General features: G+C 48.9%; 12 protein-coding genes across 20 annotated transcripts; 9 read left to right on the plus strand and 3 right to left on the minus strand.

Moving 5' to 3' along the window:
• Positions 1-4,382: 4,382 nt before the first annotated feature.
• STAT3 (signal transducer and activator of transcription 3) lies at positions 4,383-58,990 on the plus strand. Of its 4 annotated transcripts, none has more exons than XM_016202191.2 (24): positions 4,383-4,580; positions 33,199-33,349; positions 34,206-34,350; positions 35,179-35,277; positions 38,404-38,499; positions 38,670-38,751; positions 38,948-39,042; positions 39,204-39,355; positions 41,362-41,520; positions 41,665-41,757; positions 42,602-42,661; positions 46,347-46,376; positions 46,477-46,570; positions 46,676-46,723; positions 48,764-48,847; positions 49,546-49,644; positions 49,781-49,916; positions 50,795-50,847; positions 51,083-51,177; positions 51,295-51,434; positions 51,932-52,144; positions 55,639-55,681; positions 56,022-56,084; positions 56,941-58,990. In XM_016202191.2, the coding sequence occupies exons 2-23, from the start codon at positions 33,222-33,224 to the stop codon at positions 56,044-56,046; spliced, it is 2,169 nt and encodes a 722-aa protein (XP_016057677.1). In that variant the 5' UTR covers positions 4,383-4,580; positions 33,199-33,221; the 3' UTR covers positions 56,047-56,084; positions 56,941-58,990. The 4 variants fall into 4 exon arrangements, with proteins under 4 accessions (XP_016057677.1, XP_016057678.1, XP_016057675.1 ...); XM_016202192.2 differs by having other exon boundaries at positions 51,932-52,141; XM_016202189.2 differs by having other exon boundaries at positions 4,384-4,580; positions 55,972-56,084.
• A 1,273-nt stretch (positions 58,991-60,263) lies between these two features.
• On the minus strand, positions 60,264-78,850 carry LOC107528939 (signal transducer and activator of transcription 5A). Of its 2 annotated transcripts, none has more exons than XM_016202194.2 (18): positions 78,723-78,850; positions 78,254-78,410; positions 77,038-77,127; positions 74,503-74,677; positions 69,710-69,840; positions 69,330-69,481; positions 68,691-68,846; positions 68,147-68,326; positions 66,704-66,791; positions 66,482-66,604; positions 65,997-66,089; positions 65,317-65,523; positions 64,677-64,771; positions 64,453-64,583; positions 63,850-64,005; positions 63,110-63,161; positions 62,693-62,797; positions 60,264-61,678 (listed from the first exon to the last, which is right to left on the minus strand). In XM_016202194.2, the coding sequence occupies exons 1-18, from the start codon at positions 78,848-78,850 to the stop codon at positions 61,516-61,518; spliced, it is 2,382 nt and encodes a 793-aa protein (XP_016057680.2). In that variant the 3' UTR covers positions 60,264-61,515. The 2 variants fall into 2 exon arrangements, with proteins under 2 accessions (XP_016057680.2, XP_016057679.2); XM_016202193.2 differs by having other exon boundaries at positions 63,110-63,176.
• A 10,592-nt stretch (positions 78,851-89,442) lies between these two features.
• On the plus strand, positions 89,443-144,642 carry LOC107528845 (signal transducer and activator of transcription 5B). 2 transcript variants are annotated; one of them, XM_087826101.1, is made up of 19 exons: positions 89,443-89,493; positions 122,303-122,439; positions 125,018-125,174; positions 126,373-126,462; positions 127,408-127,582; positions 130,494-130,624; positions 130,853-131,004; positions 131,488-131,643; positions 132,008-132,187; positions 132,565-132,652; positions 132,731-132,853; positions 133,444-133,536; positions 135,687-135,893; positions 137,040-137,134; positions 137,241-137,371; positions 138,675-138,845; positions 141,942-141,993; positions 142,306-142,410; positions 143,041-144,642. In XM_087826101.1, the coding sequence occupies exons 2-19, from the start codon at positions 122,312-122,314 to the stop codon at positions 143,165-143,167; spliced, it is 2,361 nt and encodes a 786-aa protein (XP_087682227.1). In that variant the 5' UTR covers positions 89,443-89,493; positions 122,303-122,311; the 3' UTR covers positions 143,168-144,642. The 2 variants fall into 2 exon arrangements, with proteins under 2 accessions (XP_087682227.1, XP_087682228.1); XM_087826102.1 differs by lacking the exon at positions 89,443-89,493 and having other exon boundaries at positions 122,377-122,439; positions 125,046-125,174.
• A 5,350-nt stretch (positions 144,643-149,992) lies between these two features.
• On the plus strand, positions 149,993-154,036 carry GHDC (GH3 domain containing). The gene is made up of 9 exons (XM_016202046.2): positions 149,993-150,148; positions 150,317-150,591; positions 150,890-151,011; positions 151,159-151,660; positions 152,065-152,257; positions 152,354-152,425; positions 152,502-152,635; positions 152,996-153,081; positions 153,344-154,036. The coding sequence occupies exons 2-9, from the start codon at positions 150,330-150,332 to the stop codon at positions 153,560-153,562; spliced, it is 1,590 nt and encodes a 529-aa protein (XP_016057532.2). The 5' UTR covers positions 149,993-150,148; positions 150,317-150,329; the 3' UTR covers positions 153,563-154,036.
• Positions 154,037-155,888: 1,852 nt separating this feature from the next.
• On the plus strand, positions 155,889-157,142 carry HCRT (hypocretin neuropeptide precursor). The gene is made up of 2 exons (XM_016202016.2): positions 155,889-155,909; positions 156,771-157,142. Exons 1-2 carry the CDS (start codon positions 155,889-155,891, stop codon positions 157,140-157,142), a joined length of 393 nt encoding a protein of 130 aa, XP_016057502.2.
• A 2,378-nt stretch (positions 157,143-159,520) lies between these two features.
• On the plus strand, positions 159,521-175,579 carry KCNH4 (potassium voltage-gated channel subfamily H member 4). Its single transcript, XM_016222002.2, has 16 exons — positions 159,521-159,596; positions 161,466-161,699; positions 162,011-162,157; positions 162,283-162,410; positions 163,232-163,475; positions 163,816-163,973; positions 166,734-166,941; positions 168,011-168,205; positions 168,580-168,779; positions 170,589-170,838; positions 171,448-171,692; positions 172,271-172,309; positions 172,504-172,862; positions 173,097-173,203; positions 173,875-173,948; positions 175,184-175,579. The coding sequence occupies exons 1-16, from the start codon at positions 159,521-159,523 to the stop codon at positions 175,577-175,579; spliced, it is 3,060 nt and encodes a 1,019-aa protein (XP_016077488.2).
• A 2,951-nt stretch (positions 175,580-178,530) lies between these two features.
• Positions 178,531-200,489, plus strand: RAB5C (RAB5C, member RAS oncogene family). 2 transcript variants are annotated; one of them, XM_016222012.2, is made up of 6 exons: positions 178,531-178,584; positions 195,869-196,123; positions 197,633-197,784; positions 197,986-198,108; positions 198,986-199,079; positions 199,567-200,489. In XM_016222012.2, exons 2-6 carry the CDS (start codon positions 195,958-195,960, stop codon positions 199,680-199,682), a joined length of 651 nt encoding a protein of 216 aa, XP_016077498.1. In that variant the 5' UTR covers positions 178,531-178,584; positions 195,869-195,957; the 3' UTR covers positions 199,683-200,489. The 2 variants fall into 2 exon arrangements, with proteins under 2 accessions (XP_016077498.1, XP_016077499.1); XM_016222013.2 differs by lacking the exon at positions 178,531-178,584 and adding an exon at positions 185,005-187,942.
• An 858-nt stretch (positions 200,490-201,347) lies between these two features.
• On the minus strand, positions 201,348-201,849 carry HSPB9 (heat shock protein family B (small) member 9). Its single transcript, XM_016222001.2, has one exon. It carries the CDS (start codon positions 201,828-201,830, stop codon positions 201,348-201,350), a length of 483 nt encoding a protein of 160 aa, XP_016077487.2. The 5' UTR covers positions 201,831-201,849.
• A 1,168-nt stretch (positions 201,850-203,017) lies between these two features.
• Positions 203,018-210,895, plus strand: KAT2A (lysine acetyltransferase 2A). Of its 2 annotated transcripts, none has more exons than XM_087826104.1 (18): positions 203,018-203,517; positions 203,660-203,783; positions 204,119-204,264; positions 204,371-204,460; positions 204,757-204,938; positions 205,020-205,211; positions 206,068-206,174; positions 206,397-206,507; positions 206,590-206,729; positions 206,816-207,024; positions 207,235-207,361; positions 208,483-208,593; positions 209,028-209,171; positions 209,421-209,535; positions 209,626-209,662; positions 209,742-209,805; positions 209,942-210,026; positions 210,169-210,895. In XM_087826104.1, the coding sequence occupies exons 1-18, from the start codon at positions 203,179-203,181 to the stop codon at positions 210,360-210,362; spliced, it is 2,517 nt and encodes an 838-aa protein (XP_087682230.1). In that variant the 5' UTR covers positions 203,018-203,178; the 3' UTR covers positions 210,363-210,895. The 2 variants fall into 2 exon arrangements, with proteins under 2 accessions (XP_087682230.1, XP_087682229.1); XM_087826103.1 differs by having other exon boundaries at positions 203,156-203,517; positions 206,593-206,729.
• Positions 210,896-211,657: 762 nt separating this feature from the next.
• Positions 211,658-218,877, plus strand: DHX58 (DExH-box helicase 58). Its single transcript, XM_016222000.2, has 12 exons — positions 211,658-211,825; positions 212,010-212,211; positions 212,552-212,742; positions 213,458-213,574; positions 214,047-214,173; positions 214,306-214,497; positions 215,172-215,425; positions 215,952-216,101; positions 216,191-216,352; positions 217,003-217,193; positions 218,198-218,294; positions 218,594-218,877. The coding sequence occupies exons 1-12, from the start codon at positions 211,658-211,660 to the stop codon at positions 218,777-218,779; spliced, it is 2,037 nt and encodes a 678-aa protein (XP_016077486.2). The 3' UTR covers positions 218,780-218,877.
• A 36,491-nt stretch (positions 218,878-255,368) lies between these two features.
• On the plus strand, positions 255,369-273,745 carry LOC107544206 (zinc finger protein 385C). Its single transcript, XM_087826105.1, has 10 exons — positions 255,369-255,471; positions 260,170-260,904; positions 262,192-262,579; positions 265,108-265,256; positions 267,101-267,211; positions 269,071-269,236; positions 270,524-270,814; positions 271,231-271,427; positions 271,733-271,843; positions 272,335-273,745. The coding sequence occupies exons 2-10, from the start codon at positions 260,362-260,364 to the stop codon at positions 272,569-272,571; spliced, it is 2,193 nt and encodes a 730-aa protein (XP_087682231.1). The 5' UTR covers positions 255,369-255,471; positions 260,170-260,361; the 3' UTR covers positions 272,572-273,745.
• On the minus strand, positions 273,456-277,972 carry NKIRAS2 (NFKB inhibitor interacting Ras like 2). Of its 2 annotated transcripts, none has more exons than XM_016222009.2 (4): positions 277,887-277,972; positions 276,574-276,681; positions 275,924-276,165; positions 273,456-275,310 (listed from the first exon to the last, which is right to left on the minus strand). In XM_016222009.2, exons 2-4 carry the CDS (start codon positions 276,665-276,667, stop codon positions 275,071-275,073), a joined length of 576 nt encoding a protein of 191 aa, XP_016077495.1. In that variant the 5' UTR covers positions 276,668-276,681; positions 277,887-277,972; the 3' UTR covers positions 273,456-275,070. The 2 variants fall into 2 exon arrangements, with proteins under 2 accessions (XP_016077495.1, XP_016077497.1); XM_016222011.2 differs by lacking the exon at positions 277,887-277,972 and adding an exon at positions 276,979-277,063.
• Between the last annotated feature and the right edge of the window lie 2,012 nt (positions 277,973-279,984).

The following is a 279,984-nucleotide window of genomic DNA, read 5'->3' on the forward strand; positions in this document are numbered from 1 at the left end:
TCAGACAGGAAGAAAGGGAGATGTTTATGTGATAATGCCTGAGAAGCGTTCCTAATTTTTCTTTTTTAATCCTCACTGGAGGATATTTTTTCCATTGCTTTTCAGAGAGAGTGATAGGGAGGGAGAGAGGGAGAGAGAAACATCGACGTGAAAGAGACACATCAATTGGTTGCCTTCCTGGACGAAGCCTGCCACCCAGATGTGTGCCCGTGGCCAGAATCAAAGCTAGGACCCTTCCGTCTGCAGACTGGTGCTCTAACCACTGAGCAGACTGGCCAGGGCTGAGAAGTGTTTTTGCACAAGGAAAGTAGAGGTCCAAGGAGTTTGTGTTGCACAAACCTGCTCTTCTCTGTGACTTTAGTGAGAGGGGAGTTGGGCAGCCCTGGGTGAAGGAACCTTCCTGTTGTTGAGCCCCATGGAGGGTCCCATCATCCATACGAGTTGCCCCTCACCCTTTTGGTCATTGCAGTGACTTGCTACCCATTTACCACCTCCAATGTTGTTCTCAAATTTTCTCTTCCTTGCAATTCCTTCTCCTTGATTTAGAGTTTACTACTAATTCCTCCAGAGAAGAGGAAGTAAATAAAACATTTCTAGAACTTCACAAGGTCTGATAAGTCTCAGTTCCTCATCTACCCTACCGTTCCTCTGAGTCTTTCTGAGGTGATAAATGGAAACCTAATCTGGTGACCTATTGCTGCGTAACAAACCACCCTAAATATTAGTGGCTTAAAGCAATGGTAACATTTATTTCGTTCATGAACTTGTAATCTGGGTAAGTCTCAGCAAAATGGCTCTTCTCTGCTCCATTTGGCCTCTCTTGGTGTGGCTTGAAGGCTGGCGGCTGGAAACATCTGGAGGGTGGCTCGCTCATAGCTGATGTTTCCTGTTAGCTGGGCTTTAGCTAGACTATTGCCAGAACATCTTGATGTGGCCTCTACATATAGCTTGGGCTTTCTCACAACATGGTGGCTGAGTTCCAAGGGTGAATGTCCCAGGAGAGAGTCAGGTGGAAGCTGTATTGCCTTTTAAGACCTAACCTCAGAAATCATGTAGCATCATTTCCAATATATTCTATGTATGAGAAGCAAGTCATTGAGGATTGGAATTAGACTTTACCTTTGGATGGGAGAAGTGTCAAAGAATTTGTGGACATGTTTATAAATCACCGCAAACTCACTGGGCTTCTGCACGCTGCCTTTATTCACTTGATGGGTGGAGAGAGGGAGCCTCACTTTCCCCCCTGCTTTAGACTCTTCTTTGGAGATCCAAGAGGAGAGTTAGGCTTGGAGATATAGTCAAGGAAGAGCAGACTCTTGAAGTAGACATACTTGAATTTGAATCTTGGGTCTGCCATTTACCAGCTCTGTTTTATTGGGGAAGTCAATTAACTTTGGGTTTTCTCTATCTGTATCCTCATGGGCTATTGTAAAGATTAAATGAGTTAATATAGGGTTATATGCTGCATACTTAGAGCACTAGCTAGTACACAGTAAACATTCCATAAGTGTTAGCTATTGCTGATATGATTATTCAACACATGTTTATTAATATTTAATTAAATCAGGCTTAGGTGAGTTCTGACCTAGATGCTAGGTGATTTCAACCATGTGGGCCGAGAGTCCAAGCTTTGCAGTCAGCCAGACCCGATTCTCATTCTGAGTTAACCTGTAGTTTCTAGCTGTGGGACCTTAGACCAGTCTTTCACTTTCTCAGCCAGGTCCTCAGTTGAAACTGAGAATTATAATAGTACCCTACCTCACTAGGTTCTGGTGAGGATCCAATGAGATAACCTATGTAAAAATCTTAGCTCAGTTCCTGGAACAATTACTTAATAGATGTTAATCATTAATTTTATTTAACAAGAAGTAGGCTAATAAATGGATACATTACAGTCTGAGGTAGATAATGCTGTACTAGGTGGGGAAACAACCTGCTAAGGGAGTCCAGCAGAAGAGATTAACTTTGCTAGGAAGAATCTCAGAAAGGCCGGAGGAAGTGACACGGGAACTAGGCTTTGATGGATGAGTAATGCTTTTCTGGTAGGAAAGGAGGAAAGAGAAGGGATTCCAGGTGGAGGGAAGATCTGCAATGGCACAAAGTTACAGAGATGTTGACATGTTTGGAGGAAGGTGATAAATTCAGTGTGGGAACTTAAGGTGTGTGAGACAGAGGGGATGAGGCTGGAAGGGGGTGTTCAGGGCAAAGCATCGGTTCAAGTAGGAGAAATTGCCATCTTTAAGTCAAGGGGGACAGGCAGAATGTGGAGAATGGCCAGTGGCTGGGCTGGAGAGGTTTTGCAGGTGGAACAGATAAACTGAAGGGTAGAATTTCTGTGTGAATGCAGGCGAGGACAGTGAGGGAATCAAAAGCCAGCTGCTAAGGAGTCAGGGGAGGAAGGCAGGGTTTGAGTGGATGGAACAAAATTTTGGGATGTGGAGTTCCAAAAGCTTGCCCTGAACTTACCTGGTATACTTCTGAGTAGCTCCATGATCTGAGATTGCCATACTATTTTTGGCCTTAGTTTCCTATCAATAAATAATATGATCTTTCTTGTCTCCTATATATAATTGTTGTGAGAAAGAAAAAAGGTAATGAGTGTGTAAGTGCTTTGTAAGCAGTAAAAAACTAAACAAGTATTAGAGCCCATGTTATAGGAGGGCATGGGATAGCACAGCTAAAGCAGATTTTTGGTGAGGTGGAAGTTGGGGGATATCTGTCGTGGGTGAAGATAAAGATAGACACAGCAATCAACACACACACACACACACACACACACACACACACACACACCCCAGATAGATTTGGCAATTTTCACACTGGACTGGGTCTATAGGAGGGCAATGGGAAACCCTCAATTCCATCACCAGTGAGCCTACCAGTTGTCCTATCCTGTCTCATCTCTCACTTGGATATAGGTAAGGCAGTCCAAAGGTCCAAATCTGTAGTCTTGAGCTGGGCTTCAGGCATCTGGGGAACCATGAGAATTTGTGAGTAAAAGCTCATGCTGAATGTTTCTAGGGCTAGAATCCATAGTCTCCAGCAAAGTCCAGCAGGATCTGTGACACCCCCCCCAAAAGTTAAGAATCACTGATTTTCTCACCAGAATTTAATAATAATAATAGCTATCCTTGGGGAGAAGAACTGGTGCGGGAAGGGGGGAGATTTTCATATTTAATTTTCAACTTCTCTGAACTGTTTGAATTTTCTAACCACAACGTATATTAGTTTCATTAAGAAAAAAGTCATCGGGAGTTATCTGGGTGGTGACATAACGGGCCCTTTTAAGATTTCATCTTTATACCCCTTTTACTAAACGAACACAACAAATACCACCACTAATAGCTGTTATTAAAACACACACACACACACACACGCCCTGATAATATCAGCGCGCGCACGCGCACGCACACGCACACACATCATTCCATTATGCCAAGCACACCCTCTATTATGTAAGGTAAAATATCTACATTTCCTATAAACGACTGGCTTCATTCAATGCAGTAAAACTTGCGATTTAAGTTGTCCAGGAAAAAAAAAAAAAATGACAGGTGATTTCAAGTATTTAAACTCAGAAGCATAAAAATAACGTGTGTACGCGTCGGTCTTTATATACACTGGCTTCTGCATTCTCGTGAACCGGCCAGTGTTCGAGCGGTTGACGTGTGATGCTTCAAGCGACGCAGCGGAGGACGGGGTTAAATCCACTACCCTCTCCCCACGCACTCTAGTAATTACTCTATTTCCACGTCATATTTCCGGGTGTGTGTGTCCCATCTCACGCAGAAACTCAAGTTCAAAGCAGGCGGGAGTCACTCATGTTCTTTTTGCTGTCCCCAGAAACCCAACTGAGAGGTCTTGGGCCCCCTGAGGATCTGGCAATACTTGGGGACAGTCTAACTGGCTGATTCCCACGTGGTAAGTGGCTCCCACCCTAGTCGCCACGTGGTCTCAAGAACCGGAAAAAGGGAGAGCTGGCGAAAGAGAGCCGCATCAGGGGCATTTAAAGTGTCTTGACGTCACGCACTGCCAGGAACTCAGCTGAGTTTTTAGCAGGACATTCCAGTCATGTTCTCTCCCTCCCCCGGGCTTCTGGGCCCGAGACCTCGGCAATTCCCCTGCTGTTGCGGAGGGAGGAGCACTAAGTGTCCGGAACAGCCAGCAAGGGGCGTTCCCGGCCTTGTGTTGGCTCCGCCCTTTCTCCCACGGGCTCTTCTCATTGGTCAGTTGGTGTACAGTACACTCTCCAGGGCCTCTGGGTGGAGGAGAAAACTGGCCGTCTCATGAATTATGCAGGCCGGCGTGTCTTGGCCAGGCCGGGGCTGGGCGGGGATTGGCTGCAGGGGCTGTAATTCAGAGGTTTCCGGAGCTGCTGCGGCGGCGTAGACTGGGAGGGAGAGCCTGGGGTTCCGTCGTCGCCGCGGAGGGAGTGAACCCGAACAGGATCCTTGACGAGTAACCCCGCTCGGCTCTCCTTCTCCGCGTCAGCGAGGAGAGACCCTGCGGCCTGAGGGAGCCCGAGGCCGCACCCCGGCGCAAGCGCACCCCGGCCTGTCGGGCCTCAGCCGGAGAAACAGGTGAAGGGGGTGAAGGGTGGGGCCGCGCCCCCCCTCCTTCCCGACGGTTCCCAGGCCTGGGGACGCCGGTGGGCGCCGGAGGGGCCGGGAGCTTCTGGGTTGTTTGGGGAAGTTGTGGAAGGAAACTTGAGTGGGGCAGGAGGACACGAGGAGACACGGAGGGTCGTTCTGAAGGGACACTTCCCGGGGATGACAGGAGCGGGCCTCTGAAGGGACAGAGGGCGCTGGAAGGAAGTTTCGTTCTTCGGAGACGCGGGAGGCGGCGAGGAAGGGAGAACAGGCTCGGAGGGGAGCAGCTTGGGGCGAGAGCACTCTGTGGTGGGGGTGTCAGGAGTGAGGGACAGCCCCTCCCCCGACTTCCTGCTCCCTGGGGCTCCCGGGACGTTCTGGCCACTGGAGCGACTGTCAAGCCCACGGAGATCACGGGGAGGCGGGGGTGTTGTTGGAAAGAGCCTCCCTCCTCCCTCCCGCCCCCCGGCCCACCTTCCTCGGCCTTGCCCCGTTTTCGACCCTTTAGGAGCCAGCTGTGCCCATCTTGGGGTAGGAATAGGTGTCTGCCCCCTACAGTCTCTCGGGCCGGTTGGCTGTGGGCAGGATAATTGCATAAGAATCAAGTTTCCTGTAGTGAAATTGACAGTCTTACGTACGCTCTCTAAATTCCCTCGCGTCTTTTTCTCGGTTAAGTCGTGCTTCTCTCCAACCCCTGTCTAACCTCCCCCTTTCCCCCCCCAAATCAGGCCCGCTCTGGAGAGAAATAAACCCCTTTTCTCCTTGACATTGTTCTTTTATAAACACCTGGTAAGCTCGGCCAGAAGATAAATAATTGAGCCCTGGCGTTTACTGGATTGTGGTGTTGCTTAATTGCATAGGACAGAATGAACCAATCGAGAGTGGGAGTTTTTTGTCTCAGAGCCAAGATCTTGGGTAAATGCAAAGGAGAGGGAAACAAAGACAGGCTGGCCTTGGCGAAGCTTGTGTGCAGACTTCACCTGTGTTTGGGTGGTGTGGTTGGGCTTAAGTTAGCAAAATTCAAACTGTCACCTAAGTTGCTTTTTCCATGTTTAGTACACATCCCTCGGTGTTATATCAAGTGGGTGTATGGTATTGACACACTTTTTCTTACAAAAAATGGGTATAATGTGCATCTGCTGGTTTTATTAAAGGGTATATTTATTCTGTGTATGGGCTGTAACTTTGGTCAGCTGTGCCCATAAAACACTGGCTTGAATCAATCAGAATAGTAAACCATCTCAATCTATTCTATGAGGCTTTAGACAGTTATAACTGGATTCAGCCAATTCTCTGTTTTTATTATAGGTTAAGTATGTCTGGGTTCCTCGAGTCAGCACATCTGTTTCCTTGTTGCATGTGTCAGACTGGAGTACTAGCAGAATTTACACTCAAATGTTTGCATAGTGGCATGGGGGAAGGAAGTCTGCAATACTAAAGGGGAAAAAAAAATTGTAGATGTTGGAGAGTTGATCTTAGTTTCTATATTTGTTAGCACATCCATCACAAAAAACCCACTAGCAAATTTACGAACCTTATATTTTTATATGTAGCTCTGTTGGGAAGAATAACCATCTAGAAATATCCACGGTTATGACTTGACCCACAAGGGGTATAGATAGTTCATATAACTGAATCCTATTTTGTAGATAAGGAAATTGAGGCCAAAGGAACAAGACACTTGCTCAAGGCAGTGGAGTGCCATAGTGGTGCAACTCATACCTTCTGTATATTTTGTGTTCTTTTGACCATCTGTACTTAAGTATTTGGTCCTGATTTAGAGTTGAGTGTAGACCCTGTTGGGAAAACTGTCGGTGAAATTTTAACATATACCTGGACAGTGAAATACCCCCAATAGGCTGTAAGACTCCTGGGAGATGTGTACTAAACAGGAGAAAAAAGTACAAATGGGGTTTGCTTAGGTTATTTTTCTAACTGCTCTAACTTGGGAAGTAACTAACTTTTTCCTCGGTGTAATTTATCATCAGGATTTAGCTATATTTGCTAATAGAAAGAGTTATTTATTTAGGTAAGCTTGTAGATGAAGGGCAGTTGTGACCTAAATGTCATTTCAACCAAAGTGCCTTGTGGCTGGATTAGTGGTCATTTGTGTTTCCAGAAAGTAGCTTTCTCCTCCTTGACTCTGCATGTTTTGACATTCAGATGGGAGATGGGGCAGAGATAGTGACCCTCATTTCAGACACTGAGTTCAGCACCTTTTTACCTTATAGGTTCTCAGAGGTGGTGTACAAATGAACAAACATTTACTTTTTGCAACTTAGTGAAAGTTGCTGTGAGTCGTAATATGAATTGTTTATAGAACTTGCAGTTGACTGAGGCAACTTGATTAATGCTTTACCCATACAGTGCAACATGTCTTCAAAGATGATGGTGGGACATTGTCTGATATTCAATAAATTAGCTATTTTATATAAAAAAATATAGTACAGGTAAAGAACATTTCCATTGTCATGGAAAGTTCTATTGGACAGTGCTGTACTAAGTGCTAGAGGTCTTTAGAGGAAGGAGAGGTTACGAGGCATGGAGTTGTGTAGGAAGTGTTCTTGCCAAAGGAGAGATTTCATCTGGGTCCCAAATAATGATTGGGCTTTGATAGGTTAAAGAATTTGGGGTGAGGAGGTATGGTGACATAGCACAAAATCCTGGTAGATTAGGAAGGGGAGAAGTACCTACTTAAAAGATGTCTTGAATATAGACCAAGGAATTTCAGTCCTTTTGTAATGGAAGCTTTTAAAAATGTTTGAGGCTAAGTACTGATGTTTAATTATGGAGTGTCTACTATGTGGCAGGCATGTGTCTGGCGTTGGTTAATTTGTACAAAGTATATCAGTGCATGTGGCCTCTGCCCTAGTAGAGTTGTCGTTGAGACTGACCTTATAAACTGGGCCAGCACCCAAAGAAAGGTGTCCTGATTTATCAGGTTTGTGTGGTTTAAGTGCAGAGATGTTTTTAAAGGATTTTTAATTGACTACAAATTGACCACTCACATTTTATGTCTTCCATATTTTAAAAATTTTACTATAATTTTTGGGTCATTCATAAAAACCAGCCAAAGAGCTCTTGAAGGACATCCCCAAATCCTGAAAAACCTCTGGTGTCCTGGAGCAGCCTTGGTGGGGTCCAGCAGGATGGCATTGCTGGGTTGTTTCAGTCTTTGTTGGTTATGGTGAAAAAAATTAATGTTGGGGTTATTAATTTGTTGCTAGGAACCTTGGCTTACTATGGTGCACTTTGGCCAGTATGGCCAGATGGTACTTTGGTGGTAAATTGTTTGGAATGTCTCCAGTTTTTAAAGGGAATAGCATATGGAAGAATGAATTTCTTTTTTTTTTTCTTTATTGATTTCAGAAAGAAGAAAGGAGAGGGAGGGAGAGAGAGAGATAGAAACATCAATGATGAGTCATTGATCAGCTGTAGCCCGCCACCCGGGCATGTGCCATGACCAGGAATCGAACCCTGATTGCCTGGATCCTAGGTCGATGCTCAACCGCTGAGCCACGCCTGGTCGGGCAAGAATGAATTTCTATTATGGTCAGTTCTCATGTATCATGTTAGGATTATCACAACTCTTAGTTCAGATAGGCAAACATATTATATATTGAGAGCCAGTTATTGTGCTAGGCTGGATCCAGGGATAATGAAACATGGTCCCTGTTTTCACGGAACTGGGGGCATCATTGCGGGGACAGGTGTGTGTGTGCTGTGTCAGTATTGACTTCAGGTAGAGTAAATGACAGACTAGTGGTTTAAACTTCAAACTCTGGAGCCATACAGATCTGGGGTTGGATCCTGGGTCTGCCACTTCCTAGTCAGAATCTAAGCCTCAGTTTTCTTATCTGTAAAAGGAGAGGATAATAGTACCTGTCTCCCAGGGCTGTTGAAGATTCAGTGAAATAATGCAGGTAAAATGCTTAGCATAATGCCTGGTGCACAGTAAGAACTCCATAAGTCTAAGTTCTTATATTCTCTTCAGGGGTGAGAAAAGTCTTTGTCATACAGGGTCTTTATCAGGTGGGAACCCCTGAGTAGGGTTTTGTAGGATGAATAGATGAGTGGTAAATAGTTGCATTCAGGCTGAAGGAACAGGAGTGTTAAGAGGCTTAAAACAGCATAGTGCATTCAAGGAACTCTAAGTAGAAGTTTTAATTTAGAACTAAACTGAGGGGAAAGGAAGCTGAGGAGCTACAGCTCTTATCCCTTCTCTTCTGTTAATAATTGAGTTCCAATGTCATTAAAATAAGTTGTTTTGTCTTGTTTACAGAAATAATACATGCTTGGTAATTACCGGAGGGAAAGGGGTGTCGGGGCAGGTAGAAGAGGGGAAAGGGGGGATAAATGGTAACTGAAGGAGACTTGACTTTGGGTGGTGAACACAATACAACATACAGCTGATGTGTTATAGAATTATACACTTGAAATCTATATAATTTTATTAACCAATGTCACCCCAATAAATTCAGTAAAAATAAAAATATAGTAAAAAAAGTAATACATTCTATTGTAAAAAATTGAGTTCATAGAAATATAAACTATGTACATTTTATATATATACTGTTAAGAGTTTGTTGTATGTTTCTCCAGATTTTTTGCAGTTTTTTCTACTTACTAGTTTAGCTTGGACATATTTATTGCAAATTCCTTTTTCACAGTCTAATAAAAGAATAATAAGGAAGATGAATCTGTGTTGTTGTGCCCGCCCCCCCCCCCCCCCCATAAAATAAGGTTTGGATTATCTGGTTTTTCTTCCTGCTACCTCCATCCACAAGAATAAAGGACATTTCTAATCAGTGAACTTTTACCTGACCTTTGACTTTTTAACTGCATTGGATGAGGAACTTATATTTTGAGCTTTCCTAACGTAACTATTGTAGTGTCGAAACACTTGGGTGGTGTGTTTGATGGTTTCATGGTCCACAGTTGCTATAGAAGGTAAAAGAATGGGCTAGGAGGTCAGATTCCTTGGGCTTTAATCCTGATCCACCACCTCTTAGACCTTGGGGTCAGTTACTTTAACTTCTCTGGGTTTCAGTTGATCCAAAAAATGTGGGTACCAGGTCAAATTGGAGGGGAGTTCTGAAGATCAAGCAAGATAATGTATTCAAAGTACTTTGCACAGTGCCTGGCAAATAGCTAACATTTGAGTGCTAATAATTCATATTATTAAAAACTGCATTATCTATCTAACTACAAAGTCAGGGAAGGTAGGATTCATGGTAGCCATTAGTGACCCAAAATAAAGGAAAGGGGGAGTAATTGAGAGATTCTAACCTAATAGGAAACAACTAAATGAAGAGGGACCAGGGGGATTTACATTGTGGTGGAGGAGACAGAGGCCACCACGTAAAAAATAGGCAAAACAAACCGAAAATTCCTGTTTACACTGATATCCCCATGAGAAGTCTCTCTGCCTCTTCCAAAACCTATGATTGAAGCTAATTTGTTTTAAGCAATATTCAACACATTAAAAATATATTAACACTTAGAAATTTGAGCAGTCCCTTGGAGTTCTTTATGACACGAAAAGTGCAGATGATATTGAAAGTTTGAGGAGTAGAGGAGTCAGGCAAGGAGGGTGGGACAGCGTACAGTTTGGGGGTGAGGCGGAGTGAATGTGAGGCTGGGATGTGATTTGTTCTTTCTCATCTGTGTGTGTGTACATGTGTGTATTTGTACGAGTGTGTGTTTTCATTGGAGGAGTAGAGCTATTTTCCTGTCCTGTAACTTTTGTTTGCAAATGAATCTGTATTCAAAATAGCCTTTTGGTAAAGAAGCAGCACTCAGCTTCTTTACAAAATAGGTTCTGCGCACCAGCTCTCCAGCTCTGGATCAGAGAAGGCAGGAAGGAAAGGCCTTCCAGTTGTTTCTTAGCCTTACGTGCCGCAGGAGGAAGCCAGCAATGCTTGAAAGAGAAAGTAAACCTTCTGGTAAATAAATGGCTTCCCCATTGTGGAGGAGTGCAAATTATTAGGGGGATGTTTGGGTAGTTTTTGTAGGAGCCATTTCTGAAAACTGATTTAGATTATCGAAGGTAAACCCAATTTAGGAAAACCCTGCCTTGTCTGGTGTTAACCACCTGTTTTCCCGCTCTGTTGATTGATTTTATTAGTTTGCGGTGTGCTGACCTCTCATTCTTGTTACAAGAATTAGAGGATTTGAGTCTGAATTTGAGTATCTGCTTAGGTGAAAGCTTCCTAAGGTGCATGTTTTTCGAATCTTTTCTAATGTTTATTTTGTTTGGCTGTTTAGCAAGCACCTTTTCTGATAGAATCTAAAAACATTAAACTTTTACTTTGTTTTTCCCTACTCTCCCCCCTCGATCCACGCAAATGTAATCCTCAAAACCTCAAAACCCAGTTGTTAGCTGTGTAATTACCTCTCCTAGAAACCCAAGTGCAATATTGCATCAAGTTAGCATTAAAATAGTCGGTCTTTGAATTCTTTTCTACTTGTGGTTTATACACAATAAATATTTAATCTCAGACTGACTGCCTGACAAATTCGTTTTGTATCTGGGCCTTTTTAAAAAAATCAATATGTTTAGGAAAAGCAAATTTATTGAAACATTAACCAAACTAAAACATAATTAGTATGGTAACTGTCTAATTCATAGGGGCATGTAGAATAATTGAAGCATTCTGAAGCTAAATGTCAATATTTATTCTCAATTCCATGTGTTATTGTTTCTTTGCATTAGAGTGCATCAGTAAGAGTGGGTGTAAGCATGTGGGACAGTTTAGGGTCCTAATTACTATGTTGAAGACTCATGGAGCCATCTAAGATTCCTGTTTCTCCAATGTACCACTGTAGTTCCACATGTCCGTTGTGGGGGAGGTTGTGCCTGTTAAGGAACAGGGTTTATGGGAACTCTGTACTTTCCTCTTAATTTTGCTTTGAACCTAAAACTGCTTTAAAAAGTAAAGTTTATTAATTAAAAAAGAAAAAGTTTTGTTTCTGCAGAAATATCCCAGGTGTCCAGGGCCAGAAGTGCCTATATGCAGCTATGTGATTCCATAGACTTCTACCTCAGTTTACCCTAAGTTTTACAATGAGAGTGCCATTCTTTTATACCCACTGAGAATATTTTCCACATAATGAAGAATCAGACTGGAGGTGGGGGACAGAGAAGACGCCTACTGTCTCTGGATTAAACTGCTTCCCCTTTCGCTAGGAAAGATGAATGTGAGTCTTAACCATAGACTTGTAGCAAGAATATATTAGTTTTGTTTTTCAGCTTCAGACTCTAGTTTTCTTTATTGTAAAAGTGGTATTTTAGAAAAAAGGTTTAAATTAATCAGTACAAAACCGTATGTAGCAAGTGGAAAGGCTTCTCCTCACCTTGTCCTCTGAGCTCTCTTCCTCAGGGACAGCTGGCTACCTATTTCTCACTTACCTTTTCAGAGTGATTTATGTGTATGCATGCAAACATATTCTCTCTTTTATTCCTTCCACAGGTAGGAGCAAATTATACACAATAGCTCTGTATCTTGCTTTTCTCACTCCATGTGAATATGTTTATACCTGCCTCATGTTTTTAAGGTGCGTATAGTAGTATTCTAGGCTATGGATGTTATTTATTTAATTAATCTCCTAATGATAGGCATAGATTGTTTGCAGAATCTAAAGATAGAAAACAATGTTGTAAATATCCTCATATTTGTGTCCAGGCACATACAAATAAAGTTGCATATATGCTTTTAATATTTTAATCATAATATGCATACTGTTTAGAAATGTAGCTTTTCAGTTAACAGGATTTACGTTTTCCCACTTAAACTTTCATTCTGGGGAGAAGTCTAGCTACCTCATTAAATGAAACCTCAATGTGTGCCTGTCACTTGGACAGGTAGGAATTATTGCAACTCCCCCCCAACCCATTTTTTTTTAAGCTTGCTGTTTATATACCTATGATGCCAGGGCCCATCTTGCATTGATGTCAACTACTCCATTCCTAAAACACAGCAAACAGTTTCATTTAAGCCCCATTGCTCCTTTGGCAAGTGGGGCAGGGGTTGTTTTTGGTGTTTTGTATTGTTCCCATGGATGGGTTGCTCACTGGTACTTCTGTTTGAGTTGTGGTTAGCAATTCTTAGAGTATTGTCCAGCAGACCCCTGGGGTTTCCTGAGATCCTTTAAGGGTTTTTTTTTTTGTTTTTTTTTTTGAGATCAAAACTACTTTCATAATATTATTTGTGTGTGGTTGGTTTTTTTTTATTTAGTGGCTTTTGCACGTACACTAGTAGTCATTGTATTCAGTGCACTCACAGGAAAGAAAACCTGATTTCACTTAATGTCCATGATGAAACAGCAAACAATATTGAAGATGTGTTCTTTTTTTTTTTTTTAATCCTCACTTGAGGATATGTTTATTGATTTTAGAGAGAGAGAGGGAAAGGGAGAGAGAGAAAAAGAAACCTCGATGTGAGAGAGAAACATCGATCTGTTGCTACCCATACGTGCCCTGATCTAATCGAACCTGCAACCTTTCCGTGTAAGGGACAATACTCCAACCAACAGAGCTACCTGGCCAAGGTAATGTTGCCGGTTTTTGGGTTTTTTTTGATAGAATATCAATGAACTTGTTAAGACAGACAGTTTCTGACTGCTTGGATTACTTTCTAGAGACAATTTAAGAATTGTCTTTAAATTCTATAAGAAGTGTTGCTCTTTTTAGACATGTCTTATCATAGTGTTAACTTTCATTATTTATATGTGTAATAAGTAAAGCTCTCATTCTCCTTTCTTATAATTATTTGTATAACAAATTCAAAGAGAATTTTACTTGTCAGAGATAACGCTTAAAAACAGATTATTTGACCCACTAGCCTGGGAGTTTGAAGACTCCAAGTTTGTGTTCTGGCTGTACCATTATCTGCATGATCACTTAACACTTGTGTCCTTATCTGTAAAGTGGGAATAACTACCTATTTGATAGGATTGTTACATTATCTTGGCCAATTCAGGGTTCTCTTTGGTGGAGTAGTTGACCGGAAAATCCAATGTCAATTCATGCTTCAGGCTAGGTTCTGCTTGGGTGTGATATTTAGAATTTAGAGCATAAGCTACCCCAATGCAGACCGAAATAGTGTTTCTTCATTACTAAGTATTCATTCTTTTTCTTTCTAATTGAGCCTTTTCTTGCGTGGGTGCTAATGGATAAGATCAGCTGTTCTCTGAAGAGTGTTTACATCATTTAGGACTATAATGTACACCAAGGTTACATTTTTTTCAAGTATATTCATTTTGGTAAGACTTTCGTAGAAAGGCTTGTCTAACTGAGGAGATAGCTCATCTTCCATTTTGAATATAATTTAAACTTTATGGGTCAGATTTAGCTTTTAAAATATTTTTCATAAAGTTCTATTAACACTTTAAAAAATTAATAAACTATGTATTTTTAGAGCAGTTTTAGGTTTACAGAAAACTTGAGCAGAAAGTAGAGTTCCCTTACACCAGGGGTGGGGAAACTTTTCTGCCAAGGGCCATTTGGATATTTATAACATCATTCACGGGCCATAAAAAATTATCAACTTAAAAATTAGCTATGGCCCGGCCGGGTGTGGCTCAGCGGTTGAGCATCAACCTAGGATCCAGGAGATCGGAGTTCGATTCCCGGTTGCGGGCTAGGCAGCCGATCAATGACTCTCTCATCATTGATGTTTCTATCTCTCTCTCTCCCCCTTCCTTTCCTCTCTCTGAAATCAATAAAGATATGTTTTTTAAAAAAATAAAAAAAGAAAATAAAAATTAGCTATGAAAAAAGCTCCTAGATTTATTGAATTTCGAGCCCCGCCTGCGATTGCCTTGGCAGGCCAGACCAAATGATTTATGGCCCAAGGGCTGGAAGTTCCCCACCGCACATCTTCTCCAATTATTAACATGTTGCATTAATATATATGTTATGATTGATGAGCCAATATTGATACATTATTATTAACTAAATTGTATAGTTTACATTAGAGTTCATTGTATTGTACATTCTGTGGATTTTGACAAATGTTTAATGACATGTCCGCCATTGCAGTGTCATATGGAATAGTTTTACTACCCTAAAGGTCCCCTGTGCTCTACTTATTCATCCTTCTCCTAATCCCTGGCAACCACTGATCTTTTTTACTGTCTCCATAGTTTTATCTTTTCTAGAATATCACATAGTTGGAATTATATCGTATGTGGCCATTTCAGATTGCCTCCTTTCACTTAGCAACATTCATTCAGATTCCTCTGTGTCTTTTTGTGGCTTGATAGCTCATTTCTTCTTATTGTTGAATAATGTGGCTGTTACCATCTTGCATTCTTACCAGAAATGAATGAGAGTTTCTATTGCATACCAAATCCTCATCAGCATTTGGTATTGTTAGTATTTTGGATTTTGGACCTTTTAATTAATAGGTGTTTAGTGATATCTCATTGTTGTTTTAATTTGCAATTTCTTGATGGCATATGATCTCAAGCATCTTTTCATATGTTTGTTTTTGTTTTGTTTTTTCCATCTGTATATCTTCTTTGGTGAAGTGCTTGTTTAGATTATTTTTAAAATTAGGTTGTTTGTTTTCCTATTTTTGAGAGAGCTTTAAGGGTTTTTTGTAGATTTTGGATAAATTTAAATTTCCCTCCTTAAAAAATTTTAAAACTGTCATAAAGTTCTGTTCTAGAATTCACGCTCATGCAGAAACAAACTTTGGGATACTTATGGTTAGTATCAGGTACCAGGGACAAGGAAATGAAATACTTACCTTTTCTCCCCTTAAATTTAATCTTCAAACTCCTGGGTCTAGATAAGGCTGGCCAGAGGGCCATAAATCTGGACTACAGGCTTAGATACTGGTCTTTATGTTTAATCTCTCTGCCTTTACATATAACTTGCTGGATGGTATATTGATTCCTCAAGACCTGAACATTGCTGAGCCTAGGTAGATTGGAATAGTGGAGCAATATTGAAGATTTACAAATCTTTTGAGGGAGGAAAAATCACTATTTCTAGAGGCCATTCTTCTTAGGCCCTTTTAAATCACTTTTTTGGGGTCAGATTAAGTGAGAAGTGAGAAGAAAAGTAAGAAGACAGTCTTCCAGGGGGCCCTGAGAGCCTCTAAGGAAATGAATCCTAGGAAGAAAGGTAACAAGAGTGGCTTGAGTGCCTTTGTGAGCTTCTTGGTGGCTTTACTTAGGGTTCAGGAACATTAACCCAGCTGAAGGAAGGAGTGTCACTAGTGACCCCTGCATTAGCAAACTGAGTAGATGCTACTACTCTGTCACCATTTTATTGACCCTTTTAGTGGTGTTGGACTAGTTGAACACCTCCTAAGACACTCTCTTCTATTGACTTCTGTGACTCCTGGTTTTTCTTCAGTCTTATTGTTCTTTCTATTGGACCTTTCCTGGTTCATCTTCTGCCTAAAAACTAATGTTGAAGGGCCTTGAGCCTCTCTCTGGGGCTCTCTTTTCTTCTCTTTTTCTATTTTTCTTCCTATATTATCTTATATGTTACTTCCTTTTTTGTTGTTGTTTTTTTTTTAATGTTTTTTATTGATTTCAGAGAGAGGAAGGGAGAAGGAGAGAGAGAAATATCAGTGATGAGAGAGAGTCATTGATCTGCCTCCTGCACGTCCCCTGCTGGGAATCGAGCCCACAGCCCCGGCATGTGCCCTGATGGGGAATCGAACCACAATCTCCTGGATCATACATAGGTCGGTGCTCAACCACTGAGCCATGCCGGCCGGGCTGTTACTTTGGTTTTAACCATCATCTGAATCTTGATGACTGTCAGAGGTGCACCATCAACCCAGATGTCTCTAGGCTCCCAAACCCTATGTGCTGCTGCTTACTTGACATTTCCCCTTTGACAGCCAGCCTGTAGTTGTCTCCTATGTATCTTGTCCAAAACATAACTCTTAAACTCTCTCATCACAAGCTTGTGCCATTCTCCCCAACTTTTCTCATCTGAGTAAATGGCCTCACCCAATTGTGCAAGTAAAAAATCCAGGAATATCCTTAATTCCCTTGTTCTCTCATACCTCTGCTTCTCTTCAATTTATTGGCAAGTCCTGTTGGTTCTGCCTCTAAAGTTTTCTTAAATTCCTTCGTCACATTCCAGTTTCTGTTCCCACTCAGTGGTAGACTAGATACCCTAAAAACCCTCCTGTACAAAACACCAGGAAATGTTGGATAAATTGAACTCTTAGGAAAGTTAGGAAAATCTTCAGAGACAAAAATCAAATGGAATCTCACGAAAAACGGGGAGAGTAAGCCAGTCTGTCATGGGGGTAGAGGTGGAGGGTTGGGGAGGGTTGGATTTACCCAGCTCTATTACTAAGGATTTTTAGTTAACAGCCACTTGAGGGAAGGGACATGGTCTTGGTCTTAGTAAGGAGTTGGAACTGCTAAGTTAGATTTTAGCATAAAACTGAGATTTTAACATTAAAAGATCTGTTTTCCAGAACAGATAGTTACTTCCTCCTGGATGTCTTACCTGGTTGTCTAAAGTATGCCAGCCTGACCTCAGTCACTCACTATCCTGCCGTCCTCACAGCTCTTATCTCCAGTGTTAAGTATCTTGTTAATTTACTCATCTGTATTCCTCCATCACAAGGAGGGCCGGGGCCTCTCTGTCCTACTCACTACTCTATATTCCCTGCCCTGGGTTCCAAATTGGGTTTTTGTGGTGTGTGTGTGTGTGTGTGTGTGTGTGGAATGAAAAAATGGGCAAATGAGTCGAGTGAGCTAATATAACATGATATTACCAATTTTATTTTTATTTTGGTACTCAGCACTTCACTTTAAAGCATAATTTAAATTTTTATCCAAGGATTGCATACAAATAACTTAGAAACTGAAGAATACTGAAAGACATAGTGATAGGTCTTTTGTCCCATCTTTCTTACTTCCACATACCACTTCCCAGAGAGAGACTTTCAAAGCATTTTGCTTTTTCCTCCTGCATTTATGTCCATGCTCCTAAGTAATTAGCTTATTCTACTATTCTTGATGTATCAAATTTTAGATACCTTATAACTTCCTATCATCATTGGAGATTTATTTATTTTTTAACTACCACTATTCCTTCCCATATACCTCACAATATAATCATCATACTTTTTAAGCCACTTTTGTTAAACCACTAATCATACGTATTATTTTGACTAAATACTGTTCACTGATAAGCCATGTAGTGTACTCTGATTATATTTCAAGTACTTTTATTTAAAAAAATTTTCCCTTATACCTATTGTCAACTTCCCCAAATGTTCCAGCAGGTCTCTGAAATGCCTGGCAGTTTACTTCAAATACTTAAACACATTGACAATCTGTTCATTTTTTTCTTGACAACCCTCCCCCCCCAAGTCCTGCTGCATTCTGAAACTCCTTTCACCACTCTCCCATGTTGGATTTCCCTTTTTGTGGATCCCATGTTTTTCTCTTCCTGGCTTTACCGCTTCATTTGCTGAAGCACATATTCTAGTAACACACTATCAAGAAAAGGTGCACGGGAAGGACATTTTTGAGTTGTCATGTATCTGAAATCTCTTTATTCTCTTTTCATGCTTGAACGATCATTTGGGTGGACATTGAATCATTTGCTCATCATTTAAAAGCATTTTTGGCTCACTTGGCTTAGAATCCATCAGGGTTTGTGTTCAAAGTCTGGTGCTGTTCTGATTTCCGATCCCCTCCAAGAGACCTGGTTCTTTTCTCCGGTAGCTGGTATAACGTCTTTATTCCCACTGTTCTGAAGTTCACAGGATGTGCCTTAGAGTGGGTCTATCTTCACTCATTGGATTGGGTACTAGATGGGTCCCTTTCAAGCTGGAAAGGGAAATTATTATTCCTTGGCTAATTCCCATCTTACCATTTTCCCCTTCTCTATTTCTGTGAATTCTCTTGGTCAGATATTGGCTCCTCTGCACAGGTCATCTGAGTTTTATTTTGTTTTGCTTTTGCTTCCCCTCTGCTTCTATTTTGCATCTTGCTGTCATTGTCTAAAATGTTTCCTTGACTCTGTCTTTCAACCCTTCTATTTAATTTTTAATTCTGCTGTCATTTTCAATTTCAGGAGCTCTTTTTTTCAGTTGCCATCTTCATCTTCATTTTTATCCTATTCCTGTTTAATGGGTATAATTTGTCTCTCTGAGGGTATTATTTATAGTTTTGTGAAATTGTTTCTGCTCTGAATACTCTGAGTCCTGGGTTCGTTCCTTTTTTCTTATGTTCATCTCTATCTCATGTTAGAGGTTTTCTTCAAAAGCATAGTAGTTCTTAGTTCTTAAAGTTGAGTGATCTTATGTGTTTGTTGGGTTTGTTGTATATTGGGCTTCTCTGTGGGGTTGGGAGAGGCCTGGAGCCTGGGGTTCTGGGAGCTGATGCATGTAGCTTCCTGCCTAATCTCCACTGTTTCAATTCAGTGACTCTTGCCCTCGGCTGTGTCTGGTGTCCCCAAGTCCAGACTGTCACTTTCTCCAGACAGTAAGTATTTTGTCTCCTGCTGCGTTTGGAGAGAGGTAGTATCTGGGGAATCTAAGTGCTCTTTATACAGATTTTTCAACCAATTCTTCTGTGTTCTACTAAACCTTTCGTTCCTGCCTCCAACTTTGAGCTTTTAGGAGGCTATACAGATACTTCTGGTTGAAAATCCCTTCTTCAGGCACTTACTGTTTAGTTTTATCAGCTGTGCTAGGTCAGTTACCATCTCTCCACTGTCTGGATTCCAGAATTTTATTCACATCTTTTGTCCACTGTCATCTAGTTTCCCATTCTTTGTCCTTGTGAGTTTGTACCCTTTGCCCATGCTTTATTGTCACTTTAATAGGCTTTGGGTCACATTTAACCAGCGGATCTGTCATGTTCTCCTGAGCACTCTGCTTTTGCACGTGCAGTTCCCTCTACTTGCAACGGTTACCCCTTCTTCTCAGCATTACCGTATCTCCTATAGATCCAGATGTATGACATTATTAAGGACTCTTATATAACAACAAGTGCTTTTGTAATTGAGTTGGAGCCCAAGTGTCTTGAGGGTAAAATATTGAAAACCAGACAATAAATTTATTTATTATTATTTAATATATATACACATACATATATGTATATATATGTATATATATATATGTATGTGTGTGTGTAAATATATATATCAGAGAGAGGAAGGGAGAGGGAGAGAGAGAGAAACATCAATGATGAGAGAGTCATTGATTGGCTGCTTCCTGCACGTTCCCCTTGCTGGGGATCTAGCCTGCAGCCCTGGCATGTGCCCTGACCGGGAACTGAACCGGGATCCTCTGGATCATAGGCCAGTGCTCAATCACTGAGTCACTCCAGCTGGGCAATAGATTTATTGTGTAAAGTGATTTGCTGATGACTTTAAGTTGGGTCTTAGACCTTTCAGTTTGGGAATATCTCAGAATAAACTTACTCATTCAAGTGGTGTTATGTTTTACAAGAGGACTCATTTCAATGTTTACATGTCAATATTTAGTTATGGTATATTTCTTAATTCTCAAATTGGCACATGTCATGAAATGTCCTCTTTAGATGACAACAGGGTGCTAAAGTCTCGTTGCAATTTAAGGAGAAACTGTACTATATAATAGTCTAGCTTTATGGGCAAAATCTTATATTTTAAAAATTCTTTTGAGGCTTACATTTTAATATAAATTCTCCTATTGGGAAACTGTATATTTGCTTTGTCACTAACAGTAAATTTGCATAAATTATTGCTCATGCTTAAGGAAGATCAGCTTATTGTCATGAAGTTAATTAGCTTCTTAAAGTATTTCAGTCTTCTCTATGCTAAAAGTATGTTACAGGTCCAACCAGAGTGGCTCAGTTGGTTGAGCGTCATCCTGTGCTGGTTTGATTCCCAGTCAGGGCACATACCTGGATTGTGGGTTCAATCCCCGGGGCATGTACGGAGGGCAGCTGATCGATGTTTCTCTCTTTCTCCCTTCCTCTTTCTAAGCATGTCCTCTGGTGAGGATTAAAAAAATAAAAGTATGTTACAGATATTTTTAAAAACATTTAATTTTTATTAATTTATTAAACAAATATTTGAACATCCTCTAGGTCAGGGGTGGGGAACCTTTTTTCTGCCAAGGGCCATTTGGATATTTATAACATCATTTATGGGCCATAGAAAATTATCTTAACTTAAAAATTAGCTATGAAAAAAGCTCCTAGATTTATTGAATTTCAAGTCCTGCCTGCTGTTGCCTTGACAGGGTAGACTGAATGATTTTGCAGGCCGGACGTTCCCCACCCCTGCTCTAAGTGCTGGGGAAGTAGCAGGGAACAGAAGAAAGTCTTTGTTCTTTTTTTTTTTTTAAATATATCTTTATTGATTTCAGAGAGAGGAAAGGAGAGGGAGAGAGAGACAGAAACATCAATGATGAGAGAGTCATTGGGGATCCAGCCCGCAGCCCAGGCATGTGCCCTGACTGGGAATGGAACCTCGATCTCCTGGATCCTAGTCAATGCTCAACTGCTGAGCCACGCCCGGCCGGGTGAAAGTCTTTGTTCTTATGGAACTTACATCCCTTGCATGTGGTGGTGGAAGGATAAACAAAAAAGAACTCTATAGTATATTGGAAGGTGATGAACACTGTGAAGAAAAATTCAGCGGAGGTAGATGTACTGTTTTAGATAGATTGGTGTCGAGGGACATTTGTGCAGAGACCTGAGTGAAGTGAGGGAGGGAGCCATGTAGCTATCCAGGGGAAGAGCTTTCCAGGCGAGGGAAGAAAGTACAAAAGGCCTGGGCAGAAATGTCCATAGTGTGTTTCAGAAGCAGAAAGGAGACAGGTGTAAGCAAAGGGGACAGCAGTGGGAGAGGAGGTAAGAGAGGCTTCCAGGGGCAAAGTGGATTATCTGGTGGGCCATGGTTAGAATTTGGATTTTTTTCTGAGTGAGTTTTAAGCAGAGGAATAAAATGTTCTGACTTATATTTTGAAAGGATTTGTCATGTGGAGAATAGACTGTAGAGGGACTAGGGTGAGAGCATCAAGACCAGTGAGTGTAAGGCAGTAATCTAGGTAAGAGATGATGGCAGCTTGGATTAAGGGTAGCCGATCACATAGGGTAGAGCTTGGATGATGGAGCAGTGGGGGTGGTGAGAAGGGCTCACATTCTAGATATATTTTGAAGACAGAGCTAACAGATTTGTTACTGGATTGGATGGGGGGGGTGGGGAGAGGGAGGGAGGAGGAAGGGGAGGAGAAAGATTGGAGTCAAGATTTATTTTCAAGGTTTTTAGTTTGAGAACATGCAAGAATGGAGTTGTCATTTGCTAAAATGGGGAAGATTGGAGGGGAAGTTGGTTGGTTGAGGTTTTTCATGAAGGGGTTAGTTTGGGGTACATTAAATATGAGATGATTGTTAGACATCCAATGGAGTCCATGAGAAAGGATAGGGCTGGAGATGTAAATATGGGGATTGTCAGTGTATAGTTATTTGGAAGGAGTAGGACTGGATGAATCATTTAGAAAGTGAGAGCATAGAGGAAAGCAGAGGTTTACTATTAAAATACTTTTAACAGCAAAATCTTTTCCCTTGAAACTGCAAATTTTTTTCTCATGGAGTTGGACTCTATAAAAGTGGCATTCTGTCACTATGTTAGTAAAAATGTTGCCTGAGTCACCAAATGCAATAAACCACCTCAAATTTAGGGCATAAAGCAGCAACCATTTTATGATGCTCATGGGTTCTGGGGCTGGGATTTAGATAGGCACAGCAGGGATGTCTTGTCTTTGCTCCACAATGTCTGGGGCCTCAGCTGGGAAGACTCAAACATCTGGGGGCAGTCATCGCTGCTTCCCTCACATATGGTGCCTGGGCTGGGCTGAGTCAAAGGCTTATCTCAGCTGGGACTGTAGACCAAGTGCCTTCACGAGGCCTCTCCTTTTACCCTGGGCTTCTCACAGGATGTTGGCTGTGTTCTGGAGAATGAGCCTTTTGAGAGAATCAGGTGGAAGCAGCATAGCCTTGGAAGTTGCATATGAATAGTTCTGTCATACCCTCTTGGTTGGAGCAGTCATGGGCTTAGCCAGGTTCAAGAGGAGGGGACCAAGATCCCTTCTTTCAATGGGACAAGTATCAAAGAATTTGGGGCCATGTTTTCCAACCACCACAAATGCTCTTTGAATTTGAGGTTCTGCCCCCAATCTATAGTTACTTTGAAGGAAGGTGTTCTAAGATAGGATTCATGGATATGGACTCTTAGCCCCAGCTATAAATTGCTTCATGTTAAGTGATCAGCATAGGGAAAGTGACTAGAATAAATCTGAGAAAAGGTTCTTCCTTCTCTTCAACAAGTCTTGATATATATTGTGGGTGGGTCCGTGATGTTGAGATTCAGAATTTAAATTTCCTTTCTCTTTTTTATTTCAGTTGCCTGTCTTAAAAGAATATTAATAACTTGTATGGCATTCTAGATCAGTGGATGCTTTTATGACTCTTATTTGGGCTTTGGCCAAAGAGAACAGAACCCACAGGCTTTTTCCAGCAATTTGCTCTTCTCCCTTCATTTGCCTTCAAGCCTGGAAATTATGATATGACGATTTGCTTGCCCAACCTACAGTTGCTTCTCAAAGGCTGTTCTCCTTCTGTTTTCAAAAGTTGGCAGCCTGCCTCTGATTACTGTGAGTGTGAGTCCGTCAGCATTCACAGCTCATTGGAAGGATGCTTTGCTTCTCTCCTGGAAAACTTCTAAATTCTAGGTAGCCAATATAGGGTTGAGCTCATCTTGTTTTCCCAGGTGCAGAAGCCGTATGGGTGCCATGCTTTTCAGTGTTGCGGCCACCAGTGACTGTTAGAAACTTTTGCAGTGGAGTTGGTATTTATGTGTGTGTGCAAATGTGAGTAAAGGAAACTATAAAGGAAATGTTCATTTGGTGTCTTCAATCTAATATCCAGTTGGAAGCTCCAAGTGGGAATGATACTGAAGGTTGCCAGCAGAGAGCTTCTCAAATGGAGGAGATGGAATTAAAATAAGAAGGAGCCTCAGCTGCATACGTAAGTGCTGTGGGGGCATTCAGAGTTCAAGCAAGGATTGGACCAGAGGTGGCTAGGGAAAGCCTCTCTAACACTGGCTGCAAAGGGACATACAATGCCACCAAGGGGAAAAACAGTTTAGGTAAGAATATCTGTGAGAAAGGAACAAAGTCTGTGGGGGTGAGGGTGAGGGTGAGATAAGTTGACTTGATGGAAGACGGGACATTTTTGAAAGTCATCTTGAGACTGGAGAGAGGAGCTGGAGTTTTGGCCTAAGTTGGCTGAGGAGTTGGAGAGCCTTAGGCAGGGATAAAGATTTTGCAATGGACAATGAGAAGTAAGTTATATTTTTGAGTTGGGGGTGGTGCTGTGATTTTACTCTTATTGAAAGGGCACTGAAGGATCATCTTTGAATTTTTCAAAAAGTGAAACGGAAAGAGTTGGTCTGCTTCTCAGAATACTTTTGACCGAACACAATGTTCTCGCCTGGGAGAATCTGGTTTATCAATGTCGTTGTGATTCATACCAGCAGTTTATTTATTCAAGACATTTTTTTTTTTTTGAGCACTGTATGAGCCAGGCACTCTGCGGGATGCTGGGGGTGAGGGAAGGACACACTAGTGAGCAAAAGCCAAGTTTCTACTTGCCCTCGTGGAGCTGGCAGTCCAGCATAGTGGTTACAAGTGCAAGTTACGGAGTCATGGAGCTTGGGTCCAAGCAGTGGTGATGGTGATAGATGGAAGGCATGTGGAGGTCCTATGGAGGGAGGCCTAGGCATTTCTGAGCAGCTGAAAGAAGAGCAGAGTGAGTGCCAGGAGCTCAGCCAGCTGATACAAGAAAGGCAGGGCTAGCCAGGCTGGCCATCACATTAATAACACAAACGTATACAGTGTGCCAGCTGTGTTCCAAGTGCTTTGTGTACATGAATTTTTTAGTTCTAACGATGACCCTGTGAGGTAAGGCCTGGTTTCTCCCCCTCTTTACAGGTGAGGAAACTGAGGCATAAGGAGGTAAAATAACAGGCACTCGTTCACTTACGTCTAAGTGGTGGAGCCAGGATTCAAGTCTGGGCATTGTGGCTCCAGGATCCATCTTCTAAGCACGACACTCTTCTGACTTAATATTACATATTTTGTTTCTCAGCCTAAGAGCAAGATCAAGTCTTTGCTTGAAAAGGTCTCTCTATAGTGTAGAAAGTGGACTGGAAGGAGGCAGCATATGTGAGGAGACAGTTCAGAGCTCTTGCTGTGGCCCAGCTGCATGCAGCTCCAAGATTTCTGGCTGATTTTCTTTGACTTCTTTTTTTGGGGGAAGGGTGGAGCTTGTCAGCTAGCTGGAGTACAAACCCTGGACCTTTTTTGATTAAATATCAATTTACTACTTATACTGCAGCATTTATTCTTGGATTGCAGTAACCTTATGTCTTGAGGGAATGGAACCTGATCATAATTTATAGACTGAATAGTCTTTAGAGGCCATCCAGCCCAGTTGCTCTCCCAGTATCAGAATTACTGCTGTGACATTTCTCAGAGCGAGCGTTTAATCTCCATTTGAACACTAAACTCAACAGGAACCTGGGAGGTTGTCCCTTACTCCTCACTTTCTCTGAGTTGCCTTTGCCCTTCAACCGGCCACCAAGCCCCATGCCTTCTTCCTCATTAATGTCTCTGGAAGACGTCTCCTTGAAAACATTTCTGAAGCTGCTACCCAAGTTTGGGCCACTAATATCTCTCACCTTGATTATTTCATCCAGAGGGATCTTTCTGAAATTTAAATCAAATTATTATTTGTGTGCTTAAAACTTTGCAGACCTCACCATTGCCCTGTTTCTTCATGTGGCTTATACAAAAACCGCCTCCAATCTCACTTCATGCCATAGGCTCCTTATGCACTGTCTGCAGTGTTCTGCTTCATGACAACTGCCTGGACCCCACCCTGGAGATTACTGAGTCCATCTGAAGTAAGGACCAGCGGCTGGCTTCTCAGAGCTCCTTAGGTGATTCCATTGGGCAGCCAGAGTAGAACTCTGACCTCTGCTTCTATTCCCAGGTTCTCAATCTGGCCACACATTAACATCATCTGAGGAGCTTTTAAATATTGAAACGTGGTTGCTACCCTCAGCAATTCTGATTTGGCATTTGGTTTAGTTCCCATGCATCTCTGTATTTATTTATTTTAAAAAGTGTCTGCCCTTATAATTCTAATCTGCAGCCAGGGTTTGGAACCTCTGCATACAGAGGAAATCACTCTGAGGGCAGAATTTGGAGATGTTACAGGGAAACAGATTCCAGTTCTGGAGTGATTTACCCTTCTATGTACAGATCTCCAAGTATTTGAAGAGCCACTCTTCTGTAATTTAGTTTTTTCTTTGCTAACCCCACTTCCTGTTCCCCAAGCCTTCTTACTGGGCAAAACATTCAAGCTTTTGGACTCCTTACACCCTGACTGTCCCTCCCTGAATGTGTTTGTTTTTTAGTGTGCCATTTAAAATGTGATAATAGCCCTGGTCAATGTGGTTCAGTGGTTAGAGTGTTGGACCGTGCCCTGAAGGGTTGTGGGTTCGATTCCCCGTCAAGGGCACGTACCTAGGTTGCGGGTTTGCACCCCACCCCCGTTCATGGTGCTTGTGGGAGACAACCAGTAGGCAGGCAACCAGTTGACGTGTCTCTCTTACATCGATGTTTCTCTCTTTCTCTCTCCCCCTTCCTCCCTCCCTTCCACTCTCTCTGAAAAGCAATGGAAAAAATGTCCTCAGCTGAGGATTAACAAAAAATAAATTTAAAAAATGTGATACAATTAGAATATCATTCTAGATGTGGGCCAGTTTCAGCGGGACTCATAGATCCTTTAGTTGTAACACTATATGTCTGTCAAAATGTCATAAGGTCACATTGGCTTTGTATCCTGGTTGACAAATGGGTCACTTAAAGGTCAGTGAACACATCCACTTTAGCATAAAGGCTAAGAGCAGGAACTCTGAAAACAGACTGTATTTGGGTTAAGATTTCAGCTCCATGCCTTTACTACATGTATGACCTTAGGTGACTCACTTAAAATTCTGTGCCTCAGTTTCCTCCTCTGTAAAATGGGGATAAAAATAGCATTTGCCTTATAGGATTGTGATGGGGATGAAATAAGTAAATAAATATATGTCAAGTGTTTAACACAGTGTCTGGCACATAGTAAGTAGTATATAAGTATTAGCCATAATCGTTAGTTATTTGGATTGCTTTTAAACCAAGTTGATTTTTGTATCTTTTTCTTTCATTTGGATATCACTTAGTGTTTGATTGTTTTTTAATTCTCACCTGAAGATATGTTTTATTGATTTTAGAGAGAGAGAGAGGAAGGGGGGGAGAGAGAGAGAGAGAAAGAAAGGAAGGGAGGGAGGGAGGAAGGGAGGAAGGAAGGAAGGAAGGAAGGAAGGAAGGAAGGAAGGAAGGAAGGAAGGAAGGAAGGAAGGAAGGAAGGAAGGAGAAAGAAAAGGAAGAAGGAAAGAAAGAAAGAAAGAAAGAAAGAAAGAAAGAAAGAAAGAAAGAAAGAAAGAAAGAGAGAGAGAGAGAAAGGAAAGAAAGAAAGAAAGAAAGAAAGAAAGAAAGAAAGAAAGAAAGAAAGAAAGAAAGAAAGAAAGAAAGAAAGAAAGAAAGAAAGAAAGAGAAAGAAAAGAAAAGAAACATACATTGATGTGAGACAGGGGAACATCGGTTGGTTGCCTCCTGTGTGTGCCCCGACTGGGGATCACGCCCACAACCCGGGCATGTGCCCTGATGGGGAATCAAACCACAATCTTCTGGATCCTGGGTTGATGCTCAACCACTGAGCCACACCAGTCAGGCAGCCCACCACCTTCTCCATGTACCTGATGATGCTCCAACAAACTGAGCCACCCTGCGTGTATTTTTACCTTAGTCTTTTTAGGACCTGGAACTATCCTCAGGTGATGGAGATATTGGATTAGGGCACCACCTAACCCTCCTGTCCTCCCTTTGTCCCCTTTCAGACATACACCAAATCACAGCATTACAAACTTCTTCCCTTAGGATATGATACAAAGATTCATTAAAATGCATGTGTTTTACATAGCAGGGACAGCTGACTTTATCATTTAAATTGGTAATCTGAGGAATTAATCTTTGTGTCCCAGGGCATTGAGGAAGTTCATTTAGCATAAGAAATGATGAACGAGATGCCTTGGGGTAAGGATAATACAGCAATAAGGTACACCCAGCACCTTACTATATAGGAGGGATGCTGTACATCCATTTTTTTTTTTTTTTACTTTTACAACAATCCTTAAAAGAGGGGTACTTCCCCATTTTACTGAAGAAGAAGCCTGTTCAGTAGCCAAGTAATGTTTCCCAAACAGATAGCTGATGAACAGCAGTCAGTGTTTGCACCCCTGTCCAGCCAGCGTGGTCTCGTTTCCTTGGCCTCATACCCCACTGCTGTGGAGCAGTGTGTCTGGTTGGGGGAGTGGAAGTGTCACAAAGTGGGGAGACCATGTGACGCACAAATGTGATCTGTTTCGTGGTTTTTATGTAGAGTCACACCAGTTCTCAGGCAGCTTTAACCATAAACTGCGCACTTACTAATTGGTGAAGCATGTCTAGCTGTTACTTTCAGTTTAGAGGGAATTATGTTTGTTAGGCTCTGGCTCCTTTAGTCTGAAGTATTTGTGATTAAATATAATGCCTATTCCAAATGAAGTATGGAGAATACATCTGTTTTTTAAAATTTCTTAACATTATTAGATTCGAGGTATTGGTAATTCATAGTTCTCAGAATCTTTTTCCCAAAGGCCCTAGATTTGGGGTATTCTTTTGGTTTTGTTTTTAAAACCCTGGCTGCCCTTCAAGGATCAGAGCACTAGGTTTTTTTCCTTTTGCTGTTCACATTCCTGGTAGTCTCTGCCTCTTAAAGTTAACTGTAAACCTGATACATTTTATTCTCTCTGTTTCTGGATCTACATTAGATAACTATGCAAAGGTAGTTCTAGTGATCAGATCTGGAATGGGAAAAATAATGTGCTTGGCACAAGATGCTTTAACTCTTCCTAGAAGAATTAAAGTGCGATAAGAGGAATGAGGGAAATAGAATTTTATGGGGTTAGAGTGCTCCAGAGTGTCATGAAAAACTGTCCTTTTCCTTATTTTTCTGAGTTCTCCCCAGGAATTTAGTACTTCTTTCATATATTCAATTTTGCCATATTATTGGGGAACTCTAATTAAAGTTCTCTTGTGTCTCAATGTCCATTTTTGCAAGGAAGAGTTGGTTTCTGACTTTAAATGAAATCCTATTATTTGTAATTGACTATACTTCAGTGCTACAATAAGTATAGTTCAGATTGGGCACTCAAGTGCTAACATTTTGTCTTTCTGGAAATCAAAATTAGATTTACATATAGAATTCTTATTGTAAAGGTGAACATCTAGTCTTTAAACCTTATAAGGTGCTCATTGTAAGTAATGAAATTATATGTTTATTACACAAGGGTACCTATTTTGAATTATCTTTTTTTAACTTGAAATTTCAAAGTCTTACTGTCTAGTATAATTATGAATGGTTAACAATGGCTAAATAGTTAAAGCTTTAATATTTAAATGTGGGCTCCTGTCATTCAGTAGACCTTTAATCCTTCAGTGAAAGTTTCACAGGGGTTGAGTGTCTGTCTAGCATTAATTGCCTTTTACTTTCCCTTCTCTCTAGTTTAAGGGATTTGCAGCTACCTCATATTATTTTTGGAATGTGATGTGAGAATAAATAAATTAGAGCTTCCAAATATAAGTAAATTCAGTGCTCCTCAACAGGGTTAGCAGGATTATATTGAAAACACTAATAGAAACCAATAGTTATTTTATGGGCTTTAAACAAAAATTTCTTTGTATAGAAAATTGTTTACTATATAATAAGCTTTAAAAGAGAATGCAAAGCTGTCAAAGTACTATGACCCCAACTTTTAAAAGAAATAGAATATATATACACACTCTTCAGATAGATTAAAAGGAATTAGACCAATGCATCAATTGTAGTTCTAGATTGTGGGATGGTAGGGTATGGGTGACTTTATCTTTTGTTTTCCCCCCAAAAAAATTTCCACAGTGAACATTATTACTTTTATAATCTTTAAAAAATATTTTCTTTTAAAAAATTATTTATTGATTTGAGAGGGAAGGGGAGAGAGAGAGAGAGAAACATTGGTTTGTTGTTTACTTATTTATGCATTCATTGACTCTTTTATGTGCCCTGACCGGGGATCAAACCTGAAAACTTGGCATATTGGAGTGATGCTCTAACCACCTGTGCTACCCAGACAGGGCTAAAAATATATCTTCTTAAAATTACTGGTGGGCTAGTTTCTGTAGTAATTAGTGCAAGCATATTTCTATGTTAGTTTATACTTTGATTGTCTTAGCTACTGAGCCTTTCCTGAAGCAAAGAGGAGCTTAGTGTAGGCAACAGGTAAAATACAAGTATGCTGTATTTAAGATACAGGTATTTCTAATATAGAGCATGGCCACCACCCAAAGAAAAATCGCGTTACACATTTCTAGGTGAAACAGAAATTATCTTTAGATCGCTTTCTGTTCTGGATGTGCCTGGTTTTCCTCTCTTCACTTTCTCCCCTCCGGCTCTGGCCCCTATCGTAAACCCATTGGTGCGTGGATGTGAAGTACAAGTCTTAGTTTAAAAGAAGTTTTATGAAATGATGTGATGAAACCTTTAGTAAGGTTTGTGCTACTCAACTTGACCTTGGTTACTTTAGATTGAAGTATGTAAATGAGAACTGTGATTTTGGACAAACTTTTTTAGTGATCTTTACCGTAATAAGTTCCCCATTAGACAATAGTTGTTTGCCTTATGACTTGTTAGTAAAATTATCCCCAAGGGGTTTAGAAATTCCTGTTTTGAAAAGTCCAGAAAGTCTTTGTAATTTGCTGTTTCATTTTACTTGTTCTTTTCTCTTCAGTTGTAGAAAACAGTATCATGCTTTTGTTTATATGCTAACATTTACTGTCTCCTAACCTAAATTTAGTAAACAACTTGAGAGAATTAAGCCCTATGTCATGCCCTAAGCCAGCCACAGCATGACAGGAATTGACTTCTCTCCTGTGCACCCAGAATGGTACTTGGCATTTAAATTGTTGTGCAAATCACTTTCTGTGTTCTGGGGTTCAGTGAAAGTGGTTATTGAATTACAGCCTTAGAATTATTCCATAGATAAGAAATACTTTAGTTAGAATTTAGTGGGGGGCCCTGGCCTGGTAGCTTACTTGGTTAGAGCACTGTCCTGATACATCAAGTTTGCGGGTTTGATCCCAGATCAGGGCACATATAAGAATCAACCAATGAATGCACAAATAAATGGAATGAGAAATCAATGTGGTTTTTTTTCTCTCTCTCTCCCTCCCCCTCCCTCCTTCCCTCCTCTCTCTCTCTAAAAAATCAACAAAAATTTAAAGAAAAATAATTTAGTGGGGTTCTTTGGATTAATTGTAATTTGAAAAACCAGAATTGAGATTGTGTAATAAAGTGGACTCTTTATAAATTTTTTTCCAGTAAACAATTACCACAATGCTAGTTGGCAATGGTTTTCCTAGACAATTTGGCTAGTGATTTCTTAAGGAAATGCTCTTGTTATGACGAGCATTTGGTCTGATTGCCCTGTGGCCCTGTTAGTTAAATATGGTTTGTAGCTAAGCAGCCAATAAGGAGACACTATCTGACTTTTTGCCCATGTCCTCCTTGAAAATGCTACCTGATCTTTGGCTTTAATTTACAACAACTGATATTAATTTGTTGTAGTAGAATGTAACAAGTCATTTTTGGTGCTTTAACTTTGTGGAAAAACTATTAGCTGGTTTCTGGTGTAAGAAATAGCACAATTACTGTACTATTTGCAAAAACCCCAATTAAAATCAAAACAACAACAAAACCCCTCTGAATTATGGACTAGAAATGAATTGGACAATTTTCGACAACTTGTAATTTGTTAATGGTATATTAGTTTGAAAATGCAAATATTCATGTATGACCCCAATGTTAGTCTGTTACTGATCAAGTATAATGGGATGCTGCTTTATGGTTTTACCTTAGAACTTCAGGGAGCAGACCATGATGGCTCTACATTTGTATTCAAGATAAGCAATTTATCACTGGAATATATTTTGAAAAGTGGACGTCTCTCTCTCTTTCTTTCTTTCTTTCTTTCTTTCTTTCTTTCTTTCTTTCTTTCTTTCTTTCTTTCTTTCTTTCTTTCTTTCTTTCTTTTATTATTATTTTTTTTTAACAATTTTTTTTTTTTAAACGTATCTTTATTGATTTCAGAGAGAGGAAAGGAGGGGAAGAGAGAGAGAGAAACATCAATGATGAGAGTCATTGATCGGCTGCCTAGCCTGCAACTCGGGCATGTGCCCTGACTGGGAATCTAACCCCGATCTCCTGGATCCTAGGTCGATGCTCAACTGCTGAGCCACGCCCGGCTGGGCGGATGTCTATTTCTTTAAACGCTTTGTTAGAAGAACCACAGCTTTTTGGTTACATAAGAGCAGTAGTATCCAATAAAAGTAGAATGCAAGTCACATATGTAATGTTAAAGTTGCTAGTAGCTATATTGAAAGAAATTAAAAGAAATGGGTGAAATTCATTTTAGTAATATATTTTAGTTTACCCAATATATCCAAAATAGTATAATTTCAATATTAATGAGATATTTTACTTTTTTTTTATATTAAGTCTTCAAAATCCAGTGTGTATTTTATACTTAAAGCATATCTCAGTTGGAACCAGCCACATTTCAAGTGTCTAATAGCCACATGTGGGCAGTGGCTACCATATTTCAATATGGTAGGTCTAGAGTTTCAGTACATTCACATTGCAGTAGAATCTACGTAAATTGGCATATTATACAGATTTCTATGCAAATCAGGTCCTGAGAAACATAAGGCAGATCCTGATGCTTTTAGCCTATGAGGTAGATTTTAACTTGGCTCTAATATATACATTTTAAGAGCATTCTAGTGATCTCTGATTTCTTGTTGAGGGTAATACACACCATGTAGCCTGCTGTGAGAAAGAAATCAATCAAGAAGTCCAGTTAAGTGTATGTGTTTGTATGTATTCAGTCTTTCATTAAATATTCTCACTATCCCAGAGAACTATCTCAGTATACTTTGATCTGTACATTCCTTAGTCTTTGGCTATTTTTACAACTCCTTAAGACTACTTGGTCGGTGTCGCTATTTAGAAAGGGGACTGAAGGTTAGCCCGGTTGGTTTGCCATACCTGAACGTTTCCGTGGGGTATTCATTAACCCGAGGACAACATTGTATGCCTGATATTTAGCTTCCCTTCTCTCTCATCCCAGACTGAGAAATTTATAAGACAAAATTACTTTTCGTTGAGTGGGAGAATCCCAGGCAGGTCCTTGTTTATACAACTAAGCCAGTAGTCTTGGAATTATGTGTTGTTCTAAACTGGGAGAGACATGCAGGATCCTTTCCAAAGCATCTTTTATCCCTAATCACAGACCTGACACCTGTGTTGAATACATAGGGTATTTCTAGATTGTTTACCCTACTGGGGCTTGTAGTGACCATATGAACACTTTGGTTTACAGTTGGGACCCCTGATTCCAGCAGGATGGCCCAATGGAATCAGCTACAGCAGCTTGACACACGGTACCTGGAGCAGCTTCATCAGCTGTACAGTGACAGCTTTCCGATGGAGCTGCGGCAGTTCCTGGCCCCTTGGATTGAGAGTCAAGATTGGTAAGTCCTTGAGAAACTCCCCAAATTGTTAGGTTTTGGTTTGCATCAAGAAGCATGATCTGCGCTAGCTTAACTCTGTGCCATTTCATTGAAAACATGTGGGCACAGGTGGTGGGGTAAAAGAGACCAGGAGATAAAGAGGTGCTCTTAGTTGGTATAAACCTTTTCTATATTAGAAGCACACACCGGCAACTGACTTTTGGCATATCAGTCAGCCTGCTTGCTGGTAGATGTTTTCAGGACTGATTTGGATCTTACTGACTTGGAGAGATTCTCTGTGTGCTCTGCCGCTTCAGAGATGTGCTACAGATATTTTTTTGTCTGAATGAGAATTCTGTCATAGGTGTAAGTTTGGGTCCTGCTTCTCATTCCCCTTTAATTAAAGGAGAGAGACACAGAGTAAGAGAAATAGACTTGTTCATAGAGGAGATAATGGCACAGAATTCTAACAACTACTTCTTTCATTCTAAGGTATTCAGATTCACCTATTAATTTTGGTTTAATTCAGGCCTATAACCTAGCTTTTCCCGAATTTGGCGAAGTGCCGGGGAAGTGATTCAGAGCTGTTGGAGATAGGCCATCCTACCCTGGGGTTGCTTATTTGCCACTAATAATCTGACCATAGAGTTGACTGAGAATTTAAAGCAAAACAGCATATCAGCCCACTCAAATATTTTATATCTAGAATAATTGTTTGTAATTATTAAATTGCTGATGTTTATCGTTACTGAGCAAGATAAATCTAAAATGATGAGTGGGCTAAAGTATTGGGTTTGCCATGTTTTTTTCCTCCCTGATGGGGACTTGTGTATGTGTAGATTTCAGAATCATTCTTTATTATTCTTCCTTTTCCTAGGGCTTACGCAGCCAGCAAAGAATCACATGCCACTTTGGTGTTTCATAATCTCCTGGGTGAGATTGACCAGCAGTACAGCCGCTTCCTACAAGAATCAAATGTCCTCTACCAGCACAACCTGCGAAGGATCAAGCAGTTCCTTCAGGTGTGAGGAGTAACCGAGCCAGAGGGGTTTTAGATTTCTTTCCTGGACGGAGTCTCTTCTCAGTTGGCTAAATAATGAGAACCTATCTTGTACTTTAAATAAAAGGAGAAGTAATTAGCCCTTTCTCAAATCTCCATACTTACCCATGAGCATCATTACCTGAAATTTACTTCTTTAGTCCGTTGAAGCAATAGCGTGATTGTTATGTTAATATTACATTAACATGTTAATAATGTGATGCAACCAGGTCTCCTCATAGAAGATGACTTTTATTTACTTATTTATGTATTAATCCTTACCCAAGGATATGCTTAGAGAGAGGAAGGGGGGGGAGAGAGAGAGAGAGAGATAGGGAGAGACAGGGAGAGAGACTGGTTGCATTCCCTACATGCCCTGACTGGGGATTGAACCTGAAACCTAGGTATGTTCCCTGACTGAGAATAGAACCAACAACCCTCTGGTGCACAGGACAACCCTCAACTAACTGAGCTACTCTGGCCAGGCAACTCTTACTTTTAAATGTTAAAGGTTTGTCCATAATTGGGTGCTCCTGGACAAAGTGTGTCACCTCCCTACGAGACCAGGTTAAGACTGTCCAAACAGTCAGATGTGCCTTCTCTCTCAGCAGTGCAGCTCATCATGACTGCCTTTCTTCTCTTCTCCCCTTCAGCTCCCTCGGATTGTAGCCGGGCATTGAGGCCTTTGTTCTATTGTTTCATGCAGTACCTGTAACGCTCAGTTTATGAGGAATTTAGCTTTAAGTCAGCAAAGTTGAGGCCACCCCTGCTTAGCCTATTGCCACTTTTCATTCTCCTTTCCTACTTACAGAGCAGGTATCTTGAGAAGCCCATGGAGATTGCCCGAATTGTGGCCCGGTGCCTTTGGGAAGAGTCGCGCCTCCTCCAGACTGCAGCCACCGCAGCCCAGGTGAGCCTGGGAATAAACATAGTGCTGTTGAAGATGCGCTTCCCTTCCTGTGAATCATAATGCGCTTGCGTATTGGGCCGGTAGGGTGTACCCTGCCCTCCAGGGTAGAAGTGGGTGTTAACTGGGTGTTTGGGGTTTTTTAATTTTATCAACGAAAATAACTTTATTTTTCCCCCTGAGTATATAATGCATTCTTCCCCGTTTTTTGTTGTTGTTGTTATGTTTTTAATTAAAACTTTACAGAAAAGTACAAGGAAGAAAGTTTTTTAAAAAAACATCTGAATTATCACTCCCTCCCTCTATTGTTTCTTCCCAGGAAACCAACATTAACAGTCTGGTATATATCCCTTCACACCTTTCTCCAAACAGTCTGGTATATATCCCTTCACACCTTTTCCAGGCTCATATAAACTATATAAAGCATGCACACACGTTATATTTAAAGAGGTTTACTTCCCTTCATCTTGCTTTCTTCATTTAATATTCTATCATGTAAAGCTTTCTAAGGCAAGTAATATAAAGCTAACTCATTTTTTCATTCGCTGCGTTATATATAGTCTGTGATGTAGCATTGCTGTAATTTATTCAGTTATTCCCCCTTCAGTAGACATCCACTTCATTGTTTTTTCCCCATTATAAATACTACTGTGGTGTCTCTCTCTATATCTTTATATATTTATGCTTTGGTTTCTCTATGATAGATTTCTAGGCTGTTTTTATAAGTAAAGTTGTTTTAGAACACAGCCACACACATTACTGTGCGCATCATCTGTGGCTGCTTTTGTATTGCAAGGGCAGGACTGAGTACTTGTGGCGGGGACTATCTTACCCACAAAGCCAACAATATTTACCACTTTGCCCTTAGAAAGTCTGTAGCCCCTGACATAGAGCTACCAGTTGGATATCTGAGGCCTCAACCCAGGCCTCACCGTTATTTTCTCTGTTTACATCGTCTGGCATATTCTTAAGTGTCTTAAGGGTGTAGCACAGGGAGACAGGAGGACGTGTAGACATGATCTCTGCTACCAGGGCTTTTGGTCTAGTTGGGATTATAGGTGCACAGACACTCAATGTGAGAAAAACGTACAGGAGGATGTGAGTCATTTCGCCTAGGGAAGTTGAATAATGTTACCCGGGAGAGCAAAACTTTGCAGAGTTCGAAGGTGAATGGGTGCAGGTGTGCTTGGGCAGAAACTTCGCAGAGTTTGAAGGTGAATGGGTGCAGGTGTGCCTGGCTGAGTGGACAGTGTGTGGGGAAGCAGAGTGTGAAAACATGCTGTATCGGGGGAAGAGTGGGTGGTTTGGGGTGATTGAAGCACAGGAAAGGAAGGTTTAAGTTGTTATGAGATAGTGTGAAACATCTGTGCTGGGCTGAGATGTTTATACTTGGAAGCAGTGGGAGACCATAATTTACAAAGGTATTAGAGACAGGTTTCTGGAGATGATAGTTAATCACATCTATTTTCCCCCTGTAAGCACAGTACCAATTGAGAAGTAGACATGGGAGTTGAATATTGATTAAAATATCGGCTGTATTGTTGGTAAAACAAGACTGGAAAGCATGGCCTAGGTGGGTAACCATATGATGCCTGCCCCCTGAGTTAGATCTTGGGGTGGAGAGATTGGGTTTATAGAGCAGCACTTCCTCCACCATCCATATGGAGCTTCAGAGACCATAGACTCACACCCACTGAACCCCGAGATGGGCCTCTAGAACTGCTTCTAGAGACCAGGCCCTCACTCCTGCCCCAGTGTGCCCCAGGAAGACAAGAGTGGGAGGAGGCACCAGCTTGAGTGCCAGGTTCCTTGAAGACCTCTGTGTGTAGTCTTTCTCTCAATGTCACCAATCAGATGAGTCTCCCCCTATGAAGAGAATAAGTAGGGGTGGAGGTAGCCTTCTCAAAACTTCTTTTTTTTTAAAAAAAATATATCTTTATTGATTTCAGAGAGAAGAAAGGTGACGGAGAGAGAGAGAAACATCAATGATGAGAGAGTCATTGATCGGCTGCCTCCCGCACGCCCCCAACTGGGGATTGAGCCCACAACCTGGGCATGTGCCCTGACCGGGAATCGATCCCCAATCACCTGGATCCTAGGTCAACGCTCAACCGCTGAGCCACGCCTGGCTGGGCCTTCTCAAAACTTCTGAGGGAAGTTTGAATTCTGTGGGCTTGGGTAGGGACCATAGGACAGGGAGAGAATGGTTCCCTCTAAAACTGGCATGTTTAGATCTATTTGGGAGACTTCTGATAGCAGTGTACAGATCAGATTAGAAGTGAGAGATTAGAGGCAAAAAGATCAATAGTTGGGGTTGAAATTGAGCCGGTGGCAAATAGAGATCGATTTGAGATTATAGAATACAGAGCCAGGAGGATTTGGTGACTCTGAAATCAAAGACAGTTGGGAATTTCTAACTTGGAGCACTGGGTATATAATATCTTTCCTGGACTCTCAATTCTGTTCCATTGATTGGTATCTCTGCCCTACACCAGTACCACAGCTTTTACATGGTCTTTTAAAATTTATTTTATCACAAGCTATATCCTATTACTTTGACAAAACTTATCATTTCTAAGTTTCATGTGCTATTTGACCGTTTGAAGGTACCAGCCTCCTCTACTACCCTAAGATACTATCTCTTGATACAGCATTTCACCCCAAGACAAAATGGTTATTTACTATACCACAGAAATGTATTGGACACGACATACATTTAAAGAGGCATCTAAAATCTGCTGTCATAAGTTGTTCTGAAGTTTTTTACATACTTACCTAGAATAAGTTTTTAGAAGATAGGGACCATGTTTTAGCTCAGCATGTGGTCTCCTAGTGCAATACACAGAGTAGGTTTATAGTGTGACCTAGAGGTAAAAGGCCAAGGACACAGGTAAAACTATGCGAGAGCTTCCTAGACACCATACCGACAGCGCCTGGAGAGTGCCGGCCCCTGCTGAGCTGCTCCTTACAATGCCTGGCACGCTGCCTCTGTCACCCTTCCCCTCACAGTGGCAGCAGCGTCTCAGGCCAAACTGGAAGGGTAGTGGAGTGGGATGAAGATTGGACAGAGGTATTTTTCTCCCCGTATTTCCTACATTCACTTGTGTGTCAACTGCCCTTTTTTGGCAGCAAGGGGGCCAGGCCAACCACCCCACAGCTGCTGTGGTAACAGAGAAGCAGCAGATGCTGGAGCAGCACCTGCAGGATGTTCGCAAGCGAGTACAGGTAAAGCAGGTCTGGGGACAATAACCCTTTCCTTGGGGATATTGCCTGTGGGTTCTGCCTGTATCTTTTGAGGTTTTTGGCCTTGTTTTCATTCTTCTCGGAGACTTTCTTTTCTCTCTCCCCAAGGAAATATTTTCTACTTCTGTTTATTTGTTTGCTTGTTTTAACAGGATCTAGAACAGAAAATGAAAGTGGTGGAGAACCTCCAGGATGACTTTGATTTCAACTATAAAACCCTCAAGAGTCAAGGAGGCAAGTGAATATTAGAGACGTTAAAAATCTCCTGTAGAAAGTGAGTTTGTGTTACTTGAGTTTCAGGACTTACTTGTCTTGACTGTGTTCAGACTTTGGGGGTGGGCGTCCTTAAGGACTGTTGTTGCTTGAGGGAACCTAGTTACTAAGCATAGGAGTGTTCCCTCAGGTCAAAGAGTTTTTCCTTCCTCCATAGACATGCAAGATCTGAATGGAAACAACCAGTCAGTGACCAGGCAGAAGATGCAGCAGCTAGAACAGATGCTAACTGCGCTGGACCAGATGCGGCGAGTAAGAGTGTGGGACAACTCCCCCTGCATGTCTTACTCGCTAAGGGATCTCGGCATCTCGTGGCAGAACCTGTCTGGTTTCCAAGTTCCTTCTCTGGACTTGACCACAGCGTGTGGTTAGAGATGGAAATGTTTTCTGACTTTGTTTTGGTTTCCAACCAGAGCATCGTGAGTGAGCTGGCAGGGCTTTTGTCAGCTATGGAGTATGTGCAGAAAACTCTCACGGACGAGGAGCTGGCTGACTGGAAGAGGCGACAACAGATTGCTTGCATTGGAGGCCCTCCCAACATCTGCTTAGATCGTCTAGAAAACTGGTAAAAGATGAAAGAGAAGTTTTTCCTTTCCTTCTAGAAAGCTGTGCTAAATTATGGTCATAACTGCAGGCCCAAAGAGTTGGTACTGTAATTCAAAGGTGGGGACTTTTTGTCTAGAAAACTGGTAAAAGATGAAAGAGAAGTTTTTCCTTTCCTTCTAGAAAGCTGTGCTAAATTATGGTCATAACTGCAGGCCCAAAGTGTTGGTATTATATCTCAAAGGTGGGGACTTTTACATAGTCAAATTTAGCTCTAAGAGTTAAAGCTTTCACTTTATTTGGACAGTTTTTAAAATAAAAATATTTATATTACTGTATTTTAAACCTGTTTTATAATTTAAATAAAGCTTTTGGTTTAACTATTTAATGCACTAAATTTTAAACAAGTTTTTTTTGTTTTTGTTTTTTAATTGATTTTAGAGAGGAAGGGATGGGGGGAGAGAGAGAGAAACACTGATCTATTGCCCCCTGCACACACCCTGACTGGGGATCGAACCTGCAACCTGGGTATGTGCCCTGACTGGGAATTGAACCCGCCACCTTTTGGTATATGGGACAATACTCCAACCAGCTTAGCCATACTGGTCAGGGCCAGACTAAATGTTAAGCTTTAGTTACTTTAATAATCTAAAATGACACAAACTCTTTATAAGGGAATAAAGTTCAAATCCAGAAAATTAATAAAGAGAAGAAAAGTATTTTAACATTGAATTATTCAGTTACCTACAGTTAAGATGCTGGTGACCATCACTCTAGACAGCGATTATTAAATACACATAAAGGTAGAAATCTGAACGTTTTCACATGAGTAGAATTGTTCTTTATATGCTCTTCTATAGTCTGCTCTCTTACACATTCATCTAGCACATCTTTATGAGCACCCCTGATATGCATGGCCCAATAATGAATGGGTTGCACTAGCTAAATAAACCAGGAGAAACTTATATGGGGAACCCAGATACACAGGTCATGAGATTGGAAATTTAGGGTAACTCTAGAGTGAGAATGCCTGTTTGTTCATATCCTCACTAACCCTGAGTTTCATTAATTTACTGAAAGCAGTTTAAATGCTTTCTGATGAGGGAACCAAAAAACTGAAGTTCTGAGAATAGGAGAATGTAAGTGCCAGAAGGGAGTCAGGAACTCAGAAGTCCCATCAGCTGTCCTGTCCCATCCCTGCCCCCTCTCCCAGTGTCTTTCACTTTCTCTCTTTGAGGTCTTTTAGTCTTTACTAAACTAGTGGTAGGAGAGACACTAATATTTTCTATCCTTGGGGACAGACTTAATCAGTCTTTGTCTCCCCTGTCCACTTTTTCTTTGTGCATGTTACAATATTTTGAAACATAATGTCATGTCCTATCCTGTGATCCACTGAAAGCTGATGTTGAAAGAGCTCATGGGGATCATGCAGTTCAACACCTTCTCTCACGCAAGGAGTCATTAAACCCCACAATGGCGAAGGGATTTGGCCAAGCTTGCAGATAGTGAATGGCAGAGCTAACTCAACCCATCTTCTCAGGGTGTTTTTACCTCCTATGTTTCCCTAGTCCTCGCATTTTGGTACAAGGATAAGTTAGGATAAAAAAGTGTGTGCGAAATTCCATATTTCATGTTCTCCATGTGTGGGTTCGATTACTTGTCACTTTCCCATGGTAACTGCTAAATATCTCCTCCTAGAATAAGTAGTGACACTTCTTCCTCTGTGCCTGGCTCCCTGTTTGAAATGTAAAATTTTAGGAAGGGACTATTTTAAAAAGGCAAAATGAATTCCCCTTTTCTTTATTTAATGAATAATAAAACCCCCCTTTTCTTATTTAATGCCGCTGAATTGTACACGCACAAATGGTAAAGTTCATGTTACATATATTTTACCACGATAAAAAAGCCCCCCTTTCTTATTTTAGGGGGCTGCGTAGTAGTGCTTATCTCTGTGGTATTCCCTTGCCCCTCTCATTTTCCCATGTACCCTCCCTTAGGTAACTGGTAGCTTTCTTATTTTATTGACAGGATAACCTCATTAGCAGAGTCTCAACTTCAGACCCGCCAACAAATTAAGAAACTGGAGGAGTTGCAGCAAAAAGTTTCCTACAAAGGGGACCCAATTGTACAGCATCGGCCAATGCTGGAGGAGAGAATTGTGGAGCTCTTTAGAAACTTAATGAAAAGGTAACTTAGAATCCTTGTCCCTTCCCCTCATCGCCCCCCACCCCCCAAATTGCCTCCTTAAACGGGAGATTGGCTCACTTCAGAGGCACGGGGTGCGGACTGGCCCAGGGCCCAGCGTGGGAACTGCCGCCCTTTCTGTTTCAGTGCCTTCGTGGTCGAGCGGCAGCCCTGCATGCCCATGCATCCCGACCGGCCGTTAGTCATCAAGACCGGCGTCCAGTTTACTACGAAAGTCAGGTGGGCCACCGCACGTCCACTTTGGGTAGCTATTTTGTTGAGAGACGTTCTTAGGACGAGAGCAGAGTTGGTGGCCAGGGTTGTTCCTCACAGGGCTCACAGGCGGTACTGTGGCGGGTATGGAATTTATTGGTGTTATAGCGCCTTGCTCTTTGTTTCGGCTGTCAAAAGCTAAGGAACGGTCATCTTTTTGAGGTTACCGGGGCATGTTCCTATGATTCCAGTCCTATAGTCTGAGACCACGGTGTCTCCTTCTGCCCTGCAAAAGGGCAAAGTAATACCCATCGTTTTCTGTTATTTGAGCCTACTTTTCCCTGAGGATTTTAAAGGAAAAAGTAATGCTTAGTGATATAGAAGCTAAGGGTGACCACAGGGCAGGTGGGTGGCGGGCCCGCAGGGTGGAGTGTTACTTTCACACTCAAGTCAGACAGGTATGCTGGGGTTTGCCCTTCTGCAGTGAAATTTCCCCCCTTAGAAATTTGGACTGGTGTTGGGTTTCAGGTTTAATAGAAAGAAAACCAGCTGTAGAGCATGTATTCCTGTAATATTTTTTATGAAATGGCTTTTATTGTCCTTTGAATCTCATAACTTTGTCCAAGTTCTTAGTCCTTAGGCTTTTTTTCAGTACCTTTTGACTAAAGGGGTAATGCTTAACTTAAGATCAAAGATGGTACTGGCAGGAAGAGGAATTGCAGATTGTCATTTACATATTCACCTCCTAGAACTGGAGAGTTATGAATTTTATATTTCTTTAGCTAGAAGTTGCTAGGGGACCCTACTGACTTTGTGTGTGTGTGTGTGTGTGTGTGTTTTGCTCAGGAACTTTTCTTTTCTTTTTAAATAGATTGCTGGTCAAATTCCCCGAGTTAAATTATCAGCTTAAAATTAAAGTGTGCATTGACAAGTAAGTACTCCTTATCTTAGCTCTTTTTTCTCTTTTTCAAACGACAGAGAAATGAGAACTTTGACAGATATCATGTGAACTTAAGAGACTTATCTCCATTCAGAGATCTTTGCTTTTTTGAACAAAAGTTTTCATAGGACTTGTAGTGCACTGTCATTTACGTGCCTGAACAAAACCACAGAGCTAGCGGTACAGATTTGAGTTGTGATTGCTAATGTGACTTGGAGTCCCTCTTTTTCTTTAATTTTTTACTTGTAAATGTAATTTATTTATATTATATAAAACTGAGACTATATGGGGAAAATGGAGTTTTTAAGTTGTTCTACACTTTACCATGATGGAATAATTTTCAAAATTTGACAATACCTTTCAAAAATTAAAATGCAGCCCTGGCCGGTGGCTCAGTGATTAGAGCGTCAGCCTGCATGCCGAACGGTCGAGGGTTCGATTTGCAGCCAAAGGCATGTGCCTGAGTTGCAGGTTCGCTTCCCGCCCGTGCAGGAGGCAGCTGGTCGATGTGTCTCTCCCACATGGATGTTCCTCCCTCCCTCCCTCCCTCCCTCCCTCCCTCCCTCCCTCCCTCCCTTTTACTCTCTTTAAAAAACAATGGAAAAAATATCCTCAGATAAGGATTAACAAATGAAAAACTTTAAATTAACTTACCCTTTGAGAGATTAGAAAAGAGAAAATGTTTTCTCGTTTTTAGGTAATATAATTATTTATCTGGACATTTCATCAGAATGAACTGGAAAATAATTACTAATGAAATAAGGGACTTGAGGAAGGCAGTAGGTTTAAAAAATTAGTAAACAAAAATTAATAACTTTATATATTAGCATTAACCAGTTAGAAATTATAATTGAAAAATGATCTCGCAATAAGCAAAAAAAATAAAACTACATTTGATAAGCTTAAACGAAATCTTTAAGATCTATTTGAAGAAAACATGACATTTTAGTGAGGAAGGGATATTGTAAAAAGTGATGAGACAAATCATATTCCTGAATTATAGACTTCTAATTTTATTATAAAGATGTTGATTCTTTTCAGTTAATACAACACCAACCAAAATGCAAATAGGATTTTTCCTATGAGATTTTTAAAAACTCTTGACTTGCTTTTCAGGTTGCATTTTAGATGGAAAAAAATAAGCACAGATAGTTTTTTTAAAAGAATTTATTTTATTTTTAATTATGGTAAAAAAATTAACTTTAAAAAAAAAAGTCTTTATTGATTTCAGAGAGAGAAAGAGAGAGAAACATCAACGATGATTGGCTGCCTCCTGCACACCCCCAACTGGGGATCGAGCCCGCAACCCGGGCATGTGCCCTGACTGGGAATTGAACCCTGATCTCCTGGATCCTAGGTCGATGCTCAACCGCTCAGCCACGCCTAGCCAGGCAAAATTAACTATTTTTAAGTGTATATAGTTCAGTATTGTTGAGTGTTTTCACATTGTTGTAAACAGATCCTTTTCATCTTGCAAAATCAAAACTATATTCATTGCACAACAAATCCCCATTTTCCTCTTATCCTAGCTCCTGGCAACCACCATTCTACTTTCAAAAACATCTTTTAAAAATAATGGGGCCTGGCCAGGGGTGGCTCAGCGATTGAGCATTGACCTAGGATCCAGGAGATTGGGATTCAATTCCCAGTCAGGGCACATGGCTGGGTTGTGGGCTCGATCCCCAGTTGGGGGCATGCAGGAGGCAGCTGATCAATGAGGACTCTCATCATTGATGTTTCTGTCTCTCTGTCTCCCTCTCCCTTTCTCTCTCTGAAATCAATAAAGATATATTTAAAATAATAATAATAATGGGGGGTAGTATGAGAAGCTGCCCTACTAGATATTAAAGTGTATTATAAAGTTTCAGTTATTAAATGAGTATGTTACTAGTATAGGAATAAACTGATCATTGAAACAAAATTCTAAGCCCAGAAATAGACTTCAGATTTATATATAAGGAATTAATGTATGTTTTAAATGGTATCTCAAATCAGTGAGGAAAGGATGCATTAATCAGTAAGTGGTTTTGACACAACTTGGTATTGGGGGATTCAAGTGAGGAGTTAGTTTTATTTTTTACTGTTCATGAGAGTAAATTCCAGATATATTTACATGTTTAAAACAAAAGTATCTTAAAAGCATAGAAGAATGTATAATGTGATTGTAGTAAAATGGTAGAACCACTTTGGAAAATAGTCAGTCTCCTAAAAATTTAAATATCCACCTACCCTATGACCCAACCTTTCCACGACTTGGTATTAAACAAAGAGAAATAAAAACATATGTCCACAAAAAGAGTTGTACACAAGAGTCCATGAGTGAAATAAATGAAATAATCCAGGCCAAGAAAAAAGAATACATACTGTGTGTTTCCATTTATGTGAAATTCTAGAAATACAAATGAATCACAGTAGTGACTAAAAGCGAATCACTGGTTGCCTGGGGACAGGGGTGGGGTGGAGTGTGGGATTAGGGAATGGATTGCAAATGGTATGAGGAAACTTTGGTAATGATAGATATATTCATTATCTTGATTGGGCTGATGTTTTCACACGTGTATATAGTATATATACATATATCAAACCGTATCAAATTGTACACTTTAAGTAATACAGTTTCTTGTTCGTCAATTATACATCAAAGTTGTAATACAAAAAACAACGTTTTTTTTTTAAAAAAAGAAACATAGGTTAGACAGGGAGACTTTCCTGATAATGAGGACTCTTAAGTTCTAAAATGCAATATATGGAAATATATCTTCTGAATGGTTTAGAAATTGATCAATTTTCTTCTGTAAGCCCACTTGGAATGCACTATTTAGTAAATAGTGGCTATTATTCTAAGAATGTAAGTGAATATGTAGCAATGGAGAAGGACTTTTAAACAGTATAAAATAATAAAAAAGGAAAAGACCAAGAAATGTGACTATATAAAAATACTATATATTAAAAAACATAGAATTAAAGGACAGTGAACACACTGGGAATAGCATATTAAGTGTGATGCTCTGAATTGCAGGTAACAGTAAACCTTTACAGGAAATCCAGTGTGACTTAAATAATAAGAAAGCCTGCTACCCAGTATAACTGGAAATGCAGAGTTAGGGCAAGTTCCTGATGGTGAAATCAGTGACTCACTGATGGCATCAGGGACCCAGAGTCTTTTGTCCCTTCTCTGTCATCATAGGCATCACCTGCATTGCAAGGTTCCCTTCTGGATTGCAACATAGTTGCTTGTATTAAAGCCGCATGCTTCCTTTCTCATGTTCTGCTGAAGCTATGGAATATAAATCCTACCTGAGATGAATTCCTTCCCAGCCTGATTATGACCATGTAGGTCGTGTCCCCATCCCTCTGGACCACTGCACTGTGGGCGTGCTGCACTCTGATGGTCCTCATGGTCAGGATGCCCTGGAGGTGCGGATAGAAAGGGTACATGAGCAGAATCAAAGTTCTGTTAGGAAGGGGCAGCTGATATTGGGAAGGCAACTGTCTGTCTACTACTTAAGCATGTACAGGGTTGTTATATTTCACATATAAAATGCAATTGAATAGTTTATAGAAATTCCCAGCAGCAAAGCAGTGTTTCTATCAGAGGAAATTACAGGTGTTTAAAGTAGATTTTTTGAAGAAACAGGGGGCCTGTTTTATTAACACTGCTTTGTGTTTTTAACAGAGACTCTGGGGATGTAGCAGCTCTCAGAGGGTGAGTTCAGCCGACAGGCTTACTTTTGTTCTGTTTTATTCTAACTTTGTCCTCTGGTCACTCAGTCACTTATGTGCTTGTTTTTTCTCCTGTGATTCAGATCCAGGAAATTTAACATTCTGGGCACAAACACAAAAGTCATGAACATGGAAGAATCCAACAATGGCAGCCTCTCTGCAGAATTCAAACACTTGGTACGCAGGAGAAACCTGGTCCCCCCTCCTCCAAGGGCCTCTGGCGGAGGGAGAGGGTAGGGGACAGCCTCACCTGACAGAGGTGCTCTTTGCTTTTTTTTATAGACCCTGAGAGAGCAAAGATGTGGTAATGGGGGCCGAGCCAATTGTGACGTAAGTTTTTTTGGGTTGAAAGCCAGCTGGGAGGTTTTCTTTGAGGGGGAGAGAAAAAGGGCCCAGAATTAGAGATACATCAGAAGTCTCATCTGCCTGAGTCCTCTGGCTTGGAGCATTTCCTTGATTGTCCCAGGAGTTAGCACTCCATTAAGTAGGAGTGGAAAGTCCCTTGCTGGGTTACCCACACCCATTTAGTAGGAAAGAAGCCTGCCACCTGGCCTGGGGCTTTCCAAAGTTCTCTTCCAGCTTCTGCCAGCTGACAGTGCCTGGCTCCATTTTTTTCTTTCTTTTTTTTCTTTTTTAAGTATATCTTTATTGATTTCAGAGAGAGAAAGGGAGAGGGAGAGAGAGATAGAAACATCAATGATGAGAGAGTCATTGATTGGCTGCTTCCTGCGCACCCCCCACTGGGGATCGAGCCCGCAACCCAGGCACGTGCCCCGACTAGAATCAAACCTCAGTCTCCTGGATCCTAGGTTGACGCTCAACCGCTGAGCCATGCCAGCCGGGCTTGGCTCCATTTTTGATGACTTGCTTTTCTCACTGAGGTGGGATAAAAGGTTGTAACAAATCTGAGTTAAACAGGTTTAAAAAGGAAAAGAGAAAAACCTATCTGTTCTTTATCCCCCTTATTTCCTCTCTGCCTCCCATTGATTCAGATGATTGGATTCTTAGTGTCAAGAATAAACTTTAAAGAAAAAATAGGTAAATGTAACCAAAATTAGTTTTTAATCTTTTAAAGAAATTATGACACCCTGTTCTTTTTCTGATATTTGTCCCCAAGCCATTTTTCTTTCTCTAAAACTTAGCAGGCCTTAAAAAAAAAACAAAAATGAATTGAATTTATAATGCTTGACAGTAAAGAGTGAAGTAGTTTATGTGAAATGTTATGGAAAAATGTATGTGGCATGTTTGTTTAGAAAAAATCATGATGCGAAATATTCCAAGTAGTATATTAGTATATTCATTTAAAAAATAGATGACACTTTATTGCATGTTCATGTATGCATTAAAAAATTCTAAAGGAGTATACACTGAGCAGTGCTTATCTATTTGTGCTGCGATTAGTATCTGATGCTACTCTATACTATCTCTGTAATATTTGCATTTTAAACTGAGCACATATTACTTTTTTAATCAGAAAAGGAATATTTTAAAAATGAATTGGAATTCAAGTTCTTAGAATTTATTGGTAACTCTTGTTCAAAATAAGGTTGCTGTACTGCTAGTGGGAGTATAAATTGTTAGAGTGCCTTTGGAAAACAATTTGGCATTATAAAATGAACATACCTTATAAACCAGCAGTGCCACTCCTGGGATTTAACAATAGAGGAACCTTTGCACATGTGTACCAGGAGGCATGTACAAATGTCACAGCTGACTGATGATAAACCCTGAATACAACTCATAAATACCTGTCACACTTGGATGGGTAAATGATTTGTGGTGTGGTCATATCACGGAATACTACACAACAGTGAAAATGAACAAATTACTGATGCACACAACCACAAGGGTGCGATAAATGAGTCACCAAAGAATACATAGGGTATGATTCCATATGTATAAGGTTCACAAACATCTAAAACTAAACAACATGTACACTTTTTAGAGATATAACTATGGCCAAACCATAAAGAAAAGCTAGGAAATTATAAACCTAAAAGACAAAAGAGCAGTTATAGCGGAGTGTAGGGAGGGACAGGGATAGGATTGGGGAAGGACACCTGGAAAATCTCAGTGGTAATGGCCTTTTCCTTAAACTGGGTGACGGGTACACAGGCATTCATTGTTTTGATATTCTTTGTGCCTTACCCATTTTATAAATGACCTATTGGATCTCTTTAATATTATAAAACTCAGTAAAAGATCAGGTTGAGGATCGAAGCATTGGAGAGTCTTAGTGTTAAAGAGAGCATATGCATAGAGTTGTGGCCCTGGCAGTTTGTTCGTGGCCACCTTCGTGCAGCATGGTTGTGGCATGTTACTCCCCTGAACCGTGGCTGTTAGTACCGAGTGTCCTTCTTGATATTGTAGGCCTCCCTGATTGTGACCGAGGAGCTGCACCTGATCACCTTTGAGACTGAGGTGTATCACCAAGGCCTCAAGATTGACCTAGAGGTGAGTTCCACCACAGAATGGGGACAGCACAGCACACAGGGGTGATTCCGGAAGAGAACTCCTAGTTGGGATTTTTGCTATAGAAGGTGGAGTGATGACTGTAAGGCACTGTGTTCATTTTTGCTTATTTTTCTCAAAAAAAAAAAAAAATCTTTAATATCCCGTCTGAGAGTATAGTCTTGCTTGAGTGCTTAGAAGATATCTATATATTCAGCTTTAAGAAAACTTGATAGGAAAACCTGTGTTTAGAAATTGATGGTAGCTAATTTCTCAAGTTTGGGCGAAACAGTCTTTAAACAGCCAATGTTTTTAGTATACAGAAAATCATGGCCTCTGCATTCTCTTTTCCTAACTTTCTTGATCTTTAAATGAAAGATACCCCTGAAAAAGCAGGAATCCTAGTCTTTGGTTTCTGGGACCTCTCTGTTTAATGGCAGATACAGCTTCTATTCTTAAAAATCTGTGGACTGTGAGTCCAGCTTTGAGCAAGTCAGGTTTTACAGGTTCCTGGTTATGGTCAGACAACAACCTGAGTCCTGTGGCCTGTGGCCAGCATTCTTCCTACTCCCGTGGCAGTGGGCATGGTTTACTGCATGGCCTTTTATTCCGAACCCCAGGAGATATTGGTGAAGAGATTTTTGAAGCCATGAGGCCTTCTACCCCCACCCCACCTAATTCATCTCCCACTTACTCCACAGACCCACTCCTTGCCAGTGGTGGTGATTTCCAACATCTGTCAGATGCCAAATGCCTGGGCATCCATCCTGTGGTATAACATGCTGACCAACAACCCCAAGGTTAGTGCCTTGTCCTCTGGAAGGAAACCTGCCTTCTCTTCTGACTCCTCACTGCCCAGAGGTGGTTGTGGTACCTTGTGCAGGTCCTCGAGCACCGCCCTGTCATCTAAATGAACAAATGTGTTATTTTCAATAGAACGTGAACTTTTTCACGAAGCCCCCAATTGGAACCTGGGATCAGGTGGCCGAGGTGCTGAGCTGGCAGTTCTCTTCCACCACGAAGCGAGGGTTGAGCATCGAGCAGTTGACTACACTGGCAGAGAAACTCCTAGGTCAGCATTTTGCCTCTAATCCCTCCTGCTCTCCTCAGAAAAGGATCCTGGCCTTCATTTAGGAAAGTTTACTGAGCAAGGCTCTGTGCCAGGGCCAGGAAATATGTGCTCCTGCAGGTGGGGAAGTTAGGTGCGGAGGAAGTTTGCCTCCTGGTGATCATTCTTACAAGGTGGAAGGCAGATTTCTTTTCTTTCGGTGGCATCTCCCTTACCCTCCCAGTGCATGTTAGAAAATGTAGCTATAGGCTTGACATTCCTGTCCATTTTTTCAATAAACTGTAGGTTTGTTTTTAAAAATCTTAGTAGAATATTTTATGTGCTACCCAGGCTATAAATAGCTTTGTCCTGTGTTGCCACTAAATGTGGCCCTGTGACCCCAGGTGTCAGCTTATTAGTATGCTGCTGGTCCCCAGGCCACCACACAAGGCTAGAGGAAAGCAGGGGGGATTTGGTACATCACCTACCACCTCTGCTGGGCTAAACAACAACTCAGGGAGGAGGGGGTCCAATGATGAGGTTGTGTGTGTGTGTGTGTGTGTGTGTGCACGCACATGCCAGCAACCTTCAAATACATGAAAACCAATGGTTTCATGGCTCATTGTAGATGTATATGAGTTGTGTTCTGTTTTAAGAAGTAAGATCTTGCCCTGGTGGCTCAGTTGTTTGGGGAGCGTTGTCCCAATACACTTGGGTTATGGGTTCAACCCCTGGTCAGGGTGAGTATAGGAGTCAACTAATGAATGCATGAATGGGTGGGACAACAGATTGATGTTTCTCTCTCTCTCTTCCTCTCTCTCTAAAATCAATAGATTAAAAAAAAGAAATAACATCTTCATTTAAAGCTGGAAATTATACTATTTATTCTTTTTCCCTTTTAGGACCTGGTGTGAACTATTCAGGGTGTCAGATCACATGGGCTAAATTTTGCAAAGTAAGCAATTTTGATAACTCCTTGCCATCACCTCTTGGGAATAGGTGTGGGAGGTGATGCTCACCTGCACTGTTGTCTTGGAGGGCGCTGGGCCTGAGGCCCTAGAATCAGTCCAGAGGCCAGTAGAACCTGCTGGAGGGGCGATGGGCCTGAGGATGTTGGTGGCACTGAGCCCCTAGGGAGGAAAAAGCTGGGATGGTAGTAGACTTAGCTTTTCCATAATTCTTTTCTCCAGGAAAACATGGCTGGCAAGGGCTTCTCCTTCTGGGTCTGGCTGGACAATATCATTGACCTTGTGAAAAAGTACATTCTGGCCCTTTGGAATGAAGGGTAGGTTAACACTCTTGTGTCTGGCAGTTACACTGGTGTAACAAGTCACCTGCTGTCTCAGCAGGCCAATGGCGGGGCCCCTTCAGCCCAAACCTTGTTGTTCCTCTTTGGCTTCAGGTACATAATGGGCTTTATCAGCAAGGAAAGAGAGAGGGCCATCTTGAGCACCAAGCCCCCAGGCACCTTCCTGCTTAGATTCAGTGAAAGCAGCAAAGAAGGAGGCGTCACCTTCACTTGGGTGGAGAAGGACATCAGCGGTAAGCTTGGCTGCTCCCTGGGCTTCCATAGCCGCTGCGGCCTTGGCTGCTGCCAGCTTCAAGCACCTACTGCCCCCTAGTGGGCAGAGGTGACCTTGCACCCCCTGCTTGCGCCTTGTAAAACACACTTGGGTGACTTCTTTTCTCTAAATTCTTCCAGCTGAAGGATTAGTTTGCCAATTTCGTTTTGATTGCTCCAGGGGCTAATATTTGCCTAGAAAATTTGTAATTTAAGTTTTATTCTTTATCTCCTTTTTTACCTACCTTGCTAATATATCTTATGCAAGTAGTTATTCAAGTGTGTTATATGTGACCCAGCTGGATAGCTTCTCCTGAAGCGTGTTGAATGTATCCACAGTGCCAGGGGCAGGATTCAGGGTCTCAAGTGCTAGGTTGGCCTAAGTCTTTTCTTCTCAAGGAAAAATAAATCAGGTAGTTTTCTCTGAGATTACCTAGCCATAGGCTCCATTATCTTCCCTTCCTGTATCCCATGACAGGTAAGACCCAGATCCAGTCAGTGGAACCATATACCAAGCAGCAGCTGAACAACATGTCGTTCGCGGAAATCATCATGGGCTATAAGATCATGGATGCTACCAATATCCTGGTGTCTCCACTGGTCTATCTCTACCCCGACATTCCTAAAGAGGAGGCGTTCGGAAAGTATTGTCGGCCAGAGAGCCAGGAGCATCCTGAGGCTGACCCAGGTAGTTGTTGATTTTCCACGTCAGGCATTTAATTCTGGGGAAAAGTGGGAACTTACAGGATCCTTGGAGAACAGACAGGTGAATGCCCGAGGAACCAGTGATCTTTATTCCTCTTTAAGGGAAAGAACTTTGTAGTGAGTGCTTTTGGGGTGGCTAGTGTGTTAGAGAGAGGAGAGGACTCAGAGTCACTAGTCTCTGCCCCCAGAGAGCACCCCCACTCCCCATACACTCCCAAAACAGTGCAAAGAGAAAGCAAGGACAGAATGCTTTAGTCACAGGATGCCCAGCCAGCAGAGCACTTCTCACGTAGTAGAGGCTGGAAGGTCTGTGACCCAGACTTCAGTCTAGTGTGTTTCCTTTCCCCACCACTGAACAACGTAAGCAGTGTCGAGTGGGATGAAGAAAGGCTTTCTGGAGGAAATGAGTGTTAGCAGCATCGGAACATGGTTTGAAAGCAGAGTCGGGGAGAGCGGTGATTGAAAGGCAAGATGGTAACTGGTGGGAGGGGTGTGGAATTGGTGTTTAGAGTGTGTAGCTATTGAAAATAAGGTGTTTTTTTTAATGTGCAGGGGCAGAGCCCTTCTGGTCTGTTCCCATCAGTGTTTGCTGCTTTCGGTTCTCTGAGTTCTCTGTCTAGATCCTGATGAAGAATCTATGACTTGCCAGTTTTGTTTTTATTTCTTCTTTCTTTCTTTCTTTCTTTCTTTCTTTCTTTCTTTCTTTCTTTCTTTCTTTCTTTCTTTCTTTCTTTCTTTCTTTCTTTCTTTCCTTTCTTTCTTTCTTTCTTTCTTTCTTTCTTTCTTTCTTTCTTTCTTTCTTTCTTTCTTTCTTTCTTTCTTTCTTTCTTTCTTCCTTTCTTCCTTTCTTCCTTTCTTCCTTTCTTCCTTTCTTCCTTTCTTCCTTTCTTCCTTTCTTCCTTTCTTTCTTTCTTTCATAGGTCTTTATTGATTTCAGAGAGAAGAAAGGAGAAGGAGAGAGATAGAAACATCAATGATGAGAGAGTCATTGATCAGCTGCCTCCTGCACGCCCCCTATTGGGGGATCGAGCCCACAACCCAGGCACGTGCCCTGACCAGGAATTGAACTGCAATCTCCTGGATCCTAGGTCGATGCTCAACCGCTGAGCCACTCTGGCTGGGCTGTTTCACTTTTCTTTTCTTTCTTTTTTTTTTTTAAACATATCTTTATTGATTTCAGAGAGAGGAAGGGAGAGGGAGAGAGAGAGAGATAGAAACATCAATGATGAGAGTCATTGATCGGCTGCAGCCCACAACCCGGGCATGTGCCCTGACTGGGAATCGAACCCTGATCGCCTGGATCCTAGGTTGATGCTCAACTGCTGAGCCATGCCCGGCTGGGCTGTTTCACTTTTCTTAATCATGGAGCCAACAGTGGCTTAAAGTGATCCTTTGAGGTTAGCTGCCCTGCCCCAGGTGATTTTGAAAATATAGTTTTTGTACAAATAGCTCACACAGATTCCCTCCAGCTTTTTCATAGGAATTCCCTCTGAAGAATTTCTTGGAGCTGAAATTTTAGCTGCTTGACAGTTGACTTTCCTTACCCCCTTGTTCTGGTTTGGGTTTTGTTCATATTCTAGAAGAGTATAACTCTCACTTCCTGTCTGCTACTTATCTCTCTTTCCACATTGTGCTTCAGTTGGGAGATCTGTTTATCAAGCCCTGCCACACTGCTCTTTGTTCCTTCTGCAGAGGACAATTGGGTCCATGTGCTGGTCCTTCAACTAATTATGCTTTCAAGATCCAAGTTCCCAGTTTGAGGCTGTGCCCTCCATTACCACCCACCCTTCCTGTGTGCCAGGGAGGCAAGGTCCTTTCCCGCTTGGAGACATCAGTGTTTCCTCAGGGGCAAGATGCCAATCGCAAAAAAGGAAATAATTACTTGAGTGCTTTGCCTGCCTCCTGGGAGGCGAGTGTAAGCAGTGTGCAGGGAGGGGCTCCATGTGCTGTGAGCCTGGAGATGGGATCAAGGGGACATATAAGGGTGGGCAGGATGTGTATGGAGCCCCTGTGTTAAAATGGGTGTCCTCAGGGAGATGGGTCTGTGGCCATTTCCTTTCTACTCCAGTCACAAAGGTGTTACTATCTCCCCAGAGATAGATGGTCTTCCTAGGACTCTCCCCTTCTCCTTACTTCTCCATAAGCCCCCATATTTCCTTGTGGCTTTGAGGGAAGGTCCCTCTTAGAAAGGATAAATCCCTTACCTTGTAAATTGGATAAAATACGTTTACAACCTTGTATTGAGCCATAAATCAGATTTTGGTCTTAGCTCTCCTGTGCTTCTATGGTTCCATCTCAGGCTGAAGCTATTTTTCTCAGCTACCTTGACTACTAGGGAATGAAATCCTTTTCTATCTGGGGTGTCAGCTCCCCTCAGATCTGGGCCAATGAATTTCTAAGGCACCAGAACCCTGCCTCAGTAGCTTCTTTGGATTCTGCACTGAATGAATCTATTTCTTGGCCAAAAACAAATGCACAGCAGGGATCTAAGGAGCCCTTGGGAATGCCCTTTTGCAGATTATCATTATACTTTCCGACTCCTCAGTTTCTATATAAGCCCCTCCTAGCTTTATAAATGTGCTTCTCAACCCACCCCACCCTACCCCGTGCCTCCTACATGATCTGTTCACCTGAATCCCCCCAATTTCATGCCAGTGTCTCCAAGGTTCCTTGACCTCTTGGTGTAAGCATTACACCTAAAATGCACTTATTCCAATTCTCTCATGTCTAACTATAGAAAAGAATTAGAAATGACAGAGATGGGCACCCCTTCTTCCCCTTCCCATTTATTTTACACATGAGAAATTAAGTGCCTTGCCCCAAGTTCTTCGCTAGTGAAGATACTCAGGCCTCCTGTTTTCTAGTCCAGAGTCCATTGTACTGCACCACAAACATCTTCCTTTTCTAGAGAGGCTGCTTTTGTGGGATGTAGTTATCCAACTGGAAGGTTACTGATATCCTCATCTAAAAATGTCAGAGAGGCAGATCAGTGCCAATAGGAGTAGGAGGTATAACCCTCACCTTGGAGCCGCAGCACTAGAGGCTTCGCATTCTCTTAAAGACTCAGGGGCGTTGGTATCTGAACAGGGTGTCCAGACTGTGTAAGCTCTGCTCCTGCATGTAGAGAAGTCATCCGAGCAATACGACCGGCCAGCACACTCGCCTTAGACCACATCCGGGCAGTTAAGCGTGTCCACAGTCCAGGGAGAGAATGGATACGAGGCTGGCATTTATCTGGGCTCAGGTGGGACAAGGGTGTGCTGAAAAGTCTGTAGTTAAGGAAAACTTCATGGATATTCCTTTCAAGCTGCAAGCGCCTAGAACATCAGATAGTGTACAGTGAGGGAGACAGAGGTTCAAAGCCATGTCTGCTCAAGGGTAGAGGGAGTTTCAGGTCATCCCCGGCAAGGCAGCTGGCTTCCTCTTGCCCTGAACCAAGAGTGGGGTCACAATCAATAAGCCCCCCTTTCCTCTTCCCAGGTGCTGCCCCCTACCTGAAGACCAAGTTTATCTGTGTGACACCGTAAGTGGCTTCCTTTCCTGAGTTTGCCTTCATTTCTAATGTCCTCAGTTACTCCCCGGGAATGGGACACTGGGTGAGAGTTACCCTGCAAAGGGTTGGAAGGCCCTGGGCTGTGTTTAGTACTCAAAGTGACCCTGTGTGTTTAAAAAGCTTGAGCTTTTATTTTTCTGTTGGAGACCAGAGTTTGATGGCTTGTGTGTGTGTGTTTTGTTCTTTTTTTTTTTTTTTTTTATCCATTGTGTCTTGTCAACCCGGCCCTCTCCCCTCCCGCTGCTCCCCATTTCCTACAGAACGACCTGCAGCAATACCATTGACCTGCCGATGTCCCCCCGCACTTTAGATTCATTGATGCAGTTTGGAAATAATGGTGAAGGTGCTGAACCCTCAGCAGGAGGGCAGTTTGGTGAGTATTTGGAGGGGAGTCGGTCCCCCTTGTGTGATGTCCCGTGTGCGGAGCCAGGAGCTGGTCACATGGACTGTAGAAGGGGCTCTAGAGCGGCGTTCTCCAGCAGAAATGGGCCACACCACATGTGTAAGTGTAAATTTCCCAGTAGCCACATTAGAAACAGGGAAAAGAAACAGGTGAGGTTAATTTTAATATTTTCTATTTAGCCCAATAAGTCCAAAATACTATTATTTCAACATGTAAGAGAAAATGAGTGAGGTATGTTTTGTTTGTTTTTTCAAATATGTTTTTATTGATTTCAGAGAGAGGAAGGGAGAGGGAGAAAGAGAGAGAAACATCAATGATGAGAGAGAATCATCAATGGGCTGCCTCCTGCACACTCCCTACTGGGGATCGAGCCCAAAACCTGGGAATGTGCCCTGACCTCACCGGGAATCGAACCGTGACCTCCAGGTTCATGGGTCGACGCTCAACCACTGAACCACACCAGCCAGGCATGAGTGAGATTTTTTGCACTGAGTCTTTGAAATCTGCTGGGTGTTTTGCAGCTACAGCTCCTCTCACTTTAGACTAACCACCTGTGGCTCCAGGCTGCCACAGGGCAGCCCTAGATCTTTAAACATATAGAGTTGGGAATGAGTTAAGGTAGGAAGGGGACTGTACCCTTCCAGAGGGCAAGACCCTGTAGGGAGGAGAGTGAATCTGGGTTATCCAACCCTGTCTTGGCCATAAGGGGCAGGAGACTGGGTGGCAGAGGTGGCCTGAGCCTCTGTCCCCTGAAGGGTTAGGGGTGTGAGCCCTGCCAGCTGAAGGGCTCAGGTGACTGACCAACTCTCCCTGTCTGTCCCTCCAGAGTCCCTCACATTCGACATGGAGCTGACCTCAGAGTGCGCTACCTCCCCAATGTGAGGCGCCAAGGACCGAAGCTGCGGAGAGAGATGATGGAGGCACCTATTTGTGTTCCACCACCCCCTAAACAGCCAAACCCCAGAGCATCTGAACTCCTAACTCTGTGGTTCCAGATTTGTTTTTATCTCCTACTTCTGCTATCTTTGAGCAATCTGGGCACTTTTTTCAAATAGAGAAATGAATGAATGTGGGCGACATGCTTTTATCTAAATGCAAATAAGAAAGCGTTCTCTGAGACTATGATCAGGGGATGTGGAAGGGGTGGCAAGAGGGAGAAAAAGGAAATGTGTGTTTTTGCTCCCCTGCCCTCCTGTCTCAGCAGCTTGTTGTTAGACAAGTGCCTCCTGGTGCCAGCAGCATCCCTCTGCCTATTTCTGTAAGCTAATGCCACAGGCTGCCTCTAGCTGCATACCCCTGGCATTGCACTTTTAACCTTGCTAACATCCAAATAAAAGATAGGACTTTCAGAGCCCCTAGATTTCTTTTTAAATTAAAAAAAATAATAATAATTAAAGGGCAAAAACACTGTATCAGCATAGCCTTCTTCTGTATTTAAGAAAACTCAGTTCATAGCCTCCTTGGTGCTTTAGGCGTTCAGCTTTCTTCAGGCTGATACTTTATATAAACCCTGAAACGGGCTTCAGATCCAGCCCTTAAAAGACATCTGGAGCTGTGGCTTGGTTTTGAAATAGGAAAGTTGAAGGAGAATCTAAACATTCTAGACTTCTTTTTATAAGCAGAGTTTTTATTTTCCCTTCTATGTATTGGCCGTTAGTAGGTGAGGCTGGCAGAGGGGTGCTTATAACCTGTCCTCCCTTTCCTCTTGGACTTGCGCTCCTGTTTCAGAGCCTGGGTGGTTCTGTGGGTGCCTTAAAAGAAATGGGATGATTCTCTCTCCTCCCCCCAGTCCACCTGACCCCTCTTGTGGCCTGGCTCCTTGCAGCGTCCAAAGTTCCCTTGTCCTGTTTACTTTAGGACTCCTGGCCTCAGGACCTCCTGGAGTAAGGAGGAGAGAGTCACAAGTTGAACATTACTCAGAGTGTGGGGCCCCAACCAAGGGTCTGGTTGAGCTCAGGGAAGGTGGTTCTTATCCAGTTTCTTGGTGATTGCCCACTGCACCTGTAATGACTTGGCTAACCCAGGGACAAAGGCTTACTGATAAACTGTCCCTGTACGAGGGAGTTTGCACCCAGCCTCCCCCTAACACTGGTGACTCTCTCCTTCCCATTGAGGCCCCACAGATGAGGCAGGACAGGGCGAATCTAATGTGTACTTTGGAACCTTAGGAGCATGAGAGGTGGTCTTTGGTATTGGGGCCTCCTCTGGCCCAGAGGCATGGCTCCAGCGGGTGGTCCAAAACCACCTAGTCGGGCTGACCAGAGTTTCTATGGAATGCTGTTTGTTATACCCCAATTAGCCAGCTTCTGAATTAAGGGGATGAGGACCTTCTCCCCAAGACGAACGGGTGCCCTTGGCCACCCCTGTCCTTCTGCCTAGAAATGGTTGACAGGTTGTACAGAGCTCTCCCTTCTCAGCAACACTCTTGTTCATATAATAAGCTTGACTCATAAAATGAGAGAAGATTTAGATCAGAGGACCTGGGGCGAGGATCCGGACTCCTCTGGAGCAGACACTGTAAAGTTCAGGGCTTTGAGGCAGCATTTGTATCTGGGCTTAACCATGATTGTAGCAAAGTTCTGAGAGGAGCCCAGACTTGGTCTGGCCACTCCCTTAAAGAACCGAGTCCTCCAGGACCTGCCCGCTTTCTCTCCACTGTCTGCCCCCGCCCGACCCCAGCCCGGCCGAGGGGTTCCCATCCATCGCTTAACCTACTTCTACAGTGGTTTTAAGCTGCTGTCCTGGCCACTGCATCAAATTCCAATGTATACTTCATAGTGTAAAAATTTATATTATTGTGGGGTTTTGTTTTGTTTTTTGTATATTGCTGTACCTACTTTAACTTCCAAAAATAAAAATATATAGGATCTGTCTGATAGTGTGGCAGCTCTGTCTCTAGCTGGTGGGGGTTCCCCTTTCCCTGCTTCAGTTCTGAGGGGGCCTTATACACAGGTTGAGCCTGAGTCTGGAGAGGGGGTGGTGGCCCCTGCTCTTGGCCTGGATACCTTGGCTTCTTATTCCTGAGTTGACCCAGGCCCACTTCTGGGGCACCGAGCAACCCTCCCCAACTTGTGTTAATAAGGGGTCACACGAGGAGCCAGGGGTGATACTCCTTCACACAAAGGTGTCAGAGTGGAGGCCTCCCCTCTCTCTTCCTTCCTCTCTCCCTCCAGGGGCCTTTGCAACCTTGGGCCTCCTGTCTGGGGTCTGATAAGCTACCTAGGGGGGTTGGGACAGAGATACTCCCACCCCACCCCCAAGGCCTCCCCTTACACAGTTGTTCCATTATCACTTTCTCTTCATTCACTCAGTGGGGTCGAACTAAACACCTAACTGGCTGCTTCTCTGCTCAGCAGTCAGTGGTGATAATTCACAGACATGGGCGCCCACTCGGCACTCCCACCCCCTCCCCTTGTGTCGAGTCCCACGGAGCCTATCTGAGCAGGAGTATGAGATATGAGCCTCCTTCCCCTGCAGAGATGGAAACGAGATTACTTTGCTCAGGCGGGGCTGGCGGCTGCTTCCCTCACCACCCACCCCCAGCACCCTGCTCTGGGCCCCTGCACCTCCTGGGGCTGGCTGCCAGCCCCTCTTCCCTTGCTTTGAGCTCTGAAGAAATCTCGTCAGCAGAGCCTTGCTCCCTCCTTCCCCTGAGGGCCCCAGTGACAGTCCTTGGACCTTGGGGAGACCATCCTCCCCTGCTCTCTGACCAGCCTCCCTCCTGATCTCACGCCAGCCATTTGAGAGAACATAGTGGCAGTGGGATGGTGCCACCTGCTGGTCTCTGGGCAGAGGGACTGTTGTGAGTCTCCCCAGTGACCCTGGCCCCAGAAGGTTTTGAGAGTGATCTTGGCCCTGGCCCTCAGCTGCCAGCTGCAGGATTGCTCATAGCGGCAGCCACAGTTCTTCCCACTCCTCGTGCTCCCTTCCCCCCATAATTCCTGCCCATCTTTTCCCAAGACCTTGAGTCTAGCTCTTTAGTCTTCTGAGAAGCACTGACAGTGTTCCAGTGTGGTCAGCACCCTTAAAACACAGGAAAGGAGCATAGTCGTAGCTTCAGGCTACACATTACAGTGCCAGCCACATTGGACGGAAGGAATGAAACGCCACCAGCTCCCAGGGCTCCCCAACCAGGAGCCACACCAGCAGTTTTATGAAAAAAATATTTTATTCAAAAACACTTTTCCAAACGTGTGGCCTATGTACAAAGTACAAAAGACTCCATCTCATTCCCATCTGCCTTCAGAGAGTTTTAAACCTGGGGCTCCTGATATCCCACGGTCAGCTTCTCTTGGCCGCAGGCCAGATAGCCGCAGAGGGCGGAGCAAGTGAGGTTGGGAGCCAGGCCTTCTCAGACCACAGCCAGTTATGCAACTGTGATGAGGCCTCTTCCAGGTCCCACCTCCCAGCAGAGTGGAAGCAGAGATCAGCTTTCACCCCTCACTCCAGATCCCACAGGCATGCAGCAAGAGGCTAATTTGCTCCTATTTCTTGATTCAGGTTTTTTTCCAGGATTGGAGGGGGTCCCCTGTTTATCCCTGCAAATCCTGGGTCCACCATGTCCTAGACCCATCTTTCCCTCTCCTACCTCTCCTGTAAGCAACAGAGGCAAGGAAAGAAAGCTGGGGCCTAATGGAGGGGAAGGGAGGGGATATTGGGTAGGAAGTAGCTGGAACTTGGGCAATGGCGTCACGCTCCAGACGGGAGGCCCAAAGGCCAAGAAATGACACACTCAGAGCAGCTTTGACAGGCCTGACTTAAATGACCCCCATTTCTGCTGTGTTAGGGACATGGCCAAGACCTAGATAAGCTCTCAGTTCACAAATAGTCTGGAGTCTATATTCATTAGATAAAGTATAAAATATTGCTCAAAATTGAACCCCAACCTCCCTCCTGAGGGAAGAAGTAATAGACCAACACATGTGCATGAGAAAAGATGCACATATATGCACATGTGCACACACAAACACACATACACTTGGGAGGCGAAGCTTCTAAGTCAGGAGTAAAGCTTAGAGACGCTGCCTGTCTCTAGATCCTTCCTGAAGAGTTTCACCCAGATGGTTCTGAGCAGATGAAGGCCCTGACAGCTATAGGTTTGCCTGCACTGAGTGAGTACCTGACACAACAGAAGCAGCGCAGTCTCTTCCACAACAGAGACAGGCCCAGGGGGCTCTTGGGATACCCTGATCTAAAGAAAAAGGCAGCTGCCACTGTTGCAGCCACACGCCCAGGACTGCGAAGGCAAGGCGGGCACACCTCGCACACAAATACACACACGTATGCACGCGTACATGTGCTGCCTGCAAACACACCAATATGCGCAGCAACACTAAAACCACAATTAACATGAACCCTTCACATGAGTATGTTTCCAAAAAGAAGCCTGGGATTCAAACATTCAGGAGAGCGAGCCTCTGGCAGAGGTGAAGAGCCCCGTAGGCGGGGACAGGCGGGGGTCCAGACTGTCAATCGGGCGGCGCAGGAGTTCCTCCACGTGCCTGGCTACGTCCATGGACTCATCCAGGTCAAAGTCTCCATCCTGGTCAAGGGCGGGGTCAGGACTGGTAGAGAGACGGGGATGTCAGAGGGAGCTGGCCTGCCTCACTGCCCCAAGCTCCAGGGGGCAGCCCCTGGCCTGCTGCTCACTCAGACCAGGGTATCAAGGAACAAGACCAGCTCTGGCCAGGCCCCTGCTCCCCAGACTGAATTAGTCACTGGCTCTTTGGGAGGCACCCCAGTCTCATCTCTCACGGCCTCACTGAGTGATAGCAGGGAATTCATTGTCCTCTCCTTGTCCTTGTCTGTAAAAGGAGGTGGTTGGGCCAATGAGCTCTGCCCAGCTGTGGCACCATTCACTGAGCACCTACGATGACCTGGGCCTTGTGACCACGCCACTCCAATCCTTCCAGCCGCCTGCAAGGTAGGCGTTCACTCTACTTCACAGGGGAGGAAATGAGGCTCGACCATGTTCGGACTCTTGCTCAGGGCCACCTGGCTGGCAACCCCCAGGCCTGTGGTAGTCTCACGACAGCTTGAGCCTCCCAGGCAACCAGACATCCAGCCCAGGCCACCCTCAGCTCAGAAGAGAATTAATTCTCTACCCTGGTAACTCCAGAGAGGAACCATGATACCCTGTTCCCACCCAGCTCTTAAGGACAAGCACCCCATTCATAGCTGTCCTGTGTGAAACCTAAAACAGCCTCCCTGTGCTGAGTGCTTGACCCACACTCTCATTTAGTCCTGACCCCAACCCCATGAGGCAGGTATTCTCGCTTCCATTTTACAGATGAGAAAACTGAGCATCAGAGAGGCTCAATAATTTTCCCAAGGTCACACAGCTAGTTAGCACCAGAGCAAGGACCGTGCTATGTGTAGTTTCAAAATGCTCTGTGCTTTTTACCGGTTGATCTCACCCTCCCTGCATGTGGGCACATGCCAGAGCCCAGCCTCAGCTGGGTGGTCTCAGACCTGGAGGAGCTCGGGATTCCTTGACCCACCAGCCCTCCAGGGGTCCCGCCCAAGGCCAAGTGCCCAGCCCCCCCCCCCCAATGAAGCCCCATAAGAACACAACCTACTTCTGTGGGTACATGTTGTAATGAGTCGGGGGGCACACAACAGGGGAGGGGGCCTGGTCCATGTAGGTGGCACTGCCCCCAGCAGAATCTGCAGATGTCACAAACCTGGAGGAAGAAGCAGAGCAGAGCCTCAGCAGCCTCAGGGCAGCAGCTGACTTGGGGAGGGGCTCAGGGGGCATCTTTATGCCTTTTTTAAGTAGAAGGACAAAGTGCCCACTGGGCGTGGGGCTCCGGCTGCAGGAGTGGGGCCCTGGGTACTGGCCCCATGGTGACCACACCCAGTTCCCTCCCCAGGGCTGAGCTAGGTTTTAGGGGGAAGGGAGCGCTGGGCATGTTAATGGAAGAGGGGGTGACCGTGAGGACAGCCAGGGGAGAAGAGGGGCAGCAGGAGACCAGAGCTGGACCCTGGACACTTACTCAGGGACCACTTGCTTGATCTGCGGCTTCACGTATCCGTCCCCTGCTTTAGCTGCCGAGGGGGGAACTGTGATAAGAACCAAAGTTTCTGGGAGCTCGCCAGGGGGTGGAAACCCACCCTGTGGAGTCTGCCTCTCATCCTAGCCCCGGGGGCCTCAGCAAGGATGAGATTTCCCACAGACCCTGACTGAACACCTGCTGATGGACCAGCCTGAGGGCCACGCAGACTCTCGCTTCAATCTCATCCCTTCTCCGGCTTCCTTTCCTGGCCCTTTGCTTTCTCTCTCCCCGCCCCCACCCCTGCCAAGGAAACAGAATCAACACGGAGGCGCAAACGCAACCAGTGGGTTGGGGACAGGTTGAGGAGGAAAAACCTGTCCTCCGTGCTTCCTACACTCCACCTGGAGGCGGGATTGGGGCGGGGAAGCCTCTGCGGGGGTGAAGAAGTGGTTATCTGTGGGTTTGAGCTCCCCGGCTCCTCCCCAGCGCTGCAGCCTCTTCCAAGGGTGCAGAAGTGAGAGTCTACTCAGCTTTTCTCTTTGCAGAGAAGACTCAGGGGTTTCGCTTCCCCTCTCCTTACTTGTGAGCCCTGAAATCCTCTCCACATGGCTTTGCACCATCCCATGACCAGAGCCCACGAGGGGAATAGTCCCTGGGCTCTTCCTGGGGAGTCCCCGCTGCCTAGCCCGCGTGTGCGCCCCTGGGCTGAGGAGGGCTGGGGAGGCCAGGGCGGGACACACCGAGCACAGGAGTGTAGTACTTGGAGAAGACCTCATCCTTGGGCCGGTCGGGAAACACGTAGATGAGATAGCTCAGGTCGCCCAGGCGGTCGGCCAGGGACCGGATGGAGAAATCCCGCGTGGTAAAAGGCTTCAGGTTCCACAGGTTGCGGTCAGCTGTGAAATGGACAAGCTCGTTCCCACAGCCCACCGCCATCAGGGGGACTGGGGGTGTGGGGATTCAGGGCAGGCTTGGGGAGACATCTGGGCCTTTAGTAGCTTGTATTGCACCCCTGTCCCTGTGTTCCCCGGCTCAGGGCAGGGAAACGTCCGTGGGGACATTCTACCCAGCAAACCAGGAGAGTAGATGCCAACAAGGCTGGGTCAGGGCAGAGAAGGGACAGCGTGGCACTGCTGAAGGACTCACCCAGCGATCCCGGAGCCTAGGGGGCTATGACTTTAGGCTCTCCAAAATGGAAAGTGATAGAAAGGGAAGGTGCTTCCTCCCAGACTCTGAGTTCGGTTCCTATCTTTCCCACCAGGTACCATCTAAGGGTGCAGGCCTGGCGGAGAATGGGGAGCTGGAAAATTGAGGCTGGAGGGTGGACAAAATAGGGCACTCACGAGAGTCAAATTTCCAGGCGATGGTGATGCCCCCGATTTCTGAGTCACTAAAGCGCAATAAGAAGGTCCCATCGGGCTTGTTGATGAGCAGGTCATGGGCCTGTTGCTTATTCACAAAACCTAGGATGGCCCTGGGGTGCGTGGAGCATAGCGTCACTGCTGGGCCGGCAGCCACGGTCCCCTGAGCCCAGGCCCTCCCAGCCCCCATGCCCGCCATTCCTTACCCGTCATTCCAGTGGGGCTTGTGATGCTTCTTCAGCACCTCCATGACCCCGTCAAACCACTGCCAGAAGGTATAGTTCCAGCCTGGCAAGTTCTCCTGAGAACCCCCAGAAACCCCAAGTCAGGGCTTGTGCCCCTGTCATCACAGGTGGTCCAGGGCACAGTCAGCGCCCTCTTGTCCTCACCCAGACCCTCTCCCAATTCTTCACTCTACTTGTCCCACACTCTGGCATCCATAAACTGACACAGTCCCCAACCCCTATGCCAGGGAACTGGAGAGTCAACTCGCCTCTGGTCTTTGAGACACAGAGGTCCAAGACAATCCCACGGGGAGGAGGGGGGCTGTACAACAGTCATTCCTGCCCAACCCCTTCATCTCACAGATGGGGAAACTGAGGCACAGAGAAGGGAAGGGGCCTGGCAAATTAGTTAACAGAGTTAGGACCAGAACCCAAGGATCCTGACTCAGGTCCAGGTTCCTTCTGTGGTCCTGCTTCGGCTGTCACTGCTGACTGCATTCCCTAGGGTACCAGCGCCCCCACCTCTCCTGCTTGACCTCAGGCAGCACCCTCTCTGTGAGGTGGGGGAGGGGTGGCAGGGCCCAGGTGGTCCCAGGCAGGCAGCCGGCGGCCGGTCCCTCACCCTGTTGAACTGGGACCAGGACACGGACATGCTGTTGTAGTCCTCGAGGTGGCTGCTGCTGCTGTTGAACAGTTTCTGTGCCAGGAACAGGAGGTTCTCCTTGGTCAGGCCCCGGTTGCTCTGCACTTCGGCCTTGAATTTCATGTTGAGCGCTTCACACAGCTGCGGCCACAGCACTTTGTCAGGCACGGCAAACGGCACCCTGCCCTGGGAGGGAGAGAAGAAAGCGGGGGACAGGCAGATTGAGGGAGTAGGAAATACTGACACGCTAACAGACACACAGATACCTAGGGACAGGCGGGACTGAGAAAGATCCAGAAAAGGAGACAAACACAAAGGAAAGAAAGGCGGGGTGGCAGGGGCAGAGGGGTGGCTGTGCAGGATAGAGTCCAGACCAGGGGACTAAGGACAGAGATCAAACTACAAGCCTAAGGAAGACCAGGGACCAGATCCCAAAGACCAAGCTCACAGACCGGGAGACCCTGGTCCTCAGACAGGAGCCTGGACAGAGCCCGAGGATATGCCAAGGGCAGGGCACTCACACCAGCTGCCCGTCTCGCCTCACCTCACTCTGGTCTGGTCCTGGGTTGGGGGAGGACCACTCAGCAAGGGCCCTGAGGGGTTGAGAATGACCCTGGGAGATCTGAGGACCTGGAGGTGAGGAGCCCAGGGGGACTCACCGGCTCAGCAAAGGCATTGTCCCACAGCACAGTGGCGGTAGCATTGTGGTCCTGGCTGCCGTGAACGATGACAACCACAGGAAGGGACAGGGTCTAGGGGAGTCAAAAGGATGAGAGCTGAGGGCATACGACCACCATCCTGCCCTCGGCCTGGGCAAGACTCCCAGCCCTCATTACTTACCCGCAGTCCCAGCCACAAGCCCCTCCCAACAAAACCAAAGCAACAACAAACAAAAAACACAACATCTTTCTTCTTGGCCCATTGCCTAAGTTCTGTGGGCTGGTGCCAGATTATAATAGAACCTCGAAAACAGGCACCAGCAGAGTGAAAGTAGGTTTGCTGATAGCATCACAGGGCAACTTGTCCGAGGCCATGTGAGAAAGGGTGCAGAGCTCGCTGGCTTTCCCAAACCAGCCCGGTGGCCTCGGGCATATCCCTTCGCTTTTCTGGGTAACCTTCGGGGGATGGGAATACGTGGCCTCACCTTCACCTGAAACACAAGTTCATTGCTGCCTACGCTGAACTGCGACTCAAACAGGACCGTGAACTTCTCCTCTGTTACGGACTCCGCGCCTCGCCGGTCGGCACGCTTGATTCTCTTTAGCGACTGTAGGGTAGGGTCAGAGGGGGACAGGGAGGCAGGAGCCGGTTACAAGGACTGAGCTCTGGGCAGGCCTTCCCTCCCAGAGCCAGGCCCTGTCCTCACCATGTTTCTGAAGTGGGCGCTGAGGGTGCCAGTGGCTTGGTGATACTCCATGACGCAGCAGTTGTTCAAGATCTCTCCACTGCACTCGCTGTGGAAGAGAGGGGAGCCCCATCTCCACACAGGCCCAGGCCAGGAGCACCGTCCTGTCTGCTGACCAGGGCCGGCAGCCTCTGCCCCATCCCCTAAGAACATTCCTCGGTGTGTCTCCGGCCTTACTTTCTCATCAACTTGAGAGTACCCAAGCCAAGTCTTCAAGGGTGGGGTTTGGGTCTCTATTAGGTTCAAAATACCTTGGGCATCAAGATTGATGGGAGGGCCTTTAGGGCCCTCCAGCAGCTTCTAGTGAACTTGAAATGAAAATCATGGCCACAGCCTACAAGGATCCCCAGGATCCCCCCTGCCCACCTCCCTGGCCTCACTAGGTTCCTCTTCCCTCACTCAGGACAAGCCAGCCAGGCTGCCTTGTCTGTTTGCTGAACGAGCAAGCGTGGTGCCAACCTCAGGACTTTTTGCACTCGCTCTTCCTGTTGCCTCAAACATTCTTGACCTTCTCCTTCAGGTCTCAAGTCAAATATCTTTCCAGAAAGGCCTTCCTCAACCACCCATGTGGTGTTGAAACGTCTATCCAGATGCTGTGATAATCGCTCTGTTTTAATTTTCTTTCTACGGCTTATCACTTTTGGACACTGCCTTATTTTCAAAAGTTTATATGACTGTCTCCCTCCCCAGCCAAAACTGAGATCTAAGAAGGTGAGGATCTCTCCTCATCATCCTATCCCCAAATCACATGGTGGACACGACCAAGTCTCCCACTTCACACATTCACTCATTCATTCATTCATTCATTCATTCATTCATTCATTCATTCATTCATTCACTGCACTTTATTGGTGGCCTGCCCTGACCCTGGGACCCCAGCCCTGGGTTCTCCTTCCACACATGCACCTTCAGGACAAGGGCCATGGTCTCTCTGCCTGGAAGTCTTCCCTCTTCATGCTTTCACTAGCTCCTTCCCATTCATCCTGCAGCCTGAGACTAAGTGTCATTCTGCTCCACCCACATCCTGACCCACTTCCATATGTCTCCCTTGTCACACACCAGTAATCTTTACTCATGTCTGCTGCCTGTTCTGCTAGTCAAGCACAGCCTAGTTCTGTCTGGATTACACTGTGTCCCTGTACTTAGCACAGATCCTAGAACACCCCAGCAGTGCAATCCTTGTTGACCTACTACTTCCTGGGCACAGCAGGGACTGGAAAAGTGAAGTGTACACCAGGACAGAGAGAATGACCTGGAGAGGCACTGGATCGCATCTGCAATACCAGGACAAAATACTACAGAGAGGGAGGCTGAGCTGTCCCATCACTAGGACTCCAAGTGTAGGACAGAGAAGGTCCCAGGCTGAGCTTGGAGAGAGGCACATGAGAGGAAGGACACACGTACTTGCGGGTGTTCTCATTCTTGAGCAGTGACTTGGCCTGCTGCTCACTGATGATGGTGGCCTTCACCTGGGGGGGGTTCATGTGCACGTTCAGCTTCCCACCCACCAGCAGGCGCACGGTGGCTGCAAACTTGGTCTGGGTCTTTAGGACCTGAGGGGGCTGCTTCTCAATGATGAACGTGCTGCAGGGACACAAGTGACGAGATGCTGCCTCAGGGGACAGGGGACAGGGCATCCTCCATGTGGGGAGGATGCCTCGCACAGGGCTCAGCAGGCAGAGGGAGAGCACATGGTGGAGACCTGTTCCCAGGGAGGCCACTGAGAGTTGAGGGGACGGTGGGAGGGTGGCAGTGAAATGAACTTGGCAGCTGGCACAGGTGGCCCATGGAGCGTTCACAAGAGAAACTGGGAAAGGTCAACACCAAGCAGCCACAGCAACTGGGGACAGAGGGGATGGGCGGTGGGGGAGAGAGAGGATTCAAGCACCCCCTGCCTCTCCCATGCCAACTACAGGGGGGCTGGGTGTGGCCAAGAGGCTGCAATCACCTGGTCACCAGGGCTGAGATGATGTCAGTGATGGTGGCATTGACCTCAGCCAGCATCTCCTCCACTGGGCCGGGGATGGGCAGCTGCTGGCAGAGGTGCTCAGCTCTGCGGATCTGCTGCCGGTTCTGCCAGATGATCTCGGCCAGCTTCTCACACCTGCGCATGAGCCCCGAGGCCAAAGGGAAGGACACCAGCTTCACCCCATCCCCCAGGCCAGAGGTGAAAAGGCTCCCAGCCTGGGGAGAGCCCCCCAAGACCCAGCTCCACCCTCACTCAGGAAGGCTTTTCACTTTAGCCACCACTCCTGTCCACGGAGCAGAGCAGAGCTGCCCTGCCTTCCAGAAACACAGGCACACGAAGGAGGCGGGACCCCGATTTGGACCCCACCAGCCGGAGCTCCACTCTGCACATGCCTTGCCCCACCCCCAACACAGAGGCTTCCTTCTCAGGGAAGGGGCAGGACTGGGGCACAAAGTCTGTGTCAGGAACCAGAACCACTGGGGAAATAAGACCTGTCACAGGACAGAGCAAGTGGCTGCATATGGAAACACAGGAGCAGAATAAGCAGCTGGTAGCACCGCCCTGAGCCCCTGCCCACCCGCCCTGCCTGCCCCCGCCTGTCTCCCCCACACCCATTACCAGGACTGCAGCACGTCCAGGTTGCCCTCAGGGGGCCCTCCATTGCCGGCCAGCTGCTGCCTGCGCTTCCACTGGATCAGCTCATCGTCCAGAATGATGGTCTGTTGCTTCCGCAGCAGCTGCAGGGTCTTCTGGTGCTTCTCGGCCAGCTCCTGAGGGGGCGGAGCAGCCTTGCTGGGCTCTCAGACAAGGACCCTGCAGGCCTCCCTCCCTCAGGAGGCAGGGCCTCCCCTCCCTGACCTGCTGTGTCCCACAGGCCCCCACAGGCCTCCTGCTCCCTGGGTCCTGCTCTCGTCCTGGCTCTATCCCTCTCTCGGGTCCCCCGACAGCTCAGAATGTGGACCCCAGGCGTGGAGGAGACGGACGCAGACCCCACTCACCACACGGTATTGCTGCAGAGTCTGGGCCTCTCGCTGCAGCCAGGCCTCCAGGGACACCTGCTTCTGCTGGAGGGCTGTCTCCCGGCTCAGGCGCTCCTGGGGGTTCAGCTGGGCCAGCTGGGCAAACTGAGCTAGAGGAGGAGACAGGACACCCATGGCCATGATCTCCCAGCTTCTAGCAGGAAACCCAGAGAAACCACACGCACCTGTCCTACAGACAAGACCCTCAAGGTGACATGTCTGACCGATGGAAAGTCAGGGGGCTCTGGTAGCCAAGGGCACCAGAGAGGAGCCAGCTTCAGTCCCTGGCCCTCCAACTCCGAGCTCCCCCCTAGAGACTGGGGACACAGAAGCTGTGGGCACAGCTGCGGAGGATCCTACCACCCTAGCCCACACAGCTGGGTGCCCAGCCTTCCTCACGCCACACTGGGGTCCAGCTTGGAGCCACACTGCCTAGTTTGCAGCTGGCCTGGCTGTTCACCAGCTGGTTGGACTCGGGCAAATCACTTCACTCTCCTGTGCCTCAGTCTGCCCCTGTGCAAAATGGGAGAATCCTGTTCCCTGCTCAGCAGGCTGCTGTGGGGATTAAAAAGGGTTGCTATGGAAACTGCTCAAGAGGCTGCCTGGCCCCTGGAAGGTCCTTGTTGCTTAATGGGTTACAGGACAGGACTGAAGGGTGACAGAGACAAGCCGCTCTGAGCCCCGACCTCCCAGGACAGCCTCGTCAGGGAAGCCCCGCTCCAGGGCCCTGGGCCGCCTCTGGAGCACAGCAGCCTCCTCAGGGAAGGAGTTTCTCTATGTGCTGGAAGGTGCCCAACAAGTTTGTCCAGGTTGGGTCACTGTGAGCTCAGCTGACCAACCGGAAGAGAAAAGAGAGAAGCTAAGAGTGGCCTGGGGGAGAGCCAAGGGCCCTCACAAAAGCCGTGGCACTCTCTCAGGAACAGGAGGCAGCCAGCCCTCTTCACATTTGCTTTAGGAAGCTCATCAATGGCCAGGACAGGAAGCCAGGGAGCCTCATTACCCTTTTTGGAAAAAAATAAATAAAATGTTTTTATTGATTTTTGAGAGAGAGAAAGGGAGAGGGTGAGAGAGAGAGAGAAACTCCAATGAGAGAGAGAAACTGATCTGCTGCCTCCTGCACGTCCCCTACCCGCAACCCGGCACATGCCCTGACCAGGAACCAAACAGGTGACCCCTCGGTGCATAGGACAACACTCGACCAGCTGAGCTGCACTGGCCAGGGTGTCATTACCCTTTTAAAAAAATCAGTTATGAAATACTTAAGACACAGGGAAGGTAGAAAGAATGATACAAAAAACACTGTGAATTCATAACCCAGCTTAAGAAATCAAACATTTCCACAGTTAAAGCCACCTGTCCACTCTCCCCAGCTTGCAAAACTGACCCCCCCCCACCCCGCAAAGAGAACCACTATCCTAAATATTGGGATAATTATGCACTGCCAATGGCCTTTTTGAACATACCAGTGTCCTTACTTGGGAAAGTGAAGAAGATGTGAGCATCAGCATGTCTTGGTCAAGTTCCTGGCAGACCTCTGAGGGCCATGTCACACTGACCTAGGCCCTGCCCCATGGTCACACAAGCAGGGACAGACCAAAGCAACTCTGGACAGTCAGGAAGAGCCCAGAACAAGAAGAGAATTCAGAAATATGGCTCCAATCTCACTGCAGGGGCCTGAGCAGGAAGAGCGTTGTCCAGCAGGGACCACAGCACAGTAGTCTGGATGGCCGCCTTAGGAATCCTGCCACCCACAGGAAGGTGGTGGTGCCCCCAACATCTGGGTCCAGCCTCTCTATGCGAGTGACCCAGTTAGATTTTCCTGGCAATCTGCAGAAGTTTCTGGGAAGGATGCCAGGAGATGTGGGGCAGTTGTCTGCTCCACTGGAGGGAGCTGAGCCTTCCCTTGCACAAACAGATCAATAGTCTGTGTTTCTGATGGGAGAACTTGATAAATGAGGCTGATCTGACATTGCATGATGGGTACAAACCCAAACCAGAATCCTAACCCAAACCCATAAATAGGAAACAGAAAACCCAAGATCAATAGCATAAGTACTGTCAACCAGTCCAAGGCCTGGGGTAGAACTAATAGCTTGGATATCCTGTTCCCTCCTCTGGGAAGTGGGCTGTCTTTCTCTGGGGTCAGTCTGGTATAAAATCAGATGGGAGGAAGACATGCTAGAATCATCCCACCAACATTTACTCAATACCTACTGTGACTCAGGCAATGTGCAGGCCTCAGGGTACAGAAAACACTGACAGGGCAGGGTTAGGAGGAAAGCTTAAACAGGTAATTTAAAAGGGAATCCTAAAAAAAAGTAAATAATAAGAGGAGAAATCGAGAAACAAAAACTGATATGCGACAAAACTGAAAATAAATACTAAAGTATAGACCTCAATACCACTGTACTAAATGTTACATTAAATATTAATGGACTAAACACCTTGATTAAAAGGAAAGATTGTCAGAATAAATACAAAAGCAAGACAAGTCTATGCTGTCCACATTTTAAATTTAAAAAAGCATGGATAAAGATATGTTGTGCCAATACAGAACAAGAAGGCTTGAGAAGTTACATTAATATCTGACAAAGTAGACTTCAAGACAATGAGCATTACCAGAGCTCGAGAAAGATATTTCATAATTATTAAAGTATCAATCAATCAGAAAGACAATGATCATAATTGTATATGAATCTACTAACAAAGCTTCAGAATACATAAAGGAAGTATTTACAGAAGTAATTGGAGAAGTACACAATTCTACAGTGTAATAGGAGATTTTGATACCTCTCAGCATCTGATAGAACAGGAAGGCAAAAAAATAAATAAAGACACAGATCAGTGGTTCTCTAAGTGTGGACCGGGGATGCCTGGAGGGTTCCCAAGACTCTTATAGGAGACCCACAAAGCCAAAACTGTTTTCAAAAGTCCTAAGGCTTTGCCTTTTTCTCTTTTAATCTCTTATAATTATACAGTGGAATTTTCTAGAGGCTGCAAGATATGTGATATTACAATAGATTGAAAACAAGATCCAGCTCTCTCTTATTCACCCTAAATTAAAGAGATTCATAGAAATGTAAAGCAATGCCACTCTAGTCACTAAGTTTTGTTTTGGGAAATATAGATTTTTTTTTGTTTTTTGTTTTTACTTTTTTTGGTAAAATTTTATTATGTTAACATCATAAATATGTATTTAGTTAACATATATTTAAGTATTTATAGTATGTTTATGTAATATATAAATATATGATGTATAAATATAGTTATATACAACATGCATAATATATATACTATTATATAAATATTTATAACATACATTTAAATATATTAGTCATATATTTAAATATTTTTTCAGAAATAAGTATTATATTTGTTAACATTATTTAATTTATTATTGATGCTTTTTCATGAAACACTGTAGAAAATACATTCTTTTCAAGTCTCCCAGATACACTTACCAAGACTGAGCATATGCTGAGCTATAAGTCTCAATACATTTAAAAGAATATGTTCTCTGACAACAATGGAATTCAATAATGAAATCAATAACGATATGACATCTAGAAAAAACCCAAATACTTGGAACTTAAACAATCCACTCCTAAATGCAGGGGTAAAAGAATCAGAAGAGAAATTAGAAAATACTTCAGAATGAATGGTAATGAAGATACAGCATATCCAAAATCATGAGATGCAGCTAAAACACTGCTTAGCAGGAAGTTTATGGCTCTGAGTATGTACGTTAGGAAAGAAGAAAGGTCTAAAGTCAGTGACCGAAGGTTCTACCTGAAGAAGCCAGAAAAAGGAGAGCAAAGGAAAAGGCAGTGGGACACTTCCAGTTGTCACTAGGATGGGCTGGTACAGCGCCGCGGGCCGTCTGGCGCGGGAGAAGGCGGGCCATGTTCAGTGCTCCTCACACTGTAGCTGGTGTTAACTCCCTTGAGTTTATTTTCCTTTCCCCACACTCTTATCATGGCAGTCATTGGCAAACTACAGACCTAAGGGACAGGAGAATTGTCCACTGTCGCCTCCTCCTTCCAGCTCCAGCTTCTATAACGGACGCTAAAGAAGGGGCACTCCTGAAGTTCCACCCCTCCCCAGGCTGGTTCACTCCAGGAACTCCCTCTCCTTGGGGACCACTTTGCCTACATTGGTTCATTAAGATAGTCACTCAAGCCTGGCCGGGTGTGGCTCAGTGGTTGAGTGTCGGGTCGACCTAGGATCCAGGCGATCGGGGTTCGATTCCCGGTCAGGGCACATGCCCGGGTTGCGGGCTGCAGCTGATCAGTGACTCTCTCATCATTGATGTTTCTATCTCCCTCTCTCCCTCTCCTTTCCTCTCTCTGAAATCAATAAAGATATATTTAAAAAAAAAAAAAAAAGATAGTCACTCAATGTCCACAATTAAGGAGACAATATTGGTTAATAAAGCACAGGGATTTTTATGACACGCCTCTGTAACTTACAAGCAACCTGGGCCAAGTTACTTGTTCTCTTTGAACCTCAGTTTTACCATCTGCAAAATAGGGATAGTACAACTACCTACATCCTGGAACTGTTGTAAAGGTTGAATTGATTCATGCATGCAAATGTCTTAGCCCAGAGCCTGGCCCACAGCAGGGGCTCCACCACCCAGAGCCACTGCGCCCACCCGGAGGGAAGGTTCCCTGGAAATAGACACCGACTAAGCCCCAGCCCTGCAGGAGCTCACAAAGTGGGCCTCACTCCCGTCCTCACCGCACACGCCGCCCACCCTGCAGCAGCCTCACCCTGGATCCTCAGGCTCTCTTGATACTGGATGATGAAATACTCTTGAGTCTGCTGCAGCTTCTTTAGTTCATTCTCAGTGTCCTGCGTGACCAGTCGCAGCTCCTCAAATGTCTGGTTGATCTGAAGATGTTTCTGGGACATGGCGTCAACCAGGATCCCAGCAGGAGAGGTGCCCTGGGACATATAAGTGCAAGCAGCAGTGAGCTGGGCAGTGAGGATGGGAGGAAACCTCAGGCCTTGGGGAATGTCAATGCCACAGACCTCAAACTCTGAATCTAGAGTAAGAAGGAAGGGCAATTTGAGTCAGAAGGGTAGCCATTTGTCAGAATTGGGGTGGAGGGGACAAAGGAGGAGGAGAAGCTTGTGAGCCTGCAGACTATGGCATCTTCAGAAAACATAGTAGGAACTTCTACTGCAGTTCTCGCCCCCTCCAGAGTATCCCAAACACGGTCCATCTAAATTCTCTTTGAAGAGACCAGAACTCAGCACATCCCAGGAGTTACCTGTGTTTTCCTAGTGATGATGATGACCCCTCATTCCACATTCTTTCACTGACCCAATGCCATGGGCTGTGCTGGGTATTGGGGACAGAGTGGGGAACAGGCTAGGCGAATACACATTGTCTTTGTTCTATTCAAGGCCTTCTTGTGATAAGGGAAGAGGGAATAAGGAGAACCCCTTGCAGGCGGCATCCTGGAGACCCCAAAGTGAGGTTCCAGCGGAGGCACCAACAAGGGCTTTGCGGATCCGGACATGTGAGCAACCTGGTCTGATCTTTTTCTCAACCAAGTCTCCAGGGCCTTTCCAGTGAACTGTTCTCAGAATAAATTCCAAACTCCTTCCCACAGCCTCCACTGTTTTAGCTGATAGCTTCTGCCTTCCCCTCCTCCCCCAGCTCCCCTGCTACCCAAGCACAACAGCTACTTTCTGTTCCTTGAACACACAGCACATTCCTGCCTCAGGGCCTTTGCACTTTTTGTTCCATCACTCTGGAACATTCTGGCCCCAAATCTTCCTGAGGCTGGCACTTCAATTGGCACCTTTTCAGAGTGCCCTTCTCTGAAGGGCCCATTTAAAACAGCACAGCCCTTATCTGAGAGTGCCTAGTTCTTGGGTTTACTTCTTTCTTGTCTGTCTCCCTGCACTAGGATGTGAGCCTTCTAAGTGCTAGGACCTCGTCTGTCTTGTGCACCACAAAATCCCCAAGGCCTAGAACATCAGAGGTGTCCAAGAACAGCTTGATGGCTGGGAGAAGGAATGATTCCCACCTTCCCCCCCAACCATGACAACACCTGCATCATAGACATGTATTTCTTAGTTGGAGCCAAATTCACTTGTACATTTACAGATAGCTCTGTGACTGCAACAAGTCAAGGGACACAAGGGTTGTACTGGAAGACCCTCTGTGACTTGACCCCTGCTTCTTCTCTGGCTTTACCTATCGCGACTCCCCACTTGGCTCCCTTCTCCCCAGTTGCACTGACTACTTGCAAGTCTTCCAATGTGATGGGATGGCTCCTGCCTTCCTGCCTTCACAAGTACTGCTGCTACTTTTGACTAAAAACTCCTCCCTCCTGCTTTCTCCACTGTAGTTCAGACCTCTCCTGCCAGCCCGCCCCAATTTGAGCTGGGTACTTTTCCCACATATGCCCCCCTTAACACTCAGTTCACTGCTAGAGAATCTATCATCACCTGAATTCCTTTCAGGTGGGGACCAGGTCAGACACACCACAGGACCTCAATAAATGCTTACTGAGTGAACTGCCAAATTCCTGAAATCAGTGTTCACAATAACAAATAAATAATAAATATGACCTGCGCTCCAGGCACTATTCTGTGGTCTTTACCTGTGTGATATCATTTTAGGAAACTCATTTTGCTTTATTGCAGGTAGAATAACATTTGTACCACTGTCCAAGCCTTGGTTCAACGCTTTTACGATTCCAGAACTTGGGGGATGAGCCCCTGTTCCATCTCTTTGTGCCTCGCTTCTCTAAGCTTGCTTGTATTTGTTTTTCTGACACAGACCTTGGTTCCATTTCTCCTCACAAACCACACCAGAGAATATTTCTTATTTGGCCCCAGCCCCATTTATTGAATGACAAATCTTTTCCCTGGTGATATGTAATGCCATTTCTGACATAGATTGAGTTCCCAGGTGTGTGTGTAGGTGTGTGTTTAGGGCTTCCTCTTCTGTTTCATTGGTCTGTTTGTCTATCCCTGGCTGACACAGTATCTCATTTAATGCTGACAATAATCCTGCAAGGTAGGTACTCTTACTATCCCTACTTATAATTGAAGAAGCATAGGCTCAGAGAAGTTAAGCAGCTTGCTCAAACTGCACAGCTAGTAAGTGGTAGAGCCAGGGACTGAAGCCAGGGGGTCACTCTATATCTGCAAATAATATTGCCCCTCCCTCTTGCTCATGTCTCTTATTTCACTGGTGCCCTCTCCTGCCAGTATTTATAAATCACAGTTGTGTCTGGAGAGAAAGGACTTCCCAACTCCTCTCCCCATACCCACGGGACACTCACATTGTTAGCTTCTCGGACCAGCCTCTGTTCATTGTACAGAATGTGCCGGATGCAGCGGACCAGCTCCATGGGGCAGCGGTCATACGTGTTCTGAAAGAATCCAAAAGCAGCCACCATTGGCCATCCCCCACATCTACCATGCCTGCTGCAGTGCCATGCCCGCCACCTTCCTCTCCTCCAGGCCTTGTCTCAGCTTTCCCCAGGAAGACTCAGGAACTGTCACCAGACACCTCTGTCTCCTTCATCTGATTTCCCCTCCCAGATCTTCACTTGGTTTGCAGTGCATTAGAAACCCACAGTTTACGAAGCACTTCCAATCAACCATCTCCTATGACTTTCACATCATAGAAACCCTATGATATAGCAAAAATGATTATCCCTAATTCAAAGATGAGAAACCTGATGCTTAAAGAGGTTAAGGACTTATCCAGAGAGAAACAAGTGAGCAGATGACTCAAGGCTCAGAGCACCTAATGCCAAGGTCACGGCACTTTCCACCATCCTGCAGCTCTGGGTTCCTATGCTTCCCTCTCTACCCCAGAGGCTTCTCCTGCTTCCTCCCTCTTCTGGACTTTTTATTTCCCTGGCACCTGCTGCTTATATTTAAGAGCAGTTCTCTAAGAAATACTAGTGAGTTCCAATAAATGCTTGACTATGATTACCAGCCACACTCCTTTCCTGCTTCCACAAAAAACTTCCTCTCTCCCCTGTACTCCCTCCCCTCCTCCCTCAAATGAAGGAGAAGCTACATCTTACATCTAAACCCTAATTCAAGGCTCTTTTATCCAGAGTTTTAACTCTGCTCTTCTCCTGCCCCACTTCAAGAGCTCTCCCACCTTTAAACGAGCCCCAAGAGGGATGTCTGGTTGCCTCACTCCCTCATTTCTAGAACCCGTCAGTCTTCCTTTCTCCAATAAAGGAATCTTGACTCAATTTATCGCCATCCCTACTGCCTGATCCGTCCAGAATGTCGTTTCACATCTTCTTTCTCTTGGGGACAAGCACACCCCACCCCTTGCTTTGTAATATGCCAAAGGAATCCAACAGGTCTGATTTAGAAAGAGGGGGTGGGGGAAATTGAAGCACAGAAAAGTTGCCGATAAGGTCAGGGTCACAGAGTGAGTCAGTGTCCAGGCCAGGAAAAACCCAGGGGTTCTGATGCTGGAAAGAGAAGGTGACACTGCTTCCTTGCAGATGACCCGGAGCCCACACCCACCTGGAGCTGCGTGGCATAGTGCCCCAGCTTGATCTTCAGTAAGAACCCATCTTCCCCCACTTGGTGCTCCGCCTTCTTCTGCAGCTCCTGCACCAGGCCCTCCAGGAGCTGGGTGGCCTGGGCTTGGTCCTGGGGATTTTCTGGATCAATGGCATCCCTGGGGGCAGGGCAGGAGAAAGAAGCCTACTGTGGTGCCCCCTTGGCAAGGAAGTGAGGCACCAAGAGGGATGCGCAAATCCCAGGCTCCTAAGAGTGCTCCGGAGCCCACAAGACTTGTTCCTGGCAGGACGAGTCTAGAAACATCCCCTCTCCCTTCCCAGGCTCCTGGTCCCCCCCTGTTCCCCTTTCCCAGGAACACGGCCCCTTCCTCACAGAACGGAACCGACGGGACCATAACCAGACCAGGCCACGAGGGAGAGACCCCCGGCCGAGGGGCCTGGCGGGGCCGCGGGGGCGCGGGGGCGCCTACCAGGGCTGGCTCTCGATCCACTGCGCGAGGTAGTGCCGGACCTCGATGGGGAAGTGCTGCCCGTACAGCACCTGCATCTGGCGCAGCGCATCCCCCTGCAGCTGCTGGGCCTGGATCCAGCCTGCCATGTCTGGTCACCTAGGGCGGGCGGGCGGCTCAGGGGGCGCCTCCTCGGCGCGGGCGCGGGCGGGGCCTGCCCCCGGCCCTGCCATGCCCACCCCTGCCTGGACCGCGGTCGGTCAGGCCAGGCCCCTCCCTCCCACAGACACGCTTTCCTGTGCGGGAAGAGAGATGGTGAGGCGGGGAAGGCCGCCCTGCCCTCCAACAAGGAACCCGCAGAGGCTTGGGGAGGGGCTCTTGAAAGTCAGGTGCCCTCCCCCTCTTCCTCTCCCCTCGCCCCACCGGGGCTTCCCCAGAGGGAGGGAGGGGGGACAGCTAAAAACTGAAAGAGAAACTTGACCGCGGAGGCCCACGGACCTCTGGGGAGGGCTGCAAGAATCCCCCTACCCTGCCTCGAACCCTGAGGACTAATTTCTGGGAAGGGGGGGATGTTCCAGCCCAAAGTTAACGCGCCACCGACGGCGTCCACTGGACGGCTGGGTCCCTGCGGGCACGTGGCTAGGGCTGTTAAAAGAGGGTCGGGGAGACAGACGACCCCTCTCCTCCGCGGCGCCCGAGCAGCTGTGCGCCACCGTCTCCCACTGTCCAGCCCGACAGCGCCCCCTGCCCACTGCGCGCGACGACGGCGCCCACCCGCGGCGTCTTCCCTCTCTCCCAGTCCCTCGTCCGCGCTGTGCCTAAACTCCCTCTCGGTCGCGGGGACCATTCCCTGCACCCCGCCCGGCCGTCGAGCTCCGGGTCCCTGGGAGCGGGGCCAGGACGGGAGTCAAGCGTCCCCCGTCCGCGCGCGCCGCCCGGGACGCGCTGCCGGGCCACCCACCTGGTGGCACCGAGCCGTCCGGCGGCGGGGCCGGCTCTGCGCCCGCGGCTCTCGCTCCGGGCCGGGGCTCCTGGTGGCTGCGGCGGCGGCTGTTACTACAGGAAGGAGCAGAGAGCAGCGATTTCCTCCTCAAAGGTCAGCTGCCTCCGATAGACCATACACAGCGCGCGAGCTCTCGCCAACACCCCTCCCAGCCGCTGTCGCTCCCTCCCAGCCTCCGCCCTCGGTCGCTGGCTCCCCCGCGTGTGCGCAGCGGCGGCCGAGGCCCGGTCCCCCGCGCGGTGAGGCTGGGCGGCGCCGCTCGTGGGGGCTGCCCCGACGGCGGGGTCCCCCGGGAGTCCCAGCCGGCCCTGGTCTGCGGCTCCGGACCGTGGCGAGCTGGAGGCGCTGGAGTGACCGGGCGGGGCGGGGGGGCGGGAGGGGGGAATGGGGGCGGGAGGACTGGGAAACCCCGGGCTCTGGAAATCCCAAACCCGGGCCTCAGTTTTCTCATCCGTAAAAAGGGAGGAAGGAAGGGTTAGACTCACTGGAGATACCTTCCAGCCCTGGCGTTTGTAACCTTTCAAGTCTCTCGATTAAAAATGTAAATGTGTGTGCGTGTGTTTATGTGGGTTGGGGACACAGCTTTTGTGACTTCAGGGGCAGGGCCCTGGGGAGGGGAAAGACTGGGGATTCCAGAGAAGCCAGCTCACGCCAGGGCCCCACCTCCTCTCCTTCCATTACTCCCACCACCGCGCACTCACCCTCTGCAGCTGAAACAGGAAAGAACCCTGGCAGTCATATGTTTGGACCCCCCCTCCCCGCAGGAGATCTTGCAGATAAGAAATGGAAGTCCAGAGAGGGGAAGGGGCTCGCCCAGTGTGACACAGTGGGCACATGGCCTAGTTGGCAAACTATGGTCCATAAATGGTTGTGCCCCTCCCCTCACCCGAGCCCAGTCAAATCTGAGGCCAGTCCTACCTTCAGAAAGATCCAGAGAGGGCTGTCTTGAATCCTCACAAGCTCACGACTGCCTACAGGCCTAGCCGGAGCCGGGAACACCCTCCCTGAGCCTTGCCTGGGTCACAGCCCCTCCCTGAGAGCCCCCTGCCGGGCCTGAAGAGTTGGGCAAGGCTGGACTGGAAGCCTTCCATCCCCTTTGCCCAGTTTCCCTCTCCTCTGGGCCTCCTTCTGCCTGGCAGCTGGTGTTGGCAGCACCAAGGTAGGGGCCAGGCTGGCTGCCCTCTCAGGGCCCAGCTGGGCCAAGACTTCTTTCCTGGGGGAATCATTCTCTCCCACCACCAGTCCCTGATGCCTTCATAGACCTGCCCTTTTCTCTCCATTTGCCCACCCCCACCCCGCCACCTCCCCACCTTCTTGCCCCTCACTACTTCCCCTCTCTCATGCTTTTTACTGCAGAGAAAACCCGAAGTTTAAAGCTGCAGAGGCTGGAACGTCTGGGTCCCACACACACACTCCCATGTGTGGTCGCAGTCTAGTTGGCAAGATCATGGGGAAAGGGTTTGAAAACTGTAAGGGGGTTCACGAAGGACTGAGGAAACCTTGCTCTTTAGATGTTCCACAGGGGAGCCCGGGGGAGGGGGAAGCACAAGGCTCCTCCCTCCCTTCTTCCCCCCCTCTGTGCAATGGGTTTGGCAGGGGAGGCTCAGAGGCACAGAGCTAGGGGGGCACCTGCAACAAGAGTCAAGTGTCAGAGCTGGAAACAACCGTGAAGATGATTTTACAAATGGGGAAACAGAGGCTGGAGAGGGGAAGTGACTTGGCCAGTGTCACACAGCCTGCCAGTGGCAGATCCAAATCCATTGCTACAGGGAGGGTGGGCCTAACTTGGCACCTGTGCCCTCCAGCCTCTCACTTTGAGTAGGTGGGTAAGTCAGTCAATGGGAGCAGATTCCTTAGATTTCCAAGTTCTCTGAGTCCTATCTAGAGGGCAGAGGACCACCCTTGCCATGTACCCACATCTGGGCACCTGGAGAGGATGATATGGGGGTGCCAGCTCCAGAGTGGGAGCCCTGCCTGCCTCCTTCCAGGCCGCTGCCTCTCCAGCCTCCTCCCCGGGGCCTTCAGGGGCCTGCTGCTCTAGCTGGCAGCCCCACCCACAGAACATCTGGCTGGGTTGGGCTGGGCTTTGTTAGGGGTTGGGTAGTCCTGGGTCCTAAAAAGCTAGCATTGAGGTGCCAGTGAACAGAACTGGAGGGGTTGGCCTAAAAGGATGTGTCCCAGTGCCTTCAGGGCCCTCCTGTGCCCCTCCCCGATTGGTGTGCAGTGGTGGCAGCTGTCCCCCTGGCTGAGTTCTTCCTCTCCCTGTTTGGCCTCTCAGGCTGCGAGGCTCTGAATCACACAGTGTCCTTCATCGAGTGTCCCTCTTGCTTTTTTATTTCTTTTCTTTTGGTTGTTTCTCTCTAGGTCTCTGTCTCCTCCGTTTGATTCTGTCTGGGTTTCTCCCCCGTCCTTGGTGCCTCCGTTCCCCCTTAGAGATGCAGTGGGAAGGGGAGGAGCTTTGGAGCTTTCCCAGGATGGGCAGAGGCCACCCAGGGGAGTGGAAGAGGGAAGGGTGTCAGAGTTGGGTTGGGGGCAGAGGTGACTGTGGTCATAACTCCTGATAACACAACTACCCAGAAATGTCAAATTTGGGGGTTCTTTTTGCTTTCAGTCCCCTGGTTTGGTCCCTGCTATTTCTCACCACAAAGCACCCTGGTGGTTTTAGGGGCTCAGACTATAGAGGAGAAAAACTGAGGCCTAGGGGATGGAGTTCAGGAAGATCAGAAACTTCCTGGGGTCTGGGCTGAGTGGGGGTCCCAGGATGGTCTCCCTTAACTTCCCCTTATCCCCAATTCCAAGTCGCAGCATTACATGGGGAGTGAGGAAGGATTTAAAAAATCTTACAGAAAAAAACCTAAATAATAAAATAATTTTCTTTTTTGTTAATCTTCACCCAAGGATATTTTTTCTATCGCTTTTTAGAGAGAGTGAAGGGGAGAGAGAGAGATGAGAGAGACACACCGATTGGTTGCCTCCTGCACAAGCCCCGACCAGGGTCGGAAATCGAACCTGCATCCCAGGTATGTGCCCTTGACGGGGAATCAAACCCACGACCCTTTGGTGTGTGAGCTAAACCGCTAACCACTGAGCAACACTGGCCAGGGCTAAAATAAAATAATTTTTAAAAACTCTCATGGGAATACGTTCCCTCAGAGAAGTCTGACCATATTTTATTAGAAATAATACTGATCCCTGGCCTAGTCTGTAGTTAGCACAGTATGCGCATATCCCAAACGGATTCATGGCACAGCTATGTAAAAACGTGTTTGCATGCCTTGACTCAATTCGTCCTTGCAATAACCTTGAAGGTAGACAGGGCCAGAATCATCTCCTTTGATTAGTTCAGGAAAGAGACTTGTCCACAGCTGTCTGGCCCGTTAGTGCACAGTTGGCTCCAGGAGCCAAGTTTCCTGGCCCTGTGGGAAGGGTCTCAGTACAACTTTTCTTGACTTCCCCCAACCTCAGCACGCACCGCAGAGCGAAGATGTCTTCATTGACTGGGCTGGCTTGTCCTGTGGCACTTCGTGTGGCATGTCCATCTCCAAGTCAGTCCGTGCCCCTGCCCTGCGGAATGAGGCAGTATGACCTGTGTGTTGGTTTGAGCTTACGGAGGAAGGGAAGAATTTCCCCAAGTCCCATTTCTGCCTTGCCCTTGGAGGGAGAAGGCCCTGCTGATGCCCCCTCCCTGGGAAGAACAGATGGAGGTCACCTTGACCTAACCATCCTTGGGGCGGAGGGACGTGGCACAGAGATGTCTTTGTTTCCTCTGCTGCAAGTCCCTTCTTCAAGGAGAGTTCCTGTTGTGCGGGAGCCAGAGGGGAGGTGGGGTGGAGGTGAAGAGCCTTCCCAAGAAAGCTGGAGGCCGTCCAGGAAGGATCTCTGTGTTCAGCAGAGAGGCGAGAACTGAAGCCCTTGGCCTCCTAAACGTTCTGTTTCACCCCCACCTTGCCTCTGCTGGCACTGTTCACCGCCATTCCAGCTCCCACCTCCAAGGCCCCTGGAAGGGGGCCACATCCTCAGCATAGACAGGTACCCCCAAGACCAATGTCCCTGCCTCTCACTGGGTCTCCTCGCCCTGGTAGAAAATGCTGTCCCCATTCCTGTTCGTTAAGACAGGGCAGGACCCAGGGCGGGTGTGTGTGCACATGGTGAGGAATTTTGTGTGAATTTGGGACAGGAGAAGGAGCTGCTGGGTCCTGGGTGAAGCCTGTTCCCCCTTCCTGCCACGGTCCCCTTTCCTCTGCCACTCTTCAGGGAAGTCAATTTACAGTGAAGTCACCAAGAGAACACAAGGCCATCCCGCCCGAGGCATAGCAACTGTCCTCTGTTTCTGGGAATAGAGTGAGAGGAGGGGTGTGGGCCTGACACGGTGGGTGGGAGGGGGAAATGCTGCCCGCCTTTGCCCAGCGGCCCTGACCACCTCCCTTGGGAGAGATGCTGGCAGGACCTGCGGTGGGGTGGGAGGCGGCGGGCAGCGTCTGTACTGAGTGCACAGTTCCTGCCCCGTCAGGAGGGCAGGCAGGAGCCCACCCTTAGCGGGGCTGGCTCTCGAGCCTGGTGAGACAGACAAGAGGTGGGCCACTGAGTGGGACTGGTGGCTGTCCCGAGGAGGCCCGGGGCTGATGTTCCATTTTCCTCCATAACGACTACCAGCCCCTCTTCCTGCTGAGCTAGTTTCTTCTTCTTCCAGCCTAACAGGAAAGCTTTTGTGACTCCCCCAGCCTAGTATGGACCTCGAACCCTCTGGGGGTTGTGTGGGAAAGGGCTGTGCTTCCTCTCCTTCCCTGCCATCCCCCACCAGCCTGCCACTTTCCTTTGTTATGACTGGAGGGCATTCCTTCCCCCCTTCCCATCTCTGTTTTTCATTGTTACCTAGTTTTTTGCTGCACAAACCCACCCACGTCTTCCCTGCCCTCTCCCCTACTCCGAGCCTCAAAAATAGACTCCTCAGCCCAGGAGCAAGTGGGGAACATCAAGCCAAAATAAAGAATGAGCCAATGCCCCATCTCCTCCTCACTGGCTCCCAGCCTGGCCTTCACTTGCTGCTGCTCACCCTGGAGCACGGGCCTTCCCATCACTCTGGGCTTCGGCCGTGCAGTTCCCCCAGTGCACTGGCTTCTCTCAACTCCAAGCCTTTGCCCCCTCCATTCCACCTACCTGGAATGCCCTTCCTCCCTTGGCCACCTGGTGATATTCTTCTTATCTTGCATAGGGTCAGTGTGGCCCAGAGAAAAACACAAAGGCTCTGGAGTCCTAAGGACTTGGTGCAAATCCTGCTGTGCTGTGTGACCCTGGGCACATAAGACTGCCTCTCTGTGCCGAGTGAGCTCCTTTATGAAAGGAAGACAGACAGCAAGACCACTCCAGTCCCGGCATTGCTGTGAAGACTCACTCTAGTGCCTAGCACATAGAAGGTGCTCAGGGGCGTTGGCCTGTAGAGCTGGGCATTTTCTTCTCTGCTTTTACGCAGCCTCTCAGTCCTACTTGTATCGCAGGCCTCTTTGTGTGGCTCTAACTAGTAGCCTAATGGGGCGTGTCCCACTGCTTGATTCCTAACAGTGGCTTCATAAATATTTGTTGAATTGATGAAGATTCCTAAAACAGCACAGGGTACCCCAAGCTCTGACAGTTCAGAGACTCCCTTGCACTAGTGCAGACCTGTTTCCTTCTCATACATCCTGACCCACAGCACCCAGAAGGTTCTCTCCTCTGCCGCCCTGGCCTCTGCCTGCTCTAGTCCTACTGACCTGCTTTTCCACCCATGGCAGTAGCAACAGCAGCCTCATCTCTGCCTGGTGTGGGCTGACTTTTGAGTTCTTAAACCACCAGGCAAGCCAGCAAGATAGTGGCTGGGGCAATCCTCTGTCAGCCCCGCCCTCTCTGGGTAATGCAGCATCACCCCAGGACTCTGGGAAGAGAGGACACGGTGAACCTGTCCCAGGAGGTGGGGGGTTGGAGGGACTGGGGCTTTCCAGAGAGCCACCCCCTTGGCTCTGGCTGGAAGGGAGCCCAGATGGGTGAGAGATAAGGGGTAAGAGGAAGAGCAGTGTGTGAGAGTCTCCAGGTGGCGGCTCCTGCAAGGACCTGAACCTCTGTCACTCACATCCCGTCCCCCCACTCCACCCTCATGGCCACCCCCTCCTGGCCCAGCAAACTGGCTGGGGTTGGGCTGAGGTAAAAAGAGGGAAAAGAAGTGTTCCTTTATCACACATGATGCTTAGTTACTTTCATAATCACCCTCTCTACTTTTTTCCTTTTAAAAAATGTTCATTTTCCTAATATTTTCATGGATAGTACAGCATATGGTACAAAATCCAAAGGAGTCAAAAGGCTATATGGTGAAAAGTTAGTCTCTCTCCTTTCCCGTCCCCCAGCCCCCTCTGCAGGGGCCACCACAGTTACTAGGGTCTTGCGCATACTTCTATGCATTGACAAACATATCTAGACTTTATTTTTTAAAATATGTTTTTATTGATTTCAGAGAGAGGAAGGGAAAGGGAGAGAGAGGTAGAAACATCAATGATGACAGTCATTGATCGGCTGCCTCCTGCACGCCCGCACCAGAGATCAAGCCCGCAACCCAGGCATGTGCCCTGACCAGGAATCGAACCGTGATCTCCTGGATCCTAGGTCGATGCTCAACCGCTGAGCCACGCCGGCCGGGCATACTTAGCTACTTTCACCACCCACACTCCAGTAGAAATAAGCTTTGGCACCAGTGGAGCACCTTCGGAACCACGGGTGGTGACAAACCTCCAGTCTGAGGCCCTGGACATCTGGTGTCTCTGCCTTCTGTCTCTGTTGAGTGTCCGACTCCTCCTCTTCGTGGCTCCAGGGGAGGGCACTAATTTAATAGGGGAGAGTCATACCCCTGTGGAAGAAGAGGCGTTCCTAGGTGCCCTTCCTTGGCTACCGTGTGGCCAGCCTGATTCCTGGGGTCCAGAGAGGCCTGGAGAGGGAAGCTAGACGAGTGTGGGTCTCTGGCTAGAGAGGATCGTGCTTGTGGTTTCAATTACATTTTCAAAAAATGGCTTCATGATCTCCCTGTGGATGGGCAGGGCTGGAGGAGAATGTGAGGTGAGGGACCTGTTCTCTGTGGCAGCCACATGATTTTCCATGACAGCAAGGGAGGGAGGCTGGAGTCAGCCCCTGGTTGAGTAAGTCAGAGTGATGGGCAAGGCTGCCCACCAGGCTTCCAGGCTCTCCCTCAAGCCTCTTTCTCTTCTGGGTCAGGCTAGTGTGGGCGAGGAGATGACATCACCCCTCTCCTGTGGGCATCTCTGCCTGTGCAGGGATACCTCTGGGGCCTTTCCACATGGGCTCTCTGTAGGGTCTTTCTGGATCCTAGCTTCCTGCTCAATTTCTTTCTTTCTAGGACTCCTTATGTGTCATGTCTCAGTCTAGTGTCCCCCCAATTTAGGGGATTATATCCCTGAGGCCCAGGAGAAGAGGGTCTTACCTCATCTGAATTGGCAAGTAGGGAGAGGTAGGTATTGGATCTTCCTTCCTGTCTCAGGTTGACAACGTTCTTGTTTTGTTGAGGTAGAGACCCAGAACATTCTGTTCTTAAGTCTGTGCACACCGCCAGCCGGCTCTAACTTGGTACCTAGTGGTCAGTCAGAGATGTGCTAGGAGATGAGCAATGAAGAGTCTTCCCTGCCCCACCTCCAGGGCATTCAGACTAGCGCCCTGAGGCACAGCAGCTGAGGCAGCCAGACTGAGCCCTAGGCCTGACCAGTCCTAGGAAGAGGGGTGCACATTTTAGCTGCTACTAAAAAAAGTTATAATAGTTAACAGCTCTGTAGTGCTTTACAGCACGGAAAACACTTTATATGTATTAACTCACTTCTGATCAGAACGCAACGAGGTAGGTCCTATTACTATAACCATATTACAGTGAGCAAGTTGAGGCAGAGAACTTGTTCCAAGTCACATGGCTCAAGGAGTTGACAGTGAGCCTGGTTTTAAAGTCTGTGCTATTAACTACTACACAGTCCTCCTGGTTTCCATTTCTATTCCTAGAGCACAGAGTTTATTCCTCAAATATTTTTGGGGTGTCTGCTCTGGGCTGGGCACTGGGTGGGGGCCTTAGGGGGAATGGGACACTGTCTGCCGTTGGGGGTAGAGAAACTTGTAAACAAATTGTCCTTTAACACAAGAGGTGCCATGAACGTGTGGTGGGGAACAGGAAGGGCGAGGTTCATACTGCCTGGAACTAGTGTCACCGAAGGGCAGACATCAAAGGGGCAGGAGGACATTCCAGGCAGAGGGAACAGAATGTGCGCAGGTGTGAAAGCTTACAAGAAAGAGAAACGTAGTGTGCCCTGGTGTCGAAACATCAGGGACAGTGACTGTCAGAGGGGTTGCCAGAGAGCTGGGGGTTGGTGCTTCCGTCCAGCTTCCTGCTCAGGCCTGTCCTGCTCCAGCCCCCAAGCTCCCTGTACCTACTCTGTGCAAAGCACTGTGCCAGGTGTTGGCCCAGAGTGTGGGACAGAAGCGGGAGCCTGGGTCACCGAGAAGGACTTTGTGATCAGCTGCAGACACAAGGATCTTTGTGGCTGGTGTTCCTGTGGAGGTGAAGAGGAGGCTGCTGGGAAGAGCTGCCAAAGGAGGATTGTGGGAGGCCTTGGGGCCTTGCCAGCCCTGGTCACCCCTGGACATGCAGTTTTTCGGACTGTAGGGAAAGGGCCTCTGAGCCTGTGTGGGCCCTTCTGCTGCCCTGCAGCTGGGGCTCTGGAGGTCTGACTGGCATCCTGGCTTTGGTGCTGGCCCTTGGAGGGTTGCCAGGGAAACCGCTGGCCGGCTCCGGAGATGCACCCAGAAGAGAGGAGAGCGGGTGACTCAGGCTGCCTCCTGAGACGCCGCACCCCCTCCCCCTGACACGGATCAGGGTCCCAGAGACCTCTGTCTCCTAGGGCGGCGGGGACCCTGCTAATTCTCGCGTTTCTGGACCGAACAGTCCCCCCCCCCCCCGCAGCTCCGACGGGTGGGAGCCGGGGGCGTTCCCCAGGGAGCGAGATGGTCTCGGACGCGCGGGTCCCCTCGGATTCGCTCTGGAAGCGTGGACGGATCTAGCTGGCCCGGGGAATGCGAACTGTGTCCCTCGGGCTTCCCGCCTCTGGGTGGCAGGCGGCAGGAGCCCTGGCTGAACCGCCCTCCCGGGAGCAAACCCGGGATAATTATTGATGGGCCAGCGGCGGACTTCTGACCTCGGCCTGCGAGGGACAGGACCTGGAACGGGGGCCGGGGGAGGGGGAAGGGCTGCGGAGGGGGCCCCACCCTCACGGCCGCAGTCCGGCCGGAGCCCCGCTGCCGGTGGTCGACAGCAGCTAAGCAACGCAGCATGTGCTTGCTGCTCGCGGGACCTGCCCGGGGAGCCGAGCGGGGAGGCCACCCCACCTCGGCTTCGAGGGGCTGCGCGCCCCCCCCCGGAGCGAGCAGCCGGCCAGCCGGGGTGCGCCGAGGGGTATCCGGTGCCCACCGGGCGGCCGCGGCGGGGGTCTGAGGGCCGCGGGCTCGCGAGCGCGCTCCAGGCGGAACCAGGAAGCGGCGCGCGCCGGCGCGGGGCGCGCGCGGGGCGGCGGGCGGGGCGCGCGGCCGGTCTCGGCGCGCGAGCAGCGCGCGCGCCCCCGTGGGACCCGGCGCTAGGAGAGTCGGCGGCCGGAGCCGTCACCCAGGCGGGGACCCTGCGCAGGCGACTCGGCGCGGTGGCCCGGAGGCGGGAGGGAGCGAGCGGGCGAGCGAGAGGCGGGCGGGAGACGGCTGCTGGCGCCCGAGGGGCCGAGCGAGGTAGGAGCTGCGGGGCCGCTCCTGGGCTCGGGGCCCGGGGGCGAGACCGGGGAGTCCTCCCGGGCGGGGCCCCGCGCCCCGGCCGCCGAGACGCCCGGCAGGGCCGCGCGCCGCCATCGCTCCGGGGCGGGGAGGCGGCCGCGGTGGCTGCGCGCTGGGCGGGGGGCGCGGGGGGCGCGGGGGGCGCGGGGCGGCGCGCGGGGGGCGTCGTGCGGAGGCCGCGGCGGGCGGAAGGTGTGGAGCCGAGGCGGTGCGTGCGCGCGTGCCTGGGGAGGGGGTGTGAGGGGCCCCGGCGCCCGCCCCTGAGAGCCGAGGGGGCCGCTGTCAGCCGCCCACACTTTGGGGGTGCGGTGCCCGGTAGCCCCCGCCGTCTCCTTGCTTTTCCTTCTCCTTTCAGAAGAGGTATCTGCGACTCCCGGGGGTGGGGTGAGCCCGGGGGTGCCGGGCGGGGTGGGGGGCATTGGCGAGGCTTCAGGGAGCAGTGCCTTATAAGGAGTCAGGGCAACAAATAGGACCTTGCAGATAAGGCTCAGGGGCGCGGGGTCCCACGTCAGGACCCGCCAGGCCCGGCTCGTGCGAGTGGCGGTGGGATGCACGGCAGCGAGTGTGTGTCTGTGTGTGTGTGTGTGTGTGTGCGCGCGTGTGTCTTCCTAGCCCAGGATAAAGTAAAAAAAAAAAAAAAGTGCTCCTGGTGTCGGGGCAGATAAAGAGAGTCGGAGGCAGGGGGGTCGTGTGTCACGAAAGCTGGTCCGAGGTGAAGGCATCTGGCAAGACGGTCAGGCCCATCAAAGAGGAAGGAGCGTGAGCGGAGCGAGAGGCGACTGCGAACACTTGTAGCCACAGTGATGGGAAAGGCAGAGAAAAACAAGCACCGGCTTTCAGGAAGACGAGATTAATGAAAACCACAAGAATTTTAAAGGCAAAAAGAGATAGAGATCCTCTCTTTCCCAAAGAGCCATGCCCTAGTTGTAATTTTCTCCCTGGCCTCTGTCATCGCTTTGCATCAGACAGACAGTGCTCAGGAGCGGGTCATAGAATGGAAGAGCTGGGAAGGGCCCCAGCGATTATGGCACATGCTTTGATTGCACAAGTGAGGAAACTGAGGCCCAGGTAGGTGGAGGAAGTGGCCCACTCAGGGCGCACAGCTGTGTGGTAGCTCAGGGACTGAAGTGTCCGGTCTGAGGACTCTCCCATCAGTGCTCATCCCAAGGCACAGTGACATAGGAGGTCTTTGCCTAAATACAGTTTCATGAATTGTCTCTGGGATGTTTTGGGGGAATGCCCTTTGAGAGGGCCAGTGTGTCACCAAATTATTAAACCGATCTTACGTCATTGTTGGTTTTTTTTCCAGTCTTCAAATGGTGTTTATCATCTGCGTGTATCTTAGGTTTCCAAAGTGTTTGGATGGCCGCCTAGGCCATAATAAGCTTTCAGCTGTCGAGTATGTTATCTCAAATAATTTTGTTATTGTTTGGTTCATATAATGGAACTTCGCCTCTTTCTACAGGGTTCTTCCGTTCCTGTACATTTGTTTATATCGTTTATAGCCATTTGCTATAGTTTTTAGGAGAGTACATATTTTATTTAGTGTGCCTTTCCTGGTTTCCTAATTTTATTTTGTAGCACTGTGAACATTGGGTCAGTTCTGATCATTTCAGATGGATTCCACATTGGAAGGTTTATTTGAAGTCTTCCGTGTTTTCGTTTGTTTTGGTACCAATTTCCATCTCGTGGAAGATTACAGCTGTTAGAATTGATAGCATAAATGGGAAAGGGGCTACTGATTTTCAGAAAAATTCACTGCGTGACAATGCGTGAGGTCTGTCATGTTTAATTAAAAGAGCACCACACCTTTGGTCAGGTAACTGCTATCTAGCAGATATACTTGTTTTCTGTAGCCTTTGGAAGGTGAACATTTCGAGCACCTGGTTGAGACATAAAGGAAGGAATGAAGAGATCTTTCTTTAAAAACTCAAAACATCAGGGAAAAAAAAAGTTGATTTCTATCACTAGCAGTTTGGTTATTGCATAACTTGGAGCTAAACTCTGCACAAAATCTTTGCTGTAGACGCAGCTAAATAAATTATTCCGCCTTCTCAGTGGTTCTTGCCTTTTCAGGATTCATATTGTTGTCAACAGGATATTAATATGGATTGTGTTAAGAAATTGAAGGTGGATGTGATTTTTAAGCGGGTACTTCATGATCTATGTGATGGAAGGGGAAAACAGTGCTATCATTGTTTGTAGTGTTACAACATAAATATTTTGGTCAGCACTTCCTATTGTGCTCCAACTTCTCATTTCATCTTCATTTGCTTACTCTCGATTTTTCAAAAAAGAATTATTATATGCAAAAACCACATCAAGACTAGAAAAAGGTGTCATTTATTGTTCTCTTGGTACTTATGTCAGTTTTTTTTTGAAGTTATATTAAAATCATTTCAAGTTATACTCCAGTTGTTTGTGACTTGTGTTAGGTTTATGTTTATGAATGTCCTCGTGGCAGTTTACCTGGCTTACTTGTGTGTAGATAAGTAATATAGGTAGTCTTAAAAAAGGGAGATGTTGTAAGTAGGTAGGTTGTACGCTCAGGAATCTATTGCAGGTGGAAGGCGGAATAAAAAGAGTGGCCTTTTACTGCCTCATAAAGTATCAAAATAGTTTGACTCTGAAACTTCTTAATAAAAATAATGTTTAAAAGTTAGCTCTGAAGTATCGTTGTCCTCGATTTTGTGTGGTGTTCAAAGGAAAAAACTTTTCTTTAAATCTGAGCCTTGTTAATAGAACTGTTCTAAAATAAGAAGTATTTTTTCCCCTGCAATGTTGGAAACACAAGTTCTATGCTTATTTCTGGGAATAGAAAGTCAGATTTAACAACCTAGTTTCCATTGATCAGGCAGGTTGTTGTTGTTTTTTGTACATTTAAATTGTGAGCATCTCAGTGATAAAAAGTTGTCTGTGTGTGTTTTTTTTAAGTTGTATTCACTCTTAATTAGCATGTCCTTATTTTAAGTAGAGTTTTGACATTGGTTTTATTATTATTATTATTAGTGATGATTCTTTGCTGCTGAAAAACCTAAGCCAGTTTGGAGAAGCTTTCCGTCTCTAAGTTTATGCAATTTTCACTAGTCAAAGGGAGAAGTACTTTATAGGTGTTAGATATTTCGTTGGTTGGAGACCCTCACTTTGGTGGTTTCAGGGTTTTAGATGACGTTTTATTACTGTTGTTAGTTTTGGTCACACCCATGACTTCCTTGGAAGGTATCTTTGAGGTTTGGTTTCCTTTTTTTTTAAATGGTAATATTGGGGTGGGGGTGCTTCCTGTTTGTATTTTCAAAATTAGGTCCACATAGTAACCTTCTCCAGGGTCACATTTTAATTCTGAAGAAAGACAAGCCTCAGATGCCACGTGGTTTGTCTTTGACCTGCTGCGCCTCGTGACAGTTTTACTGAGCTCGGGGTCGGGAAGACAAGACATCCCTGAATCTCCCCAGCTCGCTTCAGGGCGCAGCAGCCTTGGAAGAAACCTTCGCAGCAAAGGCGCGATGAACAGAAAAGGGCGGGGGGCTGCTGTCATCGGTTTCCTCCCGGGTACCTAGAAAACGCACAGCACTAAGGTAGAGCTGAATGTGCTATGTGGAGCCTTGAATGCCGGCCTTCAAAGAAGGGCTGCCCCAGGTTTATATAATCGAGAACCCCATGTATTAAGCAGCCAATATGGCAGTTTTGCTGACTTCGCCTGAAAGCCGTACAGAATGTCACAGGGGAGTTAAATAAGCACGAGACAAGGTAGGGTATGGTAGCAGAACCTTGGAGGAGTCACCCTGAGCCGTAAAACTCTTCCTGGACCCTCCTGAGTAATTTCTTTGTGGTAGGTGACTGTTTATATACACGTTGGAGGGCGTTATGTGGAGCCCAAGGAGACGCATGTTCTAGAAAGGAGCATGTGACGATATTGTTCCAGTGATCCAAGCAAGTGGCCTTTTCTGGGCCTTCAGCTAACTTGTTTCTAAGAGGTGTAGCGACTAAATAGACTCTTAATTAAGTTGGCATTCAAATATGTTTGCCGTTTAGGAGTGGCTTATCTCTCCTACATTTTCTTTTGGATCACATCACTAAAGGCAGTACTGCATTCGAGTGTTGTGTAGTTACGCATTCTGCAGCTTGCCAGTGAGGTTACTACGTCGAGTATCATAACCTCCCACCCCCACCCCCCCAATATTCAAGAAAGGAGAAGTTATAATTTGTCATATACTGGATATTTCTTCTTTGAGTTTGTTCATAATAATTACACCCATTCCTATGTATTATAGTACTATTCAGGTGAAAAGTACATATATTGATGAGGAACGTCTATTTATCTTCTGGAAGTTAGCTTGCAAAATCTAGTCTGACACTCACTGTCCATTCATTCTTCCCCCAGCCTTTGCACTCTAACTCTTTATTTTCCCAGGTTTCTGTTGTGAAGAGAAATATCCCATATTCTATGCACTGCTAGTGTTTTGAAGTGCTTATGCTGACTCATTTTTTAAATTATACTAAGATACAGAGTATGGTTTGAGAGCAGTAATGAGATTCTCAGAAAATGTGAAAACTTTCCTTTCTGACTCGTTAGAGAAAGGTTGGGGAAGACAAGGGGAAATACATCAATGAGCCAATCAGTTATTGTTATTTGTTGGGATTAATTTGGTGACTAATATTTGCAATGCCCATCAGGCTAGTAAAAGTGAATTTGGCTTTACTCTGTAATGCTAACCGGACAAACCCAAGGGTTTTCTAATACTGCTTGTTTTCCCCCGGTAGGGGAATTTTTATTTTTATTTTTTTGCATATGGGAAATCAAGCTGAAGCTACCAGTAACAGCCACATCCATGATTTGTATTGAAAATGATGATATACCACTCTAGGCTATAGCTCTGCTTACCCTGGGCTCCTCTGGGAAGATCTACGAATTATCTCTATAATCATTATGCCATCTTCCAAAAAGTGATCAGAAAATTCATTAAAAAGTAACTCAGATTATGCCCAAAGCTAAAAGCTCTTGCCATGTTTTAACTCATGATCCTCAGAGGGGTGGGTATTGTCCTCGGTCGAAAGATGAAGAAATGACCACAGAGAAGTTAAGTAACTTGTCCAAGGTCACATTGCTAGTAACGACAGGGCTGGATCCAGATCCAGGCCACGTTGATTTCAGAGGCTGCATTCCTAACCCTTGCACTGCAAAGGAGTGTGGGCAACTGCAGCTTTGCAATAAGACAGTGGCTTCTTTAAGGCTTGTATTTCTTTCTTTGTGTTCCAAAATGGACTCTTGTTGTTGTTTTTAATATAAATTTTTTATATATTTGGAATTTTTTAAAGTTATGAAGGGGACCAATATTTTTCCTACTAATGTGTATATTCCTGGTGGAAATGATATTAAGACAGAGAGTCTTAATTTGAACTATAAGTCGTCCGGTGGTGGTCTTCCACTACTAGCATTACCATATACATCATAGGAGAAGAGCTATAAGCAGTCTTCTTGGCCTCTGTTTACAAACAAAAGGACCTTCTCTGCCCGTGTGGCAAGTGACACAAGTGTTTGTTGACTGAGGACTCAAGTATTCAGCTCATTTTATTTACAGCTTTCCTTTGAAGAGATTTATGGTGCTATTCTTGTTTTTATTAAAGCTTTTGAGAGCCACTAATTGTGGCTCTCAGTTGTGATTTCGGAGATAGAAGGACTTAAGAATTTTAAGTTGGGTCGGGGGCAGTAAAGGCAGCTGAACAAATTAGTGTGAGTTTAGGGCTATGCAAAATGTCATTAGAAGCTAGTCTCAGAAATGTATTCCTTTTCATATCCGATGCTTATGTTCTCGGAGCACTTTTCCTTGGAGGTAGGATGTGAAGTTCAATCTTGGAAATAAAATTCACAGCCCTAAAGTGTAGTGATTTGAATTTAAGAGATGAAGTCAGGGACTAGAAAAGCTTCAATTCCCTAAGCAGAGAGTATAAACTAGTTCAAATAAACAGAGGATGTTAGCTTCCAGGATTGTCAAACTGTCACCTTTGACCAGGGTTGAATTTTCTTTGAATGTTGACAAAAGTTACAGTGTCAGTGGAAAAAGCTTAATGTGAGGTATCTATAACTCAGAATTTCCTTATGTTTGTGTCAGTGAGATCCTACAATTAAAGCCTTTTTTTTTCTTTTTCTTAATGTCTGCTGAGTTTAAGAAGCCTTCAGTGGGGTTTTCCAGACTTTAGGTGAGAGTAAATTAGAAAGTTTGTGAAAAACCATTTTGTGTTGTCTAAAATTCAGAGCCTGTAGTCGGTGGCAAATCGCTATGTTTTTGTAAGGAATGGGATTTTAAAATCCAGCCTGGGGGAGATGTTTTAATTAAGCTACATTCACAAATGCCATTGTAGTATTTATAAAAAGAAACTGTTGCACACTTAACCTGTTGGAAGTACTAAAAATTGGACTTTATCGATTTTATCAGCTTTATCATATAGCATTCTTCAAGATATAGTCATCCATAATGCTTAGGTAAAATGATCTCTCAGAAATAATGCTAATTCTATTTTTTGGTTTGTTTTGTTTCATGTTTCTAAGAATCTCTTGGTCATCTTTTAGGCTTGAGAAAAGTAGCAAACTGGAGATTTACAGAAATATACAGCTCTTTACAAAATGTAATGGTCAGTTTACCCTGTGGGTTTATGTTTTTAGGATTTGTGATCTGTTTCTGGTAGAGTGAGGGAGAATTATAGTGAGAATTGGATATTGTAGAGTCTCACTCCAGAAGGTTTGAGAGGTCTAATATATAGAGATACAATGCAAATATTCCTTCTTTTTATGTTGTTACTATTTCAGTTCTGTAATCATAAATGGAAACCCTGGAGCTTATACTAAAGTAAGTTTATTTTGCAATGAGTTTAAATATCAAGTAAAAATACTAAATTCATTGTAATGTAGATAGAGATTGGCCTTCCTCTTTAACTGTTGAAGGTATCAAAACAAAATGGAAAACATTTGGCTTCCTGAATGACATGGCTACAATTAACATGCTGAGCCCTTGATTTTGCAACACCAGAGCAAAGCATGTAAGTTTAAAGGGATGGGTCCTTAAGTAAGATAACTTATTACCTTAAGCACACATTTTAAATTTTGTCCTAGAAATGTGACATTGTCAAAATTCATGGATTTTATTTATTTATTTATTTTTATCCAAATGTCAACAATCTAGTTTGGACAGAACTTAGCATTATGTTCCAGTTAATTGGTAAATTTGAACAGGACAAACTTAAAACAGTGGCATTTATGGAACAACTCATAAAAGAATATATTGAGGTATAGATATAGATGTAGATAAACATATACATAAATATTAAAAACTTCTTTATGCTCATAATACCAGAAACCAAAGGTAAATGACAAAGTAAGAAAAATATTTTTAACATGTAGCAAAAGGGTATGGGTTAATATTCTTAATATATAAAGAATATATACAAATAGTAAGAAAAAGATGGTTCTCCCAATGGGAAAATGAACAAAAGAAGAACTACAAATGGCCAATTACATAAAATTCTGTTCAGCTACACTAGAAATCAAGAAATGCAAATAAAAGCAATGACATTTTTCCAGTTAACAGGTTTACAAAAACTAACAGTATCGAAAAAATAAAAACAGTGTTACTTAGGAATGGGAGGGAAACTGACACCTTCATGACTCATTAATCAAAATGTAAATTGATGCTTTTTTGAAGTTTGATTTATGTATTGAGAGCCTTAAAAATGTGCCTACCCTTTGACCTAAAAGTTCCATTTAGATGACATAATCTGAAATATGTTCAAGGATTTGTATACAAGGATATTCCTCATAGCGTTATTTAAAATAGCAATAAATCGGAAACAACTTCATGCTCAGCATTACAGGATTAATGAACTAAATTGAGGAATTTCCATTCAATGGAGTACTACTCAGCCATTTCAAATCATGTTATGAAAAATACTTAATGATTTAGGTAAGGTTTATAATATATTACTTAATGAAAAAGCAAATTACAAAAAAAAAAATCACATGCAATTGTGCTTGGAAAGAAGAATAGACATTGAAGAAAAAGTTCCTTCTGGATCTCGAGATTCCAGATGTGTGTGCGCGCACGTCCTAGTATTTCCTGTGTGTTACTACCTATTTAATGAACAGGAAATACTTTTGTAATCAAGAAAAAAGTTATGTTTAATGAATGGATAAAGAAAATGTGATTTGTATATTCTTTATATTTGTATATAATGGATAAAGGAGATAATAATAAATAAAGGAGATCAATGGGGGGAGGCATCTGCAGTACTTTCAACAATAAAGATAAATTAAAAAAAGTAAGTGTCTAACCACTATGCATACACCTGAAACTAATATTGAATGTCAACTGTAATTGAAAACAAAAAACTGAATAGATTTAAAAATAAATAAATAAGAAAATCCTGCTATTTGTGACAACACTGATGAAACTTGAGGACATCATGCTAAGTGGAATAAGTTAAACAGAGAAAGACAAGTATTGTATGATCTCACTTAAATGTAGATCTAAAAAAACCAAACTCAGAAACAGAGCAGATTGGTGGTTGTCAGGAGCTGGGGGTGGGGGAATGGGTGAAAGTGGTCAAAGGGTACAGACTTACATTGTAAATTCTGAGGATGTAATATACAGCATGCTGACTATAATTAACAATGTATTGTATATTTTAAAGTTGCTAAGACGGTAAATCTTAAAAGTCCACCGTACACACACACACACGCACACACACACATGCAGTCACACAGACACACACATTGTAACTATGTGATGGATGTGTTAACTAACCTGACTGTGGTAACCGTTTTGGAATATATACATATGTAAAATCATCACATTGTACAACTTAAACTTGCACAATGTTATATGTTAATTATATCTCAATAAAGCTGGGGGGGAAGTAATTTTTTAAATGACATTTGTATATTGATTTATCTTAGAATAAGCAACTTGTTTTTGTTTTCAGTCAGTGTTTCCTTTTTAGGAGCCGAAAAATGAGTAGTTTGTGATGTTTGTGTTCACTGTTTGGCATGATGTACTTATTTTGTATGGGTAGGTGGCGTATTTTGTTGAAGACCTATATTAAAATCATTATCATTATATTCAACATTTTCAGAGTTAAAATAATTTGAACTTGAGCACTGAGTGATTTCCTGTACTTGGTGGAACGCTCCATAAGCTGATGGAGAATTATAGTTTTCTAAATATGATAAAGAAATTACGTTGTTTTACTTGTGTAAGTGCTCTGCTAAGCTACCGTTCTTTTCATGTTGAAGGTGTGTGTTTGTTTTTTGACTTTTGGGGGGGAAATGGCTTAGTTTATTTTAACTTCTTAAAACCCTGAACATTGTATTATTTCAATATGTTTTTGTATTTGCTGTTGTACTGCTTTCTCTTTCATGATGATACCTACAAAGGCTGCTAGGTTTCCTTTCCTTGTAATTCCATTAGTCATTCTTAATGACTTCTCTAAATGCTTATTGTGGTGCTCATTTGGGAATAGTGGTAAAGGAAATCTCTAGCGAAAGATACTTTCTCTTGGGTATATGTCATTGTTAATACAAAAGACATGTTCTGACTTAATTAAATTTACATTAAATAGTTTATTTGTAACTAGATTTAGTGTTTAAAAGCATTTTAACATTTTAAGGAGTTTAAAGAAGAAAAATGAAAATAAATTATAAGTTGATGTTTTAGGAGAATTCTGGAGCACAGCTATTTAGGTCTTAGCACTTTGCAGAAAATAAAATTACAGTCTTAAAAAATATGTATTTTTGAGCCCAGCAGAAGACCTACTTATTTTATGTAAAAGTCATCTCAGTAAAAATCTACCTTAACTTAGATTATGCCTTGTAATTTATTGTAATGAAATTTGCTGTAACAGAATTTTATTTTAAGCCAGTTTTGAGACTACTGAAATATAAAAGAAACCATAGAGTATCCTGTAATACTTTTTTAACCTATGTCCATAAGTAGTTAATTAAAATTCATGAAGATAAATATTTTCATGTATTAAAAATAAAACTATAAATATATATTGCCCAATATTCCCTCATTAATAAATCCTGTTAATTTTATGGTTCTTTTTGCTTTTTACTTCTTACCTCCTCTGCCTCCTGAAAATGTGATAATCTCACTTAATCCCAAATTATATTTTCCTTTGGTTTGAGTTTATTTGTAGTTGCTGATTTTCCCAGTAATGTTTTATCACTGTGCCATTATTGTGACCAGTTAGACCAGTTTCTTCTCTTGTGTATCTGAGTCATTTTTACCAAACCATGAGATACTTTATAAATCATTTAAATTTGGAGCCTCAAATTTAGCATCATATATTTTATAATATAGCATCAATCAATTATACAGCATATTTTTAAAGTTTATATATAAAATGATTTATTGTTCTCTTCATTAAAACTAGTTACTTGTTTGTGTTACTTGTCTTTACCCAATTTTGAGAACTTGGCTATCCTCACAAAGATAAGTCTTTTTCCAGCCCATAAATCTGAAGGTCATCTCCTTAAAGAAGTTCAGATGTATGTAAGATTCAAAAGACTGCAAACAAATTACTTAATTCAAAAGTTAACATAATTTTCTTTAAAACCTTTTTATCTACTTTTTGTCTTTTAGTTGCTAGAGGGCTTTTTGAAGTTTGGGGGGAGGGGCGCTGTTTAAAATACCTCCAAAGTAAGTAAAGAAATGTATTCCAAATTTTTATAATAATTTGGCTACCAATCAAGGTAAGACTTAGTAAGTACTAAGTAAATATTTGTTCACTAGTGAATAAATGGGCTGTACAATCACATTTGCTTTTTAAGGCACAGTTAGACGACACCTTTACCCATTAAACTGTATATGCCAGTGGTTCTTAACCATTTGGGGATTAAGGGATGTTTTGAGACTCTAATAAAACCACTGACTCTCTTCCCAGTAAAATACACACACACACATAAAATTTTGCTTACACTTCAAGAGGTTCATGGACTCTGGTTGCAAGCCCCTAATATAAACAACCAACTCCCCATTAACACAGGTTAGAAACTATAGAGAAGAGAGAAATAATCCAAACACACAGTTAAAGCAAACCCCTAGTCAGATCTTGTTATTTGGGGGTTCAGGAGGGACTTGTTTTCTCAGAAACTTAATAAATAGCAATCTACTTGAACATTTTACGGTATTCTATTATATAGCCCTATCAAAATTTAATCTATAAATGGATATTTAGGTTATTTCTAGTTTTTTACTTTTATAGACAGCTCCATGGTGCGGATCCTTAGACTGGGTAGATTTTTTCATATTTACCAGACCATCTCCTTAATGTCAGTTCTAGAAGCGGAGTTGCTGAGTCATTTGCATAGATAATGCCAACTGCCCTCCAAAAAGACTATCCCAGCCCATATGCCCACCAATAACTAGGCATGGAGGGAGATGGCCATTTCCTCACATCTTTCATAACTGAGTGTTGACAACCTTTATTTCTTTGCTAGCCTCTCATATTTATTTGTATTTCTTTAATTTCTAACAAGGTTGGACAGTACCTCACATGTTTATTGCCAATTTAAAAAAAAATTATTTTATTGTTGAGAGTATTACAGACATCCCTCATTTTTCCCCCTTTGCCCTCCTATACCCATCTCCCACCCGGTTATAGATATAAAAAAACCCACTATTTTCCATCAACTCCCTCTTTTTCCGCCATATGAAAGTCCATCTTTATCATATACTAAGTCCTCATATATGTTCAGATCTGCTGCTTTTCTGTCCTGTCCCTTAGATCAGTATGTTTCTGAATATGACACATTGTCTTATTAGGCATTTTATTTGGGTTTTTAAATTTTTTCAGAGGATAAGTCAAAGAGGTAAGAATTTGCATGAACTGCCTTTGAAATATGCAGTAGGATAGATTTTTAATATGAGTCAAAATGAATATTTCACATTTTTTGAACAGATGGTAGATAATCACCAGCAGTTCCATTAAAGAATCACTAGGTCTAGTCTCCTTAAACGTATCTTTCTATGGAGATTATGTAACAGAATAGGAATTTTTAAAAACAATACTCTACACTTTCAACTCAAAATAGTGTAATTTCATACTAACATTTCAGTAAGTACAGTAAGACTACATATATTTTTTATTTTTTAAAATAATATATTTTAAGATTTTTAGAGAGAGGAATAGAGAGGGATAGAGAGAGAAACATCCATGTGAGAGCAGAACATCTGTAGGCTGATTCCTGCATGCCCCCCACTGGGAATCAAGTTGCAGCCTGGGCATGTATCCTAACTGGAAATCCAACCGGCAAATTTTCAATGCACGGGACAACACCCAACCAACGGAGCCATGGCAAGACTACATATATTTTAAAGTTTTAATTTAAAAGCTTAGGATTGCTTTCAGAATTTTTTCCTACTAAGCAAAATGTAGAAGGAAAGTTATAAATGTTACAAATAAGACATATGTCAAGTAGAAAATTGTAAACAAGAATTATATAGGAAATATGTAAAATATTAGAGATGAGTGTTATCCAGTACAAATATAAATGTAATTTTATAGTAGCCACCTTTTAAAAGGGTTAAAAGAAACAGGTGAAATAAACTTTAATAATATTTTTCTTTCATCCAGTGTATCGAAAATATTTCAACATGCAATCAATATAAAAACTATTAATGAGCCCCAGCCGGTGTAGCTCAGTGGTTAGAGTCGATCTGTGCACTGAAAAGTCTGGGGTCTGATTTCTGGTGAAGGGTATGTACCTGGGTTGCAGGTTTGCTCCCGACCCCAGGTAGGGGTGAGTTCAGGAGGCAGCCAGTAGCAACCAGTTGATGTGTCTCTCTCACATCCATGTTTCTCTCTCTCTCCTTCTTTCTCTCTCTCCCCCTCCCTCCCTCCCTCTCTGAAAAGCAATGGAAAAAATATCCTCAGGTGAGGATTAAAAGCAGAAAAAGAAAAACAAAACTATTAATTAATAAGGTATTTTACATTTCTTTTTTTTAATGTTAAATCTTCAAAATTGAGTGTGTATTTTGCACTTAAAGCATATCTCAATTTGGATACAAAGTGTTCACCAGAAATGCATGAACAGTGTTCAGATTTCATTGAATCTCTCCTTTATCAATAGATTCACGTACCCAACTTGTTCCAAACATACATGAAAGTTTTCCAGTAACTAAACTGAGCATCAGTTTTTCAGTTTACATTTAAGTTCATTAAAATGAAATAAAATTGAAAAATTCAGTTCCTCAGTGGCCCCAGCTACATTTCCAGCAAGCCCAATAGCCTACCTGGCTAGTGGCTGTCCTATTGGACAGTGCAGTTACAGGCTTTCTGAAAAAATAAAATAAAATACAGGCCGTCGCCTACTTTTAGCATCTGGCTTACAAATAACTCACATTCAAATAGAGTCTCTTGCCCTCTGGGAACTGAAGCCACTGCTCTTAAGGGAACAGAAGCTACTCTTACCTGAAGATGACACCCCTGAATTCCCACCAGACGCCCACCCCCAATCACACAAGCGTATAGGGGTGCACTGCCTTTTGCGAAGTGCCGCACCAAGGCATGGTGGAGCATTAGCCAGACCGTTGGAGGCCCTTCTCTTTCCTTGCGGGTAGACTGGGGTAGAGGGATTATTTTGTTACTAATGTTACCCTTGACTGGAAATTCTAATAACATCTTTTTCAGAAACAAAATCATAAAGGGTAATTAGGTTTTGTAAGATTGTAGCTCAACTTGAGGTTTTTGGGTTTACCCAGGGATTTTTAAAAATCTCTTTATAACTTTGTTTCTATGAGAAAATATTCTATGTTCCAAGCAACAAACATACACATGGGCTTTGAGGTGACCGGAAAGAGGGTGCGGGGCAGGTGGGAGTTGCCTGTTGTTTTATTACAGAAGGGTGCAAGGGCCTGAGGATTGAACTTGGATGCATCAGCTTAAATTGTCACTTGTCAGCTATATGGCCTTGCTTACAACTCTAAAACTAAAACAACCCATTCTGTTTCAGGTATCACTCAACTATCAAATCACTTTTGGACAGAGTTTTTGGTATTTAGTTTTGTGTTTGAAACTGAGTTTGCCTGGAAAATAATCGTTTTGGGGTTTTTTTGGTCATTTTTATTGTATAGTTAAAGTTGATGCTTGAAATTCGGGATCTTTCGCTAGAGGTGAAATTTTTCCTTCCAGAAGAGATTTCCTTTTCCCCTCCTAATATTAGTTTAGTCTTAGGAGGTACCTAAGGGAGGGGAGTAATTTTTAGTTCTCTCCGAATGAGGTGATGGTAACTCCAACTGCGTGTGGAAGCCCGAACAGTTTTAGAAGTCCATCCGGACAGAGGAACTCCGGAGCCTCTGGTAATGCCTAAGCCCCAGTGCCCTTGGTTCTTCCCACTTAGCTGATCTTAATGGTCTTTTTAGATCTCTGATTCTAGAAGGAACCTTTGAAGGAATGGATAGAACTTCTTGTTGCTTTGCATATTGGCTGATATCTAAGCCAAATTAGTTGGCTTTTTAATGTTAAATAAAACATCGGTAGCTTTTAGTAAGTGGGCTTTAGGAACCCTTTTATTTTAGTATGGTGCCAAAATCAGCTTAATTCTAACACTTAAACATTCTGATCAACTTTATTGAATGTCACTAATTCCTCAATAAATTGAGGATTACTTTCATAAAGAAAATATATTTTTCCCAATATAATAGGGCAACCTATTTTAGAATATTTAACATTTTTCTTAGATGAAAATTTAAGAACCTATACCAAAGTTGTTATGCTCCAAGGAGTCCGATTCTTTTGTTTTAAAATTTGTTATATTGAATAAAAGATTGTTCTGTTGACTTGAGAACAGGTGGCACATTTTCAAAATATTTTTGTGATGGTATTTGTTGTTTTAGTAGAATTTGACCTATATTTTATTCCTTGGGAAAAAAGAAACGAAATGTTCGCTAGCCACCTACCTACCACCTTGTGCTGCTGTGCATTGGTGGGTAGAAACTTGAGTTCCATTGTGAATTTTTGACTCCAGGCTCTATATTTTTAGTACCTTGTAGAGACTGAATCTGCAAATCCTCTTTGAAAGGTAAATGATTTGATTGTGCTGAGCATGAAAGTTATCCTCTCAGTAAAACTGTGTATGCTGGACAAAAGCTGCTCTAATGCCACACCGAAATGATCTTAACTGTGGAAACCTTGATCAGACCTGATTTGTTTGCATATACTATAGCTCCATAAATATGATCAGCTTTCAGCGGGGATGGACGGATGTCCTGGTTTCCCAAGAAATTGCTTTCACATTGTCAAGCCTTTCACAAAAGCCAGTCATCACCCTTGTTACTCTGATTTTGTTCAGGTCCTTTGAAAACTTTTTTCCAAATGTTGAGTTGAATGCACAGACTTTGTTGTTTACCTGTAAGGTTCTGTAATAGGCAAGTGGTATTCTTCCCCCCCCCCAACAGAAATAAAAAGAAGAAAATTAAAATAAACAATGAGAAAGCATAGTACAGGCTGAATTTATTTAAACTTTCAAGCACTTCATAGTAGATAGCAGAGTCTGAGTTCCATAAAATGCATGTCCGTTTTGTTCCCTGCTCTGTCTGCAGCACCCGGACTAGAGCCTGGCATGTAGCAGGTGCTCAGTTAAGGATGCGTTAAACAAATACTGTTTCTGTGAGAGGGCTGACCGCGCACGTTCGTTTACGGTGGGCAGATGATCATCCCTGATAATAAGCCCTGGTTGGTACTGAAGATTCGTTAATTCCATTTATTCCCTTTTAAGCTAAACAGAGAGAGCGCGTCAGCGCTCAGGAGGGCTGAACGCATGTTTTTACTGTGGAAGAAAAGAGAAGGAAAAGCCCATTCTGTTTCCCTTGGATTTCGGAGTTAAGGATGGAAGAAATGTGAGTTCACTAGGCAAGAACTGGCTCTTTACCCCATTGAAAAATATATATGTATTTTTTACCATTTTAACCATTTTAAAGTGACATTAAGTATTTTCTGTGGCATTAAGTGTGCTCACGTTGCCATGCAGCCATCACCAACACCCATCTCCAGCACATTGTCACCATCCCAGACGGAAACTCTGCCCGTTAAACACTAACTCCCGCCTCCCTCCCCCCAGGCCCTGGCAGCCACCCCTCTACTTTCTGTAAAAATTTGACTACTCTAGGTACCTCATAGTGAAATCATATATTTGTCCCTTTGTGTCTGGCTTCTCATTTATTTATTTTTTTTATGACCCTTTTGCTTGGAGACTTGACAATATTTCTTCCCCCTGCATTTCTAGTTTTTGCTTTGTTGTTTACCTGTAAGCTTCTATAATAGGCAAGTGGTATCCTTCCCCCCCCCCAACAGAAATAAAAAGAAGAAAATTAAAAACAAAAATGAGAAAGCATAGCATAGTGCCTAGACCTAGCCAGTGATGCACACACACTAAGTATCCAAAGACAAGTGGATTCAACGGCTCGTTGCACCCGCTAGGGGGTTATTAAAGTTCTGAAAATGGGATTCCGAATCTGCATGCACGTAGGTGCATCTCCTCCAGGTCTTGCTGATAAACCCGCACCGACAGTAATATCAAAGATTAGTTTTTCTCCATGTTTCATAAAGCAAATTGTCTCCTTGTTACAGCCGGATTGCAAACTGGAAAGTTACCGATACATTGTTGTGATCGGTTATACAGACATTAAGACGAACTCCACATAAAGGGCAACAGCTACAGAAGAGGTTTTGATTACAACTTCATTAAGAAATTATATGCTTATATTTGTTTCTTTTCCCCATTTTTCTATTTTCTTTGTATTTTTCCTTCTGCCTCCCTCCCTCCCTCCCTTTTCTTTCTTTTTCATTTATATTTTTCTGAGTAGTTGCTACAGAGACAACCTATCCTAATATAAATAACATCGTAATGGCTGCCTGTCAGCCTTCCTGGAGGGAGAGGGGGAAAAGAGTAACAAAGCTAAAACTGAGGAGGAAATATCCCTCCCCCCCCTTTTTTTAAAGGATAGAAACAAGCTTGTTGAAGAAGAAGAAATATAATGGGAGACCTGATTGGTAAAGAAACAGAGAGAGGGAGAGCCTTGGAGAATGATTTGAAAAGTAGCCTGTGCCATATAGAGTTCAAGCAGATCTTAATCTATGGGCGATTTTAGAGCCTCTTACGCTGAACATTGAACATAGCTGCTAGTAACGTGATTTTTCTACCGCTGTGTCCGCTGCTCATTTGCACCGGGCAGCTCACTTCTGCTTTCCTTGACCCTATTTTCTCAGCCGGTAGAGTGGAGGGTCAACAACTAAATTCAACCGTAAGAGTTTGGGCCAAAGGCATCAGAATATGAAAGGTATTTTTAAAATTCAGCTTTTATGATGTCTACAACTGCAGGTGTTAGGATGCCAGAGACAGAAGTATTGACGATGAAAAATGACCCCATGCCAAGCCCGACTCCTCGTGGAGCGGTGGAAATGGTTATGATGGGATTCAGTGACTTTAGGACCTTAGGACCCTGGGATTTCTGCGACTTTCGACTTTCGGGATGCTAGGAGTCTCTTCCAGCCATTCCTGTTTAAATATGAATGGACATCTATTGCCATTATTGCCCTGCCTCCAGGTCCTGCCCCCCATTTTCCCTCCCCCCTTGGATTGCCAACATTTTGAAAGTTTACTTGTCACAAATAGATTCTTGCGTTTTCCATTCCTTGTCATTGGGCCAGTTCAATATGCTTTCATGGGCACTTAGTTTGGTTTTCTTTACAGCAGCAGCTGCTAATTAGTGACAGCTTTTTGAGCAAGCAGCTTGTCATTTTTGGCAGGGCTGGGGGACATCCATAACAATTCAGTGTATTTTCATTTGCTAAATTTACTTCGCTACATGGAAATACGTCTTGAATAAAAAATAGCCTGTAGTCAAACATGACCGTATTTACTGAAACGCCTTCCTTAGCTGGCATTCGATTCAGTAGGTGGAGAGCTCTTAGGAGATGAATGACAGGCTCGGTGTCTGCCAGACCGATGCCATTAGCCCTGAGTCACCCTCCCAACGCTACTCTGCGTTCTGGATGTAGAGCTTTTTTTTTTTTTTTTTTTTAACTATATCTTTATTGATTTCAGAGAGAGGAAAGGAGAGGGAGAGAGATAGAAACATCAATGATGAGAGTCATTGATCGGCTGCCTCCCGCAACCCGGGCATGTGCCCTGACCGGGAATTGAACCCCGATCGCCTGGATCCTAGGTCGATGCTCAACCGCTGAGCCACGCCGGCCGGGCTGGATGTAGAGCTTTCATCCTCTTGTTTTGGCACAATAATGAATCTTCCTGGGTCGCACTTGGCAGTATGCACGGCAACCGAAGGGGCGAACTGTTGATATGTGTCGCGCGTTAGGTTTGTACTCAACTTGTGTTTTGAGACACAATTAAAAGAGAGAAACAGTTTCGTTTGCATAGCAAAGAAGCGTTCTTTGGAATTTCTGCTCCCATTAGCATCATCACATTTCATGTAATTCTTCTCTTGGAAATCACCACAATAAGGTGTTAGGTCTGCTCCACAAGCTTGTCACGATATTTATGGAAGGGTATGACTTGCCTTGATTAGCACCAGTGATGAGTCAAAACCTCCATCGCAGTTTCTATAAAGTGTGATTCAGTCCCATTATTCCTGTAATAAGGATTCAAGTTAATGACCTTCACAGTGTCAAAAATAACAGCTTGAAGGAAACAACTGACCTTCCAGTCATTTCCCCCAATTTAGGTTCTTTTTTGTAACTTGGAGGCCTACCAAAATCGTATCTGACACACAATTTTTGAGCATTTACTGTATACCAAGGACTGTGTTGAAGGAATCAGAATGAACGAGAAATGGTTCCTGCCCTGGGATAACTTACAGGGTAGTTAAGCAACAGGTAACGCAAAATTGCTTTAGCTCTTATGCCCAAAGCGTAGGGCACATTCACATCCTAGAGAGGTAAAGCATTCCGTCTTTTAAAGCTGGATGATCCGCCCTGGCTGCCGTGGCTCACTTGGTTGGGCATTGAAAAGCTGCCGATTCGATTCCTGGTCAGGGCACACGCCCGGGTTGCGGGCTCAATCCTGGTAGGGGGCGTGCAGGAGGTAGCCAGTCGATGTTTCACTCTCATGTCAATGTTTCTCTCTCCCTCTCTCTCAAAATCAACAAAATAAAATTAAAAAAAATTAATACTGGGATGATCAAATGATAAAAGGCATAGGATACAGGTATTATGTCAATTCCTTTTTTAGCTAAAGGTGTTAAAGATTGTATGAGGCACCTTTCATAGAATTATAGAATTTCCAGGTTCCTTGTCCCAAATGCCCCCTTGACGTGTTACACAACACTGTGAAACTCGGAAGTTGCCTTCCACATAACAGTAAATACTTCTTAGTGGCGTTGCTTGGTGAGCCCAGGTGATCTAACACTCAGCCAATTATTTAATGTACACTGCACACAGTAATGTGGTTATTTCTGCATTTGTCATATTCGTTTTTATTAATCGCAGAAATTTTTCACTCATACCTGGTCTGTAACTTCACATGCACGTCAGCATTAAGGAAGTTGGCGTTTCGTGATTGGTATAAGGTGAACAGCTATCCCGACGGCAACTGACTTCAGTATCCTTTACTCTCCTCGCTTACCCGCCAGACTGTTTCACAAGCTGTTTTCTCATTTTTATGAATGATCATTGTCACTATCGTGAGAAAGCTGGAGATTAGGATCTTCCTGGGTAAATCTTGGGGGCAGATTATACTGCATCTAATGGAAAGCCAGTAAGGAATTTGGGAGCAAATGTACGAAGTATAACCAACCGGTCTGCTTCTGATAGGAAGTGTCACAATGTTAATTCTGACCATGAGTGGTCAGGATCTAGGTTTTGGCCTCATTGGAGAGTTACCCACCCCCAGAACCCTTCTCGTTATTCCACTCCTGCTCCCTGTTACAGTCGAGCGCTTTCAGCTGATCTCTGATTGAGGTGGGGGAGTGAGCCACCAAACCCCGGACACGGCTTCCTTTGGTTGTCTGAAGCTTTGTCATCCAGATGTTCTCACTGTCCCATGCAAAGCAATTTTGAGCATCAAGTAATTTTTTTGCCTCTCTCTGTGAGTTGCATTTTGTGTTAATTCACTTGGTAGCTGTTATCATAAAGCAGTCTCAGACCACAGGTGTCCTTGTCAGGAAAACCCCCCCTGGATGAGGGAGGGTTACCCCAGAAAGCGCTGGGGTTGCGAGCAGGCGCCCCCGTGGACAGCCGAGGTGCTGATCCCGGCTCCTTCACTTTCTTGCTGCAGGACTCTGGACAGATTTCCTCCCTCTTAAGCCTGTTTCCTCATCTGTAGAATGAGTGTAATAATCGTACTGCCTTATAGGTTTTTCCTGAGGATTAAGTGAGGCTGCATATAAAGGGCACGTCGCAGTGCATGAGTTCATGACGCAGCAGGAGCTCCTTGAATGTTGATTATTACTACTCTTACTATTATTACTGTTACTACTCGTGCTCTGTTTTTCTCCCTTCTGTGCTGGTTCCCTTGCTGTTATTTAAGGTTTGGTGATTAAGTACAGGAAAGGCTTGGAAATGTAATAGTTTATTTTGTTTCCAACATGGAACAGTTTCTAGTGTTGGTGGTGGTGGTTCATTTAGCATCTGTAACAAACTAACAGGTTTCTCCTTGAACCCCAAACAGTGTTCCTTTCGAACAAGTAGCCTCAGAGGGGGTTACTCACTCTCCGTCATCAAAGCCTAAGCTCTTCAGAACACAATCTTGTCTCACAAAAGGCCTGGTGGCTCTGTTGACACCACAACCTGAAACTAGTGGGTTAGAAACCACATAGAGCCCTATGACACGCTGTAGGAGCCCTCCCGAAGGGCCTGACACATTTTCTTGTAAGTTGTATGTAGACAGCTAAGCCAGGAACCAGTCTGGTTGAGAAAACTTTGTAAGTCTTCATTTTCCCTTTCTTCGTCACCTTTAGACTCAAAACGATCGAATTTTGGTGCCTCTAGGAAGACTGAATGCACAGATGATCTCTTAATTTAAAGATGTCTACAGGAGAACGTGGTGTTCCTTTGAGGATGGGCGGGTTTTCCATCTTATTTCATGCCCGGCTGGCGTGGCTCAGCGGTTGAGCATCTACCTATGAACCAGAAGGTCACAGTTCGATTCCCGGTCAGGGCACAAGCCTGGGTTGCAGGCTCGATCCCCAGGAGGGGTGTGGGATGATTTTCTCTCATCATTGATGTTTCTCTCTCTCCCACCCCCCTTCCTCCCTCTGAAATAAATAAAAACATATTTAAAAAAATATTATTTCGTAACTCTTTGGGGTTACTACCTAGGGAAGATTTAAAATCACATTTCCTGTCCTGTTCCCCTTTTTGTTCTCCATGTCTAATCTAAGAAACTATGTAGTCATTGTGTATGTGCTTCTGCTGATTGTCAACATCGAACCCGGCCAGCGCCTTCGCGTGTCACACAACGATTTGACTTTAGCTCGAGAAGAGGAAAGCTAAAGATTTGTTTTGATATCCATCAACCAGGGACGTTACATGTTGTCGCATTTATTACAGCCCAAATCCCGTTTTATTTTTAGGTAGCGGCTTCTGGAGCATTAGTGTAAGTGCAGGATGGCTCCAGCCCTGTGCCTTTCCTCTCGTTTAAGTCCACACACTGAACCCGGCGGCTTTTCACAGTCCCACTGCAGTTTAGAAAAGCGTAGCCCCACATGATCATGCTTTCATTTAGTCATGTGAGGCACTTTAAGGCTCTGGGTCTCACATTTGCTTTGTTTCTCTTTGGAGCTTTACTGGAAACCAAACACGATTGCGTACGAGCTGCAGAAGCAGGAGGGGAAGTTGGCAAGAATTAACTGCTTTCTGTTTGGTCTGTCGGAGGCAGCTGACCTTTTGGAAGGAAATCGCTGCTCTTTGCTTCTTCCTGTAACAGTGCAGCCTGCGAAAGACCGGAGACACAGAAGCTGTTATCCTGGCTGATGTCTCGGGGCAGAAGCTGTTAGCGGAGAGGTGGGAGTCTCCGTGCACCTGTCGTCTGCTGCAGGCACAGTCCCTCCGGTTCCCGGGGTGCCGAGCTGCGTGCAGACGTCCCGGCAGAGACGCAGCGGCGGGGGACCTGTTTCCAGAAACAAGTCGTCTGGTTTAGCAGAAGTCATTGTATTCTGTTGCAAAGTGCCAGTGTTAATACTGTGATAAATGTCACTTTGTGCACAGTTGTAACTCATCTTAACGTTGAACGTCCTGATATCATCTTCATTTCTTTACTGGACAACCTTTTTTTTTCTTCCCACCGAGAGGCCAAACATTTTTGAGTTTCTAAGACATGGCGAGCCCTCATTTAAATGTCATTTCATCTCAGAATTAGAATTAGCTGCTTATTAACGCCTGCTACCCACTGTCGGACCCACGGCCCCTGCAGGACTTGTTTTATTTAAACACAGCGAATGTTATTCCCCACACGCTGCCATTATCCCCGGAAAGCTGCGGTCGCCCCGGCCTCACCGACGGAACCTCATCCAGTGAGCAAACAAAGGACCTAGCTGATGAGGCGTTTCTCTCGTAAAAGACACGGTTTTCAGTTTTCCATTTGTTTTAACCCAAACGTAGTTAGGTTCATTTTCTCTCTTATTTTTTGAAAGGATTTACATTCAGATAACTGTCCGTTAGCAACAGTGATGATGATTATGCTAAATGCAGAGAACGCAGCTACCTGAAAAGAGGGGTGAGGGGCGGGTGGGACACACCATGCTCTTCTGCACTTAGTTTGGGTGCTGTTCCAGTGCAGTTTGGCCCCTTTCCCAGGCCTGCTGTTGAGAGCAAAGATTGTTGGGCGAGCAAGCGTTGGTGTTGATGCACATAAAAGCGTAAAGCGTAACCTAGGGCGATTGATCTCGGGGCTTCCTTAGCAAGATTGGCCTACAGAGCTGCCTTTCTGTTCTTGGAAACTGGCCTGATTTGTTCAACCCGAGAGCGTGAAGAATCCGAGAGGGAATACCAGCCCTGCTGTGGCTTTCAGTATAGGTTCTGGGCACAAACTAAGTTGATGTCAACAAAACAGGAGGATTTTTTTCCCCCTCCCAGGTCTGTTGGCCTTTTTGAGTAGGAGCAGATTTAGGAACCAATGGCTAAGGCTCTCCGGGATCTGATCTGGTAACTGTAGCCTCCTGGAGGCCTTGAATTGTTACCCTTGAACTATCAGGGGCCTTCTCCTACGCCAGTTGTGTTCAGGTGTGTCAGTAGGGGTAAGGGGAAATGTAGTTCTGAAAAAGGAATTTTTGCACTGCCCTGAGTGGTTTTCTGTGCACTTCATTCTCTCGGCCATTGGTACAAGTTTGCAGGGACAGTTGCTTGGTCAAAGATGAAAAAAGAACAAACATGAACCTGCGTGTATGTAATTTCTTATCTTGATATACGACTTTCCCAATATATAGTTTTTTCCTTTCCTGTTTTACACATTTCTTTCAGAAATCGCAATTAGACCTCCTAAATTCAGACTCTACCACCTCTGAGTTCCCTCATCTCCAACCTGGTTCTCACTTCCCGCCCCCCCCCCCCCCCCCCCGCCTCTGGTATTCTGAACACTTGTATGAACATTTTCAAACACACACAAAGTAAGAGAGCAGCCTGTGATGAATTTCTACAGATTCACCTCTCAAGTTCAGAAATCACCAAAATTTTGTTGGTCTTTTTTCATCTACTTTCCATATGCACACTTTTTCTGTTTCTTCTGGACTTCAAAAAAATACTTCAAAGTATACTTTTCTGCCATTTACTTTCACACTACTTCTAGAAGACGAAGAGCTTATTAAACAAAAGAATAATATAAAGTTATTCAGTACAAGGCTTTAAATAAAATATAAATAGATGTCAAAACTGCAAATTAATCTTAGCTATTGGTAGTCTTGAACCACTACTTGAAAACATATTAAGTTGCTGTATATTTGAAAATGATAGAATTGCATTTCTTTTATAAAAATTTTTTATAATTCTGAATTTTTACTCTTTCATGCCCTACTTAAATCAAGACTACCTAATTTGTAAGAAAGTGCCATAATTTGGGTACTGTTGTGCTGGGAAATATTTTTTCCCTTGTCTTTTGCATGTCCCTTTAGGCTTTGTTCCTATGGGACAATGAGTTGTACCAATTGCCCATGATTATTAAATTTATATTTCAAGTTTTACATTCTAAACAAAATTTAATAAGTAAAAACTTTACCAAAACTCCTTCACTTGCCCGGCCGGGCGTGGCTCAGCCGTTGAGCGTCAACCTGGGATCCAGGCGATCAGGGTTCAATTCCCAGTCAGGGTACATGCCCGGGTTGTGGCCTCGATCAATGACTCTCTCATTATTGATGTTTCTATCTCTCTCTCTCCCTCTCCTTTCCTCTCTCTGAAATTAATAAAGATATATTTAAAAACAAACAAACAAACAAAGAAAACCAAAAACAAAACAAAACTCCTTCACCTAAATGTAGTAAGTGTTTGGTTCTCTTTGACCTTTCTCTGATATTTGTCCCCCAGCATATATACTGTGTACACTTTTCACTTAGCCTCCTTTTATTTATACTTTTTAAAAAGCGTGTCTGCATGGCCTTATAGTTCAACATAGCCTTTCTATTTTAAATCGTTACATGATATCCTATCAGATTAAAATGTTGCAGTTTAACTATTCTATTTTGGACATTTAGGTCATTTACAGTCTCTCGCTGTTGTATATTATACTGTCTAAAGCTGTCCCTGGTTGTTGAACTAGCGCAAGGTGCTCTTCAAAACAAATTTTTCTAGGTGGAAACTTAATACTATGATTCTCAATGGTAACATGAGGGAAAGGATTCTCCTTTATCTAAACAGCACAGAAGCTCAATATAGTGCAGTGGTTGAGGAATTTTTATTTCCTGAACTAAAGGATTCATGCTATACAGGAGATACATTCTAAGATGAATTGGTCTTGGGGATTCACAGTATAAAATGGGTAGAGACACAAACCTTCACTAGAAATTCCAAGGCCGACGTAGAGCTCGCCACACGGCAGCCCCAAATCATTTCTTCCGTTTCCATATGCAGGTGGCCCCTCGTGGGAGACAGCAGATGTTTTTAGTTATCTGGAATTTGGTAGCGATGTAGCTTCTTCCCAACTGGGTCGTTCAAGTTTCTAAATGGATTTCAACACAGAATGAAAACGCACTTGCATTCAGGCCGCCGGCCACTGTGACAGCAGGGACCCCGGCTTTCAGGGCAGCACCCTGCCGGCTGCAGCACAGAGTCTGAGTAGTCCCGATGTTTACGTACCGCCAGGGACACGTTTCGGATGAGGGACAAGCCTCCACTCTCACTGCGGCTTTTTTTTTTTTTTTTGAAACTTTTCCCCTTAATTTTGATTTTGAAAAAATTGTAAATTACTGAAAAATTGAAAGACTAGAACAATGACTGCCCATATACACTTTGCGTAGACTGACCGATTGTTAACAGTCGTTACATTTAGGCAGCACCTTCTTCTCCCTCTCTCCTTTGAAAGTAAGTTGCAGACCTCATGACTGTACCCTAAAATACTTGAGTATGTATCTTCCAAGAACAAGGTCATTCTGTATAACCTCAATGCCATTATCACTGTCAAGAACTGTAACATTGATACAATAATATCCAATATATAGGCCATGTCAACATTTGATTTAAAACTTTCAATTTTTTTATTATCCCAGTAATGTCCTTTAGAGCTGTGGTGTGGATTTTCTACAAATTATGCCCTAGGTAGTTATCATGTTTTTTAGTCTCCTTTAATCTAGAACAGGTCCACGTCTTTCTGTCTTTCATAGGAGTCTCACAGTTTGTATTTGTTGGATTGTTTCTTCGTGGGTAGAGATAAAACATTTAGGTTGTGTGTTCTTTTCAGTGCATCGCATCTGGAGGCACAAAACATCAGTTTGTCCCATAGTTGGGGACGTTTGATTACTTGGTTAAGGTGCTGTCTGTCAGCTTTTTCCACTGAAAATATAACTTTTCCCCTTTGCGAATAGTCAGTAGTATGTGAGGCGATACTTTGAGGCTGTGTGACTACCCTGTTCTCCAGCAAGTATCACCTAATCGTTTTAGCAGCTATGATGATCCTTGTCTGAGTCTGCTCTCTTTATTTATGAGATCGTGTGTGCTGGGCCAAGATATATTTAGATGACAGTTTTAAATATATGGTAACCCACTGATTAAGACTTGATCTTTATATTTAGCCAATAGCTGCCCTCCTCCCAGGCTCCCTCCCCCCCTTTCTCTTCTTCCCAAAATAATATGTAATCATTTGGCTGTGACGTAAAGATTTATGACTGATTGTCTTCCCAGAATATTATCATCTCTATGTTGCCTGGGCAAATTTTTCCTTGTTTATGTCTTTGTGAGCCAAATACTTTTATTCTTTCTGCTCTTGTCCCATCTGTTTAATAATCTGATTTTCCTGATTGCTTATAAAGTAGTATTTAGAATTTTTTTATTTTTATTTTTAAAGAGCAGATGGCTCTGGTACTGACCTACTTCTACATGGGAAAGTTTTACTATAGCCTTCTTACTTGATGTTAGGCCAATTTTACTATGAGCAGAGCCTTAATCCTTTATTACTACTATTCAATATTTCTCTGTCCTTCCAAGTTCCTGTTACTGGGTAACCAGCACCACAGAATACATGGAATCACTGATATTGACACAACCAGGGCACTTGCTGTTTATATTCTCTCCAAAGTCCGTTAGTCTTTAAACGGTCCTGATGGGATGAACAGTTTTGAATCCTGGTTCCTTGCCTTACACTTTTCAGATTAGAAGCAATGTTTCTACACCTTCTGTTTCATCTGCCAACTAAGCCCAAGCCTTTGCCCAAATTAGGGCTTCGTAATAATAGGTTCTTATTCTAACCTCTTATCTTTTTTCTTTCTTTAAATTATGAAATGTAGCAAACATACAGAAAAAATACAAAACATAATGCCACCAAACCACCATAAGTCCTCAAGACAAAGGGAGAGTGGTAGAGGGTCAGAAGTATGGGCTCTGGGGCCAGACTGCCCGTGTCCAGCCCAGATGGTGCCCGTCAGTACTGGGGGACCTGGAGCAAATACTTCCCCTCCAAAAGAAACTTGTACCCATTAAACATCGCTCCCTGTTACCCCAGTCCTTGGCAACCTCCAGTCTCCTTTGTCCCTATGGGTTTCCTATTCTGGACATTTCACATAAATGGAATTTACAATACGTGGCCTTTTAGGTCTGGCTTCTTTCACTCACCGTAATGTTTTCAAAGTTCACCCAGGTTGCAGCATGTGTTAGTACTTTATTCCTTTTACTGTCTGAATAATATTTCGTTCTCTCCATTTCGTGTTTCCGCTTATATCCATATTACTCATTCACCTGTTGATGGACACCTGGGTTGTTTCTACTTTTCGGCTATTGGGAATGACGCTGCTGTGCACGTTTGCGTACAAGTTTTTGTGGACGTGTGTTTTGAGTTCCCTTAGGCCCACCTGGGAGTGGAACTGCCGGGTCATATGGAAATTCCGTGTTTAACCATTTGAAGAATTGCCAGATTGCTTCCCGAAGTTGTTACACCGTTTTACAGCCCTCTTTTAATTTGCTGAGCCTCGATTCTCTCATCTGCAAAATGGGGCATCGTAATAGCGCCTACCTCCTAGAGTTTTTGTGAGGATCGAACGGGTAGATTCATAGAAGCACTTACGGTGATAAGTAGTATCGTAAGTGTTCAGTAAATGATAAATCTGATGGAGGCTAACAACACTAAAAATGCTATTTTAATTCATTTTCAGTCTTGTTTCTGAAATTATTTTTGTTTATGAGATGAATCAAAAGTATTTGTTGCTAATAATCCATGCTTCCATGAGTGTGAGTCAGATTATCCTTGGAAGGAGTAGGGCGTTTGCTTGTTTTGGTTTTGGTTTTTGGAGTTTAGTACACAGCAGGTCGTCTCATTCAACATTGTTTCGTCATAACATTGGTGAGCGATCCCCGGGGGAACTTGACTCCTGTTGATATCATTAGCCTGGTTGGTAAATCGGTTTCATTATACATCATTTTGCCTAAAGTCACAGAACCTATCGATGACGTGAAGTGAGGACTTTCTGTGTGTACGTAGGGCAGCCTTTCTCTTGTGACACCACCTGTCACAATTCTTAGTTCTCTTGTTCAGAGGTGAGGCGAGAACAGTCCTCCCAGTGCCTTTCCATCGCCCCCCGCCCATCATTTCCCATCGACGGACGTCTTTGTGCCAGTGAAATTGTTTAAAAATGGGAGTACAGCACCGTCTTTGGAAAGGAAGGTGAAGTTTGTACTGCAGGATATTGGCTGAAGAAGAGGGGAGTAAGGGCTGTGAGTGGGTGGGTGGCTGCCTTTGGGAAGGCATCGCTTGTTGAGGTGAGTGAGGATTGGAGATGGGGGGGGAAGGGAGCCGCCTTTGTGCGTTTGACACTGTGAAAGTCAGAATAATATCGAGCCCTTACTCCCAGCCAGGCACCGTCTTAAGCATTTACACATAGTAACTCATTCTTACAATCACCCCCGAGGGACAGACGTTTTATTATTCCTGTTTTACAAATAAGGAAAACGGAGGCAGAGAGGTTTAAGAGGTTAAATCTTTTGCAGAACCCTACTGAGGGGAGTTTGCCATCCTGCCCAGAACTTTAACCCTGTTTTAGCGACTGGGATGGGATGAGAGGGAGTGGAGGTTGTGGTAGGACAGAGGACAGAAATTATAAAATGCTTTAAATTATACACATAAATCCAGCAGACCAAATTGCCGCACACATTTTAAATCCCCTACTCCCACCCGGAGCTGGAATTTAATTCACTTAGTCGGCTGGCCCGTTTGCGTTGGGGTCCTTCTATTGCGATGTACTCGATACTTAACTCAAAGTTTTGCTGTGGCCTGACTTTGGTCACAGTGTTCTAGAAGTGTTCAGAGAAAGCGACATTTTGCTTCACAGAGGTTTATATTTTACTTTTAAAAGGGAAAGCATCTAATAAAAAGGTATTTATTATTGAGACAAAATTATCCCTAAATCCTCGACACTCATATAATTCATTTATGTTAGTGGGAATTTATTTTTATGGGTTTCAGTAGGCCTGTATTATTATGAGCTATTAAACTTTGAAACCTTTTTTAACAAGTGCCTGAGGGCCCACTATATTTGGGACTCCTGAGACACAACCAGATATGTAACGTCAATGTAGATACCGTACACTTTCAGAAAGTGCAATATTCTGCATCCAAAACTGTTTTGGGTTGTTTGGAATTCTTATGAACACCAAGCGCACCTAAGTAACACCCAAATAGTTCTCATCTCGGGCTAAAAATAAAATTGTGAATCCATTTCCCAGTCTTTAGAGAAGCCCCTGTGATGATTTACCAAAGATACAAACCACTTCCCTTGTCAGAACATCACGCATTGAAGAGGGAGCTGCCCGTAAATAAGCAGCAGAGGGTGTGTATTGAGGACAGGGAGGTGCAGTCGCTGCATATAAGGAGAAAGACGGGTGAGAAAAGGCGGAGAATCAGCTCATACCAGGTGCAGGTGCCACCTAATGATGGGCATGAAGAGTTTTGACATGGATAAAGAAAAGCACTGCTTACACTCTAGGTTTTAGTGATACAAATGGGGAAAGTGGTGGGTGTTTTTTTCCTCTAAACCACATATTTTAAATTGTTACATGATAACCTCAGTAAGTCATCTCATATTCCATACACATATAATTTTTAGTTAAAAAGTAAAAATGATTCTGTATTATTTAGCGTACTTTTATTTTACATTTTTTTACTACTCATAGGCAAAACCTGCTTTCCAGCCCTATCAAAGTTTTTCATGTAGCCGAATTAAAATACATTGTATTTATCAAAATAAGGTGGTTACCACTGTATATTTTCCAGCTATTATTCTTCAAATGGCATTTCAGAAAATAACTATTATGACATGTTCATATTTAGAGCCATAAGAAGTATTCTGACAAATGCTAGGCGCTCCGCATTCCACTATTTGATAAAAACTAAGAACTAATATAAAACAAAGCCAGAATAAATAGTGTGACATTTATATAGTACCTCTACATACGAGGCATATCTCCATAGTCTTTCTTAAAACAGTAATAGGTGCCCAGGCAGTGTGGTTCAGTGGTTGAGCATCGACCTATGAACCAGGAGATCGCAGTTCGATTCCTGGTCAGGGCATGTGCCCGGGGTTGCAGGCTTGATCCCCAGTCGGGGGCGTGCAGGAGGCAGCCGATCAATAACTCTCTTATCATTGAAGCTTCTATCTCTCTCTCTCTGTCTCTCTCTGCCTCTCCCTTCGTCTCTCTAAAATCAATAAAAAAGAAACATATTTTTTTAAAAAACAGAAAACAATAATAGGCTCCTGGAATATGCTAAGCCAGCAGGACATGTGAAATACTGGTGTGTATTTGATCACTCAGCAGATGTTTATTGACTGCTTACCATGTGAAGCCACTGTGCTAGGCACTGGGGGCACAGTAGTGAATAAATGTGCTCCCTTCACTTACCGTTCTTAAGAGTTCAGTGGGGAATGGAAGCCAAAACAATTGAACAAAAACAAAAAGGAAAAACTGACAAATTGTGGCATATGTAAATTAAGGAACAAATAGACCCTTGTAAATACAGACTCATCCAAATTATAAAATCATCCAAATTATAAGATCTGTTTCCATTTCTTGCCTGGGTATTTCACACTGATACCTTGCTTAATAGCTTTGAAAAGAGCTTATAGGTTTGACCAGATTGTGTGTATACATTTATTTATGCAACAACAAAAATTTACGGATTGCTAATGTGCCGGGCACTGTTCTAGGCCCAAGAGAAGGAGCAGTGAACAAAACAAAGTATGTTTGTGGCGAAGTCGCACACCACAGGGGGAGGCAGTAGACAAACACATGATACAGGTCAGGAAGTGATCGATGATATGAAGAAAAATAAAGTAGACTGAAGATAATGACCAGGGTACTATTTTACTTGGGCGGACTGAGGAGTCCCTGAGGAGAGAAAAGTTGCCCCCCAGTTTTCCTCCTTTTGCCTCTTGGGTCAGTGCAGTTAGTGGGTGCAGCAGGACGCAAGGTGGTTTTTCTGTCTGTTGGTGTCTCACGTAGTCACTGAGAGGGCCGTGGCGAGGTCTTCCTTCTGTCTCGTTCCCTGCCACAAAAAGAGATTAACACCTGCATTACTTTCTTCATTCTTTTTCATTCCTCCGTACGGGTAAAGGCCTAAGCGCCTTCATCCATCCGCCCGCCCATCCCTTTCTTTACCTTTCATCCAAAACATGCTTTGGTGTCTGTTCCAAGTTTCCAGAATCTTGGGATATGATTTATTTGATTAAAAATTACATTGTACAATTAAATGTCTTCCAGATGTTTGATTATAACGTGGAGAGAGCTCTTCCGTCCAAGTCTTTCTCCCAGTAAACTCTCAACCATTGAAATTTGACGTCTTGGGTGACCTTAGCGATCCCAGCCTTCGTGCCCCAAAGCCCTAAATAAAATTGTCCACTGCTCAAGTGTTCTATAGCATTGCACAAGTCTAAAATAGGTAGCTGGCACCCACCCCACACCTCGCTGTTGGCTAACTGACTGGTCCCATAAATAGCTCAGTGCTACGCGATCGGACGACAGCTAACAGAGATGGGATTTTTGTTTCCTAACACAACACGTGTAGTCTCTGGTATTCAATAACATCAAGGTCTAATTCACTGGACCCTAACTATAGCATAGTTCTTGGGAGAACTGTACAAATCAATAGCCAAACTGTTTTGGATGGGATTCAAGGTAGCCCTGCCTGATACCAAACTCTACATCATGGATCAGTGTTAGAGCAAGATTCCGTTTTAGTCCCTTCTGTGTGCACGAAAGTAATGTTGCCGCTGCAATCAGGTTAAAGCCCAGAGAGTTTCTGCCACATGAATTAAAAATTCTCAGGTGGGACTGAGAAGGCATCTTGGTAGTTTCATAAAACCGTTTTCCTGAACTCAAGAGCATGTTTTAAAAACCTACCCACTATTGGAATATAATGGTTCTTGTTTCTGACTCTTAGCTGGAATGTATTGTTTTATTGTCGGAAAGATTTTTAAAGGCTATAATTTAACAGAACATTGCTTCATAAATTCCTTAGCAATAACTCAGAAGGTGAACCTTGGGGTATTTTTCCAGATAAATCTGTGCCCTTTGTGTGCAAAGCATTGTTGCTTAGGTAACTTAGTCATAATACATAAGGTTCAATCCATGCTTTAGATATTTTCATTTTCCTTTTACTGGGTCTTTTTCAGAATGGCAATATGTTTATTGTATTTCTTAAAAGTCGACATACCAAACGTAAAACAAGTGATTTAAAAAAAAAAAAAATCCCCATGCTAATTACTTATGATTACTGTTCAGATGCTGCTTACTGTTGCTTCATGTCTGGACCAAAAGTAAAGAAAATGTCTGTGATATCAAAGCGATAGACAGTTCTTCCCCTAATGCTCACTTTGTACTTTTGCTTATAGGACTTCAGTACATTTTACAGTCAGAGCTTTATGGACCCAGTTATGTAGCTTTCCATGGCCACGCTGAACATACACATTTTGAAAACATTTTAAAGCTAAAATTCAGTTCAAGAACCCTGATCTTCACTCTACCCAAAAGGGCTTTAAAAGCGTTTATCTTTAATAACTGTATGAATATTTACTCTAGTGGATTTAAAAGGGGAAGGGAAAAAAACACCCAAACCACCGATTGTTTGTTTTAGCAGATTGTGAGCATGGCTGTGTGGATCCAGGCCCAGCAGCTGCAAGGAGATGCCCTTCATCAGATGCAGGCCTTGTACGGCCAGCATTTCCCCATTGAGGTGCGCCATTACCTATCCCAGTGGATCGAGAGCCAGCCTTGGTAAGCGAACAAACTTTTCTCCATATTTTGTGAAGCGCAAGCGTTTTCAAGTTTGGAAAGATAACACGACAGAGACTCCAAAACTTGTACGTTTAAAAAAAAAATTGTGACCCATAAAGAGGTATTGAATGCCATCTGAGATTTTAGGAAGATGGAATAACTCTTGGGATTTTTAAAATAGGATACCTTCCCTTTAATAGTAAATTCTGGCTAAAAGCATTCGAGCATTGCAGCTAGTAAAAAGCAGTGAGCAAATGTTTTGCGTGCCTGTAGGGTGCCTAGCAGAGTCGTAGGCAGAGTTCATATGAAAAAATTAAAACCTTTGTCCGCATAGAATTTAGTGCTGAATGCGGCAGATAAGGTATGTTCATTCACATAATACAATGTATTGTTAACAAATTTAACATTGGTGTTTTAACATTTATAGGTAATTTATATATACACATAGACACTAAAAGACAATACAGCAAAATATTAACAATAATTTTATCTTGGTGGTGAATTTAACAAGCTTGGTTTTTGTTTTTATTTTGTAAATTATTCTATATATTCGGGGGGGGGCTTGTTCTTAAACCCTTTTAGAGTTAGTACAATGTGGTAAACTGATGATAAAGCTTTTTAATTGGCATTATTGCACGCCAGTCAGCAGGATGTCCACTGCTGTGCTCGGGGCCTGGAGCTGCTGGTTGGTTTCCCGTCTGTCAGTCTGATCGGACAGACATACTCACCCTATACTTCAGGCCTCCGCCACGTGGGTGGGGTGTCCTCCTTGACAGGGCCCCAGGGGAGACAGCCTTCATGCTACCGTTTGAGGAAGGCTGTATACCTGGCAGTCACATCGCCTTGGAATAATTGCAGTTGTGTATTAGTAGCACATTTCTCTCCAGAAACTAAAGAGCACCAGGAAGGCAATTTTCTAGGCAATTAAAAAAATCTCAGCCTCATGTAATTAAGTGAGAGAAAAGAGAGCTAAATGTGAGCATGTCAATTGCACCTTGCTAGTGCTTTTCCATTTCCTTTTCTGTTTTAATGGTTTTGGAGAGTTCAGAAAAACATTAATAGGAAGTTTCTGTTGATTTAAAATTTCATTTAATAGCGTTTCCACGTCGTCTTCTTACTGAATGAATGTTGAAAGACGTGTGTGGATATTAAAGGGAATCTGAATTTTATTTAGCTAAAAATAATTTTCTTTTCAATTACAGTGACATACAATATTTTATTAGTTTCAGGTATACAACGTAGTGATTAGATGTTATTTACTTTATAAAGTGACCACCTCAATAACTCTAGAATTTTCCTTATTTTTGGTTTTCTTAAGAATATGAAGATTTTAATTTTAAAAATCTTCAGTTCTTCATGTTTACGGTAAGAAAATCTTTTTGGGAGGGTGGGAGAGGAGGCATTAAGTACAAGAATCAGTACTTGGTTTCCATGAGTTTTGCTCTGCAACTGGATCTTCTCAGGCATGGCTTCATCAAATGAGGAGCATTTTGCCAGTCGAAACGGGTGCATGCTGGGCCACCATTCCTTCCTTCCAGGCTTTATCTAATATATATTTTATTTAGTCCTTAGAGCATGCACCTTTAAAATTTGGCTGTCTCTACTGCCTTCTCCAAGTGCAGATTTGAGCATATTATTTGATGAAGTCTGTTATAAGTGTTTGATATACCTGTTGGTGCCTCTGTTTGAAATTAGCTGCTGACTTCATGGGGTTAGAGATGACAGCACTTTTTAGCGACCACCAAATCTCTTGTTTTGCTTCAGACCTGGATAGCAGTAATTGAATGTTATTTCAGTCTGATAGCTGTTTGGTTTCTTCAGTGAGCTGAGTAATTTAGTATTGCCAAATAGCAATTGTTGCCCTAAGTGTTTAAAAAAAAGAGAGGTGGGGGGGGGGGGTGGTGAGAATGGGGAAAGGAAGGGAGGCCATTCAAACCCTGTCACCAGTTAAATGGCTCTGAATTAATGCAAAGTCTCTGGTTCACTGGAAGAGTTAGTGTTGCCTGCAGGTCCCAAATCTGCAACTTGTATAAATACTTGTAGGAATATTCTGTCCTAATAAATCATTTTCCAAGGCTTCTTAGAAGTCACAATAAATGTTGTTTCACCTGTCTTAAGAAAACACTTTATGTGAAATTAGCAGTATATAGAACTAGTTGGAGGGTGGAAAAAAATGTAGAACATTCTTGACATTGTGCCCCTTACACCCTTGAAGGGGTAACTATAAATAGGAAGTTATCAGAGCCCTCATTTCCTTCGGTGCACACAAAGCACTTTCCCTCTCCCTTCATTCCTAGCAGCTAGCATAAGCACCAGAGCAAGTTAGTAGGAGGAAGGAGAAAGGACAGTACATTGTAAAAAAGAAAATATATTATTATTCAGTCCACTAGGTAGTTAGTGGGTTAGGAATAGATTAATGTAGGCATCTAGCCTATTTGAATTGAACTCTCCTAAAATTTGCAGTGAGCATTATGCAGAAATCACTTTAGCCAAAGAAAAGGTGCGATGTGTTGAGGCTGCATTTATATAGGCTCATGTGCATGTATGTATACATATGTATGTAATTTTTTTCCCCTAGGGACTCAATAGATCTTGATAATCCACAGGAGAACATTAAGGCCACCCAGCTCCTGGAGGGCCTGGTGCAGGAGCTGCAGAAGAAGGCGGAGCACCAAGTGGGGGAAGATGGGTTCTTACTGAAGATCAAGCTGGGGCACTATGCCACGCAGCTCCAGGTGGGTGTGGGCTCTGGGCCACAGTTGTCTGCCCTAGAAGGGACTCTTTCTTCATTTAGCGCTTCCTCTAGAGATTTTCTTTCTCTTCTTCAGCCAAGCGTTGTTGAGTTACATGTATAAAGTTCTTGTTTATTTTCATGGATGTAGCTTTTTTTAAACTTTGTATTTGAAAATAATTTCAAATTTACAAAAAGTTGCAAGATTGACACAGAGACCCCCTACATATGCCCGGATTCACCCATCGTTAACATTTGCTTTATCGTATGCTCTTGCACACACCCCCACTGGGGATCGAGCAGCCCGGGCACATGCCCTGACCGGAAAACGAACCATGACCTCGGTTCATAGGTGGACGCTCAACCACTGAGCCAAGCCGGCCAGCCTCTACACATATTTTTTTTTTTTTGATCACTTGAGAATAAGTTGTACATATCATGTCCCTTTGTGCAAAGTACTTCAGTGTCCATTTTCTAAGAATATGAACCTTCTCTTACATAGATATAGTCCAGGTATCACCTTCAGTAAACTTCACATTGATAGAATACTATTAGATAACTTTATGTCTGTATTTCCATTTTGTCAAGTGACTTGATCTCCTTTAGGGCATTTTTCCTGCCTCCAGTTCAGGATCCAGTCCAAGATCACATATTGCACCTAGTTGTCATGTCTCTTCAATTTTCTTTAATCTGCAACTCTTTTTCAACCTTTCTTTGTCTTTCGTTGCACTGACATGAGCTCCTCTACTTTTTAAAGATAAAGTGTATCTCATTTTGGGTTTGTGTGAAGTTTCCTCATGATTAGATTCAGGTTACACAACCCTGATCAGAATTCTAAATAAGTATTGTGCCCTTCAAATGGTATCACATCTGGTGACATACGATGTCCATCTCCCCCTCGTTGGTGGAGTAAGGTGGTGTCCAATTTCTCCTCTGATGTGACCTTTCAGAAATACATTTTTCCTGTGTCCAAGAATGATGTCCTAGTACTTTAGGCAAATTAAGATGCAAGAAACGAAATAATCTTACCTTCTTATTGTAGTTAGGTTTTTTACAATGTGCTTTTCTTGCCCCCCATTGGTATTGGAGGAGCAGTGCATCTCATGATTACACTATCCTGTCTCTAGGAGTCTCCTCCAAGGTGGGGTTAGGCCCATAGCGTGGAGTGGGACAAAGTGAGGTCTGCTCTTGGATTCTTTCAGAACACGTATGACCGCTGCCCCATGGAGCTGGTCCGCTGCATCCGGCACATTCTGTACAACGAACAGAGGCTGGTCCGAGAAGCCAACAATGTGAGTTTCCCATGGGTATGGGGAGAGGAGTTGGGAAATCCCATCTTGCCCACTTCTCTCTGATGTTTTATCGTGGTGACTCAGGGCACCTCTCTTGGTGTCTCTCTAAACAGAACATTGTCTTAAGGGGCACAAAATAAACAGAAGGCTATTCTCTGATCTTAACTGATTTATAACCTTGATGAGATTACAACCACAAAACAATATGAACAGGTGTGAAATAATTTAACCACCAGTGAATTATTTTTGAGTAAAATCATGTTTATATTCAGGTGAAATTACTTAAGAAAGATCTCTGCTAGCCCTCTCTGAGCCAGCTGTTGAAGGAATGGATCCGACCAGGTCGCTTACATGTCCGGATCCGCAAAGCCCTTGTTGATGCCTCCCCGAGAACCTCACTTTGGGGTCTCCAGGATGCCGCCTGTGAGAGCTTCTCCTTATTCCCTCTTCCCTCATCACAAGAAGGCCTTGAATGAGAACACAGACAATATGTGTTCACCTAGCCTGTTCCCCACTCTGTCCCCAACACCTAGCACAGCCCATGGCATTGGGTCAGTGAAAGAATGTGGAATGAGGGGGTCATCGTCATTAGTAGGAAAACCCAGGTAACTCCTGGGACGTGTTGAGTTCTGGTCTCTCTGAAGGGAATTAGATGGATCGTGTTTGGGATACTCTGGTGGAGGCCAGAACTGTAGTAGAAATTTCTACTATGTCTTATGAAGACGCCACGGTCTGCCGGCTCACCTGTTTCTCTTCTTTTCCCACTCTACACCCATTCTCACAAATGACGTTTGCAATTCCTACGACTCAAAATTAAGCTTTTGGGATTTCAGCCCAGTTATAGGTGCTAGCGTTGGCTTTTCCTTGGCATTAACGGCCTGCAGTTTTCCCCCACCCCCTGCCCAGCTCACCGCTGCCTGCGCTCTCCCCCTGATCTGTGTCCAGGGCACCTCTCCAACTGGGAGCCTTGCTGACATCGTGTCCCAGAAACACGTTCAGATCAACCAGACATTTGAGGAGCTGCGACTGGTCACGCAGGACACTGAGAATGAACTAAAGAAGCTGCAGCAGACTCAAGAGTATTTCATCATCCAGTATCAAGAGAGCCTGAGGATCCAGGGTGAGGCTGCTGCAGGGTGGGCGGTGTGTGTGGTGAGGACGGGAGTGAGGGCCAGAAAGAAACTCGGGTCGTGCGGGAAGAGAACCGGTGGCCTTTCTCTGGAGGAGCAGGGGATCGTTTGTATTGAAGACAGTGCTGGGACGATGACGCTTAGGACGGGGAGAAGACAAAGACTTGCCCTTGGAGAGCGTGGATCTCGCTCAGGCTTCCCACACCCAGCGAGCTCCTGGTCTGCTGGGGAAGACATTTCCTCTTGTGGGAAGGAGCTCCAGTCTAGGAAACAGTACCCAAACAATGGTTTTGTGTTTTATAAATGCTGCTTTACCCTCTAAGCAGGGCCAATGTAGGGCTAAGGGCTGTGTTGGTGGTGATACACTTTTAATGTTTTGTGCAGTTATTCAGAGGCCGTCCCGGGGCTGAGCGCTTGAATGCCCTTAGACAGAGGCTTCCTCTCCTGGTTTCAATCCTGCCTGGTACTTTGGGTACAGAGAACTTCCGTCAGTCTCCAAGCTGTGGAGCCGCAACAGCACCCCCTGTTGTCCTTGTGGGAATCAGTCAAAGCAACTGAATAGTGTCCTCTCCCTGCTTGCATGCCCAGCTCTGTCTCAGAGAAGCCTTTGCTCCACCAACCAGCCATTCAAACAACACGCATACACATGCCATGTGCTCTTCCCATACCATGCATGGGGGCCCCATCCTATTATTATTGATATTATTGATTAACTCTGTCTTCCCCACTGGAATATAAATTCTTTGAGAAGGGACTGTGTCTTATCTCTCTGTACCCTGAGGCTAGCACACTGCCTGAGTCACAGTAGGTGTTGAATAAATGATGATTCTAGCCTGTCTTCCTCCCATCTGATTTTATACCAGACTGACCCCAGAGAAAGACAGCCCACTTCCCAGAGGAGGGAACAGGATATCCAAGCTATTAGTTCTACCCCAGGCCTTGGACTGGTTGACAGTACTTATGCTATTGATCTTGGGTTTTCTGTTTCCTATTTATGGGTTTGGGTTAGGATTCTGGTTTGGGTTTGTACCCATCATGCAATGTCAGATCAGCCTCATTTATCAAGTTCTCCCATCAGAAACACAGACTATTGATCTGTTTGTGCAAGGGAAGGCTCAGCTCCCTCCAGTGGAGCAGACAACTGCCCCACATCTCCTGGCATCCTTCCCAGAAACTTCTGCAGATTGCCAGGAAAATCTAACTGGGTCACTCGCATAGAGAGGCTGGACCCAGATGTTGGGGGCACCACCACCTTCCTGTGGGTGGCAGGATTCCTGAGGTGGCCATCCAGACTACTGTGCTGTGGTCCCTGCTGGACAACGCTCTTCCTGCTCAGGCCCCTGCAGTGAGATTGGAGCCATATTTCTGAATTCTCTTCTTGTTCTGGGCTCTTCCTGGCTGTCCAGAGTTGCTTTGGTCTGTCCCTGCTTGTATGACCATGGGGCAGGGCCTAGGTCAGTGTGACATGGCCCTCAGAGGTCTGCCAGGAACTTGACCAAGACATGCTGATGCTCACATCTTCTTCACTTTCCCAAGTAAGGACACTGGTATGTTCAAAAAGGCCATTGGCAGCGCATAATTATCCCAATATTTAGGATAGTGGTTCTCTTTGCGGGGTGGGGGTGGGGGGTCAGTTTTGCAAGCTGGGGAGAGTGGACAGGTGGCTTTAACTGTGGAAATGTTTGATTTCTTAAGCTGGGTTATGAATTCACAGTGTTTTTTGTATCATTCTTTCTACCTTCCCTGTGTCTTAAGTATTTCATAACTGATTTTTTTAAAAGGGTAATGACACCCTGGCCAGTGCAGCTCAGCTGGTTGAGTGTTGTCCTGTGCACCGAGAGGTCACCTGTTTGGTTCCTGGTCAGGGCATGTGCCGGGTTGCGGGTAGGGGACGTGCAGGAGGAAGCAGATCAGTTTCTCTCTCTCATTGGAGCTTCTCTCTCTCTCTCCCCCTCTCCCTTTCTCTCTCTCAAAAATCAATAAAAACATTTTATTTATTTTTTTCCAAAAAGGGTAATGAGGCTCCCTGGCTCCCTGTCCTGGCCATTGATGAGCTTCCTAAAGCGAATATGAAGAGGGCTGGCTGCCTCCTGTTCCTGAGAGAGTGCCACGGCTTTTGTGAGGGCCCTTGGCTGTCCCCCAGGCCACTCTTAGCTTCTCTCTTTTCTCTTCCGGTTGGTCAGCTGAGCTCACAGTGACCCAACCTGGACAAACTTGTTGGGCACCTTCCAGCACATAGAGAAACTCCTTCCCTGAGGAGGCTGCTGTGCTCCAGAGGCGGCCCAGGGCCCTGGAGCGGGGCTTCCCTGACGAGGCTGTCCTGGGAGGTCGGGGCTCAGAGCGGCTTGTCTCTGTCCTGTAACCCATTAAGCAACAAGGACTCACTCTCATGCAGACCTTCCACGGGCCAGGCAGCCTCTTGAGCAGTTTCCATAGCAACCCTTTTTAATCCCCACAGCAGCCTGCTGAGCAGGGAACAGGATTCTCCCATTTTGCACAGGGGCAGACTGAGGCACAGGAGAGTGAAGTGATTTGCCTGAGTCCACCCAGCTGGTGAACAGCCAGGCCAGCTGCAAACTAGGCAGTGTGGCTCCAAGCTGGACCCCAGTGTGGCGTGAGGAAGGCTGGGCACCCAGCTGTGTGGGCTAGGGTGGTAGGATCCTCCTCAGCTGTGCCCACAGCTTCTGTGTCCCCAGTCTCTAGGGGGGAGCTCGGAGTTGGGGGACCAGGGACTGAAGCTGGCTCCTCTCTGGTGCCCTTGGCTACCAGAGCCCTGACTTGCCATCGGTCAGACATGTCACCTTGAGGGTCTTGTCTGTAGGACAGGTGCGTGTGGTTTCTCTGGGTTTCCTGCTAGAAGCTGGGAGATCATGGCCATGGGTGTCCTGTCTCCTCCTCTAGCTCAGTTTGCCCAGCTGGCCCAGCTGAACCCCCAGGAGCGCCTGAGCCGGGAGACAGCCCTCCAGCAGAAGCAAGTGTCCCTGGAGGCCTGGCTGCAGCGAGAGGCCCAGACTCTGCAGCAATACCGTGTGGTGAGTGGGGTCTGCGTCCGTCTTCTCCACGCCTGGGGTCCACATTCTGAGCTGTCGGGGGACCCGAGAGAGGGATAGAGCCAGGACGAGAGCAGGACCCAGGGAGCAGGAGGCCTGTGGGGGCCTGTGGGACAGAGCAGGTCAGGGAGGGGAGGCCCTGCTTCCTGAGGGAGGGAGGCCTGCAGGGTCCTTGTCTGAGAGCCCAGCAAGGCTGCTCCGCCCCCTCAGGAGCTGGCCGAGAAGCACCAGAAGACCCTGCAGCTGCTGCGGAAGCAACAGACCATCATTCTGGACGATGAGCTGATCCAGTGGAAGCGCAGGCAGCAGCTGGCCGGCAATGGAGGGCCCCCTGAGGGCAACCTGGACGTGCTGCAGTCCTGGTAATGGGTGTGGGGGAGACAGGCGGGGGCAGGCAGGGCGGGTGGGCAGGGGCTCAGGGCGGTGCTACCAGCTGCTTATTCTGCTCCTGTGTTTCCATATGCAGCCACTTGCTCTGTCCTGTGACAGGTCTTATTTCCCCAGTGGTTCTGGTTCCTGACACAGACTTTGTGCCCCAGTCCTGCCCCTTCCCTGAGAAGGAAGCCTCTGTGTTGGGGGTGGGGCAAGGCATGTGCAGAGTGAAGCTCCGGCTGGTGGGGTCCAAATCCGGGTCCCGCCTCCTTTGTGTGCCTGTGTTTCTGGAAGGCAGGGCAGCTCTGCTCTGCTCCGTGGACAGGAGTGGTGGCTAAAGTGAAAAGCCTTCCTGAGTGAGGGTGGAGCTGGGTCTTGGGGGGCTCTCCCCAGGCTGGGAGCCTTTTCACCTCTGGCCTGGGGGATGGGGTGAAGCTGGTGTCCTTCCCGTTGGCCTCGGGGCTCATGCGCAGGTGTGAGAAGCTGGCCGAGATCATCTGGCAGAACCGGCAGCAGATCCGCAGAGCTGAGCACCTCTGCCAGCAGCTGCCCATCCCCGGCCCAGTGGAGGAGATGCTGGCTGAGGTCAATGCCACCATCACTGACATCATCTCAGCCCTGGTGACCAGGTGATTGCAGCCTCTTGGCCACACCCAGCCCCCCTGTAGTTGGCATGGGAGAGGCAGGGGGTGCTTGAATCCTCTCTCTCCCCCACCGCCCATCCCCTCTGTCCCCAGTTGCTGTGGCTGCTTGGTGTTGACCTTTCCCAGTTTCTCTTGTGAACGCTCCATGGGCCACCTGTGCCAGCTGCCAAGTTCATTTCACTGCCACCCTCCCACCGTCCCCTCAACTCTCAGTGGCCGTCCTGGGAACAGGTCTCCACCATGTGCTCTCCCTCTGCCTGCTGAGCCCTGTTCGAGGCATCCTCCCCACATGGAGGATGCCCTGTCCCCTGTCCCCTGAGGCAGCATCTCGTCACTTGTGTCCCTGCAGCACGTTCATCATTGAGAAGCAGCCCCCTCAGGTCCTGAAGACCCAGACCAAGTTTGCAGCCACCGTGCGCCTGCTGGTGGGTGGGAAGCTGAACGTGCACATGAACCCCCCCCAGGTGAAGGCCACCATCATCAGTGAGCAGCAGGCCAAGTCACTGCTCAAGAATGAGAACACCCGCAAGTACGTGTGTCCTCCTTATGTCTCCCCTTTCCGCGGGTCCATGCAGTCGGCCGCAGCGGCCCTCCCAGGAAGCCGTCTGGGCTCAGCCTTTCTGACGTTGGAGTCCTCTTAACCCGTCTGGCCTCTTCTGGCTCTCAGAGAAAGAAAATAAGGGGATTCTTCTGTAAAGATCGTACGATATAATTTTACTTAATAGGAATACTTTTGTATATTTTATGTCTATTTATTTCTTGGACCTTTTGTGGAGCTAACGTTTCCTATAAATGACACAAGTTTTTCAGAGCCTTCCGTGGTTCCTCCTACCCCAAGCACATTTCCACCCCATGTGAGCTGAGCCCCTGGGTGGGTTTAGAGTTGCCTCTCTCTCTTATTTGCAGTGATTACAGTGGAGAGATCTTGAACAACTGCTGTGTGATGGAGTATCACCAGGCCACAGGCACGCTCAGCGCCCACTTCAGAAACATGGTAAGGACGGAGGCAGAGGAAGAACAGATTTTCCCTACTCGTCTGAGGACTTTTTCACCTTAATTTTCTCTTTTGCAGTCCCTGAAACGAATTAAGAGGTCTGACCGTCGTGGAGCAGAGTCAGTGACCGAAGAAAAATTTACAATCCTGTTTGAATCACAGTTCAGTGTTGGCGGAAATGAGCTGGTTTTTCAAGTGAAGGTAAAGCCCTCCCTCAGCAATGTGTGAGTGTGTGAGTGAGTGTGTGTGTGAGCACTTTATATCACAGAAGAATTGCTTCGGTCACGTAGTCTCCTCTTTTTGGTTATTGATGAATAGAAAGTGAGGAGACCTCATCTTTAGCACTGTGTCTCTTAGATTCTCTTAAGAACCAACAAACAATAATGAACTGAAATAGCTGGAGATACAGCTATTCTCCTGAAAATGTATCAGGAGAAACATCACTCAGGATGAATCTAAGTAACAGTTGTGGTAAGTTTTAGACATTTGTTACTTGCCCCCCTCCCCCCCAAAAATGTCTCCATACTCTCTTTTTCTCTCTCATTTTCCATGTAACTTAGAGAATTTACTCCATCCTTCAGAAATACCTAATAAAATCTCTCTTAATATTTCTAAAATGTCTAAGATTGTGGGAAAGTCATATCACTCCCAGAGCCATTCACATTCTGTGTCCACAGGTGACAATTACTGAAACTGGAAGGAAGAATGAGCACGTCGTGACTGAGAAAAAGGAGAGAAGGGTAAGAATGTGTGGCCTGTGGGCGCTCAGCCTTTCTCCTGTGTCTTTGCAGACCCTGTCCCTCCCGGTGGTGGTGATTGTCCACGGCAGCCAGGACAACAATGCGACGGCCACTGTTCTCTGGGACAATGCTTTTGCAGAATCTGTGAGTGGAATCCTTGGGCCCGCGGGTCTCAAGATCTTGATGCTGGTGTTGTGAAACTCTTTCATGTGTTATCCCCTAAAAGAGCACAGAAAAAAATGCTGTTTTTCTTGGTGGGGGGACAGAATAAAGTGTGTGTAGGAAATAGAAAGGGGATGGGCTTGGAGTCAGGCCAAGGTTTCAATTCAGGCTCCGCCACGTCTTCAGTCTGACTATGGGACATTCACTTTACCTCTCTGAGCTTACGTATCCCCCGAATAATAATGTTCCATAGTGGTGTTAGGAAGATAAATTAGATAACATACCCAATGCTTGTCACATATTCAATAATCACTAAATATTGTTTGGAATCCTTGGGTGAAAACATAAGTGGAAATTAGGACTCCCAGGTTCCTTCTAGAGGTGAGGCCTCTCAGGAGGTTACTTTAGCATAGAAGTTGCTTCCTGTCGTCTTCCTTCCAATAAATGAGGGTGACATTTAATTTTCCAAATTTTAGATTCTGTGATGCATCCCAGGTCTCTCATGAAGAAGGAGATGCTTTGTCTAAGGGTAAAAATATGGTTTCCTGGATTTATGCACCAAGATACTGTTTGAATACCACCAGTTTGCCGCTTGATGAGCATTTTTAAGACATTTCACTAGGCACAGTTCTACATGTTGCATATTTCCAGTAGCGATTAACCCATAAACGCATGATTAAAGGATTATAGTTGTTATTGGGACATAAAAGTATGTTCTTCTCTAATGTGAACAGTCTTACATTCTCAACAGTTTTCTCTACAGAACAATATTTTTGCTGCAGAGGTGAGATTTTTATCAGAAAATCTGCTACGCTATGCTACAAACCCTGAGTTTGAGGCTGCTTTTAAAAATGATCTATCTTGTCCTGATAAGCCTCCTGGATGGGATTGTCACATCTCTCATTTCCTTCCCTGCCTGTCCATAGACCTCACTGCCCTGGCCACTTTGGCATCTCCTGCAACATGTCATTGCTAAAGTATCTTGTCTAAATAAATAAGCATTTTTAACATTTTCAGTATGTTAGTGTACATCTTATGTACATCCAGTGGACGTCTCGTGCTGTTTTAAAATAAATACATACTTATGGGAGTTTATAGATACATTCATATATATATATATATATATGTCGTGATGTAAGTGCATCGCAGCATTGCTTAGCTAAAGATTGAAGGCTGACACATAGATGTCCATCTATGGGGGTCTGGTTAAATATATTATTGTTCCTCCATATTGTAGAATATTCAGCAGCCACAAAAGAAAAGGAGGAATTTCATTTTATGCTGATGTGAGGTTTCCCAGATGTAGTATTAAGTGAAAAAAAAGGGGAGATGCAGAACATGTGGATTTTATGCCTCCATCTATATTTTTTAAAGGGTAAAAAGTATGTATATTTGCTGGCCTGCATAGAATATCTTTGGAGATATAAACAAGAAACTAGATTATGTGCCTTTGGGGAGGGGAACTGGATTTCTAGGGGACAGAAATAGGAAAGTGACTTCACTGTATCACCTTGTTTACTTTTAAAATTTTATATCATGTGAAGTAATTGCCTATTCAAAAATATTTTTATAATAATTGAAGTACTGTGGCTGAGTGGAATGGAAAACAGTTTATTAAAAATTCGTATTCTAACCTGTTTTTAATAAAGCTAACTCACAGTTACTATTCCTCCTGAAGATGTTTCACTTTGAGCCAGAGTTCTAATTGGCAGAAGGTGTCAAAGGCAAGGATTACACTTGTGCACACATGTGTGCTCGCTCTCTCTCACTGTACCTAGAGAACCAGTGTTTTGGATTTCTGTTCCCACTGAGTTTACAGTGTAAGAGCCAGGCCTCGGTCACGTTTTGTTTTTGTGGCTATGAAAACGTAAGATTGGGCCATATGCTCAGCAGCTCATTTACAGAACACCTGAGACAGCATGAGGTTACCCTCTACATTGTGTGCAAAGGAGGTAAACTGAACCTTCTGAGTTTCCCAGAGCCGCACACCCCATGAAAGTTGGAAGTTATCCCCACGCTCAGTAAGACCAACGTCCGTAACTCCGTCCAGCCATCGATGTTTTCTTTTGCGGGTTGAGGAAATAAATCATGCACCTGTTTTCTCATAAGGTTCTGGCTTCTCTCCCTCCCAGGGCAGGGTGCCGTTTGCCGTGCCTGACAAAGTGCTGTGGCCGCAGCTGTGTGAAGCGCTCAACATGAAATTCAAGGCCGAAGTGCAGAGCAACCGGGGCCTGACCAAGGAGAACCTCCTGTTCCTGGCACAGAAACTGTTCAACAGCAGCAGCAGCCACCTCGAGGACTACAACAGCATGTCCGTGTCCTGGTCCCAGTTCAACAGGGTGAGGGACCCGCCGCCGGCTGCCACCTGCCGCCTGCCGTGAGATCAGTCTCTCCAAACCAGAGGCCTTCAGGAGTCTCCCTCTCCCGGCCCTTGTGCTTCCTGTCTCTAATAAAATGCACCTGAAGTAATAGGAAGCTTCTGAATAGATAGACAACCACACACTTTTTATGTAGAAAATGACATCTTTGAATATTTCAGTAAATTGGCCTTTGTGTACAGCTAGTGCATTTTATAAAGGAAACAGAGCCAGGCAAATGTAAGCGTAACTCATGAGAAGTATGGCTTTGGTCACGATCAGGACATTATAGTTCTGTCCCATTGACTCTGATGTGCCCTGATGTGTGGTGCAAAGTCAGGCTGCCTTGGAACCCTCAACCCACCAAAGTCCGATGAAGGAAACTTTTCCTGTAAGCACCTGTTAATTCAGATGTCACCTATCACATCTTTGATTTTAAATTTAATTTTTGTTTCTCTTCTTACACCCCTCCCCTGCCGGTGTTTTAAATGCCCTAATTCTGAGATGCCATAGTCTTTAACTCTTTTAAATGGTGTGTGTTAACCAGTTGGCCAACATGTTTGCTGGCAGTCAGAGGAGTTTTGATATGAGGAAAGCAGGAATTTCACTAGAATCAGAGAACTGCATGTTGCTGATAATTATTGGTAACTGCTGTGTGATGGAGCAGTTTCTGTGGCCTCCCAGTGTGACCTAATCCAGTTCAAATTTACAACCCCCCTGGGCACCTTGCTAAGATGCAGGCTCTGATTCAGCAGCTCTGAGATGATGCCTGAAATTTTGCCTTTCTCAGAAGCTCTTGGGTGATGCTGCTGCTGCTGGTCACAGATTCCACATCAAAAACAGCAAAGCACTGGTCAGCCCCGGTGCCAGGTGTTTGTAGCGGGGGTCCATGGGTGCTGGTAATTGCTCTGAGCTGTTCTTTCCCTGCTTCCTTCTTTCCCCCTCTATTCTGTTTTTTGATTGCAGGACCATTTATTTGGGAAAATTCAAGCAGGTCTTTATATTTGTATGATTCTGACAGGGTAGAGGCCTGTTTTCCACTTGGCTTTTCTAGTTACAGATATAGGTAATATTGCAAGTGTTAACTTTTGCCTTCTTGTGTTCATTGTTGTATGTGTTTCCAACCAGGAGAATTTACCAGGACGGAATTACACTTTCTGGCAGTGGTTTGATGGTGTGATGGAAGTGTTAAAAAAGCATCTCAAGCCTCATTGGAATGATGGGTGAGAATCGTCATTTCTTAAGTCAGTGATAGAGTAAGAAGGCCGTCTTTCTGCTGTTAAAAAACAATCACACTCTGCTTCTGCTCCTTTGACCCCTGTGATCCAGGGCTATTTTGGGTTTCGTGAATAAGCAACAGGCCCATGATCTTCTCATTAACAAGCCCGATGGGACCTTCCTGCTGAGATTCAGCGACTCTGAAATTGGCGGGATCACCATTGCTTGGAAGTTTGATTCTCGTGAGTGCCCCTCCCTTTTTAAGAGCAGAGCCAAGATGGCTCCAGCTAACTGCTTTTGTAGCAAAATTACTTTAACATGAAATTTATTGAGTACTTATCATTTGTTGGGGCCAGTACTAATTATGGGAAGCACAGATGTGTAACTATGACCAAGCTGCAGATAATACCGGAGCCTGTATAAAATTGTATTATGGGAAACACAAGTACTAATTGGTGTGTTTTTTTAATATATCTTTATTGATTTCAGAGAGAGGAAGGGAGAGGGAGAGAGAGAAACATCAATGATGAGAGTCATTGATCATCTGACTCCTGCACGCCCCCGACTGGGGATTGAGCCCACAACCCGGGCATGTGCCCTGACTGGGAATGGAACTGCAATCTCCTGGATCATAGGTCGATGCTCAACCGCTGAGCCACACCCAGCCAGGCACAAGCACTAATTTTGAGAAACACAAACGTATAACCCTGACATAGCGACCTGTCCAAAATCTCCACTGCTTCCCTTCTGAAATGTTCACCTTATTACTCAACCTTAAGCTTGTCTCAGTGAAGAATTACTTTGATAAATTGGAGTCTTTCACATAGAGATAATATGCTATTTTAATTATTCCTTTATCCTAACTAACACGAGGATATTGTCATTGACCATTTTCATCCAAGAATGTTAGTTCTTTCCTCTGCCCCTCACAATAAGGTAAGAGTAGCTTCCAAGTTTGTTTTTTGTGACTTAAAGACTTTAATCGCATTTAATAGTGCTCACCTGTCCTCTGGCTATGGACATGTTTTCTCTCTCTCTCATATACTTTCGTACAGGGAATCAGGGAGTCAATAAGAAGTTTCTTCTAGAAAGGGACAGAGTACCATTTGAACTTGAAGCTGCCTGAGGGAGATCATTGGCTCTCTAGGGAAGTGGTGAATGCATTACCAGCTATCTACCCTTTTAAAAACAGCTACTTGCGCCCTGGCCGGTGTGTCTCAGTTAGTTGAGTGTCGTCCCGTGGGTACAGGAGGGAGGCACCCGATCAGATGTTTCTCTCTCACATCAATGTTTCTCTCTCTCTCTCTCTCCCTCTCCCTTTTTCTCTCTCTCTTAAAAAAAAAAATCAATAAAACATTTAAAAATACATTAGTTAATTAAAAAAATAAAAACAGCTATTTGATCTATAACCCGTGGTTATTTTTAAATGGAGATTTTTATTGGTACAATTTTAACAGAGAGCTTTAATTTGTAGTATATTTGGGTATTAAGATTTCTTGTTCATAAATCACGTTTAGAATATGATTATTCTGTTTATTGATCTAGAGGAAAGAATGTTTTGGAATCTGATGCCTTTTACCACCAGAGACTTCTCCATCCGGTCCCTGGCTGACCGCCTAGGGGACCTGGATTACCTTATCTACGTGTTCCCTGATCGGCCGAAAGATGAAGTGTACTCCAAATATTACACACCAGTTCCATGCGAGCCTGCCACTGGTAACAATGTTCGCATTCTGACTTGGTTTTGTTGTGTTTTGGTTATGTTTTAGTTATTTGTGCGAGTGCATGTCTGTCTGTCTTGCGTGGAAATCTAAACAGCCTATAGTTACTGCCGTTCGGGCATCATCCAAGGCAGGTGTAAATTCTGGGCTGTATTCTTCAGTCATACAGAAAACATATCTGCCACTGACCCCAAATACCAAACCGAAGGGAACAAATCATTTTTAACACAAGCGTAGATCAAGCAAAATTAGGAAGGTAAAATTTTGTTTTTCAAATCAGAGATGGTTTTATTTTCTGAGCATAAAGGTTTTCTGTATCTATTGTAAAATTTCCAGAAAAGTATAGAAAATAGATATCACCCAACATCTCTCATCTAGAGGTTAACCACTGTAAATAATTTAGAGAATATTTTTCCAATCTGTGTAGATATGTATTCTTCAGTCAGTCAGTCCCCAGATGCTTATGAAGTACCTGCTGTGTGGTGGTTAAAATCTAATAGAAGGAAGACAGTAAATAAGTAAAGAAATATGTTTATGTAGTGATGGATGGCGGGAAGACAAATAAGCAAGGTTAAAGAGATGGAGAAGTGACAGGGAGGAGGACCTGCGTAGCATCTCACTACTGCTCTGCCCTTACCACACTTTCCCCCGCTCCCCAGCTCTGGCGTCCCAGGCCCTCTCGAGGGTTTCCAAACACGCCAACCACGTTTCCATCTCAGGGTCTGTAGAGTGGCCAGGGAAGGTTTCCCTGAGGAGTTGATGTCAGATTAGACCTGAATGAAGTGAGGAAGCTCTATCTAAAGATCTAGAGGGAGAACATTCTAGGCTGACACAACAAATGCAGAAACCCCGAGATGGAAATGAGGTTGCCGTGTTTGAAAACCCTCGAGAGGGCCCCGGAGGCCAGAGCTGGGGGAGCAGGGGAAAGTGGGAAGAGAGAGATGAGGGCAGAGCAGTAGAAGGGGCCAGGTCATGTCGGATCATGCCGTACATCAGCTGTTGTGATCTGATTTTTTTTTTTTTTACTTAAAGATATAGGCAGAGTTACAGGTCAGTAAATATAATCTTACAACGTCATTTTAATGATTGTGTAGAATTCCATTGTATGGTGATTCCACATGACCTAGTCCATGTTGGTTATTTAAGTACTTATAATTGAAGTTATTCACAGTTCTTTGTTATGATTACTATTGAGATAGCTTGGTTCATGCATCTTGTACAGCTATTTCCTTAGGATAATTTCCTAAAATAGAATTTGTGGCATTTAGACCCACAAATTGGCAGAGCTGTGCTCCAGAAAGCAGAATCCATTTGCATCCCCACAGATGTCTGTTGGGGTCTCTGCTTCACCATCCTCTTGCCAATCATAGTTTCAGCTCACCGGTTTTGTGTTCAGCTCTGATTGACATAACACTGCTGTCTCAGTTTTTGTTTTCATTTCTTTGATTCTAGGTAAGGTCACCTTTTCATATAATGATAATGCCAATAATGATAAATAGAATGCTAGGAGCAGCTAACATTTGTTGAATGCTTACCGAGTGCCAGGCCTTTTCTGAGCACATTTTTATGTCGTATCTCATTTAATCCTCAAAACAGGTCTGTGAAGTAGGTACTATGACTGTCCCCCTTTTACATATGAGGAACTGAGGCACAGAGAAGCAGACAATTTGACCAAAAGTCACGCAGCTAGGAAGAGGCCAAGCCAGGACTGAGCTTAGAGAGTCTAGCACCAGAGCCTGTATTTCTTAACCTCCGTGTTATGAGCCATTTGTACTTTTTCCCGTGAAGTGCATTCATGTCCCTTGCATATATTTCTTGTCGAGTCCCTTTTTTTCTTAATGATGTTTAAATAGTTTTCTATAGTAAATAGACCCTTGATTATATATAGCAAATATTTTTCTCAGCGTGTGGTTGTTCTTTTAACATGTAAGTTTTATAAGGATTTGTAGTTGGGCTGGATAGCCCAGTCTGTCAACCTTTTTCCAAATGCCATGCCTTCCCACCCTAACATGATGGTTATATTTCTAAAAGCCAAAATACTTTCAGATTTATATGGTATTTTGGGTTAAATATATCTCACTGCTGTTTTTTGTTAACACAGCTAATCTAGATTATTAAATCCTATTTTTTTACAGCATTTCTTTGGTTTTTATCTTTTCTGTCAATCTATAAAATTCTCTGTAGACTGTAAAGCACAAAAAGCATGAGATGTTATGAAGAGGTTGCCCCCCTGGCACTTGAAGCCTAGAAGAAGCAGGTTAGGATATCAAACAATTTGTGGACCATGTAGCATGTCAGTGTCTCAGGCTGTCGCATCCTGTTGACCATAGTGGTACATTCATTGTCTAACAGAGTCAGGATTACACTTATTCCCATACTCGCCTTCCCAGGAAACAACACTTCATTCGCCGACTTCAGACTGTCACATTCCTACCACCTACTTAACTGGATTTCCATAATCAGCCTTTTAAAAAGTTGTAACTATGGCTGACCAGGTCACTTCCAGGCTTATCCCCTAGCTGGCCCCATCCCAGTGGGATTCTGCGGAGAGTGGGAGAGACACACACACCAGCATCCTTTCCAACCAGCCACAAGGCATAGACTGCCCTCCCTGGAATGAGTGACCATCAGATTACCCCCAAATGCAGAAACCCCAGGGGCATGAAAGAGCTCGCAGACACCTGAGTGACATTCCCTTTCCCAAAGAGTAGATACTCTGAGTAAGCTCTGAGATCATCAAGTCAAATTAATTCCTCTCTGATGCTTAGAGTTTTCTGTGCGACCCCCGACAACTGTTTATATATCTTTTGCGTGATTTCGATTTGTATTGACGTATATATTTTCTGTGGTTTGAAGAGTTTACAAGCACATCCAAGCCAACTTGAAACATCTCTTCACTGGCAGTTTTAGTATCAAGGCTTTTCTATGCCAGGTCGTCCTAACAGATTGAAATGTTAAGTGCTTATATCAGATCCTAAGACAAAATTAGGTGGCTGTGTCCTATCCTAAGAAAAGATGTGATTCATAAGGGAGATTTTATTTTTATTTCATTTGAGAACTTTGATTCTCATCACCATTCCCCCCTCGGCAGCTAAAGCAGTGGACGGATACGTGAAGCCGCAGATCAAGCAAGTGGTCCCTGAGTAAGTGTCCAGGGTCCAGCTCTGGTCTCCTGCTGCCCCTCTTCTCCCCTGGCTGTCCTCAGGGTCACCCCCTCTTCCATTAACATGCCCAGCGTTCCCTTCCCCCTAAAACCTGACTCAGCCCTGGGGAGGGAACTGGGTGTGGTCACCATGGGGCCAGTACCCAGGGCCCCACTCCTGCAGCCGGAGCCCCACGCCCAGTGGGCACTTTGTCCTTCTACTTAAAAAAGGCATAAAGATGCCCCCTGAGCCCCTCCCCAAGTCAGCTGCTGCCCTGAGTCTGCTGAGGCTCTGCTCTGCTTCTTCCTCCAGGTTTGTGACATCTGCAGACGCTGCTGGGGGCAGTGCCACCTACATGGACCAGGCCCCCTCTCCTGTTGTGTGCCCCCCGACTCATTACAACATGTACCCACAGAAGTAGGTTGTGTTCTTATGGGGCTTCATTGGGGGGGGGGGCTGGGCACTTGGCCTTGGGCGGGACCCCTGGAGGGCTGGTGGGTCAAGGAATCCCGAGCTCCTCTAGGTCTGAGACCACCCAGCCAAGGCTGGGCTCTGGCATGTGCTCAGGTGAGAGGGAGAGATTTGATCAGAAGATGTTGGTAGTTTAGAGTGGGGTTGGGCAGATATCACCTGCTCTCCAAATGGATGTTTTTCTTGTTCTGTATAAGGACTAGATGGGGTTTAAATGTGTCTGGAAAGCCAGTGTTAGGGGCAGCTGGGATGGGGGGGGTATTTTTATTTTTTAATTTTTTATTTTTTTCAATTACAGGTTATATTCAATACTATTTTGTATTAGTTTCAGGTATACAGCATAGTGGTTAATGGGGGGTGGGTAGTCTGAGTCTCTCTGTCCAGGTAGCGAAGGACTTTTATTCCCAAGCGTTGAGATCAGAAGTGGCTCTTTTCGCCGTGAAGCCTGGGCTGAGGGTAAAGGCAGTCTTGGCTGCTCCCCTGGAGGGGTGCAGGGTGTGGGGTGGTCTCTGTTCCTCATCATTGGCCCCTGACAACTGTTCCCTTCCCCTTCATCTCTTCCCTTTCCCTCCCAAGCCCTGACCCGGGCCTGGAGACCGATGGGGACTTTGATCTGGACGACACAATGGACGTGGCGCGCCGTGTGGAGGAACTCTTAGGCCGACCTATGGACACTCAGTGGATCCCTCATGCGCAGTCGTGACCTCGCATCTCCATCTTCAGCTTCGTCATCCTCGCCGGAGGAGTTACTCTTGTGGATGTTTTAATTCCATGAATCGCTTCTCTTTGGAAACAATACTCATAATGTGAAGTGTTAATACTAGTTGTGACCTTAGTGTTTCTGTGCATGGTGGCACCAGTGAAGGGAGTGTGTGTGTGTGTGTGTGTGTGTGCGTGTGTGTGTTTGTACGTTGCGGTGTTTCTCCCCCTTGCTGTCCAGAGTTTAGCTGCAGCATTTGGGGCCACAAACAGAGGCTGTGGTGGTTTTAACCTCGTGCAAAAAGGCAGTTAGTTCCATGGACCCTAGAACTTGGCCCTGTGTCTTGAGGGTGGCTGAACTTTGCCATGTGGCTGTTCAAGTAAGAAAAAGACAAAGAGGAGAAAGCACCCCCTCTCTGGTGAGTCTCTGTCGCCGTGCCTGCCAAAGCAATTGTTATATAACCATGATTATCTCTGCTTTTCTTCTGAAATGTGGAAACCGCCTTTCGACAAAGAAAGCCAGTCCTCCCTGCCCTTTCCCCCTACCCCATTTCCCTGGGTAGCGATGGGAAAAGGGGTAACATAGGAGGATTTTTGGGTCAAGGGGAGTCAGGGGGTCTTCGGATGGGCAGTGGCTTTTTAAATAACACTTAACCCATCTTACTGTTCTCTCCGTCCCGCCTTCCCTCCCTGTGTCTCCGGCCCTCCTCCTCTCACTCAGTTCCTCTGTGTGCGCACATGTGCAGATGAGCTAGAGGAAAGAAGAGAGGGTCACGTAACCGAAGCTTACAGTGCTGATGTCCTTTGTGTTGCGGCCGGAGTGGAATGCCCAGCCCTGACTCGCAGGCGCCCAGAGTGTTTGTTGCCTTGTCGCCCAGGGAAGCTGCCGTCCAGTCTGCCCATCCTTCCTCCGCGCTGGAAGGCTTATTGATAACAGCTTTTTGCAAATGCTGAATGGTGTTTTTGTTTCTAAATTGGGACTTATTTTCTCCTTCCCACCTTAATTTGACATCAAAATTCTTTCTTCCTGTGCCGAGTCCCGTGCCATTCATACCCAGGTCACCTCATTTCCCTTCACTGTTCATGCACTATGTCTCGGGGAGTGGGTGGCAGGAGTGTGGCCTGAACCCAGGGCCAGCATGTTCAGCAGGTGTTGTTGCCCACCTGGTGCAGGGTGCTGGGTGTCAGGCATTGGTAATTTGGGGAAACGCAGTCAGCGGGTTTGCTGAAAGCTTGGGAAGCTGCAAAAACAAAAAGCCTCAGCATAATTTTGTCCATAGTTTCTTCCATAGCCTTATACCAGAAAGAAGGAATGGGCTATGGCAGGCAGGTGGGAAGAGAGGGGAGCAGGTATAGCTTTTGGGTTAGGCCTACAAGGCCACCTCTGGACCCCTCTCCAAAAGGACATGAGCATGCCCAGGAGAGAATGGCCCTAAAAACCTTATTTTTATACATGTAAGTAAATAAACATATTTTTTTTACAAAAATAACTTCTGAACTTATCAGTGTTTTGATGTTAAAGGAAACTATTTCTCTGTAGTAAATTATTTATTGGAAGATGACTTTTTAAAAGCTGCTGTTTGCCCTGGCTTGGTTTCATACACTGATTTATTTTTCTATGCCAGGAAGTAGAATTTCTCTGCCTCTGAGGAGCAGGCTGACCCCTCCATGGATACCAGCATTGATAGAGGATGCTGCTAAGCCCTTTACGTACCCCTCAGGATTAGATTGAAATTCCACCTGTGAGGATGGGAGTCTTGGGGAAAGGTGAAAAGGAAGCCTGACTGCTCTCAGACCCAGTCTCAAAGAGCCCCCGCCTGCCTGTCACTCAGGCTTCACCAACACCTGCCTCACGGTGATGGCCTCACTGTCCCAGCGGGGGGGACAGGGCTCAGGGATGGACCACTTTCAGATTGGTAGTGGACCCAGCCCTAGGGCATGCTGAGGGAGCGCCCTCACTTTGCAGTGGGCAGTGGGGTTGGGGGGACGGGTACCGAGTGTGGGGTTCCCATGCTTGTCCAGTGTCTGAACTGTCCTCAGTTTTCCTGAGCCTGTGCCTATCTGTGGGACAGATTTTTGACTGAAAGATGCGCTCGCTGTCTGCATTACACTTTCTCCCTCCTCCCTGTCCCTGCAAACCAGAAGAGGCCGTGGGAAGCCGCCACCGCCTCCGCCTCCGCCTCTCGCTCGCTCCCAGACACACACGAGTCACCAGAGTGTGCCAGCTCCATGTGTGCGATGTGCAGGGTTTTGTAGGGGGTGGTGGGGAATCAAAGTGAATATAACTCAAAATGGAAGTATACTTTTTATAACTTTTCTTTTTAAAACTTTGTGAAATTATTTCAGATACATATTTTAGTGTTGAGGCAGATTAGTATATAGCCACCAGAAAAGTATTGTGTACAATTTTACTTGGGGCAATCACAAAATAGTGTATTTTATGTTACAATAAAGGTTTCCCCTGAAGGGACAACATTGAGTCCTGTTATTTTATTTTCCCCATCAGGTGGCGAGGGCGGGTGGTCCGAAAGGGAAAAGTTGGAAATCATCAGTGTGCCTCCGAAAGGAGGAATGAGTTTGGAATTGGCTCCAGTTTTGATGGCAGATGGGGGGCATTTCTTACCTTCCTGCTCATACGACGTTCTGAAAATTAGAATGATAGTCTTTACCTCCCGGCCTCTGGATGCCACGCTCGTCCTGTCAGGAAGCTCATCTTTAAAATCCGACACACTTAGAGTGCCTGCCCTGAGCCAGGCATTGTGTGTGGGAATGGGAAATGTTTCCTGCCCTCAAGAGGACTGCAGTCAGGGAAAGGCAGCCAACACAACCCATTATGATAAGATACTGGTTCATGCTGCTATTAATCAAGGTATCCCAAGGCCATCGTCCAATACAAAAGAACACAGAGGAAGGGTACTGAACAACTTGAGCTGGCTCATAAGGAACAAATAGGAGTTAAGAAAGGAGAAGGCATCAGCTTTGGAAGTGGGCACCTCACTCAGAAGTGTGCCCCCAACACCAGAGACCAGAGCCGAGGCACAGAGATTTTGCGCCAGAGGGGAGAGGCAGGCTATAGAACAGAGAGCTCTGAATATCTCCTCAAAGGAACTGAATGCATTTGCAAGAGAAGTTCAAGCTTAAGGGGGCTCTCAAAAACAGTGGAGGTTGTGGTGAAAGACAGTTGGCAGGAGCATGATAGCTTCATTGGAAATATAGACTAACCTGGGCAGGCTAGTTTGCTGAGAGAAATGGGGAAAGACAGCGGGGAGGAGCTCTCTTGGGATCAGAACAAATCTCAAGAGCTGACCTTCAAACTATCCCTTTTAAAAAGCCTGAATTTGATTGATCAGATTGTGGAGCAATTTATTCCCCAGGGCATTGTTGAGAAGAAGAAGGGGGGGGGGGAGCAATTAGCTAATAATTAGTGTAGCTTAACAGTTGGGTGTGGTCACGGAAAGAGACCTGTTAAAATCACTATTGTGCTAAGGTGACTAGGCATGCTCAAGTCTGTGCTCCTCAGAGGAACAATAACAGAGGCTTCACACTATGGGTGAGGTGGGTGCTGGGGAATAGATGAACTCACTAAAATAATCCAGCCACTCACTAAAATAATAAAAAGCCCCGGAAAATTTATAAATATATGGAAATAAAATAATACACTCCTAAATAACCAATGGGTCAAAGAAGAAATCAAAAGGGAAATTAGAAAATACTTTGAGGTAAATGAAAATACACAACATAAAACTTATGGGATGCAGCTAAAACTGCTTGAAAAATTTATGGCTGTTAAGACCTATGTTAAAAAGGAAAAAATCTCAATAACACAACCTTCCACCTTAAGACACTGAAAAAAAAAACACACCACCCCAAAAAACAAAAGCAAAATCTAAAGCAAGCAGAAGGAAATAATAAATAGAGCAGAGCAGAAATTAATGAAATAGGGGGTAGAAAAACAATAAAGTCAACGAAACCAAAAATAAGTCCTTGGAAAGATCAACATTGACAATCTTTTGCTAGATTGACCAGGAAAAAGAGAATCAGAAATAAAAGAGGAGACATTACTACAGACCTTACAGAAATTAAAGGCTTACTATGAACAATTATATGCTTATATATTAGGTAATTTAGGTGAAATGGACAAGTACCTAGAAAGATGCCAAACTACTGAAACTGACTCAAAAAGAAATAGATAATATGAATAGATTTATAACAAACTGATTTTCTTTGTGGGTACTATTAAAAGCTACCTACAAAGACAAGCCCTGGCCTAGATGGCTTTACCACTGAATTCCACCAAACATTTAAAGAATATCAATTTTTGTTTTGGAAAAAACCTTTTTCTTAATTCTTCAACCTCAAAGGAGTACCCTTGATGGTAGAGGTCACTCCTGTCCTTATAAATTTAGCATTTTCACAGAGAAAATTACATTTGTGTCACCCAAAAGGAATCTTCTTACATAGATAAGTAGGCCCATTTTGTTGATTAGTGCTTTGGAATGCAGCTCTTAACAAGCATGTACCACTTGGCTACAAACCACCTGTGTTCCTGAAGACTATATATTTCAAGCTCCCATCCCCTTTCAGGTGTGGAGATCCATCTCTGGATGCTTCCCAAGACTGCTTCTGTCAGTAAGTTCTCTTGATAAACTGTTTAATTCCTTGTCAGCCTCTTTTCTTTGGTCTCTCAGCCCTGTCCTCCTTTGAAGGTCAGTTTCTGTACATCCCAGGAAGTTTTCCCAACATAAAGGACACTATCAAGAAAATGAAAAGACAGCCCACAGAGTGGGAGAAAATACTTGCAAATCATAGGGGACTTGTATGTAAAGTGTACAAAGAACTCTTACAACTTAATAATAAAAGGACAACCCAATTAAAAATAAAGGATCTGAAAAGACATTTCTCAAAGAAGATATATGAATGGCTACTAAACACATAAAAAGATGCTCAACATCATTAGTCATCATGAAAATTAAAATTAAACTCAAGTCACTTCACACCCCACTAGGATGGTTAAATCAAAAGGTCAGATAGTAAGTGTTAGCAAGAACACTTATAGAGAAATCAGAACCCTCATACACTGCTGGTGGGGAGGTAAAATGAAGCTGCTACTTTGGAAGCCAGTTTAGCCGTTTCTTAAACAGTTAAAAAAGAGTTATTATACAACCCAGCTATTCCACTCCTGGGTCTCTACACAAGAAAAATTAAAATATATGTCCCCCCCCCCAAAATGTGTACATAAATGTTCATAACAGCACTATATATATTAGCCAAAGAATGGAAATGAACCAAATGCCCATCAATTGGATGGTGTTACGTTCAATGGAATATTACTTGGCAACAAAAAGGAATGAACTGCTGATACACAGTACCACACAGAAGAACCTTGAAAACATTATGCTAAGTGAAAGAAGCCAGAAGCAAAAGACCATGTGTTATATGATTCCATTTACGTGAAATGCCCAGGATAGGCAAATCTATAGAGACAGAAACTTTACTCGTGGTTGCTTAGGGCTGTGGTGGAGAAAGCTGAGAAGAAATTGAAGTGTATAGCTAAAGGGTACAGGGTTACTTTTGAGGTGATGAAAATGTTATAAAATTGACTTGGTGTCACACGTGTCTGTGAGTATACTAGAAACCATTGAATTGTACACTTTAAATGGGTGATTTGTGTGAATTATATCTAGTATTTTTTTAAAAAACAAGTGCAAGATCTCAGCAAGAAATAAAGAAGTGAAAGCAAGGTGGAGTAGACTGTGAGAGCAAACCTGTGCAAAAGAGCTCAGCTGTGAAAAGAAGGGAGAGATGCTGCAAGACATAGAGGCAGGTGAGAGGACGAGGGAGGGGTGTTAGTGTCTAAGAGCCTGGGTCAAGAGCACAGGAGGGAGGGAGAGCTTAACCATGGACAGCAGAAGAACTTCATTCTAGAGCGTAGCTTCTCAAACTTCACAGCAAGAGAGTAAGAGCCTAACTTTGGCGGGTGCCTTGCTCCAAGTTGCAAAATGACCTTGTGTCATATAAAAGTTTTTCCTTGGGATAAAGCCAATAAGCCAACGCATATGGTGAGCCCAATTGCCAGGTAAAGTTAGGATGAACTACGTGTTACAGGTGATGCCCTCAGGTTCTCTGACCTGAGGACTAGTTATCATTTATCTTGAGAACACTGTGTGATGGGTTCTACCTGCTTGGCTATAAACAGGAGTGAGATTCTTTTCTGTCTGCAATCTCTTAGCAGATTGCCCGGGATGCACATCACATTCTGGCTTAATTTCTTCAATAACAAAAATGTTTTTCTTTCTCTACTACCTCTGTGGAGAGGATTCTGGGTTGGGAGAAAATGTTGGTTCTAACAGTTCTCAAGCTTGAACTTGCTCCAGGACGGGGTGTGCCCCACCCCCAGCTGAAGCTGCTTCCTGGCGCTCTTTCCACAGTCAGTTTTCTCTTCCTTCACCTGCACAAGTTTGAGGACTATGCTATTCTAGCCCTAGCTTCCCACATCTGCCCGTTTGGGCCAGCACCCAGCATGTCCCCCTTAGGCAGCCTGCTCCTTTAAGAGCACCCCCCACCCCAGCTCCTCCCTCAGGCCCAGTGGCCGGATTTCCCTGTTGTGACGCCCAGTGCGGCAAAGCTATGGCCCTTTCTGGCCAGCTGTATACTGAGACCAGGGTGCTGAGGGGGCCCTGGGTGCTGGGAGTAGACACAAGTGGGCTGTGACAGGTGCTTGTGGGATATGAACCACTGTCCAGGGCTCAGGAAGGACATGGAGCTGGGACAGGGTGGATCCTGGGACAAAGCAGAGCCACTTGGCAAAACCTGTCATTCGTTAAGCCACCGCTGTGTGCCAGGCACCATGCCAAGCCCTTTCTGCACCTTCTGAGGGGGGTATTATATTCCCATTTGACAGATAGGGGGCCGGAACTCAGAGCAGCCACCTGAACTACCTGGGGCCATACAGGTAGCAAGGGGCAGAGCCAGGATCCGAACTCAGGTCAGTGTGACTCTATAGCCTGATGTTCTCTCTTCTGCTTCACCTGCCTGACAGGGGTCCTGGCTTCTTCCTAAACTTACTTTGTCCTTGGTTTTCCTGTGCGCGGTAGAATGGGGGCGGGGGTGGTAAGAGATGGGTTATCCCCTGCGGCCTCAATCTTCCTCCCAGGAGCTGCCCCGAGATGGTGCTGCTGCTGCTGCTGCTGCTGCTGCTGCTGCCACCACTGGCCATGCTCCAGCAGCAGCAGTCCCAGGGTCCCAGGCTGCCCTGGCTTGCCAGCCTCCAGCACCGCGTGGCATGGGGGGCCCTGTGCTGGGCAGCTGCCTGGCAACAGCGGAGACTGGAGCAGAGCACGCTGCATGTGGGCCAGAGCCAGCAGCAGGCCCTGAGGCGGTGTCTGAAGGGAGCCCCGGGGCCCCGCTGTCCCCTCAGGGGGAGCACAGGTGTGTTTTCCAGGGTTTGGGGAGGTGGCCCAAAGAGAAAGAAAGCCCACAGGACAGTCAGATTCCAGAATCCAAAGACCTCCCTTTCCCTCTTCTGCTGCCAACACAGAGAGGCCTGGCCCAGGGACCCCCCCCAGGCTCAGGATTGTTCAAGATGAATTTCCCCATGCTGGACCCTGGTAGCCCCTTTCCCCCAGGCCTGTTCATGTCCCTCCTCAGGGGTCTCACCAACCTCGTCTGTAGCTCTTGGGAAACTCTGTGGCTTGATGAGGAATTTATGGTGTCTTTGGGGCTACAGATATGAGCACCTTCCGGAATCATCTCCCTCTGACCAAGGCCAGGCAGGCCCAGGAGGAAGAGGGTGGGGAGCAGCTCCTGCCCCCTACCTCAAAACGGCACCATGGGGAGGCCTCTCTGCAGGTAAACTGAGAAGGCTGGAGCCCAGCCCCACCATAGACCCCTACTTGCAGCCACACCCTCCCATCAGGGTGGGCAAAGAATCCCCAAACTGGGAGCTCAGGGTCTGGCTCAGGCTGGGAACCAACGCCCTCTCTTGTCTCCCCCCAGGCCACCTTACTGGGCCTGGCAGCCCTAAACAAGGCCTACCCAGAAGCACTGGCTCCAGGGGGCACAGCCTGCTTGACTCCCACATCCCCCTGGCCCTGCCCCCTCCCCTGGCCTTGGCATGCCCTCAGCCGGGTTAGCCCCCCGGGAGCCAAGGACCCTGGGGCCCTGCTGCTGGAGGCACTGAGGTCCCCAGGGCTGCGGGCACTGGAAGCCGGGACGGCAGTCGAACTCCTGGACATCTTCTCGGGGCTGGGGGCCGATGGTGAAGAGCTGGCTGAGGCACTAGCTGCTGGGAGCCCAGGAGCACCTCTCCCCAGACGGGCAGCTGAGCTGCGGGAAGCCCTAGAGCAGGGTCCCCGAGGACTGGCCCTGCGGCTCTGGCCAAAGCTGCAGGTGGTGGTGACTCTGGATGCAGGAGGCCAGGCCGAGGCTGTGGCTGCCCTGGGGGCCTTGTGGTGCCAAGGGCTAGCCTTCTTCTCGCCTGCGTATGCTGCCTCTGGAGGTCAGCAAGACTCAAGGGTGGCGAGCTGGGGGCAGGGGACAGGGAGCACACAGCTAGCTGCCACATAGTGAGCCCTACATTATCATCTCATTGAACCCTCTCCAATGCCCTGTATATGTATATTTCCCCACCAGCAGTGGTTCCATTTTACAGATGGAGAAACTGAGGCTCATGGAGGTTGCACAAGTTCACATAGATCAGCATTTTACCCTGAGGTCTGCCATGTCCAGAACCACTGCCTCTTCCCAGTTAGGGCCCTAAGGCTGTGTGCTGAGCCTGGGGAAGCCACGAAGGAGGGGGTAGAAGGGGAGCAGTAGAATCAGATGCTCAGAGGATTGAGGCCCAGGCTTCAGGGAGAGAAAGCAATGGCACCACCAGATAAAGAGGCTGCTTGCTCCCTGCAGGGGTGGTGGCCCTGAACCTGTGGCCAGAGCAGCCCAGTGGGCTTTACCTCCTGCCCCCTGGTGCTCCCTTGATTGAGCTGCTCCCAGTCAAGGAGGGAGGCCAGGAAGAGGCTGCCACCACTGTCCTGTTGGCCGAGGCCCAGAAGGACAAGGAATATGAGCTGGTGCTGACTGACCACACCAGCCTTACAAGGTGATCATCTGCCCACCCCCTGGCTACTCCAGGCCCTCTGGGGTAGGAGCAAACGGGTCCATGGGCTTGACCTCACCCTCACTCCCACCCTGTCAGGTGCCGCCTGGGTGATGTGGTCCGAGTGGTTGGTGCCTACAATCAGTGCCCAGTTGTCAGGTTCATCTGCAGGTAGGTGACCTCCCAGGGAGCTGAGGGGCCATCCTTGTGCCCTGGGCTCCTCTGCCTCCCTCTCCTTCCTCCCCAGGTTGGGCCAGACCCTGAGTGTACGAGGAGAAGTCATCGGCGAGGACATGTTCTCTGAGGCCCTGGGCCGGGCAGTGGGGCAGTGGCCAGGGGCCAAACTGTTGGACCATGTCTGTGTGGAGAGCAGCGTTCTGGGTAAGCTTCTCCATCGGCTCCTGCGCCCATTCTTGGGTTGACTGCCCCACAATCCATACCCATCCTGCTGAGAGACCTCTAGGAAGGAGGTAAGACCCAGCCTCCTTTGCTGCTTCTAACAAAAGTCCTTCCCCATGTCTAACTCCCATCCCTCCTGCTGCAGTCTCCCCATTTCCTTTCCTGGCCTGTTTCATATTCAGCACTAGGCTCTGGGTTCCTCTCCCTCTACCCACCTCCACGCCAAGAAACCCCTGTTTTCCCATGAGCCTCAGAGGGGGGAAGGATGAGGTGGGGCCTTGGGCATCAGCTTTGGAAGCTGCCCCATTCACAGGACTGAGTGTGCGCGGGGTCTGTCTGCAGATTCCTCCGGAGGCTCTGCTCCCCACTATGAGGTGTTTGTGGCACTGAGGGGGCTGAGGAACCTGTCGGAGGAAAGTCGAGACAAGGTAAATGAGACAGGACCAGGATCTGACTGCATGTCCCCTTTACTCTGCAAGCCCCCAGGCACAGTGGACACAGCGGAATGAAGGGGAGGTAGGGGCAGGGAGGAGAACTTTCCTGAGGCTCCGGGAAGGGAGGGGGGAGTCCCACAGACTCTCATGTACGCATGAAACTCCTACCCACACATACACTTGGTACAGTTGTGTACATCTCACCCACGCCCCACACAGCCACACACCAGCCTCATTCAGGCCCTTCTGTTCTCAGCTTGACCACTGCCTTCAGGAGGCCTCGCCCTGCTACAAGTCCCTGCGGTTCCGGGGCAGCGTGGGCCCTGCCAGGGTCCACCTGGTGGGGCCGGGCGCCTTCAGAGCACTCCGGGAAGCCCTCGCTGCCTCTCCCTCATCCCCCTTCCCTCCTGAGATGCCCCGGGTCCTTAGGGACAGCCACCTGGCCCAGCTCCTGCAGAGGAGAGTGGTGTCCTGATCTGAGGCCTGCCCACTGTCCCCTCCGCCCCCCTGAAAGCTGCTGCACCCTTTCCTCTGGGGCCTGTCCGGATGGGAAACCCTTGGCCAGGGTCTTTGATTCTGCGTCACCTATCAGTTGCTCATCAGAGCTGCTGGGCCTTAGGGAAGTCCAACCTCATCAGCCAGTTTTGAGGAGGTGACTTCAGGGGTGTAGCAGGCACCAGCAGTGCCCTGACAGGAGCCCCTCGGCCCACTCTGGAGGACACTGCTAGAAAGTCCCACACACGCTGATGGCTCGTGTGTCTCAGCCGAGTGCGCTGTGCAGGCTGCACGTGTTGGGAGTTAATGTTCCCAGGAGCGACCCTCAGTCAGCGAACAACAGGAGTTGTAAATACCAACCTCAGCTTCATTGTCCCTCCGTGCGGCAGTTCTGGAGTGTATTCTGCACCAGTTGCCCACAGTGGCAGCCCTCTCATTAACACAGTCCTCATGGCTTTCCTCCCGTCCCTCCTGTCCCCATTCCCTTATGTGTTTTCTAGGATCACCTCCCAAATAAACCTCTTGTACCCAGATTCTTGACTCAGGATCTGCTTTTGGGGAAACTGTAGTGGTCCCTTTTGCTCTGTTCCCGCCACAGCCTGCCCCCTCCCCCCTCCCTTCAGCTCTGATCACCAGGGCTTTCCCCCCTCTCTCTACTGGGTAGGCTCCATGTATGTGTGCACTCAGGAGCCCTCAGGGACCCCTGCCATGGCTAGGTCAACCCAGAAGACACAGAGTCCCCTCCTCCTACCTCTCCCCATCCCAAGCTTAACCTAAATGTGAAGGGGCTAGTCCCCAGCTTCCCTGGCCCTGACTCAGCCCCCATGAATCACTTCCATGGGCAGTGGCTGTCCTGCAAATGATAAAGCATCACAGCAGGAAGCAGCCGCAGAGATCATGTGGGTTAACTGCCCATCTCACCAGCAGGGACACTGAGGCTCTGTGAAGCTGTGAGGCTTGCTCAGGGCCCAGCAGCTCCTCCTAAGTAATGCAGCACCTGTTTCTAAGTCTCTGATTCTGCCCTTGAATTACTTCTGGATTCCACGCCCTACATCCAGGCCACCCACCCAATCCCTACATCAGCCCATGACTACTTCCCACTGAAATCCTACGGGGCTTCCCAGCACCACAGGGTCAAGACTAATCAGCTTAGTCTCAAAGACCCTTGACCCATCCTGGGCCTTGTTTGCCATCCAGCCACCTCTCCCCTCTGAGTGAAGCCATGACCACAAGGACCACAACCCACGATCCCACATGAGTTAAGAACTGTCACCTCCAGGTCTTTGCTGAAGTTTTCCCTTCAGCAGAATGCCTTCTCCCCTGACCTCACCTGGTAGAAATCCTCTTTGCATGAAAGGCCTTTTCAGAGACCTTTCTCCCACTGAGCTACCATTATATACCGGGTCACACCCCCACCTGGACTTTGGAGCTCTTTGAAAACTAGGCATGTCCTATGCATACTTCGCTCCAGAGTCCGGTGCAGGGCCTGACACAGAGCAGTTGCTCAGCAGACAATACTCTGAACAAGAGAGACTCCAGCAGGGCGGCTCACTGAGTGCCGATGGTGGGATGGGACCCCATCTCTCCCCTCCAGGAAGGAAGCTAAGGAGGTCACAGGATAGCACCAGGTGCTTTTTCCCCACTGCCCAGGTTTGGTTTTCAGTATTTTCCATGTTGGAGGATAGTGGAAGGGGCAGAGGGAAGAGAGCTGGGGGAAAGGAGAGCCAGTTCAGAAGCCTTTTTTCCATGGAGGAGGAAGGCCCTGGAGCCTGATAGACCCCGAGGGCAGAGACAATCAGCACACACACACACACACACACACACACACACACAGAACCTGTGAAGAATGGGTTTTGTGACTGCCTCCTCTCCTGACCCTAATTAGCAGCTGCCCCTCCCCACATTGTCCCAGGCCAGTACCCCAGCCAAGGCCTCTTTTGTGCTCCCAGATTCCTGGGTGCAAGGTGGCCTCATTAGTGCCCGGAGACCGCCCATCTCCAAGGAGCAGGCAGACAGACAAGGGGGGAACCAGGGCCACAGTGATCCAACTCCAGCCTCTGACTGCCTTGACGGCCATTCCTGGGGCCCAGCCTGGAGACGGCCCCCCTGTACAAGGCTAATCTTAGATTTGCCTTTGTCTAGCCCCAGTGTGGACGAAAGTGTCTGTCTCTCCCCACCCACCTCAGAGCATTATAAACCCCAGGCCCCTGGTAGCAGGTCACAGTCGACCGCCTCAAAGTTCCTAGCTATTTGGACCACTGGAGACGACACCTTTCCCTGCTACTCCACTCTGAGCTCCAGACACCATGCACCCTTCCTCTACAAAGGTAAAGACCTAAGGATGGAGGGGCCGCATCATACCAGGGGGCAGTGAGAGTGCTTGCTCGGGGGCTGGAAGAAAGGCTGAAAGTGTCTCCTCTCTTTGTTTTCTCCTACAAAGGCTCTGAGGGAGGCAGGCAGGGGACCGGGTGGACTCTTGGCCCAGAACCTGCCTTGGTTAACGTTCTATTGTGCTCTGCTCTCCTAAGAGCTCGTGTTTATTGAGCACTTACTCATCAGGTGCTGTTTGCACCTGTCATCTCGTTTCAATCTCCCAGCAACCCTGCACAGTAGGAATTATTTAATGCCCGGTTCACAAGTGAGGAGGCTGTGCCCCCTGATAGGGTAGGAAACTGGGCCGAAGCCCAGGTCAGTGTCCCCTGCAAAGGAGCAGGCAAACAAGGCGACAACGACTTGGGTGCTGCTAGTCCTTTATTTGCCCAGGTTTGCCGCCGTGGATAGTGGGAGTGGGATTCAATGGGGCCTGTTTCCCTGAGAGTACAAACTTCTGGTGCAGAGACAGACTCGGGCACACGTGTTTTCAGGCGGAGTGGTAAGCGCGCTAATGTGGGCACAATCAGAGTTAAGGCTGCTACCCAGAGGAGACAGGGATTCGTGCTGCCCAGGGGGGTCTCAAAAGGCTTCTTGGGAGAGATGCTGTGCTGGGACTTGGATGCGCAGGTAAAGAAGCCAGATGAGCCCCTTGCCCAACCCTTCACACAGCATTGCGAAGAGGCAGGAAAATGAAGGCACAGCGAGGGCGGGGCGCAGGCCAGGAGCGGGCGCAACCGCCTGGGCAGGACCTGGGCTCGGGGGCTGGCTGAGGGCGCGGCGGGAAGACCCCCAGCGCCGGGTCTCCACCTCCCTAGGTGTCCTGGGTCGCCGTGTCGCTGCTGCTGCTGCTCCTGCTGCCGCCCGCGCTGCTGTCGGCCCAGGCGGCCGCGCAGCCCCTGCCCGACTGCTGCCGCCAGAAGACGTGCTCCTGCCGCCTCTACGAGCTGCTGCACGGCGCGGGCAACCACGCCGCCGGCATCCTCACGCTGGGCAAGCGGCGGCCCGGCCCCCCAGGCCTGCAGGGCCGACTGCAGCGCCTCCTGCAGGCCAACGGCAACCACGCCGCCGGCATCCTAACCATGGGCCGCCGCGCAGGCGCAGAGCCAGCGCCGCGCCCCTGCCCCGGGCGCCGTTGTGCCGCTACCGCCGCCTCCTCTGTGGCTCCGGGGGGACGGGCCGCGGTTTGAGCCGGTGCTCAGACATTGACGTGGCCCTGCCCTCTCCCCTCTGCACGCCCGCTGTCAGCCCCCAGAAAATAAAGTGCAATAAAGAGGAGTCTCCGTTAATGTGGCCGGTGGCTGTTCCTGTGTGGTAGAGTCCTGCCCTCCAGGGGGCGTAAGAGTCTCGCGAACTGTAAAGAACCGAGGGCCTGGGAGCCGGGCTCTCGGGCAGCCCAGCTTGGGCGTCGTTGAACACGAAACACTCTTGGATGGGGAGCTCCCAGAACAAGGAAGGAATCGTGCGAGGCTTTGGGGTGCGTAAAGAATCGCAGATATGCGTGCTTGGAGGGGAGGGTGCAGGACACGCCCCTCGATGCTCTGCTGTACTGACCTTTAAGAAAAGACACGGGAGCGGAGGGAGAGCGAGGAAGGCTGCGCGGAGGAGCGGATGGGGGGCGGGGCGGGAGGGTTGGGAGTAGAGCCTGTGAAGAAGGCAAGGAACATGCGGTTCAACACGAATCGTCCAGAGTGGCTGCAGCGTGGGGTAGAGGGTGCGGGGAGAGGGGAGGCGCTGGAGGGGAGGCGGTTAGGTCGTGCAGCCCAGATGGTGAAGGCCCTCACAAGTCACCAGGCTTTGCATTTTATTCTGTAGGCAGCTGGGATGGGGCAAGATTTTCCTGAAACTTTATCAGAACACACCTGTTATGGGTCGAATTGTGCCCCCTCCCCAAACTCATATGTTGAAGTTCTAAACCCTCAGCACTTCAGAAGGTGACCTTATTTGGAGGGTCGTTGCAGATATTAGTTAAGATGAGGTCATATTGGAGTGGAACGGGCCTCCACTCCAATAGGACTAGTGTCCTTACAAAAAGGGGGGATTTGAACACAGAAAGGTACACAGAAAGAACCCATGTGAACATGAAAGCAGAGGTAGGTGATGCATCTACAAGCCAAAGATTGCCAGCAACCCACCAGAAGCTAGAAGAGGGATAGAACAGATTTTCCCTTACAGCTTTCAAAAGGAACCAATCCTGCCATCATCTTGAGCTTGGACTTCTACCTCCAGAATTGTGAGACAATAGATTTCAGTTAAGTACCCAGTTTGTGGTACTTTGTTACAGGAGTCCTAATAAAACAACCAAAAGTACACACAGAGAGATGTGACACTTTTAAGCAGTCTGATACTGGGCTCAGGCTTTGGGAGGAAAGGGGTGGGGGCACAACTGGCTTGCCATCTCTGGAGACCATCTTTCTATTTTCACTGGCTTTAGCTGTTTTGTTCTGGAAAGCAGTCATCCTGAGCCTCCACGCTCAGCTGCTCCAGTAATTTTCTGTTTCCGTGGTGAAAAATCCCGTGTCTGGTCTCACTTGCTCTACTGGTTAAATCTTGGAGAAGATGGAGTTCAAGGTCCACCAGCTCACCTTTGGAGATTGCAAACTGGCTCTGTTCACCTTGAAACTATCTTTCTCTGCCATAAACTTGCTTCCAGCCTCTCCTCCACTTGAATGGCAGCAGAGGGAAGGAGAGTTAACTCAAGACAATAGGAATAGGGAGAAAAGTGCTCTCCAACACACTTATTTTGTGCCAACGACATGCATTATGCTAGTAAATTATCACCACTGTATGAGGTAAAAATTATTAGCTCCATTTTACAGATGAGAAAAGTGAGGCTCGGGAAGGCTAAGTCACACATTTAGTCAATGGCGGAGCCAGGGACTCTACCTGGTGGGCTCCAAAGTCTTTTTCATCCACCCTGCTGGGCTCAGAATTTGCCAGTGTGCCCTGTGCAAACTGAGGCACAGCCTCTTTAACCTTTGCTGTCTCACGTTGGGGAGCAGGGACGCGAGAGTGCTGCAAAATAGCCCCGCTCCTGCAGGCAGCACTGTGCACTAGATCCATTGCCAGCGTGGGCGGAGCGTGGGGAACCCCGGGGGCGGAGCCACAGGGAGCGCCTGGGAAGCACGCTTGGGGGCGTGGCCACCCGGGAAGAGGCGTGTCTGACGCTCAGGCGCCGCACCGCCTCTTGCAGCCTCCGCTCGCGGTGGGCGTGTCTGGAATTCTCTCCGCGAGCGACTCGCGTGGGCCGCTCCCCTCCGGTAGGAGGGCCGCGGAGAGAGGTGCGGGTGTCACCGGTGGCCCCTCCCTGTGCGGGGCCACGTGGCGGGCGCGGGCGCGGGCCGTGCCCGGGGGAAAGAACCTGGCCCGTGGGGAAAAGAACCACAGAGGCGGCGCCCCGCTGAGCCGAAAGCTTTGGGTTCGGGAGCGTAGAGGCGGCAGCGGTTAGCGGGAGGGTAGGAGGCAGGCGGGCGCATGGGGCGCCCCGGCCCCGCCGGCAGCGCGCCCCCTTGGGCCCAGCCGAGCTGAACGCCCTCAGCGCCTGGCCTCGAACTCGCGCCCCGAGGCCATGCCGGTCATGAAGGGGTTGCTGGCCCCGCAAAACACCTTCCTGGACACTATCGCCACCCGCTTCGACGGCACGCGTGAGTGAGGCCTAGGCTGGGGCTGGGGGCTCGTGCTGGGGACCAAGACTCCTTCAGGGCCGGCTTGGTCTTCTGGATGTGGTGAGACCCGAGGCGAGGGGGGAGAGTGGAGCTGCGGGTCTAGGAACCCCCGGCGCCGCGGTGAAGGAACTGGGCGCGCTGTGCGAGGGGAGGCGGGAGAGAGCCAAGAGCGCGGGGGGCGGGGGGCAAGGTAAGGGGTGTGACCGAAGGCGTGAGGGCTCTGTGTGGGGCAAAACGGAGGAGAGGCCTTGGGAGGCGCCCACTCCTGGGTAGACCTCTGCTGGCCAGGGGCGCGTGTGTCGGTATCCGAGACCCGGAGGTCGGACCTCTGAGGTCTACTCCCAGACGGCTCCGGCATCCCCTTCCCCCAGGGAAAAGAGAGAGGGAGGGAGAGAAAGAGAAGAGATCAGACTTCAGCAGGACCTAGTTTAGATTAAGGTCACGCACCCCCAAATCGTGGCGCGTCTCTGTCTGAAGGAGGTGAGGCAGGAGGAGGGGGTGGGCCTTGTGAGGAAGGGAACGCCCTGGTCGCCCACCTTAGCGTGGTTTCCGCGTTCAGCACCTTGGACAGCCACACTCCTTCCCCGCCTCTTCTCCCGCCTTTCCCTTTTTCCTACTTTGCAGCCTAGAGGTCTCTGCCTGCCCCCTGGGCACCCTCGCCAGGTCTGAAAGATGGGGGAGCCCTGCCCGAGGGCTGAAACTGAGCTGCCGGGGCCCTACCCGCCTCCCCACCCTTCCTCCACACACGCCTCCCTTGTTTCCATAGCGCCCATCACCCAGGCGACGAGCTCTGGGATGGAGGAAGGAGGCTGCTGCCCAGGGCCCAGCACCTCCCAGGCACCCTCAGTGTCCCCATCAGCAGCCCCACCCTTAGACATTCATCCTTCCTAGCGCCCTGGGACTGGTGTGTCTCAGGGCCCTTCTCTCAGCTGAGACTCTGTCCCTGGATGGCCCATAGAGCCCCTCTGTGGCCTCCCACCCACTGGAACTGGAGGGAGCCAGCTCAGGTCCTGCTCCTGGTGGTTGCTGGAGCCACAACTTCATTGCCCAATCCTGTCAGAGTTTGAACACTGGGAACAGACCTGAAATTAGTTAAAAGGATGCTAACAAGAGGACCTTTCTTGGAAGGCAGGGAATGGGTTATTACTGTCTCCCTCGTCCCACGAAGGAGATTTGTGAGTTTGGGTAATCTCTGCCTTTTAGTTTCCTATCAATAAAATAGGTATGACATTGCCAGAATCTCTGCCCTCTGCACTCTCTAATAAGATGGCAGGGTAGTGGCTATGGGTGTGCTTTGAAAGCTGTGCGAATGTGGGGGAGTCATTTCACCTTCTCAGCGTAGCACAGACTGTTACCAGGGGTTTTCCCCAGGTAACTCATGTAACTCTCACAACAACCCTGTGAGGAAGCTATATTATCCCCCACTTTGCAGATAAAGAAGCTGAGACACAGAGGAGTTAATTAACTTGCTCAAGGTTACACAACCAGTGAGCAGCAGAGGTGGGTGCCGGAACCCATTCCCTAGCTCACCATGCTATGCTGCCTCCTACAGTAAGAGCTTTCTAGCTTGAAGGCAGAGAAATGAACCACATGAACTCTTGGGGTTCATTCTCCAATCTGCTAGTAGTCTCTGTCCCAGTTCCAGGCCACTCTTAAGCCTTGTCCTTTTGCTCTATCTCTTCTTATTTATTTCAGAATATCCCAAAGGGGATCCAGGAATCACATGGAAGCTGGGGAAGCTTCTGACTCTGTGACCTCTGACAACAGCTTGGGGGAGCCAGGTACTACCCACCTGGAAGCTGAGCTCCCCTCCTGGCCTTGACTGATCTTTACATCTTCTTCCCACAGACAGTAACTTCCTTCTGGCCAACGCACAGGGCCCAAGAGGCTTTCCCATCGTCTACTGCTCTGACGGCTTTTGCGAGCTCACAGGTTACGGCCGCACCGAGGTCATGCAGAAAACATGCAGTTGCCGTTTCCTCTACGGTGCAGAGACCAGTGAGCCAGCCCTGCAGAGGCTTCACAAGGCCCTGGAGGGCCATCAGGAGCACCGGACTGAAATTTGCTTCTACCGGAAGGATGGTGAGGGGCCTGGCCTGCAGCCCTGCCCAGACCCAGGCTTTACCCAGAGTCCAGTTGGCACAGTGGAAGCCTGGGTGCTGGTCCCCACACTACCACAACCACAAGCTGACTGTGTGACACTGAGTGCATCCCTGACCCGTTCTGGGCTTTGGTCTTCCCATATGGAAGGTGAAGGAGTCAGCTGATACAATATCTGGAGTTCTTTCCAACTCTAAACTGTTGCCAAACCCTTTGCCTATGCCCAGGAACCAAGGGGGGTTAGAGATGGCATGGGCTGCTCACCCTCCCCCTCCATCTTTCCACACCTACAGGCTCAGCCTTTTGGTGCCTCCTGGACATGATGCCCATCAAGAATGAGATGGGAGAGGTTGTGCTTTTCCTCTTTTCCTTCAAGGACATCACTCAGAGTGGAGGCCCAGGACTTGGCCCCCCAGGAAGCCATGGGGACAGTCGGCACGGTAACTGCAAGCCTGGGGAGAAGGCACGAATGGTCAGAGGTCTTTGCCCAAGGTCACACAGACATCTCCCTACCCAGCCTCATGGGATGTGCCCCCGCTTATCTCTATATCTTCCTTCCCAATAGAAAACTCCCTTGGCAGGAGGGGAGCCAGCTCAAGACTTCGATTTGCCAAGAGACAGAGCCATACTGTCCTACACAGGCTGACTGGCCACCTTGGCCGCCGGGGCCAGGGAAGCATGAAAACCAATAATGTGAGTCCTGTCTTCACTCCAACATCTCCCAGCTGTGATGCTGAGGCACCCTGTTACTGTCTCCCTGTTTCCCTGTCTCTGGTCTCCTTCCAGCGACTTGTTCCTCTGTCTGCCCATTTCTCATGTCCAACTCTGCTCTATCCCATGTCCCCTCTCATCTCCTTCCATCCCCATCTCCCTTGCTTCTTTGTGATTGACATTACTCTGCTCAGAAGTTGTCACAAGCCTGGGCTCTTGCACCAATTATATCACCTACCTCTCTGGCTGATAGGGTTACCCTATGGGGGGTGAAATCACAAGCTGTGGTCCTGGGGAGAAAGCCCTCACTGTGGGCCTCGCATCTAGCCCTGTGTACCACTCCTAGGACCCTGATAAAGCCACGGGGTCAAGTCTCCAACCCTCTGTGTAGTCCCTAGGGCTCTAGGGAACGGGGAGCCATGCCAGCCTCCCCTCACTCCTGGACATACTGATCTCCCACTGGGTCCCCAGAACCCAAGAGGAACTTGAGGGAGAAGTTAGTGACCCCTCAAGCTAGGGCGTGTGCCTGACTTGTCATCATATCCTTAAGCAGGGTGGAGGTCACAGCTTAAAATACTCTTCACAAAACATAATTGATTCCAAAAGGGGCCTGAGCAGTAGCTTGGCAGAGGGAAGAAGGGTCAGGTGCCAGCCCCTGAACCCTTCTCCTGCACCTTCTGTCTCTTCTCATGGTTGTGTTTACAGTGCCCACTCCCCCCTTTCCCAATCACCTGCCTCTCCCTCTCCCAGCCTTGGTTCCCCTTCCCCCCAAGTGTCCCCAACCATCACCCCTCTCCCCTTAGAACGTGTTTGAGCCAAAGCCATCAGTGCCCGAGTACAAGGTGGCCTCCGTGGGGGGGTCCCGCTGCCTCCTCCTCCACTACAGCGTCCCCAAGGCCGTGTGGGATGGCCTCATCCTGCTTGCCACCTTCTACGTTGCGGTCACCGTCCCCTACAATGTCTGCTTCTTGGGCAATGACGACACCCCCATCACTTCCCGACACACCCTTGTCAGTGACATTGCCGTGGAGATGCTTTTCATCCTGGGTGAGACCCTCTGCCCCACATACACTGGCGGGTGGGTGGAGGGACCCACTCGTCCAAGCCTCGCTCTATCCGGCGCTGCAGGACCTGGTCATTCAGAGCCCATCTATTTCTGGGTCTTTAAGTCCTAATGGTCCTTGTGCCCTGACTCCTGACCCCTGCAGCCTTCTGCCTCTAGACCTCTCCTCCCTAAGGACCAGCTAAAAGCCCAATCTGTCTCTAACTTCCCCATTCCTGCCTCTAACTCCATCCTGGGTCTCGAAGACTCCTTCCCAGTTTACCCAGTTCCTTGGCCTGAGTTTCTAGACCAAGACACCCCAGTAACAGCCTCTTGCACCCGCAGATATCATCCTGAACTTCCGCACCACCTATGTGTCACAGTCCGGCCAGGTGGTCTCCGCTCCTCGTTCCATTGGCCTTCACTACCTGGCCACCTGGTTCTTTGTTGACCTTATTGCTGCTCTGCCTTTTGACTTGCTTTACATCTTCAACATCACCGTGGTGAGTGACCCCAGTCCCACCGTGCAGCCTAACCTCCCAGCTTCAGCACAGCATCTCTCATTAAGGGATCGACTCCAAAGCCAGACTCAGTCTTTCCCATCAAACTATCTGTGAATATTTGTCAGGCATCTGCTCTAGGTAGAGCCCTGACCTAGGAGCTGAGAAGGATCTGAGAGGGTCTGCGCTTTTGGGGAGCTCAGCTCACAATCTCTGAGGGAAGCTAAGACAAATGAAAAGCTAAGTAGGGCTACCAAGGCAGCATTGGCCTGATGCCAAGTGAATGGTACTTTTCACATTTTTATTTAACAAACAACGGATGAGCATTTAGCTGTCTGCAAAGCACTGTGTGGTGCATGGTCACTGTGGGGTAAAGGGACAAATTCAGCCTCCAAGCAGCCAAGCTGGTGAGGGGGCAGGACTGCTGAAGGGGACAGCAGGAACAGAAGAGGTGAATGAAATGAAAAACAGGGCCTAGGAATTGTGCACAGAGGCTGGACATGGAGCTGGCTGATGTTGGAGTTCCAGGCTGAAATATGGGTGTGGGTAAAAATAACCTAAAATCTAGCCAGTGCCAAGAAGTTAAAAGCACCCCAGGTGGGCAGAGGCGACAGTGGCCTGGGAAGGGTTCCTGAGGGAGTGAGAGTAGACCCTAGATGAATGGTAGGATTTGGCTGGCAGGAGATGAGGAGAGAGAGCATTTGGGGGGAGCAGAGCAAACCCAGGCAAGGAGGGGGAGGTTGTGGGTGGGTTTGGACACAGAGTGCTAAGACCTGTGTCCTCCCAGCTCCTTAGGGACTGAAGGAAGTGCCCTTGAGTGGCCAGCTCTGCACCCAACCAGTAGGTAGTAGGTCTTCTCAAGTCCAGGGGGAGGGAGTCCCACCCTCTGTCCCCAGACCCCCTTGGTTTTGGGTGGGGAAGTGGAGAGCAGTTTCCCTGTGTGCTCCTCTCTCTGCCACACTTAGCTATAGTGGGAAACCACCTACACGCAGCCAGATTTAACTAGCTGCCAACAAGCCGTGGGCCTCTTCTGGCTGCTTACACGTGTGTGCATGCTCCCACACACGTGCATGTGTGTCTGCCCTGAGGCTCTGGCCATCCCTGGCAGAGCTCCCAACCCCTCCCCATCCCCTGTGCCCACCAGGCTGTGTCAGCTAAGCAGACAGCTGCCCCTGGGGAAAGAGAGAGCTACAGAGAGCATCTTGTCCCTCCTCCCAGGCAGTGCCCCCTCCTCTGGTAACTTGAGGAGCACTTTACCGTTTACTAAGTTCTTTCACACACATCATCACATAGGAGCCTCACAATAACGCTTCAGGGCAATTCTCTTGTCTTTTTCAGAGATGGATGCAGGGGCTTAGAGAGGTTAAGTGGCTTGCTGAAGGTCACACAGATAGCAGTGACAGGCAGGAGATTGGAACCAGGTCTCCAGACTCCTAGTCTAGTAGTCTTCCCAACATAGTACCCTGCTTTCCAGGAAACCAGGGTGCCGAGTGGAGGGTCTGGTGTAAAGGGAGGTGAGGAGCAGTGCTGGGGCCGGAGGGAGGAGCCAGGTCTGGGACAATCTGGTCCAAGGAGAGGGAGAGGAGGGTCCCAAGGGAGTGGGGCCCAGGGACAGCTGACTGGAGGAAGCCCTGAAGGACTAAAGTCAGGAGCTCTAGGAGCTGGGGGCAACCATTAAGCCCTGGAGAGCATCCACATGCGGGACTCGGGGCCCCCTCCTTCACCTAAAATGAGAGAAAATGTATGAGGCAGATCAGGAGGCGTGTAGGGCCAGGGATACCAGAGATGCTCCTGGAGGCCCCCACAAGGACAGTGAAGGGCCTTTGTACCAGGTTACCCACCAGAGCCCCCAGCCCCAGTAGTGAGAAGATAAGCCCCCACCTGCTGCTCATCTCCAAGACTGGAAGAGCTAACTGAAGCATTAATAACCACAATGGAAACAGTTGCGGTGGTAATATTAGCTAACATTTACAGGACCCTTACTAGTGCCACTAGCTCCACCAACCCCCATTTAGCACCATGAGGGTTGACATCTCGAAGCCCAGGCTCCCTCAGTCCCTGCTCTCCCTCCCTCAACATTGCAGCAAGACCCTTGCATCTGCAGCTGACCCACAAGGGGAAAGGTCCTTAAACCTTCCCCAGTCCTTGCCTGTCCCCACTCTACCATGCGTCTCTCAGATTTGAGGGTGACTTTCATCACAGCTACTGTTGTCACTAACAACCAGCTCTTGTCTGCAGCCGATTGTGCCTTGGACACTAGGGGCTTTGTGCAGGGGCAGAGGTCACTCTGTCCATTCACCCGCCTTTGACCAGGACTTACTTCTTCACGCCCCCAGTGCTAGGTTAGCATGACACAAAGTGGACTCTGGTGTTAGCCCAGATCTATCATTTCCTTGGTCTGTGACCTTGAGCAAGTCACTAACCTCTCTGAGCCTTAGTTTACTCATCTGCAAATTGGGAACAATGGTGAGACTTGGACTGAAGGCATAACTTTTCTTTTGAGGATTGCAAATACTTAAGCCGAGTCCCAACACATAGTAAGTACTTACTAAGTGTTAGCTGTTATTAGTTTTAGTGTTATTTTCCCACTCCCGCCATCTCCCCCTGCATTTCCCGGTCACCTCAGGACAGCAGAGACGTTTTCCCTGCTGCAGCTTCCCCTGGCTCCAGGGCATCTTATGGCACATGGAGGTGGAACATGGGGGGACAGGGAGGCTCTGAGGAGTAGTGCCTCTGATAGCCTCCCCCGCCACACCCCTGCAGACATCTCTGGTGCACCTGCTGAAGACAGTGCGGCTGCTGCGGCTGCTGCGGCTGCTGCAGAAGCTGGAGCGGTACTCGCAGTGCAGCGCCGTGGTGCTCACACTGCTCATGTCCGCCTTTGCGCTCCTTGCCCACTGGATGGCTTGTGTCTGGTATGTCATCGGGCGCCAGGAGATGGAGGCCAATGACCCGCTGCTCTGGGACATCGGTGAGCCAGTGACCCTAGATGTTCCCTGACCAACCATTCACCTGCCCTGTCCCCTCAGGCACCCAAGCTGACACCTCCACCAGGACCCCCACCCACCACCCACATTCCTCTGTTCATCCAGCCAACGTGCATAGAGCTCCTTCTGGATCAAACATAAGAATACTGATGTATAGACGAGGCCTTTGCCTTCCCGGGACCTCACAGCCTAGCAGGGGAGCAGGATCGGTGATAGGCAACCAAAGTACAGCATGGGGCACACTCTAGCAGCAGAGGCAGAGGGAGCAGTGTTTCTCCCTGGCCCCTTCAGGTGGCTCCCTACTGCCGTCAAAACAGAGACCACACTGCACACCCCACGTAGCGCTGCAGCCTCCCCCGTCCCCACCTGCCTTCTCCAGCCCACACCCCCTGTGCTGCGGCCACCCTGGCCTCCCCCCGGCACCCAAGTTGTACTGTTTTCTCCCTTTGACTCTTGAACATGTTCTCCTCTCCGGAGTCCTTTTCTTTTTATCTTCCCTCCCTTCACCTAGGTGGCTTATCTATTCCTTGCAGTTTCAGCTAAAATGCTCTGTCTTAAGGGGGCCTTTCAGGAACCACACTCTCCCCCCACCCATTGTGGTGCCTCTCCCTAACCCCGTATGTCTCCTAAGGCACCCTATATCTCCCTTTGAGTAGTTCACCTCCCACCTGTAATGACTTATTTCATGTCTCTTTCCCCCTCCAGACTGTAATTTCCACCAGGGTAGGGAGAATGGCTGGCTGGGCCCAGTCCCAGCACCCTGTACACAGGAGGCGCTCCATAAGTGGCAGAAGCCCCTGAACAGTCAGCAGCGTAGGGAGTTGGTAGCCTTGAACTGCACCCTAGGGAGTTGGTAGCCTTGAACTGCACCCGTAACCAGGTCGCCTGGGGGCGGCCCAGGCGAAGGCCGCTCCTCACATTTCCTGTGCCAACCCACACAAACCTCCCCTCTCCTCGGTAAATACTTGACCAAAGCCAAGTGCAGGCGCTCAGGGAAACCCAGTTCGCCACCACTGGTGCAGCGGGGGCTCCTTGCGTCCCTCCACCCTCCAGGCTGGCTGCACGAGCTGGGCAAGCGGCTGGAGGTGCCCTATGTCAACGGCTCGGAGGGCGGCCCGTCTCGTCGCAGCGCCTACATTGCCGCGCTTTACTTCACGCTAAGCAGCCTCACCAGCGTGGGCTTTGGCAACGTGTGCGCCAACACCGACGTGGAGAAGATCTTCTCCATCTGCACTATGCTCATAGGCGGTGAGGCCAGGCCCGCGCAGCCCCGGTGCAGACAGGGAAGCTGGGGCGCAAAGGCGGCCATCCAGACAGTCCTGCAGTCACTCATAGACGTTTCCTCTGAGCCTGGGGGATGCCACAGACAGGCGTGGTCTCCTGCTAAGGGGGTGGGAAACTCAAGTTCATGACCTAACTGGGGGGGGCGGGGATGAGAGGAGCGTCAGGTCTGACCCCTCTAGGGACCACTCTCTATTTCCCTCCCCAAGCCAGCACCTGGCACCAGGGAGGCACGTAGGAGCCCACTGGCTCTCCTGCCCTTCCCTAGGGACCCAGAGGCCCGTCCAGGGCAGGGTGGGTTTGCGAGCGGGGCCCGCCCTAACCTGCCGCCCCTGCTGCAGCGCTCATGCACGCCGTGGTGTTCGGCAACGTCACGGCCATCATCCAGCGCATGTACTCGCGCCGCTCGCTCTACCACCGTCGCATGAAGGACCTCAAGGACTTCATCCGCGTGCACCGCCTGCCGCGGGCGCTCAAGCAGCGCATGCTCGAGTACTTCCAGACCACGTGGGCTGTCAACAGCGGCATCGACGCCAACGAGGTAGTGTGCGGGGCTCCTGGTCGGCGCCCCCTGGCGGTGCGGCGGGGAAGGGGGCACAGCCTCCCCGGGTTTGCAGCGGAGGCAGATGGGGGCCAGGGAGGTGAGGTGTTATTCACAAGGGCACACACCCACCCAAATCCACATCCCTTTTCCTGTGCACTAGAATGAGGGGGCTGAAAGGGAGCTCAGGCCGCAGCTAATGCCATGCTCCCTTCAGCCACCATTGCCCGAGCGCCTGTTGCGGGCCAGGCGCTGTGCTGGACACTGCGAGCTCCGAGGTGATCACACTCAGCTCTTTCCCTCAGGGAGACACCAGTCTAGTAAGGGAGGCAGACAGGTACATAAATTACACAGTGAATGGGACTCTGCTGGAGGGATGTATGTGCTACTTGGGATCCCCATTGTGTCTGGGCCTAGAGGAGTCGGGGAATGTGGCACAGAAGAGGGGACACCGTGAAGGACAAGAAGGAAGTTGGCCTGCTACCAGAAGGCTATTCCTGGCAGAAAGAGCAATAGGGACTCAGGTCCATAAATGTGGACACAAAAGAGCAGGGTGAGTTCAGGAAACTGAAAGTAGTTCAGTGAGCCATCAGGAACGGGAGTGTGAGCACTGTGGAGGGTGGATAGGGAGAGGAGAGCAGGCCCAGGTCATCGATTGCCTTGACTTTAGATTTTATCCTACAACATGTTTAGGTTGGGGAGTGGTCTGGGGAATCTAGGAGATATTTCTGAGAGCAGGTGCCATGGGACTTGGTGATCCTGATTGCAGAAGAGGAGCTCAGAGTGATTCCCAAGTTTCTGGTTTCGGGAAAGGGGTGTGATGGGAGCATACAAAAGGGAGACTGTACATAGGGGTGAAAATGAGAGTCCAGTGTGGTGCCTGTGGTGCCCTGGAGGTAGTTTAAAATATAGGTCTGGAGCCCAACTGGCGTGGCTCAGCAGTTGAGCATTGACCTATGATCCAGGAGATCGTGGTTCAATTCCCAGTCAGGGCACATGCCTGGGGTGTGGGCTCGATCCCCAGTAGGGGGTGTGCAGGAGGCAGCCGATCAATGACTCATCATTGATGTTTCTATCTCTCTCTCCCTCTCCCTTCCTCTCTCTGTGAAATCAATAAAAATATATTTTAAAAAATCTTTAATATATATCTGGACCCAGATGTAGGGCTCCAAGCTCACAGGGAGTGAGGAAGTCGTGGAGCTGATTGTCATGATGCAGGGAGAGTGTGGAAAGTTAGAAGACAACCAAGGAGGTACACTGAGGAAGAGGAGCCTGGGGAGGCAACAAGCCACAGTGGCCAAAGGGCTCCATAGCATGAGGATGGAACTGTGAATATTAAGTGTGGCTCCTAAGGGTCATTGGTAATATTCAAGGTCTAGTGTAACCCTGCAGTTCACAAATGGCCCAGAGAGAGGAAATGGATTGCTCAAGGTCCACGGGGATTTAGGAGCAGAGCTGACTTCTAGTCTCCTGACTTCCAGTTTGAGGCTGACCCACCAGGGACGGTCCTTGCATTTTTGGGGTTGAGTAACCAGGACATTTGTGAGTGACTAGTGTGTGTAACCAAGGTTAGTGGACAGACAGGAAAAGATCTAGTCTCTGCCCCAGCAGTCAGGTCAGGAGGTCCACACACAAGTAAAATTGAGGTTAGACTCACAGAAGTCTTCTGGGAGGTCAGAAATGGGTAACTTCAAAGCAAAGGGCAAGTTAGAGCTTTCTCCTTGGAGACAGCCCAGCACATTTGGAGAAATCAAGTAGTAGCTGCGGGGGGGGGGGGGGGGGCCAGAACGACCTGTGCCCCTTACGCAGTTACTGCGGGACTTCCCGGAGGAGCTGAGAGCTGACATTGCTATGCACCTGAATCGGGAGATCCTGCAGCTGCCGCTGTTCCGAGCAGCCAGCAGGGGCTGCCTGCGGGCCCTCTCCCTGCACATCAAGACTTCATTCTGTGCTCCGGGCGAGTACCTGTTGCGCCGTGGGGACGCCCTGCAGGCCCACTACTATGTCTGCTCAGGCTCGCTTGAGGTGCTCCGTGACAACATGGTGCTGGCCATCCTGGGTGAGAATCCCACCGCCACCTACTACCTACCCTGGAACCTTCCCCCAGAGGCCTTGTGAGTGACCAAGAATCTAGGGACTGGGATACTCCTAGTAGATATCTGGAATTCCTGCTGAGGAGTACTCTTTCTTGGTCCCTTCACCCTACTACCTTTCGACTGTTCCCCTCAGGCCCTCCCTTAATACCATTGGCCATCCTTCAACCCATCAACCCTTCCTCAGTGACTGTCCCCCAAATTAATTGACTCTTCACCATTGACCTTCAACCCCATTGACCTTTACCCTTTAACTGACTGCCCTGGTCATTCTTTATTGATCATTCAATTCCACTGATCATCCCTCCAGCCTTACTGACATCCCTCCAGCCTTACTGACATCCTTCCAGCCTTACCGACATCTCTCATTAACTGTGTCCCAGCTTCACCAGTCCTTCTTCCCTGATCTTTTCCCAATTCCATTGGTCATTTCCACCAGTCCCACTGATTGTCCCTCCTTCAACCATCTTTCAAACATACTGACCACCCTTCAAGGCCATTGACTAGTTATATCCTCTTGGTTCTTCTGCCCAGCTGACTGGCCCCAGCTCACTGTCTCCATCCCTTACCCACAGGGAAGGGGGACCTGATCGGGGCAGATACCACTGAGCCAGGGCGGGAGCCTGGGTCAGAAGCAAGCCCAAGCTGTGTGCTGAAGACCAGCGCTGACGTGAAGGCACTGACCTACTGTGGCCTGCAGCAGCTGAGCAGCCGAGGGCTGGCAGAGGTCCTGAGGCTCTATCCTGAGTACAGGGCTGCTTTCCAGGCTGGCCTGCCCCGGGACCTCACTTTCAACCTTCGCCAGGGCTCTGACACCTATGTATGTAGACCCCCTATGGCCTTCATCTCCTCTGAAGTTCCTTCCTTCAAAGCAGACCTCTCCCAGCCTCAGAGAGCCTCATGCATTGCATTCCACCCTGTAAAGTCCTTTCTCAACCACAGGCACACCCATCCATTGCCCCTTCCATGCTTAACATCTTCCAACCCCATGGACCATCTCTTACCACCTTTACTTCCAACTGTACTGACCCATCTCCTGTTGGCCACCTCTCAGCTTCACTCCAGACTCCCCAAAGGACCCCCACTTTGGAAACAATCCCTCTCATGTGCCCCTCTATCAAGTCCATCTCTGTACTGGGCACCATCCCCTGGGGCTTCCTCACTCACCAAGCATTTCCTGAGCCCATTTTGGTTAAGGTCTGTAGGTTACACCCTAGGCCTTTGTCACCCTGACTGTCCCACTCAGGATTTCCCTGAGTCAGAGTTGGAGGTATCTCTGACTCAAATTCACAAAAAGGTCCCATATTCTCAAACCCCACAACACTGGTGGGTGAGACTAGGAGTTGCACTAATGGAGTGGGGAGGCGTGAGTAAGCTGGATCCCCTCTGCCCCTACAGGGCCTCAGCCACTTCTCCCAATCCCCTCGGCTCTCCCAGGTAACACTCCCTTCCTGGGTGGGGTTGAAGTTGCATGGGGAAGAGGGGAGAGTGGGGGCACCTTTCCTTGGCTCCTCTGCTGCAGGGAGAAGGGAGAGGGGATGGGGAACATCGTCTGCCAGTGAAGACTGTTGCTTAATGAAGGGGACTGTAGTTCACTGCCCTGCAACATCAGCTGCCTCCTCCATCCACAGCCCTGCTTGGAAAGCCTTGGCTCCTCCTCAGACAAGACCCTGCCATCCATCACAGAGCCCGAGCCTGGGTCAGAGCCTGGAGGTGGTCCCAGGCCCCGCCGGCCCCACCTGCTGCCCAACCTTAGCCCAGCACGACCCCGGGGTTCCCTGGTCAGACTTTTGGGCGAGGAGCTATCCCCATTCTCAGCCCTTGTCTCCTCCCCTTCCCTGTCCCCATCCCCATCCCCATCCCCTGCCCTGGCTGGCCGAGGCCACAGCCCCTCCTCTCATGGTCCCCCGAGGGGCTCTGCTGCCAGGAAGCCCCCCCAGCTTCTTATTCCCCCACTGGGAACCTTTGGACCTTCGGACCTCAGTCCTCGGTGAGACACCAGCCTCCCCTGCCTTCCCTATAACACCACTGACTTCCAGAACCTTCTCTGGGCTCTGTCCCCAGTGCTCCCCACTGTCTGTGCCACCACAGCTTGCAACCCCACCCCTTTGACCATTGCTCCTCCTCAACTCCCTGGCACTGCTGACTCCATTCACTCTCTGCCTGCTCTGCTCTGGCCCTTACTCTCTCCCCATGGGAATCATGACCACTGCCCCTGTCCCAGGGTAGTGGATGGCATTGAGGACTCTGGCAGCACAGTGGAAGCCCCTACATTCCAGTTCAGCAGGAGGCCTGAGCACCCTAGGCCCCACTCTCAGGCCCCTCCTACAGGTAAGGGCCAGCAGTGGACTTCAACTCTTGTCACCCATTTATCTGCAATTCATTCATTCATTCATTCATTCATCCATCTATCCACCCATCCATCCATCTTCCCATCCCATGTGTAGTAAGGGCCCACCATGTGCCAGGTGCTGTGCTGGTAATACGCAGATAAACCAGAGCTGGCCCGCACTCCTGGTGAACTCCCTATCTAGTGGGGGAGACACTGGTATACTCAGATAAATGATTCCAGAACAGTGTGCTCAGTACCACAGCTGAGACAAGAACAGGGGTATGAGATAGGAAAGGAGAGTTCCCCTAACTCTCCTAGAGGGGGGGACTCTTGAGTTGGATCATAAAGGGTGGGTAGGAGTTTGAGGGGTGGAATAAGGCAGTTGTTCTAAGGCATAAAGGCATGACAAGAGCATGTTATGTTCAGATGTCAAAAAGAAGATCCTTAGTGCCTAGAGCTGCGGGAACCAGAAGGATTGGGGGGGGGGGGAGGCTGGGGAAGTCATAGGACCTCAAAACCAGCCTGAGAGTTTGGTTTCCCTATCATCCTGACCCCAGAGCTTCCTTTCCCCTTGCTCTCTGCCTACCCAGCGACAGGAGGGGACCGGGCCCAAGCTGTAGACTCATGTTCCCTGCACTCACTGCATCCCTTCACCCCATTCTGCCTGCAGGGACCAGGCCCAGCCGGGGACTAGCCACTGAAGCTGAGGAGGTGAAGGAGAAAGTCTGCCTGCTGAACCAGGAGGTTGGTTGGTGCTGGGTCCTCCCCTCCAACTTTGGAGAATATCATTCTGGGATCAGAGGCATACCTCATATAAAAGCATTTCAGGATTTGGAGTCAAAGTGCTGAATTTAAATATTCACACTAGCTGGATGACCTTGGGCAAGTCCCATAACCACTCTGAACTTTGATTTCCTCATCTAAAAATGGGGGAAATAATGCGTTCTTCCCAGAGTTGTTGCGAGGATGCGATGAGAGCGCACCCATGGCTGGCCCAGTCCCTGGCCCAGTCTAAGTATTCAGTGATCACTGCTTCTCCTCTTTCCCAGCTGGCTCAGGTTGTCCTGCCAGGAAAGAGGGCCCCTCCTCCCTGCACCACTGTGGGATGCTCTCCTGCACAGAATGGCCCCCTACCAAATCTCAATGCTCCAGGCCTTACCCTTACCCCAGCCCTGGGAAATGAGTACTAAGCAAACACGGGGGCCAGAAGGTGGGGAGGCTGAGGAGCCTTCAGCCTTGGGGGACCTGGAGCCCGATGTCTGAATCCTGGTCAGGAAGAGCCCAGACTCTGTATGCCGGCTCTGCCTCTGCTTCCTTCCCAGGGATCTCAGAGTCGTGGCCACAGCGAAGCCCCGCCCAGCCCCTGGGAGTTGTCCATCCCTCCTTCTGATAAACATCCAGCTTCCCAGGGGAGCACCTGGGCTGGGGCGGGGCTGGGGCGGGGCCACCCCCTGTTCAGCGACATTGAGGGCCAGCCCTGCTGCTGCTCACAGTTTTAGGCCAGTGGCTCCACTTGAGTGTCTATGGGCACGTGGGAAACCTGGTACAATGTAGACTCCTGGGTCTCGCCCAACTTGGAATGTCTGGGGTAAGCCCAGAAATCTTCATTTTTATAAGTTTCTCAGTTGATTATGTACTCCCTGAAATTTGAAAAACACTTGACCTTGTGTGATGGATTTATCTCACAGTAAGGCTACATCTGTCTCTTCAAAGCCATGCATCCTCTTTGAGCACATTTTTCTACATCTTGTAAAAGTGAGGTGTCGGGGAGGATGGCAATAGCTGCTGTCCCTAATCCTTTTTGGAAATTGTCTGGGGTATTTACATCTAGATAAAAATAAGTCCTGCCCCGCCTTCTTCTCAGGGTGACCATGAGCAGAGTGGTTATGAAAGGACTTTGTAAACTGTAGAGGGGGGTGCACTTAGGAGGGTAGTGATTGTTATGACACCTGGGAAACAATTTGATGTGTTTTCAACAGATCTCTCGCCTTAACCAAGAAGTGTCTCAGCTCAGCCAGGAGCTCCGACACATGATGGGCCTGCTGCAGGCCAGGCTGGGTCCCCCAGGCCACCCAACAGTGTCAGCTTGGCCCTCAGACCCTCCATGCCTCCAGCCAAGGCCTCCACGCATCTCTCCCTGTCTGTCAAGACCGCCTTCTAGCCTCCAGGATACTACTCTCGCTGAGGTCCACTGCCCAGCCACTGTGGGGACAGCAGAGATGGAGGCTATCCACCCCAACCTCAGACCCTACGTGTTGTCTCCCTACCCCTCAGAGCCTGACCCTCTGGGACCCTCCCCAGTGCCAGAGGCCTCACTCCCAACCCCAAGCCTCATGAGGCACAGCTCCAGGTCCAGGTCAGACACATTCCACTGACTCTGGCCCTGGGCCCAGGCCTCTCTGGTGTGGGCATTGCCACCTGCCATCAGGGAGGGGCTGAGCCCATGGCCTCCTGCCTCAGGTCAGCAGCCACCAGCTGGTCTGGTTGGCTCTGGATTCTCAGGACTTTTTTCACAAAGCCTGGTCACTTCCGACCCTCTTCCCTTCCCCAAACCTTCTCCTTCTCCCTCCTCTGGGAGGGGAGCCACCTAAGGCCATGGAACCCACCAGGCATGAGACAGAGCGCGGTGCCCATTGGCCTGGGAAGATGCGATGTCCTACCTTCTCCCAAGGACCTGGAGGCAGGTAGAGATGGGGGAGCAAAGGGAGATGGGGAAGGGCCCCAGCTCCAGTCTGGGAAATGAAGACTGAGGCAACAGCAGGCAGGATCTTGGTGTCTGCAGCCAGAGAGATAGATTGCAGATTCCACTGCGGAGAAACATAGTGACGTTGTGAGGTCTTCTGTCCCGGCCCCTGGGTCTCTGCTGGAAACCTTGAGAGCAGTGTTGCCTCAAGAGGGCTAGGTTTGAGGTCCTGGCAGCCAAGACTTCTTAGGCCAAGACTTTTTAGCCCAAGCTGGAGGAGCTCACAGCCTACACAGGAAACAAACTGATGACCCCCAGATATGTATTCTTTGGCTGTCAGCATTTTTTCTTCTTCAAAATATTAATGAGTTGCCAACATTAAAAATTAGGAGAGCACACATAAATACCCAGCTATTCTAGCCTCTCTAAAAAAAAATTGGGAGATCTGGCAATCCATATTCCACCTGGTAATAATCAGCTGGTGTTGGGTGGCCACTGTCCTCTTTAGATGGGGAGGGACTGCACTCTCCACTTCTTCACAGTCCCCATGTTTCTTGATCACCTCCTGACATTCAGCTAACTTCCTTCATTTGAATGATTTGTCTGGTCTCCGTGGGTTTTGAGTTTGCAGTCCTTGCCTTAGAGTGTACTTCCAAGTTCCTGTATCCCAGGGGTACTTTTTGGGCCCAGCAATGTCTATTTCTACCCTTGGGCATGGGCCTGTGTCAACATTTCTGTTTCTCTCTGCAGGCTGTCACTGAAGGTGGCCTCTTCTGTTGCCAGCAACTTGAAATGGTCCCAGCAACACTCCCCGTCCCTCCCCTGCCTTCAGACCTCAGCCAAGCCTGTTCTCCCCTTTTCCAACATGGTCTCACTCAGGGCCCTGACTTCTTGCAAACTCACTTTGGTCTCCAGCTCTCCTTTACCACTCAACACTCTGGGCTCACTTTTGGATAGGAAATAAATTCTCTATTTTTGTAGTTGTTGTCTCTGGCTGTTTCTAGAGGTTGGTCTGAGAGCCCCAGGGCTTTGAAGGATACTACACTGCAGTCACTCCCCACCATGCCCCAGGGCCCTGTTGCCGTGTCTAGAAAGGGCAAAGGCACCAACCAATTCACTTGGCACCACATTCACGCCACAAGAGGCTCCAGGGATGAGGCAGAAACCTTAATGAGTCCCTATGGGCCATTATACACCCTCCTCTCCCTACCCCAGTCACAACCATAGATTCAGACATGGTATGTTAGGAGACAGAGTCCTGGCTCAGCCTCACCTCCAGGCCTGGAAAGGTGGCCCACAGAACTCCCCATTGATCCTGTACCTGTTGCAGGCCAGGTACAGCAGGGTCTGGGGGAAGAGCTTGTCCCCAGCCAAGCACCTAGTAGGAATCCCATTCTGCTCCAACCTCTTTGAACTCCTAAGCCCTCTCTTCCCACTTAGCTTTCACTTCTCTAATGATCATTGGAGGGGTGGATGGGATGAGTGTTATGATTGTTGTTAGAGACACCCTGGAGATCAGATGGAAATAGGTGTGGGCAGTTTTGTGGCAGGTTGTCCCAGAGAATTCAACTCTCCAGCTCAGGCTCCAGAGTATGATTGGTGTTGGTTGGTATCATAGAAACAATGCCCACAGCTGTCTCTGGGGTGAGCTTTTGATTCCATATAGGTTTTCAGTAGTGTCCCCAGGGGTGAGATGCAAAAGCAGAGGAGGATGGTCTGTGTTGGGAGGTAGGGAGTGGACAGAAGCATAAGTGGTCTTAATCCATATTGAGGGGAGCAGAAAAAATAGAAACCACCCTGATACATATGGAGAGCAAGGTGGAGCCAAATGAAGTGGTTCTAATCTGTATTTATGAGTGAGAGGCAAAGCAGAAGTGGTCTGACTCTGTATCTGGCATCAGAAACAAGAGCTGGTTCTGGCTGGGTGTGGGGCCAGGCAGAGGCAGAGGTAATGCTGCTGTGTTTTGGAGTCGAGCCAAAGGAGGAGGGTCCCAGTTCACCGCTGGGCAGTGGCAGGAGCTCTCCCTTTGATCGCACCCGGCAGCCTCCAGAGAACCCTTCCTACAGCGCTTCCACCACCTTCCACATCACAGAATGTCCCCAACAATCGGGTTCCCTCCCAGAGCTGACTTAGCCCGAAAGTGCAGACTGGGGCTTCTCAGGATTAGCGAGAGCTCAGGGGACTGGACCTCGAGGCCTCGGGTGCATATTCATTCACACCATGTTTTTCCTTTCCCAGTTCTGCACACACACGCCTTCTGCCTTCTTCCAGCGCTCCGCCGTCCGCTTTTCCTCGGGGCGCCTGCAACCCGCGGTGACGCGGTTGGCAGGCCGGGCCTTAAAAAGTTCCCGGCCGGGCTCCGCCTCGCAGGGAGCCGGCTCCACCCTACGCCCAAGTCCCAGACCGCCACCGGCTCCTCCCAGCGCTGCGAACTACAAGTCCCGGGGTCCCCCGCGCGCGCTCCCGCCTCTCCCGCGCCCTCCACGGGCGAGGCTTGCGAGTCCGCCAAGAGTGCCTGTCATTGGTCTCTACGCCCTGTCAGTCACCTGGGGAGTACTGAGGGGCGGGTCGGAGGTGGAGATCCGGATCCGGAGCGGCTGAAAGGCGGAAGTGGAGGCCGGAGACACCGCCGGGGGGAGAGGAGCGGAGCCTGTCCGAGCCCCGGCCCCAAGTAACGCCGCCGCCCCGGAGCCGCCGTGAGTGTCCCTGTCCCGGGACCCAGTGTCTCGCTCGCGTTGAGGTGTTTTCGGGCTAACCCTTGCTCCCGCCCATCCCGGCTTAGAGGGAGACTGACCCCTCCCCCGACCCGTAGCCCCCTCTTAAGGAGTTCCCCAGGCGTCGGGCCAAAAAGGGATCCCTTCTTTCCTTCCCTTACCTGCCTTTCGTGAGCCTTGGGAAACTCTCATGGCTCCCCTCTGGCCTGTCCAGTCTAGTCACGGGAGGGAGAGACCCTAAGTTCCGCTCCCTCTGCTCCCGGGATTGGAGGAGTCTTTGCCAGGTGTGAAGGAGCCTGGCCCCCTTCTCTCTCACAGGCGGTGAGGAGCGCTGTCTGTCGCCGTTTGTCGTCCCCCGTCCCACAAAAACAGTTGCCTCTCAGACCCTGGAGGAATTTTACGTCGATTTCCTGGAAGGAGGGCGGCGGGGGGGGGGGGGGTCCTGGGTGAGACCATTCCTCAGCACGGGTTCCCACAGCTCCGCACTTCCTCTCTTTCCTCAGGCCAGAGAGCCAACCGGGATCTCAGCGGACTCTAAGCAGGAATGAGCTGTCTTGTCTTGCCCCCTCGCCCCCAGCCCTGCCCTCTAGTTGATGTTGTTCTCTAGTTGTGTTGTCCTCTGAGTGTATCTCCCTTCCTGCCTCTAAAAATTTTAGCTGAGCTTTGCTCAATTCCAGCTACTGATCGGGGTGGATCTGCCCATTCATTACCTTCTCACTCCCCTCCTCCCCTCCCCCTTGCTCCAGGCTCAGGGCTGTCCACCCAGAGCACGTGAGTGGTTTCCCAGCTGCCTCAGAGGGACTGCTGCTCCTGGGACTGCTGTCTATTGGTCTTTAGGGAGGAAAGAAAAAAAAAACACCACAAAAGTGAAGAGCCTGGAATTGAAGGGTCTTGGGCTCTCTGTTTCACATCCCCAAACACACACACACACACGCACACGCACACTCATGCACACACAGGCCTCCCTTATCAACAGGTAGAGGCCACTTCTAGTTCCAGGTCTACCCCAGTCCTTTCTGGGCTTGAACAAATTGTAGATTACAGCAGAATAAATTGAGATCACAGTGGCACCTCTGGGTTCTTACTGTGCTAATTTTTGTAGTTCCAAAGAACTCCCATACATGCCAGAAAGTGCTGATTCCCCCCAACCTTTCCAAGAGACAGCCCGTGCTGACATCTGATCCTTGTCTATTGCTTGGGACTTAGGTGTGTGAAATGGCTGCTCTCTCAGATCAAGCTGGGAGGTTCTTTGTTATGTGACCAAAGTACAGGCCAGAGACTGTATCTTAATGAGAGCAGCCTGACTCTTTGAGGCCATGGCTGACCCTAGCTATCTACAGCGGAGGAAGGGAGGGAAGGCCATGCAATCACTGGGAATTTCTGTAGCTCTTCAGTGTTCTAGGCTATCTTTGCTGCCCTTGGATGCTACTTACAAGTGCTAGTCTTTTTGCCTTGAGATCTTTTTGACTACTTCTGGACTGTCAACCAGTGTCTGATTCATACAAACTTTTGAACTAGACCTGGGATGCACTTATTTCATTTTTCATTGGACAGTAAAAACACCTTTCTTATTAGGATCAACAGTCAGCTCACAAGCTCTCCATCTGTGTGGGCTTCTTTGGAGGGTCATTGGACACTTCTATGGGCAACCTAGTTTCTCTAATCTGGTTAGCCTGTGCCCCTGAGGGGCAGAGTCAGAGAGGCCTGACTGCTCACCAGGTCTGACTGCTGACCAAACTTGCCTCCTCAGTAGTAGGCTTTGGTTTCTGGAACTCTCTGGGAGTCCCAGGATGAGGCTGGCCAGTCTTTCGAGGGCACCTTCTTTGTCTGGACATGCTCTCCCAGCTCTGATTCTCAAATAGGTTTTTGATAGAGAAGCTCTCCCTTTCAAAGACACAGGGAGAGCACCAGTGTTCCAGGTGGTTAGGCAGCCACTCCTGGCATCCAGAAATCTCAAGAGATCTGACACTGCTTGGCAGAAAGAGAGAGGGCTCTGTGTGGGATAGAAGTCCCTCCTCTTTGATGCCCTTCCTCTCCTCTCTTGCCTCTTACAACTAACTAGTGGGCCTTTTTCTGCCTTTATACTATAGAAGGGCAGTAACAACTAATTTTTAGAAATTATTTTCAACTTGCAAAGTTCTTTTCACACATGTTCCTCACAAGAGTCCTAGGAGATAGGGAGATTTGTACCTCGCTTTAGAGATGCTGCTGAAGGAATTTAAGTAGTTTGCCTTAGAACGTACAATTAGAAGGCGATAGAGCTGGGATTTGGGATTAAATGTGCCTCATCTAGTCCTGGCCAATGTGGCTCAGTTGGTTGGGGATCGTCCTGTGCACTGAAAGGTTGCCAGTTCAATTCCAGGTCAGGGCACATGCCTGGGTTGTGGGCTCAATCCTGGTAGGGGTTGTGCAGGAGGCACCAATCTATGTTTCACTCTCACAATCTATGTTTCTCTCTCCCTTCCTCTCTCTAAAAATCAATAAATGTGACTCATCTTTCCTAATAGTGGCCCCTCCTTTGGTCTTTTTGTTAAAGGAATGAATCTGCAAGGTTAGCAGGCAGTCGCCCAAGTACAGACCCTTCAGCATTCTTCATCATTGGTACTCCTCTGCTTCTGGTTTTCCTCCCCACTCCTACCCCACCCTCCTAGCCTCTTTCTTGACCACCTTTTCCTCTGCCTGTGGAGAACATGGCAGTTATGAGTCCCAAGTCAGTACTCTTTAGAGCCTGAGAGTTTGCTGACATCTGCATGCCATTAATTTCTTAGGAACCTGAAGGTCATGATGGCTAGAAAATGAAAGTAAAAGTGGGTGGACTCAGGGGTCCCTCTGGGCAGAGTTAACCAGCAGGGCATGGGGAACCAGCAGAGCTGGCCTCTGTTTAGCCCCTGATTGCCCTTTGGTGCTGCCTACTGCTTGCAAGTAGGAAGACTGTAGCTCTCCACCAAGAGCTCTTTTCCCTTGAATTTTCATGGCAACAGAACAAGAGCATAAATTTAAATTCAGCCCCACCAAGCAAGTACTTAGAACTTTCTTCTTCTAACCCTTGCCCTGTAAACAGAGTAGTCAGACCTGAGTTGTCATCTGGACTCCCCCATTTACCAGTTGCATGGCCTTGGGCTTGTTACTTGATCTTCCTGAGCCTCTGTTTCTTCCATTATAATGGGGATACAAAATATCTTACAGAATCAGAAACAAGGCGTAAAGGGAGCTAGTCCAGTCCCTGGCACAGAATAGATACTCAACAAAATAGCAATTCTTTGGGTCCATAGGGTTGTTGTTTTTAAACCTCACCAGAGAATATGTTTTTTCCATTGATTCCAGAGAGAGGAAAGGAGAGGGAAAGAGAGTCACATTGATGTGAGAATCCAGTGAAAGAGTTGGGCAGAGCAGAGGGTCCAGGCTTTTCTCTGCAGAACACCTGATAGAAATTTACATGAATTAAGTGATACATTTGACAGCCTTACATAGAAACAGAAAATAAAAAGAATATAAAGTAAATCCAGTCCCTGGAGCCAAAAACCTTCAGTGCCTCCCAAACAAGCCCTGACCAGGACTGAACCTGCATTCTGGGTATGTGTCCTAACCTGGAATTGAACCCATGACCCTTCAGTGCATGGGACAACACTCTAACCTGAGCCACACCGGCCAGGGCGGATTCATGGGATTTTGAAGGCACATCATAATTTACACCTATGATTCTGATTCAACATTTGTAACAAGTGTCACTGTGATACCCAGTGCTTTGCTGGGTGGTTTCACATATTTTTTTGTTTCAGAGATGTTAAACAGAATTGATGTGGGTTGTACTCCCATTTTACAGAATACATTGCTAACTAAGGACATGATTGTGCTTCTCCCACTGCGATTCTTAGATCCTGCTGGGGCCATGTGCTGTGGATACTTAGAACCACAGACTAGATGTCTTTGCATCTTCTAGGCACTTCAGTCTTACACAGTTTTTTGTTTTTTTTTTAACTTTTACATATTGATTTTACAGAGAGAGAGGAAGGGAAAAAGAAAGAGAACATCAATTTATTGTTCCACTTAGTTATGCATTTGTTGGTTGATTCTTGTATGTGCACTGACCAGGGATCGAACCCTCAACCTTGGCATAGAGGGATGATAGTCTAACCAAGTGAGCTACCCAGCCAGGGCCAGTCTTACTCAGTTTTAACCATTTTCATTTTAAAACAGTCCTGGATCTATTATAAATGGGAATGCTAAGTTTGCATGAATTTAAGCTAAAACAGGAAACTTGACAATATTTTGGTTGTAGCAGACTTCTTTGGGTTCAATTCCCAGATTCCTTGAGATTTGCATATTTTTCCCCTAACTTGAGTCAGGGTTACTTTTGTTGAGGCCATTTGAGAAACACTGTTTCGGGTAGGATTTGTAAACTAGGATGTCCCAAAATCCAGGTAAGAGTGTCTTGAAGGGTCTTGACAGAGGAGAATTAGAATATTTTGTAGGGCGTCCTCTGCATTAATAGTCTGGTATAATAAGAGGTTAGTTTTCAGAGTAAATGTCTTCATCTCCTGCATGCAGAAACAATAATTCAAGTAAAAGCTAAACTGTTTGAGCTTTGTTTCATATGTGCCAGGCACTCCAGAGCCCTTTGCATGCATTGACTCCTTTGATCTTCACAACAGTCCCGGGAGGAAGGTACTGCATTTAATCCCCATGTTACGGTGGGGAGCCCTGTAGTAAGTGGCAGTGCAGCTGACAGAGTCAAAAGTCTGTGCTGAGATCCTTATGCAGCACAGCCCCTCCTTGCCCCACCTCTGGGCTAACTTTGTGTTCTTCCCTTTTGCCTGGAAGCCTGTTCTCCACCTCACCTGCCTGGGAGCCACACCTCCCTCCTTTCTCTCAGTTCAGTTGGAATGTCACTTCCTCCATGAAGCCTTCCCTCCTGAGGTAGGCGAAGGGCTTTCTTCCCCCCTTTGCTCTCCTCGCATTGCTCCTTGTCTACCTCCTGTCTTGAGTGTGAGCCCTGTAGGGGCACTGATCATGTCCTGTTTCATCAGTGTGTCCAGGCCTTCCATGGTGCCCAGCATAGTAGCCCCCACTGTGGCTGTTTAAGGGCAGACGTTCACACCTGCCCTTGAAGCAAATGCCTACCCATTTCATCTAACACTTCCTAAGCTCACGCATCTTGGATGTGGTGACCTGGGATTCACACTCACATCCATCTGATCCCAAAGCCGGTGCCATTTCTTTGGTCCATCCACCAGAAAGTTGCCCATGGGTAGGAGAGCAAACAGATCAATAGGATGAATGTTAGGTATAAATGAGAGAAGAGGTGGGGAGGAGGCAGGGACAGGTCACAAACTAAATTTCAGGTGGTGGAGCTTCCACACCTCCATTTCCATCGAAGGGTTTCACAGGAAAAGGTGAGCATGGCTTCGGCCCTCCACAGTCCTGTTGACCAACTTCTACAGCGTGTGGATCTGGTCGCTGTGCTTCTGTAGCTGTGTTTGGCGAGACAGTAGGGACCCTAGGCCAGGACTTAGCAAGTGTCAGTGGAAGTGATTATAACTCTGGTCTGTGGGTGCTACTTTACATACCTGCATAAGGCTCATTCTTGAGAGGGTGGGCTTAAGAAAGTGGCACCAGCAGCTGTCAGATCGGCATGATGAAAGCAGACCTCCCAAGGTGTGGCCTTTTTTTTTAAATCCTCACCCAAGGATATGTTTTTATTGATTTTAGAGAGAGAGAAACACTGATTGGTTGCCTCCCACACATGCCCCAACTGGGGATTGAACCTGCAACCTAGGTATGTGCCTCGACTGGGAATCAAACCTACAACCTTTTGGTGTACTGGACGACACTCCAAACAACTGAGCCACTTGGCCAGGGCTGCCTTTTTTTCTTTTTTAAATAAACTTATTTCAGAATAGTTTTAGAAAAATTGTGATGGTAATACAGTTTTCTCACAAACCCTTATACCCAGTTTCCACTATTAACATCTTCCATTAGTATTGTACATTTGTCACAATTGATTAACCAATGTTGATACATTATTATTAACTAAAGTCCATACTTTATTCATATTTCCTTAGTTTTTATTTAATGTCTGTTTTCTGTTCCAGGATCCATGACATTTAACTATCATGTCTCCTTAGGCTCCTCTTGGCTGTGACAGTTTCTTAGAATTATTTTTTGTTTTTTAAAAAATATTTTTATGGTCCTGGCCAATTTGGCTCAGTGGTTAGAGTGTCAGCCCATGGACTAAAGGGTCCCAGGTTTGATTCCGGCATGTACCTCAGTTGCACGCTCAATCCCTGGCCCTAATCAGGGCTGGTGCGGGATGCAACCAGTCGATGTGTCTCTCTCACATCCGTGTTTCTCTCTCTCTCCCCCCCTCCCCTTTCCACTTTCCCTAAAAAGCAGTGGAAAAAATATCCTCAGGTGAGGATATGTGCCCTGACTGGGAATTAAACCAGCAGCCTTTTGGTACACGTGACAGTGCCTAACCAACTGAACCACACTGGCCATGGCCGCTTTCCTTGTATTTTATGACCTTGACAGTTTTGAAGAGTACTAGTCAGGTATTTTATAGCGTGCCTTTCGATTGGATTTGTCTGATATTTTTCTCATGATTACACTGGGGTTATAAATATGAGGTTTTGGAAGGAAGATCACAGGTAAAGTGCCGTTCTCATCACATCATTATCAAGGGTAAATACAATCAACATTCCTTATCGCTGAATATCAGCCTTGGTCACCTGGCTGAGGTGATGTTTGGCAGATTTCTTCACTGTAAAGTTGCTGTCTCTCCTCCTTTCTTACTGTCCTCTTTGGATGGAAATCTCTATGTGTAGCCCACAGCTGAGGAGTGGGGAATTATGCTCCTCTTCTTGAGGGCAGCGTACTTACGTGAATTATTTGTAATTGTTGTACATAAGAGATTTGTCTGTGTTCCCTGTTTGTTTATCCAGTTTATATCAGTATGGATTCATGGATATGTATTTTACACTTGGGTTTATAATCCAGTACTACTGTATTTTATTGCTCAAGGTGTTTCAGCGTTGGTCACTGGGAAGTCTTTCAGGTCACCTTGACTTACCCCCATCATTGTCAGGGTGTTTGGTTTTCATGTTTTGAGCACTTCCTTACTTTTCAGCACTATGAGATACTCCAGGCTCACCTTGTGTATTTCCTGCTCCAGTCCTAGAACAAGCTGTCTCTCCAAGGTGACTGCCTTTTTTAGCAAACATTTCCTCTAGATATGTTAATGTAGTTATGTGGATGGGTCCAAGTTGTTTCTTCTCTTGATTGTTAGTCATAGTCACTGAAGATTCTGGTTGGGTAAGGTGGAGATGCACCTGGGCAATCCACTGTGTGAGCCCTGGTCGGGTGGCTCAGTTGGTTGGAGTATCCCATACACCAAAGGGTTCCAGGGTTCAATTCCTGGTCAGGGTGTGTATAACTGGTCGATATTTTTCTCTTCCCCCCTTCCTCTCTCTCTCTCAAATCAATAAAAAAAACATATCCTCAGGTGAGGATTTAAAAAACAGATCCATTGTGTGAGAATCCTGGGAGTTGATCCCAATAGCAGACTATCGCTTCTCTACTCACGCATTCATTCTTCTCGTACCCTGCCTAATGCTTTGACTGATCCAAAAATGGTGAGATTTGGTGTTTACTCTGGTGCTTACTGTCCAGTTGGGAAGATGAGGTAATAATCGTTCTCTATTTCAGGCACTAAGTTCTCCAGTTAAACCTGCCAGGACCCTGGGTCTCATAAGAGAGTCCCCATGGTCTGGGCCAGCATTCTTTTGCTGCCATTCAAAAAATGGACTGTCCCTTTGGGAGGGTTTGTACAGAGCTTATGGCTCTAGGCGGCCTCGGGGCAGGCTGTCACTTTGAGCTGTAATCCTGAATCATTGACTAGTTTAAATCCTTCTATTGTACTGTCATCCCTCTGAAGATGTGTAACTTGAGCCCTACTGGAAACACTAACTTGGAATCTTAACTGGAGTTGGTTTACAAGCCTCTTGCCTTCTATTCATAGCTCTATGTGTGTCCCCTTCAGGTGGCTCTGTCAGAAGCATCCCAGGCATGGGGGAGGCGTGGGTGGCCTCCCTAACCCTGGCTGCTTTCCTAGTCATCAGATCGCTCTTTGAGCTACTCAGAAGGCTGTGGTGACTAATGATGCCAATTTTCAAACCCCTAGTATTTTCAGCCTGGTTTTTAAAAGGAACTCTGGTTTCTTTGTCAGCTGTCCTAGTCCTGTCCCTTCCCCCTCTCCACAACTGAACTACTTCTTCCCTTTCCTGAAAGAGGCTTTAAGATAGGAGGGAGGGCATTTGGGCTTTAAGATGCTCTGTTGTGCAGCCATTTTTTTAAGGGGATATAGTTTGCCTGGTTTGGGGTTTCACCTCAGTGCTGATTTTTTTTAATGTTGGTGGTCTCTCCCTCCATTTTTGTGGCTTTGGAAGCCAGTCTTCAGAGAATATAAGGCTGGATTGTTGATAGGACACAGGACATCAGGTGTGAGCTAGTCTTTTTTCTAGGACACTGGTGAAAATTGTTTTAGACCGTTTGGGCTGCTGTACCAAAATCCGACAGACTAGGTGGCTTATAAACAAGCAAATTTGTTTTTCGCCGTTCTGGAAACTGGAAGTCCAAGATCAGAGTGCCAGCATGGTTGGGTTCTGATGAAGGCCCTCTTCCGGGCTGCAGACTGCCGACTGCTCATTGTGTCCTCACATGATGCAAGGGGCAAGGGAGCCCTCTGGGGCCTCTTTTAAAAGGACACTAATCCCAATCATGAGGGCTTTGCTATTGTGGCCTAATCATCTCCCAAAGGCACCACTTCTCAATACCATCACTTGGGGATTAGGATTTCAACATGGATTTTGGATGGACATAAACATTCAGACCATAGCAATTGTCCAGTTCAGCATTCTCTCCAGCTGAGGGGCAATGAAGAATGAAGTCCAGGGAAACTGGGAACAAAAGGAATTAGTGCATAGTACCTGAAGGTTTCGATTGAGGAATCTACTTCTTTCATAGGGGCTTTGAGGGGCAGGAGCTTCCCTGCCCTGTGAACATTCATTGAGTGCTTGCTCTGAGCCAGGTCCTTTGCTAAGAGTCTTACATGCACCCTCTTGCCAACAGCCCTGGGAAGTGGATACTGTTCTCTCCACTTCACATGTGAGGAAATGGGTTCAGCGACACAACACAAGGTCACCCTAGTAAATGGTGGCTTCAGGACTTGAACTGGTTTGTCGGACTCCAGCACTTGTGCTCTTCACCCATGTGCAGAAGGAACCTACCTGGGATAGTGAGATGTCTCCTCTGCTGGGCTCGTTCTCAGCCGTTCGGCAGATGGGTGTGTATTTAAGCCTTCAACTGCCCCACTTACTTGCCATACTGAACCAGGCCTATATTTCAGGCTCTCTTTACCACATTTATTTATTTATTTATTTATTTATTTATTTATTTATTTTTAAAGACTGATATTACTTTTTTTTAAATTGATTTTAGGGAGAGGAGGGAAGAGAGAAAAAGAAACATCAATGACTCAGGCTGGTATGGCTCAGTTGGTTGGGCGTCGTCCTGTGTACCAAAAGGTTGCCTGTTAGATTGCTGGTCAGGGCACGTTCCCAGGTTGCAGGTTCAATCCCCAGTAGGGGCGTGCAGGAGGCAGCCAAACAATGTTCCACTCCAATGGGCATTGAACCTGAAACCTCCCACCTTCTGGTGTATGGGATGATGCTCCAACCAATTGAGCCATGCCAGCCAGGGGCTTCACCACATTAATGGGCACCTACTGTGTGTCAGGCTTGATGTTATGTGCTGTTAAAACAAAAGAAACCCACATAGACCAGCCTTCAAGAATTTTGTTTTGTGACTCTTTTCATCTGCAACAATGCCCTTAATTTTTCTCACCTTCTTACTCCCAAACCTCATGCCCCTAAGTTCTCTATCCCCACCACCCACAACAGTCTTCTGAAAATCTGGGGCCATGGAAATAGAATGTGATTCATTCATTGAAACTTGTTCAGACTCATTCGTTACCTGATTTTTTCACGTGGCACCATTCTACATTTTGTTTAGCAAAAGTTAAAGAAAAAGTCATCCTAAAATATTGTTCTTTGGCACCCAGGCTCCTGAGAGCAGCCACTGTCCCTCAGGTCCCACAGTGGGAACTTTAACCTCATTTGTTGTTGTTTGGGAAGCCTCTCACCACAGTGTTTGTGGTAGCTGAGCAAGAGGAATTTGGTTTGCTGGTGTCTGATACTCAATTCTCTTTTACCCTGCTCTCTTCTCAAACACAACCTCTGTCCTCTGCTGTCTGTTTAGGAGCTGAGGGCAAGACAAAGAGGGCAGTGAAGTAAACTGCCCTCTTTTTTTTGTTTTTTGTAAAGACAGAAAAGGTTTATGAGAGGTGTCTGTTGCAGTTGTTGGTATGAATGGCTGGATGAACAGGTGCTGCTGATGACCCTGACCTTCAGCAGAGGTTCTTGGAGTCGTTCTGGACCTGGGGCAGCAGCAGAAGTAACAGCTGTCCTGGCTGGTACTCCTGGCCCCTACAGAGATCCTCCTGAGACAGAGGGAAAGGTGGGTCCTGTGTTGAAGAGATTCTGGTTAGAACTGTCCTAATTAAATAGTAACTGCATAATTAAAACAAATATAGGGTAGTTTTGAGGCTTGTGGATCAGCAGGGATCCTACATCCATCCTACTGGCTTTCACATAACTTATGCTCCATCCTGAGACCATGGCAGGTGTAGGTTGGGGCTAGGAAAGACCTTGTGCTTGGCTGGCTCTCTTCTTAGCATCCCACTTGGTACTGGCAGGTGAAGAGTTGGGTGGTGGGGTGTGAGCCATCACACAGCCTCAGCCCCATTCCCTCCATGCCCTGTAGCTGGATGTGTGTGTCAGTTTGTGCTACAGAAAGCGCCAGACTTCAAATAGAGCTTTTGCTTGAGGTGTCTTACAGAGCTGCCCTAGTTAGGACCAGAAAATCTGCCACAGCCTTGCTGACAGAGCTGTGCTGAATCAGAGACCAGGCCCTGTTAGGGAGAATAATCTCTTGGGAGTGTCACTGTTAGGGCCTAGGGCCCTGGTTCCTCTTAGAATCAGTAGGCAGGACAAGCCTTGCTGGTACAGCTGTAGGCTGTCCTCTGTCTTGTTGGCCTTCCTCCCTGTCACCCAAATGCTTGGCTCCTCTGTTGGCCATTAGGACCAGTGAATGAGAATCCCAGAGCTGCCCATGAATCCTGGGGCCCTTCTGTGGACAGTAAGGGCAGATCACACTGACCAAGCTGTGTCAGCAGCTACATGGAGATATACCACCTACCCCAGCAGCCTTCTTCCCTGTGGGTGCAGTAAGAGAGGGAACAGGGATTGGAGGTTTCCATCCTTGGCCTGAAGTTAGTGCTGACTCTGCTTCTCTCAGCCTCCCCGGGGAACCCATCTGTTGTCAAGAGCTGAGAAAGCAGCTTGGAACTCACAGAACGATTTCATGGTGTTCTTGCTGGGGCAGGGCTCTGGGAAGCTAGGGGTCAGTCCCTCAAGGAACTAACCCAGCTTAGTATCTGTCCTGAGTGACACATCAGTCCTTTGGCACAAGGGAAAGGGCAGAGCTCCAGGTTCAGCCTGGACAATGTGGTAAAGGACCACTTGGTCATGGGTATGCAGAATTTAAACTTCTTGATGCCTGTGCACACTGGTCCCTTTTGCAGGTGTTGGTGGAATTGGTGGCTTCAGCTAGAGCTCTTGTGGACTCCATCGGGGCTTTGATGTGTTGTGCAAGTCTACGCACTCGGTCTCAGCAGTCTTGTCATTGACAGGGGAGTGAGATGAAACTGATCCCAGTTATGAGAATTAGATGGCTAGGGGAAAATTCAAGGGCCCTGTGGTATGGGACCCACATCACTCATAGTCCCCCTCTGGAATGATTTACCTCCTTTCCCCCTGGAAAGGGAGTCATCTTGCTGTGGCTGTGTAAGGACAGCACCCCCTTCCTTTCCTACTATTTCCCCTAAGCCCCCTACTTCCTGGTGGGATGAGGAGCCCCAGCCCTGGCCTGACACACCCCATCAGAGTGCTTCTTAAATCTCAACCTGGCTTCCAGGGCCAAGCTTCCCCTGTTATACTGTCCAGGGGAGACATAGGTCCTATGGGAAAATCCTCATTTTTTTCATATTTAAAAGCCATATTTTATTAAAGCATTCATAGAAGGTGGCAGCCCCCATTACTTACAGTGGATGTAATGGTATTGGTAATATTCTTGGGTTTTCTATCTGATCAGGGAGCCTTGCTGGAGTTGAGTCCTGAGCTTGGGCCCTGCCACCATCTGGCTACGACCCTAAGCAGGTCACCTCGCCTCACATTTATCTCCTCCTTTGTAATGGGAAGAGGAAGATTAGGTCTTCAAGGACCTTTCAAGCTTTGACAACCAGTGAGTCAAAACTAGTTAGCCCCTTAGTATAATAAACCTTCCCCCTGTTGGAACCTTACCTTCAGGCTAATACTGTGCCATGTATGCTATGTGTTATTTCATTTAACCTTTCCAACAACCCTATGCGATTGGTATTACCATTTTATGGATAAGGGACTGGAGCTGACAGCGATTGCTTGTCTGATTTGGCCAAGGTCACTTGGCTAATAAACGGTAGAGCCAGGCTTTAACCAAACCTGGTTCAGTCTCCCAAGTCCTAACCTGCTGGTTGCACTGATGAACAGTGAGTGCATACTTCAGTGGCTCATGGCTTATGTAGCTTCAGATTCTTCTTTCCTCTGGGTCTGCAGCCAGCCAGAGAGGCCCTTGTAGTCCTGCTGTGAGGCCCTTGTAGTTCAGGCCCTCTGGTCCTGTGTGCTGTAGTGGTGATTTTCTCCCTTTGAGGAAGAACTGTGTTCTTGAGTCTGTGGGTAAATATCCCCCAGCTGATCTGAGCTTTTAAATGTCTTCCACCTTAGCCTTGAACCAAATTACCTTTCTTCCTATATCCTGTTTCCTTCTCTTTAAGCTAACAAGTTGCTTCTGCTATTGTCTTCTCCAGCCCCACTCTTGTGTTGTTAAATATTCAGGAATGCTTTTTTCTAGAGTAAAGTGTAGCTAAAGAGTCACTGGCCAGAGCCACTTCCAGGGGAGGGCTGGGTAAGGTCACTTGGTTCTCACCACTCGCCCCCTCCCCCTTTCCAGCTAACCTTGAGTGAGCCTTGAGTGAGTGAGTCTCCAGCCCAGCCTCTGGTCAACAGATTCTGATTGGTTTCCCTAATCAGCTCACTATCCAAGCTGTGCTGGGACTGTCAGTTAGAGGAAATCGCTGAAGCAAACAGGAAGCCTGAGAGACACCCATCAGCTGGAATTGCTCGCCCTTTCACCAGGAAGGACACAAAGTATGAAATGGGTGACTTCATGGATTAGGGAAGAGACTCCACCTCTGGACCCTACCTCCAGGTTCTAATTCAGTTGGTCAGGGTTATTTTCTTAATGCCCAAGGTGATTCTGATGAAAAAGTTTGAGACCCACTGACCTAGAGTATCCAGAACAGATGAACCCAAAGCAAGGAAGAGCAATGTTCTTCTTTTCCTTTCTCTTTGTCTCCTGCCCTTGGCCCCAGAACTGGCTGGGCATATGCCTGTTATGCCCACAGGGCCGGAGTATTTAGGAGATTGGATCGCTCCTGCCCTTTCATATGCATTGTGGTAAAAGGCGCAGCATAACCCCCAGTCTTGCGTTCGGCCTCATTTCCTGGGAAGATATGAGATTAGGAATAGTGTTCATTCTCTGTGGCCTCTGAACCAACCATGGTTTTGATTTGGAGGGTGGGGGAAGAGAGTCTTTTGTCATGGGTCCAAAACTCTACCCATTTCAGCAGCTTCATGAAAATATCCTGGAGGAAATTCATCCTACTCATGTGTTTTTCTTGGCGCTGAAGAAACTGGTTTTTTAAAAATTACCTTTGGCCCTGTCTGTATCTTATAAGAAGCTTTGACCCTGCCCGGTCATGCGTCGCTCAGCAGTTGAGCATCAACCTAGGATCCGGGGGATCTCGGTTGGATTTCCCGGTCAGGGCACGTGTCTGGGTTGCCGGCTCGATCCCCAGTCGGGGGCATGCAGGAGGCAGCCGATCAATGACGACTCTCTCATCATTAATGTTTCTATCTCTGTCTCCCCCTCTCCGTTCCTCTCTCTGGAATCAATAAAGATTTTTTTTTTTAAAAAAGAAGCTTGGACCATACTTTAGCTCTTAAAGATAATTTTATTTTTGTCCGAAAGAAGACATTTACTATACCATTTTTGGTTTAATTCCATCAGCTGACTGTACCCGAGGACGATTCCTGCCACTGGTTCAGGAGGAAGGATCCCCACAGTGAGATTCCCTCCCCTAGACAGCAGTCCAGCTCCGTGCATGAATTCACCTTTACCAACTGCTCCAGAGGGGAGGGCATAAAGCTTCCCGGGGCTCTGGGTGTGGTCCTCTCCTGTCTTAGACACCCCCTTGTCTGGGTGTGCCCTTCATGGCAAAATCAGCTTCCTCCGTGCTTTACTGTCTGGGAAGGTTCTCCAACTCTGTTTATGTGATCACCAAGTGGGGCCAGGAAAACCACGAGGCAGCAGGCCATAAAAAGTGCTGGGTGTGCCTACTCAGGTGTCTCTGGACAGCGTGACCAGCATCCAGGCAGAACATGTCACCAGCCAGTTTGTGCCAGGTGGAGCACCTACAGCACTTTAAAAAAATGAATACCAGGCACTCCTCCAAGTATTCACTGGAACCTCCAGGGACTGGCTGCACGTGTGATTTTGAGGTGCAAAGTCAAGAGCCAGTGCATGAGTTATTTGTCTCTCCTTCTGACTTGTTAAAAATAAGATTCTGTGTGGGCAGATTTGGAAACCCACTGGTTTGATAGGGACAAGGCTTAGATATTACCTCTATTTTTCTTGTCTTGTAGGTGCTGGTAGCCACGGTCCCAACTGCTTTGGTTTTTTTGTTTTGTTGTTTTTAGAATCGGGGATTTTATCATGTTTCCCTCTCCCCACTCATTCATACCTCCTTCTCTAGTTCCCCAGCCACACTCTGTGTCACTTAGATTCATAGTAATAACCAATTTGTAATTCCATTATGGTTTCTCTGTGTTGCTGTAGCCCTGCCTGCCCCTGGGTGGCTCCTCCCATTGTTGGGAGTACTTAGGGACTGCAGGATCACAGTGATTGTCCACTGGAGCCAGACCTTGCTGGGCCAGCAAAGCTGCTACCACCAAAAGAGAGTCTCATTCACCCAGCAACCCAAAACCAAACATGGGGTGGGCACTGTTTCCATCTTTCTTCCACAGCAGGGAGAATGGCAGGGAGACAAATGAGCATGCAGGCAACCCCAGTTTGCCGACCAGGCTTTCTCACCTGTATGCTGGTTGGCCTTGAGCAGGGCATTTAATACCTGAACGTCAGGCTATTCATCTGAAATAGCCTTTGTTTTAAAGGTTAAAGGAGATAATGGTTGTGCAAGTGCTCAGTAAATGTTAGCTGTCTCTGAATATTATTTCATGTGGTAAGCACTCTTTGACTTCCCGGTATGTACCAGGCATTGTGAGGAAGGCATCTCAGAGAAGCCAGAAGCACAACTTTGTCTCAAGGGCCATAGAGTCTTGCAAAACCATTGATAGGAGTGAAAAGAGGAGGCATCTTAAACTATAAAATATTTCAAAACTGGCACTTCTTGTCACTAATTGAGATTCCCCTCCCCCCCCTTCTAACTTCCTTGTACTCTTGGGAAAGAGGTGGCCCCATTTCAAACCTCTTTTCCTTTGGTGCTGTCCAGAAAGGAAACTCTTGTTCCTGGTTAGTGAATCATTCTTCCTGAAGCTCAACTTTTTAAACAAGTTGCTGGGAGAACTTGGACGTGAAAAACGATTTGAGGTTGCACAAAGCAAGCCCTTTGCTGTCAGCTTCTCACACAGTGTAGACCACTGCTTCCTACAAACGTCCCCGTCCCCATTTACACCCCCGTCCTATCCCGACTGCAAGGGAATGTACTCCCCATGCTCAGGGGGCAGGTTGGGGCTGTCCTTGGGATCCTGTTCCAGAGACCCCTCCTACATAGACTCCATTATGCAAAGTGCAGTCTAATCAAAATCTTTTCTTTCAATCTTGAGTTCAAATTCTCTACAGTGTTCAGGACATGATACCTACTCACAGTACTTGTTTGTAAAACACTGTGATGTTCTGATAGCTTTTAATATACATCTTCTAGAGGCTTCTGAAGATGGGCTCCTCATCCTTCTTTTAAGTTCCAAAACTTAAAAAAAAGCTTGCACCTCCAAAGCTATCACTAACTGAGTGACTAAGATGCCCCTGCTGGAACACCAGCTGCTGGAGGTGCAAGTCTTGGTGTCCCATGTTTGTTTCCGCCACCCCCACACCTCCCCCTTGTTCTTTCTCTGCGTCACCCTTTGCCTCTGCCAATAGAGAATGGAACTGAGGTCTCTATTTAAAAGGGAAATTTGGCAGCTGTTCTGATTGCCAGCAGAGCTCTGGCTTTGGTGTGTGTTTGGTTTTGTGTGTGTTTTGTTTTTTAATGTGTGTGAGACTTCTGGCCCATAAAAATGAGATAACTGTGGGGAAGAGGCTCAGTATGAGGCTTTGATTTCAGTGTACAGTCCAGCCTCAGACTGAGAAAGTTGGTCAGTCCTTCAGGAGATGGCAGAACAAAATGACTGTTTTAATAACAACTTGCACTTGGCCAGGCCCTGGTCTCTGAGAGCCAACAAGCTTGGTCGAGCACCTTGTCTGAGGAGCTTTCTCCTGGGACTCCCTGTGCCCTGGTTGGCTTTGCTCTGGCTTTGCACAGAGGTGGGCTATGATTTTAGCTACCAGACTGCAAGCTCATTGTTTGTTGACCTAGATCCTCATGTCTTCCTGGGCGATTTTTTGGTACCCAAGGAGCCTGTTGATTCCACTGTCACCAGGCTGGCACATGCTCATTCCTCTCCTGCATGTGTTTCTCTATATGTGAATGCACACACTTGGGATAGGGAGGTCAGTGTGTTTGCTCAGAAGCATAAGCCTAAAGTTGAGAGACCACTTCTTTTTACTACTCAGATGGTTGTAGGGCAAATATATGTGTGTTACAGCCTAGTCAGGGCTCTTCTCCTAACTTCTGGGGATGGAGAGCAGGGAGTTGGGATGAGAGAAGACAGTCAGCCAGGTCATCAGGGAGGGCAGAGGGAGAGACCTGTGATTTAAGAAGGGCTCACTGCGCAACAGTCTCTGGACTAACCCAGTATTTCTGGTTTCTCCCTTGCAGTTGGAGGCCCCCGTTCCCACTAAGTGCCTCTTTGCATAGCACCGGCCCCTGCCCTCACGCTCACTGGTACCACTACAGCGGGACGGGCCATGGCGGGTCGGGGAGGTGCAGCACGACCCAATGGACCAGCTGCTGGGAACAAGATCTGTCAATTTAAGCTGGTCCTGCTGGGGGAGTCTGCAGTAGGCAAATCCAGCCTTGTCCTCCGCTTTGTCAAGGGACAATTCCACGAGTACCAGGAGAGCACAATTGGAGGTGAGTGGGCACAAGGGAGCAGGGGTGGCCTTAGGAAGGCCAAAGAAATGCCTTGGCATTGAGGAGAGGGGAGCTGCCTGCCCAGAGAGACTAAACACACCTGGGGTGGCAACATTTCTCATCTGGGCCCTGGAATCAAATCCAGTAGCTGGCCTCCATTGCCAAAGTCCCAAGAAGCTTCTAGTATAGTAAGAATTAGCTGGGAGTCAAAACTGGCTTCCTCTCCTGGTTCTCCATCTTTATTATTTGTGTGGCCTTGGCGAAGACCCTTCCAGAGACCCAGCCTCTAGGAAGGGAGAAGCTGGGTCTAGATTCCTGCTGGTTCTTACTGTGCTAGGCAGTGCATCTGCCCTGGCCTCTCCCACTTTCCAAAATGGGGAAATGGCCTGGTGAGTGGGCTGGTGCTTCCGAAGCTGACCTTTACTCGAGCTCAGAGCCTGCCATTGATTTCCAGTGGTCAGCATTTAGGATGTAAAGGTCTGGGCTCGGCCTCCTGCCTTAGTAGCCAGTACAAACCTCGAGGGTTTGAGTACCAGGGTTTGAGTCATCTTTGCTCTACTCTCTAGGTTGGTAGGAGGTTTCTAGGCAGCTGGAAACTAAATGGGCCATGTCAGCAGCCTTTTGCTGCCTCCTCAGCACTTGAGTTGGGAGCCTGAGAGGGGGAAGTGAGGCGATGCCCCGTGTCCTCAGGGAGGTGGGGGGAAGGCAGATAGGAGAGCAGACTTTCAAAAATAGAGCCCTGGGATCCTCTGTTGGGTCCCAGGGCAAAGGGGACTCCCGCCAGCCTGACCCAGCTCTGGAACTCCTCCTTGAAGCATATGCACAAGTGCTGCATGTTCCCCTGCCTCCCCAGGCCAAAGATGTGGTCACTGTGTTTCCTGAAGGTCAGGCCACAGGGTGGCCAATCACAAATGGTTCGAGGTCACAGCTGGGGGTTGTGGCTAGCCCAGCATACCTGAAGGTGGCCAGGGCAGTTAGGAAGCTGGCCACTGAGCCTCCACCTGGCAGTAGAACAGTGTGTCCTTTCAGGGGTCCCCCGCATAACTTAAGTGTGTAAGAGTGTCTTCAGGAAACAGAAAGCCAGCAACACCCCTGGGCTGGAGCAAACTGAGGGGACTAGGGAGGTTTCCAGCGGGACTGTTCTCTGAGGGGAGGAAGAGGAAGAAGGCAAGTGGGCCCACCCTTATGAGCTTAGAGCCAGGATTCCCCTGGGCTTTTTCTCTCCTGCCCCTTGTATCCCTCTTCAGAGAGTGCTCCTGAAATGCCTCAAGTGCAAGCAGGCTTCCCCTCTCCCACCCTTGCCAAGTGTGGGTCTGTAGAGCTTGTGCATTCCTCCATAGCCTCCTCGAAACATACAAAAATGCAAACTCTGCCTGCCCTGCTCAGGCCTGCTTTTCTGTGCCCATCTCAGCAGGCTTCTGAGTGCAGAGCCTGGATGCAACAGTGGAGATGTGTGGGGGTGGCTTCTTGAGTCCTTCTTGCCTGGTAACACCACCTTCCCTTTTACAGCGGCCTTCCTCACACAGACTGTCTGCTTGGACGACACAACAGTCAAGTTTGAGATCTGGGACACAGCTGGACAGGAGCGGTATCACAGCCTGGCCCCCATGTACTATCGGGGGGCCCAGGCTGCCATCGTGGTCTATGACATCACCAACACAGTAAAGATTTTCTTACTTCTCAGTCTTTGGTTCTGGGTGGGTATGGGCAGGTTTCCTCTGTCATTTGGGGGTTTCTCACTAGAATCTTCAGGCTGGTGACATCTTAGATACCTTGGTTCTGCCAGCTGGAGCTTCTCTAGTGAGTGGCCTTGGGCAGAATGCCTCCTCTGTCCCTTTGACATTCCAGCCCTGTCTCCCCAGGATACGTTTGCACGGGCCAAGAACTGGGTGAAGGAGTTACAGAGGCAGGCCAGCCCCAACATCGTCATCGCGCTGGCGGGTAACAAGGCAGACCTGGCCAGCAAGAGAGCCGTGGAATTCCAGGTGTGGGGGATGGACAGGACTTGGGGGAGGAGTAAGCCAGCTGCACTGGGCTTTCCCCAGGCTACTCAGGGCCTTCAGGAAGGGCCACATTGGGTGGCACAGCAGGGCCACTTTTATCTGCTCTCCTCTTGTGACATGAGCCTGGGCCAAAAGGAATTGTCATTTGCCTCTCCTCGTTTCTTGGCAATGGGGTATGTGTGCATATAGGTAGCTGAAGTTTCTGCTTACTTTTCTGTAAACTTTTTAATGAAACTTATTGAAAAAGAAATTTTTTCATGTAATACATGCACATAGTAAAATTTAAACGGTACAAGAAGGTATATAGAATTAAATTTAAGTCTCTAACCGTAGAAACTCAGTCTCCCTTCCCCCAAGTTCCTTAGTTTCTGGTCTTTCCAGAAATATGTGCATGTGCGTGAATCCCTTTCTTTACATAGATGGGAGTGTGCTTTACATGCTGTATATATATATTTTTTTTACCAGTCCCTAACTGATGGACTTTGCGGTTGTTTGTAATAGCAAAAGACTGGAAACAATGCTGCAGTCAGTATGCACATACTTCTGTGCTTTTGTTCAATGTGCAACTGTATTTGTAGGATAACTTTCTATAAGTATTTCCTGGCCTAGTGACTTTGAAGAGCAAGAAGGCAGAATGGACATAGGGACACGTGCATAAAACATCTTGTGAACTGAGAGGTGCTGTACCTAAAGTGGGGAGAAGGGTGTATAGTGCAGATTTCTTGCAGGAACCCAGAGTGGAGAGCTATAGGCCTGAAAACCCCTGCATTGTAATCAGGGAAGATTTTTTATTCTGGGCCCAGCCCCCGCCAACTCAACATTTTCCTCCTACCAACTTTCTCACCTCCATCCAAATCAGGAAGCACAAGCCTATGCAGATGACAACAGTTTGCTGTTCATGGAGACATCAGCAAAGACAGCAATGAATGTGAATGAAATTTTCATGGCAATAGGTAAGCTGCCTCTCCTCCCCCTTTCATTGCCTGCTATTCTGTAGTAAGTCTGTGGGGTCCCTTTACCAATAGATCTTCCACTATTTTCTATATTCTGATAAAGTCATTTTCTTCTTCATCTGACTCCCTGATATAGATAGTTCACCCTAGAAGCTTCTAAAACCTGGACCAAAGTCTCAACATTTCACTTCCTGACCTTTTAGCTTGCTACTCACCTAAAACCAGATATCACCATCCTCCCCACTACTTAGGATTTTTTAGCCCATTTGGCTCTGAAGTCAACCTGCCGGGTTCGAGTTCTAGCTCTACCACTTATTAACTCTCTTAAGCAGGTCATTTAATCTTTGCCTCAGTTTTCTGAAACACTCAGAATGCACCTGGCACATAGAAGTGAAGCCCTCAATATGCCAGATTCTACTCAAGTGGACTAGGGAGATGGCATTGGAGTACCCCCACAAACACATTTTTTTCCACTTCTCCCAAACAGCTAAGAAGCTCCCGAAGAATGAGCCCCAGAATACAGCGGGTGCTCCAGGCCGGAACCGAGGTGTGGACCTCCAGGAGAACAACCCAGCCAGCCGGAGCCAGTGCTGCAGCAACTGAGCCCCCCTTGCCTGCCCACTGCCCCCACCTCCTCCGCCTGAACAACCCAACTGGAATCCACTCTAACCAATCGCACTTAACTACTCGGGCCTCCATAGGGGGAGGGGGGGCAGGGGGAGGGGGTCCACCATGATTTCTCCATATAATTTTGTTCATAGGCTGGAGTGAGTTATTCCGCCTGCACCTTTCTGTACAAATACTAATTCAATTTTAAGTCTTAAGTCACTTTTTTAATATATATGATCTTCTCTTCCCACTACCTGCCATTTCTACTGCTCTCCCACTCTCCCTTTGCTGGTAGTAGCCACGTGCCCCTGTTTCCCCCACCCTTGTATATGGGGAGGCAGGGGTTGGAGCAGTTACCCTCTTTTCCTCTTGCTGATTAGCTGACTCAGCAAGAGCATCCATATCCTTACTGTTTGGAGTATGCTTGGTTCTGGGCCATGGGGCAGGCCCTAGGGACTAGGGAAGGGAGAGACAGCTCTTCCCTTAGCTGGCTGGCTGGCTGGCATCAGGCTGCAGTCCCCCCTCACCCCTGACTCACAGCTGGGAGAGAAACCACAGCATTATTGTGACCACCACAAACCCATTGCCCACAGCCCACCCCACTCCCCTCATCCTTGGTCACCCTGACCTCTGGCTCTGAGCCCTGTTCTGACCAAATCACGATGATGAGTATTTGGGGGTGGGTGGGTAAGGGGGGAAGTGGGAGGGAATGGAACCAACTTTTTCTGTATTTTGTATTGTATGTTTTCTTCAACATGTAACCAATCAGTATCTTGTCAATATAGTCAGCCGATGGATCGACCTCCTGCTTGTCTTGTCTTTCTCTGGCAGAATTTATCAGACTGTATCCTCTCTAGCTTACTAGAATTTAAAATGGACCACTAAATCTTGTTAAACAAAAGCTGCCCCCCCAACCCCATGTGAGGGGATAGTGGTCTTGGTAACCAAAAAAAGAGGCCCTTACTGTTACCGGTGCTAATGGCATGGGAGTGGAGTAAGAGTGACCTGGAACCAAATCTCACTGTTTGAAGTTGAGGGTCCTGTGTTTTCCTCTCCCCTACGACCTCCAGGATAAATTGGGGTGATGTGCAGTCTGAATTTGAAAATAGTTGGTCTCAAAATCAAAACCACACACACATAAAAGAAAAACAAAGTAATTGGTCTCTGAAACACCAGAAGCAAGTTCTTTGGGGTTTTTGGTTAATCTGTATCAGGACTGTGAGGGACTGGGTCCTCTCACCCTCTTCCCTGAAGAACACCAATGACCTCTGGAACTTTGGACTGCTCATAAGGCCGAGATAGCAACCTAACACCAGGTCCAAGCCATCTGTTCCTTGGACTCTTGTGGGCCCTCTGCTGGCTCTGGAACTAGATGACTCTTGGGCCCTCCCGGCTCTCTGCTGCTCCCTGCTGGCGCTGCTGCTCTCTGCCGCTAAGGGTTAGGGCTATTGGTCCAAGCTGAGCTGAGCAGGACCACATTGCCCTCCCCTTGTCCCCTACCTTCTCCCAGGACCACAGAGGCCTGATTCTTCGTGGACCACCACTTTAAGGTGTCTTTCTGGTCTCCCTCACCTTCATTACACCTCCACTTCTGACTCAACCCCAAGAAAAGACCACGGACTCTAAGGCTGCTGCTCACTATGGTGGTGGTTTACTGGGTCAGACTAGGTTGGAACCCTTCTTAGAGCCGCGATCCTTGAGTCTTGAGGAGTGTCCTGCTGGGGCTTCAGGGGAAGGCAGCTCCGCACACTGGCCTCGGACACACAGCTGGCCCGAGGGGGTTAGGCAGCAGGTCATGGCGGCAGGATCCAGGTCCGGCGGTAGTAACATTTGGCGGTGCACCCTCTGCGCCACGCGGTAGCTGCCCCCATCCGGGCTGTAGCTCTCCACTTGCCGCTGGCCCGTCACCATCAGGGACTGGCCGTCCACTTGCACCACCAGCTCCTCCGGAGTGAAGCCTTGGGCATCCATCTTCATCTGGAAACCATTCTCCGCGTGGACATTGTCCCGCACAGCTGTCACATCATCCTTGGGCAGCTGTATCGGCAGTGTGACCAACTGGTTTTGTTGTGCGAGGGCTGCGCTGGTACTCCGGGACGCCACCTGGTACCCTTTGGGGAGACCACTGCCGACCCGCTGCATCCGAGTGAGCAACTGCTGTCCGAGGGCACGAGGCTGAGTACAGCGCTCTGCGCTCGTGCAGGGTGGGGACAAGAGAGAGGAGGGTCCTCCTGGCCACGCCCAGCTCCACTCCTGCTCAGCAGCTCTGCTCTGTTCAGCAGGGCTCCCTTCACTTCGACATTCAGAGTTCGGGGTCAGCTATGCACGTCCTACCTGCGCGGATCAGGTTGTCATTTGCCCTGGCAAGCCTGCTGCTGCTTTTATCCTGGATCCTGCCCTGTTCTTGGGCCCCTCCCCACCTCAGTCAGAGGGCCCAACTGAATATGATAAAGGAGGCCAGAGCTGTTACCAACGCAGAGAGATGACATTGAGCAATGGGACTCTTGCCCTTCCAAGAATTGGGCCTGGGGGCAAGAATTGTCCCCTGGACAGAGCCATTGGAGTGTGAACACAGGGTAATCGATTTTCAGAATGTCCTGCCTTTCTCTGACAGGGCACAATCCTGTGACACACTGGGGACAGGGAGGTGGACACTCTTTCTGGCTTCTTTCATTCATCCATCCTGGGCCTAACTGCTGCAGGCTCAGGCTGGGCTCAGGGACCACAAAGATTAAGATGCAGGCCCAGCCCTCAAGGTTCCCAAGGTATTGGGGAGAGCCATTCCCATACACAGGGAAAGGCTCCCACCCTCCTCTGCCTCTACTTTCCCCTGACCTTGGTAGCCTTGTTGTGACCACGGCCATGCCTCTGGTGCTCAGTACTTTTATAATAAACCCTTTTTGTGGAAGTATAACGGACATATAGAAAGGTGTACAGAGGGGTACAGTTGAATTAATCCCAAAGAACACACCTGTGTAACCACAAGTCAAGAAATAGAACTGTTGCTGCTTAATCTCCACAGCTGCAATTTTGTCTCTGGAGACATGTGGGACAGGGACAGGGACAGGGACAGGGTAGGAGCGGGAAGGAGATGCCACGAAGCCAACTCAACCCCAGGCCCCAGGCCTGCACTTCCACCCCCGGGGGCTTGGGAGGAGGGCAGTACCCACATGTTCCCCAACCAGAAGCCTGTTTTCTAGGCTGTTTCTCCTTATCTCCAACAGGACAGCAATCTTGACTATCCCGGAATCCCTCAAGAGAGATTAAAAGTGAGGAGGAATCAATCTGGGGTGCTGGCTTGGGCCTCATTTAGCTGTCTGGGACCAAGAGCCAGGGTAGAAAAGTCTGGAAGGTAGAAGCAAAGGCAGCAGCGGTGGGAGACTACAACTCCCATCATGCTCCGGTAAGCGACGCCTGCGCACTGAGCGCCCGTTGCCCATGCGGCCCTAGGGCTGGGAGCGCCGCGCCGCGCTCCGCTGCGGGGGAGGCCATGGCGGAACCTTCCCAGTCCTCGACCCCGGCCCTGGCCGCGCAGCCCCGTCCCCTTCAGTCCCCAGCCCCTGCCCCAACTCCGACTCCTACCCCCAGCCCGGCTTCGGCGCCGACTCCGGCTTCCACTCCGGCCCCAGCCCCCGCCCCAGCTTCAGCCCCAGCCGGGAGCACTGGGACGGGGGGGCCCGGGGTAGGAAGTGGGGGGACCGGGAGCGGGGGGGACCCGGCTCGACCTGGCCTGAGCCAGCAGCAGCGCGCCAGCCAGAGGAAGGCGCAAGTCCGGGGACTGCCGCGCGCAAAGAAGCTTGAGAAGCTAGGGGTCTTCTCAGCTTGCAAGGTGGGGGCGGGGCCTGGTGAGAGGGGGCGGGGCTTGGGACATCCCAGGGCTCGGGTGGCAATGGAAGCAAAGCTCTGGCTGGGGAGCGGCTCCTCGTCCCTAGGGTACGTACAGGTTTTTTGACTGATCCTTCTGCCTCCAGGCCAATGAAACCTGCAAGTGTAACGGCTGGAAAAACCCCAAGCCCCCCACTGCACCCCGCATGGACCTGCAGCAGCCTGCTGCCAACCTGAGTGAGCTGTGCCGCAGCTGTGAGCACCCCTTGGGTAAGCTGGGGGGGCGCAGAAGAAGCAGGTGCTGGCTCCTGCTTGGACAGGATGACTTATGTGCCACAGAGCTTCATCTCTTAAAAACCAAAGATGCCTTTTAAGGAAGGGTTGGGTTGGGAGGGTGTATGCCCCAGGGAGGAGAAAGGAAATCTGCCAATACAGAAGATACAAGGGACCACCCAAGGGCTGACACGGGAGCAGTCAGTCTCCTTTCTGGTCACACTGGTTGGAGGGACTGAGGGTGTATCTTGGCTGGTGATGAAGAGGGGCAGGCAGTCCTGTTGGTCTCTCCTGTCCATTCTTCCCAACTCTGCCACCTGTTCTCCTTGCAGCTGACCACGTGTCCCACCTGGAGAATGTGTCAGAGGATGAGATTAACCGGCTGCTGGGGATGGTGGTGGATGTGGAAAATCTGTTCATGTCTGTTCACAAGGAGGAGGACACGGACACTAAGCAGGTCTATTTCTACCTCTTCAAGGTGAGCTTTCTCCGAGTGAAAGTGAGTGAGCAAAGGAGCTGAGACTGGTGGGGCTGCAGCTCTGATCTCTGCTGACCTCTATCCCTCCTTCTTCCTCCTTTTCCAGCTCCTTCGGAAATGCATCCTGCAGATGACCCGGCCCGTGGTGGAGGGCTCTTTGGGCAGCCCCCCATTTGAGAAGCCTAATATTGAGCAGGTGGGATAAAGAAGGGGACAAGAGAATTGGGGGCATCTTGGAGGAGGGAGGAGACACTGTTCTCCATCCTACAGCTGAGGACAGGGGAGAGGTTCCAAGAAGGGAGAGGACGTTTTGTGCTAACCTCAGTGTGTGCATAGGGGTAGGGAGGGGGCATAGTTCTTCTTCACAGAGAGCCTCAGAATGAGAGGTGAGCCTTGCTCCTGCCCTCAGGAAGCCCCTTGTTTTGAACAAGAAGCCCATGCTGGCTGTTCACACCTCCTTCCTGGTTTTGTCCCCTGCCCACTCCTTCTCAGGGTGTACTAAACTTTGTGCAGTACAAGTTCAGTCATCTGGCTCCCCGAGAGCGGCAGACAATGTTCGAGCTCTCAAAGATGTTCTTGCTCTGCCTTAACTACTGGAAGCTTGAGACGCCTGCCCAATTTCGGCAGAGGTCTCAGGCTGAGGACGTGGCTACCTACAAGGTCAACTACACCAGGTAGGCCCAGCCAGGAACAGCATGGGGAGAAGCTTATAGGCTCAGTGGTTTCCAGTCTCATCGCCTCCCCATTCTCCGTAGATGGCTCTGTTACTGCCATGTGCCCCAGAGCTGCGATAGCCTCCCCCGCTATGAGACCACTCATGTCTTTGGGCGAAGCCTCCTTCGCTCCATCTTCACCGTCACTCGACGGCAGCTGCTAGAGAAGTTTCGGGTGGAGAAGGACAAGCTGGTGCCCGAGAAGAGGACCCTCATCCTCACCCACTTCCCCAAGTAAGGTTCCTCTGGCTTATCATGATTTTGTCCCAAGTTCATATCCTCCCTGTTGTCCCCTTTTTTCCCAGGAAGGCTTCCTGGATTGGTCCTTCCCCTCCCTCCATAAGCCTTCTGGGATCTGGGCATCTACCTGGCCGACTTGCCCATGGCCCAGACGCAGCTTGTTAGCAAGGGGATGGCAGATACATGGCCCGAGTGCTAACACTACCCCTGCCCACACCCCTGGCAAATATTACCAGTTGTTTCCCACGGGGCCTGGCCACAGCCTCAGCATCCTTCCCACCACAGCACTCAAAAAAAGCCCAGAGCTTTTACTTGAGGCAGAACCAATTTCTGCTCCTGTTCTAGTTTTTTCTGATTTTCCTCTGTTCTGCCACACCTTCTTCTCATTTTAAACTTGCTCATAGCTATCCAGTTTAGAAAGCCTTTACTGACTAATCCAGGACCTCTGGTGCCCCTCTGCCACCAGGTGGGAATAAGGTGGCAGGAGGGGTTGGATTCTGAGCCCCATTTTGATACTGAGGCCCAGGGTGACTTGGTGCTCAGCCTGGCCACACAGAACAGAATGGCGTCAGTTCAGACCCTGTCTCTCTGTTCCGTACACTATGGCAAACTGGGCCTCTGGACTTTGTCCAGGATTTATCCTGTCCTCCTATCTTCAACGAGCGTCTCCCAGAAGGCAGGGGACTGTACCTCTCTCTAGTCTGAAGGCAGAGTTTGTCTCTGTTCTTAGGCTCCCAGTACCCTGAGACGAGAGTCTGTGTCTTTGACCTACCTCCAGCCCCCCTGGTGTCTGGCCCAGGCTGCTCCCTTGGTTAGACAGAGTTGTGAGACAGACTGTACCCTCCCACAGATTCCTGTCCATGCTGGAGGAGGAGATCTACGGGGCAAACTCTCCGATCTGGGAATCAGGCTTCACTATGCCGCCCTCAGAGGGGACCCAACTGGTGCCCCGGCCAGGTATGTGCCACAGCAGGTTCTGCAGGATCTCTGTTTGCCCTTCTTGGCTGAGCTCAGGTGCTCCCCACCACCGTGCTGTGGAAGAGGGTCTGCGAATGGCAGCAGTGGAGAAATGCAGGAGGGCTCAACTAGGGGTTGGAGGGTCCAGATACCTTTTCGGCACCCACCAACACCTTTGACCCCCCCCGCCCCCCCGTCCCTTGATTTCTTTGGCTCTCTCAGCTACAGTCAGCGCAGCAGTTGTTCCCAGTGCCCCCATCTTCAGCCCCACCATGGGTGGGGGCAGCAACAGCTCTTTGAGTCTGGATTCCGGAGGTGCTGAGCCCATGCCAGGTGGATATTTGACCCCTGACCCTCACTCACCCCTCCCCTAACCTCCCTGGCTATCCCTGGAAGACCTTGACAACCTCCCCAGCAGGCGAGAAGAGGAAGCTCCCCGAGAACCTGACCCTGGAGGATGCCAAGCGGCTCCGTGTAATGGGTGACATCCCCATGGAGCTAGTCAACGAGGTTATGCTCACCATCACTGACCCTGCTGCCATGCTGGGGCCTGAGGTAGGCAGCCTGGCTTGCTGGCCAGCAGGGTAGGGAGCCTTCATAGACCTGAGACCCTTGCTCACAATCCCTTTTCTGGTGCCCAGACAAGCCTACTGTCAGCCAACGCAGCCCGGGACGAGACAGCCCGCCTGGAGGAGCGCCGCGGCATCATCGAATTCCATGTCATCGGCAACTCACTAACACCCAAGGCTAACCGGCGGGTGTTGCTCTGGCTTGTGGGGCTGCAGAATGTCTTCTCCCATCAGCTGCCACGCATGCCCAAGGAGTATATCGCCCGCCTCGTCTTTGACCCGTGCGTCCCCAGGAGAGCCCCAGTCCCAGGGCACCACATCCAGGCACCTGTCCTCCTTCACCTCCACACCCTTTCCCAGGCCTCTTCCTCCAACCTCTGGAAATTCTTCTTCCTCAGTTCCCACCCCTGAATACAGGCCTCCAAGGCTGTGGGGACCTTGGGGGACATTTGGGGAACAGGTAGGGATTGACCTGTCCCCTCTCCCCTCAGGAAGCACAAGACTCTGGCCTTGATCAAGGATGGGCGGGTGATTGGTGGGATCTGCTTCCGAATGTTTCCCACCCAGGGCTTCACAGAGATTGTCTTCTGTGCTGTCACCTCAAATGAGCAGGTCAAGGTGAGTGCACGTCCCCAGCCCCTGCCCCATCCCACCACCTGCTTCTGAGTTTGGACCAGATCAGAGCAGAGGATGTGGTAATGCAGCAGCCGCCAAGCTCCTTTTAGTGGCCAGACAGTTCCTCGCTCCCCCACAAGGTGGCACTTGTACTCTGATAACGGCGGATTAAGAAAACACCTGTTGACAAATGGCTCTCAAGAATCAGTAACACTTTTTTTTTAATCTTCCACCAGAGGGTATGTTTTTATTGATTTTAGAGAGAGGAGGAGGGAGAGAGAGAAAAAAATGTGAGAGAGAAACATCAATTGGTTGCCCCCCGTACACACCCTGACCAGGGATTGGACCTGTAACCTGGGCGTGTGCCCTGACCAGGAATCGAACCCTCAGCCTTTAGGTTTACGGGATGACGTTCCAACCAACTGAGCCACCCAGCCAGGGTAGAACCAGTAACACTTTTAAATGGACCTGAATTTTTTTCATCACAAGAATGTTTACATACATTGGGGAGTTAATAATTTTATGGTAGCCTGCGCTGGGTGGTAGTCCTGGCTTCTGTCCTTTCATTGTCACAACAGACCCTAGTTCTCCTTTTTACGTACCCCAGTTCTGCATGTTGTCTCTTTGGTCCTGACACGTGTGGGAGTCTGTCTCTCAGTTCAAATGCTGTGACAGCAGGGCCCGTAGTATTCCCCTTCTCAAGTCTGAGGACCGGGGCCCAGGAACCAGTGGCCTGTGGACAGCAGCTTCCTGGTTGGGATTGGATCCTAGCCCTGCTGTGCTAACAGCCTAACCTTGGACACATTTTCTCATGTAGCTAAGTTTCGGCTTTTCCTTCTCTAAGTTGACAGCAATACCTGCCTCATGACTTGACTTGAGACTTGGTCTATAAAGTGCCAAGCACTGCACCTGGCTCAGAGCAAGTGCTTAGAAATCCAGCGTCCTTCAGTTTTCCCCTCATAACCTTCCCTCCTCTGCCCGTTGCCTTTCCTCCTACCTGCCTTGGATCCCCTGGCTATCCCCACCTCCTCTCCAATCTGCTACCTGGACCCTCCTGAGAGCTGTCCAGCACCAGGCCGCGCCCTCCTCCCCCCCCTTAGTAAGCCCTGCTCCCTCCCCTGCAGGGCTATGGGACTCACCTGATGAACCACCTGAAGGAGTATCACATCAAACACAACATCCTCTACTTCCTCACCTACGCTGACGAGTATGCCATTGGCTACTTCAAAAAGCAGGTGACCCTTGCTTCACCCCACCCCGCAGTTGCCTGCCACCTGAGGCAGGAGTCATTCTGTCTGGCCCCCTGGTAGGGACGGACTGGGAGCCCCTCAGGTCCCCTGTTCCACCCAATATCTGCAGGGACGTCCTTCCTACCTGTCTTCCTCCCTTCTGCTGCTGCCCCAGTGAATAGAGTCTTGTAGGGCAGTAGGGTAGCTGGCAGAGTTGGGAGGTTCTATGGGATGAGTTGGAGGGGAGCTTACCAGGGACAGGTTGAGCCTTCAAAGTGCAGAGTACTGTGCTGGGGACTACCGGAGGGGATTCAGGAACTGGAGAGAGGGGACATGGCATACAGCTGCCCCTCAGGTGCTCCTGGGGGGGGCGGGGGGGGAGGCCTATTAAAATTGGAAAAGTCTTGCTGGTGGATTGGGTCATGACTCCCACTTCCTAGGGCTTCTCCAAGGATATCAAGGTGCCCAAGAGCCGCTACCTGGGCTACATCAAGGACTACGAGGGGGCAACACTGATGGAGTGTGAGCTGAATCCCCGTATCCCCTACACGGAGCTCTCCCACATCATCAAGAAGCAGAAGGAGGTTGTGTGTGTGCTTTTAGTGGAATGTGTGTGTGGGGGGGTGATCATGCATGTGGGGATGAGCACATATGTGGATGTGTACCACATGTCTGTGCATGTGCATTTGTGAGGTAGGGCCAGGAACTTGATTCTTGCTCTGCCTCATGGGGAAGTTAGGAGGAGAGGCACCTGGATTCAGGGGCAGGGCCTCTGGCCCTGGGAGGGTAGTGGCTGGGGCTGGGATTGGCCCCTCAGACCCCTCCTTCCTCAGATCATCAAGAAGCTGATTGAGCGCAAACAGGCCCAGATCCGGAAGGTCTACCCTGGGCTCAGCTGCTTCAAGGAGGGTGTGAGGCAGATCCCTGTGGAGAGTGTCCCTGGCATTAGTAAGCAGGGCTCTTGGTGGGGGAGGGGCACGCTGCTTGGAGTGTGGACAGACATTCTTAGGGATGTTCTCCACACTCCCCGCTTTGCAGGAGAGACGGGCTGGAAACCACTGGGGAAGGAAAAGGGGTGAGTGTTGTGTGGAGGGGCAGGGTGTTGGGGGAGGCAGAAGGACCAGGAGCCTCAGACTTGGCATGTATCGCCTCAGGAAGGAGTTGAAGGACCCTGACCAGCTCTACACAACCCTCAAAAACCTGCTGGCCCAGATCAAGGTGGGGAGACCAGGCTCCTTTCTGGGGGTTCCCTCGCCAATGGCTGTGGCTTTATGACCCAGTGTGGGGTGGGTGCCAGTTATGAGCTGGGCATGGGGCACAGTGAGCCTGGCCCCAGCTCAGCTCTTCTTTCCAGTCGCACCCCAGTGCCTGGCCCTTCATGGAGCCTGTAAAGAAGTCTGAGGCCCCTGACTACTACGAGGTCATCCGCTTCCCTATTGGTGAGGATGCTCCTTCCCAACCCCTTCTTTCCATTTCCGCCCTCAAATCCTGCTCCTGCCTTCACTGGGCCACACAGCCCCCTGTGACCCACTCTCCTGAGCCTCTTAAAGGCACGCGTGCCCTTCTGTCCTGCTGCCCCAGACCTGAAGACCATGACGGAGCGGCTGCGCAGCCGTTACTACGTGACCCGGAAGCTCTTTGTGGCTGACCTGCAGCGGGTCATCGCCAACTGCCGCGAGTACAACCCCCCAGACAGCGAGTACTGCCGCTGCGCCAGTGCCCTGGAGAAGTTCTTCTACTTTAAGCTCAAGGAGGGAGGGCTCATTGACAAGTAGTCCCCAGCCTTGGACCACGCCTCAACCTTGAATGTCTCCACCTCAGGTTCTGATCTGATCTGATCCCTAGGGAGACCCCTGGTGCCCAGGTCCCTCTCAGCTTGACACTCCAGCCCCTGATCCTGCAGCCCTTTCTGGGCCCCTGGGCACCCCCAAGCCTGTAGCCCTGTCCCACCTTTCATTGTGTCTGACCTTGGGAAGGGCCTCCTGGGTCTGGGGCTCAGCCCCTCTACAGTGACTGGTGGCCAGAGGATAAACCCTCCCCGGGTCTGGTGGCTCTCAGCCCTGGTCCCCACAGAGCTGTGGTGTCTTAGAGTCCTGGGACTGGCCCAAATCACTGTTTCCTCAAGGACAGGACTAACAATTTTAGGTTGAGTGAGAGAGCTCTAGGGTTTGGAAGTTCAGTCTGAATTGGAGGGGCCATGCTTTGCCCTGGACTGTTCTGTCTGTCCCCCAGGGGTGGGGGACATGGGGACCATTTGTTTCCTGGCATTAATCCCTTGGAGGGATCAATAAAGCTCTTTTTTTTTTTCTTCTGTGTGGTTGTTTCTTCAGTAGCATCCCAGGGCCTTAGCAGGCTGACCCTGTTCCTGCAAGTTGGAGCCTATTAAGCTCAGGTTGTGCTGAGGACCCCTCCCCAGCAAGCCTCATACCTAGTCTCGTGCCTCTGGGGTGACATGACCTGCCTGACTGCAGCCTCCACTTTTCCCTGCTCCTGGTTGTTCCTGGTCCAGGTGCCTGGACGACAGGGGTCCAAATCTTCCCCTGGCTACCTTTGCCTGGGTCACATGGTTACAGCTGACTCCAAAAGGAGTGGGGGTGGGGGGTGGAGACTGTTCTTGGGGGCAGGGGTTGCTGGCAGGACCCAGAAGTTACGAAAAGGGGCTTTCCTGTCAGCATTTCTGCCTCCACTCAGGCCCATGAGGAGTCAGGAAAGAGATTCTAAGGCTGAGCTCTAGCTCAGCTGGGCTGGCTCCTCCCCTCAGTTTCAGTTTCATTTATGATCTCAGCAGAGCTCAGTAGCAGACAGCCGGGTTCAGCCAAACAGAGCTGCCCTTCTCAGGAAGAAAGGTGAGGCTGGGCAGGGTCAGGTCTGCCTGACTCCTGCCTCCCCTCTTGGTCAGATCAGGTTCCTGGTAGGTGCCCTTCCTTCAAGCAGGATGGAGTCTTGGGCAAAGGGAGGTCTCTGCGCTAGACTGGGTTAGCTGGAAGTGGGTAGGGAGCAGATCTGAGGGGTGTTGGGCTGAGGAGGAGACCAGGAAGGCCAGGGATCTGAGTCCCCTGCCATTCCCAGAATGGAGCTGCGACCCTACCAATGGGAAGTGATCATGCCTGCCCTGGAGGGCAAGAATATCATCATATGGCTGCCCACGGGCGCTGGGAAGACCCGGGCGGCTGCTTATGTGGCCAAAAGGCATCTTGAGACTGTGGACAAAGCCAAGGTGGTTGTGTTGGTCAACAGGGTAAGTGGCTTGCCCTCCCCTCAGTGGGGTCTCAGCTCCTCAGGTACCTCTTAAGACCCTGCAGAACTCCAGAGCTGCTGCGGCCATCTCTAAGCTCACCTTTTCACCCATCCCAGCCATTTCCTCCTCCCCATCACCTTTACCTAGATCCAGCTTCCTCTCCCCATCTCATCTGCACCCCAAGGTACACCTGGTGACTCAGCATTGTGAGGAGTTTAGCCGCATGCTGGATGGGCAGTGGGCCATTGCAACCCTGAGTGGAGATATGGGGCCACGCCCTGGCTTTGGCCACTTGGCCCAGAGGAATGACCTGATCATCTGCACAGCTGAGCTGCTGCAGCTGGCACTGACCAGCCCTGAGGAGGAGGAGCATGTGGAGCTCACTGGTGAGGGCTGTGTGCGCCTGAGGCACCCCTGTCTGTAAAGATATTGGGAGATTTTGTGGGAGTGAGAACTTCCCTACTCACCCAACCCCAGCATAAACCCTAGTAGAAAAAGACCTGGCTACAGTGCAGGATCTTGGGCAAGTTCCTTCCTCCAGCTTGAGCCTCAGTTTATTAATCTGTAAAATGGAGGTAAATCATCCCTGACTGGCTGTTCTCTGGGGTCTGACTGCTAGTTGTGAAGGGAGGAAGGAATTCTCATATGACTTGTTCCCACAAAGCTTATGGGAGGAAGGGCTTTGCAAACACAGGTTCTTTCACAGCCTTCCCCATGTGCCCCCAGCTTTCTCTCTTCTCGTGGTGGATGAGTGTCACCACACGCACAAAGACACTGTCTACAACATCATCCTGAGCCGGTACCTAGAGCATAAATTCCAGAGGACACGGCCCCTGCCCCAGGTGCTGGGTCTCACAGCCTCCCCAGGCACTGGCAGGGCCACCAAACTTGATGAAGCCATTCACCACATCCTGCAGGTCAGCTTGGTCCCTGTGACCCTCCCCCTACCTGACACCAGGGACCTCCCTGGCCTGCCCTACCCCATGTCCACCAGCCATAGCCTGGCTCACCCAGACTATGTTCCAGCCTCCAAAGATGTCTTAATGCACTTAGAATAAACACCCACTCTCTACTCTGGCTTATAATGTTCTGTGTGACCTAGCCCCTGTATAAGTCTCCAGGCTCATTTCCTCCCCCCCCCCCCCCCCCATTCCTGCTAGTCTTCTCTCTGTAGCTTGAGCATGTCCGACTTGTTGCCATCTCAGGACTCTCGCACTTGCCATTCCTTCTGCCTTGAATATCCTTTCCCCGGTACTTTACCTGTCTGGCTCCTTCTTGTCATTCAGGGAACAACTTAAATGTCACATCTTCAAAGCCTTCCCTGATCACCCCCACTGTACTGTCATATCATTCAATTTTATTCAGAGATTGTTAACACTATCTGAAATTCTCTCACTCTGTTGTTCTTTACTAGTTTATCATCCGTCTCCCTAACTCCAATGTAAGATGCTCTGTATCCCCAGTACCTAGAACAGCACTGGGCACAGAGAGGGCGAGCAATAAATATTTATTGAGTAAATTATTCCCCACCCCAATGGCCCTGCCTCAGCTGGGACCCATCCTGCTCCAAAGCTCTGCCCATTGTTCCCTCAGGAAGCCCTCATTCCAGTGAACCCCTCTCTGTTTCCATAGCTTTGTGCCAACCTGGACACATGGCGCATCATGTCACCCCAGACCTCCCTTCCCCAGCTGCAGGAGCACAGCCACCGGCCCTGCAAACAGTATGACCTCTGCCACAGGCGCAGCCAGGTGTGTGGAGGGAAGGGCCGGCGTGGGGCCTGGAGTGAAATTAGGGCGCCTGGGGTTGAGCCTTGACTGCACTCTCATGAGCTCCATCACATCAGTTTACTTGCTTATGTATCTGAGCCTCCATTTCTTCTTTCTGTGAAATGGGGCAGATCCTGCTGTTTGGTTTCACTCAGATGCCACCGTGGACATCTGTCAAAACCCTGGGCATGCAGTAGAGTGCTTTGCAAACCATAAAGCTGGGGCACTTTGTGCCAGGCTGTTCCTCTCTCCTGCAGTGTGGACACTGCCTGGTGTCTGCTATGACAGGCCGGACATGGACTAGACATCACCGTGTTCAGGGCAGAGATCAAGGGCCCATATGGGGTGGAGACAGAACAGGAGTCAGGTGCAGGACCCTGACCTCTGCCTCCAGCCAGGACTCTGCCTCACCATAGCTTTATAGGCATTCCCTCAGGCCCTCGCTCTTGTCTAGGACCCGTTCGGGGACATGCTGAAGAGGCTCATGGAACAAATTCATGACCGCCTGGAGATGCCTGAGCTGAGCCACGACTTCGGGACGCAGACGTACGAGCAGCAGGTGGTAGAGCTGAGCAAGACCGGTGAGAGGGGGACCTGGCCCACCGGGGCCGAGCCTTTAGGGGGCGGAGCTCAGCCTTTGGGGGCGGAGTCCAGGCAGGAAAGGCCCCTGGGGGCGTGGCCGCTCAGACACTGCGCTCCCCGTGGGTCCGCAGCGGCTGAGGCCGGGCTCCAGCAGCAGAGGGTGTACGCGCTTCATCTGAGACGCTACAACGACGCGCTGCTCATCCACGACACGGTCCGCGCTGTGGACGCCCTGGCCGCGCTGCAGGATTTCTACGAGAGAGAGGGTGCCACCAAGACCCAGGTTCTGCATGCTGAGCGCTGGCTGCTGGCACTGTTCAATGGTGAGGCTCCTGGGGAAGAGGGGGGGCTGGAACTGGGCTAGAGGGCAGAGGCCACCTGGGAAGGTGCGAACAAGAGTTCTGGGGCCCTATTTTTCTAACTAAAAGTCAAGACTGTGGATATGACAAAAGATGTAAGCCCCCATTTGTGAAGGTTTGCGCAGAGGTAAAAACTAGTTTAGGTTATTGACAGATATTTTTGGAAAATCATTTAATTGGGACTGTCCCTGAAAGTCTAGAGTGTGTGGTACCTTTAAACTGGGAAAATTAGGTGGTCAGAGGATGGAATTTAAGACTAGAGGCCTCAGCACAGGCTGAGGGGCAAGGATCTTTCTGAACAGACCTGAGGTTGAGTCAGTCCTGGGTTACAGGGGTCAGCATGAAAAGGTCAAGGGTCATCCTGGTAGCAGGGTTGAAGAGGGGTGCTGGATAATGTGTGTGAGCAAAGAATTCTAGACTGTAGGCCCTGGTGTGAGGCTGTTGGATCTTGAGGCTGGGCAGGCAGAGGGTGTCCTTACATGTCTCCTTGGTGATGCTCAGGGGAAACTAGGCAGGAGCAGGTATCCTCAGGCCCCCTCTGAACTCCTGAAATCTTATCCCTGTGAGCCACCCACCCTCATGTCCCGCCCACCTCCAGGCCTGAGTCCTGTGCCTCTGATTTTGGGCTTTTCTGGCAGACCACAAGAATGAGCTGGCCCTCCTGGCAGCTCGTGGCCCAGGGAACCCAAAACTGGAGAAGTTGGAACAGATCCTACAGAAGCAGTTCAGGAGCCTGGACAGCCACCGGGGCATCATCTTCACTCGTACCCGCCAGAGTGCTCACTCCCTTCTGCTCTGGCTCCAGCAGCAACCCAGTCTGCAGACAGTGGACATCAGGGCCCAGCTGCTGATCGGGGCTGGGAACAGCAGCCAGAGCACCCATATGACTCAGGTGTGGGCACTGGGGAAAGGAGCTGAGGCTGGGGAGTTCCTCAGGGGAGAAGAGAAGGGGAGAGAGTCTTTAGCACAGAGAGATGGGGGGACTGACTATCCCCAGGCAGAGGACAGAGCTGAGGAGATAGATGGGCACTGAGATCCCCAGGGCTGAAGGTTCCCCCAGTCTGAGGGTCTATGAGGGCAGAGAAGTGGAAACATGGGGGTCTGCAGGGAAAGAGGTGAATGATGTCCTCAGGACAGAGGCCTGGGGTCCCTTGTGGAAGAAGAACAGGTCCTGAGAGCTCCTGGAGTACAGGGAGTACAGGGCTGGGACCCTTAGGAGTCTCTAGGGGAGAGAGGGATTAGATGTTCATCTGGGAAAATGGGCAAGACCCTGGGGGTACTTGGAGGTAGAGGTGGAGACTCAGGGTCCCTCAGAAAAGGGCTGAATAAAAGGGCTGATCCAGGAGAGACTGGGCTGGCAGGAGGGTAGGCCTGAGGCCACCTCATGTACCATCCTCTTTCTCCTCCCCCAACCCCAGAGGGACCAGCAAAAAGTGATCCGCAAGTTCCGGGATGGTACCCTGAACCTCCTGGTGGCCACGAGTGTGGCAGAAGAGGGACTGGACATCCCCCAGTGCAATGTGGTTGTGCGCTATGGGCTCCTGACCAACGAGATCTCCATGGTCCAGGTGCTCAAACCACCTCCTGCAACAGTCCTCAAAGGATCCTGTGTGGGAACCCAGCCCCACTCAGTCCCCTCTCTTATCTCCCTCCGCAGGCAAGGGGCCGTGCCCGGGCTGATCAGAGCGTGTACTCATTTGTGGCAACCCAGGGCAGTCGGGAGTTGCGGCGGGAGCAGACCAACGAGGCATTAGAGAACCTGATGGAACAGGCAGTGGCTGCTGTGCAGGCGATGGACCAGGCTGAGTACGAGGCCAAGGTCTCTGGTCAGCCTGTGCGCTCTGTGGGGTGGGGGCCTGTGGACATTCTGCCTGGAAGGTCTCTGATGCAAACACATACACACCCCTGTTCCCCTTTGCTCTGGAGGCGAACCTGGTCCACCTGGTGAAGGTCTGAATCCAGGGAACCGTAGAGGCCAGGAAGGGGGTTGCCAGGAAGACAAAGGTTATTTCTCCAAAATGTCCTGGGAATAGGCCTTGTCCAGGGATTTCAACTTATCTTCATCACCAAATACTTTGTGTATCTGTGAGAACTGCTTTACAGTCCTTGTAGAACCAAGCAGAGGGGAAACAAAGACATGCATGAAATAGGCCCAGAGCCAGGACTTAAATCAGTCCCAAGGTAAAGTCACTATTGTCCAGCCTCGCGCAGGATGATCCCTGTTTACTCTTGTTGTCCCAGCATAATTATTGATGGTACCCCATGTTAGAGTCAAAGAAGCAACTTTGCACAAAACCCTCAAAAGTGGGAGTAGAGATTCAGCGAGAAAGCTTGCCTTGTGCCCACTATTGTCCCCCAACCCAGCTACTTCTGAGAGCTCCAGGGAGGGTTGAGGAAAGTCCCTCTGTGTACTAACGACCTGAGGTCTTCGGAAGCCCCAGCCATGCCCTTTGTCCCCTCCCACCCCAGATCCGGGATCTGCAGCATGAAGCCCTGGTCAAGCGGGCGGCCCAGTTGGACCAGAAGGAGAGTCGGCGGCGGCAGTTCCTGGCGGAGCACGTGCAGCTCCTCTGCATCAACTGCATGGTGCCTGTGGGCCACGGCAGCGACCTGCGGAAGGTGGAGGGCACCCATCACGTCAACGTGAATCCCAACTTCTCGTGAGACCTGTGGAAGGGGCTCTCTGGATAAGAGGAAGGGCGGGTGCATTAAGAGTTTGGGAGGTTAAAGAGCGTTTTATCAAGTACCAAGTTTGCATTTTCACTATAGTCTGATTAGACAGGTTTTATCCCACCCCATTTCACAGGTGAGGAAATAGAGGCTCAGAGAGGCTCAGCGACTTGCCCAAGCTCCCACAGCCACTATGTGGTTGAGGAAGAGTTGGCATTCAGGATGCCAAGTGCTGAGGCGCCACAAAATGGCCCCCTGGTCCTACATACTCTGAAGACATCAAGAGGGGCTGGTTGTCTCTGAGCCATCCCCTCATCCTCTGCCCTCTATAGGGTAGCCTTCCCTCCTCCATTCATTTATTCATTAAGTAAATATTCATTAGGCACCTACTGTGTGCCAGGCCACTGAGCCAATGGCCTTCACACATTTTCTCTCATTCGAGGTGGTAGCAACTAGGTCTTGAAGGCTGGGTTGGGTTTGGCCATGAGAAGATGAGAATAGACAGGGATGACATGATGGGAGTAATGCTGGTTGGCTGGACTGGAAGAGATTGTAAAGGATGAGATTCTGAAGGCAGACAGACTAGGGACCTTGAAGTTCAGACTTAAAAGCTGAACCTTTATCCTGTAGGCAGGGAGGAGTCTTGGATGGATTTTGAGCAAGGGAATGTCAGAATGAGATTTACATTTGTAGATCATTCTGGCAGTTGGCTGAAGGATAGCGTGGGGGTGGGAGTAAGGATGGAATAGGGTGGAAGGATGGGGCAGGAGATCCATTGGGAGACTGTTAGATCATCCAGATGGGTAGTGCTGAGGCCTGAACTTGAGCAGAAGGGAGTGGAATGGAGGCCGTACAGGCAGAACTTATTGAAGTCTCTGTGCCCCTTGACAGGCAGGAAGGTCCAGGTCCCAGGCAGAGGCTTAGCAAGTAGGATGGCATGTGATCTGGGGCTGGGGAATCCATGAGGGCTGTTGCCACTCCCACTTCTTTCCAGGATCTACTACAACGTCTCAGAGAAGCCTGTGGTCATGAACAAAGTCTTCAAGGACTGGATGCCTGGGGGTGTCATTAGCTGCAAGAACTGTGGGGAAGTAAGTGTTGGGGACATGCCCCTCAGCTCTAGTCTTTAGAAGTCCTCATTCTGAAGAGGAGACCCAGCCTGTGTCATCAGGGTGCCCTCACAGGGATGGGGGAGACGGCCCTCCCCAAGGAGTCCCCAGTCTGAAGAGAATGATCCAACCCTTATTTTAGGAAGCCCACAATGTGATGAGAGAGCTAGCTCTGTCTGAGGTAGGAGACATAAGCCCCACATTCAGAAACCCTAACTTGAGGAGAGAAGCCCAGTCTGACGGTAGATACCCAGACTCCACTGTTTCTGTCCCACCCTCAGCTCTGGGGTTGGCAGATGATCTACAAGTCAGTGAAGCTGCCAGCACTCAAAGTCCGCTCCATGCTGCTGCAGACACCGCGAGGACGGACCCAGGCCAAGAAGTGGTCCTGCGTACCCTTCCCAGTGCCTGACTTCATCTATTTGCAGCACTGTGCCCAGAGCCTGTCAGACCTCTCCCTGAACTGACCGTCTTGTCGCTGCAGTGCCCAGCTCAGGCTGTAGGGGGCGGGAGAATCTGCAGCAGCCACCGTCTTCCCCTGAGCAAAGTCTGGATGCCCGTCCCTTCTGCCAGAGTCACCAGTTCAGGGCCCTGTGCTGACCAGCCACAGAGGAGCCCCAGGTGCCCAGGCTGGCTTCAAGTCTCACACTGGAAGGAGCTGAAGGGCCACAGCTCATCCCCCGACCCCCCTCACACCCACTTTCATACATACTGGATGCAGTGGGAGTGGAGCGGGAGTGGGGGAGAACTGAGGTAGGAGAATGGCCACACGGTACATTAGTGCCCGCTTGTTCATGCTTTCACTTTTACAGTTTGTTACTAGCAATGAACTACGCTCCAAAAATATTAAATGGAAAGTTCCAGAAATAAACAATTTATAAGTTTTAAATTGCGCACCATTCTGAGTAGTGTGATGAAATCTCAAGCCATCCCGCTTGGCTCCACCTGGGGCATGAACCATCCCTTTGTCCACCGTGTCCGTACTGTATGTGCTGTCTGCCTGGTAGTCACTTAGCCACCTGGGCTATCAGATCCTTTGTCAAGGTTTCACAGTGCTTGCGTTTGAACAACCTTTATAGTAGCCTAACACTGCGTCACAATGCCTACATCGTTCACCTCATTTGATCTCATCACATAGGCGCTGAATCATCTCACATCACAAGAAGGTGAGTACTGTACAAAAAGATATTTTGAGAGAGACCACATTTGTATAACATTACAGTATATATTATAATTGCTCTATTTTATCATTAGTTGTTAATCTCTTACTGTGCCTAATTTATAAATTAAAATTTATCATAGGTATGTATGTATAGGAAAAAACAGTAGTGTTTGGTACTGTCTGTGGTTTCAGGCACCCACTGGGGGTCTTGGAACATATCCCCTGCAGATAAGGGGACTACTGTACTAGGAATCACCACAGTTTCCCTTGGCCCTTTGACATCCACTCCTTCCCTGCAAGGCCACTATTTTTTGAGGCTCCCCACAAATTAAAAAATAAAGAAGTAGAAAAATGACATAGAAAATGTGTGATATTTTAAAAACAGGTTTGTTGAGGCATAATTGACTAAATAAACTGTACATATTTACAGTGTTTAATCTGATAAACATTAACATATATTTGCTTCTCCACAATCAAGATAGTGAACATAGCTGTCACCCTGAAAACTTTCCTTGTGCCCATTATAACACCTCCCTCCTCCCCTCTCCATCCACCGATTGGCTTTGTGGTCTATTCTGAAGATTAAAAGTGTTTTGTTTCTCTAACACCCCTATTTTGGCTACCATGTAACCTTATTTGGAGGGAGCATCAGAAGTCTACATTTGAGCGCCATCGAGAATGTGAGGCCTTCCTGCCCCCTCCCCCTCATAAGAGGGTCCAACCCCAATGCCCCATTTTTCCTAACCCCCAGGTCATCTCCCCTGGGCTTGGAAGAGGCCCAGAGGATTTGAGGGGTAGGCATGGGGGTGGGGGAAGTTATAAAGGCCTAAATTTCCTGTTCTCATTTTAACAAGAAAGAAAGAAAAGGAAAGGCAAGATCTAGGTTGATTCTTCAGGGAAAGGGCTATTTCTGTAGTAAGAGGCCCAGCAGGCAGGAGTCACCTTCAGGAGGAAGGGAGGGGGCTAGGGCAGAGATTTGAGAACAGGATGGCAGTCCTTCCTGCCATCTAACCTCCTCTCCTACTACATCCTTGGTCCTGCCTCAGGATAGGTGAGAAAAAATGCATTCTCCCTTCCCCAGTATCTTCTTTCTTCAGCCCACCTATTCTCGGATTGAGAGCTAAAAGTCCGGCTATGGGCTTTTTGGCTTCCATCCCCCTAAGAGAGTGCACCCTTCTTTCCCAGGGCCTCTCTTCCTCCTAATCTCCAGTGTCCCTTGGCCCTGGCTCCCAGTCACCCTTCTCCCTCCTGTCCATCTGCTCCCATTTCACCTTCAGTTGTCGCCCCTGCCAGCGACGTGCCTTTTACAGGTCAATAAAATTAGCGACAGGGGCCAGAGGGAGGGAGCAGGGGCCCAGGGGTGCTAAGCTCAAGGGCCTTGAATGCGGCTGGACGCACGGAGTCCGGACGCCTGTCATTCCAGGGCTAAACAGTGACAGCTGAGAGACCTGAGCTGGCATTGCAGCCAGAGGGGGACTGTGTTGTGGGGAGAGAGATGAGCTGAGGATAAAGATGACCAGGGTACCTAATGGTCCCCATCAGTGGCCTGAGCCCCTGGATGGGGGGTGGGTGGGACCCTGGTTTAGAGGGAGCGTCCTGGATGTATCTCACCCACTTTACCCGGCTGGGAGAGCTTTCACGAGCTCAGATGGAAGGGGAAACTCAGGCAAGGAGGGGTTCCCCTGCTTTTTTCCCCTTGTGAAGGGTCTTCGTGTGGAGCCACTGCCTCCGGGGCAAGGCTGCCCGAAGGGGGCATTTCACGAGGTGCTCAGGACCCGGGCATCCTGACTCCTCAGCTCTCAGGAAAGCCAGAGCTCCAGGCCTGCCTAGTGCCCCCCCTTCCTCCCCACCTGAATAAGCGGGTCCGCCCACGGCGAGGATGCTCGGGTCCCGGGCCCCGCCCCCGCCCCGCCCGCCCCGCCCCGCGCGCCCCGCCCCGCGCGGCCGCGGCCACCGCGCTCCCGAGCGCGGCGAGAGCAGGTGGCCGCGGCGGCTGCGTCTCTGCCCCGCAGGTAAGTCAGCGGCGCGGTCTGGCCCACAGAGAGGACTTCGAGGCCAGCGCGGGAGAACAAGGCAGCCCCTTGCACCTGTCCCGTGCCCTCCTCCCGAAACCGGGGGACCCCCAGGGGACAGTGAGGACGTCCCCATCAGCTCTGAGCTCCGATGCCGGGCATCTAGCGCGTGGGACTAAACTCCAGGGAAGTTTAGAGGGTCCTGGCTGGTTATCCCCGATGCCGGGCCGCCTCCGGTGGGTGGGAAAGGGCAGAGGTGGGCACCGGGCACACCGGAGGAGCAGGTCGGGCCGGTGACCGCGGGGTCCGCGTGAGTAACCCCTTTGATAGCACGCCCCCCGCCGCAGCCGAGCGCGCATCCTGCCTGCGGGCTCCGGCTTGGAGCGCGACGGGGGCACCCAGCCGGCTTCTGTGTGCAAATGAGGTGAGAGCCGAGGCGGCGCGGAGCTGGGCCCGGGTTATCCCACGCGCTCCAGGGCACCCGCGCCACTTACCGTATTTGCACCTGGGTGCAGATACGCGCGGGTGTGTGTCTGGGGGGGCGGGGGCGGTGAGGAAGCCGGGTTGCCCGGGTTGCCTGGGGAACCTAGAGGCCTGGGGACTGGTCAGATTTTTTTTTTCCACGTCCAAGTCTCAGAGCCAGGTGGGGGAGATGATCACGAAAATGGCCCTGGTTGTAGACATGAGGTGCATTCGCACCCTCCGTGTTGGGATTTGGGCTGTAGGAGAGGGATCCTGCCTCCCAGAACCTCAGGGAAGTCTTCCTGAAAAAGAAGGTCCTGAGCTGACAGCTCAGATGTGATGCTTAGAGCTCGGAGCCACCAAGGACAGTCAGACTGTGGGCCTTGATGCTGGGTTGGGGTAAAGCAGAGGATGCAGGACTGTGCCACAGAGGGAGGTCAGGATACTGCCACGGACCCAGCCAGGATCCCATCGACCTTCTCCATCAGGGGCGGGGAACATCTGGCCCGCTGGCGGTGCAGGGCCTGCGAAATCATTTGGTCTGGCCCTGCCGAGGGACTCGAAATTCAATGAACCTAGGAGCTTTTTTCATAGCTAATTTTTAAGTTGATGATTTTGTATGGCCCATGAATGGTGTTATAAATATCCAAAGGCCTTTGGCAGAAAAAAGCTTCCCCACCCCTGTTCTCTGTGGTCACAAACCTAGAGGCAGACCAACAGCCAAGCTCAGGCAGGAGGGCTTCCTGTGTCTCACTTCCCTATTCCATTGTCTCCTCCTTCCACACACTACCATTGTCAGAAAGTTCTTTCTCATATCTAACCTTCATCCCTCCTGCTTCTGTGCCAGCTTCTTGCTTCTGGGAGGCAATGTGCTGTAGTGGAAACAGCGGGGGCTTTGGGGTCAGTTAGACTCGAGTTCTATCACCTCTACCTACTGAGTGACCTTGGGCAGGTTGCTTAACCTCTTTAAGCTCGCTTCCCCACCTGTAAAATGGGGATGATAATAATAGAACCCGCCTCATAGGGTGGCTGCAAGGATTAGGTGAGAATATGCCCGTAGAGCGCTTAGCACAGTGCCTGGCGCCTGGTGAGGGCTCAACAAGTATAAATGTCCCCTCATTTGTAGGACAGCAAAGCCCATCTGCAGGGGGTGGGGGTGGGGGTTGAAAGTTTTTTTTAAAACTTGGCCAGAGAGAGCAATGCCCTTCACCACCACCATTCCATCAGCCCCCACCCCCTGCTGGCCCCTGGATTTCTGCTGGACCTGTCTGGACCTGTGAGGTGCCCAGGGCCCCTCATCTCATCTCTTAGTTGCCCTGTTTTTGTCTCCAGAGTGAGAGAGGGACCCCAGCAGGCAGGGACCAGTGGCAGCAGGAGCCCACTTGGGAGTATGCCTCAGGGGAACACACTGGCTTAGACACCCAACTGAAAAAATGCCCCCTTGTCATCACCTCCCTGCCCTCCCTACCTCCAGAAATCCACAAGTTGGGATCATGCTACACTTTTTCCAGGAAGATAAATAATATAAGTTACTGAAAGTCCTGCTTGGGGCTCGTCCAAGCAGCCCTCCAATGGAATGACAGCTTCAGTCCTTGGCCCGAGGTCTGGAGACTGCTGGGAAAGGCTGGGTCTAGTAAGCACCGTTAAACCTAGGAAGGGAGGGGTGTCCGTGCCCTAACTGGGCACTTCTCTGGCCACCACCCTCCCTGTGGGGTGAGGAATCAACAGGGCCAAGGAGAAGAACCTGTTCATCCCCCTTCAATACCACATTCCCCATACCTGTGACTCTGGAGGCCCCTGCCCAGGTGGTCAGCTTGCTCCCAGTCCATGCAAGTCTCTCCCCCAGGCCTGTTCTCCTCGGGGCAGGTTATGCCACTAGGTGTGCACCGTAGACCTGAGGGACGACAGGGGACACTAAGGGACAGATGTTTGCAGGCCATGAAGATGGGACTAGGCTGTGAGGTTCAGTGTCCACATACATGCATGTGAGTCCCTTGCAGTGCAGAGAGGAGCTGGCAGTAGGAAGGGGAGTGATGGCTGGGGCCAGGGTGGGAGTGGAACTGTCTCTCCCTCCATAGCATTGTCCTCTGGAGTCAGAGAAATCTAAATTGGAGCCTGGTTTTCCAGATCGTTATGAAAGTATATTTTAATTAACAGTTTGCTTGATTTATAACTTTTAAATATTTAGACATCTGTCTGTGGGCCCCCATTTGTCCTCTTGCCCCAGGCCCTGCAAATGTTAGGGGTGGGACTGGTAGTGCCTGTGACTGACACTGCTATTTGGTGAATTCCCTTCCTGCTGACTGTCCCCCAATATAGTCGTGTTCCTGTAAAACAGGGCTTAGGATACACCTTCCCTGGACCAGGAAGGAGTTTCAAGGTGAAATGAAGACTGTCAGCTGTCACCAACAAGCGGTCCCCCCTTGGGCCTCTTGACCTCATTCTCCACCCAAAATTGGGACAGTTTTTAAAAATGTCCTGTGATGCTTAAGAGGGAAAGGATGAGCAGAAGAGAGGTTGCTTATCTCCTGAGTGTAGGGAGGGTGTAGGCACTCACTGGACCCAAGGATCAAGGAGGGAGCTAAATGGGGCCACAGCAGTAAGAAGGATGGAAGTTAGCCTCAGGGAGGATCAGGGCCGGACCCCACCATCCCTCCAGCTGCCCTTCTCAGAGGGAGCTGTGCCTGTGGCCAGGAAGGGGGCCATGCGTCTGAAATGTGGGTCCTCCTGTAAGTTAGCATCTTGGGCTTTGGATGGGGAAGAGCATGGGGGTCAGCTGACCAGGCGGTGGGAGTCATTCCTGGCGGGAATGAATGACATGTTGGTCTAGACTGTAGTTGAGTGCCCTGTGGCACCTGGACACACCGTCTGTTCAGAAGAGAGGGACATGCTGCCTTTTTTTCCAACTCACTCCGTCCCGATTGGGCTATTTGAGGATCATACCTGCCACCTTGGCCTCATTAGTGCTCTGAAGTGCTTAATGGAACTGGACACATGCACACACACACACTCACAGGGAGACGCTCGCACACCCGGGCACAAGCCGCCTACACTAACTCAGAGATGTTGCTGTGTACAGTTGCACATCCCTAAGTACTGCTTCAAGTGCCATCTTGGGAATGGACCCCCTGCAGACCCACTCTGCACGCGCACTTTGCAGACCCCTGAGCCTTCACCCCAGTCTCAGTCTCATGCTCCCCCATTGGGGACTTTTCATTCACCTTGGGTGACCCGCCAGCTCCAGTGGCCAGGGCCCAGATGCCTGCAGTGGTTCAGTGTTGGGGACAGAAGGCAGCGACACGCTCTCCTGGGACTCCCTGCAAACCCCACTGGGCTCGATGTTTGGCACTTCTGCTTCCCCAAGTCTCACAGAGGGTGTCCGCAGACCTGGAGTCCCTCTCAGTCCCTCTGTCCCTGTGTAGCTCTGTGAGCCTCTTTCTGACTCAGCTGTGAGTCTGTCCTGCTCCTCACGCGTGCTCGGTCCTGCTCCTGTGCCTGTCACTTTCTGTTTGTCTTTCCTATCTCCTTGTCTCTGAGTCTCTCTTTTTCTATACCTTTCTTTTTCTCTCACCTTTTCTTTGCATGTGTGTCTCTGTCTGTTGCTCTCTCTCTGATTTTCTGTGTGTTTCTGCCTTTCTGTCTCACACACACACACACACACACACACACACACACACACACACACTCTTCCTTCCTCACACTCTCTCATTGTCTCTGACTGTGTGGCATCTCTCTAGTCCGTCTTTCTGTGTCTATGTTTCTGTCTTTACCTTTCTCCAGCTCTGCCCCTGAGTCTGGGTGTGTGTCTCTCTGTTGTCTCCCTGTCTTACTCCCGTGCAGTGTCCCAGGGGAGCAGGGCAGCCAAATGTCTCTGAGTGCAGAAGGTGGCAAAGCGTTGCAGGAGGGGGCTGCCGTCACTCTGGGCCCCTTCCATGCCAGGCAAGGAGTCAGGGAGGACATCAGGCTCTGGAGAGGACAGGTGTTGGGCCACCTCCCCCAGGTCCTCTGCTGGGAACTTGAGATGTTGGGGGCTTTGGCTCCGAACACTGACATGTTGTTCTGTGGCGACAAGGCCCAGGGGCTTGTGCCTAGGACAGGGCTGGGGCTTCAGGGTGACAGGGAGGGAACCCCTGCCTGTCTGATTGATCTGATTGATTTGGGAACTTGGAGTTCCCCCAGAAGAGGTGTTGGCCGGAGTGGGGCTAACTTGACGCTTCTCTTTTTCCTCGAAGCAGCCAAGCTCAACGCACCCACCCCAGGCCCCAGCTCCCTGCTCCAAACCACCACCGTGCTCCCCACCCTGTTCCACACATTTCCGCCAAATGCCCCTGGGCCGTGGGGCCTGTTCAAACAGCCTCGCTGCCCTCTCCCCCTGCCTCCCCTCCGCCACAGGCCACTCCTCACTGCTATGGCTTCTCGCACAGGAGCGGCTGTGTTGGCTGTTTATTTGACTAAGGTTTCCCTGGGTGGGGCGAAGATAGACTCCACTGATACATCTCCCCACTTCAGATGCCTGGGCAGGAGGCCAGGCCGACCGGCCATGCTTCCAGTGCTCCCACTGCCCCCCCAGGGCCCCCGCATGCCCCTCCCGCATCCCTAAGCCCCAGACTCCTCCAGCCTCCTGGTCTCAGGGCTGTCAGTTCCTACATCTGCTGCCAGCCACCCCCGTCCCACTGGACAAGCAGGACAGGAAGTTTCGAGACATACCCCTGCGCACACCCGCCTTGTCCCTGGCCTCGGGGAGGGAAAATGTCCAGGGAAGGTGCTGAGAACCAGAACCCCTAGGTTCTCTGCGGGATCCCAAAGAGGAACACATGGGGTGTGGCCTTCAGAGTGTGAGAGAAGTCTGCCCATCTCTTATCGACCGAGGCTTGAACCAGCAACGTGAGACTTCAGCAGAAAAATAGTTCCCTAATGAGTTGGGGGCCCCTCCCAGGATCCATCCCCAAATGATCTCCCTGGGACCCCGAGGGTCTTTCCATCCCCGGATTGTGTGTGGTGTACTGTACACAGAACTGTCTCATCCCACCCTGTGAGCACCAGGAAAGGTAACAAAATCCCCACTTGGGTAGAGTCTGGATGTGAACCCAGGTCCTCACCCCCCACAGCCGCGCCTCCCCCCTGGGTGGAGCTAGCTGCTCCTTGGGCAAAAGGGACCCCAGGCTGCAGCCATTTCTTGGCTCTCCCTGCATCTCCCGCTCCTGCAGCGGAGATTCCTGTCCCCACTGGTGTTTCTGGCCGGGAAGGGAGTGGAGGAGCAGGTAGCCTTCTATGACCTCGTTCCGAGCTCTGCTGTCCTAGTTAGCTGCTTCCTGAGGGGAGAGGGGTGCGAGAAGCTTTCAGAGATGGTTTCAGCCATTTGGGTGCTAATTGGGAATGAGACTGTCCCTAGGTTGAGGCTGGGGACAGCTATTCCCAGGCTGCAGGATGAGGTGTGGGGGCGGAGAGGCCAAAGAGGGGATCAGGAAGTTTCCCCAAATAGCCTGGCCAGCAGCCAAATGTGGGAGCCAGGCCCCGGTGGGGGGGCAGCCCAGCTGGGGGGCAGCTAGCCAGTTGGCACATGGGCCTGGACCTTGGGGAGCTGGGCAAGGGGCAGAAATGAAGCAAGACTAGGACTGTCTCCTCTCTTCTCTCCTGCTGAAATGGGCTTCTCTGGAACTTGGTGTCATGAGTAAGGGGGAGAGGATGGTGAAAGAATGTGTCTACACTCTGTCCCTTTTCTCTCTCGGGCCCTTGTAAGCCCTAATCCATTCTCCTGCCTCTGATCGGTTTATTCATTCAGTGAATACTTATTGAGCACCTACTATGTGTTATACTTGCTAGGCCCTGCCCTGGGAATTCAAGGCGGAATAAAAGAGGGCGAATAGACCTGGCTGGTTTGGCCCAGTGGTTAGAGCATCAGCCTGCGGACTGAAGGGTCCCAGGTTCGATTCCGGCCAAGGGCACGTACCTTGTTTGCAGGCTCGATCCCCGGCCCTGGTCAGGGCAAGTGTGGGAGGCAACCAGTCGATATGTCTCTCTCACATCGATGCTTCTCTCGCTCTCTCCTTCCCACTCTCTCTGAAAAGCAATGGAAAAAATATCCTCAGGTCAGGATTAAAAAAAGAAAAAAGATTTAAAAAAAAAAAGACAGGGTGAATAAAGAAGAATACAAGTGGGAGGCAGGAGGGAAATTTACCTTAAGAAAGAGGCAAAGAGGGAAGGCCTCTCATGGAGGCAGTGTTTCAGCATCAGCCCTGAGAAGGAGAGAGAGGAGCCAGGAGGGAAAGAGTGCACCAGGCAGAGAGAACAGCTCCCGAGAACGTTCTGAGGCGAGGGAGAGCTTGCTGTGCTCCAGGGAGAGAAAGAGCCCAGTGTGGCTCAGTATCATAAGCAAAGGAGGGAGGGACACAAAAACAGATGGGGAGGGGTGGGCATAGCATATTTTGACCTGGACATTCTGACCCCAAGGATGTTTTGAATGCAAACATTTTAAACCAAAACATACCAACACTGGAGACTTTTTTAGAAAGTGTTTTCCAGAGGTGGGGGAGGTGGAGGAGGGTATAGGGGGGATAAATGGTGATGGAAGGAGACTTGACTTGGGGTGGTGAACACACGATACAGTGTACGGATGATGTGTTGTAGAATTGTGCACCTGAAACCTATGTAGTTTTGTTAACCAGTGTCACCCCAATAAATTCGATAAAGAGAGGGGAAAAGACAGTGTTTTCCAGTTTTAATGATTCATCCATCTTAATTCCTTGATCAGGTTTCCCCATTTTTTTCTCTATGGTACAGTTAAACAAATTTCCATTTTTGTTTCATTCCATTTTAATTTTACTGAAATGATTTTCACCGGCATTAGTTCTGTATAAATTTTACTGCCCAAATTCGATCCACCAATCAATTTGGCATCGATCAAATATTCCTGAGCCTGGTCTCTGCCATGTGCAACTGACTGGGTAGACTCCAGTTTTGTAAAGCTTACATTTAAAAAAAGATTTGTGGTCAAGATTGGATTTTTCTGTCCATGTTAGTCAATAACAAGTTTTCTTGTATCCAGTTCTAACCATTGTCAGTGTAACTTCTACCAGTAATAGCCTTAGGTGGAGAGTTGTATTCCTATCTCAGTGAATCTGTGCGAGGACCGGCTACAAGGGGCGGGTTGGCAGAGAAGGGTGGGGTAGGGTTCTCTTAAAGCAAAGGAGAAGCCTACTAGGTTTTAGGCAGGAGGGTTACAAGATCAGGTTTTATATATATATATTTCAGAGAGAGAAAGGGGGAGAGAGAGAGAGAAACATCAATGATGAGACAGTCATTGATCGGCTGCCTCCTGCGTGTCCCCCACTGGGGATCAAGCCCGCAACCAGGGCATGTGCCCTGACCGGGAATTGAACCCCGATCTCCTGGATCATAGGTCGATGCTCAACCGCTGAGCCACGCCAGCCTGGCCGGATTTACCTTTTAAAAAGGTTCCTCTGGCCATGTGCAGAACAGACTGGGAGGGCAGGAAGTGGAGAAGTGAAGGCAGGGAGGCCAGTGAGAGGCTGTTAGGCCAATCCAGATGGTAAAGAGAAGTGAATGGATTGAAGAAAGATTAGGGAGGTAGAAAGGGCAAAGTAATTGGGGTCCCACTCCTCAGGATGCCAGCACAACCCTCTTCACGTACCCAGAGCGACCTCAGTATCATTCTCCACACCCTCAGCTCCTGCCCCTCCCTTCCTCCAAGGCCCCAGACACCTCAGAGTCTGGCCCTCGGAGTTTGCACAGGGTGGAGACTAAGAACTGGGGTGTTTTCCTTGGGGCTCCCTCCCAGTCTATCTCCTGATTGAATGCCACCAAGGGTCAGGGATGCCCTGCTGAGGTTGGGTAGGGGGTAGCCCTCGGATCTGCCCACCCAGAGCACGTGGCTGGAGCAGCCAGGGCGGCCGCAGAGCTGGCAGTGAAACAGACCCAGACACAGGGTGCTTGTCCGGCCCCTGGCTCCAAGCTCAGGGTGTGACCCTCGGCAGGGGTACAAAGAGGCCTCTGTCAATGCGTGCAAGGCACAGAGCCCACCTGGGCCAGGCCAGGCGCCTGAGGAATGAGGGAGGTAGGCCTGGGGATACTTGAAGAGAGGAGGCTTGAAGGGACACATACCTGAGATTTGGGTGTCTGCTGGGGCAAGTCACTTCCTCTCTCTGATCCTCAGTCTCCTCACCTGTAAATGGAATCTTAATCCCAACCTCCCAGAAACCAGATGCATCAACCCAGGACCCTAGGATCATATATTTTTCAACATTATTTAACAAACACATAGTGGATTGCCTTGTGCCTGTTTGCTAAACACTTTACAATTATTGATTCATTTAATCCCTGTAATGACCCTCTAAGAGAGGTACTATTTTTCCTTACTTTACAGGTGGGGAAACTGAGGCACCGCAGTGGCCACAGTCACACAGGAAGTGGCAGAGGTGGGATCTGAGCCCTGGCAGTATGGGTACACTATGGTGCTTCCAGAAAGGAAAGGGTGGGCGAACCTTAGGCCCAACACCAGAAGGGGGACTGATTCTTCAGTGGGGCTGGAGGGTAGGCTGAGCACCTCTGCCTCGGGGGCATGACCCTGGTGCCTCTCATCCCAGGGCCTGGCATCTAGGGCAGGGCTAGGGGTGCAGTGGGAGGGAGAGGAGTCAGACTCCAGAGGAGGAGTCCAGGGACCAGAGACCCAGGGCAGGAGAAGGGGGTGGAGCAAGGATCCCAAGGAGCAGGTCACAAGCCTGGCATCTTCGGCCCAAGAGCAGCTGTGCCCAGGGGAGGATGGGGCAGATTTGATATTCCTTCAACAATGATGAGTCATACCCTGTGGGGTGTCAGGCTTTGTGCCACATACTTGGAGGAGACAGACCGACCCCTGGGCGCCCAGGGCCTGGCCAAACTCGAAGCATGGGGATGGGACAGAATGGCAGGGGGCTCAGCCCTGTGGCTGAGGGTGGTGGGGAAAGAGTCCAAGCCCACTGTCGTAGGGACCTTCAGGCTTCAGGATAAGCCTGTGCAGGACTTGACTGGCTGAGAAAGGAGGCGAGGCCTCCCAGTCTGAAGATGAAGAGGTGGGGCTGTGTGCACTGAAGCAGCAGGTGATCCTGGTGGGTACGGCTGGGATGGGACCTGCATGCTGACGTGTCTGAGCTGAGACTTGCTCTTCTACACACATCTCTAGTCCTGTCCACTCTTCAGAATCTCCTGGGCACTTGTTAAAAAGGCAGATGCTGGACCTCACCCCACCACTAAATCTGAAGCCCTGGGGTTGGGGCTCAGCCCAGGATGCCTGACAAGCTCCCCAGGTGATGCTCACAGGGCCAGGCACTTGGGAGTGCTGCAGGTCTGGAGGTTCTCGCCCTTTCCACATCAGAATCACCTGGGTAGAATTTAAAACCCCATCACCAGGCTGTACCCCAGACCAATCTTGTCAGAATCCCTAAGGAGGGGCCCAGGCATCTGACATTTTCCAAGTTGCCCAGGTGATTCCGGAGAGCAACGAGGATTGAGGAGTCTCAGGCAGGCCTGTCCTTCATATTAGCCAGGTCAGAGCTGCACTGTCCCCTCCTCAGAGAGGTTTTTCCTGGCCACTCATCCTCCTTGACCTTGTGTGTTTATCTGCTTATTAGTATGCCCATCCCCCATAGATTGTTCACTTCTGGGCCCCCAAGCATAGAATGGAGAGCCTGGAATATAGTAGGTATTCAACAAATGTTTATTCAGCAAGTTTACTGAACCCCTACTCTGTGCCAGCCACGAAGGCAGACAAAAAGAAACAGCAGCAGAAAAAGGATTGTCTCTCAATCCTTCTAACAAGCCTATGAGGTAGATACTACCTGGCCAGTTCTACAGATTAGAGAAGCAAAGCAACTTGCCCAAGGTCTTCTGATTCCAGAGCCCAGGCTCTGTCCTGGGCCCTGAGCTGCCTTCCGGCCAAGACCTTGGAGCAGCCCTGCTATGGGAAGTGGTCTGGAGGCCGGACGGAGGGCCTGAGGGGCATGGACCATGTTGAAACAGCCCGTCCTTGGGGTGTTTCTTGGAACCTCTCAGTTGGTTTTGAAAGGCCTCCTTCATGGCCTGCAAGGGCTGTGTGCTTTCACCCACTGGACCTGTTTGAGAGGAGGCCTCCTTGATGTGGTCGGCAGCTGCTCCCTGGCCAGCAAGGGGGACCGTGGCCACCCCACCGTCTCCCACAGCCAGTGGGCTTGGAGGCTCTCCCCTCCCTCCTGCCCCTGGTGACCCTGGATTCTCAGGGTCATCCTCAGCCTCCTCCTGCCCCCATCCTTCTGAGGTTAGGATGGGTTAGGTTCAGTTTCTCATACTGGGGAAGGGGAAAGGACCCAAAGGTCCAGTGGGGTGGGCAGGGGTGGGAGGATTCTGCTGGGCAAACTAACTAAATAAAAGCCTCAGGAAATGAAGGGTGGGTCAGGGAGACTCAAAGATCTTAATTTCCACAGGGTTGATCCTGGCTGGTAGTCAGGGCCTCTCCCAGCCTCTTCTGAATGCAGCTCTTTAAGTAAGAAGGAAGGTGGCCAAGGTCCCAGTTGAGGACCCCCAGGCCCTCAGCCTTTCCCATCCCTTCCATGGGGCAGTATGGGGAAGTCCCCCCAGTAAGCTGATGACCTTCTAGACTGCTGTTATGGCAGCTGATATTCTGGGGAAGGGGCCCCCCTTGCTGTGGGTACCCTGGTTCCCAGCCTCATGTTTTCTAGCTCCAGCCTCTCCTACACAACCCAGGCTGCTCTGCCAAGCTGGGTGAGGAGGTTGAAATAATTTCCGTTGCATTGGCAACAAACACAAATTGGTTACAGCTCTGGGCCGGGAAAGATTGGGGACAAGCTGCCAGCGTTTGAGGCAAGATAGATGGGCAGGAGGGGAGGGGCTTCATCTGGGCATGGGATGGACACCCTGGGTTAGAGAGGGGATCATTGGTAAGGTTTTTGGGGTTCCACCCAGGCCCATTTGACTTTTCTTTTTGCCCCATTAGTTTCCAACACACAGCTGAGAGGAAGTTCTTTCTGAGGTCACATCACTGCCCCCCCTGCTGGAACTGACAATGCCATCCTTCTCATCACAATGGCTCTTTATAGTTTGCAGGGTATTTTCTATATATGTTATCTTATTTAATCTTCTCAGCTGTCAGCCTGGGATCAGGGGAGTTATTATTAGTTATTGTTATTGTTGTCCCCATTTCACAGATGAGGAAACCGGTATGGAGAAAAGGGGTGTGTTCCCAGTCACAGGTTAGTAAGTGACACAGTGTATGTTTGCTGATTCCGTGTTACTCAGGAGGCTTCCAAATTCCTCTCGAAGACACACACTCACCCTCTTCCTGGCTCCTCCCCCTCCTCCTCCCCCTCCCCCTCCCATCTCATTACAACTCTGGAGCAGCCTGGACCTGGAGAGGTCATCCTGTCCAGCCCCCTGCCTCTAGCCCCATGAAGTGGAGCCTCCTCCCTCCAAGTATCTGGAGCTCATCTGGCCATAGTCCAGGAAAGGGTGACAGTGGCAAAGTCAGGGGAGTCAAGGGTGTCAGCTGCTGCTGCTTCTTTTTGGGCAAAGACTTTTAAAGTTTAATGTGATAATCTCATCCTGATTACTGCAAACTGAGGACCTCTGGCTTATCCAAGAATTCATTACCAGCCTCACATGAGAAGTGGGAGACTGCTGGCCTTCCCAGCCTCCCTGCCCCCAGCCTCATGCACACTGGGAAGGACTAAACCTTGCTTTATTTTTGTTTTTGTTTTTTGTTTTGTTTTTAGTGGAAAGAAGGTGTTTCTAGATCATGATAGAGATGATAAAGTTGGGCTTCCCTACTTCAAGGCCTGGACCAGGGGACCCCAAAGTTCCCTTTTACATTTGAGAAGTTATTGTTCTAGAAAAGAGCTTCTGGGGAGTCTGGCCAGTCAGAGGGCATCAAAATCCACCCAGGCAGGGACGCAGGAAATCATCACATCCCCCACCCCATTTTACTAGCTGGGAAACCGAGGCCTGCTGCTATTGTCTCCACTTTGTGCCTGCCCAGAGTAAACCAATTAGCACCGTGTCTGATTCTGTGTTCCGAATGCCTGTCTCATTATTTGGGGATTTATGTCTCGGTCATCATGAAGGACAACTGTCACAGTTTCCATTGGGAGGAGCCTGGCCAGCCCTAGAGCTCAGGCGGCAGGAGGTGGTGCTGTCCTGCTTGGGGCAGGATGGGGATTTAATTTCAGGGGGATTTGCAATGGGTGGGGAGCCACCCTGGGCACATGGTGGCTCTGGGCTATTTTAGGAGGCAAAGGCTGGCCCTGGGGGGGAGGGAGCATGGGGGACTTATTCAAACCATCAGTGATTCTGCCCTTTTAGTGGGATCAGAAAGGGCCCATGATGGACAGGGCAGGCCAACCCAAGGTTGGGCTTCTCCCACCTGCCTGGAACCCAGGGGCCCGGACTTACGATGCCACCCCACCCCAGTCCAGGCCATGAGAAGAATAGAAGCTGCTGGCCAGTCAGGGGTCTATGGCATCTTGCCTGAGCCCCTTGGCTACAAGGCTGTGCCTCAGCTCAGGCCTTGGTATTACTGATATGAATGATTAGTATAACCATCTCATCTGCCATGGGGCAGGGAATAGGGCACGGCCTTAAGGCCAGGCTCGCCCGGGTTCTTGTTCTGTACGGACCACTCCCATGCTAGTAATATGGGTTGCGAAGTCCCTTCACTTCTCTGAGCTTCAGTGTCCTTCTTCAAAGCAGAGACAATAACACCTCATTCATGATGCCTGTGTTATTATTAATTGGGCACATATTATGTCAGGGATGATCTCACATCACCCTCAATAATGTTGTTATGTATTAATTGCCCCATTTTACAGGTAAGGAAACTGAAGCTCCGAGAGGGAAAGTAACTTACCTAAGCCCACACAGCCCATTCCATTTCTCAAGCCCACATTCCATTCCTCAAACAGAGCACTATGTATTGGTTGCCAGGCTGAGGATTCACCACGGACAGGACAGAGGAAGTGGAGATAACGGATGACACTGGGCAGCAGTGAGAACTGAGTGGTCCAATTAGAGACTCGGTGGCTTTATTTAGACTAAGGATTATTTTCTAGCCGGGGGAGGGCAATACCCAGGGGCCTGAATCCCTCCTTAAACCAGTAGAAGGTGTGCACGGGGGCACCAGCACTACCCAGCTCCTCCAGCTCTCATTACTAAGAAGAGGTTTTCTGTTTTCTTCCTCCTCTCCCCACCTTTATAGCAAAAAAATAATTTTAAAAAATCACACAGCATATTGGGATAAGGCCTTTAGAGGCACCATGGCAGAGAAGAAAGAGAGCTTAGAATTTAGAGTCAACCAAATAAGGTTCAACTCTACCCCTTTCTAGCTGTGTGTCCTCAGGAAGATAAACTAACCTCTCTGAGCCTCCCTTTCCATATCATCAAAGTGAGGAGAGGGATGCCAGCTTTTCAGGGCTACTAGGAAGATAAAAGGGATCGATAGAGGTATGGAAAGGGTGGGAAGGACCTGAAATACAGACACCCCACTAGTGAGGGCTGTGTTTTGACTGTGTGTGGGGTTGGAGTTTAGGAGTGTGTTATTCCTACGTATCTAGGTGAAGCCACGTCTTTGTGGTGGCACTAAGCTGGCACCTGTGGTCCTGCTGACTGATTTTGACAGGCCGGGCAGAACAGGAGAGCCAGCAAGCCTAACTTAAGGTCTGGTGCTCACAGTTCAAGAAATCACTCTCTTGGCAACTAGATGGGGACACTGAACTTACCAGCATATTAGGTGAAAATAGACCTGGGGTGTTTCATGGACCCCTAGCTTTATATAGAGCTGACTCAATAGTGCAGAAAAGTTAAGGGTGGGCAATATTAATAGAAGACAGTGCTGAGGATGAGGGGAGGTGATTCTTTCCCTTTTTCTGCTCTAAGGAGGACACTGAAAGCTTAAATAAGTTTAGAAGGATGTGACTGGAACAATAAAACACCTAGAAACCATTTAGTCAACACATTTTTATTAAGCTGCTTAGGTCAGGTCAGTTCGTCACCATGCAAGGTACTGGGCAGGAGGGAATGAATGAAGGCCTGGAATTAACCTACTCAGTGCAGTGGGGTGTCCAGTGCAGAATCTGGGGGAGAGATAAGTGTGATAAGTACGATGTCAGGGACCCATACAAGGTACCCTGGGAGCACATAGGAGGGGCTTCCTCTTGGGGATGGGGAAGAATAGTTGAGGGGAATGGGTCTCTTTAGCTGGGAGAAGAGACCTCTTAGAAAGAAGCTGCCAGTTGTTCTGAGCTGGCTGTGGAAAGTGGAGTGTACTTTTTCCAAATGACCAGAGAGCAGATCTAGAGCCAGTGCAAGGCATTATAGGAAAGCAGCTCTCGGCCCCACATAGTGATGATATTTCTATCATTGAGAATATCCAACAATGCAGTGGACTGTCTCGGGAGGCACTGAGCTCCCTGCCATTGGCGTGTTCAAGCAGAGGCCAGAGGGTAACTCATGAGGGACAAATTACGAAAAGGACAGTATGACTTCTAAGATCCCTTCCAAGTCTGAGCAACTATAATTCTCCCTGGACGGACAGGATGTGGACTGTGAGAGAGAGAGGTGTGACTGGATCAAGTCAGAGGATGTGTGTACTGTGGGATGGCAAGTTACACACGCGTACCATGACTGTCGTCCTCCCCCTGAATTTACTTTTTTTTTTTAAGTAACTGCTTTATTGAGATATGTCCCATACCATTCACCCATTTATAGTGTACAATTTAATGTAGATTTACTTTTAGAGTGGAAATGAGTTCATGCATTCATTCAACAACTATTTAGGGAGCACCTATTAGGGATGCATCAAGCTCTGTGCTGGTGTTCGGGACACCTGGGAAATTAAGGCGCTGCCCCCATGAGAGAGACAGGTAAATATCCAAGCACAAGAATTATGTCTTGGGAGATAGGCTAACAGGGAAATTAACCAGGGGCTGGGACAAAGAATAATGGAGCTCACGGAACCAGGCCTGGGGAGGTGGCTTTGGAGCTGAGACTTGAGCAACAACGAAAGAGCCCTGTGAAGGTCAGGGCAGTGTTCCAGGCTGAGGAACAGCAGGGGCAGAGGCCTCAAGACAACAGTGAGTTGGTGGGTGTGAGGACCAGAGGGAGATGCTGGGAGACCGTGCAGCAGAGGCTGAGGCAGTGCCAGGGCTCCCCAGCAGAGGCCCTCGTCTCTGGAAGGTGTGGACGCATGAGGCCTGCCAGAGCCTGAGGCGGGTGAGCAGCACTGATACAGCCGCTTCCCGTACAAGAGCCCTTTCTGTCCCTCTCTTGGGCCCGCGCTTTCTTACTGCCTCCCCAGTAACAGAGAGACGGCAGAGCTTAGGAGATCCTGCGTCCAGCCCTTCCTCCTGCCCTCCCCTGCTAGGCTTTGTGCTCCCGCGTTGTGCCCCAGACCTGACCGTCCACCGATTCCCTGGGAGGAATCGCAAGTGAACCCCAGCCCTGGCCGGTGTTGCCCAGTGGTTAGAGTGTCGGCCCTTGCATGGAAGGGTCCCAGGTTCAATTCCCGGTCAAGGGCACGTACCTGGGGTGCAGGTGTCTCTCTCATATCTATGTCTCTCTCTCTCTCTTTCCCCCTCCCTCCCTTCCAGTCTCTCTTTAAAAAAAAAAAATCAATGGAAAAAATATCCTCAAGTGAAGATTAAGAACAAAAAAGAAAGAAATGAACCCCAGCCACGTGGCGGGGGGCCGGGGAGTTTCCCCAGCCGGCCCTCTGGCCGCCTCCCCTGACATCCAGAGCCGGTTCCTAGGACCAGCCTGGAGCCTCCCATTTGGCGCTCATTTCCTGTGCGACTTGGATCAGTTACTTAACGTCCCCAATCTTTCGTTTCCTGGTCTGTAAAATGGGGATCAAAGCAGTCCCTGCAGAGCAGTTATGAGGATTGAGCGCGATCCCTCTTGGCACCCAGTAGGTGCTCCGGGAATGTCAGCGTCCTGCTGGTCTCCAAGCTGACCCGCAAAGAGGGCAACCTGCAGGGGGTGCGGGAGGCCGCAGGGGGCCGGCGGGAGACGGCCACTTTGGGGTCCCCTTCCCTGAGCCTGGGACCCCTGGGAAGCTGAAGGGCACTGCGGCGGCGTGGCCGGCCAGCCGGGAGGGAGAAACTCCCCAAGGGGCCCGGCCGTTCCGGGGGCCAGCCCGTGCGTGTCCCCTCGCCTTGCCCCGCGGGGAGCCCCACGCGCGGGCCGCCCGCCCGCCCGCCCGCCGGCTCGCGGGGCTCGGCCGCTCGGGGCGGCGCGGCTCCTGGCACCTGCTCGGCGGCCGCCCAGGGGCGGGCTTGGGAGACGCCGCGGCCGCCCCGGGACGCACGGGCCGGACTCGCCGCCGGCGCCTCGGGGAGCCGCGGACTCGCGTCGCCGGGGCCGCCAGCGCCCTGCAGGTAGGCGCGCGCCCAGCCCGCACCCACGCGCCCCGGGGCGGAGCGCCCGAGGGCCGCGGGCCCGTGGGGGTGTAGGCGGCTCCGCAGCCCGCAGCCGCGAGGACCTCGCCCCACCTGGAGGGGGGAGGGGGAGACAGGAACCCCCACTTAGCCAGAAACTGAGGTTGGGAGGGGGGACAGTGAGAGTGATAGTAAAAAGTACTTCTAGCCCCCGGCAGGGAAGAGAGGCTGGGGACCCCCCGCCCCCCCCCCCGGGCAGAGAGGGTGAGACCCCCCCCACCCTAAAGAAGGGGACCATTCTCTGGAGACGGGGGCTCGACCTCGTGTCTTTCCTTCCTGTGGAGTTTAAAGAGCCCCCAAAACAATCCATCCACATCAGCCCCTGGGATAGAATTGAATGGAAGGGGTGAGGGAGGGGACATCTCTTGTCTCTTTCGGGGTGTAAAGAGCACGCTTTCTGCTCCCCAGCCTTCCCCCACCGCGGCCGCTGGAGGCCTGCCCGTCCTGCCCCTCCCCCTTCAAGCGCAGCGCCTCCTCCCCCACGCTGGGCAGAGGCTGGGCCGCCTGGCCTGCCCCCCACCCACAGCTCTCAAACAGCCCCCCACCTCCCAACCCCCCGCCCTCTGGCTCCGGAGGCTCATTCCCCCAGCCTGACTTGGAAGTGCTGATGGTGGGGCCATCACGGGCAGGGAGTGGGGTTTGGGGGAGCTGCTGCTCAGTCCCATGGAGGTTGGGCTAGGAGAGCAGGCGGTGGGTGAGGCTGAGCTGGGCCAAGACCCTGGGCCCTGGTGTTCCTATAAGGGGGCCATGGGGTGTGGGGCATCTCCTGTACAAGCCAGGTGTCCTGGGCCTTGCGTGGCAGCACAGGCTAGGAAAGGTGGCACTGAGGCTAATACTCCCTTCCTGACACCCCCACCCCCGCCGCCGCCGCCGCCACCTTAGGGGCAGCTGCTCTGTGTTGCTCTGTGGACCCTGCAAGGAGAGATGCAAGTTGGGTAGCAAGAAGGGCTTCCTTCCTGAGGGTGGCTTGAGGGACTTTGGGAGGAGGCTCACTGTCCGGGAGGGCCTCTGGAACCCCTAACCCCTAACCCGTAGGGGGGACAGTGACCTCAGCCCTGGACCATCATTCTCCCTCACCTCCCCTGCCCTCCCTCTCTCCTTCCTCGGAGCTGGAGTGTTGACTTTCAGCACCTCTTAGCCAGCTCACTCCTGAAATCCCCAGCACCCAGCAGTCCCGAGGGAAGATGACAGGCTTCCTCTATCACTGCTTTGGGTGGAAAAACAGACATGGCTGCCTTGGTTTGCCCAATGGAACCTCCGCCTGGCCCCTGACACCTGGGCCAGCTGTTGCCCAGCCCCCAGGACCTCCTGTTCCAGCAAAGCAGGGATGTGGTGAGGTGGGGGTTGGCACAGCTGGCCCCACTCAAGCCATTCTACCCTCTAGGTAGGGGTCTCTGGCTCCTCTGGGGAGTTTTGGGTATGACTCTTGGCGACCCCAGCTTTCTGGGCCCACAGGATGGCTGAGGTAGTGCCACCCTGTGGTGGCCACACACCGAAGTGGGTTGTTCCCCCTTCCTCACCCTAGGAAGGTGTCAGCTTTGGGACAGGGGAAATGGAGGGAAGAGAGACCAAAATGCTCAGTGGTGGCTCCTCAGGGGCACTGAGGGAGCAGCCAGGCCCAGGAGGGCTCATACTTTACTAGGACAAGACAGAGGCAGCGTCTCTTCTTCCAGACACTTCTCTCTGCAGCTGGGTCAGTGGGGATGGGAGATCCCACACACCTGCTCGTGACCCTGTGAGTGACTGGGATGGGGGCCACCAGTGTCTGCACCCCCTGCCCCAGAATCATAGGATGAGAGAGAAGTAGCCCTACTCACTTGCCCCTCTTTTCGACTCTGAGCCTCAGTTTCCTCATTTGTAAAGCCTCACAGGATTGTTATGAGGGTAAATGGAGGCAATGTTTCTACAGTGCCCAGAAAGCAGTGGGCACTCACCACTGGCCAGTTCTTTCTCCATACCCACCCCGCTGGCCTCCCCCCACCTCCTTAGAGGCAGCTGCTCTGTGTTGCCACTGCCACACCGCCTGCAAAGGACCTAAGAGATTAGCTCAGCCCAACCCCCTCTCTTTAAAGAAAGAAACCAAAGCTCAGAGGGACAGGGACTGGCCCAAGGTTGGCCAGCCAGCCAGGCTCCCTTCTCAAAGGCAGGTCCTAGGACCTGGCTGGGGGAGGCAGAAGGATAAATGTTGGCAGACATGGGGGAAAATACCAGAATGTAATTGGGCTCATTAAAGGTTTGGTGAGGGAGCCCTTCATGCCTGGCCAAAGCCTGGGGACAGGCCGAGAACCTTCCTCTCCCATTAACCCTTTGGCAAAAGCAGTTCTTTCCTGAGGACCCCCTTCCCCGGGCTGCAGCTGAAAAAAATTCTGGCTCTTCATTCTATGACCCCTGAAGTTCTTTCTATCCAACCTTCTTTGGATAGGCTGACAGAGAATTCCACCTTACCACAGTGCCAGAGGGCCCCACTGAAGCCCAGCCCTGACATCCATTGTCACTCTGAAAGAAGTGGTAGAGATGGGGCCCTGGGGCCTTGCCTGAGTGTTCCCTCCGTCCCCTAATCCCTACAGCTCCATACGATGGACACAGACAGGCAGGCAGACAGCAACCCTGGCTTCCAGCAGCTCTCCACCTCTGATGTGAGCTGGCCTTCAAGGGGGTGGCTTCCTCCCATAGTCCAGCCCCCCACCCTCCTGCTGCAGCCTGAACCCATCTCTCAGGGAAGATGAAAACACAGAGAGATTTACCCCCCACTCCTGTGTAAATCACAGACACCTGGACACACACATACTGTTTGCTCTGCTTTCACCTGTTCTTCTCGAGCTAATTCAGTTCTCCCCCTTTCCTCCTACCCCTTCCTCCCGGCTTCTCTGGCTCTGACTCTTCCTGGCCAGGACGTGGCACCTCCTTGCCTGGCACTCCAGCTCAGTAGGGGTTGGGCAACCCCAAGCCTCCCCAGGAGCCCTTCTCTGACTTGGTAACCCCATTCCCCACCCAGCAGTTCAAATCAGGGCTTGGCAGGCTTGAAGAAGGAGTGGGGTAGGGCAGTGATTAAGGCCGGGCTCCAGAGTCAGGCAAGTGCAGGTTCAGGTCGGGCCATGAAACCTCTCAGAGCCTGTTCTCTAATCTATGACGTGGGGTAATAGGTTAATAATAGTGCCCACCTCATGTGGTTGTTGTGAAGTTTAAGAAAGGTCCTGTGTGTAAAACACCTGGCACACAGCAAGCTCTCTATAAAGTGGTTGTCATTGTAAAGACTAGGTGGCCTGGTAGCTGGGTGGTAGAGAGGGGGACGCGGAAGTTTCTAGAAGCAGCTCTTGCACTACCATGTACTTTGAAGAAAGTCCACTCTCCTGCTCTGGGACTCAATTTCTTCTTTTGTGAAAGAGAGCAGGTGGGCCGGGTCCTGTCCAAGTCTAGGTCCAGCTAGGGTGAGTCACGCCGGTTCTGAATAGGAGCCAGTGCGAAGAGTGCTGACCTGCTGATGCTTATGACAGGGGCTAGATAGATGGTTTTGTGCCATAAAAACTGCCCACCCCTCCAAGTTTTCTGGGTGGGAGCCCTAGCTCAGCTGGAGTGGTGTAACTCCTGAAGGGACAGCTGGGAAGGCTTGGTCAGGCAGGGCAGGCTGTGGCAGGCCCAGCAGCCTGGCTGTGGGGGATACAGTTAACCCCGGAATCCAGGAGGGCACCGTGAGCCCAGAGGCTGTATATCATGGAGGTTTAATCAGCCCATGGCAGATATTTGTCTGCTCTCTTGGGCCATGTCCTCGGCCTGCCTGTCATAAATTGCGTCGAGATTTCAAGCCCTCCCTGTCCCCTTTCTGGCAGGGGCAGGCAGCTCCCTTGGCATGACCAGAAAAATCTCATTCCCCCGACACTTCTTACCCTGGCCAGTTGGACCCCCCTCCGACATTTGCACCTGCCCTTTCTTCCTGCTCGAGGGTGGGGGAAGACTTGTAAACGAAGGAGAAAAGCTATGATGACCTCCATCTAGAGGTGAGAGTGTACAGAATGTTGGCAGGGGCTCAGTGCAGCCTTGGAGGGGGGGATGGTTCTCACAATGTGATGGGAGTAACTTCCCAGTGTGACAGAGCCGTGCCCTGGACTCCAGACATGTTGCCCAGGAGCTTGGCATGCCTAGAGGGGCATGCCCCAGGCTTGTGGAGGAGTGGGGTCCCCCCTGCCTGGAGGGGTACTGAGTTCCACCTGTCTCCTCGCTTGACGCTCGCTGCGCCACCTGGAGGCTATCTCTGGTATTACAGCCAAGCCATACCACCCTCAAATCACCTAGGACCATGCAATATAGCCAGACCCACCGTGTTTTAGTTTTCTAGGGCTGCTGTAACAAAGTGCTACAAACCAGGTGGTCTAAACAACAGGCATTTGTTGTCTGATAGTCCTGGAGGCTAGAAGTCCAAGACCAAGGCATCATCTGAAGGTGGTGAAAAAGTCTGTTCCATGCCTCTCCTCTAGCTTCTGGTGGTTTGCTATCACACTTTGGCATTCCTTGGCCTGTAGAAGCATCACTCCGATATCTGCCTTCATCTTCACATGCATTTTCTCTGTGGGAATGATTGTGTCCAAATCTCCCCCTTTAAGAACACTAGTCATATTGGATTAGGGGCTACCCTGCTCCAGTATGGCCCCTTTTAACCTAACTAATAAGATCTGCAATGACCCCATTTCCAAACAAGGTTGTATTTCATATTCTGAAGAGCTGCGGTTTGGTATTTCAACATATGAATTTGAGGGGGGACAATTAACCCATAACACGTGGTGAGTCTCAGATGTTCAGTCTCATTCCATGATATGGGCACAGCGACACTCAGTGTGACACAGCCACACTGTAACATACACACAGACTGAGCAACGCAGATTCACCTCAACAAACGATGGGGTAACAGAGACATTCACAATGACCCAGGTGCACCATGAGTGACACACAAGGTAACAGATCAGGTGATTCCACTGACAAGCTATAAAACACAACCACATTGCAGATTAATAATAGCTGACTTTTATAGGACACTGAGAAATGTTTTATATAGATCAGCTTATCTAATCCTTACATTATGCTTGTGGCTTAGGAGCTGTTAGTCATTACCTCCATTTTACAGGTATACAGATGAGGGGACAGGCTCAGATCACACAGCCAGTAAGCGACAGAGCTGAGATTGAACCCAGATGCCAGTCAATATAGAGCTCATACTCTTAATCGCTGCACCTCTCTGTTCCATTCACACACAGTCCCCACACAGGTAATGACAGATCTGCTATGTGGGAGCACTGCCCACAAAAATGATAAGTAGCTTTCTGAGAGCAGGGGCAGGTCCAGGGACTCAAGGTTCTTAGCTGTGGACTTGAGAAATTCATTTTCTTTGTTCACTTGTCAGCTCCACCATTAGATGTGTGGCCTTATGAGAATATTAGGGCATCATTTGACTTCACTTGGTCTAATTTGCAAAATGAGCATGAACCTAAGGAAAAGGAAATGCTCTTTGTGGGGATGTATTGTTTGCTTGGGCTGCTGTAACAAAGTACCACAGACTGGTTGGCTTAAACACTAGAAATTTATTTTCTCACAACTCTGGAAGCTAGAAATCTGAGATACGGGTGCCAACAGGCTTGGTTTCCTCTGAGGCCTCTCTCCTTAGCTTGTAGATGGACACCTTCTCCCTGTGTCTCCATAGGGTCTTCCCTCTGTAACTGTGTCTAAATGTCCTCTTCTTATAAGGACACCAATCGTATTGAATTAGGGCCCGCCCTAATGACCTCATCTTAACTTAATTACCTCTTTAAAGGCCCTCTCTCTAAACACAATCACATTCTGAGGTACTGGGAGTTAGGACTCCAATATATGAATTTTTGGTGGACACATTTCAGCCCATAAGAGAGAGGGGCTCAGTCACACCTCATTGAGGTCCTAGCCTTGGGGATCCCCCAATCTGAGAGAGAGACATAGTCCATGACCTCAGGAATTCTCTATGCTGGTGAGGGGGACATAGGCTCTGCCCTCAGGAAGTCCCCAGTCTAAAGCGGAGGCAGGAAGCATGCACACAGACTCAGGAAGGAAGTGAAAATTGACACAGTTTAGACAGAAAAGTCACTGAGCAGCTCCAGAATGGAGCCCATTAGAGGCAGAGGAATCAGAAAGGAAAGTTTCAGAGAAGTGAGTTGGAAAGGAAAGACTGTCTGTGGAAGATGAAGGGCCTGCAGGGGTGATGTGTCACCTCTGGGGGGTCCCAGGGTGTGTGTGTGTGTGTGTGTGTGTGTGTGTGTGTGCGTGTGTGTCTGTCTGTCTGTGTGCTGTGTTCAGCAGATACAGGTTGAAGGGCCCAGGTCCCTACTAAACACACCAACTGTTGCCACAGGCTGGATGGCCAAGACAGCAGGGACCATCTGGAGCCACGTGGGGCAGGGGTGTGGATGGATTCACACACTGCCACCATTTGTGAATGTCACCCGGTTGGGCCCTGGACACAGGGAGGTTGGGTTTCTGCAATCACCACCCTGGCCAGTGGCTGCTGTGTCTCCAGCAAGCGCCACATGCCTGCCTGTCACAGGATTGTCAGCGCCTGCCCCAGGGCTGAGAACAGAGTGCTGGCTTCCCAAAATGTGACTCCACCAACCTCATTGCTGCCTGTCTCTAAGCGCCCACCTGCCCTCCAAGACCCGAGCTTCCTTCTCTGAGCTTTGCTCTGTGGCCGTGGCCCCCAGGTGTAGGCTGCCCTGTGTGTAGACATTTCTGACACTCTTCCAGATATTCCTGCCTTTTCATGAATGCTGCTTTGTTTGAAATAGACCTCATTGTGCCCCCTTGGCCATCCTTAGGTTGGGGCTCTCCAAAAGCTGGGGACTTTCAGCCGGGATAAAAGGCCCAGGTATCTCTGGATCGTGAACCAGTCTTGCTCCTTCTGTGTACTCACAACACTCAGCCTTTGTTTATTTGTCTCCCTCTCTATCTGCTCAGGTATGAAGCGGCCACTGAGCCCATCTCCCCCTGATGAGAAGGAGCCCCCCATATCTGGAGCTACTGAGTACCCCCCTCCGCCCCCAGAACCGCCTAAGCCCAAGCGTGAGCGAAAACGGCCGTCGTACACGCTCTGCGATGTCTGCAACATCCAGCTGAACTCGGCAGCCCAGGCCCAGGTGCACTGTGAGGGGCGCGCCCACCAGAGGCGGCTGCGGCAGCTCAGCCTGGGAAAGGCCCCGGCAGGGCCAGGTCAGTGCAGGGGGACACTGTGCTCACAAATTTGGCTCTGGGCCCGTCTGAGAGGCTCTGGGACTGTGGCTTACCTCTGTGGGGTCTTTGGGTCTGGGGTGCCTTCAATGGATTTTAGGGTCTGAAGTCTCCCAGATGCTGTCAAGTTTTGTTTTGCATCTGGACAACACTCTTGGGAATCTCTCAAGATCTAAGGATCTTTAGGTCTGAGGCCTCCTCTTGAGGTCTTTCTGGGTCTGGAGGGTCTCCCTGTGGGGCCTTTTGGGATCAGGACCCCAGTCTGGAGCCCCCTAGCAGGGATACTTTTGGACAAAGGCCTCACCTGAAGGGTATCCCGGGATCCCACTCTGGTCTCTGAAGGCCAGGGTTGGCAAGATGCATGACACTCCAATTGAGGGATGGATTAGGGGAGTCCCTCTTCCTTTGGCCACTGGACTCCTGGCCAGGATTTCTGCTTCTCCCTAGCTGGGGTGACTCTGCAGAGATTTGGCTGCAAACAAGAAGGGGCAGCTGGCTGCAAGGCAGATTTCTGGGGGAAATGGGTGAATGAATTCTTGAGGGTGATTTCAGCTGACAGGCCCATAGGGGCCATGGGGAAAATAAGAGGTGGGCTGCCGCTGGCAGGGGAAACAGGCTCAGAACCAGGCTCAGGGTGGGGAGGTGGGAAGGGCCGGAACTTCTGCCTCGTTCTTGGGAGCAGCCACTGGAAACTTACCTTGCAGCCCAGGTTGGTAACTTTGCCAGAGGGCTACACTCTGTACTCTGAATGGGTTTGCCTGTTCTTTTGGTGAATATTTGGACGCCCACTGTGTTCTCTGTACCCACCTGGATACAAATAAGTTCCAGTCTCCCTCCTCAAACGTCTCTCCTCCCCCCTTCCAAGACTGAATCTGTGTTTTGGGCTAGAACAGACACAAAAAGAGGAGACAAATGTTATGGGTGCTTCGTGGGGCATATCCCTAGGGATACAAAGGAGAAAGGTCAGTTACACCTGAGGGCACCAGGAAAGGCCCCCTGAAGGAAGGAAGTGGGATGTGATGAGCTCTGGAACAGGGAGAAGGGCAGAAGGGCCGTTGTAGGCAGAGGTCACTGCATAAGCAGCACAGGGAATGCTCTGGCGGCTGGTACCAGCTCCCCTACCTCAGCACTCGGGGACACCAAGGGTATGAGTCTGAGTAAGAGTGTATCTGATTATATGGATGTTTCTGGGGTGTGTATGTGTGTGTGTGTGTGTGTGTCTGGGTCCAAAAGACACTAATTCATCAAATACTTACAGACAACCTTCTAGGTCCAAGCCACTGTTTAGAGGATTCATATTTCCCCCCCAACTTTACTGAGATACTATTGACATACAAATGTGTAAGTTTAAGGCGTACAATGTAATGATTAGATACACATATACATATTATGAACTAATTACCACAATAAGGTTAGTTAACACCCCCATTCCCTCAAATAATTATGATTTTGCATGTGTGTGGTGATAACAGTTAAGATCTATTCTCTTAGTGACTTTCAATTATATAATGCAGTATTGTTAATATAGTCACCATGCTGGGCATTAAGTTGCAGAACTTATTTATCTTATAGGGGGAAGTTTGTACCCTCTGACCAACATCTCCCCACGTTCCCCAACTCCCCAGCCCCTGGCAACCACTTTTCTACTCTACTTCTATGAGTTTGACTTTTTTAGATTCTACATATAACGTACAGTATTTGTCTAGGGATCTATTTTTTAAAAGACAGCATACCTGCCTGTTAGGAAAGCGCTCTCTGAACAGCCACCAGTACAAACAAGTTTGTCCAAGAAAACAACAGGCTTCCTAGAGGTGGGTACCGGAGTCAGGGAAAGCTTCAGAGGAGTGACACTGAGGTTGGATCTTGGAGACGGAAAGGGAACCCAAAGCAGGGAGACAGCCAGAGCAAATGTAGTGAGGCCTGAGGCCCTTGGCTCTCCAGGAGCACTGGGCAGTGCTAGTCATGTGTCGGGCATGGCGGGAGGTGAACAGGAGTGAGCGACATTATGGGAGCATGGAAGAGTGACAGATGTGCATAGGGAACGGACAACAGGTCTTCAGATTTCTGGGAACCTTGGAATTCTGGGGCTCCAGCTGGAGAAGCTGTCCTCCATTGGCCTGGTTATTTCTGAGCCTACTCCAGGCCATGATCCCCCAACATCTACTGTCCTCCCGTGGATTTCTCCTGTCTCCTTGACTCTCTGAGAGCTGGGGGTGGGAGAGGCAGCCCTCAGCAAGAGGGTGCTAGCAACTGCCCCTGAGTTTCAGGGTGAGGGAAAGTGCACAGGGACCTGAAGACTGGGCCAGAGCAGAAAGTCCGTAGGGTATGGCTGACTGGGGCATCCTAGGAAATGGAGAGAGCTACACCTACTTTTGAGAGGCTTGAGGGGCCCTTAGTGCACTGCTCTGTTCCTAGACAGTCTTGGTTCCCTGAGAGGGTGTTAACCGTGTGGGGGTGGGACATCCTAGTCATGCTCCTTAGAGACTCCCTCTTTGGGAGCCCTCCTGGAGCTGTCACTTTGATTAGGGGTCTGTGGGGCTGGCAGCTTGCACAGTGACAGGCCGTCACAGGCAGTGAGGCGCAGACCCTCTCCTGCTCCTGTCCCTGAGGCTGTCTGTGGGAGGGAGATATTGGGGGCAGGGGCTCTTCCCTCCCTGAGCTTCATCACCAATGCCTGAGTCAGAGGCCTCCTTACTCAGCCACACCCAGCTCCCAGCTCAGAGTGAGCCTGAAACACCTGGGAGGGGGCACAGGATGGGGAAACAGCAGGTACCCCACACTTCTCCATTCCCCTCCTCCAGGTACTTCCCCAGCTTTCCCAGCCCACCCTCCACCCCATGTGTCTCCCACACAGCAGGCCCTTTGTTTCTTCAGGGATGCGTCTTCAGCCATCTTTCACCGCAGTGGGTGTGGGCACCAGAATCCCTGCCCCAATAAAGCCGAACTCAATGACCCTCTTGACCGCCACACACACACACACACACACACACACACACCTACTTAAACAATTTTAGGTGGTTCTTGAACATCTGCAGGGAAAAGGTTTGCTGCCTCAACCCTCCTAGTTCCAACCTCTGGTGTGGCTTTTGGGCCAGCACAGGGCATGGGGGGCACCTGGGCAAGCAGCTGCAACCCTCCTGCGCCAAGCTGAGCCTCTGCTTTGGAGATGAGCTGTTTACAAAGCACTGTCCACATGCAACACAGCATGCCCTCCTCGCACAGCCTTCCCAGGCGTAGATGATGACATTCAGTCCTCACATTAGAAATTGGAATACTGGAGCTCAGAGAGTTTAAGCAATATACCCAGGAACACACAGCTGGGTTCAGGTCCCAGGGTTTCTGGCTCTACATCTGATCTTACATACCCTGGGTCATTGCTGCAGAGGCTGAGCCTTGATATTTCAGGAAAGGGGAGGACTGGTGGCCCAGAGAAGGCAGATCAGCTCTCAAGAGATGATTTCTCAAGTGTTTAGGCCCATGGCCTTTCCTCTTGCTATGTGCCTTGGTGTCCTCACCTGAAAAATGGGGAGATGCCAGCCATTTGCTACTCTGCCTACGCTAGCTAGGGAGAGAGAGGGGATCCTCCCTGAAAGGTTAAAGTCAGTGGTGCTGGGGCAGGCTAAATAGCCATCTCAGATGGGTGAATAAAGAAAAGTTAAATTTATTAAAAGGGGATGGGGACATCCAAAGGGAAGGGCTACACAGCACTGAGCCAAAGGGTATTGGGTCCATGATGGCAGCAAAAATATACTTAGGACAGTGAGACAAGGAAGAGCATAGAAGCAGCAACAGGAGAGCCTGGGCTGGGCTGTTCTGCTCCCCGAGGAGTCAGAGAGAGAAGGGGCCTTGGAGACAGGTTCAGGGGTAAGTCTAGGATGAGCTGCCACTGCCCATTGCTCCCCTGGCTGCAAGTTGCAAGTTTCGTGAGGTCCCCTGGGAGGGATGGAGATGGCGCTGGTGTGCTCCCCTAGTGGGGAGCAAGCCCTGGATCCCTTGTCCTGAGCCTATTTACCTCTTTCTTGCAGATGGGAATCTTAGGGGAGGTCTCAGGGGAGTTTCTCAATAGAATATTCATCAGCTTTCCAGGTGTGCTCTTTCAGGGTCATGGTCTCCACTGATTGGTCCATGCCAGGGCAGGGAGTCATTAGTCAATGTATCTGGTCTTGAGGCAGCCACGAGTGCCACTTGTCTGGTTTTACTACTTTTCTGGGCTGGGAGCTGAAATACAACCGAGTCCTAGATGTTATATTGAGGGAAGAACGCTCAGGGGGGTTGAACCGCATGATCAGCAATATGCTAGGGGAAGATAGGTTACCCTGGGGACAAGGCTCTTGTTTTCCCAGTTTTGCCCCTTGCTAGGCATCTGGGGCTTCCTGCCCTGGTGAGTTTCTGTACCTGGGTTTCCGTACCTGGCCCATCTAACACTCCCAAAGCCAACTGGTCCTCCCCACTCCGTCTCTTGGCAGGACTGACCCAGCCATCCAAGTCAGGGCCCACCCTGTCCCCTATCATCCATTGCAACATGACACTGGAGCGGAGAGAAGGGGATTTCGGAAATAATTTAAGCTTTAGTTTGCTGAAATGACCAGACAAGCCTTGGGTGGGAGTGCAGGGTAGACACTAAGGGACAGGAAAGCAGAGATGGAGTCAGACTAGTGAATTTCAGGGCAAAGAGGGCTGTACCAGATACCCCTGTGCCTTTGGGGCCTGGAAGGGATCAGAGTAGCAGGTGGAGGTCTGCACGCTCAGACCTCCCCTAGCTCCTGTTTTAATCAGTCCCTCCATCTCCTTTCCAAGTCTTAGACTGTAGAAGCCTCTGGTTGCATTCTGAGCCCCAGAGATCAAAGACCTTGAGCTGGGTCATGCCTGAGTCACTGGCTTGATGAGCTCCTCACCCCCCACTCCCTGCAGATAGATTAATTTCAGTCCCATCAGGAGGCCCCGGAAGCCCTCCAGCCTGTCCCCCCACCTCTTCAGTATCTCCCTGGGTTGCTGGTTCCTTCTCAGTCCCTCCCCCAACCCATCCTGAGGCCTTTGGGTCCCTATTTCAGGGAAACTGTGCTCCCCCCAAGGCCACTGAGTTCTTGCAGTCTAGCCATTGCCCCCTGCTTCTGTTCTACTTAAGTGGCAGGTGATAGAAGTGCCCCTCACTCTCCCTGGATGGCCATCACATCCCCCTCTGCCAAGTGTGAACCTGACCATCAGCACCTCCCCCAGGGACCTCCGGCAAAGGCAAGGCCATCTGGGTGGAGAATTAGGGGGCTTAGTTCAGATCCCTGCCTCGGCAGAAGACAAAGGTTCTGTCTGTGTCTCTAGGTGGGTTAATTGGCTCTGGGCTTGAGTTTCCTTTTCCTCCCCACACCAGCAATTCCTTCCCCCTGAGCCTCTTCCTAACAAACCTGTTTTCAGGACTGCTGCTGCCAACCCCTCCCCAGACCTTCTTTGCAGCTCAGGTACTGGCTGCTCCAGAGATTACAGGTTATTGTCTGGTGGAGACAGGATGCTGAGGGGGTGGGGGGGGGCTAGCCCTGGGACCCAGGCTTGGAATGCAAGACTGGATCCAGCTGTGGGTTGGCTGTCTCCTCTCTCCCCCCTCCCCCAGCCCACCCCCTCCCAGCCAGCCACCAGGTGCTCAGGTGAATAGACAGACAGCCTGTTTTCAGCAAGAGGAGGGAAGAACGGGGCAAATGGAGGAGAGAAAAGACTGGGGGTGGGTGGGTGGGAGGAAAGAATGAGGGCAGGGGAGAGGTGTCAGAAGTTCTAGCTGATCTGATGACCCCCCCCCTTCCTGGCATTGCCCAGGTAGCAGGTCTAACAGTCTAGGTACTAGACTAAGAGGGGCAAGCCACCTGGGCTCCCCTCCCCATAGCCAACACTGGGACAAAGTGGTAATACCTCTCTGAGCCTCAGTTTCCCCTTCAGCAAAAGGAGGTAAATTTAAGGGGATGGTGGGCCGAGGACGTGTCAGGCTGGGCAGAAGTGGGCTCCTGAAGCGGCAAGCCCTGAGGCAGGGCTTCAAAGTCAGCAGCAAGAACTTTGTGGCAGGCAGGGACTGGTGGCAGCACCTCTTTTCCTGAAGGGGTCTGTGGGCAGGGTCAACTATTTGCTTCAGTGTAAGAGGCACTAGGCAGGGAGTGGGGGGAGTGGATGCTCCCTGACACTCTCCCCCTGTCCCTAGTCCCCGGTGTTTGGCCCCTCCCCTCTCCTTGGGGAAGGAAGTGCTACTTTCCACCCATGGTTGGGATGGAGGAAACCAGGGACTAGTCAGCTTGTTCCTGACAAGGGGAGACAGGGCCTGGTAACCGCTGCTTTCCAGGCAGGAGCAGGAGTCCCTCCCTTGTGCCCTCCCCTCCTGTCCTCTCATCCTGTCCCTGGCATCCCCCACCCCCTTCCCTCTGTCACTCTCTGGCTGGGTTTCATTTGCTCCACACTCTGCGCTCAGCGGTCCTCCGAGGAAGAGAATGCTCTTGGGTGAGTACCAAGGGCACATGAGCTGGGCTGCAGAGGGGGCTTGGAGACCAGGATGGGCCTCTTCCCTCTCCCAGCCCTACCCTTTTCCTGCTGTTGTTGGCCCCCTAAAGTTGTCTGTTAATAGACTCCCATAGCCAGTTGATTCTTGGTAACTTTTCCTAGGTCCAGGGCTGGGCAAGGGACCCCCCACTCTGGCTGGGGGCCAGAGTGGGGGCGGGGGTGGCAGAAAGAGCTGGGGGTTACAGGTCACCCTGCAGGAGTGAAGTGTGCAGCACTTTGGGGCAGACATGTGTCCAGGGAGCCTGCATCAAAGGTTCCTTGTATCAAATCACACCTTCGACTGCTTCTAAGGGTTGCCTGGAGCCTCCAAGGAGTGTTAGGGGAGGGGGCTGAAGAGGGGGTTACTATAGCAGAGAAAGAGACAGAAACAGACAGGGAGACAGGCAGAAATCTAGGGGGCTCCTACTTGAGGTCCAGCCGCTGTGCTGGGGTTGATGCCCACGCCCCCCTTTATGTCTCCGAGCTCACTCCTCCACACTGGGGTTGTCTTGCCTTCTTTGGGGGAGACATCCATTACCCTTTAAGGGGGACTTTTGGGAAGCCCTTCCTTGGGGGCAAAGGCTGGAGGCTGGGGGGCTGGGGCAGAATCCCTCTTGTGACTGGGCTTGGGGGGGTGTCTTCCTTCAGCAAAGAGGGATTCTGAAACATCACCACCTCCCGGGTGCTGGCTGACCCAGAAGTGGGTTGGGGGGGCTCTGGAGAATATGAGGAAGACCCCTTTGGACTTGGTAGGAGTAGGAAAGCAGAGGGTCTTGGTTCAACCTTCCATCCCCTGCCTTTGGCTCTCTCTCCCTCCTGGATTCCCTCTTTCTTCGCACAGTTTTGGTTTTGTTTGTGATAGAAACAGCAACTTGACTATTTGAGGAGTGTGTGTATGCCTGGGGTGGGCGGGGGACCCTACCATATGCTTCTGTGACCTGTGAGAGAGAGAGAAAGAAACTCTGGGTTTGGCTCCATGAGCTTATGTGTATGTTAGATGCATCTAATTTTGTAAGCGGGGTGTGTGCATGCACCTACCTCTGGGTAAACGTGTCTATTTATGGACCTTTGTGTATATGCGTCTCTGTGGCGGTGTGTGCTGCTGCACGCCTGTTGTTTTGAATTGTCTGTATATGCCTTCCTAGGGGTCTGTGTGTCCTCGTGTGTCTGTCCCTCTGGGTGTATAGGATCTGAGTGTGTCTTTGTTGATCTTGCGTGTCTGTGTGTACGTGCATGCTCGTGCGTGGCCTCTGTGCCTGACTTTGCCCCCTGACCAGCACGGGTATCTCTCTCTGTGTGGGCACCATCCCCATATGTGAATACATCAGTGTGCGCAGACAGTGTCATCATGGGGAGATGTATGTGCCTTGGAGTCTGCGTGTAGCCATCTGCGAATGGGCCTATGGGCCTCACGGTGTATGTCCTTGTGTTCTTCTGTGTGTGCCTTTCCCAGTGATGGCATAACAGCAGAATGTGGTTTCCCCAGAGCCTCTCCCTTGGGTGGCAACCAGAGTGATGTTATTTCATGAGACCTTGGCTCTTCTTTCTTGCTCCAGCCTCAGTTGGACCCCTGGGCGTGGCCTGTTCTCTGCCACACAGTCTGATTTGTTTATGTTTGACCAGAGCAAAAAGTTACCCTCTTGAGACAGCCATCTAATGAGCCGGGGGTCCCAGCTGTGACCCCTGGCCAGGGTTGAGAGGGACTGCTCTGAGACACTTAGTCAAGGTGGCTGTTCTGCTGCAAAATGACACCTGAAAAGACCCTCCACACCTGGCCCTTTCGTGGGTGCAGAATTTTAGGCCTGTCAGGCTGTGTGGAGTCATCCTGGGGCAGGTGTAGGGGTGGTGGTGTCTCCCCTCATTGAGTGTACCTACAAGCTAAGCAGTCATACGTGTGTGTGTGCACGGGCCACGACTCATGCATCATCCCCACGGCCGTTCACAGTGAATGTCAGAAGCAAACAGTGGGTAGCACAGAGCAGCGCTGTGTAAAGGGTGCTGGGGGAAGTTCCCAACAGCCCCCAGAGAGGCTCCGACCTCAAATCAATGTGTGCCCTAGGCCTTGTGTGGGAAAGTAATGGACCCAATTGTGAGGGCGCTGAAAGGCATTTCTGGGTCACTTCGTGCTGACTGGAGGGGAGACTGAGTCACCAAGTGCCCTGGCACCCCCCTCCCCCTTCAAATGAACTCCACACCCAGCAACTCATTTGGTCCTTAGACTCATTCCTGTCCTGCCCTTTCCTCCTCACCTGGCTGCAAATCCCACTTCATGGGTGAGGGAACCAAGGCTCTTAGCTAAGTGTCCAGCCCAAGGCCACTTCATTGTCACTAGAGCTCCAACGCAGGTCTCTAGACTCCAAGTCTGGGAGGGTTGGGGTTCCACAAACCCACATTCCTCAGGCAGGGAATCTGTACCCTCTCTTCCCCACTCCAGGGAACCCACACAGCAGGGAAGTTATCCTGGGCATCTGAGAGTTCTAGGACGAGGTCACTCCTTCCTCTCCCTGACACCCCATTTCTGTCACCCCTCCCTATTACAAAATAACTACAAAAACTCATTAGATGAAAACATTGAGCTCCCAGCTCAAACACCTCCTGAGGATTCCCACCAGGCCGGAAGGTCAAAATCCCCAGCATTCTCTGCAGAGCCTTCTGGCAGCGGGCACTGCCCACCGCACACCCACCCCATCGCCCATGCCTCCCCTCCACCTTGACCTCTGTGAACCTGCACTGCACTTTCAAATTCCCAAGCCCTGCCCTGTCCCACTGCCTGGAATGCCCTTCCCCTGGTACAATTTCACTGATCCTGCTGTGAAAACTAATTGACTCTCTGGAAAACCTTGGGCTTGCTGCCTGCGCCTCCGCGACCCCAAAGCATTGCGCGCATAACTCGGCGCCCTTGCCAGGCTGCAGCCTCCGGCCGCAGCGCTCCGGCCGCTTTCGCTCCCCACCTGTGGGCGCCTCCGGACTCCACAGGTAACTAACTGATGAATGAACGGCTCCCCTCCCTCCTTCCCGCCCCGGAAAACACGCTTCCTGCGGTCGAGTCCCCGTAGCTCCCGCTGCAGGGAAGGAGGAGGGCGACCCTGCTGCGCGCCCGCGGCTGGGACGGAGCGCGCGGCCGGGCGCGGCCGGGTGAGCCCGGGCGTGGGGGGCGCCACCACCAGCCTCCGACCCCGGCCCGCGCTGGCTGCTGGCGCCTCTTCGCCACGGTTACCGCTAGTGGCTGCTGTCGCTCGGTGAAGCCCGAGGAGACCACGGCCAGAGCGTCCACCGCGCAAGATGGTGGCTCCTGTGTCTCCGTGAGTGTGAGCGGGCGGGGCGGGGGCGTCCCCTCCCCGAGCTGCCCGGCAGGGGGCGGGCCAGGGGGGCTGGGGCCCTGCGGGTAGTAGGCACCAGACCCCGGAATGGGAGTAACCCATCCGAGGGCTCCTCCCCCACGCGCCCCCCAGAAGTTCCCCAGCCCTCGGGGTCCCCACCCCAGGAGGATGGGCCGGGCGCGCAGGGAGCCCAAACCTCACCCCGGCTGCCAGGGGGAGGGGTCGCCCGCCTCTCCTCTGCCCGGAGCTTGGACTCTTAGTTGGGTCCTAAAAGGAAGGGGTCCAAAGGAGCCTAGGGGGGAGGCTTGGGACCACCATCCTGGGGCTAAATAAACCCTATGTCTGAGGCTTTCATGCTGGGTGGAGGGGGGGTGGCAGACCTGCAGGCCATCACCCCAGAGGCCCCCGAGCTGTGCCTGCCCCCATCCTGCTGACCAGGGTAGGAGAGGCCTGAGGGACTTGGGTCTGAGACATGAGTCTTGGACCGCACCCCACCCAGCCTGATTCCCTCAGGTTGAGGTGGGGGACTGTCAGAGGCTTTTGTCTGCGTTTTGTTTTGTTTTGTTTGAGTGGCGCTGTCCAATAGAACTTTCTAGGGTGTTGTAAACGTTCTCTTTCTGAGCCGTCTAATACCTTAGCCACTAGCCACATGTTGCTATGGAGAATTTGAACTGTGGCTAGTGCGACTGAGGAACTGAATTTAAACATTTTTTTATTTAATTCTGATTAATTTTGAACAGCCACATTTGGCTAGTGGCTACCGTATTGGACAGTGCAATTTCAGAATCTCCCTCTCTCCATGCTTCCTTCCTACCTATTCTTTTGATCTTTTATCAAAAACATCCTCGGTCTGATTTGTCCCCTATGCAGAATGGGGCAGTAGAGCCAGGGTCTAGGTGCATGGGAAGGATCTGACAAACTTCCAGAAGGGTATCACCTTGGACCTCCTCCCCGTTCTAAGACCCTTTGGGCGGTGGGCTGGACAAGGTCACTGAATCATAGGATTCTGGGAGGAAAGGATGTCAAAGGAAGCAGTTTTAACAACCCAACTGGTGCCCAGGCGCCCACTCCGCTGCTCTTTCTGCCTGAGAGTTCTTGCTTCCTTACACTCATTCACTCCCCAAATTTTGTGGCACACATCTGGGTGCCAGGCATGTTCCCTTCTCTGGGGTTCAGTCATGAACAGGAAAGTTACCTTTCCTGCCCTTAGGGGGAGAGAGGGAGAGAGAGGGAGGGAGAGAGAGAGGATACCAAGCAATAGAACTGCACAGAAATAAACAGATTTGTAAACTGTGGAGTGCAACGGAGGGAACAAACGGGGTAGAAAGCAGGGGGCTTCCTAGCAAAGGATAATTAGAGAAGCCTCCTGTGAAGAGGGAACAGTTAAGCTAAGACCAGAGGGGACGTGGAGGGTGGGAACATTCTGGAAGAAAGCACAGCATGCCCATAGGCCACGAGGATGGGAATCTGACATTCTGGAGGAACCCAGAAAAGGCAGGTATAGCCAGAAGGGGAGGGAGGGACAGAGTGGCTGCCAGCGAGGCCAGCAATTCCTAAGCATTTATTTGGCAGATCTGGAAAGGGATTCTGGCACTGGCCTCAGAGCAACAGGCTGTAGAGGAGAGGTTTTGTTTTCGTTTTTGTTTTTAATCTTCACCTGAGGATATTTTTTCCATTGCTTTTCAGAGAGAGAGAGAGAAACATCTGTGTGAGAGAGACATCAATTGGTCGCCTCCCGCTCACGTTACCAGCTAGGGTGTAGTGGAGGGGTTTTTAAATAGTGTTTTTATTTATTTATTTTTGTTTATTTTTTGTTGTTTATTTTTGTTTAAAATATTACAGATGCCCCTTTTTCTCCCCAATGACTCATTTCACCCCCTCCCGCCCCCCTCCCCAGTCCCTCTCCCCACCATTGCTGGTGTCCTTGGGTTGTGCACATGTGCATATAAATTCTTTGGTTACTCTCTCCCCCTCCACCCACCCTCCTCCATCCCTCTGACATTCATCAGTCTGATCCATGCTTCCATGTCATTGAATCTATTCTGTTCATCAGTTTATTAAGTTCTTTAGATTCCACATATAAGTGAGATCATGTGATGTTTGTCTTTCTCTGCCTGGCTTATTTTGCTTAGCGTAATACTCTCCAGGTCCATCTAAACTGTCCCAAAGGGTACGAGATCCTTCTTCTTTACAGCTGCGTAGTAGAAACAGCCCACGTGCCCATCAGTAAGCAGTGTTTTCAGAAGCCCCCTCTGGCTGCTAGGATTTGAATGGCTTAGAGATGGGTAAGAGTAGAAACCCAGAGGGCCATGAGGAAGCAGCTGGCATAGCCCAGGCAAGATATGAAGGTGGCAGCAGCATGGAGAAAAGGGGTCAGTTAGAGGTAGATTGTGGAGGTGGAATCAACAGGACCAGGTTCTGGATGTGGAAGAAAATGGGGCTTAGGGGGGCATGTTTCTGGCCAGAGCACCTGGTTGGGAGGATGAGTAATTTCCTGGACAGGGGACACTTGGTAGGGACAGATGGAGAGTTCCATTAGACAAGCCAGGAAGGTGGTTGGATGGAGAGGTGTGGTGCCCAGAGGAGTGGCCCAGGCTGGGGCTGCGTATCTCAGAGTGGCCAGCAGAGGTGGTTCTGAACTCTTTGGACAGGTTGAGGTTGAGAAGAGGAGGTGAAGATAACACAGGCCAAGGAGCAGCTGATGGGGGGAAGGAAACCCAAGGAATGTAGAATCTTGGAAACCAAAAGAAAAATGGGTTTCAAGGATGGCGCAGTGAGCCATACCAAATGCCACGCAGAGTCCAAGGGGAGAGGACCAACTTTCACCCACATCTGGCAAGACAGTACCTTTCCTTATACTGAACAGGCTGCCCCTGGAATTCTACTCATCTGCCCTTATTTTACCCACCCTCCAAGTGCAGGTTCCACACAGGGTGCTGGGTGTAATATCAGGTCGACAAGACAGTCACTGCTTTCTCAGAGCTTACACTCATCTAGCAAACAGCCTCAGAAACAGGAAGTCCTTTCATATAACCAAAATAAATCCTTTCATTCTTTTAAACAACCAACTTTTGCTGAGAGGCATCTGCGTGCCCAGCCCTGTACAGAGACTTAGAGATCCAACAATGAACAAATGTGATCTTGGCCATCCAGGAACCAAATGTAGAGATGCACAGAGCATACCTGCATTCTACATATTATATTACAAAGACTCACACGCAGGGGATTATGGGAGACAGAAGGGCAGGTTAGCAACACAGGGGGTGTCTAGGCTGCTCTCCAGGAACAAATGGGAATTAGCCAGGGAAAGGGGGGTAGGCAAATCCAGGCACAGAGGATGAAGGCAGAAGCTAAAGTAACAGTAATACATGTGGGGAATGGTAAGCACCGGGGGTTGGCCAAGCAGAAAGGAGTGACGGATGGGAAGCTCAGCAGATGTCCAGAGGCTTGGGGTGGGGGGACAGACATGGTGAGGTGTTTAAACTTAGGCCACAGGACACCACTAAAGAGATGGAAGCAAGAGAGTGACACAGTTGGATTTGTGTGTGACCTTGCTCTCTGGCTGCTGTGTAAAGGATGAATTTGGGGGGATGACTACAGAGGTGGAAGCAGCTGCAAAATCCAGGTGAGAGGGTGCAGGCCAGAGTCTCAATGTGGCCTGTGGGGTTAGGAGGACTTGGGATCTAATTCTGCCTTAGGCACTTACTGCTTGTGGACCTTGGGTGAGTCACTTAAAGTCTCTGAGCCTCAGTTCCCTCCTATTCAAAATGAGGGTAATACCACCCTCAGAGTCTCTGCAAGAGGAATCTTGGTCCCCTCTTTGAGTCACTGCAGAGTAATAGCACAGGGCCTGAGAGTTTGTTCACGCTCGATAAATGGTAGTCACTGCTGTTATCAGTGGGCATGGAGAGGTGGGGACAGACAGGTTTGAGAGATAATTAGGAAGCAGGGTTGTCAGACTGGGGCCATCAGCTGGACATGGCCTCTGGTCCTGAACTGCTCATCCTGGTCTCACACCCCAAGTGGGGTGGTAGAATGAGGGAAATAGAGGTAACCAGCTAGGTCCCTTTAGTCTGGATCCTAGCCCCCACTTCTGGGCTACCCTTCCCAAAACCACAGTGTGTGTGTGTGTGTGTGTGTGTGTGTGTGTGTGTGTGTTTAAGGAAGGGAGCTCCAGAGAAAACAGATCCAGTTCCTCAATCCTGTGGCTCCGGAAGCTCAGCTTTGGGCTAACTTCCTTCTGATAAAATAAATGACTATGGACTGGAAGGATCAGTCATCCTTTGGATGACAAGTCAGGAGGTCTGAATTTTTGTTCTCGCTCAGCCACAAATTATTCATGAGTCCTGAGACCCACTCTGTGTCCAGGACTCAGTTCCTCCGCCTATAAAATGTGGTTGCATAGACAGTGAGGGTCTTTCCAGCTCTGAGTTCTGGCAGGCTTCAGCCGTCAACACTAAGCAATGCCTTGTCCTGGATGGAGGACGACCCTCAGATGGGGCTGGGATTCCCATACCTCCCCGCTGTGAACAACACTCTCTGGCCCTTTGATGACCCTGCTCACTCCCAAAACCCTGCCCCATTGGGTTCAGCCTACCCCTCAGCTGGACAGTGCTCTGTGGGCAGTGTGACTCCTCGGTGGACTCCCTAACACCCCTCCCTTGTCTCTTTCATCTCCAGTCTCCCACCGGCGGAGCAGGAATAAACTTTCCCAGCTAAGTTAGACGGATGGTCCACAGTAGCCTGTCGTGCTGCCCTTCTCCTGCCTCCCCACCAACGCCCCTTTATCAAGGGAGGTGTCTCTGTGTGGGGGGTAGGCTGGGGGTTAGAGCATTTGGGTAGGGTTGGGGGTACCCTGCCTCTCAAGCAGGAATGGTACCCCCGGGGAAGAAACCAGCTGGAGAGGCCTCCAACTCCAACAAGAAGTGCAAGCGTTACTTCAATGAGCACTGGAAAGAGGAGTTTACCTGGCTGGACTTTGACTACGAGCGGAAGCTGATGTTTTGCCTTGAGTGCCGCCAGGCCCTGGTACGGAACAAGCATGGCAAAGCTGAGAACGCCTTCACCGTGGGCACCGACAACTTCCAGCGCCATGCCTTGCTGCGCCATGTGACCTCGGGGGCCCACCGCCAGGCTCTGGCTGTGAACCGGGGCCAGCCCACTTTTGAGGGCCAGGCTGAGGGAGGAGGGGCCTACCCAGGCCTGGCGACCACCCCTACCTCCAGGGACATCAAGGTGGAGGTGGACCCGGCCAAAGTGGCTGTGTTGACCACAGTGTACTGCATGGCCAAGGAGGACGTGCCTGACGACCGCTGCTCTGCCCTACTGGAGCTACAAAGGTTCAACCTGTGCCAGGCGCTGCTGGGCACGGAGCGTGGTGATTACTACAGTCCCAGGAGGGTGAGGGACATGCAGGTGGGTGGCAGCCAGAGGTATGGGGGAGGGCTTGGGGAGGGAGGACATTGAGCCATCTGGCACAGTGCCAGCATGCCAGGCCCCTGGGCAACAGCCAGAGCACTTCATTCATACCTTCATCCGTCACTGAGAGCGTATTGTATGCCAGGCCCTGGGCCAGCTGCTGGGAACACAACAGTGAAGCAGCCAGACCAGGCCCTGTCCTTGGGGACACAGGGGCACTCCCCTTACTACCTAGGCCAGAGATAGCAAACTGGTGGCCCTGGGAGCTTGATTGGCCCACAGAGGTGTTTTGTTGGTTTTCACAGTGTCTTTACCTTGTTTTTTAAATATGTTTTTATTGATTTTAAAGGGAGAGGGAGAGAGAGAAACACTGGTAGGAGAAATATAGATCGGCTGCCTCCTGCACGCCCCCTACCAGGGATCGAGCCTGCAACCTGGGGATGTGCCCTGACCAAGAATCGAACTGGCTACCATTTGGTGCATGGGATGACACTCAACCAACTGAGCCACACAAGCCAGGGCCACAGAGTTTTTAAAACACTTAAATTAGCTTCCAAATTTAACAAAATGAGAGACTACATATAAACATCTGGACTTGTTACTTGTACTGAAAAACTAGGCCCCTGTGCTCTCAGGGCATGAAGTGGTGGAGCTGGGGAGCAGGCATGGGCTCCCCATTCCCTCTATTTTATCCCTGGCCCACTTCAAGCTCAGTATTATCCATGTGGCCCCTGCGGTACTTACTAGCTGTGTGAGTCCTAGGGGCTGGTGTGGGGGTGGGGGAGTTGGTTTCACCTTACAGAGAGATGACAAACAAACAGAACACACAACTGGGGCCCTGTGTCATTGGCCAGGAGTTGGGAGTGAACAATGCCTATCAGTTAATCCCTGAACAGCAGAGAGGAGGGAGACCCTCAGGAATAAGGTGGACTGGGTGATGCTGTAGAAACACACACATACCAAGTTCTATAGAACCTTTACGGTTTGTAAAGCATTTTACATTTATAAACACAACAAAGAGTTACATTTATAATTCACAACAACCTTTTGAGGAGATTGGGGGCACCTATCAGCCTGATTTTAGAGCTGAAGAAACTGAGGCTCAGAGAGGCGAAATAACTTGCCCAAGGTCACAGAGCCATTAAGTGGCAAAGCTAGAATTAGTCCCTAAGTCTGTCTGATCCCAAGGCCTGTGCCCTTCCTATCACCCTGTACTGTCTACCTCCTCTTCTCAGGACAAGCCTAACTCTGCCCTCCCTCCCTTTCTTTCTCTGGCTGTCCCAGGTTGCCATTGCCAGCGTCTTGCACACAGAGGCCTGCCAGTGCCTGAAGGCATCCCCATATGTGGGGCTGGTGTTGGACAAGACCAGGGATTGGCCTGAATCCCACGGTCTGGCCTTGTTTGCCACTTCAGTGTCCCCCTGTGATGGTCAACCTGCCACCACTTTCCTGGGCAGTGTGGAGCTACAGGAGGGTGAGGCTACTGCTGGCCAACTCCTGGACATCCTGCAGGCCTTCGGTGTGTCTGCACCCAAGCTAGCCTGGCTCAGCTCAAGCCTCCCCAGGGACCGCCTAGGGAGCGTGGGGCTGCAGCTCCGGGCCACCTGCCCGCTGCTCACAGAACTACACTGCCTCCCAGGCCGGCCAGATCCCGAGCCCCCTGCCTACCTAGGTGAATATGAAAGTGTACTGGATGCCCTTTTCCGCCTCCACGGTGGACCCAGTTCCCACATGGTCCCTGAGCTCCGGGCAGCACTGGACCTTGCAGCTATCGACTTGGCAGGACCACGGCCAGTGCCCTGGGCCTCGCTGCTGCCTGTGGTGGAAGCAGTGGCTGAGGCCTGGCCTTGCCTAGTGCCCACACTGGAGGCCTGTGCCTCAGCCTCTCCAACAGCTAAGGCACTGGCCCTCGCCCTGCGCCAGTTCACCTTCGTGGCCTTCACCCACCTGCTGCTGGACACTCTGCCCTGCGTGCAGAAGCTCGCCCTTGTCCTGCAGCCAGAAGACCCGGACTTGGCCCTGCTGCAGCCCCTGGTGATGGCAGCTGCAGCCTCCCTCCAAGCGCAGCGAAGCTCCGGTGGCGCGCGCCTCCAGGGCTTCCTGCAGGAACTGGTGTCCTCCAGTCCTGACTTGGGCGGTGGGCGCTGTACCTACCGCGGCCTGGAGTTGGTCGGCTACTCCGAGGCTGCGGTCCGGGGCTTGGAGCGGCTGCGAGGGGCCTTCTTGGACTCCGTGCGGAAGGGTCTGCGAGACTCGTACCCTGGGCCCTCGCTGGATGCCACCACGGCCTTCTCCGCGATCTTCGATCCCCGCGGCTACCCGCAGGCGCCTGAGGAGCTGGGCGCGCACGGCGAGGGGGCGCTGCGGCTGCTGCTGCGCGCCTACGCCCCGGCGGTGGTGCGCCAGCGCGCGCTGGGGGACTTCGCGCTCTTCAAGCGCGTGGTCTGCAGCCTCGGGCGGCTGGGCCCGCGGGCGCTGTGCTCCAAGCTGGCCTGCGCGCACTCCGAGCTGCACGAGCTGTTCCCTGACTTCGCCGCCCTCGCCGCCCTGGCCTTGGCGCTGCCCGCGGGCGCCGGCCTGCTGGACAAGGTCGGCCGCAGCCGGGAGCTGCGGTGGTGGGGGCAAGGCGGGGCTGGGGAAGGCCGGGGAGACCCTGTGGTCAAGATTGCTGTGGATGGGCCCCCGCTGCACGAGTTTGACTTTGCGCTGGCCGTGGAGTTCTTAGAGAGTGGGTGGGGGGAGGGGTTGCTGGGGTCGCAGCTCGCGTGAGGGTGAGGGTGGCCTCCTTCCCCCTACCCATCCAGCTTGGGGCCGTGGGCACACTAAGGGCCAAGCCGGACTTGACCATGCCGCACCCAGCTGACTTACTGTGGCCTTCCATTCACCTTCCCCTGCTCCCTCTGCGGCCCGCTGAGTACTAACCCAGCCCTGTGCGCTGTGGAGGAGGGCTGGGTCCGGCGGGGCCTGGGCGAGTGGGCAGTCATGCTAGGGTCTGGGGCACCCTAAATATTGCTCCTGACCGTTGTAGAGTTTGGTGAGGAGTGGCTCACCCGTTTCCCTCTGGACTCATCCCAACTTTTGGCCCTAAAAAAGTTGAGAGTGGGGGTTCTTGGTTGGAGGGAGGAAGACTGGGACTCCAGAATTAAGGGATTAAGAGAAAGAAGAATGGGTCCTTGACTGTTTCTCAGCCCCACTCCTGGCAGCATCTCTTCTCTTCAGATATGACTGGAGAGCAGATCACTGTCCTTGTTTTTAACCCACAGCACAGCACCCTCTCTGTGCACAAGCAACCAGTTCAAGGGAGGTACTGGTGCCCTCCCTCCCCTCCCCACCAATAGGTTGCCTGAGGCTTTTATGTATATGACCATGTATATAACATATCTATAAATGTGAAATAAATTTATCCTATTTTTCATACTGTTAACACATAAATCTAAAAGGACTTCTTTTTGTTTTGCAGTGACAGAGTCCAAAAAGTCCCAAACAAACTGGACTTATTTCTAATTTTTTTCTTTCTTGAAATCTGGTTGTTCCACTGAGTTCCTTGCCTCAGACCTTTAAGAACAAAGACTGTAAAACCACCGTGCTATCCCCACCTCCAGGCCTGACCCAGGAATGCCATTGGAAGGCTTTGTGCCTCCTGGGGAAAGCAGTTGAAGCCTTGCCAGAGCTGGAGGACACATCCCTTCAGATTCCAAGGGTTTCCCATCCCCTCTGGCAGCCCTTGCTGGGAATGATGTGGGGATCTGGAGAGGGGGAGTTAGTGAGAAGGGACGGGGCTGATCTTTCCCCAGGCCTGGGTTCGGGTTTAACTTGCAATAAAGAGGAAACCCAGTTCATGTGCAGTCTCCATGGTGGTGTGTGTGTGTGTCAGGGGTCCACCCTGATGCCTCTGTCCCCTCCCTTGGCCTGACTCCTCTTAGGGGGTTCATTTTTGCCTCTGTAGGGGCTGGAGGGTCATCTTTCTGGGCTGGGAGCCTTATGCTGTGGATTCCCTGCTTCGGCTTCCCCGTTGTGGAGAGGAGAGGCACAGAAATGGGCTGCAATTGCCCTGGGCTTGGCCTGTGCTGCTTTGTGAAGAGGGAAGCAGGAGCTCTGCCCTGGCTCCACACCCAAGAAGCCCATCAGCCTCTTCTGGCTGTGGAGGTGGGATTGCCCTGTGGCTCCCGATTTCAGACCCTGCCCTTCTTCCTCCTGCAGCAGGCCCAGCATCCAGTGCCCCCAGCCCCCTGCTGGCCTCCCTGCCCCTGCCCACCAGGCCTCTGCAGCCCCCGCTGGACTTCAAGCACTTGCTCGCCTTCCACTTCAATGGCGCTGCCCCGCTCAGTCTCTTCCCCAACTTCAGCACGGTACGGGCCGGGCTGGTGGGTGGGGGCATGCAGCCAAGCTGGGGTGGGCAGGGAAGGTGGGCTCAGAGGGGCCTGTTCTCAGAAGCTGGGTCTAACCGGGAGCTCATTCTCCTCCAACATCTCCAAGAGACTAGGTGCTCCCAAAACAGAGACCCCTGGGCCCAGCTCTCTGGGCCGGGGAGGAGGATGGTGTTACCCGCGCCCCCAGTGATAACTGTAGGGTCTGTACTGTAGATTTCACTTGCGTTTTGGTGTAGGGACTTCTCTGGATGGTTTGTGGGTGGCTGTGTGCAGTTGGGTGTGCCTTTCTGTTTTAGTTTATGTCTCCATAGGTCTTTGTGTGTTCTTTGTAGATGTGAATTTGTGTGTTGTTGTCCTGTGTGTGTTTGTAAACAAGTCTTTGTTTCTCGGTACGTGATATGTATGCCTGGGTATGTGAGAGGTGTTTTGTATCTTTGTGTTGACTATGTATGTATTTGGTGTGCGTCTGGCCTCTGAGTGTGTTTTGTGTGGGTTGGGTGATTGTGCCTTTGTCTGTGACTGTGTGCCATTTGTGTGTGTGTATGTGTGTTATTCTGCATGTCTCTGTAACCTGTAGCTGTCTGTAAGCTCATATGCTGTCTGTATAGTAGCCTGTGTATTTTCATGTGTGCATGTGTGTGAAGAACAAGTGTAGTGAGCATGAAGTAGACTTCACGACATGAGCTATAAGGAATGGCCCTCCTTTTTAATTTTGAGAAATCAAATGCAATCATCATGGAACCCCACCCCACCCTGACAAGATGGTGGGGAATTTGGCCTCAGTTACCCTGAGGAATCCCTTCCTTCCTGCCCTCCAGGGTTGCACAGAGGTCCGCAGGAGCCTGAGACATTTGGGGAGGGTCTTCTGGTCTTAGGTTTCTGCTGTCACTTGCTGACATGCTCACTGTTCAAGCACATGGTCCCTCAGGAGCAGGTGAAGCTACTGTTGTCCTGATCACTGGGGGACCTACAGGCCATTCTCTGAGGTCCTGTCCCCTGCTTCCCCAGCCCTGGTTGCTGTGAAAATTAGAACCTCTTCCTGCTTTTCTCTCCAAGCCTTCCTAAGAGAAGAGAACAGAAAGTTCTTCTGGACAAGCAAGCCCAGATAGCTTCTGCTTTTGGCCCAACAATCTAGGCCCCTGAGAAAAGGGAACATAAAGGCTTGGTTTGAGAGGGGGAAAATTTTTATTTAAAATAAGACATAGGAAAAGATACACAAATTAATATTCCAAAGAAATGATTCTACTAAGGGAACCCTCTAGCCTCTACTTGCTGTCACCTGACCTATCCTGGCCCCCTACTTGCCCGGGCTGTGGCTTCCTATCCCTCTCAGGCTCTGTGACAGTGGTGGAGCTCATAAGATATGCCTGATCTCCCCAGCCCACAGGTCCAGCACAAGAGTGGGTTGTGGGAGTGGAAATTCCAGCCGAGGGACTCTGTCCCTTCCTTGCCTTCCCTCCCCCCAATTCTCTGTCCTAAGAGTTGTGATTCTTATGAATGAGAAAAAATAAAATAAAAACAAACAGAGACCAGAGGGGCAGCAAGAGATGCCAAGGAGATCCCAGGACATAGTTCTATCTCTCAAGATCATGGAGGTCACCTTGGCCATCCCCCTGCCTCCAAGCAGAAGCTCAGGCTGACAGATAAAGTCTGCCAGGGGAGAAGCTGTTTCTTTTGCTGTGTCTAACATCACAAGGATGGGAAAGTTCTTCCAAGGAGTTGGCCACTGCCCTCCTTGATAGTCTTTAGTTTGGGGCATTTTGTACCATCCCCCCTTCCTGGGCTGACCCCAGAGTTATTGTGCCCTTCCATCCCCTTCACAGATGGACCCGGTCCAGAAAGCTGTCATCAGCCACACCTTTGGGGTCCCCTCCCCTTTGAAGAAGAAGCTCTTCATTTCCTGTAACATCTGTCACCTGAGGTTCAACTCAGCGGTGAGAGGGAGTAGTGGAAACAGGCTGGGGAGGGGGCTCGGCAGGGAGAGGGCTGGAGACTGGACTTCTGGGGTCTCTCCTGGAGGAATAGGGGTAGCAAAGGGGCTGTGGTCTGAATTTTCCATCCCTGGTCACAGAAGAGGCACTCTTGGTCCTTTATCCATCGTCCTCTTCTCTCTCCAGAGTCCCCTGCCCCTTTCCTCTTTAGTCCCCCTGGAACTCCATTTCCCTGCCCTGTGCTTCTCTCCTGTGTTCTGGATCCTTCTGTGAGAGAGAAGACTGCCTTTCCCCACTCTGAGTCCCAGGGGCCACCCCATCAGCTCCTGGTTTGGAGCTGAGTTCTTTTTCTTTTTCTTTTTTTTAATATTTAAAAAAAAATTGATTGATTGATTTTAGAGAGAGAAAACAGTGTGTTGTTTCACTTATTTATGCGTTCATTGGTTAATTCTTGCATGTGCCCTAATCAGGGATCAAACCCGCAGCCTTGGTGTAACCAACTGAGCTACCCGGCCTGGGCTGGAGCTGAGATTTTTTTGTGTTTTTTTAAATATATCTTTATTGATTTCAGAGAGAGGAAGGGAGAGAGAGAGAGAGAGAGAGACAGAGACAGAGACAGAGAAAGAGAAACATCAATGATGAGAGAATCGTCATTGATCGGCTGCCTCCTGTGCGCCCCCTACTGGGGATCAAGCCCGAAACCCAGGCATGTGCCCTGACCGGGAATCAAACCACCATCTCCTGGATCATAGGTTGATGCTCGACCACTGAGCCACGCCTGGCCGTGCTGGAGCTGAGTTCTTAAAGCACCTGAGAGTTTACAGAATATGTTTGTTCATGCCTATTGTCTTAATTAGTTCTCATGATACATCTATGAGGTGGATAGAGGTGCAGTTATCATCCCCACTTTTCATATGAGGAAACTGAGCCTCAGAGAGGTTAAGTAACCTGCTTGAGGCTACACAGCTGGTAAGTAGCAAACCTGAAGTCTAAACCCAGGCCTGGCTGACCCCAAGGTCTGCATACTTTCTACCATAGCCTGCCCCTGGATAGTGAAGGAGCCTCATTCTGGTCTCCCAGGGAAGGTTTACCTTCTCTCAGGCAACTCTAGGGTTTGGGGTGATGCTCTCAGCCGATCTGTTCTGATGAAAGTGTCTAGGGAGGGTCCTGTCTTTAAGCAACAAGCAGGGACCCCTGGTTGAAGGAGGGAGGATACTACCAGGCCAGATGTGGGGGTTCCCTCCAGGCTTTCAGGTTACAAGTTGTGAGCTGGACAGAGATTTCCCTCCAAGAGAGGGACTGTCTTCATGCTGGGCCCCTTTGTAGTGCCTGGCAAATAGCCAGTGCTCAATAACTATTTGTTGAAAAAATGAACAGAGGGATGAATGTTCTGGGGTGCACATACCCCAAGAGTGATGATTGCTCTGTTTTCTCCATTTGAGCATTTATAAACTTGGTAACCAACATTCATTGAGCACCTACTGTATGTACTAGGCACAGATCATTCAGGTTCTCATTTAATTCTCACAGTCCCATGAGGCCAGTGTTAACACAAAGTTTATGAATGAGGAAACTGAGGCTCAGAGAGGTGAGGTGACTTGCCCAAAGATGCACAGCTACTCAGTTGCTGAGTCAGAATTTAAAGCCAGAGGCTGCTTGCCTGGGAGCTCATGTATGAGAATGTGTTCTGGGAACCCCAGGGCCATGCACATACTGCAATGATGATGGCAATGACAAGGATTCACCCCTTGTGTGACCCGAGCCCTGCCTCCCTCTGACTTGCCCCCTGCCCAATGCCAGCTCGTGGATGGGATGTGTAGACTCAGAGAATGAATGGTGACCCTATGCCCTCCCCACCCCAGAACCAGGCTGAAGCACATTATAAAGGTCACAAACATGCCAGAAAACTCAAGGCTATTGAAGCCGCCAAGAGCAAGCAGAGGCCCCAAACCCTGACCCAGGATGGGACGCTGGTGTCCCCAACCCCCACTGTGGCTAGCGGAGCCCCTGAAGAGCTGCAGAGCAAAGGTTAGTCCTGAACTCTTCTCCCTGCTCCCCACTTCAAACCTGATTCCTGATGAGGGTTTGAGAGATTGCTTGTTATTTTTGCTTGTGTTGAAGCATTCCTACAGAGAGAAAAAGGCACACATCACAAGTGGAGAGCTCAATGAGTTTTCCCATCTGAATATTTCAGGACCAAGAAACATCTCTCAAATACCCAGAAGCCCTCCTTTGGCCCCTTCCAGTCACTACCTTGTTGTATTAGTCTCATAGGGCTGCTGTAATGAATGACCACTAATTGAGTGGCTGAAAACAATCAAAATTTATTTTCTCACAGTTCTGAAGGTCAGAAGTTTGAAACCAGGGGTCAACAGGATTGGCTCCTTCATGAGAGCTGAGAGGGAGAATCTTTTTCATGCCCCTCTTCTAGCTCTGGTAGTTGCCGGAATTTCTTTGCACTCCTTGGCTTGTGGATGCATCGCTGCAGTCTCTGCCTCCACCTTCACATCTCGCTTTCCCATGTCTGTGTCTTCACATGGTCTTCTTTTAAGGACACCAGTCATTGGATTAGGGCCCACCCTAATCCAGTATGACTTTATCTTAACGAATTACATCTGCAAAGACCCTTTTCCCAAAATAAGGTCACATTCTGAGGTTCTAGATGGACATGAATTTGGGGGGTGACACTATTCAACCACCTACACCCCTCCCCCAGGGTACCTGTGATTCTGACTTTTCTCAACATAGACCAGTTCCACTTGGTTTTGATAAATCGTATTGAATGTAGGCTTTTGTGTCTGGGTTCTGTTCACCTTTCATAAACATTCCTAACACTCATTACAGATTCTCCCGTGTTGTTGCAGTGGTAGCTATAGTTTTTCCTCCATTGCCATGTAGTATTCCATTGTGTGACCATACAATGATTTTCTTTAAAAACGTATTCTCCTGTTGATGGACATTTGAATAGTTTCCAGTTTATCCTATTATGAATAGTGCTCTGTGAACATTCTAGTACCTTTTTCCCCCTCTTCATTTAACGGCTAATAACTAGACATTCAGGGCTGTGAGGGCTTTCTGAGATTACTCTGTCCAACTTTATGGTTTCAGATGGGGAAACTGAGGCCCAAAGAGGTCCAATTCTGCCCAGTGAGTTGGTTGGTAGAATGGTGTCTGAAATTCAGTGCCAGTAACCCCTGCACTAGTGACCTGTTTACTCTGCCATGCCACCCCTAATATGTCAGTGCTTAAAATCATGGTCTCCAGAATCATCTCAGGCCTCACCCTCTTATCCAATGCCTTCCATCTCCCCAGTAGTTCCTGCAGACCCTCCTCCTGGCCCCCCACTCCAGCCACCACTGATTCCGGACTCCACACCCAGGGCGCCAGCGCAGTCAGACCTGTTGGATGGTGCCTCCTCTTCCTCTTCTTCCTCCTGCCCCCCCTGCTCCCCAGAGCCTGGGACAGAGGCACCGGGGCCTGAGCCGGCAGCAGCTACTGTGGGAAGCAGTGTGAGTGGGGAAGGCAGGAGTGAGAAGGGGCGCCTCTACTGCCCCACGTGTAAGGTGACAGTGAACTCCGCCTCCCAGCTTCAGGCTCACAACACAGGTCAGTGTGCCCCTCCAGCTGGAGTCGGGGGAGGAAGAGGGGCGGGGAGGCTGCCCCCACCAGATGTGGGCACTTTGCTCAAGGGCTTGGTAACCAAGGCCTTGTGCTCAGTTGTTATTGGGCGGGCATTTCAGGTCTTCCCACTAATGCTTGAGGAGGGAGAATTGGGGAAAAAAGCAAGAACCGAAAGGTCACTCCAGAGACAGGAGACCAGTTACACTGCAAGAAGGCCTTTCTTGGGGGAGGATGCCTTGAAATGGAGATGGGAAAGAGAAATCTCATGTGGCTGGTGGGGCTATATGCGCTGAGCAGCCTCAGAGCTAATGAGACAACCAAACTGACCTAGTAGGAAGAGTGTCCATGGCCCTTGCAGCCCCTTTTCAGTGCTTACAGGCTCTCTTCTTTCCTTCCACCAGGAGCCAAGCACCGGTGGATGGTAGAAGGTCAGCGAGGGGCTCCCCGAAGGGGCCGGGGCCGCCCAGTGCCCCGCGGAGGAGCTGGACACAAGGCCAAGAGAGTGACCGGGGGCCGGGGGGGCCGGCCAGGGCCCAGCCCCCCTTTCCACTGTGCTGTCTGTCAGCTCCAGGTCAATTCAGAGACCCAACTCAAGCAGGTGGGAGAAGGGAGGCCGGGACTAGGGTTGGAGCAGGGATGAGGGAGTGGGACCAGTGCTGGGAGGAGAAAGGAGATAGCCTGAGGAGAATTGGGTAGAGCAAGGCAAGTGGGACAGTGGGCTCCTGGAGGGCAAAGGCCAATCTTACTTCCCCTTCCCAGGGCCACTCCAGGTCATGCCCAGTAAGTGTAAGTTTAATGTGAGTACTATGGGTAGAGAAGGGTGAGCTAGTCCAGGATGGGGTAGTTGGGGGTCTTTGGGCTCCCTCATCTTGTTCCCAGTCTGTCTGTCCGTCTGTCCCTTAGCACTTGAGCAGCAGGAGGCACAAAGACCGCCTGGCCGGGAAGCCCCCCAAACCCTCCAGCCAGCACAGCAAGCTGCAGAAGCACGCAGCGCTGGCTGTGAGTATCCTCAAGGTATCTGTCTCTAGGCAACAGGGCTGGGACCTCGGTCAAGAGGGGAGGGGGGATGGGGAGCGGGGACCAGCTAGGGATCTGAGGCAGGAATAAAACCACCCCCTTGTGGAGGCTGCCTGGGCAGAGAAAGAGCTGGGGTTGGGTTTTTGGCTATGTTGGGATCTGCCCAGAGGAATTTCCGGGAGGTGGGCCTGGGTAGGAATCTCAGAGGCAAGAGCAAGGGGTGGGCGTGCCATCTCCTAGAAACCATCTCTACCTCCACCCAGCATAGCCTGCTCCCTTGGGCCATCATGATTCTCTTCCTTCTGGGCAGGAAGACAGGTGGTGGAGAAAGCCCTTCGGAATGAATGTTTGGGGGCGGGAAGGGAGGACTTAGGTTTGGAACCCTAAGAGGCATGTTTATCCTGCAGCAAAAAGCCCAAGGATGGAGCCTAGAGCAGGGGGACTTTCTGAGGTCAGACTGTGTGCAGTTTTCTTTCTCTTCTTTGCAGTCTAAACTGGCCTTGCAGAAGCAACTCACCAAGACGCTGGCAGCCCGCTTCCTGCCCAGCCCGATCCCCACTGCAGCTGCGGCCATCTGTGCCCTGCCAGGGCCCCTGGCCCTTCGGCCTGCCCCTACCACAGCTACCACCCTCTTCCCAGCTCCAATCCTGGGCCCAGCCCTGTTTCGAACCCCAGCGGGAGCTGTCCGCCCTGCCACGGGACCCATCCTCTTTGCCCCCTATTAGCCCTCCTAGGGAGGCCAGAGCTGACTTCCCAGCAGTGACTTTCCCCACCCTCCTCTCCCCAAGTTGCCTCGGTTCCTACATCCTACAGGGGACTTTTTTATAGCCTAGGTTTCCTGACCAATCTAGGAAGAGCTAGGCTAGTTTTAAGGGCGACTGCCCTTCACTCTATCTCATTGGGGATTCAGTACCCCCTGGCCCAAGGGCCATCCCCACCCTCATTTCCCCAGCCTTGTAGGGCTAGTCCTGGGCTCCCCTGCATTTCCAGCCTGATTTACAGGGAGCAAACTGAGAAATCCCAAAGATCTATGCAAAACCCTAGCCTCAGCCCCATGGTGCTTTCATTTCCCTCACTCAAGACCTATACCCACATGGCCAAAGTTCCTAGAAATCTTAACTTTTAGCCTGGGGTTGTCTGTGACTGACCTCTGCTCCCATGTTCTGGGGAGGCCCTCCCCATTCACTGGAGTCTCTGGAGAATGACGAGATGAGGAGTGGGCTCTCAAGCTAGTCAGTTCAACACAATCTGGACAAGATGACCATGGGGGTGTGGTGGGACTGAAAGAGAAAGGGACCCGTGCTGAGGTGGGGCACAGCCACGGCAGGGGCTGGTGCTGAAGCTTTTGGTGGTCATATACTCCAAAGGGATAGGGCTAGGACAGGGGTGGTGATGATGTTCTGGCTGGGTTGTTTTAATTGAGGAAGTGATCAATCCCCTCTTAGCCTTTTACTGATTTCTCCTGAACCCCAGCTCTGGGGTCCGGGGTACTGGGTCTCCCTCAGACTATGGATCCAGTTAACACTGAATCCCTGCAGGGCTCCCAAATGCAGAGCTTTCCTCTCTAGCTCTTCAGCTGGTCGCTAGCACTTAATCCAGCTTTCCCTCCTCCCAACCAGCATCCCAAGCCTCCCTCACTGTGAAGCTGAGTGTTGGGATCCAGTCTGATAACCACAGACACATTTTCATGCTGTCAAAATTAATGTCACAACCTCCATCCTAACCCCAGTACAGCTCCCCTCACCCCACAATATGGGACTTTGCCAGTATCCACCTGTATCTTTTCTTTTTTAAAGATATTTCCAATGGGAGAATAAGGGAGGAGTGGGAGGGAAACTTTTTGATAACAGTTGTGGTTTTATTGTGTCCAATGCATCAATAAATGAACTTTAAGCCCAAGCCTGTATATGCCCTACCTTGACTTGCCCAGCCCTGGACCACCTGCCCCTGTTCACCTCTCCTATTCTGGGGAGAAGGAGCATGCACTGGAGGTGGCCTGGCTTTAGGGGCTCACCTGCGGTAACTGTGCCCATTAGAAGCACGAAGTGGGCACAGGAAGTTGTGGGTCATAAGCTCACTTTATAGCATGTTGAGAGTGTAACCACCCTTCTGAGCCCCAACAAATCTTTCAGCTCCTGAGAAGCTACTACTTGTTTGCCTTGTTCTGTTGAGGCATCTGAGGTAAGAAGGAAGGGGTAGAGGAGCACCTTGTCCAGCCTTCACCATGGCAGCATACTAATTTATAATAAGTAATTTATAAATAAAGTCCAGCTATTAGCTGAAAACAACCACAGGAAGGGGTGAAGACCAGCCCCCATGGGTATGAGGTTCCCCATTGGGCACTAAGCAGCCATTCTGGCAACTAGAGTAGATAGTGCACTCCTGCCCCCTGGCGGTTGTCGGAGAGCAGTGTCCCAGCCTCCAGGGCGGGTAGGCATAGCACCTTAAAGAAGAAGAAGCAAAGGGTACAGTCAGCTGGCCTGAAGCCAAGGACATTATAAAATCACAGGGCTGAAGAGGATCTAGAATCATCTAAGCAACTTCTGTCACCGTATAGATGAGAAAACTGAAGCCCAGAGAGGGGAAAAGCCTTGCTAGGTCACAAAGCCCATTAGTGACTCAGCTGTCGTCATTCCATCTACCTCAGCCAATGAGGCCCATCTGCTTTGTAAGCAGGAAGAGGAAGTGAAACAATTGGGGGAGGAGATCAAGTAGAAAATCGCACTTCCCAGGAGGCTGGCTTCTTTCAGCCAAGGTACAGACAGGAAAAAGGTCAGGGTGCAGATGAGGAGGCACCCCTAACGCCAGGATGCACACACATACACGATATCTGGACGCCCTTTCCCTAGAGTCCAGGATGGTGCCATAAGTGTGTGTGTGGCAGAAGCCCAGAAGTGTGGGGCCTGTGATCAGAACCAGACCCTAGACTTGGCACTTCTGTGTAGCTCTGCTTCCCATCCAGGGCAGATGGAAGGGACCCTGACCCACAATTGCCCCAGGTCACAGAGGGACAGATATGATGAAAGCTGGGGTAGAGGAAGAGGTTGGGGGCACTAACCTACATTATTTGCACTTCCCGGAGTTAGGATGGAGCAAAAGTGGCCTGAGCCTGAAAGAGCCCAGCTGCTTGCCCTAGTGAGGAGTTCCCCTTTCCTCTCAACCCATCTTCCAAAGCCCCAGAAGCTGGACTGAGGTTGGGAAGGTGAAGAAGGGATGGCAGCTCTTCAGCCATCCAAGGAGCCACCGCCCTTGTTCTTGCGGCTGAGGGGAAAGGCGGACTTGCTCTGGGGCTGGGTCATCTTGCTGGCCAGGTAGATGAAGGGCTCCAGAAGGGAGCGGCGGTCAGCCACAGATACCTCCCACAGCTTCACCTTCTCCGACTTGGCCCAATGCTGAGCCACATCTGGGTCCACACGCCGCTGCTCCTGCAGGTCACACTTGTTGCCAAGGACCACGATGGTGACCTGGGGAAGAGGGACAGAGTAGAAACTTGTGGATGTACCATGGACCTTAGGAAAGGCTGGCCACCACCTAGGAGTCCTAAGAGAAGGAAAGTATTAATGGCTGATGTCTCATCTCTTCCTATATTAGAAACCACAAAGTGAGGGTAGGGAGATGGTTGCTTTGTCTCTTTCCTCTATTCAAATTCTGGCCTCCATCTGGCCCTCCCTCCAGGAGTTCCGCTACAAGCCCTGAATCACCCATGCCTGCTCACAACCAGCAGTCAGTTCGCTTTTGGATAAGGAACTGGTGAGGAAGCACTACCAGAATGCCCGCAGCTTATAGTGGGACTTGAGAAAAGAAGGGCTTTCATAACTAAGAGTACGGAACCATTATAAAGAAAGACTAGTGGGGGCTTCATGTGTTAGGTCAGGGATCTCATAAACTAAGGAGAAGCCTCTAGTTGAGCTGCCTCAGCATGGGGAGACATATATGGGTGCAGACACTCTCCAGTGGCCTCCATCCCTCCTCTAGCTCCTAACTCACCTCCTGGCAAATGAATGAAAAACAGAGCCATGCCAAGCCTCATAAAGCCAGCCCAGGGCCCACTCTCACTACCAGGGCTCCCATACACACCTCCTTCTTGTCCTTGGATTTGTCGATTTCCTTCTTAAGCAGTTCCACACGCTGAAAGGACTCTCGGCTATCTGTGCTATAGACCAGGACGTAGCCGTCAGTGCAGGAGAAGCAGTGCCGGGGCAGCTCAGCCCCATCTCGGAGCCCCCGGGTGTCATAGAAACGCACCTGCTCCCGTACCCCCCGGTCGGTTTCAATGGAGCCTACATAGATGTCTTCTTGTGTCTCAATCATCTCAGAACCTGAGATAAAATGAGGAGAAAACTCATTTGAAGAAGAGAGATGGGAAATGTGAGTGACTGAGTATATCCTGACAGACTGACCCAAAAGGGAGGGAAAGGAATGTGGGGGCTAAGGAGAGGGGGGCTGAGGAAGGGGTGGCCAGACCAAGTTTGGCAGGACTAGAATGATTTGGGGGAACAGATATTAATCCCATGTTCACACCACGCTAAGCAAAAGTGAGACTTGGGAGCTTTTCCTCCTTATCTTGAATATTGGGCTTTCTTCCTCCAGACCTCAATGTTGTAGAGCTGGAGGGCATGATATAGACTTTACTCCAGGCACAGATTTTAGCTTCTCTGTGTTATCAAATCCTACTCCTATTCTTTAACTTCTTCCACCATTGCCCCACCCACAAACAAAACACTCACCCACTACATGGTTCCCGTACAGAAGCTGCTCCAGGATTGATGTTTTGCCCACAGATGCCTGGCCACACACGACGACCTTGCAACTCTTCCCCATGCTTACCCTTCAACCTTGAAGAACAGAAGTACACTGGGTGAGGTGGGATCAAAACAGAGGGCAGGCCTCCCATAACTGAGAGCCCAAGTTCTGGACTGCATGTGTAGCCTCAGGGGTTCAGCACTGTCCTCTACTCTAGTCAGGTATATGTCAGAAATTATGTGTCTGTCTACTACTGGACAGGAAGCTCTATCTTACTCATCTTTGGTATTCCTTATACCCAGCCAGTAACTTGGTGCTCAGTAAATGTCATAAAAAGGGAAGAGAGCCCTAGCCGGTCAGGGGTTCAATTCCCTGTCAAGGGCACATACCTGGGTTGCAGGTTTGATCCCCAGCCCTGGTTGGGGCGCATGCACAACTGATCGATGTGTCTCTCTCACATCGATGTTTCTGTTTCTCTCTCCCCACTCCTCCCTCACTTCCACTCTCTCTAAAGATCAGGGGGAAAAATATCCTCTGATGAGGATTAACAACAACAAAAAAAGGGGGGAAGAGAGATGCTGGTTTAAATGAAACACTGGTGAGGTTCCTCTCTCTGCACAGGACTTGGAGGACCAGTTACTGAAGGGAGCTGGTGCTCAGCTTCCTCTCTTTAACCATGACCTGACAGAGAAATAGGCAGGAATACTATTTTGTGTGGATCTGTCTTAAGCTGTTCTTCCTGCTGAACAAATAAGGGGAATATTTTGCTTTCTGGTATAAACAATTAATTCCCCCTGATTCCTACTCAAGTCCATGGCTAAGATGAAGCCCATCAGACAAGAAAGAAGTGGAGGAATCTAAGGGGAAAAGGGCTCTGGAAAGGAGACCATTTTTGCCGCCCCTGGGCTGGCAGGCCCAGATGAGAAGGCTCAAACACAGAAACCCCTTCTCCGCATGGGTCCCAGAGATCTCGCCGGCATCCCAAAATACAGGCTTCCCTGAAGCAGCCCCAGACAGATTCCTCCAGAGAGCAGAGACAGAGATCACTCCCAGAGGGGTTCCAAAAAGAAGCCTCTCCGGAGGAAACGCCAGATAAGAGACCCTTCTACCCCGCCCAAAGGGCCCCATATAGTGACCCCACAGTTAACAGATACCCCGAGAGAGACAGCCAGTGGGGCCTCTGCCACAGATTTTCCCACGAGAGGACCCCCCCTCCCAGGAGGAACCTATGGCGACAAAGATCTGCCACCAAAGCGGCCCCGACGCGGTGGCCGATCTCGGCCTTCCCGCTCCGTACCTCCCGAGCCCCTCGCAGCACCCCAGGCGGGTCCCCAGAGGCGCGCCGGGACCAGGGGAGGGGCAGCACAGCTGCAAGGACTCCGTCCTTCCGGGTCAATCCGGGCTCCGTCTGGTCCCGCCCCCCAGCTTCTGTCGGGCAAGACGAGTTCCGGCGGCAGGGAGAGGGCGCCGTCCGCCCAGCGCCCCCAGAGGCCGGCGGGGGAAATGACGGCAGGGACCCTTACTAGTGGTCCGTCGGAGGACACCGGACTAGGTTCTCTGGCCCCGCGCGGTGCCGTTCTTGCCTGATGTCCAAGTGTTCTTTCTCTTAAGGCTACTATAGTACAGTAATTATTCATTCGATCGTTTATTCATCAAGTGTATTGTAAGCACCTATTCTGTGCTAGGTACAGGACCACACACCTGGAAAAGCAGACGTTTAACAGACAGTGCCCATTAGAACGTCACCGTCTAGAGCTAGGCATCTAATCCAAAATTTACAGTACACCATGGTAAGAACTATTACAGAAGTGCTATAGGAGCACAGGGCATTTAACTTGGGGGCAGCGGGCACCACGGAGAACTGGCTGAAGGTTATGTCCGTGTTGAGGTTTGAAGGGCTTGGGAGGAAAGGGTGGAGAAATCGTGGCAAAGCATCATGGCATTTTTCTGGAACTACAAGCAGTTGGGTTCAATATTGATGGTAGAAAGGAACCAAATAACCAAAGGCCTTGTGTAATAGGTCAAAGGTTTCAAACTGTATCCTAACAGCAGTGGAAAGCCATTGGTGGGTTTTAGTGGAGTAACGTGATCAATTTTTGCTTTCAAGGTCAGTCTGACAGAAGACTGAAGATTGGAAAGAGATGAGACTGGGGTGCCAGTTACACTTTAATAGCAGTACAAGGTGTATGTGTGTGTGTTTTTGTTTGTTTTTTATGACAGCCTGAATTGGAGTGAAAAGGAGAGATTTGGGAAACTTTTGGTAGGAGAATCAACACGATTTGGTGATAAATTGGGAGTCAAGAGTAAGAAAGAGGAATTCATGATGTTTCCCATTTGTCTCATTTGAGGACCAGGTGAATGGTGAATTCATTTAAGAAGATCAGGAATTCAGCAGAAAAGAATCAAGTACAGCATTTGTTTTTTCCGTTGTTGAGAGGTGGGGAGAGAATAAGTTCAATTTAAATGTTAAGCTTTAGTGATTTGTGAAACATCCAAAAGACACCAGTAGATAGTTGGATATAGAGGTCTGAACTCAGAAGAGAGGTCTAGGTTGGAGATATCAACAGTCACCAACAAATAAAGTTAAAGCTGTGGGTATAGATGAGTTGGCTTAGATACAGAGAACACAAATGGGGAGATGGTGAAAGACTGCCTTTTGTATTAACTGTAGACTGTAAGCCATTGGCTGGCAGGGTAGATGGCAAATCTGTGCCTTCCCAACCTACAATAGGGGGAGGAGGCACTCTGTAGAGGGCTGAATAAATGACCTCTCTCTTCCAACCCACTGAGCTTCTCCCATTCTCTTCCCTACCTAATGGTGAGTTTGGTTTCGGCTTCCTTGGCATTCTGATAGTCAGGGGCCATGCAAGCAGCCTACGGACCATGGCACATAGTTTTACTAGAGGAAGAAGATAACATCCCTTTTAAACTCCCTTGCCGCCTTATTATTTTAGTTCCCCACAAATTTAAAGTTTTAACCTCAAACTCCCTCAATTTAATCTCAGAAAACCCCAATTTAATTCAAGTCCACAAATATTGCCGGTTTGGGTGGGGTTAAGCACTACAAAGATGGTTAGGCTGTGTCTATGACCTCTATGAGTTCCCAGTCCAGATTGCATTCAGCGAGACAAGCGTGCTGAGCAGGGAGTTTTTACGAGGGGTGGGAATACTGGGGACACTGGGGCAGGGACCTCACCCTGGGAGCTTCCTTATAAACTCAAGGGCAGGGTCTGCGGCGCTGTGCCATTCTTCCTAGGCCTGATGCTGAAATGGCACTCCCAAGCGGCTGACATGAAAGCAGCATCATAAAAAGGGTCAGCGTCATTAGGGTGATGAACCAGTTGGTGCTTGGAGATCCGGAGGGGATGAAAGGCGCGGGGTGAAGACGCCCTGCG

Source organism: Miniopterus natalensis, chromosome 17, assembly GCF_054644295.1.
Source record: "Miniopterus natalensis isolate mMinNat1 chromosome 17, mMinNat1.hap1, whole genome shotgun sequence".
In the NCBI taxonomy this organism is placed as follows: Eukaryota; Metazoa; Chordata; class Mammalia; order Chiroptera; family Miniopteridae; genus Miniopterus; species Miniopterus natalensis.

Coding starts and splice junctions, on each gene's coding strand:
- STAT3 (XM_016202189.2), top strand. CDS start 33,222: ATGGCCCAATGGAATCAGCTACAGCAGCTTGACACACGGTACCTGGAG. Junction 49,645..49,780: donor TGCTGACCAACAACCCCAAG/GTTAGTGCCTTG, acceptor TATTTTCAATAG/AACGTGAACTTTTTCACGAA. Junction 51,435..51,931: donor GGTGGAGAAGGACATCAGCG/GTAAGCTTGGCT, acceptor ATCCCATGACAG/GTAAGACCCAGATCCAGTCA.
- LOC107528939 (XM_016202193.2), bottom strand. CDS start 78,850: ATGGCAGGCTGGATCCAGGCCCAGCAGCTGCAGGGGGATGCGCTGCGC. Junction 69,841..74,502: donor AGAGAGCCTGAGGATCCAGG/GTGAGGCTGCTG, acceptor CTCCTCCTCTAG/CTCAGTTTGCCCAGCTGGCC. Junction 64,772..65,316: donor CCTGGTCCCAGTTCAACAGG/GTGAGGGACCGG, acceptor GGGGGTTCTCAG/GAGAACTTGCCAGGCTGGAA.
- LOC107528845 (XM_087826101.1), top strand. CDS start 122,312: ATGGCTGTGTGGATCCAGGCCCAGCAGCTGCAAGGAGATGCCCTTCAT. Junction 127,583..130,493: donor AGAGAGCCTGAGGATCCAGG/GTGAGGCTGCTG, acceptor CTCCTCCTCTAG/CTCAGTTTGCCCAGCTGGCC. Junction 141,994..142,305: donor ATCAAGCAAGTGGTCCCTGA/GTAAGTGTCCAG, acceptor TTCTTCCTCCAG/GTTTGTGACATCTGCAGACG.
- GHDC (XM_016202046.2), top strand. CDS start 150,330: ATGGTGCTGCTGCTGCTGCTGCTGCTGCTGCTGCTGCCACCACTGGCC. Junction 150,592..150,889: donor TCCCCTCAGGGGGAGCACAG/GTGTGTTTTCCA, acceptor TTGGGGCTACAG/ATATGAGCACCTTCCGGAAT. Junction 151,661..152,064: donor TGCGTATGCTGCCTCTGGAG/GTCAGCAAGACT, acceptor TGCTCCCTGCAG/GGGTGGTGGCCCTGAACCTG.
- HCRT (XM_016202016.2), top strand. CDS start 155,889: ATGCACCCTTCCTCTACAAAG. Junction 155,910..156,770: donor TGCACCCTTCCTCTACAAAG/GTAAAGACCTAA, acceptor CCACCTCCCTAG/GTGTCCTGGGTCGCCGTGTC.
- KCNH4 (XM_016222002.2), top strand. CDS start 159,521: ATGCCGGTCATGAAGGGGTTGCTGGCCCCGCAAAACACCTTCCTGGAC. Junction 162,411..163,231: donor GAAGCATGAAAACCAATAAT/GTGAGTCCTGTC, acceptor CTCTCCCCTTAG/AACGTGTTTGAGCCAAAGCC. Junction 171,693..172,270: donor GCCAGGGCTCTGACACCTAT/GTATGTAGACCC, acceptor CTGCCCCTACAG/GGCCTCAGCCACTTCTCCCA.
- RAB5C (XM_016222012.2), top strand. CDS start 195,958: ATGGCGGGTCGGGGAGGTGCAGCACGACCCAATGGACCAGCTGCTGGG. Junction 197,785..197,985: donor TCTATGACATCACCAACACA/GTAAAGATTTTC, acceptor CTGTCTCCCCAG/GATACGTTTGCACGGGCCAA. Junction 199,080..199,566: donor TGAAATTTTCATGGCAATAG/GTAAGCTGCCTC, acceptor TCTCCCAAACAG/CTAAGAAGCTCCCGAAGAAT.
- HSPB9 (XM_016222001.2), bottom strand. CDS start 201,830: ATGCAGCGGGTCGGCAGTGGTCTCCCCAAAGGGTACCAGGTGGCGTCC.
- KAT2A (XM_087826104.1), top strand. CDS start 203,179: ATGGCGGAACCTTCCCAGTCCTCGACCCCGGCCCTGGCCGCGCAGCCC. Junction 203,518..203,659: donor GGGTCTTCTCAGCTTGCAAG/GTGGGGGCGGGG, acceptor TTCTGCCTCCAG/GCCAATGAAACCTGCAAGTG. Junction 207,362..208,482: donor CCTCAAATGAGCAGGTCAAG/GTGAGTGCACGT, acceptor CCTCCCCTGCAG/GGCTATGGGACTCACCTGAT.
- DHX58 (XM_016222000.2), top strand. CDS start 211,658: ATGGAGCTGCGACCCTACCAATGGGAAGTGATCATGCCTGCCCTGGAG. Junction 212,212..212,551: donor GGAGCATGTGGAGCTCACTG/GTGAGGGCTGTG, acceptor ATGTGCCCCCAG/CTTTCTCTCTTCTCGTGGTG. Junction 217,194..218,197: donor AACGTGAATCCCAACTTCTC/GTGAGACCTGTG, acceptor ACTTCTTTCCAG/GATCTACTACAACGTCTCAG.
- LOC107544206 (XM_087826105.1), top strand. CDS start 260,362: ATGGTACCCCCGGGGAAGAAACCAGCTGGAGAGGCCTCCAACTCCAAC. Junction 265,257..267,100: donor TCTTCCCCAACTTCAGCACG/GTACGGGCCGGG, acceptor TCCCCTTCACAG/ATGGACCCGGTCCAGAAAGC. Junction 271,428..271,732: donor CAGAGACCCAACTCAAGCAG/GTGGGAGAAGGG, acceptor TCTGTCCCTTAG/CACTTGAGCAGCAGGAGGCA.
- NKIRAS2 (XM_016222009.2), bottom strand. CDS start 276,667: ATGGGGAAGAGTTGCAAGGTCGTCGTGTGTGGCCAGGCATCTGTGGGC. Junction 276,166..276,573: donor GTACGGGAACCATGTAGTGG/GTGAGTGTTTTG, acceptor ATTTTATCTCAG/GTTCTGAGATGATTGAGACA. Junction 275,311..275,923: donor AATCCAAGGACAAGAAGGAG/GTGTGTATGGGA, acceptor CCTCTTCCCCAG/GTCACCATCGTGGTCCTTGG.